The following is a 272,023-nucleotide window of genomic DNA, read 5'->3' as shown; positions in this document are numbered from 1 at the left end:
AGTGCCTGCACGCCATGCAAAAAAAAGATGGAAGGGGAAAAAAAAATAGTCAGACTTGACAGTCAGTGCGTGGGCAGCGGCCTCACACTAGCTTTTTTTTTTTTTTCACGATTTTCCCAACCTCATTTGGCAATTATTTTTAATCATTCACATTTGGCCGTGTTGTTCACAACTCTCTTCCCTGCCGTATGTGAAAAATTCGAAGACTTTGCTGCAATTGGGAAAAAGTCACTTGGACTCGCCGTACCATTTGCGTCCCCTTATGTGTGTTTGTGTCGCCTCCCCAAAGCTTGTAAGTGATTGCGCGTTCACCCTCGGCTTTTCCCGATGAAATGTTAAAGTACATCACTTTTTGGTTCTTTTATCACATGTCAGGTAATGCAACCTAAAATACCTTGTTTGTGATAAAAGAACCAAAAAGTGATTGACAAGTGAAACAAAATGAACTTAGTACAACTATTACGAAATGTTAAAGTGCTTCGCTAATTCATTTGTGTCACTCACATAACGCTGCATGCATACGTGTCGTGACTCGCAGTAAAGCAAAAGTACATCTTTTATCGTAACCTGATAAATGTCCGCCACATTAAAGCCAACTGTAACCACATAGCATGCGTGTCCTAATGCGTACCATTAAAAACGTTAGAGTAGAGGTCATCTGGTTGACATTAATAACATTTTTATAGTGTTATAGTTATTGGAGTTTGCAAAAGCTAAATTATGCTTCAGGATTGTTAAGTGGTTGCATTTTGATAAGGCTGTTCGAACATCCGACTCAATACAGGCAACAGAAACAAGAATCCACAAGGAAAACATTCCAATTTCCATAATTCATTTGTTGAATTCACGTCCATCTTCCTCCCCAAAGAACTTTTCAGACTCCCAAAGACAATAAGTCTAAACGGAGCAAATTGCTGTCATGACTCATTAGTTTCCAACTTAGAAAGTAGCAGATTAGCTTCCCTCCTGCAGCAGTCTGTCCATTTCCCCATGTCAGCTTGTCCACTGGAGGCCTGCCCGCTTTTTTTTGTTTTGTTGACATGCAGCAGGGTGTCAAGCACATCTCTGCTTTCCACCTGAGCAGTAAACACCTCGAGGCTGCGAACGCGTTTCTCGGGTAATGTGCATCCTCTGAGCCACTCTAAATAAAACCTGCTATTGTTGTGTCCCTTTTAACATGATTTTGCTCGGCTAAAGATGGACGCCACCAATAAAGGCGACGTCAACAAGACGTATAATGTTATTAGGTGCTTATAAATATATAAGGGGGCGCTTTTGATTTACTCAATTAATTGTCTTTGTATGGCTTTTCAGCATTACATATGAGGAAATAAAGGTCAGCCGGCGTATACGTCCCGCCTCTTAATCGTCCGTTTTCTCTTAAATGCACCTCAGAGAATTGGCTTAATATTGCTTCTGCCGGAGCGGAACATTCCGGCATATGCCTGCAATGCTAGTAAATCCCACTCGGTAAACCTGTTGAGGAACTGAAGAGATGAGAACTGGGCGCCAAGGTATATGTCGAATCCCACTTCTGTGGACTATGACATCCCGAGGCGATGTGGACCCTCAGGCGCTTTTTCGCCTTTGGCTCTAACTCATGTGAAATTGATGCGTTGGCAGACAGCAATCCGTGCCGGAACGGGACGGCACCCGAAACAAATGTCGAAACGATTCGCGTCTATCTTTCCCTCCCCTCCGAGCGTGACTTTTTTCTCTAGTAAACATCTCCAAGCAGGAGGCGGGGCTAATGTTCAGTGTGATGGAGACCAGAGCTAATGTGGTGGGGTGGCACATTTGTCAGTTTTCTTGCAAGCTTACACAGTGCAAGATTTCAAACCTACTATTCCGACGAGTTTCTTATCTAGGTAATTCCAAGTTACTTTTATTCCCGACAGTTTAGGAAAGCGTGTCATGTACCTGGAGGTCCACTCGCACCAGTGTGAACACTGTCACATTTCCATCTCACTCTGTCAATCACTTTCCTTCACCTTAGCTGGCTTCTTGCCACCACGACTGAAAAATAAAGAAATAAATAACACAATATCTTCTGTCTTTCTCTTTGTTGTATTTCCCTGGTGTTGTTACATAATACCGAAAAATGTGTTAACACTGTAATAGACCATGGGAAAGTTAATAAAATAAATCCATGCTACTCAAAATGTAATTGGTAGTCGGTAGGTTGTTCTGAATACCAAGTGAATGAGAAAATCTGTTGACGAATGAGAACAAATTTTGCCAGAGGGCTTGCTCCACTACCACAAGTTGGATTTATCTATTAAATCAATAACACCCTGAGCATTCATGTTAGTCTAATCAGAAAATATTTAAAGGTGGCATATGAAGGGAAATTAACTTTTTATTGTTTGTATAGTTTTGTCTGCGGAACGCCTACCATCCTTTCAAGTGTGAAATGAAATAGTCATGCCAACCTTTTTGCTATCTGCCAATTTAGGAAAATGTGTTGTCTGTTTCTGTCCCACTGTTACATTACCGGGGCTCATTTGCATAAACACCCCACACTGAGGTTTTTTTTGAGACCACTGAATCTTTCAAAATGTGACTTCTAGTGATAATTGCCAAAAAATGTCAACTCGCCAAGACCCTGAACAGTATCCAGACGCTTACAAGCACCTAATACTTTTCACCCCTCTATCACCTCTGTCCCCATGAACGTTTGCATGGAGAGGCCACGGTTAAGTTTCCGTGACTCGCTGTTGAGAAGGTACCACTTGATATTTTATTTCATCCCACTGTATCCATCTCTCAGTTTTCTATCCCGCTTATCCAATTCAGTTGCCCGTTTGACAATGAAATGAACAACAAGCCATCGCGCTAACGCTAGCTAGCAAACTAGGTCTTTTGTTTTGCTACAGTACTCCAAAACATCTCAACCAAACATTTCATACATTACACAATTTGCTTCCCAGTTTTTCCTTTTAGAAGCGGTACCCTGGCACCTATTGTTGCCATTTAAAAAAAAAAAAAGGTCTTTACTGTCAGAACCCAAACAAAGCAGTCACTTAAAATTGGACGATTTAACGGGGGAACACTGAACAGCTCAGCAAGCCGACCGTCCTCACAAGTCCCGGGCTCCTGCTGCGAATAGCTTTCGAGTTTTTCATATATAATGTACAGAATGGGAATTGTAATGACGGCTCTCATATTCAAGCCCCCAAATTACATTGTTTGGAGAGAAGAAGAGAATGAGCGAAGGGGGGGCAGGCAGTATGAGAGACTTCTCTTTGTTGTGATGAAACATTATCACTCGGCATCTTTTCGCATGGCCGACTTCTCTGATGAAGCCGCCGTTGCCCGAGAGCAGCGGTGCAGCTTGCTGGAAAGCAAGCCTTTTATGCCACGCCGGCTGTATCAGCAGGCAGCAGATGATAATCTTGCTGGAAGCATAATCAACTCGCTTATGGCCATCACGAGACGGCAACAACGCACGTGCAACCACGGCGAGGCCCTTTAATTATTAACGCTCCGGCAGCGCCCGCCGTGAACCGGTCGTCGGTGGGCACCGCCGAAGTCTCTTGCCTTGGAAATGTGCGGACCGCTGAGAAAAACCATTTCCGTTATGATTGCGAACGGGCTCATGCAAATTGTAGCAGGATTAAATGTACTCTCGATTTGTGTTAACTTCCAGCTGGCCTACATGTAGCCGACCTACATGGGGGGAAAAAAAAAATCATTCAGGCTTCTTTTGTTGCTGTGCTTTTGTCTTGGCACATTCCCAAGTTGCAAGTTATACCAGCAAAATATAGGATTAGCTTTTGAAATCATTTCACCGAACAAAACAAACGAGGGAGGGACTTGTAAGAAAACGTGAAGTGCATTCAGGGATTTGTTTTGAAATATATTTTGCTTGTTCAAAGATATTTTCTGGGGAACATGCAGAGATAGACAAGTGTTGGGGAGATGAAACGTGGACGGTGTATTATCTACAATAAATGAAACTATTGTAAAAAGGAGGACCCCCATGGAGTGGTCTATATTGCGCAACACATTTTGGACTTCTGCCAATTCAGCGTTAACTTCCTTGTTGAAGTCTCTCGTTTTTGCGACATCCAGAAATACGTATTAGAAGTATACACATTCACTCTTGTAACTCCTTCTTCAAAACACGCCCAAGTGAGGAAGTCAGCAAAACCCGAGTTGTCATGTCCCATGAATTCCAAGATGCCTCCATTCAGTAGTTAAGGAACACAGCAGCTCCGCCATAAGATTAGAGCGCCACTTTATTTCTCTCGGGACGTGGGCCATCGTCGAGGCTCCCAGGAAGATGCTAGCTGTTGTAAAATGAGCTCCCGCCGTAGAAAACGGAATTATGACAAAAATACACCTTTTTACGACTCCTGCGAGCTCGCCGGTGGGCAAACGTTAAAGCGCAATAACAGACTTTGCTAATATGGCTGCATGTGACCCCCGGAGGCTCCCCTCCTGCCGTTTTCCTGTGAACTTCAAATTTTTTTTTCCTCGCTTAAACGGCATTTCAATTCATTTCAATGGTTAATATTGATGACCAACCAGTAAATGTAGAAACAACCGTCAATTAGGAGGAACTGTTTGCCCATAGCGCTGAGACCAAGAGGAGTAAGCGGGCGCCGAGCAGCTGGCTCGTTGGCTGACCCCGCAGGCTAATCTGGGTCCGAGCCCGTCTGGTTAATTATCCCGGATGGGCTCTTGGGAGCCGCGGCGGCGACGGTGGGAGTTGAGTTCTCCGTCTGTCTGACAGTTGAATACTGACATGAATACACATCAAGATGTCCTTGTGTTGAAAGCGGCGTTAAAGTAAAATACAATTGCGTGTGTGTATGGGTCAGAACCGGAGGAAAAACATGAAAGCCTCAGTGACAGCTCAATTTTCCACACATCAATCAGCGCGGGATGTGATTGCTTGTGTAAATGGAGTTGCAGTGGTTTGTTATGGCAGATCAATGGCCCAGCGCCACATTTGGCAGACAAGTCCATTGCCGCCATCTTTGCCGAGCCCTCCTGCTTTGCCGCTGGCATCCTGTGTCTCTGCTAATAATGTCGTTTAGGTGTCGTGTCTTAACTAAACATGCAACCGACATTAGAATATTCCATTCAATCGTTTTTCATACCAAAAAAAAATATATATATATATAATAATAATATAATAATGTCGGCTGGTCCCACCCAACTCTGCATAGAAATCAAAAGTAAACTTTCCGCAGTTTAAACGAACTTTGTCGGCCTTTCTCTGAAGATTTAGTTGCTTTTTTCTACTTTTGCTTCTTGAGATGTTCGCTCCCCTGAGCTTCTTTGTGCTCTAATGGCGGAGGTGAGAGGTGATCACCGCTGATACCATTACCAATTGTGTTTGGAGAGCTCTCTCAGATCATTGGCGCTCAGAGCGTTCCTCTGATGTTCCATCTCGCTTTGTATCACTCCCAAGACACAAGAGCTGCTTTTAAGGGAGTCATTTGCGGTGCTATACTGAATCTAGAAGCCAGAGCCAGCTGGTTTCTGCCACTCCAACTTTTCAGTCCACATTAAGTCCCTATCTTTTCTCATAAAGGGTGTGTGTGTGTGTGTGTGTGTATGTATGTGTGTGCAGAAAGTAGTCTTCTTTTTGTCTTTGGACAAAAAAGTGCCTCAGGTTCTTCTGGCTGCTGCACGTATTGTTTTGCGAGAAAATCTTTCCGTACTTTCAGTTTCCGCCCCCCTGCAAGTTACAATCAAATGCCGCAGGTGGCGAGGAAACGCGCATCTCGGCAATCATTTCCATTGGCGTGTGTTAATAGCTCATCAGACTAAATTGTACTAATCGCTGCTTCTGAGGAGCCGCCATTGTACAAAAAGCGTTAATAAAAGAAACGTCATGTAATTTAATGCAGAAAGTGAGCACGCCTGTTATGGACGCCGCGTTCCTCTCAATCCAAACGTAGCAGATGTTACACCAAAGTACGTAGCGTGTTTTCATCCAACGTGACGGCTGTTGCACTAAGTCTGGCCTGAAGCTGCAAATTCTGGCTCGGCTTCCTTGGCTGGCAGACATACCAAGTGGGCAAGCGAAGAGCAGAGCCAGATTGTGTTCTTCACTTGTTTGGAATTATCCTTTAGCTTTTCACACCAAGTTTAAAAAAAAAAAGAAAAAATAAATGGCGGTGAAGTCAATTGCGTAATGAGTTTACCTCCAGATAAAAGACAACACGCTACGGGCGAGAGTGGCACAGGAGCATATGTATGAATAATTTATGAGCTATACCAGAAATGGAGTTCTTTAATGAGGTGTAGCATGTATCCAGAAACACGAATCGTTCTTCATTTATTATTTAATTCGGTATAACGAGTGAATTCTCATTGAAGGTAGAGCGTGCGGATTTTCCTGGCAACCTTTTTTTTTGTTTTTGTTTTAATTTTGACATTAAAAATACATAGTGGACGGCACATAGAGGGAATAATGTTAATTTCATACTTGTTATCCTTGACATGAATCATTTCACACAAAAGTACTAAATGTGAAGCTTATTTTCTTTTCGATGAAAATCAGAAATCTTGTTAAAATTCTTCCCAAGTGTCTTTGAGTCAATTTTTTTTTCTTTTTTTACCAATCTTAACATTGAACCCTATAGGGCAAGTGAAGTGAAAATTTTTCTTCACACTTATTTAACCATCCTTGACTTTAACCCCAAATTAGACAAGCGCTTCCTCACATTTGGCATGTTTCCGTTTGGTTGAATCCCTCCCCTTGCAGGAGCTACATGCCACGACACACAAATTTCCGTCGAGCTCTCCCTAGGCACGGCGCTTTTATATTCGCAACAAGCTGTTCAACTCCTGAGCCTTTCTGCTTTCATTAAGACGGAGCGGCTCTTTCTGTCCGGTGGTAATTGGCATATGGGTGAGCAATGTGGCGCTCCACGGGCTCGCCAGCTTCGGGGGAATATCAAGAACCGATCGATATCGATAGCAAATAAGTCGAGCGTAGGAGGGCAAGGCGGGGTTCCTGTTTAAGAGTCTGCCAGACTTGATGGGTAGCGCTGGGATTTAAATAATACCAAATCAATCCTTTTACTGTACATTCAAGTTATTAGTTGGGGGAATGAACAAAGCAAATGTGTCACGGCTGAGTTGTAGGCTTCCACTAATCTAACCAGGATCCATTTACCAGAAAACGGGACCTGCCTGCTTTGTATTTATGCTCTGGAGCCGAGGGAGCGCCAGACTCCCCGCCGCTCGCTCTCCGGTTAACATCTGCAGATCTGCAGCCGGTGGAAATGTTTGAAATCCGCAGCCTAGGGTGTAAAAACAGCAACGGGCGACAAAACATCCAGCAGCATCTTGTTTGCGCTCACACGGGACGGAAGCTTTGTCATCTCCCGTGAAACCGACAGCCAGGCCATTACTCACCAAACGTGGTGATTTATGTGAAAATCCGTGATCAAAACGACTAGGCAGAAACCCGAGCGCATCATTCAGTCTACGCTTTATAGCGTCACCGGGAGCAAAATGGGGGGCGGCAACGTCGGCTGAAATATGGCCGCTGACAGCTTGGCTAATAGAGCGATTGCCCTATAAACTTTAGACACGCACACGCAGAGGGGCCCTCAGTCTTTAAAGTAGCGTGCTGAGCCAAGACCAAGACGGACCAGTAAACGAGCTCGCCGGCGTGTGTTTAACAAAGCTCGGGAGCTCGCCGGCACGCGTTCGCAGAGAGAGAGAGACTCGCCGACGATATCGAAGAGGACGATATTTAGAGTAGCACCTTTTGTGTTTACTAAAGCCTCTTTGTACGTTATATAGGAATTTATCAACTCTGGGGAGATGGATGAAATGAGTCTCTGACATTCTTGAATTGGAAATGTCCACTGGGTGATGGAAATAAGAATTATTGAAAGACATATTGGCCAGAAATAGAATTCAGGTTCCCGTGGCAAGGAGAGCAGGGATTTTCCATTCCAACAGATGAACCAGATGGGCTTCGGGCTCCGGTGTCTTGTTGTTTTGTGAACACCGGTTGAGGTGAGAGAGCTTTCAGCGGGCGCATCAGAGTTCAAATAGGGATTTTAGAACAGAGTTTCAGCATGAATTAACACCGCTGTGCTTTGGGCGATATAATATAACTGGTTTTCATGGAGGGAAGGGGGGGAGAAATGTCACGGATCCAAAATAAAAAAAAAGTGGGCCAGCTGTGTGATGGCGTAACAGCCAAGAGTGGAAATGTTTTGTGAATGTTCTTGTTGTCAACATCATATTGGCAGCCTTGAAATGAACCGTGTAATTCAAAAAAGAAATCAAACGTATTGTGGAAAATCTTTCCCTGTGGCAAATGCGACAATGGTTTCAAATACATGACACACACGCACACAAACACACACACGCGTGCTGGGGTTGTCTGATGTGGAACCTTTTGTGGATGAAGAATATTGTGGACTATTTCTCCCAAGCCTTGGAGTTTGGGTTATTTCAGGGCAATGTACACCCTGGGCGCAACATATTTGGGGTCTAAAAATCAATCTGACAGCAAACAACTTCATTTAGGCTCTGAGCTTTCTGGGGTAATGACATTCCAATTATGTTCCTAAATCCAAAAGGATTCCACAAGGAAATGTGCAAATTGTTACATAAAACAACTTGTTTGGTTTACTTTCTTACGAGCAAGAACTATGGTGTCTCTCAGGGGTCAAAAAAAGCAAAATAATCAGGGCAGGAATACTCGACTCAGTGTGACAACCCACTTTATTCTTCTCTCGTAAGGTTATTAAAAGATCATTTATTCTGGTGTCCATTCGAGGAAACCGCTCTTTGGCGTCTCAAAAGCCATCAACGGCGAGAGTTGAGAAGAATCTGACAAGCGTGCAAATGAAGCTTCGCCTTTGGTAGTCGTGCGTTCAGCCGAGAGCACTGCAACCACATGATTCATTACGACAGGGTCATTATTTTACCGTACCAAACACAGAACACGGTAACTCGGCACGGATCCGCTCAGATATTGTCTTCCTTGTGTTGCTTGGCTTCTCTTTCATATTAGCTCAAGTTTTCTCTCAACCTGAACACAATAACCTGGATAGAAATAAGATGTTTTGGTAATCTGTTTAGTTTCAGGCAGCTCGGTGGAGCACTGGGTAGCACGTCCGCCTCACAGTTAGGAGGGTGCGGGTTCGATTCCACCTCCGGCCCTCCCTGTGTGGAGTTTGAATGTTCTCCCCGAGCCCGCGTGGGTTTTCTCCGGGCACTCCGGTTTCCTCCCACATCCCAAAAACATGCTTGATAGGCCGATTGAGTACTTCAAATTGTCCCTAGGTGTGAGTGCGAATGGTTGTTCGTCTCTGTGTGCCCTGCGATTGGCTGGCAACCAGTTCAGGGTGTCCCCGACCTACTGCCTGATGACGGCTGGGATAGGCTCCAGCACGACCGCAATCCCCGTGGGGATGAAGCGGTTCAGAAAATGGATGGATAGATGTTTAGTTTCATTGCTAATTTGCTAACTAGCATGCTACCTAGCCTACTGCCAGTGAAAACAAATGACTAACTTTTCCGCTTTATCTGTCCTTTTGTTTGTTAATGGTGGCATTGTTAGTGTCTGTTGTCCAATTAAACTTAATGAATGTTGGCAAACCTCCTCTGATTAAGCTAATCGCTAAGACGCAAGCAGCATTTGTTTCCACTCGTTGGCTCGACATGAGCACGATTACATTGATAGTTCTGATTTGGTTCACGATTGTTAGCCTTTTCTTAGCACATTCGAATATTGCCCGAATACGAACCAAAAAACGTTTTTGTGCGAATGTTGTACAATTGCAAATTCCTGGCGTAGCTCCAGTGCTCTAGCAGGACTTTAAGTAAACAACAGAAGATGCAACCGTACTAATGATTCCCTCAGGTCTCCCCCATGTGATTGTTTGCAAGCTATAAAACTGCGAGTCCAGCGGGGCATGAAATTAGACCCTTCCAATTTCCCAAACATGCTTAAAAATTAATGGAGGCAAATAGCATCTTGAGCGTGCCCGCTAACTCGCCAGGTGATGCAATTAACGCACCAACAGACACAAACATAACGATGAGCGGTGTCTCGACCCGGGTAATGTAAACTATAAATTGGCGGATGAGCTCGTCGCTGATAATTTGTCGAATTAGCGGCAGCAATGTGGCTCAAATGTCTTGTTTACAACACAAGCCACCCGTGTGACCTTTCATGAAGGTCCTCAGACAAAACCTGAAAGTTTGGAATAAACAAAAAGGCAGAGGCAAACATGCACTGAATGTTATTTTAAACCCCGAGCATGTTAGCAGAAAATAAAATGTTAATGACAACCGCAATATTAAAAACATATTTGTATATTTGGTCGTTATAAAGTTCTAATCCGAGTTTAAACTCAATCAATCAATGTGTATTTCATCTCACACTGCAGTTGTACCTATGCATCAGAAAAGGTTAGCTAATTGACATTTAAAGACAATTAAATGAGCATTAATCTCTCCAGCTTGCTGTTGTTTTCGTCGGGCACGGATGCATCTGAATTTATTTATTTTCTTTTTCATTCCTAAATGAATGCACAACCACCTAGAAGCTCATTTCAAAGGAAACCCAATCTCGAGATGCGCCGGCGGTACGAAATGAACAACAGGACTCAATTTCGAGTCACGGTGCATACTAATGCACTCGTCCTTTGGTCTGATGCGTCTCATCTACACAAAAAAAAAAAGGGGGCCCTTGTCTAGCATGCAAATCTAGAAATTGTGAGGATTCTGGAACCTTCCTTGTGGAAATGAAGGAGACGTTATTTTTTTTTCCCCCCATGTGTTTGTGAGTCATCGCCACCACATGTCGTGCTTTCTTTCACGCGTCTGTGCAGATGTTCCATTCACGTTCATTAGCTCCCTTATTCCCGTGCACTTGTTGCCACGACCGTCTAATGAACGCTTTCATGCTCTTCCTTCCTTCACAATTGTTCTCTTAAAAGATCAACTCGCTTCCCAAAGTGTCAACTATTCAACAGATGAGGAAAATTCTCCCAAAAAAACAAAACCGTTTTATTTTCTTAATTGCTGCTAATCTGAGCAATTTACAACCTCAAAATATCGTCTTGATTCCGTTTTTATCGTGAGTCACCGTCAACAATATCAAAAAAGCGTTTTCAAACACCATAGCATTAGCGTTGGAATCAGAAGAGAGAAAAAAAACACCCCCGGTGTGTCCAGCGATACAAAACTAAAAAGGCTAACGTGTCAATCAAGCACAGCGAATTTCCCACCCGCCCACACCGTCCTCAGGTATAATTGCGTGAAAACACCCGTGTGGGCAGACTCCATGTTTGTGTGTGAATAATGGCCTTTTACAGTCATTGAAAATCACTTAATTTGCACGCATTGAAATAGTGACGAGGTCATACTTTCCCCTTTGTAGCAATTACTGGAAAACTACTGCGAATTATTATTGTTAAACATTTTTGCCAAATGTAAAAACAATATAAAAATAATATACTTTTTGAGACGTCAACTGTCATTCCAAACAAGTCAATTTTTTGCATAAAATAAAATAAAAAAAAAAAGCAATTAGCACATCTTCATTCGACGTCTTTGCAAAAGGCTTGAGCGCTTCATAAGACGAGTCCATTTAGGAGATGGTGTTTGAAATGTGCCGACCGGAAATGAACTGCCCTTTTGTCATGGTGTTCAAGAGCGCCCTCGTCGCTGAATGTTAAGCAAATTCATAAAAGGGAGGTGCACGGGGGAAATAATTAAAGGCTAAAAGCTTTTTATCTCTGCGGAATGGGAAGCGCTCTAGTTTGGGTTCTCCAATGTGAGGCGAGAGACGACGCGGCTGCCTTATTATCACCCAGGAACAAAAGTCACATGGACCTGCGTGGGCACATTCCCCCCTTCTTTGATTCTGCTCTGCAGGCTTTCATTCCCCAAATGAGCCAATCAGGTGTCTTCTGCCCTGACATGCTCCACGCTCAGCACTTCTTCTTTGGTGTAGAACGAAGCTCCTGACTAGTTGCGGAGGAGATCGCACAAACCCATTTAATGAGCCGGATCGGGCTGTTTGTGCTCCTCGCGATCATCCATCAGCATAAATCTCCTTTAACGAGAGTGAAGGCTTTCAGGCTGCCAACATGGAGATACTTATAAATCAATGCCCCCCCCCTCCCTCCACGAAGGCCCACTCACTCCTCGCTATAGCGTGATGGATTCCTTAGTAATGCTCCACCTTAAGGGACACGCCGCCGCAGTGAGACCATCACTCATGTCGTTATGAAGCTAGCTGAGGGCTACATATAAATCATGGTTCATGTACAAACGGTCAAGTACAGTGAGTATGTTAGCGCCTGAACGGTCAACCGTCAACTCCCACCACAGTTAATACAAAAAAAAAGAAAAAGATAAATAAATGACTAAATAAATAAAACTTTCCACAAAGTGTTGATTTGGTCGGTGTCGTTTGCCAAGGCTTAATCGCTCTTCACTTTCCTCCTGGCTGATTGCCGTCAGGAGATAAAATGTTCAGCTGAAATTGTCTTCCCTTTTAAAAGGAGTAATGGTAGCGTGTGACGTTAGTGGGCTGGGATTAGAAAACAAGATGTGGTGCAGGCAAATAGCATCTCATCCATGAGGCGAATGACCGGGAAATTGGTTTAGGTCCAACTTCCAGTGCTGATGCCCTTCAAATAAGTCAAAATGGCGGCAAGCATAAGTACGAGCGAGGCCTTCCCGTCTTGGACGTCATTCAAAATCAATAAGATTCAAAAACCTGAGGCCCCGATTTTGAAAGGACATTTCAAATAAGTTTGATACAAAATGAACAGGTTGCTTAACTTGACTTTACTGATTTTAATCTTTGACCGCAGTTATGCTAGCTCAAAAATACATTCGAGAGAAAGAACCTGGTAGCTTGAAGACCACTTTCAAACAGCTGATGATGACCTTCAACCCCTGTGAACCACCATTTAGCAGATGTTATTCAAAATCAATAAGATCTCCCAAAAGTTTGAAACGCGGGCTTTGACATTTTGACATCCGCTAGCATCCTCAAGTTAGCGTGACTGGCGTCCTTTTGAAAGTGAGCTCCATCAAGGAGGCTTTAGTTTACTGCTTTTTCTTTTCCTTCTGGCCCAGGTTCAGACACTCTTGGCATCACCGTCGGAGCGGTGACTAAACAATCGGTCTGCCAATTTTTATTTTTTTATTTTTACACGGTGTATATAAGAGTGCACTTTGAGTTGATGGATGACGCTCAGCTGCTTTAGTCACCTCGACATGACGCTTCGTCTGCTAACAGTGTCGTCTTTTCTGGGAGGAGAAAAATCACACGCTATTACACGTGGGGAGAAAAGAATGACCTTTTCTTCTCATTATTCTCTCCTACTGTAGATTTTGATGTGTTTGTTCCGGATCAACATAGAGTACAACTCCCCTGGGAAATGTAAGTGTGAACAGTGCACTGCATTCTGGAGTCTCTCTCTATCCTGCAGCTCCAGATTATTCATCATTTGATGCATTTGTTCTTCCCGGCAAAGGAAACACACTGAGACTGGTTTACTGAAGGTAAAAAAAAATAAAAAAATGGCTGCAAACAAATGTGGAAGCATTTTTGAAATACCAGAAACAAAATTATTACGTATCTACTGTTTCTGACTGATCTAAGATGCGTGGATTTTTAAAATTTTTTTACCAAGTCATTAACAGTAGTTGTGAAACTCTTCTTCACTTCTGTCTGTTGTTATACTGCCCCCAGTGGTCAAGATTAATTAATCAGGGTGCGCAAAACAGTTGAATTCTTTTGTACATTCTAATTAATGATTGTTTGTAAATTAAAGTGGTGATCTCAGAGTGCTTACAAACACCTTTGATGAGTTGGTGGAATGCCAACCCCAAAATTCATAATGTTTTTGTGTGCGTCCAAAATTTTTGGTAGTGTAAATGACCTCGGGAATGAGCCGTGCAAAATGAAGCAATATGCTTATTGTTCTACTTCAGGGAACTCGTTGCATTTTAGGAGCGGTAGTGCAATGATCATTTGCCAACGAGCGTGGCACCGCACAGTATGCGGCAGGTGTGTTGTGACTGCATTTAGCCTCCAGCGTCTAACTGTCATCAGGGGAAATAGATAAAGTCATTTGCGCTGTCGGGGAACTCGGAAAGAAAGCAGCAAATAAATCAAAAGGCGTGCGGCCTTTCAAGCCACACCGACAAAAAAAAAAAAAAAATAGGAGGAACTTTTCTTGACTTGCCTAATGAGCAACGACCTACTGTGGATTTTTATTTATGTGCTTCTAGCAAGTCAAGGCTTGACAAGTAAACCTTCTTTTGTTTGTTGTTGTTGTTGTTGTTGTTGTTGTTGTTTTTTCAAGTTGAATTCCTTACACAATACCGTCCAGAAATACACACAACCTTTACTTTTAATATACACTGAATAGATTTCACTGAGCCAAAGTTTAAGGAATACTTCCCTGGTTGAAGTAGCCCCAAGCTACAATAAAATTACTTTTGTAAAAACATTTTTAAAATATGTTAAAGGGTACATATTGCAGAAAATGTACTTTTCATGTCAAGAGCTGCAATCTCTTTGATTGGATGCACTTACTGTTCCTAGCTTTAGAACACTCGAGCCCCCCCTCCCTCGTTGTCATGGTAACAAAATCTGGATTTGCTATTGGCCCAGCAGCTAATTTTTTTTAATTGTGAAAACATATTCGATTAACCGATTAATCTAATTCGATTACAGAAACAGAGACTAGTCAAAACGTGGACTCAAAATAAAGATTCCGATCCTTACTGTGCACCCTTAACTTTATTTCACAGTACTTTGTCTGAAAGCAGATTACATAGAATTAAGAAAAACTAAATGAACCCCACCCCGCAAAAAAACACACACATTTTTGTGCTCTTGTTTGTTTTTGATGCACTTGAACAACTGTTGATCTTCCTAAAGTTTTTTTGTCACCACTTTAAACTCACACAAGTGCTACAATATGCAGTAGAAAAACACATTGCTAAGTAGCTAAATGAACTAGAAATCTCCCGTAGCTCTCGGATATTAAAACACGTTTTTTTTCTTCTTAAATCATTAAAAAAAAAAAAAAAAAACACACACAAAAGAGAAAAAAATCGAATCATCAAACAGTGCTGGAAAGGAAACAAAGGAAATTTACAGTTGTACCCAAGATATCCCAAAAATTCTTAAGGCGTTTGAAATGTTAAGTCAGGCTAACGCGTCAGGAGGTGCTTACGTATGGCGACCGCGTCGGGCTCATGGATGTTTCATTTCACATGAACGGGTAAAGCACATACAAAAAAAAATACCAAAACCAGTGATTGTTCTACTCATCCCAAGAAAATCAAATAAATGATTCATCCCACTGCTCAAACTATTGATTTGACACAAACAAGCAGTACTTGATTTAAAAGTTAAATTTAACTTCCGGGGGGCTCATTTAAAAAAATCAACTGTCCAACATCACGATGCACATCACCTAAATTGTTAGGCGACTGTGTCACCAAGCTGACATTCAATTATGTATTGCTCATTCATAAATATACAACGACCCCCGCCCCCCGCCGCCCATGAGCCCGCGTGGAATGAGCTCTGTAAACATCCTTTTGACGTGTTAAGTCTTGAAATTTACTGCCAAAAATTCATAATATACAAATTCACAGCCAGTAAGTCAAAGGAGTCTGTTTTTTTTTTTTTTTCTTTTTTTGTTCTTTTTTTTTTTCTTCACATTCTCAAGTGTTAGTGTGATCGTCGTCCATCCGCTAAGCAATGTCCGCAATATTCAAAAAGACATTGAATCAAACCAAGACGAAGCCCATCGGAGTAACAAAGTTACTTTCCCCTGCATTTATCACGCTTGGTCATTATAGTACACTGGAAGCAAGAAAAACAAAACGTTTCTTCATTGCTGTGAATAAATACTTTCGATAAAATAGACAGAAAAAGCTGCCATGGACACATCAGAGTTTTTTTATATTTTACAATCATCCATCCGGCTCTCTATAGCAGGGAAATGCTTTCGCAGTCCTTCCGCTTCCTCTTGAAATAGGATCAGTTAGTCTTCCGAACACATCACAATATGTTTTCCAGGAGCAACTCTTTGCAAATATATATATTTATATATATATATATATATATATATTTATATATTTAAAAAAAAATGCCATATCATTCCCAGACCGTGCAGGAATATTGTAAACAGTTTTTCTACTTTGGTCATAAAATTAGAAATGCCTGATGAATGAGACCTTCATACATGACTTAAGACGGACATATAAAAAAATATTGTAGAAATACTTGTAAAAGTCTCAACCAAAAGCAGAAAATGAAAAAAAAAAGAACAGAGTTTAAATGTTGGGAGATGCTTATCGTCCCTTACTTTAAAACCAATTGTTCCCGATAAAACGTGTAGATAAAAATGACCAAATATGTACATCGATTATGTAAGATCAACTAAATATATGGAGTGTTAAAAAAAACGAGTCCAGATCAACAAAATATTGAGTTTTCAGTAAACATAGTTTGATAGAGTAGTTTCATATGACACAACAGCAAATCCACTTTCACAGGACCTGGCCATGCGATACCCAAAAACCGATAATCCATTATAACATACATAGTATAATTTAGCGGTATATTTTCTAATGAATAGAATATATTTTTTTTCCCACTCCATAAATTCTTTACATAAGAAGACAAATATGAAACAATCCCCCTTCACAGTCCGAGAAATGTGATATTGGAGTATGAAAGAATCCATTCATGGAAAGTCTGACGAGGTTCTTGTCATTGAAAATAAAGAAAAAACGATGGTGGTTACGATTTATGCTGGGCCGAGACGCCTTTCCAGTAGTCCAAAATATCATGCAGGTCCTCATCCTTGGCAAACTGCACCTTCTTGCGCAGCGCGTGGCCGGCCGCCATGTATTCGTCATCTTTGTGCCGTTTTCGGTGGAGTTTGAATCGCTCCCAGATGCTGTGGGACGGTTTGCAGTAGTATTCCGGACTAGAAGAATAGCTCAGGTTGTGGTACTGAGCCGGGAGTTGAGAATAAGCCAAGTCTCTGGAGCGGGAGTGTGAGAGCGGCTCCAGCATGGGCGACTTGATGCCGTCGGGTCCCTCGAGCTCCTCGATCTGAGCGTCGGGGTAGGAGTGGCGGTGGTCGCCGTACTGACGGATCTTCTCGGCCTCGGCCCTCAGGATGGCGGCGGCCGGTGTCACCGTGAGGATGGTGTCCCCCGTCGGGGAGGTTTTCTCGATGTACCTGGCTTCGGTACGGTAAGGCCGGGGGCTTCGCATTCCTGAGGCTGTGCTGGGCCTTTTGGGCGAGGCGTCCGAAGACCGATGTCTCTGCAGGGAGTGGTGGTAGCTGTCCTTGTACGGAGGGGCCAGGAGGCCCGATTTGTTCTGCGGCTGCTCGGATATGAGCACCAGCTGCGGCTCGGCGTTGGACACGGCTCCCGATCTTACCCCTTGGTAAGAAGTGGAGTCGGTCTTGAGAGCATCAATGCAGTTGTTGATGATCTGGTTGACTTTATCGACCTCCTTTGCGATGGTGGAGATCTCGGCCACGGAGCCCTGGCTGTTCCCCGCCATTCCCATGTCGCACTCCCTGCGCTCGTGGTGGTCCAGACTTCGCACTTCCATGTAACTTCCCTTCATCATTTTTGGAGTCTCGCTTATTTCTTGAAATTTGTACTGATCCATTTCACTGGCAGGCGGGAGGTAGGGCATCCGGGCCATGCTCTCTCCGGTCAGCAGCTGTTTATGGGAGATCCGAGAAATCGTCCCTCCCTCCAGTTCTTGTCCGTATTTCAGTTCCATGATGTTTTTCTTCAGGCTCCCCGCCTTTTTGTGCTTTTCGTCTTGCCGGCGCTTCCGTCGCAAGCAGTAATAAACCACCCCGAGAAAGATGACCATGGTAAAGAGGCAGCCCAAAATGGTCATGATGTAATGAGTGGCAGTGGCGTTGCTCGCGTCTCTCGATTTGCCCTTCCAAGGTCCCGTGGTGATTGTCAGACAAGTGTGGTTGTGTCTCAGGGAGTTCCGAATGGAAACAACACAGTATGTATAGTTGGTGTGAGGTTTGAGGTTCTTGAGCTCCACGTCCTCCTTGAATTCTTTCAGGGTTTGGATGTCCGTAAAAAAGCTGTTGTTGTACAGAACCAGGATGTACATCTTTTTGTAAGGATGCGGGATCTGAACCGTAATGCTTGCTCCCGTATTGGACACTTGCTTCAGTTTCATCAGCGGGTTTGCTTCCACTTCGTTGTTGGTCGTACTGACGTTGTGGGTGATTATGTCTTCCGGCTCCGTCCCTGATGGACAGTCCTCCAGCCCGCAAAGAGTGAAGTCCGGCGGGGGCGTCGTGGGCTCCAACGGCAACGGGAAAAAAGGTGTGACGTAGTCGTCGGTGCACACAGTGGTGAGCATGTGCAGAGCGTTTCGATAGGTGGGGTTGTTCGGGTTTTGGCTCAGAAGACTGTAACCCGACACGCCACTCGGCGAGTCGCAGACCATCCGCTCGTTTGTCCTGTTGGGGAAAACCGAAAGCCACTTGACAAAACCGAGCAGTTCGCAGGAGCAGTTGAAGGGATTGGTGTACAGCTCGCAGGTTGTCAGCTTAGTCAGACTGGTGAAGGTGGAACCGTCCAACTGCTGGATGCGGTTCATAGACAAGTCGATGTTCTCGATGTTGGGGCATTCCCAGAAGGCATTGGGTGTCACAGTCTCAATCAGGTTTGCCTGGAGGTAGAGATACTGCAGCTTTCCAAGACCCCTGAGGATCCCCTCGGTTAAGTTGCGTAACTTGTTGAAGCCCATCTGAAGAACTTGTAAGTTAAATTGAGCGGAAAAGGCCCCGTCCTCGATGTAGGCGATTTCATTCTTGGTCAGGTTTAGGTAGGTTAGGTTGGCAAAGCGACTGAGGGCGGAGTACTGAATACTTTTAATCTTGTTTTCATTCATGCGAAGGTCCACAATGGTGCTGTTGATGTGCTGCGGGATGGCCTCGTACGGTGGTTGGTTTTGGCTGCAGATGGCGAGCCACACAAAGCCCTTTTCGCCCTCAATTAACCAGCAGTCCCCGCTGACTTGACCCACGTGGGTCAAATAAACAATGGCCGCCGACCAAAGCAGGGCACTACTCGCCATGCCCCACCTGCCGGCCATCCGTGCCTCCCTTCCAGTCATGTCTAGGGCGCAAAAAAAAAAAAAAGCAGAAGGCAGCGTTGCTATGGTTTCAATTCAGCCGGCGCAATCTTGTTTTCGGGACCAGAGGGAGTGCGTTGAGCCGTCGCCTCGTCATGGATGGAGTCTCATTCATTTAGATTTGCCGACGGTGTACTTGTGAGGATTTCACCATCCTGATTTGGTTTGTGCTTTCTGTCTCAGAAGCAAACATTGTTGATCTGTCTCATTTTAGAGCTTCTCCAATGGTCTTCCCCTTTGCATCACTTTCTTCCAAATGGAGTAACCTGCAACACAGAGATATAACGTCAATCAATCTTCGACCTCGTGACGTGTCTATTTATAGCGTCGTGCTCCGCTATCCATTTATGCTTCGCTTGTTCGCTCTCCGCCAATTATTCTTCGACACCGTGTGTGTGGCCGACTATTAAAACAAACTCTTGGCCAATTACCGCTTGACAGTTTTGGGAAAGGCAAAGTCCCAGTTGTCTGGTCATTAACCTGCAAACTGTCAGAAGCCGGGCGACCGGCGTTTAGACTCCGCATTAAATCAATTATAAAACACAGTGTGCAACGGCGCGCCCGATCAATGCGTTAAGGGTTTCCATCTGACAAACTCGATGCATAAACGATGCACTTATTTGTGAGCGGTGAGAAAATATTTTCTGTACACTTGCGGTATTGGTGGCTTGTGAAAGGAGCACAGAAATCAAATATTCCGCACGCATATTCGCTTACAAATTTGAAGCTATGAAATCATTTTTTTGATTATCAGCCCATCAATAGTTGGTGGTGCATAAATCTTGAGTCTACTATAGCTCACAATAAATACTGAAGAGATTTTAAAAGTAATGATGATAATCTTGTGCTTTAACCAAACTGAAACTAACACTTGGAAATGTTTCTATGAAGTTTGTTAATTATTCAACAGCAGTTACTGATTATTACGCATAGCATGACATCAATTCATTCAATGATGATTAATGTGCGGTTAATCCTTAGACTGACAAATGATGCAAGTCATTAAAATAAGTGACAACCCAAGTTAACAGATTGCAATGACTTGCAAATTGCATCATATAGATTTTTTTTTCTCCTCCCGGGTAAGAATCATTCACTAATTTGTGTTTTCATTTGCTTGTGCTTTGCATCATTAGAGCTGCCACTACGTTATTGAACAGTTCACGATATCAACTTGGTTCTCCCATGCATGTAAGAGTAATTCATGTATTTAGGAGGAAATGTTTATTTTCCATGTTCCATGAAATACATTTAAGATATAAACCATGGCCTTATCAGTAACACTCTCTATTTCAGGTTACCCCCCCCCCCCCAAGCTAATAGGAGTCAATTATTCTCAAGGCTTTCGTCCATTGACGAGCCGACTAATCAAAAGCAATTTATCAAGAAACAATAGCTGTCTATTTGAATTGCTTGTCTGTACGTCCTGCGATTGGCAGGCGACCAAATGAATGATTAGTTGCCATCCATCGACATTACTTATCATATTCGGCCGTACAAGAAACTGGCGCATCCAGGTGGGTGGACATTGTGGGCGCGAGGATGCTTTTGTGTGTTAAAGGACACGCTCTCCACACAGCAGAGATAATGGCGCTATCTGAGGAGAGTCGACGTGACAGCGAAGTTTAAACACCACCCCTGCTGTCACGACCTTTTTTTCATGTTGCGTCGCAGCGACAATATTTCAGTCAATTGCCGTCATGAATGCATCAGAGCGGAATGTTCAGTGCGATAGACTGGCTCGCGCTTCTCCAGAAATGCTTTTTATGAGAGAGTTGTAATGACTTCTGTACTCTAATGCAACTTGAAATGAGCGTAGGTGAATTGTTGTGGCATTTGGTTAAAAGTAAAGACGTTATGGCGCAAAACAAATGTGGAGGCAGTACGGTAGAATTATGGTTAGAACTCATTGGTGGAATTGCCTATTAAATATTGTTACGCAAAAATGATACAGTGGATCGTTGGCGTGATTATGTGAAGCTTAGCCGCGTGTTTAACACTGATTGGAATTGGCCTTGAGGGAGAAATTATATGTGAAATAATTTTTTTCCTCAGTTCTTCGTCAGCAAATCCTTGTTTGTGAAGTCTATTCTGTTATGGGATTCAGTATCAGCTTTTTGTTGATGACTTCAGAAGTCATATAATAGTGGGTAAATACAGTTTTAAAATGGATTAGTTTTCTCTAAATTTGATGCAGATAATTAGGTCAGAAACTTTAACATTGACAACATGAACAACCGTTTTTTTAATATCTATATAAAGCAACAAATTCATCACACTTGTAAAGTCAAAATCTCTTTTAAATGTAACATATAATTATTAAGAGTTGTTGAAAACACTGCTAATTTTTAATTATTGAAAAAAAGAGTGATGAAAACACTATACACTATAATTTATAAACGATTAAACAGCAGACGTTCGTGGCTAGTTAGCGGCTAATGCTAGTGGCATCATTTTCTGTCAAATAATACACCACTTTGTAAAAATCTCTTAAATGTAACATATAATTATTAAGAGTTGTTGAAAACACTGCTAATTTTTAATGATTAAAAAAAAAAGAGAGATGAAAACACTAAAATTGATAAACTATTAAACAGTAGAAGTTAGTGGCTAATTAGCGGCTAATGCTAGTGGCATCATTCTCTGTCAAATATTACACCGCCTTGCTTATCTTTGAAATGTTTATGTCAAGTTTGAATAGTGAGACAACAATTTCCTCCGACACCAAAGAGGCCAAAATGTAAACATATAAAAATATCCGAAAATGTGCAAGCTAACAGGAGGCTCTCATTCTCTATTTATATCCCACTGCTGTCTCCAAACTGTCGTTTTACGTCAAAGCTATCATCTGTTGAGCTTTAGTAGCAATATGTTTCCAAAAAAGGTTTTTCTGATTCTGGAATTCTGCTCTTCCCAAGGCTGTCGCTTTATATTCTAAACAGCAGCAGCTGGCGCAGCAAAGAAACGATGTTTTAGAGCGGGCTAGAGTGCACTTTAATGTTTATTAAATATTTGGCATTGAGATGTACAAATAAAACGTGGCGGTCATCCGCATGAGCGCAGATGGAAGAAGAGTGCTTATTGGAGGAGGAGAATGCCAAAGGCTTCTTGTTTGAAAGCGCCTTCAAGATGACAAAAGAGCAACGGTGGAGGAGAACCGATGAGGAAAAAAAACACTTTTTCAAGTCCCTGAGGGGAGACATCAGGTTCAAATCAAATTTTCTAGAAAATGCGTATGAAAAATACATCTCTGGCGAGGAAAAACACCTGTGACGAGGCGAGCGACGTCTTGTTATTAATGGCCAGCCAGTGACCTTTCGCAAAAAGCGAAATGGCCGAGATATTTTAGTGTCCACCAGCTTTAAGTTGGCTCAGAGATGTTAAAGTGTTAAGAGTGCAGAGAACAAAAGTCTAATTCTTTTAAATATTTTAAAATAATACATGCAAATAAACTTGACTTGACTTGACATGCAGAGAACAAAAGTAAAAAATATATATATATTTAAAATTTATTGAAAGTGTTTCGAATGCAGAGAAGAAAAGTATATATTTTTTTAATTATTCAAAATAATACATGCAGAAAACAAAAGTGAAAAAAATATAGATATTTAAAATAATACATGCAGAGAACAAAAGTAAAAAAAATATATAGATATTTAAAATAATACATACAGAGAACAAAAGTAAAATAAAAAAATAAAATAATATGTACATTCAACTAATAATCAAATCATATCTATTATTGTCATATTTAATTAAAAATTAAGTGTTGTTCCCTGTTGTCTAATATGTACATTTATTTCCATTTTTCTATAGAACTAGAGAAAATTATCTTCTGGTTCTCCAGAACTTTGGGACCCTGATGAAGCTTTCTCCAGAGAAGCACTTTGGGACAAAAGAATTTCCAGACACGGGTAGGAAAACCTTCTTTTTTTATCCTGCTCAGCATCGTGCACGTTGCCTCGATTGTGGAATCTGATGTCCGATTGAGTCGTAAGCATAGCCGGCAGTGTTTGTAGTCTTATAAGAGCTTATTTGCCACCAAAGACTCACTTTCCATAATGGCAGCAATCTGTACGGTCCAGTGCGGACGACCGGCCGGAACACCCGAGGCATCACGAGTGAGTGTATTCCCCTATCAGAAGCAGGCAGCCATTCCACAGACTCGCTCACTCCCATTCGGGGCTTTATGCGACATCTAATGAAGGCTTTTCTTTTTCCTTTTTTTCCCTACTTGTAGCGATAACCTATTGAAACCTTGCCTTTGAAGAACCGCACAAACTTGTACTTTTTATGTTGGAGTTGCTCAAGGGCCCAGGTGGTTCTTTTATATGAGAGGAGGAGGTGAAAGGTTGACGAAACATCACAGCGTGAAAGATCTGTGGTGGATTTGAGATTGGGTGCTAATGAGATCTGTGACATATTTGGAAATTCTTTCGTTTGTTTAGTTTTGATTGATACTCGCGTTTTAAAGAGGCGTTCGTCGAACAAGAATTCAGAATCTAACGTGATTTATTATGAGCCCATCACGCCCATTTTGGTGGTGAATCCTCAGCATCTTCTTGTCTACGACACCCTTGGCACACCTTTTAGTTGATTTCAGTTAAGGCCGTAGACTCCTGGAGGCGGGGCTTAGATCTTCTTGTCCGGTGGAGGGATGGCGTTGTCTCGGCGTGTTGTAAAAGTGTCAGCTTGATAATTCCAAGCTTTATCATGAATCTATGAGTCACCTCCAGCGTCCCTCTTGCTCTGTCCCCAAAGAAGCCACGCTTCAAAATGAGACGAGGAGTCAAACAACATCAGAAATCTTCGACGTCTCCTCACACTAATGACAGGATATTGCAGGCGCCTCCGTTTGTGCCATCCTGTTCGCCGCCGCCCAAACAACATCGACGTACGTGCTCGATTCAAATTGTTGCTTTCTCACTTGCAAGTGGCTGATATCAAAGCATCCGTTTCTCCCTCCTTCTTTTTTAATATAGTTTGAAGCCCGTCCCGGTCTTGTTGTGCTTGTGTTTCTTATCTGGTGCTTTGTGGCGGTGTAGGTGCCTCAATCTCGCCGGGCCCTTCTCATCCATACCAATGACTGCCCCCTTTTATTTGATGTCATTGAAAATGCAGCCACCTCTCGCTGGGTAGACAAGACGGCCCAAAAGAGGGGGGGGGTGTAGAAAGCAAAGAATGGGGAAGCAGAAGTGGCCAATCAATTGAGCTCAAATGGAACTATGGCTCCCGGGGAAGGAAACATTGTGCTCATCGAGGTCCCGAATTGCTTTTGGCAGGGGGTGACATGGAGGGCGTGCGTGCTTCGGTTAAATCAACGCATATTAAACTAGCGCTTTTATCGCAAGAGGTCTTGAGGTCTTGAAAAACAGAATGACTGTTTGCTCAGGCCTGGCACCTGTTCGAGTGGAGCAAATATGAGTGTCATTAAGTTGGAACTTTCAACTTTTCACTTTTTTTCTCGGTGGATGTCTATTTAAAGTTCGATAATCTTTTTTTTTTTTTTTTTTTTTTTTTTTTTTTGTTCCACGGAAAGTGGGAGGTTAACGATAAACGATCCTGAAAATTTGAATCAAAAAGTCGGGAGAAGGAAACATCGAAATATGCAGCGTAGTGAACCAGATATGGACACCCAAGAATTGTATAGGTCTTTCTATACAATTCCCTGTCATTGGTTGAATAGAAATTTCATATATCAAAAATACTAGTGGTATCAATTACTTGGTATCGGTATCGGTGAAAACTCATTTGTTGACTTTTCCTGTGACTAAAAGTGGTGTCCAACATCCCAGCGGCTTAAAATATGCTTTTAGAAACTCCCACAAACACTGGTATGGCTTCAAATTTTTACATCCCGCAATCAAGAGGCATCTTTTATTTATCTCTATCTTGTTAATGTAATGACCTACTTTAAACATTTGCGTGTGCCACATAACACCTCGCTGCTGCTAATTGCCTCAGGTTGCTGGTAATTAGTAGGAAGTATTAGCGAGGCGTGGGGCTGATGTCATTTAATGCTGATGCTGCGCTCTGGCACAATTTTTAGTTAGGATGGGGGGTGGGGGGCGTAATTTGAGTCTTGGGTGCAAAGGTTGGGCGGGAAGCGCACATTTGGAACTGCGAGCTTCCTCTCTGCACGCTGGCTACTTGGTATTCTATTTAGGCGTCATACTTTGTCAAACTTTAAATGACTTGGCGCCCCACGCTTTCTCGCTTGTTCGTTCCCAATATCTTACTTTATTGTTCTTCGCTGAATACGGGAGTCTTTCAGTAGCGGTTTGAGCTGAGACAAGGGCGAAGGGGAAAAATAAAATCTCATGAAGCCAAACTCGACTTTGAGTGACGCTTTTATCAAGACAACAAGCAAATGGCAACCAACCATACTGCATCTATGAAGGGCAGCAATGTGGGTGTGACATATCATGGAAATTGAAGCTAACGGGGATGTCAACCCCTCCCCCCAAAAAAATAGGTTCAATGCATCCCAACTAGTCTGATTAGTGTTGTTTTTGTGGAATATAAATAAATAAATAAATAATCAGACGGTGGCCATTTTGCCACTTGCTGTTGACTGGAAGAACATGCTACATATTATTGTAAAGTAAATTACTTCCTCTTTAATGTCTTGTAAGATATATACAAATGGTGGCGCAACACATGAAGATAAACAATCTAGGATCACTCACTGGGATATGTTGTTTATCCTTTGTGAGAAATGATACAGCAATTTCTCACGATCCAGAATAAAGTCAGCAATTTCTTAACCCTTGGAAATGAACGGGAATGGAATAGTTATCGAAAAAAAAGAATAAACATGCTTTAAGACAAAAAAAAAAACATTTCAAATGCAAAAAAATAAAGCATCAAGTCGCATATTGAACAGGAGAGCGAACTAAGTGAGCTGTGTTGAGCATTGATGAAGCAGACAACAGAGCAACGCAGAAGTTTAATTTCAACTCGCACATTGGAGATTTAAGATATGAGCAGCAATAACACCCGAAGGTTTAAGTGCAATTTTCCAGCCCATCAACTGACCATCAACTGGGCACGTTCCTTTTCGCCTCTGAGACAACGCATGTGCCAATGAGGATTTTCTGGCTGCTGACTCGGGCAAAATTTTAAGAGCAAAGATTTGAAATGCAACCATTCTAAGTGGATCCAACAGATACCTCCTTCGGGCCAAATTTGGATGTAGAGAGAATTTATATGTGCTGAATGGATATTTTTTTTTTTTAGCGGAGGACAAAAATGACATCAGACTGAACGAGATAAATATTTGCTCTTTTCATCACATTGCCTCCTTTTGCCTCTACCCTTTTTTTTTATTCTGAAATAAATTAGATTACGATTGTTTTGGAACAGTTGACCTTTATCCAAGCAAGAATATGACAGAATTCTTTGGCATTACAAGACTTGGGCGACGTTTGGCTGGAGATAATTTGCTGGCGGCGGCTGACCTTGCACGCAGCCATTCAGTGATGAAAATGAGATGCGGGTTGGAACCAGTAGAAAGCTGACAAAAGTGTCGGAAATGCCACTTTTGTTCTAAATCAAGCCTAGATGTCTCAGCGACCAAGAGAAGCTTCTTGAAATTTGGTCACGGTGGCTGGCTGTCGTTTGCATTTCAGAATACCAACGCGCGGGTTTCTATTTTGACCCCAATGCGCAAAAAAAAGAAAATCCCTTCGGGAGGATCGGCTACAAATCATATTGACATCGACGAGACTAATGTCCGTTTGATGTCTTCATCCTTCTCTGAGAGTCGGGCGCACTTTGAAGATAATGCATATCTGTGTAAAATACAAAAGAAATAAGAGAGCTGGAGAAAGCTGCTGCAGCAGCACTTTGACTGCAGATTGAGATGTTTGCATGAAGTGCAATTGATGGTTGTTGGATAGAGAAGAAGACTCGCAGTGGATACATGACAACTGCTTATTTTTTTCACACTGTAGATAAAAACTTGCTTTCCTTTTATTTCATCAGTTCATTTCCTTCCCACTTAAATGCACAATTGACTTGAACTTTAGTTTACATTTGATCAGCTCTTGTTAAGCCTAAGTGACATGCTAACTCCGCTAGCTTAGTTTCACGGTTCACACAGTTTGCTTACGTGCGTCTGACACAAATGACTATGATTTCCCTTTTCTTTCCTTGGCCTCATTTAAGACGATTTAAGATTAAAAAATTTTTTTTTTTTTTAAATATAGCAAACAAATCATTATGCCTTGTGACGGTAATTATGACAAAGGCATAGCTTTAGGTAAAATACATTTAAAAAATACTGCAGTATTTAGATATCAATTCTCGTTGTTGTTGTGCATTTATCAGGAAAATATTTTCCTCTTGAGTTCTGATGGCTAATATGGCCGTAGATAGATAAATAAATAAACAAACAGAGAACCGTAAAACTCGGCATAGGAAGGCCGGAACATGAAATGTACACCACCACCCCCCGCCCCCAGAACTGAAATTTATTTATGTTAGACAGAGAAAGCGGCAGTGAATCAAATCAGCCATGGAGGTGAAATAAATAGTCCAACATTCCCGGTGCTACATAAAGCTGAGTGAAAAACCGGGAGCACAATTTCCCTGTAAAAAAAAATAAAGTGTCTCCATCAAGACATGAGCGTTATTGTTTCTTACAGGCTGCACTCCCTCAGGCCCCAAAAAGACATAATAGAGAGCTGCTACTTGAGTGTCCAAATGGAGTTAAAAAAAAAAAAATTTTGTGCACCACGTAGAGCGACTTGAGCGACCAATTCACCGCCGTAAGGACTTTTATCCCTGTTAGGGTGCAGAGCGCAACATAAATCCTCCAAATATTAATGGACTTTAGAAGAGATCCTCTGACACGCAGGGCTCCAATCGCATTGAATATCCAAATTAGCATTTTTATTGCCACATTTCCATTTGAGAACTCTGACGGCACGCGCGCCGGCGCCGTATTTGCTTTACAGACCTGTGAGAAAAATGTTACTCAAAGAGGAAGGCGGGTCTGATAGATTCCTCGTGTCTGCCGGATTGCGTTTAAACGGCCACTCTGCATGTAAAGATGCAAAACGAGCGACTTAATGATAGGTTTAATCAAGAGCACGCGAGATGCAAATTCTCCATAAAGCGATAACGGCTTCTCTTTAACAGATGCTCCTCATTGACATGGCCCGTTACCGTCTGTTGTATTAATAAATAGCGCCTAATGAACGCGCTTGTCTGACTTGTGCGCTATCAAAGAGGCAAAAAAAAAAAAAAGTTGATTGGAGTTGAATGAAGCTAGGGGTTGAACAATTTAAAAAAAAAAAAAAAATAGTTCTTATAAAGTCCTGTTGTGTGCTAATATTAATAAATCAATGTGTCAAATATACAGTATTTTCCGGACTATAAGGCGCACTGGATTATAAGGCGCACCTTCAATGAATGGCCCATTTTAAAACGTTGTCCTTATATAAGGCGCATCGGACTATAAGGCGCACCATAAATGCATCATGTCAGATTTTTAATCCAAATCAAATCATTCTCCAGTTTATCTTTTTTATTTCAACTTCAGACGCAACAAATGACTTTATAATCACAAAATAATGATCCATCGTCTTTTTGATTCATAATTCATAGTCTTCAGCGGGCCACTTATGATTGATTTCATGACACAATGCTTCGGGTCAGTTTAAATTTAGGAATTTGGTCCATATATAAGGCGCACTGTCGGCTTTTGAGAAAATGTTCGGTTTTTAGGTGCACCTTATAGTCCGGAAAATACGGTATTCTCAAATCCAAAATGAGCCATGACAAGAAATTTCACAGCAAAGCAGATGGTCCCAGATCCTTCTTCTTTAAAGGTGACCGACCTCACCTTTCTAATCCCGCAGGCGATGGAGCAAAGCCTCAATTACCTGCCTTTGTTATCACTAAGGAACACACCCGAGCGTGTCCCCCCCCAAACAGGCCCCGTGCTCTTAACATGCACTTCTTTTGTGTTAGCACGACCCCGTGTCCGACAGTGGCTAACGGGGAGCCGATGATAGATGTCTCCCTCCGTGTGACAGGTGCGGTTTTGCAAGAAAAATAATGATAGGTATTATTCATCGTCTTTTTCTACGATGTGGAAGTAAAAAAATATCATCTGGGGGTGACAAGTCCAATGGATAACAGCTGCCTGTTACAGCTCTCATCCACTTCTCCTCATTTCATTCATGACTGCCTTTCTCATTGCAAAGTGCAAAAAGGACATTATGGGATGTGTCCTTGTGCTTTTATTCGGTAGTCCCATGACCTACTCTTGTACAGCGTTTCCCAAACTTTATTGAGCTGAGACCATTTAGTTAATGAACAGTAAGAGGAAGAGACAGAGAAAGTCCTTAACTACTGTAAGATGTTCCTACATAATTACTGTAACGTTTCCTCTAGCCTATGTATGACTTTAGCATATGTTAGCATTAAGCTAGTAGTTTTATTGGTTGGATCATGTTTATTATAATTTACAAAAAGTAGCAAATTAGCTCAAATTGAAACAGAAACCCATTTTAGTGAATAAAACCAGAACAAAAATTCTTAGTAATGACGGATAACGCCATTTAAGAATGTAATAGTAAAGTCAACCTTCAATGAGGCCAGTCGGGAGCGAAAGCAGTATAAATTCAACAGTGAGTGGCGTGAAAGGATGTGAGAATGTCGCTAATATAAGCTAATTAACCTTGTGAAGAACAATGCCTGGAATTTAACAGGGGCTATAAACGGATATGAGGGGATGTCAACTGAGAGAAGGTACATTGTGCCTCAGCCGCAGTACAATGGCACATACAGATACAATCGGCGACCGTGACCCGTTACAAAGCGCTAGCCGCCCCTCATTCCACTGTATTCTCATTTTGCTTTTTTTTTTTACACGTATTTCTTAAAATAGAATCCTGCAAAACAAAATATTCGCACGGCAAACTGTGACCTTGACAAAGTAGGAACTGTGTTGACAAACTTAAGTCGCATTTTAGCTTGAACTTGTCGACATATAGAATCGAATCGTTCCACTTCAACATAAATTGTCCTTGTATCAAATAATTTATCTCGATACACGAGCCGCAATATGATTCAACCGATTCGGTTCGATTTGAAGCACTCGCATCTTTTTAATCAAAACCGATTTTCCGATTAAAATCGATTTTAGGAGCGGTGAGAGCGACTAATTGGGTCAAACCTTAAAAGCAATGAAAACAGCCATCTACCGAGGAGCCTCCGACACAGCCTCGGCCGAGACACACACGACATACATCGGGAGGCGAGGCACGACAAAGAGCTATTGATTAAAGAGGCCAACATGGAAGATGGCTTCAATTCCATCGATGAGCAAAGAGCCCAATAATTGGTAAGCACGCTAATGTTTTACAATCACTTTATGCCACCAATTTGAGTCCTCCATGTCTGCACCGGACTAATCCATACTGCTCCTCGGACTAATCCATTCGGATAATTCTTCTTCTCTAGTGCCATCGAGTAAACGTCCGCAGGACCTCTCGCACTGGATTTGAACTAAAAGCCCAAAAGTCGCCCTCGCTTTCACTGCCACGCCATCAATCAGGACTTTGCGACGGTCCATTTAAAGCATCCCGCCCGAGTTCTAACTGAGGCCTTCACTGGCGACGGGCCGTAAAGAGGCTCGGCGCATCCCAACAAGCCACATCATAACATTTCACTAGTCCAGTAACACTTTAATCAATGAGCGGATATAAACTTGTATTAAATGCTTTACGACACACTAAAGACTGTCTCCCTTTACGGGGACGGTCACGTGATTAATAATTCATCACTCATTAGCACAAACAGTTTCCTTTTGGCTCGCTGATAGAAATAAATAGTGCGCTTGTTTGGTCGTCGACTTACATTTGCATTTAGATTTCAAAAATCCCCTCGGCCGTGCGAGCGAGACGTTTGGATGAAGAGGTGGCATTTGCATATTTGGATGCGTCATTGCCGTCTGCACAGCTTTACCTGTCCTTCATTTAATACTTTAATACTTTTTTTTTAATGGCAGTTCTGCAAGACAGAAAAGTTAAATGAACAAACAACAAACGTCCCAAATATTAAATCTTGGATCATCTTTTAAAGCTGGCTAGTTAAAAATACAAAAACTTGAAGATCCATTTTTTTGTCTTTAGACAGCCGGAGTAACGCGTTAATTCTTAAAAAAAAGATTAATTTTGTCACCAAACAAAGAAAAAAAAAAAGTATTAATATGTATTAAAATGCAGATCTGTTTCGGTGAGTGTGGGCAACGCAGCTCATTTGCATGATGATGATGAAGTGGTGCTTTCATTCCGATGCAGAGCGAAACGAGTCTTTCTTTATTATTCCAACACAGGTTGGTTAATCACACTTCTTCGGGCTCCTCGTTCTGCTGTAGTTCCTTCGTTTGCTGCAAATTAAACGCCGTCACCGCGCCTGCGGCCTTGCCGGGTCGCGTGGCGACAATAGCATCAGATAAAGTAAATTTGGGGAAACGATAAGAAGCGCTACGACCGATTAGCCACGTAACGAGTGAGTCATCTACGAAGAAAAGGTTGTTCCGCTTATAAGAGCGAGTCAGTGATAATTGATCGCGGACACGTACCCTCAATAAAGTGTTGCGCCAGAGGTGAACACCAGGCGTGATATTCAGGATTTTTTTTTTTTTATCACTTTAACAAGACGATTATCTGCCTCTGTTCATAAACTGAGCGGGAGGCGGGCGGATGTCAGCAAGCTTTATCCTCATCAGACAATTGTGCTTTTATTTTACAGCGAGGCAATTGTGTGTAACCATTTATTTTTTATCAGTTTTTGCTTTTAACACTCGTTATTCTGTCCATAAATGGCAGCATTTATTCCCCCGATTTTACACAGTCATTCCGATATCCTGATAGTAGAGGCCAAGCTGTGTCCTTTTAAAATTCAAATGTTACTTCAATGCTAACTATCAATTCATACACATATATACTATGAGTATACAGTGATCCCTCGCTACTTCGCGTTTCGTTCATCGCGGCTTCACTACATCGCAGATTTTTTTCCCAAATTAAAAGTCGAAATAAAACTTCCAAATTGAGGAAACACGTGTCTAACCTTTAGGACAATGTAGTATTGCTCCAAATGTTCATTTACATTTCTTTAGAAGTCCGTTTTCGCATGTTAGCACGATCACGAATTAATATCTTTCCGCTAACTCGTGAGCCTGCTCAGTACTTCTTGTTGGTGACCATACTTTACGGATTTCACTTATCGCGGGTGGTTTTTTGGAACCAATTGTCCGCAATAAACGAGGGATTACTGTATACGCATATGCATACATCCATAAACACCGTACATATACATGACAAATATGGGGGATGATTATTTTTCCATTAAAAAGTTTCCACAAAGTTTTTATTTCCATCTCTTGCTTTCCTGATTCCGTGTAGCACATAAAAGCAAGTGATGTTTTTTCTTTGTTTGTGTTTATCTTTCAACTGAATACATAATTTGGAGGAATGTTCCGAGGAGAGCAGTTCTTTTTTTTTTTAAATGGGTCTTTTTATTCTTCCTCTGGTCCAGAAACTCAAAAACATTTTTATAGTATTGCCTTTGTCATTACGTTTAATTATTCTTGTGAATGCGCATGGAGGTTGCTACGTCTGCCGTAAACGGGACACAATGAGTACCCCAACCCCCACAGAGTGCGTGATAGCAAACAAGATGACATGTCCTTTTGAGAGATTTGTCTTTGCCTCTGTACTTGCATTGACCGGCGGATTAGCCACGGATTCTCTTTGATCCTCTTACAGGGGAGGGGGCAAAGCATGGGTTGGGGGGGGGGGTGAACTCGGAGGGTTGTTTTGCTTCTTATAAAAAGCCACATCCAGGTGACTCAGGTACGAAAATCCTCACATTTACCTGGGTAATCTGCTCGGGAAGTCCTTGCCGAAGTAGAACATGCCAGATGTTTCGCGCCTCCTTCGCTGGCCTCTGCAACACAATAATGACATTGAAAATCACTCCAGACGTTTGGGTAATGTTTTTTTGTGACGAGAAACTGAATCACCCTTTTCTCATTATCAACAACAAGCACAGGCTTTGATATACTGTTCTTACCCAAATGACTTTGACTAATGAATCAGACATCAATCCCTTTCTTATCATATTTGTAACTCCTGGTGAAGTGCTGTTCATTTCTGCACATTTCCATTTCCATCTTCAGTCACGAGGGAAAACCCATGCTTTGTTTTGCTTAAATTAATGTATGTGATTATCTCTCCTCCCCTTACTATTTGCTTCTGTGCTTCACAGATCCAGTGAAGGATGAAATTCCCCTACCTACATGCATAATAATGGTCGCACACGATAAACTCGAGATTACAGCGCAATCGGTATTCATACGATTGCTCGGTATTCAAACGGAGCTACGCCGAGTCCTACGCCTCATTCGCAGGGTTACAACATGTATCAAACGAAAGGCCACGAGCGGAATCCAATCTCATTTACATTCAGTAAATAGAATATGCAAACTGGCGAGAACATCAGCAAATGAGCAGACAATGGAAACTGCGATTCAATTAGCTGGCATGCCGGCGAACGGGGCGACGGTTAAAACGGCAGTCGCCGTCCGGCGGAGGCCGGAGACGACACGTAACAACGGGGAACCGAGCGACGGGTGGGGTGGGGGCGAGTCTTGGAGATGTCTGCAGTATTCTTTTAATTACACATCATAATGAGTCCATTTAGTCGTTCAATGACCCGTTTTACAGAGCCGAGCAACCACGGGGAGCGCGGCGCCCTTGGCAGGGTCACTGTCGCAGCAGCTGCCCCCGCAAGGGAAGCCTCTCAGCCAACAGGGAACATTTGGCTTTAACACACAGGCTGGCCCAAGAAAAGCCACCGAGGCGAGTCCGCGTGCCTCGTCACGGCGAGTAAACGTCCTCGCGCAATGACGAGCGGCTCAGACGTCATTGTGTGGATAACAAAACGTATTGCCACTCAAGTTTTATGAGGCAGGTGCACAGGAATCGCTTTATATGCAAAGAATTTCGATCCATACGTATAAACGTCAGGATTATTCACTGACAGAAATCTCGGGGTACAACAAAAGTCCAGTTCGGTCCCTGGTTTGTAAAATTCAACCTTTGAGGCTGTACCCAATGACGTCAGTAGGATGCTTATTTACTCTAATGCTAAGCTAACATTTGAAACTTGAATATGTTGGCGTACCTCATGTGTCTATCCCCACCCCCCAATCGTTTGTGTGACCCATAGTAGCTGTACGTTATTCTTTGCTGAGGTCTGAATTAAAGTAGCACACAAGATTCAAAGGCAGCTTTATCGCAGCTTTATCGCTAAAAGTACCTTTTCTATGTCAGTGAAGTTGTTTAGCAGCATCTGCGCAAGCATTTTTTCACTCCGCGGATCATTTCCCAACGTTGCGTGTTCACACATTTATAGATCCCGCAAGGGAAAGAAAAAAAAAAACACTCGTATTTGTTTCCAAGTATTTGTTTTTGACAAAGGGTTTGTTGCTCTTTGCAACCTTATTGATCCCCGAGCACGCTTGTATGGCGTATTCACATTGGATGTCAACTATGAGAGGAAATGTTCATTGTTGCTCTTAAACGCAATATCTGACCTCAGGTCAACATGCTTGAAATTTTTCATGCACTTGATATGTCTTTCCTCCCACAACTGCGTGCAAGATATACAGCAGTTGAATTTTTTTTTTTTTTTTCAGAAACTTAATATACATTTTTGAGACACTTCTGCCCTCAATATATGCCATTTTTTCCCCCCCAAATATCCAATTATTCGAATCCGTGAACAAAATCAAAGCATACAATTCTATATTGTATTGGAGACTTATTTCATACGTGACACAAAACAGAAAGAACTTGCCGCGTGTCTTTTGGTTCCCATCTTTGGTCCATTACGACAAGCAAATTGGATAGCAGCTGCCTGCCATGTGGAAATGAGCCAAGCCCAATAAAGCTCGCAGGTAAACTTGCAAAGAATTGAGGAGGGGTCAAGTGGCAGCCTGAGGAGGGAGGATGAAGCGGGTAGGGTTGGGGAGCGGTGGGGGTTGCCAGACCACATGTGCTTCCCGAGGAGCTGGCGTCACTCCAGGGTGTCGACCCGCAGCGCGGGGAGGTCAGGTTGGCGGCGAGCTAACGGATTGTTCTCAGCTGCTGACATGTGGCGCGGCTAGCACGCACACATGAGGACTAAAATAGAAGTAAACGCTACAGCGCTACTGACCTGCCACTTAACACTCAGGATAGAAAATCAGTGGCGGTCTAATCTGCCTTGAGTTACTGAATCACATCAAACACTCAATCACCAACCACTTTTGAACAAAATTCAAAAAAATGGGGAAAAAAAATAAACTTTCTGTTTCTTGTCCAAAAAAATGGTTATATCAGGCTCAGCATCATTAAAAAAAAAATCAGAACAGTTAGCATGGCAAGCGCAGCCGATTCAAATCGGCTGATTAAACGGCTCCTCGGTTTGTGGTGCTTGTCAATCAAACTGACTGTTAATCGAATTAATGTCATGCTTCACATACTCGGGCCAATGGCACGGCTGGCTTTTTTCTACCCTCATTTCCGCCGGTGTAATCGCGATAATAAATATGTAGATGCACTGCTGGCCAAAGGGACATTTCGTCATTGGTTTCTGCGTAAGTGTTAGACAGACCTTGGCGGTGGTCTGAGAGCTCCTTGTGCTCGTCTGCTGTTAAATTAGTTTTTGCTGCGCTTAGTTATGTGCTTAAGTGGCAATGGGGCTGTCAATCAAGGATGCCTACGCAAGCCGTACTTCACATGTACTTGAGTCATTATTTTCAAAAGTGTCTCCCTTTCCAAAATCCAAAAGAATATTAGTCCGCAGTAACGAGATTGTTTTACAGATCTGAGATTTTCTCATTATCAACAACAGCCACAGTAATACCAGTTTAAGCTGTTCCAGTCCAGTAGGTGGCGGTAATGGGCATTACATCCCCATGGTGAGTGTCTGGTTGAGCTCAAATACATGTGGACTGTAACCAGGAAATTGAATTCCTCCATTTCCAACTAAATTTGGATGTGCAGCCAAATGAAAACTTTGCTTCGTCTGTTTAGTCTTAAAAAACAAACATGTACAACGAGAGGTCATCCCAACATATCCTCTGAGGGAATTGATCGGAACTGAAGTGGCGTAGAAATGAGATGTGAAGGGAAGGGGATGACACCAGCCAGGCTCGCTTAAACTTAAACCGAGCGGACAGCGTTCCATTTGGATAATCTTTCCATCTCCTAACTTGAAATCAGAGCTCCGAGGAAAGTGTGCAAGTCGCCTGTTGAACCTGCAAACAACAAGCCCCAAAAGGCACGCACACACACAAAAATGGGCGTGTTGATGTGCAACTTTGAAATTGCCTTTCTAAAAATAGACGTAATACTCTTTCGTCGTGCACACGCCTCACACAAACAACATCGACACTATTGGAGAAGGCGAGAGCGGCGGCGGTGTGGCACGGAGGTGCTCATCAAGTATTGAAGTCGCCCCGGCCTGCTTTTTGGAGCACACTTAATGATGGCAGTCGCCACTAGCACAGCAACATGAACACAAATATTGTCTTCAAAATTCTAATTGCAATTTTTTAAAACACCAAAATATGTATATTATATATCAAACAGTGTTGAGTGTTTTTGTGTGCCTTTAATTGGACAGCAAAATGTGAAATTCCGACATTCAAAGCACCAACACTTTGTTTTCAGATCCAATTATGTAAGCATATAATTTTGCCGGCGGAGTATCTAACGTCTCTTCTTTATCTTCTTCCTTCTTCGGCAAGAATAGTCGTGGAAGTGCCCCAAGTGCCCCGCCGCACGCGCCGGCGACAAAGCTGTTCACGTCCATCTTCCCGCTCTCCTCGATTATGCTTAAAGAACATCTTGTGACGTCCTTTCTTCTCGCTCGGCTTCCGCCGCCTTGAGTGACACGACTGGTAATTTGTTATTATCTGCGAGAAGTAGGGTAGAAGGCGAAGGATGACAAGTGGAACTCGGCCGTACTTTATTGCCGGTAGCGGGTTTTTCTTCGGAGCAGGCAAGCGGGAGCGGCTAAAGGAGGGCATTGTGGGCTCCCGAGGACGAGGGATAGCCTGAGGAGGGTCGAGCTTCCAACACGGAGGCTCTTTTCAAGAAAAAAAACTTGTTACATCAAGTTTTTTTTTTTTTTTTTAGTTCCCCTTGCAGCCGTATCTTTAAGATCAACAATACAATAGTTCATTTTCGTGATCTGTCCTTGGATGACGATGTAGTTCGATAGTAACCGATAAGCTGGTTTGTGCATGCTCAGTTACTGTTGTATGGACTCTTTTTCATTTGGCTGCTTTATATTTGTTTAGTGAAGTTGGCCATGTCATTTGGAGTCCCTCAAGGGTCAACTGTCAGACCCCTTTTGTTTCCCTTGGGTGCTTCAGATGTTGGCTATCACGGCTATGCAGATGACAAAGCTATATTTATCTCGTCCACATGACAGCAGGCCGATTAACGTGTCGTGTTACCGTCTAAAGCAAATTAACAACTGGGTGAAACAAAGATTCCTTCAGCAAAACAAAGCTGAAGTAATTGTTTTCAGAAATGATGAAAAGAAGCCTTTTGTGAGAAAATAATTACAGTTATCAGGACGAGTATAAAAAAATCTGACCGCGAATCGAAGCAATTTGACATTTATCACTGTATAATTGGCCGATAGCGGAGATCGATGGCTTTTGTGTTAAACAATGTAAAAGTGAAATTAATTCGCCAGCCAATGACAAAGCAAATACAGATGTAATAGCAGCTGTCAAACATGGCGCAGCTGCCCGGCCAACTTTCAATTAAAGAGCCAAAGCGCGCCATCCTTCATTCCCAACGAGAGCTGTCAGCGGCGCCTTCGGCAGACTTGCATGCAAACTGTCATCCCGACTTTTCTTGAGCTTTCCGTGGCCCGCCATGTCTAATAGGCGTCATTATTCCAGATTCCATTCAATGCAAGGATGGAAGAGAATCATCCAAAACTGCCCTCCAAACTTTTTTTTCTTCGAAGGTCAACAAGCTTTTCTGAATATACGTAAGGTGTTTTTGACAAGCTTCTCCCTTTTTAATTAGGTTTCAGTTAGATAAACATCATAATATTGATTGAAGGCCATCTTGTGTAAAACGTTGTATAATTTTTTTTTTTTTTAAAGGTCACTTATTTATTAACAGCCAGACAGTTGGTTGTTGTCGAGTTAGCGTTGAATATTTATCAACTTTTCCAGCCTTCCACACAACTTTGTCTGTTGTGCCATTTTTGTTTTCTATGACTGGAAATTTACACACACAGCCGCTCGGGGGTTTTATAAAACACCTTTTTTTGTGAAATGCTAGGTAAGCCCATTTCTACTCTTTCTGTTTTCCTATTTGTCATAAACGACTCTTGAGTCAATGCCAGTAAAAGCAGAATGGACTCTCCGGTATCTTTTTTGGCCTCGATCCCGAGAGAAGTCATATCGTTGGATATGGTGGGGAAAAAAGGCTTATGCCGTGTAAAGGACAAGAAGCGTAAGCCCTCCATCGTGCTCTAATCGATGAAATCAGGGGCGAGTTAGAGGACCGCCAGGCCCGCCGAGCGCCCTTTTAAGCCCACCGAGTTGTTTGCCGAGCTTGTCAAGATGACTGAGTGCCCTGAAAGACCTTTTATTTAACTTTGCTATTATGCCCCAAAAGCGGTTGGGATTAAAATTTCACCGGTGCCCGCAGGCGTGCCGGGTGAGATGAGACGAATGAGCAGCACATTTACTACCAGATGATTCATACGCGGTGACGTGATGGAAGATGAAAAACGCTCCAACGTGAGCGTGGCGCTGGAAAGCGTGTGGAAATGTCATGTCAGGAAGCTGGGAGTTGACTCTCCATTACGAGGGACTATGAGACTGTCTAAAGGTTTCCTGGGTATCTTCATAGGATGTCAGTGAAGAAGAAAAAAAAGTGAGTAAAGTGTTTTATCTTGCCATTTTTCTGCTGCACACACAGTCCCTGTAAATGTGATATTCATCCACTCGTGAATTTTTCCTTTCACACAAAATATGAGCAACGCATTCAACTGGGGGGGGGGGGGGGGGGGGGGGGGGGCAGGGTCTCAATCTTCAGGTGATTGCGCCATATTCTCCCAGCGGTGAACCGGCGCGTTCACAGTTTGACATGCCGCTCGTTAATCCATTACTGCTAACATTTTAGTGATGAAGTGTCATGATTCGCCCGACGTCGAGCTTAGTCGGCCGTTTTCCGTGTACTAAGTCATGTCATCGAAAATAGAAAATGACTTGCCGGGAATAGAAATTGCTACTTTGTTTTGAATGAATGCATTTGTTTTTAGTTATACGGTATTGTAGGAATTACTTGCTGGTGTTTAGCATATGTTGAGTTTGACGCCATATTTCCATCGGTTCGGTCCTTGCGGGACGCCGTGCGTCGACAAAGCTGCGGCGGTGTGCATTACTCAGTGTCTTCCTATCGATGCATCTTGCCAAAGTTGATTCATTAAAGGCGCTAATGCACTCAGGGAGGGGAGGGGTGAGGGGGTTTGAGGCAGAGCCTAACGTTACAACAAATGAATGTTGGGGTCTATTTGGATTGGAAAAAAAAAAGGACATAACCAGCAAGTCGGCGGACGTTCTAAATGAAGCAATTTTCTTTCTTTCTAGAAACTAACATCGTCTGAGTGGAAACGTCCGACATTAATTCTCTTCAGCAATCAGTCAGAAGCAGCTTGTTTCTCAGCCTCCATTTAGTTACGGAATGACACCAAACTCATTGCAATGCGGCACAAACAAGCTGAGGAATAAAATGACCCAATAAAAAAAAAAAAAAAAGTTGGTGTATTGGCTTTACTGCCTGACTGGAAAAGACGACTTTAGCAAAGCAAAATGAGGAAAAAAACAAAAATAGAAATGAATCAGAGTTAATGATGAGTTTAGATTGAATTGCTTAACTCCATCTTAATATGGTAAATAAAAACCTCGCCTCGTATTGAGGACCGTCGTTCCTCATCCGGCAATACGCAAGGGTGCTCATTTGCTGACCAAAACAGCAGCACCGGAAGTACTTATAGAAAACTAAATATGAAAGATAATCTTACACTAAATACTTATAATGATATGATATGTATGTAAATATTTATATACAGATACAACAGCACGCAGTTCAGTCAATCAACTCCATTTCGTCGTGGAAGCCATTCACAATGTGTCTATTTTAAATTGTGCTGCAATTTACATCACATTTGTTTGCCACTTAATCTTGAAAGCTACTTTAAATCCACGCCGTGTTCGCGACACTTCTTAATATTCACAATCTCATGAAATCTTTATCAGATGTATTAGCTCGCGAGTGCGAAATAATAGATTCCGCGTTGTTAGCTTGCCATCGACTCCCCCCGGTGAGATTTTATTAAGCAGGTGCATGCAACATAACGCAAGCGGCCCTTTGTTGACAGAGTGGACTGTAACTGCCATAAAACAACATTATGCAAATGCGGTTACAATTGTGAGCGTATGGCGCTTATTAGTTTTCCCTGCGGTCACAGTCACGAGGTGAAATTAAGAGACGAACGAAGGGGACATCCCGGAAAAAGATGTTAACATTGCAAAAGGGCCGCCGTCTGGTCTTCCGTGTATCCGGACAGCTTGCAGTGTAGCAGCATGTGGCATGATATTGTTGAACAGCTTGCACTTGAGGCGGCTTGAATGCAACAGAATTTGCCAGAATCCACCCGGGACCGAGATGACGGCTCATTCGCCGCCCACGGACAAAGCAGAACAACTTCTGTGTGTATCATTTCAACTCGTTGTCCGCTAAATGGCGCCAATTCTTCTGATTCTCTTGCCTCCATATTGTCCCTTTTAAATGTGATGGAGTGGAAATGAAAATCGCAGACCTCATCATTATTTGAGGGTTTGGAATTATCAAGAAGAACTCTCTCACTGCTCAATTATTACCCATTACGTTAACAGTGTCGCTACAGTTAGCTTGAAAATGTAACTCTCCTGAATACTTGACTTGAAATGACTTTGATACTTTACTATCTAATAGTTTTTTAATTATTACAAATTTTAAAAGTATTAAAAATAGTTTTAAGTATTTTTTAAGTATAAGCCTGGCTTTATTTTTTGTAAGTAAAGTTCATTTTATTAGTTACATTCAACAGAGGGCGAAAACGGCGCTTATAAATCCAGCGGAAAGGATTTTCTTATCATCTTAATCGAAATATGACATGTTCACATGTTCAGTTCATCCGCATGTTGTTCTTTCACCGTCAGACCTCCTTTGTGCACATTTTCGATTTCACGCCGTGAGAGGCTTTCGGACGTAGCTCCCTCTCAGCCCGCCGCTCGCATTAGCAAAGTAGGATACTAAATGATGCGTCCCCCTGAACAGCCATTAGTAAAGAACATCTTTTCACCATCTCCAACACGTACACGTGCAGCCACACTGACACGCGCACAAAATTCCCTTGCTGATTTTTCCCAGCCTCACATTTATCTCTGTCCTTACTCGTTTGCTTTGCTGTTAACGTCGTGACTTGTTTCGAACATGACACATTTGTGGCTGCTTTTGAGAGCACGGCGTCCGTGGGGGACATGTTTTTATGATACAGTACATGTCGTACGACACCTGCAATGCTGTGGAAGGGCACTGGATTATAGTTGCCTACCTACAAACAAAATATACCGTACTTTGTTTTAATTTATTCCAGTGATTCAAATTCTTTGTCTGTTTAATTGTATTTTTTTTTCTACAGACCTCCTTTGTTGATAAATAAATGAATATATAGCAGTATTTAACTTATTTTCTCTATTCATCTTTGGAGGCTGTGACCAACTTTTCTTTTTAATGCCGTAACTTTGAATTTATTACCTCCCGCAAGACACATCAGGATTCTCCAGACGGCAAAACAAAACCATAAAAATCAATCTTTCGCCTCAAATGTGTGGATATAGCATTGCGCACGGGTTTTGCTTTCAATGATAATCCAAAAATATTTTTGTGAAGATTGTTTGTGGGATTTTTAGGTGTGGTTTGATTTTGCGCTAATGTATCGCCTGAAAGTCACGTGTTGCTCTGGTGTCAATGCAGCGTGTGAAGACTTACCGTATTTTCCGGACTATAAGGCGCACCTAAAAACCTAAAATGTTCTCAAAAGCCGACAGTGCGCCTTATAGTCCGGTGCGCCTTATAGTCCGGGAAATACGGTAATGCAAAATGGCAATTAAAAATTGAAGTGCAAGTTGCTTAATGTCAGGCCGTCTTGGGGTTAGAATGGATTTAGAATGTTAATTATAGCTAATTTTATTTCATTTTGACATTTGTTTTATTAAATTCAGTTAGCTCAAATTAGTTTTTGCAGCAAGTTGGTGAGTTTTATTAATTTTAGTGGTGGGGGGGGGGGGGTTCCACGTGTAGTACTTACAGAAGAAAATTTTAGAATGGTGACGTGAAAAATCAGCAACCACCAAACTATAAATACCCCGGAACCCTCGTTTTAGTTCCGCCTTCAAGCAAGTGCACTTTCAAATAGAATCTTAATCACGACTTTGTCTTTTCTCACGGGTAATTCGGATATGGGCTCCTTTTCCATTTCTTACTGGAAGATGAATTATTTATGATGTTGAAAGTGAAGGGCGAGATTGTTTCTAGAGAAGCAGGCAGCATTTTTTCTTTATTTTTGCACGCACATTGTTCATCCCCTCTCGCCATATGTCCTTCTACCTGGATGCACGCCAGCCACCTCAAAGCTGAAATGCAGACATCATCCTTCTCCAGGCGGGGGCAGGAAGGAGGGTGAGGCGCAAATGAGGAGGAGGTGGATGGAAGCTCATGCAGAGCGTCTCGCCGTCTGAACTGTGCGCCTAAGAAACATTTCCTGATCTAGTCCATCGCACAGTAGAAGGCACGATTCAGCATGGTCGAGCCGACTCTTCGTTGAGAGCAAAGTGTCTCAGAGCAATTAAGAAAATGGAAAAGGATTCAAGACCAGAATACCCATGAGTGTTTTTTTGAATGAATTCATTGAGCTTAGCAATTAGTTTTTATTGATGAAAATTTGTGTGATGGGGAGAATGCTTCGGTGTTAGCGAGAGAAAGACAACTTATAGTCGGCGGCCCAAGTCAGCACAAAGCAAGCTCCCATTTATCTGTTTATCTGTTGAAGCAACGATGATGAATTAGGAGCATGTTGCTGAAGGTTATTTCATTTTTAATAGTATACTAGCCACATAATAATTTCATTGTATCTATCTATCTATCTATCTATCTATCTATCTATCTATCTATCTATCTATCTATCTATCTATCTATCTATCTATCTATCTATCTATCTATCTATCTATCTATCTATCTATCTATCTATCTATCTATCTATCTATCTATCTATCTATCTATCTATCTATCTATCTATCTATCTATCTATCTATCTATCTATCTATCTACTTACCTACCTACCTACCTACCTACCTACCTACCTACCTACCTACCTACCTACCTACCTACCTACCTACCTATCTATTGATCGAGCTAGCTAGCTAGCTACCTAGCTCTCAACTTGCTAGCTAGCTAAATCAACTCATCAGTAGTTCACTGACTGTCTTCCTCATTATATAGTGACTTCATACTCAGAACTACAATGTAATTCTTGCTTTTAATCTGGTAGTATTACTGTATTTTATTGTAAATGTCATCCTTATCGTGTTTCATGAATACCCGCAAGGCAGCAGTTGTTATTAATAACAGGTATGAAGGAATGATTGCATTGATTTTATGTACTCTTTTTTTTTGGGCCGTATGTTTACCAAACGTCATTTCCAACAAATAACAGTGTTGAAAGTGTGAGCGACTCCGTAGCAGAGTTGTTTGTCAGTGAGGTGCAATGAGTCACAGCGGGCGCAGTGGAAAATCATAGGGTGCAGGTATCTTCTTGATTGTGTTGCCTTTTGACTGGAGCTGTGCGAGCGAATGTGCCGGCTACACGCTGAGACGGCATCATCATCATGGCATAGGCAACAACGCCCGCCTCCTCCTCCCCCTTGCCATGTTGGCGCCTTCCCAACTAATGGGATGCACCTTGTCAGTGCCTCACAAACTAATAGGAATACACGCAGCCTGCATACGTATGAACATGCCGGTTGCGGTGACATCAAGACAGATGTTCGCATTAGGAAGCTACGAGTGTAACGTGGCGATGGCGTTACCACGGCAACCTTCAATCAGATTTGGATCTGTCGACCTAAGAATTATCATGGCGAGGCAGATGCAAATGGATGCCATGAATGGTTTATTTACACATTATTGGAGTTGTGCTCATGTTTGCTAATGTTTTTTGGGTTGTTTACTTAAAGTCAAAGTGATAAGATGACCACCCTCAGATTAGCAGATCAAGTAGAAAACAAAAAAGCAAACAATCAGGCCGCTCAGAGGAAAGGGGGCGAGAGATGAGTACAAGAGAGCATTTGGAGAAGTGGAACGTTTTCTTTCACAGACTCAAGGCGTCGCCGCTTTTTGAAGAAGACGAGAACAAGCGACTGTCACCTCTCGGAGTTAAACATCTGATCCCGAAGACGACGTCTGTCTCAACTTGAGCGTGACACTTTTCGCTGGAACGCTGACGGCTGTCAGCGACTTCTCGACACACATCCGTCAACGCCTGTGACTTTAAACCGCTCCGTGCCTCCATCGTGGTAGCGTCACGTTAACTCAGGTTACAGCTTAACATGTCAACGGCGTTTTGCAGCGTATTACTGTCAGACGTCGAGTACCAAAGGGCAACGTGCAGACTCGTGACCGGATAAAGCCCGGTTTTGCATATTCCGATTATTTACCGATTATGAATTTTAAACAAGTTTTATATTAGTGATTATTTTTAGAGTGGTTCCAAAAGGAAAACGCACACAGCACACATAGTTCACGTGATCTCTGATTGACAGGTTCTTTAATCGACGTTTCTGTCGCTCGGATGACACAGACGAGCTCCTGAGGGTGAACATGTAGACTGTAGACTACTAGCGGGCTTGCTATTATCTTTTGCTAAATTATTCAAAGGCAAACGCAACAGAGTTTGGCCATCTCTGTACAACTTTTTCCTGACAGCTCGATTCAACCAGACCCACAGAAATTTTGCTTTCGGTTCAGTCAATCACATTCCACCCAAGTGCCTATTGTTTATAAACACTTCAAAAATCACTGTCATAAAAAAAAGAAGTACTGCTGCTTCGAAATGTGAAATGGCCAAAGCCAACTGCTGTGAAGAAAAGCCCGTGGTGGAAAAAGTGGCATGAATGATAAAACGGGCAAAGTAGAAAAGTAAGCGTTGAAGATCCAACAGAGACGACAGAGTCTTGCTTCAGAAGCTCAGCACGTCGTGCATGTAGGAGACTATTAAAGCTGCCCTCGGTCTGTTGTGGTCAGAGCTCCTCACTCTGTGGGGAGGGTGGGGGGTTGGAAAGCGTGCGTGAGCTCAGGCAAGGCTACACCGAGAGGAAGAGGCAGCAGATGTGACGTAGGTCGAGGTCAGGAAACGCATCCCTCTGGTGAACGAGGAAGCGACTACACAGAGCCCTCAGGCGTCGAGGTGCGGCACGATGCACCGGGTTCACCGGGCCGTGATGCTTTTGTTTACAAGTCGGCCTGTAAAAACAGCACCAGGCGTCTTAAGAGGACAATGCAAGGGGAGAAGCTCCGTTTTGCTCTGTAATACTCGGCATAAAACGTAGCTTTACTGATAAGTCCAGTTGTGAAACAAAATTTAGGGTGCCGTAAAACCGCTGACAGCTACTTTAGGTGCACCGGTGACACTTTATAGACAAGAAAAAAAAAAGAAAACTCGCCAGAAAGTCCATCTACTCCATGAGCTTCACAGTGGACAATTTTTAATATGATTCCCAAAAAATATGTTTGCTGCAATAAAAGCCTCCTACTGCTAGAATTGTAAAAATATTTATAAAATGGATTTTTTTTTATTTTTTATGTACACTTCTTGAAGTGATTTTGTGGAGTGTATGCATCCATAACAAGGGAGGGGGGGGGGCGGCTCTTGTGAAGAGTGACTGAAGTTTTGGGCCACCCACAGAGCACGTGTCTGACAAATAAAATCCGAAATGGCCCAGAGGGAACCGAGTATAGCTCGAGGTGCTGCTGACAGACGTCTGATAAGACACGATAGCTGTCTCGTGTTTTTTTTCTCCATCTACTAGTATCACTTGATCCCGCTGTGGTTCAAAGACGTGGTGGAGCATATCCCCAGCATGACAAATAATGGATTAGAGGGATTAGCGGCTAGCAAACACACAAAAAAAACCCCGACTCATGTTTTGCATTTTACATAGGGAGAGATAAAGCTTACCGCGTCCACACGCCACGTGTCAAGGAGGCGGCGGGCCGAGACAGACGGAACGTTTCTCCACATGTGCAGCTAGCAAAAAATCAATTTACAGAAGATAATTGTTCATTTCCGAGGGTGGAGGCGGGGGCAACGGAAGATTGAGTCGACTCGATTGCACGCAAATGGTGCTAATGGGGACAATGATCGTCCCCCAATGGATCCAATTATAAGCTTGTTATTCTCGCTATTCATAACGCTTTGTGTCTCGACGAAGGCAAAATAATAATTCCCCCAATACAAAAAAATGATTAGAAAGGTGAGCGCGTCGCCCTAGCGCAAATAAACTTGTCCCGGCTCGTTTGGGTCCAGCTCTAACGGTTGATAAATCCTCTTTTGACTCATTTTTACGGCCTAAAGCATGAGGTGTAAATGCCACCTTGAAATTGTTTTCTTTATGTGGCGTTATTAGTTTTAGGTCAAGTAAAATCGGCATTTTCATGGCTTTTACAAACTCAGAAAGACACCAAATTTCACAGGTATGTTTACACTTGTTCAAATTTATGACCTCCTTCAAATTGGCCTTTAACTATTGCAGTTGTAGCTCCCGCAGGAATGCTTTGAAAATTCAGCCCACAAAACGATGGAATTTGGTTGGCTTTTCTTTCATGAGTAGGCCCACAAAAAAAAGTCTCCAAAAGACAGTCTATTTGAGCTACTAAATTAAATCCACATAATTCTTCAAAGTTAATCTGTCAGTCTATCTTGGCCAAGGCTGTCAGCAAAGTCCCAATCAGATGTGTTGATTAACCTCCGTCAAAAGCGATCTCCTGTAACAAATTCCATCAAAGTTCATTCCCCACTTAATTACGCCGGTTGTTTACTCGCCCGGGACATTGGAGCGCTTTGATTCCGCTGTTTGTTTCTGACTTTCCCTTAAGTGCTTCTTCAGTCTTGCACGGCCCTCGCGGTTTTCTCGCCTAATTGCTCCCTCTCGGTCCTCTCTAATAATCCCATTCTGCGTTCAATTGGAGAGTTTGCGTCTTATGCGGGTAAAACCACGCTCCAGTTTCCAGACCTCCTGCCTCGCCTAGCGCTCGTGTATTGCTGATTAAAACAGTCGAGATCAAAAACCGCAGAATCTTTTTTCCTCATTACAATCCAAAGCAAGAAGCAAAATAAAATACCGCAACCCGGGAGCTGACTGCTAGCTATGTCGGTTAAACTTCATCAGGAAATAACTATTTGGTTAGCTAGCTAGCAAGAGTGTAGCATTTGCTTCTTAGCATTTGTTCCATCTGTGGTCCAGCCTGTCCTGGAAAGCGTGTGGCAGTAAGAAGCCACAGCGGTAGTGAAATTGATGGGATTACATGAAGGATTAGCAGCTGTTAGCATCGTAACAACATGGCTCAACGAGGAAACAATTAGCGCGAGCGCATCAATCCGCACGACATGTCGGACGAAAGCAACCAGATATTGTCGAGGTTTAATATTAGGAATCATCACTTGTGAGTTCCTCATCACTGATGGAATCGTATTTACACACAATCGCATTTCATTTCCTATGCCGGTGAAAATACCTTTTTATATTTGCAAAATTGAAACACGCAAATATATTTCCCCCTCCGACGTATTGAAAAGCCATTAAGCATCAACCAGCTTTCAGTTTCAATGATAACAGGCGCATCAAGTCAGGATGAAGCTAGGAGCGAGCCGACATCAATGGCATCGTGGCACAAAGTTGCTCTTTGTCACTCCCCCTCCTCCCCTCACCTCCTTTTGCGGCCACATTAGAAAGTCCAATCAGGATAAAAAAAAAGTCGCCGGCAGTGTCTGAGAAAGAGCTGCTTAGCAGCTGTGTCATATTGATGCATCACCTGCAGCTCCCGCGCCGATAATGAATCGAAATCTTGTCTCGGATGACTCATAAAATAGTTTGTCTGGAATTCCACTCAAGGAGAGTTACATTAGTTTTACCATTAAAAAAGAAGAAGAGAATTGATTTGTGAGCCAGGAATAGCATATTCCTCAAATCCCAAAAGTGACCTCCTTACTTATTTGAATCAATATCTCCTTCTGTCGGGCTTGAGGGAAACATAGATGAGAGGTCACAAATGGTCTGATGGATCGTGCTAATAAAGTACAAGAACATGTCGGCGGGGCAAAGTCCTCCTGAAATAAGACGACGCTAAGTGCTTGGTTTACGACAAAGTTGGCTTGCTCCGACGAGTTAGCGGAGTTGATATTTAAATTCCCCCCAAAAAAACGTGTACTACCTCTAATTACTTTTTAAATTGATTTGAACTCCCGGAAGGCATTTGCGCCGGTTTAGTTACGAAGCTACTATGCTAATATATGTAAATCATATGTTCAAGAAGCAAAGCCTTCAAAGAATTAAAACAACAGGGAATGTACGCTTCCATATATTATTATGATATTAACCTGCCATCATCCCGAGCGCCATTTTGTGTTTACCTTCCTTTAAATCGGGTCACTGTATGCATTCATTAAATATCGCAGCCTTTTTAAAGTTTCAGTCGTGAAGAGTGATTGAAAGCTATTAATGAGGACTATCGAGCGGTATCGGCGTCCCGTCTGCCCATCTCTGTACATATCAGAGGTGATGCAATACCACGCAAATCGAGCTCCTCTGACGCACAGTCCATTTAACCTCCAAGGTGCACGTAAGTAACAGGAAATGGACCTCTTCGCTGTATATATTTCCAATTTCCCAGGAAGTAACGAAGCAAATGTTTTATCTGCACTTGAATAACAAGAGAAATGGGACATTCTCTTTTTGGAATTTGCCATCAATGGAGTGTGTCGAGAAAGCGCTGGGGTTGAAATAAGGCAGACGGATGAGCTGAGGGGAAATAAAAGGGGAATGAAAGGTGCCATGACAAGAGCTTGCCTTTGTATAATATTACTTACAAGACAAAATATTAGGGACATGGCTCAAGTCTGGCATCCACGATGAAAGGGCCCTCACACCATCATTTTATGACAAATAGTAAATTTAATTAATGCCACTACATTGGACTGACATTTGTCCAAAATGGCAACTTCATATCAAAATGTCCGACATTCTGTAACCGGGGCTAATTTTTCCCAATTTTTCAGGACTTCAATAATTTTTTAATTCTGAAATGAAAAGCCAATGAAAACATCGTCATAGTTTGAATTTAGAAGGCATATTTTTCCACCGCTACGATTGTGTCGTCCTTATGTCAATGTTTTGCCCGATGTGCGGGGGCCACATACACCTGCATATTTTCCATCCTACTCAACAGGTGGGTCAACATGGGCCATCGCAGGCGGGCAGGCAGGAGCTTATCTTAATTCTCAGCAAGAGAAAATCCTAGATCCCCTCCACGTTGGCCGTGTGTAATCAATGCTGACAGGTAATTCAGCGGAGTACATGAGGGAGCTCGCCAAACGCTTGCGTGCCCTCGCTAGCCACACTTCCAGTCATCAAAGTGTTTGACAGCCCTAACGCGTGTCCAGATAAACATGCGTCTTGTAAAAAAAAAAAAAGATGAGAAAATAGGATTCAACGCAGAGCAAATGATGACGGACGAGACAGGAAATGAAATCTCGGTTGTTTTGCAGATGAATCCACCAAGAACATTTGAGCTTGGGCTGTATGGATTCATCTAAAAAGGCACTTTCAAATGTTTATTTGATTTCATTATTTTTTTCCCGAGCTTTTATCTTGGATTCTTCAAACCCAAGTCACTGGTTTGAGGATTGGAAACGCCAACCCCCAGAGGAGAGCGTATGTAGGCTAGCAGGCGAGCGACACGGCCGGCCTGTGGCCGCCTATCCAGAACACATTAAAAAGAGACGAAGAGGCCCGATCTGGTCGGTCCTTCAAAGCTGCCGCTGGCGCCGCTCCAGTTTTACGAAAGGCCTTGTTATGCAATTCCACAAGATCTTGGATTCCTCCGTGCTTTCATTCAAGTCCAACAAAAAGACACTCCAGAGATGCTAAATATGCTAGCAAATAGCATACTTATAGCATAGTTAGCAAATATGCTAAAAAGCTCAAAATATCACCGATTGTTAATTATTTTCACTAAACACCTCCTAAAAAGCCATCAAAATCTTAACGATTCTCTTTTTGTCCTAAACACGTCTTTAGCGGGAATCCTCGTGTGGTCGTGACTAATACGAATGTAAATGAATGGTGGCAGGCTTTTAAAGCAGCACAAAAAGCCCACGTAAGAATTGTTAGCTTATTATAAAGATAAGTGAGAATGCGCCGCTCGCTAATGAGCCCCAATCTTCTACTTGAGGTGGAAAAAATACATTTTAGCGTCTAACGGATGCATTTCTTAATGGTTTCCGGCGCCGCTATCCTTACAGCATGACAAATGTGCTGTTTGGTGTCACGGCTTTAACTCCAATGAGGAAACTTTTTTAATCTCATCTGCTTTTGAGAATCTGATTATTTGGCGGCTAATGAAGTGAAAAATGTGTAAATCTCTTGATGGGATGAGGTAACCAAATGGGAATACAAAGTCTTTGTAATTTCGGCTGTTAGCGTATCGAATCAGCGGCGGGAAGCCGCTACCATTCCGCCGAGACCACAAGCAGCACCTTGTCCAACTTTCGTCGCTTTGAAGTTGACGATACAGTCAAAGTAAAAACGTACCACTCGAACGCACCAGTTAGTATTTTTAGGAGGAACTGCGCAGCACCCGTGCGGCTGCTTTGAGCGCAGCCCACACATCTTTTTTTTTTAAACTTATTTCCATTCAGTACGGCAATTAAGTAGAAGGCAATCTTAAATAGGTGCAGCACATTGAAAATTCAAGTCAGGAAAATTTCAAGGTGCTCAATGTGTATTTTTAGACGGCTGTCTTATGAAAATTGTTGCTCTGTGTAATGCATGATATTTTCAGTACCCACCGATACCGAGTAACCGATACCAAAAGTACATTTGATTTGTAAAATCTGCCAAAATAGGGAAAACCATTCAGATGATAAAAGTGATTTTGTTACTGCATTAGTTTCAGGTAATTCTCACCACGGCCAGTGTATATTGGCACTATCTTCACCATCGGAGCAGAGCGGATTGCCGGAATCCTTCAAGAGCGCAAAAGGGAGATTAGGGGGAGGGAGGGAGGGAGGGAAAGGAAAAGACCTCCATTTTTAATTAAAAGTCGAGCGACACGGACTTGTCGCATCGGGCGTTTAGCTGTAAATCAGATTAAGGCGAGAACGATACACTTAGTCAAGCTTGCACCTTCTAGAATACGACTCGGCATTTTAGCATCATCCTTAAATGTAACCATGTGGATCAGCGAGGCGGTCAAAGATTAATTTTTTTAATCAGGCTCACATCGGTCAAAGAGACGATCATCTTATAAGCTTTGATGATGTCGCTATTATGAAGCTAATTTAACATTAGTTGAGGAATTTGCCACCATGATTGCCATGCAGACTTTTCCACGTAATCTGGGAGGAAGAACACCTGGAAGGCCTGCCAATCCGCCAGCGCGGATCTTGCCTCTCTCTCTTTCTCTCCCCGTGGGCGATCACCGGGCTGAGATGATTCGCCTTGAAAGGCGGCGCCGTGCGATGAGGCGACAACAGGTGGAGCGTCAGATTGAAGCTCGGCAGCTGGGGACGGGGCGCTGCTCTCGCCAGCTGTCGCTTCCGATGGTGAGCGTTCAAGGACGCGTGGTGAGATTATTCCGGAGCTATACCTTAAATCCGGAGGCGTCCGGTTAAAAACTGCTGAGATTGCATTTGGATGGGCTGCCTGACAATTTTGACCATTTTGTTGTGTCCCCCGTTTTACACAAAACGTTGGGGGTGGTTAAATGGCTCATTGGGTGATTATTTTTATTTTTTTTATTGGATTATGCAAGTTTATTAAATCAAGTGAGACAAGAAGGTTTCTCAATGTGCAACAGTTGGACTCCGGAGAATAGGAATGAATAATCTGCATAATCTTGAAGCCTTGTGTCAAGTATTCAGAAACGTCGCCCCAGCGTGAACGTCTTGCTACACAGAGATCTGTTCATGGTTGAATGCTCACACTTTTTTTTTTTCATTTGATTTTATTAAAAGACACGACTAGCATGGATTCAAGTTTGAAGGCAGTTGCCATGGCAACGTGGTGTCCCTATCAACACACTTGGCCTCACTTGACGGTCTTGTAACGGTCGCGGGCGGTGAAAAATGAAGCCATTACAGTGGAGCCGGAGGAAAGTGAATTGTGAGCCGGGCATATGATAAGCATGCGTGATTAAGAAGCACGGCTTGAGACTAAACGAGAAAAAAAAAAAAAAAGGCCCTCGATGGAAAATCTTTAAAGGGGGGGGGACATATGGGAAATTGAAATTTTAATTACGTCTGGCCACCTGTCAAGTGAGAAATTAAAGTAAATATTTGTTTCCCCGAAATGTGTCTGCTAGTAAATTGTGAAGTCACAAATTGTGTTTCGGAATGTGTCTGCTGCATGCGCCATATGAACTTATCACAATAACTTAGAAGTGGAATTTGGCGGCTTGGTGATGAAGTGCTAGCTAGTTATGATAAAAATGAATAATTATTTCATGATCCCAGTATTTTTATGGAATAAGACACCTGGGAGCTCTTTTACATTGTGAAAAAAAATACATACTATGTCCTCCTTAAAACTTTTAAATTGGATGACAAAGGGGGGGGGGAGTATTGGTTGCCCAAAGTTCACTTTGATGACCACAAAGCGAGTTGTCAGCAGGTTTTTGCAAATGGCCGGACATATGGCTTCCCAAATTATTGATGAGTAAGCCTGTGGTGTCCCGCCCGCTCTTTAAAGCGCTCATCTCCTCATTAAACGCGCCTCGACTCAATGCGTCCTCTCTGATGTTCCCACCGCGACTGATGAAGGCCCAGCGGTACTTCAATAATGCAGCCACCGCCTTAGTTGACGCGTTTACTCAACTGACAGACTGTCAAGAAATTTGGGAAAAACACAAATTTTCCATGGAACAACCTTAAAATAACAAAAGTGAGAAGTTATTTTTTCTATAGATGTGAGGGTCAACTGTCCCGTTATTATCAGATTGCCCTCTCTGCACTGGTAGAATGAAATAGAATTTTAATAAACAAGTTCATCATTACCAAAATTGTTCATTCACTAGTCGAATGAAAACAGCAAGGGGCTCAAAATTGAACTCTGTGGAACGCCATTTCAAAGTAGGGCAGAATGGGAGTCACAGCAACCAAGGTTAACACAAAAATAGGATCTCAATCACCAGCCAACAGAATACTGTGGTCCAGATTATGGAATCCCACAGTCAGGTCCAAAAAAATTCGACACAGTGTCATTAGCCAGAAGAATGTCATTAAAATCTGAAAACCGGGATGCCCAGTGTAAATAACCCAGAATTGGATAGGCCCATTTTGGGGCCGACATCATTTCATCCAATTTGGGTTCCTGTTAATCCAGCACTTTCAAGAGTGCATTGATTTGTCCTTTTGCCCTCGTGTCTCTCTTTGTCCGTTGATTTTTCTTCACGGGAACAATACCCTGCCACTTTTCAAGTAGTGGATGTATTCTGCTGTCCATCAAGCCGCAGCGTATATTGAGACCTGGCCGGAGACTCAAAGCAATCACTTCAAGTTCAAACTGTGTGACAATGCATGGCATCGCTGCCGCCGAGGCATATTACAAGATGACCTTCAGCCGGCATCAGAGTGGTAGTCCGAGCCCGCTCCTCTGATTGCGACTGCTACTCTTGACTTTTACTTCAGAGTGGCAAATGCTCAGAGCAGCGTTTGTTCACCCGCTAAGGGGCTAAGCGAGCCAGCGCAGCCCTAGCAGCATCTCAATCTTCTCCTTGGTACACCCCCCAAAAAAAAAAAAATGAAAACTCTGAGTAAACCTGTGAGGTGAATGCCCGAGAAGGTAGTTTGGATTGAATAGTGACCATTTCAACGCTACATAGTATATCTAGCTAGCTATAGCTGCCTCCTGAGGAATGAAGGCCATGTATTGATTTCAACGACAAGTCACCTAATGACCCGTTGGAGAGCTGTAAATATTCTCGCCTGTCAACTCCAAAGCTATACTCGATAGCTCCCGGGTAATTCTCCTCCTTTGCGTCCCAAACGTATCCAAAACATCTCTTCCAAGCGCTTTGGCTAATCTTTGCGCGTGTCCTCAGGTGTTTGACTTTGTTGCCAGCCGCTTTGTTTGTGTTTCTGGCGCTTCATGTTGACAGTTTCACAAAATTCGAAATTACACGGCATTACGGCGACAGGAGATAATCGCCTACACCGGCCAAATGCGAAGCGCTGCCATCGCCGCATATTTGAATGTTTGCACATCGGACCGCTAATTCATTCGTGCCCTTTATCTGTTACATTCATGAATAATTAATAAGCTTGTTTTGATTGACCAGATAAGATGATGACGATGAAGTCGCAGAGAGTTTTAAATGTTTGAGTGACGACGTCGTCACACGGAGGCGGCTGAGGAAATGTAGTGTCCATTTGTGTCCGTACAAAAGTCTTCTTGTATGGAAACTACTTGTCATTCAGTAAACGTTGATCAACAGAAAACTAGCGAGCTCCTTAGCTTCCCCTTAAACTAATAGCCCCTAGCTGCCAGTCGATTTTAAAATAAATGGAGCAGTCGATAGAAGCTAGTGGAAATGAAAAAGGAGGTCAGCCATTTTGTTATAGTCATCTCGTCTTGTGTTTAACAACGCTTAATTTCTTTTTACACTTGGATTTTTTTTAACACTAAGATCAAGACAAAATATTGTCATTTGGAATACAACTTCTGGTTCTACATTCAATAACTTCTGCGACACTTTTTGTATTCTGGAATAAAGCCAAGAAAAAGATGCTGATTCATTGTGAGGTTTCTGAGGAAAGAGCGTAGGGGCAAAGAAAAAAAAAAGCATACCCTTGCTGGTTTTTTTTTTGCTTTATTTTGTCATTTCAGCTTTTATCTCCACACTTTATTAGATAATGGAGAGCCTGAGCCTTCTCGGTTGCGCCTCCCCCGGAATGTAAAAAGTTGCAGTCAATGGTGGTTCATGTGTGGTGTCTTCAGGCAAAATGTGTGGGCAGCATTATTGATCGAACGCTATCCTTCACCCTTCGCATTTAGAACCATAGTCATGGTCAAGGTTCTGTTTGACCCATTTGTCCTTAGGGTTCTATATTTAATACATAGCTCTATGGTTCAATTATAAGATTCCTAAGATTGAATCCTGAGATTTCTGCCTAGCAACAAGAACCATCGCCGCCAGTGCGGCCCAACATATCGCACATGCCAGAAACTTTCGCTCGATAGACTAGATTACCGACCAATCCAAACTTGTTATGCTCCCTCTGTGGCTCATTTCTGGACTTTGGCATCCTCGCACGAGTGGTTGGCGGGGGTGGGGGGGGCTTTATCAAGCACACTCACGTCACACGGGACGCCGGAGGTGATGCAGCAGCAGCTTCGTCAAACAGCGGCGTGAAGTTTTACGCTTTGCGAGGCGTGTGTTTGTGTTTGTGTGTGTGCGTGCCATGCTGTTGTTCCATATGTCTCCCAGCAAGGGTCCCTTTACACATTGTTAGCCGTAGAACAACAACATCTCCTCCCGAACTACACGGTAGTCATTAGTTAACAAGTACAATAAGCACAGCCATGTCTTTTGTTGCTTTCATTTGTAACGGGTGCAAGAAAATAGAATGTTGTTGTTATCAAGTTGCGGACACACAATTGGGTCCCAAGGTGTCTAAATACTTGAAGTGTCATTAGAGCCTCAAGACGGACTTAAATAAACAGTGTGAGCATCAGTGTGACTGAAGGCAACAGGATGCAACAATCTGACAAGAGAATAACAGCCGCATGTCTGCCGTTGCCATAGTGACCACCGATTGTCTACTACAGTGTTTTGAATATCGTCGGAGCGATGTTGAGGTTACTGTAGTAAAAATTGAACGCAAAGAAAGTCCGTTGTGTTTGTACAGATTTCTGCTTTGATTGGACACTTTTCTTGTGCTAGCGCTACCACCGTTACTAACGTTAGCATGCTAACGTTACGATTTTTGTCACCTTCAGCATAGAATTGCAGCCTCATATTCAAGGTGACAGAGATTCGATGATGCCTAACACAGACAAGTGCTGTTAGCATCTCGCATGGTATTAGCTTAGCATCATTAGCGTCCATCCACATTACCTGTCAATTGAATATCAAGCTGCCCTGGTTGGCTTGTTTACCAATTTGTATAATTAACACAAATGGAAGACGTAAGCGTGAAGTCGCCTGGGGCTCAACACAATTCTTCCTTAAGCGTTTTGTCACACTCTGTCAGAGTTTTAGATATTCCCGTCCAGGTCATCCAAAGAAATGTGTCATTCGCGATTGCCATTCTCGCTTAATAAGGTCGGCCACGCTTCCCAAAGCACCGTCCCCTCAGGAAATCCGTCTCCCTCAAACAGCAATTTATCCAGCGGGGGCAGCCTCCTCATTTTTCTTTTTTTTCTTTTAAACTGTCACGAGAAGCTGTAATTCTCTCGGTATCCTCGGCACGATCTCTCTGCCTCTCCTTCCACAAAAGAGCGAGCTCAAGCAAGTTGCATACAAAATAGCTGACTCAATCATCCAGCTGCATAATCAAGATAAGGGAAGATGAGGGGTGGGGGGTGAGGGGGTGGGTGGAAGTGTGAGAAGAAAGCAAAAAAAAAAAAAGTTGTGAGCGAGTGAAAGCGACCGACACAAGTTGTGACTCATCATCCTGCCCGAATCGTTTGGAGCAACTTGCAGGATTTCACCTGAAGATGCTCTGGAAAATAAACAGTCAAATCAATCCATCTCGAGGTTATATGCGAGTGCCAGCTCCTCCAGCGTTGTTTCCAAAGACAGATGGCACGAAGGCTGCAAAATCCTCAGCTTATCTGCCAGTGAGCTCCACGCACGGTCGACTGTAATGACCGCACAGTCTAATAGAATAGATTAAGGCCATACATAGGCAGCGGCTAATCATTGTCTTTGTTTACCATATTGGCATCATTCTTATTGTCATCATAAATCCTCCCATGTTGCTTTGTTAAACCGCAAAATAACTTTTTATTCTGCAGTCAAAGCAAGAGAAGCCAAATAGACGGCGGAGCTGTCCGTGGTGCTGAATGCAAACTTAGAGCGCAGAGGCGCAACTTGGTTTTACGTTGCGTTTTTTTTTTTTTTTTTTTTTTTTAATTGAGGGGGGGGGGGGTGCACGACCACCTCAACCACAACCCAACATTTCCAGAGCACATTGAGAAAAAAAGCACGCTTGTTGCATTCAAGTCTCAAAACAGAACGGGTTCCTTACCTGCGCTCCTCAGTCTTGTTTCATCGTGCTCAAAAAGAAGCTTCCGGGTTCCCCAGGTGGGCGCCAACATCCACTTTTATTCTGATGATGAATTAGAATGAGTCTTTATTGTGAGCGCTCAGCGTGGCTGGAGCTCCATCGGCGCTCCTCGCTTACAGCTGAGCGAAGCGGCTCGCTCGGGCTGCTTCTTTCTATCCGCCGAGACAGCCAGAGAGGGAGGGGAGGGGAGGGGAGGGAAGGGGAGGGGGGAGGCGGGCCAAAGGAGGAAGTGTGTGTGTGTGTGCTGTGTGGAAGTGTGAGTTTGTGTGGGAGGGATGAAGGATGGAAGAGAGGAAAGGAGGCTGCTGTCAGGAGAGAAAGAGAAGCGCCCGTTTTTGGCCCGGCCCGACGTAAAAGCTGTAAAGCTCCTAACGAGATTGCACCGAAAGGGCTCAGCCCCCTTGGCCCCCCCTGGCCACACCCACTTAAATGAAGTCAGGAGACAGATGATGTACTTTTAGGTTCATAAGGAAGCCATGTGACTTTATGTTGCGTGAATGAGCTAATCGAGTCGCTGATATTTTTACACAGGGGTGGAAATATAGTTAGATGGGGGATTTTTTTTTCTTAAGTAACAAAATAAAGTTTTCAAGTGGTTTTAATGGTACAAGAAAAATCTATAAACAAATACAGTAATTCACACATATATAATAAATGTATATTTAGAATTGAATACATTTATATTTTGCTACATTATTTTTATAATATTATGTTATATAAAATTATATAAAAGATTATATGATATTATATACATTATGTTGTATATATATTATGATACAGCATACTAGAGACTGATTTCTCACAACTGCGAGGGGATCATAGGATTGCCATATTGTCATAACTGTTATGTATTTAATGATATTAATAACTGCTCATATCACTAAATATATATCTTGCAATATATCACCATCACTATAATTAAATCAAGAGTCACAGTGTGATGGCGGTGGTCCATAATTCTCTGGGTTTAAATAGATGTGCGGGGGTGGGGGGTGGGGAGCAAAGTGGCGGAGCCATCTGCAAAAGTCCACCATATTTCACCAAACGAGTCAATTCGTGTTCCATGTGATGGAAGATCAATACATGTCAGTGATAGATTGTCAAATAGCAGAAGGTGTTCGCATGGAGGAGAAACACCTATGAGGGGTGGCTCGAGAAGATCTGGAAGCGGACGCTCCTCTTTGAGGGGGCGGATGTGTGTACGTGCACGTCTGCTTGTGTAATGAACTTGGCAGCGGCTTTGGGGACTGCGGCGTGGTGGAAGTATATGCGCCAAGCGTGGACGAGGACGCGGCGCAGAAGGGCCGCGCTGAATGTCTCTCGCTTTCTAATATCCTCGCCGCTTACGCTGTAAAGCCTCGGCGGACCGCGGGCTGCATTAAAAGATAACCCCGAAGATGGTGAGAGTTAAAGGCCTTGGCTAGGAAAGTCAGGGAATAATACGTCTGCTTTGGCTCGCTGATGAAATATTTATTGTTGGGACTCGCAACCTATTCAAGTGAGCTTGGTGGAGAAGAGCCGTAAGTTTGACCCTTTGGTGGAGGTCACGGAAATATCTGAAGCGGTGAGGTGCGATTGTCCAACTACAGCCACTCTAATGTAGATAAATATATACTAATTTAATATGCTCCGAGTACAAAAAAAAAACATGAAGATAAATGTTAGTAATCACTTGAAAATTCTGGATCTTCAGCCACCGAGCCTCCAAATCGTGCTCGTAAGATCTCTGCATCCCCATCAGTCCGAATTGCTATAATATATCATTCTAGTACCTAATCATGTGTCCACATAAAAACTGGAATTCAAACCGAACCCATCCGTCCGACTTGGACCCGCCTCTGAATAGGCGATAATGCAACGAAAATGAAGTCCGAGCGGGTCGGGGGCGCGGCGAAGAAAAAGCAAAGGCGGATAGGCGGAATGAATTATTTAAATCCTTCATTCAGTGGCTAAGCCAATTTGGATAGCGGAGGGAGGTAACGACGCCGGCGATAATTCAGAGGCGGGGACGACGGGGGCGAGCGCAGGGATGATTTAATGGAATATCTGCTGTCAGTGAAGTATGGCACACCCGAAAGGAAGGAGGAATTGGAGAAGATAGGAGCCATATTTTTATGACTGCCCAGCACACAGGCTAGGTTAAAAATCCCGTTCCAGCGGTGTTGAATTTTTCCGAGCAGAAAGATAAACACGCCCCGAAACTCCAAATCAGACCATTGTGATGAGAAGCCGACGTGTCAAATCAGAGTAGAGGAAAGAAAGAAATATGGACACGGGGCGCCTGCACGACCTGCGGCGTAATTACTGAAGATGTTTCTGAGTCGAAGGCTCGATTTGCATAAACGCCGGGGTAGAGCGCGGAGCCCGATTAGGTCACGACACGGATCTGGCGCCGTCAACCTTGGCGGAAGTGTAATTTGCATGCATTTGAATATGTTGACAGTGTGGAATGCACTGATGAGGGAGGAATTCATCCTCCTGGTTACCCGCTGAAAGGTCTTCAAAAGGCCATGAAATAGAAGCTGAGCTCAGTTGTTTGGGCAATGCCGAGAGGACGGGCCTTGAATGAAGAGTGTGGAAAGTTGCATTGACCAGCTCTCAGTGAGAATCTTATTTTTTTTATCATCCTGGTGGATTTACATCGGGGAAGTCCTGTGACAAATAAGTTGAATGTGAGAAAAAAGTTCTTTCAGTCAGAAGGTATCTCATCACATCCAGAGGCGAAATAAAAACAAACCCCCCCCAAAAAAATCCAGTGTTGCTTTTAGGTGTTCCCGCTTTGTCATGTTTTCTGCAAAGCTATCTGACAGCAGCAGCAGAGGAATGAGATCCGAGCGTGGGATAATTTGGCGTGGGGGGGGGGGGGGCCGGTCCGTCTCGGCGTGACCGTCGGGATAAACACACCACCTACACTAAAAGCCTCACAAAAGACACGCCAAGCACGTTGCAGTCGCCGTGGTGCACGCGGCGAGCTTCGCTGAGCTCCGGCCACGGCGAGATGAGCAAAGCTTTGTAACGACCAAGTGTCTGAAAATAACACACCGCTGCTTTCAGCGCTCCCCCCCCCCCCCCCCCCGCTGAGCCACTCCGGTTTTGGGTTCGCTCCCCTTTCCAGCCTTACTTATAAATAACACACGTTTGGTTTTGATACTTTTACACAGAATATACAAACGGGTAGATAGATATGTATTATTAAAACAACCTAAGTGGATGTTTGTCTTACTCTTTTTTGTTTTTTTGAAAGGGTAATACTACTTCTGGATTCCATTAACCGGGGGTCAAGAGGTAGCGAAGGGATGCGCTTATATATTTTACACACAGTCTTCCAAAATATGCATAATTCACAAGTTTGTACAACCTTGTCGTCGGGGCGTTCCACCGGGAAGAGCGCTTCGAGAGCCTGTGAGTGTTGCTCGCTCCAAAATAAGCCGGCGTGATGTCACTCGTTGAGGTCACCGAGACATTTCGTCATCTAGTGTTGTTTTTAGTGTCCCGTGCGAGAACTATAAAGGCTGAGGTTTTTTTTGGGGAATATGTACGGCGCGCCCTCACGAGTTCAAGCATGTTATTCTGTTAAATATTGCATTTATGGGATCGGAGTTCAAACTAAATGACTGTGTTTTTAATATAACATTCTGCTTACGATTACAAAATTTAAAATTAAAAAGCATTTAAAGGAATAAAAATGTTTTTTGTCACATTTTCTACTTGAATGCGCTAATTCTGGTGTTTCCACATGGGGCAGTATAAGGAAAAGAAACAAAAAGGAGACTCGTCAGTACGGCAGTGATACAAGTTGTTCTTTGTAGAGGTTCAACAATATACGTCTGAGGATTTTTTTTTTTTATATTGCTGCTCTAATTATATTCGGATATCTGCTGTTTTAACACTAACACATAGATGCTAATTGTTAGCCTGTTTGCTAATAACGTTTGTATTAATCGAATGACAGCCATGCCGTTATTTTAACGACTCAATGTGGAATTTTTGTTGTTGTATTTTTAGTTTGACGCTAACCTTCAGCTCGAAGTAACAATAAACAAATATTAGCTTTTTTTTTTCCGCTCAATCCTCCTCCTCTGTTACTGTATGTTAGCTTGTCGCCTTACAGCAGCTACATTCGATGGGTCACGGTTTTCACAGTTCTCTTTGTACTATTTTGAAGTGGGAAACTGACCACCACTTTTTTTCATTTGTCACTTCCTGTAACCGCACAATACGTCTCTATTGGCAATCGTCATATTTTCGGCACGCCGTCAAAGCAAAGTCTCTGGCTTTTTAATCACAAACTTGGCCATGTGCAGTCATGAGATTCTCTGACTCATTGCCAACATTGACTCAGTCAGCAGTACTCTAACCTGTCCTCTCGCCACTTCAGAAGGGGCAAAAAATAACTAGTTAATAATTCATCCGGCGGAAATAACGGCCGTCTTTCGTCATTGCAAATGTCTCGAGATATTACTCAGCTAGACAGAGTGGACCTTCGGAATGTACCCGCAGAGAGAAGGACATTTTCCGCAATGTCGGCAACTGATAGAGCAATAGATAGAAAATATGACCAATAAGCTCCTATATTTATATCGAAATCTACAGCAGTGTTTCCCAAACAGGCTACAATAGCAACCAAAAATAAATAACAGCAGACACAGCATGAGAAAAGAAGAATGCAAATGAAAGCGTCTCCCTTCCTACGCAGTATTTTTCGATGCAGATGAACTGACTCATCACGTAGGACGTAAACAAAGCAAAATGACGAGTCAAAGGCCAGGCTCGCCGATGTGGACGAATCGCCGGGTGGCCGCGCTTGCTCGTTCCGCCACTCTCCACGTGTCATCTGCGGGCAGTTTAGCGGCGAGGCGCCCACTATGCGTCTGAGTAGGGCCGGCCTAGCCTGGTTTCTCCTCAGAGAGTGCCGGTACCCGAAGGCGGCCCACGCGGATGCCGACCGGAGGGACTTTCGCCTACGTTGTTGTCTCACGTAATGCTTGAAACAGAACAACAGATTGAGAAATGTGTGACTGGCGGAGGCTGGAAGGTGTTTGCACGGGGATTTGTCGTGGAAAGTTTTTTTTTTTTAGATAACATTAGTTTGGACTTTAAGGAAAGTAGTAGTTTTCGGCACCGCTGAGTTGATCGCTGCATGCCTTCGCAGATTCTCCAGTGTGAACATCCTGGCCGTCTCTGAATGAAAGCAGACAGCCAGGCATCGGGCTCCATTCAGTCTTTTTTTTTTTTGCTCTGCAGATGCATCACTCTTACTGCGGCCAACTCATCTAAATATGACTAATCATTTTTTATAATGTTCCCCCTCCTGAGGTTGCCAAATTCTTAGAGTAGAGGATTGTTGGGTGAAATGAGTTTCTCGTCATCCCTGCGTGCAGTCCGGAAAAAAAAAAAAAAGTGATGGCTCTGCAAGGAAGCTAAATGAAGCTTAAATGTGGAATTGCCAAATTGGCTTTTTCCTTATTGCAAATGTGATGGGAACGCTTAGGATTTCTTGTCAGCACTTTACCTGTCCATACCTCCATTGACCCCCATTAGACCATATATGATATCCATTTCCAATTCATAGCTCTTATATGAACGTTTTCATCCCAGCTCAGCGGGTTATAGTTTTCCCAAGTCAATTCGAGGAGGAAGAATCCCTTCATTCGCCAATGACAAAGAAAATGTCTACAGAATAAACAAAAAACTGTTTGGCTAACTAGTTTTTATAATTCTGCTTGCTCGCTGGCAATGTAACTCATGAATTGGCTATCTAGCAAGCTAGCTAGTTTTTTGCGCAATTGCATTGCTAAATATGTCACTGTTATTGATTATATGTTTCTTATTATTCAAATATATCGCAAAGATCTCTTCTCCATGTCACCTTTCATTTTGGCTGTGCATCCCCATCATGGTTATGCAGAGTGCTGCCGTTCGTACCTGACTTCCAGATGCTGAATTAAAATATGCAAAATCAGCCATCACAATTCGTCTTGGGTTTTATAAATCAAATTGTGCTTGCTAAATGACTCTATTTGCATAATACGCTTCCAGGAACACGCAAAATGAACTGCGTGGTAAGTTAGTGTGTAAGGTAGACTCCATCTTGGGTTAGTAGATCAGTTTTCACATCTGATTGTTTGAGCAATTGAATTTGTGGCCATTTTTGCAAGTGTAAAGCTTTGGTAAATCTGGCAGCGTGTGAACAAACACAGTGCTGCTCATCTTCTGGCTCACAGATGTGACTTTTACATCAGGCATGCAAAGTGGAGCACTGGAGACTCAAGATGGCTAGTGTTAGACAGAGAAGTGAAAAGCGCACCCGCCTGCAGGTTGCATGTGTGAACAATCCAACATATGGAGGCAGTGAGCCAACAAGCCCACTAGCTCCTTCAAACGCAGCTGGCGTGAAGCTGAGCTGGATCTAATGCCACATAAGCAGCATTGTTTTGTTTTGCTTTATCCTTATATAAAGAGCGGGCCAGCTAGCCTGCCTTTCGATATCTTTTCAGGCTACTAATTAGAGAGCAGGATTTTTTTTGTTGATTAAATAGGTAGCTAGCTAGCCGATTATTTAGCTGTCGGTAGCGAGCTAGCTATATAGCACGCTAAGAAAAACTCAGTAAGCTAGTTTGATAACATTTACATAGGTAAAAAAAAACAAAATCCTATTTGAGCTTTAGTTGTGCTCGTCCGACTGAAGCTGACTTTCATCTTAAAATGACCAAACTATGTCGGTAGCTAGCTATATAGCAAGCTAGAAAAAACTAGCGAGTCCCTCATTAAGCTAGTTTGATAGATTTCGATGTAAAAAATAAAAAATCCTATTCAAGCTTTCGTTGCGCTCGTCTGACTGAAACTGACTTTCATCTTAAAATTCACCAACATTTTGGACGACGATGAGACTTGCCGGAGTTTTATACAAATACCATCTGGGGCCTTTATTGTCTCTGATTTGCCCATTTGACACCTTCATAAATACTGCACCAGGGAGTATTCATAAGTCTTCCTGCCACTCTGAATAGAGGTACGGTAAATTAAAAATGAGTCCCACTCTCTACTCTATGCTTCTTGAGCGTCTTTCATGGAGCTAGGGGAAGGGCTTTAGGCTTTATTGTCCTCCGCTTGGATCCTTTAAGGGACCCCCCAGTGATGTCGTCAAAGTGTTTTCCTGCGAGAAAGCGTCGCTTTCAGGAAGCCTTGTGCGATTATCCCCGCTCATCACACTCCTAATCAAAGCCCAAATCAGACACATCGCCGTGCCAGCTTGGCGGGGGTGCGCCGGCGTTTCACATGGAAATAATCAGGTGCAACTTCCATTCCGCTCTAAGCAAACAACGACGCCGCGAGCGAGAAATGGAAGGGAACAAAAAAATGGATGAGCCGCTGTAAGAGCGTTGGAATTTTGTTTCAACTTCAAGTCGTGACGAATCTCTGCGAGGATTGTCATCATGTGAGAGCTGCAATGATACTAAAACATTGGTTTCATATTTGAAGATCTTTCCAATATAAAGAAATGAGGAGACACCATCAGACGTCACTATTTTTAGCAAGGTCGCTAACCTAGTCGGGTTTCATTTAATGACAACCAGCATTCATATGTTTCTATCTTTAAAGAAAAAAAAACAAAGAGTGAGGTTATTACTGGCCTCACGTTGGGGGTCACCTTTGGTGTAGTGATTTATGGACCCTATCGTAAGGCTCGCTAGAATTCCAACAAGGTGATTGTATGCGGGTCCACTCAGGGTTGCCGTCTTCTCCAATTTGTGTGCCGGAGTCTCATCAATGCAACACGACCATGCACATTAATGTTGTTTGCTGCTTGAGAGAGAGGGTCTATTTTTTTTTTTTTTTTTTTTTATAACCACGCATCCATTCCTGGAGTAAAGAAAAAGAGGTCTAAGAGGTGCATTATAAAAAAAACAATCATAATAATCACTGTATTCTGTAAATTCAGCGTAATATCTGAGAATAGTAAATAACATTGAAACAACCCAAGCATATTTTTGTCCCCCTGAAGCAACGCATAAAAGCCTTCACAGATAGATCATCACCTCTTCTTGGAAATCCCCCAATCTGATGTCTGAATTGCTATGATCGCTCCACTCTTCATCACCACATGGAAGCCGAGCACCTCGGAACAATTTCTCTGTCTGGGTGAAAGAAAGTTCCCCGTGAGTGCTCTTAATGGAGTCCTGAAACCACGTCTGATCCACTCACGGATTTTCAGACACCACGACAAACGACGGACAGTCCGTCACAGATCTTTGCCGGCATGTCCATTATTTTATTTGATTTTTTTTTTTTTTAATGTAGCAACACAACATGAAATGAACATGTCTAATCAAGACGAGAGCGTTTTCCTGCATCTGGCACTGGTGCGGTCCTCCAAAGATGTGCGCCAAGAACATATTGATCAGAGGAACTTTGTTTTCTAATTAAAATCAAACAAATTGCATCCAACTAATTGAATAAGCTATCTGTAATTTGTTCATTTGAAAAATGTTGAAACCTGGAAGAAAAGTACGGCACAAGTAATTTCTCAACTTTTTGGATAATCATCAACTCATCATAGGATAATTTAATATATTTTTAATTTTATTGCAGGAGGAGATGAGACAACGTCTCATATTGCATTTGCGAGTAGTGCCGCTGGCAGAGCTACAATATGTTTGGACCTGACTTGGATATTTTTCAGTTTTTCTGGTAATTGTTTCCCACGTTTCCTCACGTCATTGTAGAATACATATAATGAATACTCACCAGCATTTTCTGAAGAATTTTACAGATTTGTAAAAAATATATAAATATATCAGAAAATGAATGGACGGTTGTATTTTTTTTTTGTTTTTTTTTTGGACACTCCAGAGATATTCTTGCCCCCCCCCCCCCCCCCACCCAAGGGAAATATCCTAGCCAGTGACGAGTGTGTTATGAGTCAATTTCCTCACACACACTTATGTTACCTATTGCGTCCCTTTAAAGAGCCACGGTTGCAGAATGGCAAGATCTTAGTTATAAAATACATCACTATTAACTTTGTATGATGGTGGCTCAGTGTAGACATCCCAGAAATCTTTGATAGCTTTGCACTCCAAATGTGTGACCCCTGCAGAGCTCAAGAACCCGGAAGTACTCACATTGGATTCACGCAGGTACTGATGGGGGGAAGTCTCAATCAACCGTGGCTTGCAGTACAGAGTAAAAAAATAAAGAGAAAAATGGAATCACATTAAGTACAATAAGAAATTATTAGTGCTTTACTTCCAACGAGTGAGTCAGTTGGCTTCATCTCAGGCAGGATGTAAAGATTCCGTGCAGACGAGAAGACAGATCATTTCCTCGTAAGAGACAGACTCATTATTTTGATGAGAAACAGATGGCTTGTAGCCAATTAGCTGCAGAGTTGAGATTATTACAGAAATTAGCTGCTGGCATTCATTGTACGTGTGGGTGTGCGTGTTCATTTATTCCTTATAGGTTGCCTTGTGTGTTTGGACCTGAATGCAAACAACAAAGCTAGCATGCTTCAATCAAAAGCATTTCATGCAAGAGAAGTGATCGTGAAATGCAAAGAAAAATTTGGAATGCAGACAACCACCTAAAAATGTCTTACACTTTTCGAAAAAAAATTAATTTAAATTGGACATTTGCACTCCACTCCTGTAGGGGGAAGTAATGTACTTTAAAGAACAAACAAAGTATCACTGTTATAGTATTTGTCTGAACTGAGCTTGAAAAAGAATTAGTAGGATTACCGTATTTTTCAGACTAAAAGCCAGCATCAGCCATAAAATGCACAATACAGAGGAAAATAACATATATAAGTCGTTCCGGAGTTTAAGTCGCATTTTGGGGGAAATTTATTTGACAAAATTCAACACCAAAAACAGACATGAACCAGCTACAACAGGCTAACAATACGGTATGCTAACGTGACATAAACACAAACGAGAAACTGAGAACGGGCCTGATGTAACATTAACAGTTATTCAAATAACTATAACATAAATAACACGTTTATCAAACCATCTGTCACTCCAAATCATAATAATATGTGACGTGATCAATATACTAGTAAGTAATGTGTTAATGATCAAGTAAAAATTTGTGAAAAATTTCACATATAAGTCGCTCCTGAGTATAAGTCCCGCCCCCCCTCAACTATGACAAAAATGCGACTTATAGTCCGAAAAATACGGTATTATAATTATTCATTTATTTTAAAGCGTTTGTTCTCGCAGGAATTTAGGACTTTTTCATTTGTTGCCTTGCTACTCTTTAGGGACTATATAGAAAGTAATGTCGCCAGATAACAGGCCACAACAACAAAACCTCTGTCAGAAAACTACTGATAGTTGCCATCCAAGTTCCTATCAATAAATCAAAATGCTTTCATTCTCTTTTCCAGATAGCTCATAAATCACAAGTACTGTCAAGCCGTACACGTGAGCGCGATTGTGCCTATGGTTATTCTCATCAGATTGTCACCGGCGTCACCCGTAACAACTACCGCTCGTGATTTAAAATTCAGACGACATTTTCAGTCGGCGCGCAGGTCACCCAGGTGAGATTGCCAGTTCTTTGGGAGGCATTTCGTATGATAATTGTAATCTGCTTTTGTCCATTCATATCATCAGCATTGATAAACTTTGCCCGACAAACATTCATTGTTTTATTATGAAGTAAAAGTTTGAAAATAGTGTGTTCATTTTTTTGTTTGGGCTTGTAATATATCACGTCTTTGCATTGGTACACTAATCAATCATTTTTAGTTGATTCATTCCCGACTTTGTAGAAAACACTGTGCATTTTTAAGTCTGCAATGAATATTTATGCTCTATAGTTTTATATATTATTTATTACTCTTGTGAAGTCACTTACTGAGATCCTGCCAAGCGGACATTTTTGCTGTGATTCATGCAACAACAACAAAAATCTATTAAAACACATTGAAACTGTGCTTGCCCATTGTGTGTTTTCATTGTCGCATTTCTACAGTTTTTCTGGCATAGTGCCATTTTGTTGCTTTAATAATATCATGTTACTATTATTTTCTGTGTATTTACGTGTATTAAAAATCTCCGTAAAAAAATGCAGTGCAACACCAAACTTGGACACTTAACAATTAAATTGATTTGAAATTTGAACAACATTTGCGGTGCATTGCCAGCCTCCTCTCTTGTGATTGCGCAACATGTAAAGCGGTTAAATAATAAACAGAACAAAACTGACGGTAATCGACTCAAACTACACAGTGCTCTTTGATTTGGACAGCCAAACCTTTTTTTTTTTTTTTTTAAATCCCTACTCTCCTCTGGTAATTAGGGGCCTGCCTCAGGCAGTTCCAAGAAAGCAAATCTAATTTTAAAAAAAAAAAGAAAAAACTTTTGGGTAGTTGATGATCAATTTTGTCAGTGGCAGTCGAGAACATTTCGGACATTTAGAATCATGAATGTTCTGCACAGGCTGAACATGGTTGAAAATAATATCAATGCAATGCAACCGTGAACCTGCTGTGGCCCCTGACTGCGTTAGCTTCTCGAAATAGTTCACCTTTCCTACCCCACCGATGTTCCATTGTTCAACCTGCCGTTATGTAAAGGAGCCACAAAAGCTTTTATTTCCTGCCAAAACAATAATGCTGTCTTATTTTTACAGTGGCTCTACAGATGGTTCCATATAAAGTTTGTGCACTAATGCTTACTCAGTCCACTCGAGTCCCGGGCCAGAATTAAAGAAAAAAAAAAAGCTTGCTCGGGTCGTTCCGAATTGCCAATAAAGGAGAAAGTTGATCAAGATTTATGTACGTTAATGCAGACGTCCACATGTGTTGATTTTCGCTCTCGCTTTTTCATCACAGCAAAATAGAGCTGAAGGAGAGAAAGCCGGGAGGAGAATGCATCTGAGAATGCTGATTGGATTGGACCAAAGGAAGGGACGTGACTCCAATGAATCCGTCCCGTGGCTGTAAAATGGGACAGCAAAGGTAATTTGGCGCCATTTTTAGTTTTATAGGATTGGGTTTTGTGTATAAATAGGATCACAGTAATCCCCCCCCCTACATCACGGGGTCCATCTTCCCGATACCGCTATTTCGAGTCTGATTTGTATTTTTATTCTATTTTCCCGCCTCGTTTATTTTGGATGTAATTCCAATGTTGACCACTAGATAGCGGCACACTGTATTGTTTTAGACTAACTGAAAGAAGAAAAATGGAAAAAAAAAAAAATATTCGTTGATGCTTTTTTATGCCTACAGAAAATAAGACCGTTGTTTCTTCTCATCATGGCTGTGATTGTGTTTAGAAATAAGCAGTCACATTCCAAATTTTGTTGAATACGCTTCGGCACCCACTTGATTAAACCCCGAATAAATTAGGTGGGAGCATGTACAATTTTCTCAAGGACCCAAATGGCACACACGCATGATAATCAGCAACACAATGTGTCTTTGGTCGTGGGCTGATCAAATGGCCACCTCTGACACCTTGATGTGCCTTTAGTCATTCTCTTAAATGGTCCTTTTGGAAAAGAGCCCAAGAATGCAGCTGCGGTAATGGCTCAAGTACATTCCAAGTGCAGCTTTAACCCTTTGGCAGCGCTTCGGCTGATGCAATAGCTAATCACCGGGAGTGCAGAGAAGTTTATTAGGATGTTGATACACTTCTAGTGGCACGGCGACTCCAGGCAGCCTTTACAATACTGCCCAGTTGGACCATTATGTCGTTTGTTTAAACACGCTGGAATCCGGGTTTTGAAGAAACGTCCAAATTCGGATATAAGATTAATTTGTTTCCACAATGGATGAAGAATGTTTGGCTGTTAGTATTGTTGTCTGTCTAAATGTTTTGCTCCACCGTTTTATTCCAATGTTTATTGTTTCGATGGTTGCAAGACTAAAATAACGAATTGACACAAAGAACTGATTTTGATTTTAAGATATTTTTTCTTCTTATATGATATCATTTTAATTTGGCGATGATCAACCGAAATATTACCGTATTTTCCGCACTATAAGTCGCACTTAAAAACCTCAAATTTTCGAGGAAAGGTTCCCCTCCACTATGTGGTATGAATGTTGCACTACAAGTTATACCTTAAACGACGCTGGTTTGTAATCTATTATTAAAGTTTACTGATCTATCTGACTGTTTTGTTGACATTCCCTTTAGCGCAGCTCCATCTAATTGATGCATAACGTAACCTTCAGTCTCTTCTGTAGCGGCTATTCTATGAACCTTATGATCCGGTGCGCCTTATATATGGACAAAGTTTTCAAACGGGCCATTCATTGAAGGTGCGCCTTACAACCCGGTGCGCCTTATAGTGCGGAAAATACAGTAATAATGCTTACAGGTCATGTGATACCATTGCACATTTTCTAATCATCAAAAAGAGAAAGCGATTCAAATTCTTTTTGAAGACAAAAAGCCAGCAGAATAATTGTATTTCTATTTTCTTGGAGTACATTTTCCAGAATGTCAATTTGACCCGCAACATGACAAGAGACTGCTTGACATGTGCTATCTGTCTCCTCTTTTCACTCAATACCTTAATTTGCTTCGTTATTAACTAGCAACCCAAAGATGAGTTTCGCTCGTAAATACTTAATAGCGCTTTGTTTTTATTGCCAGATCTTTCATTTTGCACGGCGATGAGGTGCCTTCATCGTAGTGTCACAGGAGGGATTACAGCTGCTGAGTCATGTGTGGGCAGACCAGGTAAGCAGCCAGCGTTGCTATGGCGTCGCGCTTGAAAGGATTCAAAGTATATGTTAGATGTCAGACTTAAAAAAAAAAAAATTCTGTCGCCCCGAGCAACCTTTTGAGTCTTCTCTTTTTCTTTTTTTTTTTTCCTTGCTGTAAAACATGTTTTTTTAGCAGAGGCCAGGGTAAAGTTCCCATTGAAGTCTACTCAATAAAACTCAAAGGACGTTTGCCTTTTGAAAGAAAATTGGCCACTCTGCTGTTAAATCCACCAGATTTTTGAGGGATATAGTAAGTGTGCCCAAAAAAATGAAATTTCAATTTGTACTTTGGTGATGCAGAAGATTATCTCTAGCTAAAGGTCCTCCTGGAAAGTTAGCTTACAAAACTTTATTTTAACAAGAAACAATTCGAAAGTCAAAATATCAGAAGATTATAATCTGTTGGCGGTTATTTTCTTCGATACATTTTACTCCAAGTATCCAATTGCAGCCTGATTTTGAACCAATGCTGCTTCTATAAAACATACACAATGTGTTATTGGGAAGCCATTCTCATTCTTTCTTGTTTGAACCAAAGTCATTTCGCTTTAAGGTTTATTTCCTATACGTGGTGAGCTTCATTTGAATAATCTAATAACAAAAAAAAGGCCTTTCAGTGAGAAGCAAATTAAAACAGGAGAAGAAAACATACACCGAGTCAGATAAGACGAGCCCGACCGAGTCGAACGGAATTTTCCGTTTGGGCGAGCACACAGGCGACAGAGGCGCGTTCGCAACGTGGTCTCTCTGTAAAGCAAAATAGTGACCCGGTGGGGCCACGCGGTTCGCCGCAAGTCAACGCATTAGCGACAAGACCGACGCTCTTCTCCCCGTCACCTTTAATGCTTCGGCACCTGTGATTGAACTTCCTCTCAGTTTTTGTTGTCGTAATGTCGTGTAATTAGCATCGCTGCCTACTTAGCTTAGCCGGTCATGTAATGGAAAGAGAAACTCAGCGTGGGGGCAGACATTATGCTAATTAGCCGAGCATTACGATTCATTAAAATGCAGACCGGCTCGCTCACTGACATATTTTCAGATTTATTTATTTTTTTAATTAAAGCTTGGTTGTTTAATTTCACACTTGATAGGAAAGCGGGCAGTCGCTTTTGAGCAGCATTTCACAACCTCCATTGAACCAAGACCGCACTCTTTGTAAGGTAGCATTTTAAAAAGTCAAATGTCACCTTTAACCTTTGCTTGAATGCTTTTTTGTGGGCTTCCAACTCAATAAGCTCGACTCTCACACTTGTATTTATGAATGACGGCGGAAACATACCTAACGTCTGACGTTGACAAGTGGAAGGCACCGGATCGATGACAAGCAAGAATTGTGGCGCTCTGCTGTCAGAACCGATATGACGCACGCACACATCCGGCCGCAGAACATATTGCGCAGTGATGAGGTGGCGGAGAGGTAATTTTACGCGGCTTGCCATTTTTCCTTCCTGACCTTTTCCCCAGGTGTGTGCGATGTCTCTGCCGTCGCTCACCGATGTTGGAAATAACGCCCGGGCCGGATCACAGACCTGCCACGTGAGCCAAAATGCCAGCCAGCCAGCCAGCCAGCCAGCCATCACACACACGCACAGCCAGACTGATGGATGACTCCGCCGATCCGCCTACAAATACATAGTCATGTCAGAGTAAAATATTGGGCCTATTATGTCTCATGCATAACAATACCCAAATTGTCCCGTCTATCTATCAAACTAAATAGCAGCCAAATGTGATATTATCCTATTATGGGTGACAATGATGTCTGTGGGAAAATGCAAAAAGTTTGTTTGCTTGAACAGTAGTCACAACACTCTGATTTTTCATAACATTTTAAATGGTAATCTTTAGGGACATAACTACAGTCGGACATTTTTAGCTCTTTTGAAATCAGCAAAATTTACCAACAATCAGTTGACGGTTTTTACACACATGTCAACAAAAGACATTCAAATAAACATTTAGATTTTGCTCTCTTTACCGAAGTTAAAGAAATGCTAAAATAGTAAAACAGTCTCCATTATAAGCGTGAAGGGATCAAAGTTATTACCCTAACCCTAACCCAGCCTATTAATCTAAATTTTATTTTACCCCAAAATTCCTATTGGCCCTGTAAAATTGTTTTCAAAATCCATGTGACCCACTAGGTCCTCCTTGGCAGTAGTTGGCACTATACTGCAGACTTTGGTCATATTTTTATCTGTGCTTATTATCGGTGATTACTCAAACACTAAATACTCGCACTACTATTGTTTTTTAAATGGAAAATCCCTATTTAAGAGACTTTTGCCCCACACGGCCACACAACTTTGCGGCGGGCCTCTTCGTCTGAACAAAAATGCTATAATCTGTGCAGGGCAAAATTAAAAGCAGCCGTTCTCACAGAATCCCAGCCCGGTGTTTTATTCATGGATTGTTTTGAGCTCCTTGTCGGTTGCATTAAGCGCATCCCTCGGCATGAAGTATTCACGTGAGACTCGCCTCTTAGCGCTAATGCACGGGCCAGCTCGCCCAAAACACGCACGCCATGTTCGCCTTGATCCGACATGAAACGTTTTCCTTTTCCCCCCCGCCTTGCCTTGACACCTCTTACAAGTAACACCGTGCCGTTTTATGGATTACATTGCCTGGCCGGATCAGCCGCTTTTGTCGGTTTGTTTGTTTGGGCCATGTTAAGTGAATTCAACACGGCAAAGTATCCTCGCCTATGTCGAGAATGCGGAGAATTTGTGACCCACATTTGAAAGCTCCCTTTCTTTCTTGTTAAGGATTTAGAAATGTCTCACCTATTGACTGAGTCGTTTAGCTTGCAGCTAAGTTCACACGACTCTGACAGCGTCGCCGCCATAGATTTGACGGGCGGTGAACAAATCGATAAGCGAGCTGTGTGATTGGACTGGACTGATGCGATTATTGAAAGATGCGCTTGACGATAACCTCGCATTCGGGTTTTATAAGACGATAGGGGTATGCCCTGCAGTCGGACGATTGGCCATTAGTGTAAATAGATACAAGCTTAAAAAACTAAGGTCAGGTTGAAATATTGATGATGCACGTGTAGCAGCGATGCTAAAGTGCAAGCTTGTAAATGAAAGGTTTGTTAAGATTTGAACATCGCTTGTTTACATGACTGCAAAATTTGGGTTGGAAGCAATTGGATGACAATGGACATCATCAATCCCCCCCCCCCCTCCCCCCCGAGGGTTATGTTGCTTGTATTGAAACGCCTCCATTACTTATCCAACCAGTGTACCTAATGGTGTGTCCGGTAAATGTCTGTATTTTTTTAGAATGCCACTCCCATGTGTGTGCGTTTGTTTGTGTGTTTGCCCACACCCCCTCCATACATGGAGGTCAAGGTGGTGATGGAGCACATTCTGCGAGACAGCCTTGACAGAATTGTAATGATATTTAAAGAACAACAGCGCTGATTGGCTCACGGGGGACACGGGCGAGCGGGCCATTTATCAAGATTGGTGACATTGGCAGTGTCATTGTTGCCATTTTGGACAGCAAGTATAAGCAGAATGAACAGCGGATGGGGGAGGTGTGGGTCTGAGGGGGGGGGGGGCAGGTTGGTGTCTTTCCCTCAAAGGAAGGATTCTTGGCGGGAGTGACCAAAAACTCATTTATTTCTCATCTTGTTGCAACCATTTGTGTCATGACAATCTTGAAAAATCAACAGCAATTATGTCTGTGAAAATGAGCCGCATACCCTCGCTCAGGAAAAAAAAAAAAAAAGGATTTCTTTCATTTTTGAAAGCGCTTAATGAAAGGTATGCAATAATATGCACGCCGATATAATCCCCAGGGACCGAGACTCCTTAAGTGTACTTCTGGTCTGAATGCAATTTTAAAGAGAGGAGTGAATTTTCCATGAGATCGCTTGGAGTCATTTTGGGGAACTAATGGATGCCATTTGAGTCGACTTCCTGCGGCATCAAGGAAATCTGTGAAACTATAATGGATGTAATCACTTTTTCCCCCCTCCAATAGAAAAACAAACATTTTGGCAAGATTATCTCAAGATCCGTTTCGATATACGCAGTGTTTAATAATGCAATTAGCAATTATAGTTGCATGTCGACGGCTGCGGAATATCAACATTAATTGTTGATCATATTTCATTTCCCAATGAGATGGCGGCGAATGGCTTCCAAGCCGCTCGCGACGTAATGAGGTGCTGCATCACGGCGCGAGCCAATAATCAGTGTTCCAAATGAACAAAGTTATTGGAATTAATCAGGTGGAGCATTTGCTTTAAAAAAGTCAAACAACAGTGAAAGGGCAAGCCGGCACTGTAGTTGCTGCACGTGCCCGGAAAGCATCTCTGTCTGATTATGGCTAATGAACTCATCAAGCAAGTCTGCGCCACAATTTAGACACTGACACTCGTTCATTTCGACTGACATCCGTGACATTCACTCAATCTTGTATGAGCGTTTTAATTCTCACAGTTGACTCGGGCTGCTTCTCAGCCTGCATAACAAACACGAATGGATGTATTGAATGTAACATGGTATGGAAATTAACTATATATTTCAGGTTGCGCATTTTTTACACAATTATAGCACATTTTAAACACGCCCTTTATTGTCTGCTGAAATCATATATGCATGTGTGTATATATATATATATATATATATATATATATATATATATATATATATATATATATATATATATATATATATATATATATATATATATATATATATATATATATATATTTGTTTGTTGTTTTTTTTTATTTATTTATACTTACATGCACACATATATATATATATGATTTCAACAGACAATAAAATGAGTGTTTAAAGTGTGCTACAATTGTGCAAAAAAAAAAAAAAAAGTGAAACATGTCTTCTTTAAACTAAACATTAGAGTTTGGCTGAAGATTAACGGCGAGATAAAAACGTCTGCTTACGGTGCAATACGCGAGGCACTTGACATGACTACCCACCAGATGAACATCTATTCTTCTGCTCTTACTCACTCAAATGTCGATTTAATTTGAAGTTAGAGCAAAGTATAGAGTACATCTGCAGCTGACCTGAATATGGAGGAGTTTAAAAAGGGGCTTATCAGTGGCACGACACCTTGCTCACAAAATGATGACTGCTGGCTTGTGACCGAAATGTGAAGCGTGAAACTTCCTTTTTGCGTTCATGTTTAACAATCCATCATTATCTTTACTGCTGTCATAACTTGTCTGTGCAATAACTGGCTGCTACAAATGATATTCACTTTTGGAATATGGCTATTTGGGACTAAAAACATTAGCTAGGACCTTCTGAATCCAATAAATCTAAACAAACAGTACTGAAAAGGCAAGACTCGATCCATTTTTTTTTTAGATGGAGCAAGTAAAAAAAGAAAAGATCTCAAGGCTTTCATACAAATTCACTGGACATGTTGGCGCCCCCGGTTCAGTTCATCCTTGTCTTGTATTTTCAAAACCACTGGATGGAAAGTGGCTTGTGTGGCCAAATCCCATGCGGCTGGAGTGCAACTTTGAAATGTCACAGCAAATGGTCCATCTGCAATACAGCACAGCACTCTAGTGGCCACCAGGGTAATACTAGCTTGTGTTGCCATGTTGTGTAAAGTGTTTCTTCTCGCCAAGAGTCCATCTCCATGAACTGTTGAGAGCAGGTGTGAGAATCCCACCAGCCAGGTGACTCTCTCCCAAAAAGCCATTTACACCAGAGGTGACATTTTGACACAGGGATTCTGACAGACAATGTAAGAAGCCTTTGTGACCCTTTTGAATATATTGATTGGCCGCCGAAGTGCAACTTTGCTTTTCTTCTCAAAATATCGGAATATCACCTCCGAACACATTTTCTTTGAAGGTTTCCGTGCTTTAATGCTGACACGTTGTTTATTGATATTCAGAGAGTGGGTTTTTTTCGGTGTCAAGATGACAACATGATCAGTTTTGTCCTTGTGATTTCAAAGGTGCCGCCGGGGTCTCAATGCATTGCAATTCTGCTGAGTCCGGTGCTCCGTTTGACATTGCAAATGTGTCACAGGGACGCTCGCCTTCCGGATCAGCCTGATGCAGCACTTGCAGACTTCAACGGGGCCTCACATTCACCTGGAATGTAAAAAAAAAAAAAAAAAAGTCTGGTAAGCATTTTTGATGACTGAGAAATTTCCTCGGTCGCTCATCTCGCTTGAAGCTGCGTCTGCTTATCTGTGGCCTCGTTCTGTTCAAATGTCACGTTGGTTTAAAGCGGTTATTAGTGGGGCACATTACAAAAGAAAACCAGCAGATGAGAGGAGTCATGCAGATTAGAAATTCTCCTTCCCTATTTTGCCCCTGCTGAGAAGGATGTGGGGGCTTCAAAAATCTGTGCCACTGAACCACAATCTTAAAGCCTAAAAATTTGGTTGGAATTTAGATTTAAAAAACAACAACTAATTTGACATCTGAAATCATCTAAAATTCACTCAAATGAAAAAGCTGGGTATTGAACAACAACAATAAATAACCAAACCATACAGATGATGTAATAATGTAGGATAAAATTCGTTGATTTATTTATTTACTGTACTATTACGTTTTTTTCGGGGGGTTTTCCGTCTTTTTTTGTTGTTAATATCGTTTTCGTCTTCAATTAAATGCATTTATAAGCAGGCAAACGCAACCCGGAAGATCGACGTCATGACGTCATGACGCAGACACCGATTTGAAGCGCTTGTTGAAACTGAAAGCAAAACACAACGCGTGTTTGGCTGACTGTTATGCGACAGAAAGCGTATTGCTAAAAGTGAAGCGCCCCGGTGGTTAAAGAAAGGTAAGGAAACTCTTCACGCTCTGATTGCTAAAAGCTTCTCGTCATTTGTATCCTATTTTTCTTTTAAACTTGAGTCACATAGCATTTGTGGCTAATGTTAGCATCGGGACAGCCAATGGTAAACACAAGTTACAAAGAGTGGATGTTAGCATGAATTAATTCTAAAGCAGTATTGTCTTTATACTTCGATAGTTTTCTCACCCAGTGAAGTAATAATGTTGTTTGGTCCGGATTGGAGAGAAAGGCTGCACACTATTAATGTCTAGCTTCACTTTGAATGGTAGAATCAATAGAAATACGTTTTACCTGGTCTACAACGCTAATATTATGTTTGACGTGTACATTATATATTCTAGCTAACTGTATTGTTTAAAATATTCCTGCACTCTGGTATTTTCTTCCCCAGCTTTGACATAATGTCTGAGGCTGAGCCCATCATCTCATCGAGACAGACGCAGAAAGAAATCAACGGCATTGCCACTCAAGTTGTATGCACACAATTCAGTAATTACATATTTATCGTCATAACGCAGTATGGCAAAATCGGAACCTTGGTGTCCGTCACACCCGAGTCCAAGTGCGATGACTTCAACACTCCGATATTCTCCACCAAAGTGCTGCTGGGAAAAGATGAGGTACGCCCGATGATTTTGTTGGCAAAAAGTGTGCAACTCTTCTGTTGAAATATTTTTCGGTATGTTTTCAGCCCCTGATACACGTGTGTGGTAAAAACCTGGGAACGTTTGTGTCACAACAAGCCGGCAGGCCTGTCCTACTGGGACTGGCTCTCAAAGACCCCTCAGTCGATGCAATTACGCAAATAAAAGAACTCATCAAAAGTTGCCAAGTTTGGTAGGAAGACTACAAGACCCCATCATCTCCCTTATTTCTTTTTTTAATTGAGTTGGATGTGTTTTTTTTTTATAGCAATATGTTGGAGCTATTGACCTACCTTACCAGTTTGCAAAAATAACGCTCACTTGTTTTGTCATTTGCCATGTGATCACATTTCATCGCAATGTAAATATTTGAAAGCATCACAAAACATTTTCAATAAAACAGGTTACAGATTACATTTGTCCATCATTGATTTACATCAGACCTCCCAAAAGGCGATCAATATAGAGATTCCTTTTGCTAATGATTAACCCTCGCAAACTGTATATCCAAAATGGTTTTATTTGATTCTGGAATTTGATGCCCTACCTCCTCTTGAAACTGTTGGTTTCTAAAAGGGCAGTGCAATCTTGAAACAGTGAAAGAGTTTAAAACAGCATGAGAATGATCATATGCACCACATATATTTTGAATATATTATGAATACTCCATATATTATTGCCAGACAGACCATTGAGATGTCTCACTAATAATTTTCATCCTCTTATGCTTGGAAAATGAACAGTGTGCATGTCGTCAACGTTCTTTGAGATTTGCAAGTCTGACTAGCAAAAATTACTAAACCTGTTTTGTCCGAGGTGTCTTATTGGTTCATGAAGGCATCATGGTGACGACACAGAGAGCTGTAGTCACGTGACGCTTTCACCTGTTCCTCCAACCTGTTTATCCCATCCGACGCTCGAATCTCAGTTTTGTTTCGATACTTTCAAATTTACACACTTTTTGTTTCATTTTATTCAGCAGGACTTAGTATTAACAGAACCTTTAAAGTTTGTTGTTATTTAGGGAGTTTAGGCTTATTTATTTTTAATTAAATTTTTTGCGGGCGGTGTTTTCAACGGACTTCGACCTCGCCTTGTCAGTTTGCGGCCTACCTGAGACAAACAAGGAAGTTGAGACGGTTGGACCTTGCCGTCGCGGTCCGTAAATAAATGACGCCTCACGTGCGCGGCCGCCGACCCTGAAAGGCGATTAAATTCTGATTTTGATCCGCTGACACTCGCCCCGAGACGCTCCTTCGTCTTTTTGTGGACCGGATAAAGTCGCCTCCGCCGCCATCGGGTTAAGGTGAGCACTCTTGGACACGACATTAGGTACACCTGTACAACCTGATTACATTCAATTTGAATGATTATTTAAAAAATAAAGTGCAGTTTCTCCAGCATGGTTACGGTCAGTCAACATAAATTTACCCTCAAATTTATCCAGCCTATTTGTTGACATTTTGAAGTTGTACCTAATTATTTGGCGAACCACGTAAGTAGTAACTCTGTCTTAGCTTTCGCTCAACAAACTGCTGATGTCAAACTCTTATGTTTGGAAAAAAAAAAAAAACTGCATGATCAGTCTCATCCGTGCTTCTCAGATGAACATCTCCGTGACCGACATGGACGTGTCACTGGAGAACACATCCATCGTCCACCTGAGCGCCCCCATCCTCCCGGACAGGACGGATGTGTCCAACATGACAATCATTCGCATGGCTAATGGCACCATCCTGGAAGATCAGCTTTTTCTCAACACCATGACCGCCCGAGCACTCTCCGGCATCTTTGTGTGGTCTGCCCTGCTCATTACGTGCCACCAGGTATGCGTCATTTAATTTTAAGTAACAAAATAACATGTATAACTGGCATACTAGTGTTAAAAAAAAAACAATTCAACTATTGTGACGCTTTAGGAAAAATATATAGCAATGGGTTCCAGTTTTAAATTGTAATATCATCATTTGCCAATAGTTGGTAGTCATAAAAAAATGTGTCCCCTTTCTTTCTATGTTAATAATTAACTCCAATGTGCTGCGCCTGCTGAGCAAATTTGTGTTGTGTTGCCGCTATAAGATTGAAACTGTCATAAACATGGACCCCCCCCCCTTGAATATGTTTTCAAGAACTGCTTGCTTTAATGTGCGCTGAACATTATTCAATATGTGCCTCACAATATGTGTAATCAGAGATGGCTGGGAAATAACACGCCGCTCGCACCTCCCTCGCTCAGGGACCAAAAGCAATTGTTGCATCCATAAAGGTTTATTACCTCACGCTTCACCTTTTCCCATCTCACTCTTTGAGGCCACGCTCGACTGTCGGCGCCAGCGACGGCTTCCCTCTTCAGCTTCGTGCCATTGCTCTTTTATGGTTTTACTGCACGACGACACGGCGATTTGAAAGGGCGAATAATGCTCACACGCTTGTAAAGAATCACAGGTTTCTGTTCTGCCAGGTGTTGCCTTTTATGGTCTGGCAGCAAACCTTGGCACAAGCTACGTCCACGTTTGCATAATCTTTTGAAAAGATTCCGCATTGACAGAGTCAAAATAATCTCCATCTGTGCTCATCGGGGTCATGCTAGAGCAACAGGTGGTGTCTTAATCTCATTTTTATGACAGACAAAGCCAAGGGGGGGGAAATGGGCGAAAGCTACAAGACCATTTCAAACTGAAATTCTATTTTAAAAAAAAAACAACTGCAACTTAAACTCTCACTCATGTTTTTTTTTTTGTTTGTTTATTTGCCGATTCTCAAATGCTGCTGTTTCGCTTCGTGTCCCCCTGGCAGATCTACACACACCTACGCTCCTACACGGTGCCAAACGAGCAGCGCTACATTATCCGCATCCTCCTCATCGTGCCCATCTACGCCTTCGACTCCTGGCTCAGCCTGCTCTTCATCAACAACAACCAGTACTACGTGTACTTTGACTCGGTTCGGGATTGCTACGAAGGTGCGTGCCCCCCGTCAACCGTCTCGTCATTGACATTTCCACCGTTTGACAATGAAAACAAGAAACCGACCAAACAAGTTTTTCAAAGCCGGTTGAGGTTCTGGTTTAGTGGGAATCTGATACCCGCTCACCTTTGTATTGGAAACAATTCACTTTAAATACGCAACAGTCAAAATATTGGAACGCTATCTGTCAAATATTTGAAGACTCAGAAAGATTAGTTTCAAGTTTGAACGGGCATTTTGTGGCTGACTGATGGCGACAGGAAGACACCAATCGCATCGGCGACCATGAGTCAATCACAGGAAGCGTGCCCCCCCCCCCCTCCATCTGCATTAGCTTTATTTAATCCCCACCTTTAAATAGCAACAAAGGATTAGGGACGAATTTCTAAGACACACAACCCCTTTGCAAGCCTCTTATTGTGAAACATTTATTGTTCCATAATGTCGCCGCTAATTATTCTTTATCGAGCCCAAGTTGGCCCGGGCTTCCTTTAAATGAATTTGAAGGTTATTGCAATTTATTGTCTTGTACAATGTGTTAAACGTACTTCTTTTTTTTTTTTTGTTCCAGCATTTGTAATTTATAATTTCCTGAGTCTGTCCTTTGAATACCTTGGAGGGGAGAGCGCAATCATGTCCGAGATTCGAGGGAAGCCGATACAGTAAGTTGTCTTCCTTGATGACCTGCCACTCATTGTGGCTTTTATTTATTTATTTTTTTGCACGGAGCTTTGCCATGAACTTGAACGCTTTCCTTTTCCCCACGCAGGTCGAGCTGCCTTTATGGCACCTGCTGCTTGGGTGGCATGAGCTACTCCATTGGATTTTTAAGATTTTGCAAACAGGTAAGCTTTAGGCTGCTTTTACTTTGATTTCACACATTTATTTTTCAAGACGTTCCCTTAAAATGAAGCAAATGCGCATCGCTGTAGTGTTCAGGTGATGCAATTTTTCCGCTGACTTCCAAGGTGAAGGAGAACAGAGACTTGCATGTATGTCATCATTATTGAACTAGAGATCAAACCAAAAAAAATGCCCTTTGCCTCACACAAGTCTTAGCTGATCAATTTAAGGAGCTGAGCTCGTACTGTAAGTCAAAGCGGAGTAGCTTTGCTTTTAATTAATACTCAGGAGGACGCAACAAATCTGGCCCGTCGATAGTTTCCACCGCTGAACTATCGCGAGTGCAAATTGTAGGGAAAGGAAAAAAAAAAAAGCCTCAGGTCATAGCAGGCAGGGAATTAATAATTAAAAAATGATTTAGTCTTTTTTTAATGGAAAATGTCAGCAGGTTGCCAACACACTTAGCAAAATAAAAATGTTGACTCAAATGCACTTTCTTTTCAAGTCGCTGTGCTCTTTATGAAATATTGCGGCATCGACGTGAATCATTCCGCGTTAAAGGCTCGCTTTCAATTAATTTGAAGCAGGAAGTAAACTTGACTTTTGGACCGGCGCGGTGTCCTCCTGAATGCCACGCCACGCCCGGCTATCTATCTTGTCTCTTTTTTTTGCGCTCTCCGAGAGATAACTTCATGATAACTGAGCACAGGTTTTTTTTTTTTTTTTGTCCAAGGTTAGAATTTATGACAATGCAGCTTTTGGTATTCAAGCTCGATACATGTGTACCCGATGAATCGGTAATGAATCGGCCACTGCGGCCCTATTTGTGTGCAGTCAGATGGAAGAATTGTACAAACAAATCCTTTGCCCTTCTTGCTATGGTGTGTGTGTGTGTGTGTGTTTGTTTTCCAGGCAACGCTTCAGTTCTGCATCGTCAAACCCATCATGGCGGCCATCACCATTATCCTACAGGCCTATGGCAAATACCACGATGGGGATTTTAAGTGAGCTGCGTCGCCCTCTCTTTTTTCCAGCTGCTTAGTTTGTGCTGATGGCGGAGACGTGTGACCCCTAAAGCTCCTCACAAGCGCACTTTTTTTGTTTTTTTTACATCCTGTCTTCAGCCCTCAGTGGTTTTATTCCTAAAGGCACTTCAACTACTTCAGACCATTTGAGACAGACGCTTTGTATCGTTAGCCTTTTAGCGTCGGACTAAAAGTGTATCGGCCGTGTTGTTCATCGGCAAGGATTCGATTTTCATCATCTCACCTTGTTCGGCCGTCTGACCTGACGTTGTTTTCCGTCTTGTGCTCAGCGTCAACGGGGGCTACTTGTACATCACCATCATCTACAACTTCTCCGTCAGCCTGTCGCTCTACGCCCTCTTCCTCTTCTTCTTCGCCACCAGCGACTTGCTCAGGCCGTACGAGCCCGTGCTCAAGTTCCTCACCATCAAATCGGTCATCTTCTTGTCTTTCTGGCAAGGTGAGACGTCCGCGTGGTAGTTTTTGCGTTCAGGACCGCGAGAATTCACCAAGCTGCTCACATTCAAGGCATGGTCCTCGCCATCCTGGAACGCTGCGGCGTCATTCCCAACGCGCTCTACATCGACGGGGAAGAGGTCGGCGCCGGCACGGTGGCTGCCGGCTGGCAGAACTTCATCATCTGCATGGAGATGTTCTTCGCCGCCATCGCCCTGCGCTACGCCTTCACTTGCACCGTCTACCAGGAGAAGAAGGACGACGTGCCACGTGAGCGGGGCGGCCTCCTTCCTTGTGTTCCTTGAGCCATTACACGCTTGTCACTTGGTATCGCTAACATCCCGATTGTCTCTGGCAGAGAGCATCCAGTCTATGCAGAGCATCTCCAGCGGTCTGAAGGAGACCATCAACCCGGGCGACATGGTGCAAGACGCCATTCACAACTTCTCGCCGGCCTACCAGCAGTACACGCAGCAGTCCACGCAGGAGGTAGTTCCGCCGGGCCCCAACGCCAAAGTCGCCGCCACTGCCGGCAAGGGCTCCCGCAAGTCAGACAAAGTCATGCTGATCATGTCTGACGACGACTAATAAGCCGCAGCATCCAGGTGGGTGCGTCCTCGTGGCTCTTTTACCTCAACCGGATTGGTTTTCCTCGACACAATGTTGAGCAATGACTGCTTTTCTTCTACTGAATTTTAACGAATAGCACAGCAGCCCGATATTTCGCCTTTCTTGGCTTTATAACAAACCACATCTTTGTGATGGCAAGTGACTGGAGGAGTGCGACAATGGTCGACACCGCCACCTAGTGGCAAAAGTTGCCACTCGTTTGAGTCAAGAAAAATGCAAGTTCCTAGTTTGGTTTTGGAGCAGGTACTTCAAACTGCAAAATAGATCACTGCAGAGTCTTTTGTATGTGTTGCATGCGTGGAGCTCCTCTGATGAAACTGTGCAACCAGAAAGCAGGTTTTGTAGCATCTGCACTCTTATGAATATATTTGGCAAAGCCTTTTAGTATCAGGGGGGACTATTTATAATTCCATGCGTTCTCTATTACGATATTTTCAGGTTTGATTGTAATTCTACGATACAGGCGCATCTCAAAAAATGATGAGATTGTGGAAAATGTAAGTTATTTCAGTAGTTTATTTCAATAAGTGAAACTCTTGGATAAGCATTGATAGTTAAACACCACCCAAAATGTGTTTTTTTAAGATGGCTTTAGCTTAAAGCTAATAAAAACCCTAAAAAAAAAAAAAAAAAACTAAAAAAAATTGTATCTCACATAAGAAACAGTCAAAATAATTTTTAACACAGACACTCGGTGAGGAATAGATTTTTAAAAACTATTTTCTATTAGTTTCACTTCTTGAAATGACACTATTCTAATTTATTGAGGTGCATCTGTAAAACATGTTGAATGTAAGTTGTTTATGTACAGACTGATTTTCAAAATAAATCTGAAGAAAACCAACATCAATTTTCCATTTTTGTAGACTTGACATAATTTTAATACCCATTAGTGCCAATTCATTGCTCTTCTTGAGACAAGAGCAAAATGAACTTTCATGTGGGGGTCCAAAGTGAAATTTGCAAGTATTCAAAATAAAGTCATCTTTATGTGTGTCAGATTAAAGTGAGTCGATTTGTGACAGGGTTGTTGTTTTTTTTTAAACAAGGAGAAATTTTTATTTGCTGGTACGAAAACAAGACACAGCAGACACGTCGTGGAATAATTTAGCATGGTTGAAATAACGCAGCAGAGACAAAAAGATTGGATTTCTACACCAGGCGAGCTCATTGAACGAGGAGGAAACATAAAAGTGAAAGATGACAAAAATAATTTAGGCATTTTATGAATGAGAATCAAACATGAATGAAATAAATATGAAAGAGCATAGTAATGACAGCAAACTTGCAATACCTTGCAACCACATCAAACGTATTCTTTAGGAATTTTTTTTATTTTTTTTTTATCTCGTGTAGCTTGTTCGACTGGTCGAGCTTGTTTGGATGACTAAAATATTCGAAGCTTTTTACGTAAGCACATTTCTAGACTATGTCATCATCGTGACTCACTCGTGACGAATGTATGTGAAAAATCTGGGGAAGAAGCAAACTGGAAAAAAAAAGGTAATGTCATCTTTATCTTATGCAAGTTGCTCTTAACTGCTTTGTGTGAACGGGCTAATTTTATTTTTGCGGTTATACAGTTGGCAGAAACGTGGGAACCAGCAACATTCACTTCAGCTGGAAAAAAAAAAAAAAAAAAAGGTTTGTTTTTTTGTTTACTGTACTCCTGCACTTGTCAATGTTGAAGCACTGATATTGAACAATGACTCGTTTTGCCACAGGAGGTCGCTGTCGGCTTAAACTTTCTGTCTGCCTCAAGCTTCATTGTGGAGGGACAGGATTTTTAGCAGCTCTGGGAATTCTTTCAGGTAGGATAACGGCTCTTATAAAAACATTACCATCGTGGTTAAAAATGAAATCAGAAAAATAAAGCGGCAACAAGAACATACGACGTGTGCTGTGCTGTAGATGCATGCTTACTTAACGCATGGGAGTCAAACATGTTCCGATCAAAATCGGCTGTCTGGATTTTACACTTTTTTTACACAAAAAAAGTGAACTGTCAGAATGTCAACTTACTCTAGTGACGTAAAACAAAAACAAACAAAAAAAAAACTGCAACTTTTGTGTAACGACACAACAACAAATTGTGCTTAGAGCAACTATCAGTGGCCTATAAATTCTCATCAATTCATGACCAAAATATTTTTTTCATTGCTGTATGGACACATTTTCAGCATCAATTACTTATGCTAACTGGACTTCAACAGAATATATATATATATATATATATATATATATATATATATATATATATATATATATATATATATATATATATAAAATGGAGTTGTGCATATAAAACTTACGTGTCAGGAAGATGACATAAAATGTACGAAATACAAAATGAGAGTAAGGACACAGCTGTAAGGTCACAGCAGGTTGTACAGCAGCAAAGCCCCCTTGACTGTTTACTTTCTCTTTTTCTTTTTTTTTAAGGGGGGGATCAATAGTCATGTTCTCTTAGCCAAGAGAAGATCCTGTTTTTTATCCTCCGGTTGAGGAGGCCTTAAGAGCATGGGTATTTATGGCATTTGGTTGCCATGGCAACAAATGGTTTCTTTCATTTCTACCTGCTTGCGAGGTGAGCGTCAGGAGTTTTCCTATAAAAGTGTGTTTGAATAAAAATAAAAAAATAAAAAGGACAGAAAATGAAATAGCGACTGTGACGAAGCCACCAGCAGCACTCAGCTGACCCCGCAGTAGGAATGACGCGTTTTACTTTCTGGACGGAGTCATGTGACCGCAGCCTGAAGTCCAAAGTTTTTATGTTACAGGAAATATTTCATTCTTAAAGACCTGTCATTAAATGATTTTAACTTCATCCAATATGGATTACCTTCGAGAGTGGCATTTAAGAGGCAAAAATAACCTAACTAGAAATTGCAGTCTCCTCAAAAATTGTGCCTGAATGCTGAGAGACTATACGACCAATTGAACAAAAAAGAGGACAATTTAAAAAAGAAAAATTAAAAAGAGGGGATGACGTCATAGCAATTGGGATGATTTTTAAGTGCTTGTTATTCAGCTTCAAAGCCAATAAGTGCTGAAAGGACAAAAAACAAAACAAAAGCGCACTTTGCTTGAATGAGAACCACAAAAGAAAAGAAAAAAAACGAACTGGAAAAATAGAAACTGAAGAAGAAAGTTCTTCATTTTCACAACTGACAAGTCGTCTCAGCATTCAGACGAGAAGGGCTGTTAGCTACGTGAAGTCAAAATGCAATAATTTTCTATGTGACAACTTAGTAAACAGAGCCGACTACTAGGCACGCAAATATCTTTGAAAAGGATCTCTCAGCCCTTGGTTGAGGCAACGTTGTGCTTGGAAATGCTTAGGTGAGCTTTGACATACTTTCAAAACAATATGGACTGGTGCTGCAACCCGAAGGCATGGCCGACGTTTTTTTTTTTTTTTTTGTCGTTTTTTTGCTCAGTCAAGAAGAGGAATTTTACCCTGCCGGTGCTGTTAGGACGGTTTCGAGGGGGGGGGGGTGTACGTGGTTTGCACAGTGCAAATAAAGGCCGTGCCAAAAGTCACATTACGCTTCCGTATATCGTGAATTGAAGCCGTCATCTTCTCAAATTAGTGCAATCCCGGACAGACAAACTCCCCAAGTGGCAGTTTTGCAAAGGGAAGCCAGAAATCAAATCAAAACAAGGAAGCTCATGATGACTTTTGGGAGACCTTGTCCTATGTAACCCCCCCCCCACACACATAAAAAGATTGGGAATGTAGTTCCAAAGTGTAAACTGAAGGATTGAGGTTAAAAAAAAAAAAAAAAAAAAGCCAGCCCAGAGATGTCAGATCTGAGGGACACTTTTTAGGGTGTGAAGATAAAGGACAGAAGAAGGGAGAGTCACGAATGCAGCATAAGAGGACGTGGAGCTCGCTATCCCGTCCATTATCCTTCAGTCTGATTTGGGAGATTCCAACGAGGCCCGGTCAGGATCGGGCGGGAGGCAGAGACCCCAGTCGGGCGGACACTAGGACGGTGCCGAAAAGGGCGTCGGCCCGGAGCTGTTGTGATTGGCCGACTTGACGATGGTGATGACGCTGGTGGTGGCCACTTTACCCGGCGACAGCGGTCCGCCGCGGGTCACAGTCCTGGCGAAGCACTGCAGCGCCTCGTATTTGGCGCGGAGGGCCTCCAGCTCCAGCCGCATGCTGGCGTTCTCACGGGCCAGCTTGTCCACCTCATGCTGCAACTCCGTCTTCTGGCGCTCCAGCTCCTCCTTCTGGGTGACGCGCTTGATGCGGCAGCTGGCGGCGTAGCCTCGGTTCTTGAGCGTTCGCCGCCGCTGCTTCAGCCGCACCACGTCTTCCTTGGTCAGCCCGCGCAGGTGCTGGTTCAGCTCCCGCACGGACATGGCCACCAGTTCGTCGTCGCTGAGGGCCGGGGCATTCTCGCCCGACTCCTTCTTGACCTGCGGACCGGGAAAAACTGCGTGAGGACCCGATTGCTAATCACGAGATGACGGAACTTACCTTTAAAGCTTTGCTCGTCTTGAAAGGAGTCGTCATTCCCTGCATGCAGACAACTTGCCACACTCTCACAGGAGACGTGCTGAGACAGTAGAAATGAACAACGTTAGTCGCCCGGTAAACTCTTACGATCCAATCAGATTTCAGCTTGTATTTCTATATCACTCTAATCCTCCCAGGACCTTGCCCATCAATAGTTCCTGCTTCTATTATAGCACACCTGCAGATGGGATGTGGTGGGCTCCGAATGCTGCCCTCTGCTGGTGAACCCTAACCACCGCCATTGTGCAAAAATGCCATTAAGTGAAAACTAATGCCGCCACTGCAACTTTGAGCATCTTGCCGTTTGTCATGTCTACCACCAGGGGACAGTAGGACCTCATTTGAGTCGATTGTCTGAACAATGTAGTTCACTAGACCAAGCCAGCATCCCCTTATAAGAAGCTCGACTCTTTGTCCACCGCCCTAAAAAAAAAAAAAAAAAAACCTAACACCTCCTGCCCACCCGCCCCACAACCTCCAAGAAAGGGCTCCATTTCAGGACTTAAAGTGCCGTGTATCTTGCTGAGTGGCTGCCATGGCAACGCCCCTGCAAATGGGCGTGGGAGTGTGAGTCACATGGTCAGCGAGCGGGTAAACAAGGCTCATTCATAACCGCAGCAGCCGGGCTCACGCAGACTACAAACAAGATTTCTTTTTTTTTTTTTTTTTTTTCCCCCCCAACAACAAGTGAGTGAGGAGGGGTCCCTCGTAGTGCCCACTACCACATGACAAGGTGTAAATTACTGTCACGTCAGCAGAACATTTTCAGTGCAGTCATGCTGACCTTTACCGGGGCGGCTTGTGGAAAATTCCCTGTGTCATGGCGGAATAGTTTCCCTCGTAGTCACTGGTGTATTTTTACCGGCAGACAATGTCGTCTATCAGCATCCCGCTGCTCAGATCCTCTTACGCTGGGCTTTCCTGATCCTCCGCATGCCCTTATTTATCTCCGCGGGGTAAATTTAGCACGATGCGGCTCAAACCGATTTCTGCCAAGTCGACAGTTTAACTAGAAATGATATCCCGGCGTGTTCTCTGAATATTGCCTTGGGTGGGGCGCCACTGCTCCTCAAACCTTTTTAGTCTAAGTCCCACCTCCAAAAAAGACTTTTCTCACAAGACGCCAAGTATATAAATCAATGTAACTACTTTTTGTACAATTACAACACTGTTTACTTACTTTCAAATCAAACTTTAAAGAGAATTATGAGGTGTATTTATTGCCTTCTGCTAGCTAAATGTTAACACAATGCAAAACGGGCTCTGGTTAGCATCAATAATCGTCGTGTTACAACCCTTGAAGCAGCAGATATTTGCACACACACGGTGCAGCAACACATGGAGAAAGATATAGCAATACTCCCAGGCATATATTCTTTATCCTCTGGGATAAAATTGCAGGAGTTTTTTTTTGTGACTACATTATACTGTCCCTACAGCAGGGGTCACATGAATAAGCCTGTTCTAAAAATAGCTTACCAGTTAAGGGACATTGTGATTTTCCAGGAATGCTGTAGAAATGATCATTTGAAAATGTAAACCCTGGCAGATATGTGTCGAAAATAGAGCCCTGCATTTTAATATTTGTGATTTCAAAAGTGTGTATCAAACTAGTAACCCTTGATCTTCAGTTTGAACATGTAATTCTGGGATTTCTATGGGATACCGCTTTTTTTTTTTAATGGCTATTTTGAAGATTGAATCATGACATCCCAATTGACAGGATGTAGACAAACATCAAAGTGTCCCAGCGCGTAGAAACGCATGATTAAAGCTAACCACTAAGTCCTGTTTCGGGATTCTAGCAACATCTGCCCCCCCCCCCCCCCTCTCCTCTCCCCTCCAAACAGCTGCATCACCAAAGTAAATATAATATGGAATTCCTCATGTGCAAATAGGTCAGTAGGGGGGGTCCCTGAGAATATTCCTTGTGGAGATTATGGAAAAGTGTCGCATGATGGCAGTAAGGGAGGCCCCCTTTTCTTTGTACAAGGGGGCCTCCGGCTTGTTTTCCTGAAATTCTTCAGGCATGTGCTTATGTTTTTCCAAGGTTCTCCTCATCAAGATGCCAACGTTTCCTCCACAAGAGCACGCATGATACAACCCAGGCGACAGATGTTTTTTTTTTTTACCCCAACAGACGCAATCAAGAAAACAATTCGTGCAAAGCTATTCTGAAAAGGCAGTCTGGGAAAATACCTCCCCAAAAAAAAAAAAAGGCCACAGATGGCTCGCTTAGAGAACAAAAACCGCATTCCTGAGTAAACACACATGTGCCGGAGCCTCTCATGCAAATGTTCATCGGGGTAGGCCGAATATGTCCCGCCATGCACTCTACTTACTACAAGGGAACATGGAGGAGGGGGGGGGGGGGGGTACTTTTTTCTCACTTGTAAAACAACAGTTGCAAAGTGTACAAAATGTCTGGAATTCTGTAGCGTCTGGTGTATTTCACGTGCCCAAACAAATCGAACGTAGCCTGTGCGCACATGCCGGGAGGTCTGCTACATGCAAACTCGTTTCAGTGTCCAGTGGAACCTGTCAAGTCGCCTTTTAATGAATGAATTAATTAATTTTAGCTTCCTTTTTTTTCCCTGCATTTGCATATTATGTGGTGTTCTTTCTTTTTGATTTTCATTTTAAACTTTCCCAAATTGCAATAGTTGAGAAATCCCCTTTTTGGAATCCGACAACAACACAATGACGTAACGGCGCGTCCACGACAAAGCTCGGCGTGAGCCGCCGCCGCAAAGTTTGAGTTGAAAGGCGTCTAGGCGAGTCGCTGCGTGCAATCGACAAGCGGGCTCGCACTGATGTGGAGAGCGCTATGCGTCGCACGCGCCACTTTGAAATGAATGTTTTCCAAAGTATTTTGGGCCTTCTTGAGACAATTTGTCTCTTGGTTCTCATAAAAAAATAAATAAAGTGGATCATGACTTTGCGTCAACGTTTGGTAACAATTTTTTTGACTTATTCGATTCATCGGTTCAGTGTTTTGATTTTTTTTTTCGTGCTTAGGCTTTTACGTCTGTCACATTTCCAGTCCGGAATACTTGACATGTTTTCATCCTTTTTTCTTTTTTTTTTTACTGGCAACGCTATTTGAAAAGCACTTGATGACGTGTTGTTGTTTTTTTCCAGGCATCTGGTCAAGTTCAAGGTTTGCAGCAGGTAACTGCCGAGCCCTGCCCGCTCTGAAAATAAACAACACACTGGCCCGCTTTGGACACCTTGTTTTCCTTTTTGCTAGTTCAGAGTGCAGACTCTGGCAAATAACCTTTTTTTTTTTTTTTTGGCTCCCCAGGCGGTTTGTTGAAATCCATCCAACGGACCCTGTACATGTGCAGATTCCATTCTTTCCCCCAGCGCAGCACATTCGGCGGGCTCCGATACGAAGGAAACGCGGTGCATAGCCGAGCGGTGAGTCACGCTGTTTACGGGTAAAAACCGCAAACCTGCAAGGAATCGCACCCTCCCGTTCTGACGTTTCCTGGAAAATCCCGTTGTTAAACTGGAAAGGAAGGAAAAGGAGCCCGAGCAACAGTTGGCATGACCGCCGTAGATCTTTGGTGCGGAAAGGGAGGAGAACTCGTTGTATTCCAAAGACAATTTCAAGAATGCAGAAGGAAGGCTGCGCGGGGGAAATGAGCAGACGTGGAAAAGCCGCGTGTTGATAACAGAAGGTGATAAAGCGCATGTCGGGCTTCAAAACGACAAGCTCAGGTATTCTGGTTTTTATGCTGCCATCGGGAAGTTGCCAAATGATCGTCAGGAATTCCCAATAACATCCTAGCAAATAAATCAACTTGGGCCGTGCCACGCCTTCGGAGCACAATGAAGCAGGCAGGCGTGCCGGCAGGGTGGTTTGAGGTCACGGTTGAAATGTGAGGTCATTTCAATAGGTACACCTGCACAGTTGAATGATAGCACGTCAACAACATAAATCATAATGCTGACTTTTTGATTGACAATTTGGCGCCAAACCCAGTTCCTATTCGTGTTTTGCACGCTCGTAACTAAAAACAAGGTCAACAATCGCTCTATAAATAGCAGACGGATGCTAGAAAGTTTTTGCGAGTTTCATTCTACTCAAATGCGACGTCGATCTGAATTCGATTAATCGCTCAGCCCTGTGTCGAATCAATTAAAAACCCGGAGTGTTAAAAGAAAAATCTTTTTCTCTTTATTTTCAGCTCTAGTATTTATCGCTCGCGCAGGTGTAAGACAATGTATTATTAGCTGCGTAAATTATGTTTACCCGAGAGTAAAATCGCAGGCTTGCACGGCCAATGGTCCGCCTCCCTCCCTCCAGAGCAAGCGAGGCAAAAACACATCAGAGCAAACATCCCTGTGAGTCATCACATTGCTCACCGCAACTATGTCACTTTCACAACACTCCACCGCCAGCCACATGAGCGCGCTCGGCTGCTTTCTGCTGCCGCGTTTCATGCGGGGTGAGAAGCAAATGACTGGTGACAATTTAAAGACAGAGCCCTTGTCTGGATCTCCTAACTCTCATGTGCTTCATCACGCTCACACCACAAGCGCGCCAGTGGAAAAAAAAAAAAAAGTGACTCAGCCTGAGACCTAATAGAGAAAAGTATAGTGGGGGGGGGGGGGGGGGGGGGTCAATGCAACCACATGTTCACCTCATGACAGACAAGAGCGCCCACTCCCATATTCTGTGCACCCACCCGGAACAAAATTGAAAGTGCAAGTTGGTGACATTTAAAGTGCAAGAAGATGTGAGTCAAACGCACGTTCATCTGAGGTCATTTGGAAAAAATGTTGAGCTGTAAAGTCATGCACTTGTTGTCTATTTTATGAACAACATTATTTAGACCCCAGGGAGGGGATGTCTTGTAGATGGAGATATGTCCTCCCCCCATTAGCCTTGCCTGCCCTGGTGGTCTGGTGCCCTTTGTCCTACATGTACATGTTGAAAATGCATACCACGTGTTATACTATGGCAATGTCAAAAGCTGTCTGAATTTGGACTGTTTACGGTCAACTTGGAATGACAACAAAAAGTGTGGTGAAAATATTTGACAAATTCTTTTAGTAAAAAAAAAAATAGCCTGTGTTATTATTATTAATCATCATTTAAAATATAGATTGCTTAAATGGGGCTCTAATTTGACCGAAGTAAACTACTTTTAATGTTATTAATGGAATGCGCATGAGCTAGTTGTGAACTTTCACGAGGTCGTTAATTCTGTTTATTTCAACGTAACCGTAAACTCCCGAGTAAGCTTTTTTTTTTGGGCCAACTTAAAGTATTTTTTTTAATTATTCATATTATTATTTCGTCATTTTTGCGGAATATCCAAACTCACTTCTAATTACATAAATCAACAACCCTCACCTCTGTGGACGCGCGAGGATCCCCGTGGACTGGAATGCACGGAAAAGTAAAAAAGAAAATATTAAAAAGAAAAAAAAAAAACTGAAAATTATGTCCGGTTAGGTGGGAACCTAATCCCCCCTCGGGGAAACGAGGCCGTCGAATCCGCGTTGCTGAGTGCGGCAGACGGCAAGCCAGCCAGCCTGCGAGCGGAGCGTCCTGCTAACTCGATTCACCCCAAAACAACAACAATGTTACGAACATTCCACGCTCCCGCTTCCGCAAGCACTGACGTCACCGCGTCCTCATGACCGCCCCCTCCATTCATGAAAATAACTTAGTGCTGACGTCAGTGCCGGGAGGGGGAAGCCAGAAATAGAAGAGTCTGTTTTTTTTGCGGAGGAAAAAAAAAAAAGGCCTAATCTGGTGGAAGAGAGCGCGTATAGTTTCAGACTTGAATAAGATCTTTAAAAGTGATCTTGAGCACCAACAAGTGGGGGGGGAAGTCGAGCTTGCCTGGAGCAGCTGCATTCCATTCCTGAGGAAAGAATGCGGGGCAGTGGCAGTCACAGGATTGTTCTTATTGGGGCTGCTGCTGCAGTCACAGGTTATTTTTGCCCTGCGATTAAAACGCCCAATGTGTTTAAAATGAAGAATGAGGGCATTTACTTTTAAGGTCACACGCACAACACTGTTGATTTTTTTTTTTTTTTTTTGTTACACGAGAGTCCACACTGGATCAGGTGTAAAGCGTGTTTATGCTCCTAATAGTGCAGGTGAAACATGGACTGGGCGTGGGGGGCACACGATCTCCAGGGGCGGTTCTAGAACCCCTTGGGGACCCACGCAAAGCTCTGTAAGATCTTTAAGTATGTTGAGTAGGTGTACCTAATGATATGTCCACTCAGCATTACAATATTACCTACTAAATATGAAACTTCATCCGAGAAAATTCACTGTAGAATAATAATGAGGTTTTTTTTTTTAATTATAAGTTTTTATTGATTTGCCCATGTTCAGCAAAGCATAGGGAGGGACTGGAGCGTGTTTGAGGCATCCGCAAGGGTGGCGAGCTGTGCGGTCTGAGCAGTTTTGGATTACAGGAAGTAACATTGAGTCACTAATCTACATGCTTTTTTTTTTTTTTTTTGTCTGACTCATTCTCTTCGACTTGGTTGGAAATGTGATCTGGCACCCCGAGGCCTCCTGATGTACAAGAGATCATTCCCTACCTCCAATAACTCCAACTTCAAATCAAATCAGGCTTGATGCTAAGCATTCGTGACAGTTAGCTCACATTTTCTCCATGCAGATGTTTGGGCATTGTTCTGGATTTGTTGCTAAGCCATACACATGCTATCATAAGTACATTTCCCATATGACACCACCACTGAACATTCCACTGACTTCACCCCAAAAGATGAAAACACTTTACGTAACCAGCTGGAAACTTTTTTTTTTTTTCTCCAGATTTTTGCTTTTATACTTTAAATCATTGGCAGACGCTGAGGCAAGACTATTTCAAGTATTTACAGTGCTGAAATGACATTTCAAGAAAAGAGTGAGAATTGCGAAATGCTCAGCTTCTCACGATGGGCGGGGCCCCATTAGACCAATTATATTACTCTGACAAGTGATTTATGGAGATTATTAACTAACTCTATTGTCCATTACTTGGCAATTTATAATTTAATAAATAAATAGTTACAAGAAATCACAAACATTGACCTCATGGCACCTTTATTCAAGTAGCATGGAAACGCTGCCATCTAGTGTTCGAATAGTGGAATTAAAGAATCTAGGAATCATAGTGCGATAGGCGCGCTCCTCGGTATGCGACACGCGGCGGTTCGATGTTACGAACGGAGAAGATGTGTAGTTTTTTAAATAGATCGGTTTACATCTATCATTTATACTAATATTTATTTTATGGCTTTACTACTTTGTTAGCGTAGGTTACTGCTAAAATACGTTCTGACTTAAAATCGTCATTGACCAAAGAACCCTGTAGTTTCCTCTCCAAATAAGAAAACTGGACCATTGTAGTCTATTTGAACAAATTCAGAATATTTTTTCCAGTACTGCGACCTAAAAGCTTAATAAAAGTAGAGCTGATGTGCTGGATTGCGCAGTTAACATTACTGTCGCTAGGTGGTAGTATGTTATTGCTGTATCCTTTACCCTACATGTTTGGTTTAACGAGGAAGACGCCATCGTAAACGGGGCTCTCCCATCACTAGCATTTTGTCATTTAGCGACAACTTCAAAACACATTGAGGTATTAAAAGCACTTTTGGTGCAACGTTTTAAGTTGCTTTGGATTTAATTTTCACTTCCGACACAACTCTGTGTTCTCAAAAGTTGCCACCGGTCCACGTAAAGCTGTGAGTTAGCCGTGTTAGTTGTTGTTAGCCGAGGCTGTAGCACAAATAGCAGTGAATAGACTTGCTCATGTTATTAAAGTCTGATCCAAGAAGAAGGCGCTATTGCGATCTTCTGAACCCCGCTAGCTTGCCAAATCACTCGCGGCCAGTGGCTGACATTCATGGAATCTAACTTATATATTCTTTAAAAGACTTTTGTTACAAGTAAAGCATCCGAACATATGACGTGACGTCACCTGCAGTGACACTTGGTCGAGATGAATCGTCAAAAGCCAGCAGCCCTGCGGCGCCCCAGTGCTGCAAAAACATCAGGTCAGTTACGTTCAGCTTTTCAGATAATAGGAAAATAAGCTCTTGCTACAATTTCCCTTTTGCTAAATGTAAACAGGATCGTTAATAAAAACGTGTTCTCTTCCTAGGCCATCCCCCACCCGGCGACTTCATCGCTTTGGGTTCTAAGAGCCAAGGTGGCGAGTCCAAAGCCCCCGCTGTCCTCTTGAAGCCGGCCGCTGCCGTTCTACCTACTGACCGCAAGAGAGAGACCTCCTCCACCCTCCCGTCGTCATCGGGCCTATCCAGCCTCGCCAAGCGGCCCAAGCTTTCCACCACACCCCCAATCAGTGCCCTGGGACGCCTGGCGGATGTTGCGGCTGCAGACAAGAGGGCGATATCACCTTCCATTAAAGAACCATCCGTTATTCCTATAGAAGGTAACTTACACTTAAATGCTTACAAAAGTTGTAAAAGCCTGGATTCACTTTGCAGGTCCACTTTCCAAATTCCAAACATTCAGAGTTTCTTGTATTTGTGTACAGTGTCACCGGCATTGCTGTTGGATGACATCGAATTAGCCGAGTCGGAGGGCAACGACGAGCGCATCGAGGGGCTGCTGTGCGGTGCGGTCAAGCAGCTCAAGATGAATCGAGCCAAGCCGGACATCACGTTATATCTCAGCCTCATGTTCCTGGCCAAGATCAAACCCAACGTGTTTGCTACGGAAGGAATCATTGAGGTATGTTTTGTTTTTGTTTTTTCATGCGTTGACATCATCTAAACTCAAATGCTCCAAGACTTAAAATGTCGTTTATTTTTTTATTTTTTTATTCTTTCTTTGGTTTCACGTTTGCCTTTAGGCCCTGTGCAGCCTCTTGCGTCGAGACGCGTCCATTAATTTTAAAGCAAAGGGAAACTCCCTGGTGTCCGTTCTGGCCTGCAATCTACTGATGGCCGCCTACGAAGAAGATGAGAACTGGCCAGAGATTTTTGTTAAGGTGAGAATTTGACCCTGAAAATGTTACCTAAAGCATAAATGTCCAGTTGGTGATCTGCTCCATGCACGAAAAAAACAACAACAACATGCTGTGCCTAACCACTTTTAAAAGTTGATTTCCTCATACTTGCAGGTTTCAATATGAAATGTTGTTTTTCAGGTGTACCTCGAAGACTCCTTGGGAGAGAGAATCTGGGTGGACAGCTGTCACTGCAAGAACTTTGTGGACAACATTCAAACAGCTTTTTGCACCAAGATGCCCCCCAAGAGCATGCTGCTGCAGACCGACACGGGAAGAGCAGCTGGAGATCTCAGTGCCAGTACTGACCAAACAATCTGACTTGATATTTATTTTCATACTGGGAAACAAACTTAAACCTCCATTTTTATTTTAGGTAGCAGCCCTCATCCCTCAACTCCCGATGAGGACGACAGCCGGGCGGAATTGCTGATAGCCGAGGAGAAACTCAGCCCTGAGGATGAAGGCCAGCTTATGCCAAGGTAGTAAAACACATCCACGCTAAAGTAGGATTCAATTTGAATTGAGCCACTGTCGGGCTCGCCGCAGGTATGAGGAACTAGCGGAGAGCGTCGAGGACTACGTGCTTGATGTCTTGCGCGATCAGCTGAACCGCCGGCAGCCCATGGACAACGTGTCACGCAATCTGCTGCGCCTGCTGACCGCTACGTGCGGGTACAACGAAGCTCGGCTCATGGCAGTGCAGAGACTTGAAATGTGGCTGCAGAACCCCAAGGTGAGCAAATATGCATTTGTAATTTAGTAACATTTAGTGAAATCTTATTGTGCCAATTTTGCGTCGGTACAGTTGACTCGGCCGGCGCAAGACCTCCTCATGTCGCTGTGTATGAACTGCAACACGCACGGAGCGGACGACATGGAGGTGATCTCCAACCTTATCAAAATCCGCCTCAAGCCCAAAGTGCTCCTCAACCACTATATGCTTTGCGTCAGGTCCGCACACTCACATGTTTCAAACAGTTGTTCTTGGTTCCTTGACATTTCTGGGCTTTCTGACAATTTTTGCTTGGGCAGGGAGTTGCTCAACGCACACAGAGACAACCTGGCCACCATGGTCAAGCTGGTCATCTTCAACGAACTCTCCAATGCCAGGAACCCCAATAACATGCAGGTTCTTCACACGTTGCTGCAACACAGCCCAGAGCAAGCGCCAAAGGTGAGTTCATTTCAAATTCCCATCAGTGACGTCGTCTGGAAGGTGGCTGGAATTAAGAAGTTTTGTCTTTGTAGTTCTTGGCGATGGTCTTCCAAGACCTGCTCACCAATAAGGACGACTACCTGCGCGCCTCACGAGCCCTGCTGAGGGAAATCATCAAGCAGACCAAACATGAAATCAATTTCCAGTCGTTTTGCTTCGGTTTGATGCAGGAGAGGAAGGAGGCCACCTACGTGGACATGGAGTTCAAAGTAAGACTTTCGGCTCTCCTCCCTGTCAAGCGCTTTTGCTCTTCTACTCCAGTTTGACTTTGTTCTATCCTCGCCTTTAGGAGCGCTTTGTCATCCAGGTGACAGATTTGCTTACTGTCTCCATGATGTTGGGCATCACAGCTCAGGTCAAAGAAGCCGGCATTGCGTGGGACAAAGGAGAGAAGAAGAGTGAGTTCTTTGCCTTGGAAAGGAGACGACAAAAAAAATACATGTCCCACTGATTCTTTTTCATACCACTGGAGGGAGCCCTTGTGCCATGCTGCCAGTGTTTTTTGGTGTGGTTTTTTTGGGCTTCTTGCTAACTGCATATATGCTTTGCTTCAGACCTGGAGGTCCTGAGGTCCTTCCAAAATCAGATCGCCTCCATCCAGCGGGACGCCGTGTGGTGGCTTCACACGGTGGTTCCCACCATCAGCAAAGTGGGCGCCAAAGATTACGTGCACTGGTGCGTATCGATCTCTCAGAGTCCCGTTTGTAGAACTGTCGTATTTCACATATGTGTTCTGCACACCGCAGCCTTCACAAAGTGCTTTTCACTGAGCAACCCGAGACCTACTACAAGTGGGACAACTGGCCGCCAGAGAGCGACAGGAAGTGAGTCGCAAATGCTCGCCTGTCGATCGGATTGCGCAACACTGAGTTGTCCTTCTTGCTTTCAGCTTTTTCCTGCGCCTCTGTTCCGAGGTGCCCCTGCTGGAGGACACGCTGATGCGCATCCTGGTTATCGGGCTGTCTCGAGATCTGCCGCTCGGCCCGGCCGACGCCATGGAGCTCGCCGACCACCTGGTCAAGAGGGCTGCCGGCGCTCAGTCCGACGGTGAGCCATTATAAATGAAAAGGAAACGTATCGTGTGCTATTTTTTTTTTTTTCCTCTTGCCAAACAGATCTGGAGGTTTTGGTGGTGGAGCGGATCCAGCTCATTGACGCCGTGCTCAATCTATGCACATACCATCACCCGGAGAACATCCAGCTTCCTGCAGGGTACTTGACTTTGAAAGCGTTCACGTGTCGCCAGCGCTTGCAGTGGAGAATAACAAACAATGCCAAATGTTTTGAAGGTACCAGCCACCAAATTTGGCAATCTCAACCCTTTATTGGAAAGCATGGCTTCTACTGCTTGTGGTCGCTGCGTTCAATCCACAGAAAATAGGTACTGTGCCGTAAAATTTGCAAAATTATTGCGACACCTGGCCTTTATTTGAATTCATCTTGAATCGTTTCCTCTGAAGGTTTGACTGCTTGGGATGGTTACCCTACCCTAAAAATGCTCATGGAGATGGTTATGACCAAGTAGGCACCCCTCTTTAAAGATTTTTCGATTATTTCTGATTTGAAATCCTGTGCCGTAAACATTCCCGCCTCCACAGCAACTACACGTACCCGCCTTGCACGGTGGCGGACGACGAGACCAAGACTGAAATGATCGGTCGTGAGCTGCAGATCTCGCAGCGGGAGAAGCAGGAGATCCTGGCCTTCGAGAGCCACTTGGCCGCCGCGTCCACAAAGCAGACCATCACAGAGAACAACAGCCTGCTGCTCTCCCAGCTCACCAGTTTGGACCCACAGTAAGATCACACAAAGACTCAGTGGTAAGCTCCCAGTGTCAACACGCCCCATTTTGTTTGTGCTCAGGGGTCCGCCTCGTCGACCTCCGCCTCAGGTGCAGGACCAAGTGAAGACCCTCAACCAGTCCCTACGCCTCGGCCATCTTCTCTGCCGCAGCCGCAACCCGGACTTCCTGCTCAACATCATACAACGACAGGTAGAGAGATGGCGATATAATGAAAGCGACACAACTGCATTCGAATATGACGTCCTCGCACAGGCTTCCTCCCAGTCCATGCCGTGGTTGGCCGATCTGGTCCAGTCCAGCGAGGGGTCCTTAGATGTGCTCCCCGTGCAGTGCCTGTGTGAATTCCTCCTGCACGACGCCGCAGACGACAACCTGCATCTCGACGACGACGAAGGAGGCAGCAAAGAACAGAAAGCCAAAAGAAGACAAGTACTTCACTGATGACATTTTTTTTTTGCTCTTGTTTTGGATCTTTACACTCAACATTGATTGTAATTTGCTCCCCAACAGAGGCAGCAAAAACAAAGGCAGCTCCTCGGACGGCTTCAGGATCTTTTGTTGGGTCCCAAAGCCGACGAGCAGACCACGTGCGAAGTTCTGGATTACTTCCTACGTCGTCTCAGCTCCTCTCAGGTGGCTTCGAGAGTCCTGGCAATGAAGGTATTTCCGCAGTCATCAATCTCCCGGACTCATCGTGCCGGAAACCCAATTTCACCGCTCACTTTACACCTTACACTTTGCAGGGCTTGTCACTGGTGCTGACCGAAGGAGGCCTGAAGGACGGCGAAGAAAGGGACCAGCCCATGGAGGAGGACTCGGCCGACGCCGAGCTCCTGCCGGGGTACCAGTGGTTGCTGCAGGACCTCCCCAAGCTCCCCATGTTCGACAGCGTCCGTGGCATGACGTCCACCGCCCTGCAGCAGGTCTGCGGCATTGGCAAGTAAATATTGAACACGGCTGTATTTTAAAGCCCTTCTCGTGTCTCCCTTCCGACTAAGGCCATACACATGGAGACTGATCCTCAGACCATCAGCGCTTATCTTATCTACCTCTCCCAGTATGCACCAGTGGAGGAGCAAGCTTCTCACAATGACCTGGCTTTGGTAAGAGTCCATCACGATAAACGCAATCTTTTTTTCTTGTCTTAGTCATCATAGTTTTGTCCACGTAGCGCTCGTTCATGCAAACTTCCCGTTCTACCGCAGGATGTGGCCCGGCTGATCGTGGAACGCTCCACCATCATGAACAACCTCTTTTCCAAGCACTCCTGCCGACCAGAGTCAGAGGCGGTCCTCGGCGCGTTCCTCTCAATCTTCTCCGCCTACATCAGGAGGATGAGGAAGACCAAAGATGGCGAGGATCTGTACAGCTGGGTACGAGCCCCTTCCAACCCCTCGCATCAGGTTCTTGACTGATTATTAAATTTTATTTATTTTTTTTTAGTCGGAGTCTCAAGATCAGGTGTTTTTGCGCTGGACTACAGGAGAGACGGCCACCATGCACATTCTTGTGGTTCACGCGATGGTCATCCTTCTTACTCTGGGCCCGCCTAAAGGTAGTTCATGAATACAATGACCTCGTACGACAGTAGCTTCATACAGTGCCTTGAAAGGCGCCTTATAAATAAAACGTATTATTATTATTATTATTATCACTTGGAAAAAATGGAAAAATAACTTTTTCTGCTTTTCTTGTGTCGATACTGCAGGAAAGAGTGACTTCTACAGTCTTTTGGACATTTGGTAAAATAACTTTTCTATCTTTTTCTGCTTTTCTTGTGTCGATACTGCAGGAGAGAGTGACTTCTACAGTCTTTTGGACATTTGGTTCCCTGACAAGAAACCCTTGCCAACTGCCTTCTTGGTGGACACTTCAGAGGAGGCCTTGCTGCTGCCTGATTGGTTGAAACTGAGAATGATTCGATCCGAAGTGCCTCGATTGGTGGACGCAGGTAAAGTTTTGACCGCTATGTGAAGCTCTTCTCATCACTGTGTATAGTTAACACAGATGATGTCACCATGTACAATTTGACCTTCAGCTTTGCAAGATCTGGAGCCTGAGCAACTACTGCTGTTCGTGCAGTCATTTGGAATTCCCGTCTCAAGTATGAGTAAACTGCTGCAGTACTTGGACCAGGCCGTCACTGTGGAACCACGAGCATTGGAGCAAAACATTATGGATAAGGGTAGGAGTCTGCCGTGGGTCGAGCTTCTACTTGAAGTTATCCTTGTCCGATGACACTTTGGTTGATTATTTCCTCGGGCGACAGACTACATGGCCCACCTGGTGGAGGTGCAGCATGAACGAGGTGCCACCGGGGGCCACGCCTTCCACAGATTGCTCAGCTCCTTTCTTCCACCCCAGAGAGGTCAAGTGACTTCATACTCTCTCATCAAAGTTAAAAGTAAATTAAAATAATGTAAATCTCGATCATGACTTTTCCGCAGATGCTGCCGAAACAAGTAAAGCCAAAGTCACAGTGGAAACTCCCCACGGCTCCGTTAAGATGAGGGCGGCTGCGCAGCTTCCGACAGTCGGGCTCGATGATGACCTGCCAGGCTTGATGCTGCGGGTTAGGAAACACGAGGGAAATCCATTATGGTATCGTGAGTTACGCAATTCCATTTCCTCACGACTTGTTTCTTTCTTGCGCAGATCTTCCCGTTAAAGGCAGAGGCACGCTGGAGCGGCCCGCCCCCCGGCCAGCTCTCGCTGGCCTTGCAGCAGGCTCTGGCCAAAGAGCTGATGCGGGCCAAGCAGGGTCAGGTTCAGCAGGCCGGGCTGGCTCTACGTCTCCTTCAGGGTATCGGCGCCCTGCTCACCTCGACCCACGCCGGGCCTATCGTTCTCGCCATGCACCACAACCACTCCCTGGCCTGCCCTCTCATGCGCCAGCTTCACCTCTACCAGGTAGTCAGGACGCGCTAAATCCACTTTATTTTTATCACCAAATCCTACACAAGCGTGTTGCCATTTTTTTTCTACCCTCAGCGCCTCGTTCCGCAAGATCTTTCCTTCTCTTCATTATTCCTCAAAGTCAACGTGGAGATGCTCATCTGGCTTGAAAATCCCTCAGTGGAGGCGGGCCCGCTGAAGACTCTGCTCAAGTCTTTTATCGGTCAAAACTCTCACACACACCGGCACAACGATGGTGAGCGCCTCTGTTTCTATGTGCCCTCTGATTGAATGTTTAATTAGTTCTAATTGTTTTTTTCCTCCCGCCCCTCTTGTCAGTACGCTCGAGTTTTATCCACCTGGCCGAGGCGCTGATGTATCATAGTGACGCAGAGGTGCCGGTGAGAGCCATCATAGCGATGCTGAAGGCCGGAGAGAGATGTAACGCAGAGGCGGAGCTGATTGGGAAAGGTTTATTATAGTTCAACAATAGTTTTTTTTCAATATTTTTCTTTTTTTTTTTTTGCTACTCCTGAACTTTTTTTTGTTCTTGACATTTTTCAGTTTTACAAGGGCTGATGGAGGCTAAGTCTCCATATTTGGAGGAGCTGTTGTCTCTGTTGATGACGGTCAGCACCCAGAACGGGACAGCCGGCCCCGTTACCATGGTTATTTCTCTGCTATTGCAGGAAAGCGAGGAGCAAGTCGTGAAGAAGGAACCGGACACAAAGTAAATTCCGCAATTCATTATTCTATGTGATATATGATGGATGGATATTTTATTGGAATCCACACTCACATTACCGATCCATCTCTTTGCCAGCGGCTCCGAGGTGACAAAGTCCGGCCTGAGCTCAGGTCTACTGGTGGATTGGATGGAGTATCTGGACCCCGAGGTCACATCCGTGTGTCCTGACCTTCAGCAGAAACTCTTGTTTGCACTCAACAAGGTGAAAGCCGTCCGTCCCCTTGCCACGTTTTGACCCCCCTGATGCATTTTTATTTATTTTTGTGTCCCTTAGGCGCGAGGCACTCCGGCCTACAGGCCGTACCTTCTGGCCCTTCTCACGCATCAGTCCAACTGGTCCACGCTGCTGCAGTGTATCAGCGCTCTGCTCAGCAAGCGGAAAGACTACAAGTACAGTTCAAGGCGTGACATCTTGTTCGGCGTCCGTCATACGTTGAACTTGTTGCAAAATGTCTTTCAGACCGGACCCGACGTCGGCTCTGGACTTCCTGTGGGCGTGCAGCCACATCCCACGTATCTGGCAAGGACGCGACCAAAAGATCCCTCAAGTCGGTTCCAAAACTGCAAGCGTCACATTGGAGCCTCCGCAAAAAATCATCCCATTTCTTGTTTGTCTACTTAGAAAAAAACCGAGAAGTTTGTAATGCGGCTCAGTTCCGAGGAGCTCATCAGCCTGGTGGATCTGATTCTGGCCGAGTCGGAGCTCAACTGTCGGAGCGAAAGCAACGCCGAGGAGGAGGCGTCCTGCTCTCTCATCCAGGCCCGGCTGCCGCTCCTTCACTCCTACTGCAACGGACACCCGGACAACATCAAAAAGGTGGCAGAGTACCTCATCAGCTGCACCAAGAAGTGGGAGGACAGGTTGGTACCATCTCTCGTCGTCGCCTCCCTTCAAAAAATTCATTCGGGCAAAGCGAGTTTTACTATCCGAAACTAGAAGAATTGAAAATTGCCTTGTTAGTAGATAGCTATTGTTCTCTCCAATTAGCCCAGCCAGAGCTTGTTTTTCATCTTGCCGCTGATTAACTCGGTCCAAATCTCGCCCGATGTTCCTTCCCCGTTGCCGATGAACTTTGCAGGCTCTCCTCTGTCAAACCGCAACGCCTGGGACGGGGGGGGTGCGTGGGGGGCGATAATTAGGTCTATTGGTGTGAAATTAAAACCGGCAGAAGTCGTCGGCGCCGTGATCTCTTTAAAAGCTCAGTGCTGTTATAATGAAGCCGAGAGGATTAAGGCTGGAGCGCTAAACTAGCCTGTGTTGTGAGCCGCTGTCAGAGATCAGGGTGCAACTCTTTGTGGAGCCCAACCCTCCTTTTCACCAATGTGTCTCCTACTTATTAAAAACACTTTAATGAGGAAACTTTGGCCAAGGTCAAATAAAATTAGCTGGCGAATTACAGTTGTTGTTTTTTGAAAGTGCGCCTTGTAAAAACACAGCCAGATAAACAAAGAAAGAAAAAGGAAAAAAAGGAAAACAATTCGGCCTTGTGCTTATGTTGCTTTATTCGATAAGCTGCTGTTGATTCCAATTCCACAGCGTTTGTTTGCTGCCCAAGGTCGCTCTGGCCGCAATAAACTGTCTCGTTAGTCGAGTTGAGTTCTCGCCCTGTGAGCGCCTTGGCCTTAAGAGGATTGCCATGAAGCTGGAGCAGACATGTTGTTGCTTTTCACGTGTTAAGGAAGCTGATCATTTTGTATGAGAGTCACCGATTTTGTATTTCTCCCTCTCAGTGCTATGAGTAAGCGTTGCCAGAACTTGCTCCTGCAAATCTACCTCCACTTTCCCGAGGTCATCCGGCACGTGGCCTTGCCCGAGGGCACGCTTTGGAGCGGGGGGACGGCAGACGGCAGCAGCTGCAAGGTAACGTAGCTTAGTGAGTGAAATACACGATTTGTGCATTTAAAATATCATGAAATCATCATTCTTCTTTTGTCAGCTCGACACGCTGGTCCACCGCCTGGTCACGTTGCTCGCCGATGTAGCGGAAACCAAGTCGGCCGAGGGACGCGTCTCTGATGCCAACCTCGCGTGTAGGAAACTGGCTGTGTCACATCCTGTCCTCTTGCTCAGGTGAGTAACGCCCACCAACCTTTTTGAGCTTCTGCATATTGACAAGTCTCCTTTCTTCCCACGCAGGCACCTGCCCATGATCGCAGGCCTCCTTCACGGCCGCATCCACCTCAACTTTCGTGAGTTCCGCCAGCAGAACCACATGATGTTCTTCAGCAACGTGCTAGCCATCCTGGAGCTCCTGCAGCCCCTCGTCTTCCACACTGACCACCAGAGGGCGCTTCAAGACTGCCTTCTGTCCTTCATGAAGGTCCTTAAGGTTGGTAGCACACTGCTCAAGTGGGGAAGCCTTTGTCAGTTCTTCAACGGTTCTTCCTTTTACCCTGCAGAACTTTCAGAGGAGTCGATCACCACTGGTCTTCATCAACAAGTTCCTCCAGTTCACACAAAAGTACATTACCCATGATGCAGCGGCCGCCATCCCATACTTGCAGAAGCACTCTGATATATTGCAGTAAGTCTTAAAAGCATAATTAGTTCAAACATCTTCAGAAAAAAAATGGCAGTATTTTACAACTCTTTCTGAGCCCGGTCCAAAAACAAAAATCAAATTTTCCTTTTCTTCCAGGAGCATGAGTGTTGAAAACCCAGATTTGGTCCAACTGAAGTCTCTCTTAGCCGGACTCACTCTTCCCGTAAAAAGCTCCTCCACGGAGGTCTCCGCAGAAGACGGCGATGGTAACAGGATTCTTTCAACATATTTATATTGTAATCCATGACCCGGCAGATGACAATTTTCATTATTCATCTTTTCCAGATGAGACGGCGGCCGGTTCCCTCCCTCTGGTCAACATCTCGGCCTCGGTTCCACTGAGCGGCGCCGACATGACCACGTATCTGCGCAAGATTTCCAGAGGAGAGGCCATGGAAGGTTGAGGCTGACTCGGCAACTTTAGCCCAGAGAGAGCGCAAGCGTGCGGCTGATGGACGCTGACTCACGCGGCACTTTTTTTGTTCCTCTTCAGACGTGTTGGAAGTGTTGACGGAGGTGGATGAGAAGTCGAGGCGAAGCCCGGAGATCATCCAATACTTTGTTGTGAGTCATCAAGCACATGGAGGAAAGAAAAAAAAAAGAAGACTAATGAATAGCAATCCGCCATTTTCTCCCCTAATGGTCTTTTTCACAGAATGACCTACAGCGACTCATGACGTCATCGGAGGAGATATGTCGCAATATCGCTTTCAGTCTGGCGCTTCGCTGCATCCAGAACAATCCCCGGTAAAGTCCTGAAAGAGATTTTCATCCAAATGTGCAAATAATATTGACGGTTGGCCCATCGCGGATTTCTGTCCCGCAGCCTGGCAACCGACTTCCTGCCCACGTTCATGTACTGCATGGGCAGCGGCGACTTTGACGTAGTGCAGACAGCGTTGAGGAATCTTCCGGAATACGTGCTGCTCTGCCAAGGTAAGAACGACGCGTCCTCCCCGGCCGGCGCCTCCACTCCAGACTTCTCAGCGTCCATGTGAGTGTTATTTCCTTTTCTTTCTCTTCCTCTCCAGAACACGCAGACATCTTGCTCCACAAAGCGTTCTTAGTGGGTGTCTATGGACAAATCGACACCAGTTCCATGATTTCAGAGTCCATGAAGGTTCTTCATATGGAAGCCATTTAATTTCATATCATTGCTGTCTCATGGAAAATAATATATCAGCATTTTAATGGACAATTTGTAGTTCAGACACAATTTTTTTTTATTTCGAGCTTTCACTTACATATTAGGTTATACAGGTGTGGAAATTGGAACATCGTGAAGTTACTATAGCAACTATTGAGACTTGTCGATTCAAATCAACTCTTGTAATTTCAAAGTCTCAATTTGTTACGCTAACATTGCTTGACTTTTAAATGAGAGACCACAAAGCTTCTGTATTCTGGATTCAAGTCTTTGTCTCCACGCTACAATGTTTTCCTGTCACCTAAAAAAGCATTTCCTGTGCACCTCTGGTGAATTAAAAAAAAAAAAGAAAGATAAATCTGCCTTCATTTTTATTTGAGTGAGTAGTGGAACAAATTTCTTCAGCCGTTCATTTCGTCCAGAATGATGAGCTGAAATTGTAAATAAAACACGGCACCAAAGCCAATTATTAACTTTCACGTATGATTTGGAAGAAGAAAAAAAAAAAAAAAGATGCTAAGCGGGCGCCTTTCAATCGGTCGCAGACAAAAGCGGCAAGCGGCTGTCACGCTGCGCGGAGGCTAGCTCCTCACCGCCGCGCGGCGGGCAGATTAAAGGCGGCGATGAGCATACCGCGCTGGAAACCCATTTTGCCATGAAAAGTATGTTTTGTTGAGCCGCTCCACCGGCGACTTGAAGCCAGTCACGAGAGCCAAGTCAAACAGCTCGAGCATGCGGGCACAAGGAGGAAAGTGGACTTACCCTTTTGGAGCCAAATTAAGCGTGGCGGTAATTGTTCAATCATTTCAAGCTACTTTGATCACGCCGGTGTTGCCTTACGTGCAACTTGAGGATCCTCGCTGAGGCCGAGGCGTGCCCGTACTCGTCGGTCAGTGGAAGCTGTCGCTCACAAATCAAAAGTCCAGAACCAAACTCGGAGCGGATAGTTGAGAGCAGCTTTTAGCGCTCCTCGACCTCTTTATGTTCCACTGTAATACGGGAACACACTTTTGGGGTCATTTGCCATCATTTTATTTTCTATCCCGAGGTCATACTTTAACTCAACGTGTGTTTTTTTTCTCTCATTCAGTGTCTCTCAACTAAAACAAAGTGGTACCATATTTTCCTGACTATAAGGAGCAGTCTCAAAACTTTTTTTTTTTTTTTAATGCATGTGTGCAAATACAGTTGACATCCGTCTCTCCCCGACACCTTAATTGCACCTGTATGGTGTCCTATAACTCGCCGAGAGCTGTGTTGACGGTGATCTATCACCTTTCTGCACAAGTCCCGACAGCCCGGGCTCTTTGGTCCGGCGCCAACATCCGATCGGCCGGGCAGCAGCCGGGCGGAACGGCGATGAGTGACAGCCGGCAGAAGAGCAAGGCTGAGGAGTTAACTGTCGTCATGGCGATGCTGCCAGGCTGCGTTGCGTGCCTTTAGCTGACCGCGCCCCGCTCTTATTGATCTCAGTGATCGACTTGGCAGGAATGTAGACGCTCCTCGGTGCCCCCCCCCCTCCCCTCCTCCTTCCCCCGATGTGCCCTGACCTGCCTTGTCGCACATCTGTCTACTCTCCGTCTTCTTCTCGCTAACACGGCGGCCTTAGATCATCTCCTCAGCCACGCTTGACTTGTGCTTACCTGGGGAGAAAAAAAAAATGTCTTGCCTTCCTTTGTCACTGCCACTTTGATGTCTCAAGTGTGATTTGTCCACTTTTCCTTGATGACATGAAAAGCGGGGCGGCGGGCCTCCGGGTTTCGACTAAAACAGTCGGCTCCGGCTCTCTGCTGGATACGATTACCCGAGAAGAGGGAGGCGTGAGACATTGAGGCCTCCTCAGGCGTGACATCCACTTTACCTCCAACTTACACGAGACTTTTAAGGCCCGCTGATTAAATTATGCCTTGAAACCATTTTGGAAGAGAGAATAGCCCTTCGCCGAGGTTGAGCTGTTAACAAAACTCCGACTCCATTCTAGCTAGTCGGCGTTTGTGCAATTAGCACCATGTACTCTGACTTTGTACTTTTTTTTTTTTTTTCTCAAAACAGTTTTTCTCCCATCTTGATGTCAAGGAACTATGTTGAAGTAACCTGAAGAGATTCACTCGTACAAAAGTTGCGCTTTGCCGCCATTGTAGCTGCAAAGCTGAATCCATTGAATAAAATACCAAGACGTTTTAAGAAACTTGAAAACCCATTCGACGAAAATTCGACTTAAGCCTCGCAAGAAAATTCTTCAAATATTTTCTCGAGTGTTCAAATTGCGCGAGTAAAAGTCAAATAGTTGAAAAGTGTCGAGCTGAGGCTGAACAAACGACGTGTGTGGCGGGACTGTCAACTGACTGAATAGGCACCTGCGTTTGTCCCGAGCACACAGCTAACGGGGGATTTAGGGTCTAATAGTAGACCCTCCGCTGCCCCCCCCCCCCCCCTGTCCTTTTAAAGCCTATTGATCCACATAATCAGGGCCCGAATTAAGTTGTGACAGACTCTTCTCAAGAAGACGCTGTTGGATAATTGAGGGAGGCCTCAAGGCCACAGCGGTGACGGCTCACGTCGGGCTTCACGCGTCGGGCCTCACGCGTCGGGCCTCACGCACCTTTCCCAGTTGACGAAAAATCTGCTTGTATTTTTAGCAGCGAGACAATGGAGGTTTTCCGTGGATTTAGACCGTCGGCGTAAACTCAGGATCGACTTGTTTGAGCTTGCGCTCGTTTATCGGGAACCAAACTCCTGAGCTTAAGCTGTCGCCGGGAAAGACATTTAGCCATGTGTTTTATAGCGACGGGGTAGCGGATGGACAATCACGACACCCTCGGCGTGACGAGATACGACGTGACTTAATGGACGTTGCCGATATTAGCATTTGCTGGAGTTGCCCTAAATGTCTTGCGTGGACGGACGGATGGTAATCATCAATTACGATTCATCAATGTGATGTAATTTGGAGGATGGATAAGATCAACGTCTAATGAGAGCCTAAGTGATGCCGGCGCCGTTAACGACGTGTCACATTTTCATACTCGTCAGAGTGAGGCCGACCGGTGATTCATGACGTGAATTTTCAAGCGCAAATTACAAACACATTCAAATATGTTTCTTCATTTTTAGATGTAATTAGCGAGAATATTCAATTCCTGATGCAGTTTGGAAACGGACTCAAAACTAACTGGTTAATTAGGCCATCTTGTGTCAAGTTACCTTTCCAAAATCAACACGGTTCCTCCTCAAATATTCTCCAGTAATCCTTGAAAGTGGAATGAGAGCTCCGCGGAAACCCTAATCCACCTCTGCCAAGGCGTTAAATCGGTGTTTGAACAGGTGCAGATGAAAGCGGCCGCAGGTGAGGATGACCACCTTGTGACTCATCCCCGAGTTCTGACTTCGATCAAAGTTGCCGTCAACGGTGTTGACGGATCAATGTTTTCACCGATTTCAAGATATTAATTGACGCACACCTGCGTTTTGATTCGACAATGACTCGCCAGCGATCCGACAACGGTTGGCGCGTTCGCGTAGACAGAAGTGTTAATAATCAGTGTAAAATGTGTTGAAGGGCTTTAATGGTGTTTGGGAACACTTGGAACTAATGACAGCGTGTCGTCGTCAGTCGGATGAGAAGAATGATGAACCTGCTCTCCACAGATGGAGTCATGATGTCACATCAGTCAATCCTTTCACAGTGTCTTACGCTAGTCCACGAATTCCTGATACCGATACCAAGTAATCGATACTCGCCCATCCCTAATCTTTTGGAGACATCCAATGGTCAAATTCAACGCAATTATTGTTAAGTGTGGACCCGACTTCAGACTATTAATTGCCCCGAATCCGGTCGTCCTAAAAAAAAAAGATGACATCATCCTTCTTTAGTGTGATGAGTCCTTCCATATCAACACCAAAGGTGTGCTTGGTAAAGTTGTCAGTTAGCAGGCGTGTTTATTTTGTAAGCCGCCGCCTTTCAGATCTCGTTTGACGACTCTTCACGAGATAAGACCCGGCGAGTACTTTTTCGTGTCTGAACAGACGGCCTCTCGATTGAGTTTCCCTCCACGGGACCGATTGAAACTTCAGACGGGAAAAGATGTTGCGACACGTCGGATGGAGAAGAGCGTCTCCTCCCGCGCCGGCCGACTAAACGCGACACTGACGATCCGATGAGAGACGGGGTTAGATGTGAGAGGAGGTCATGTGACTCGGAAGGAGATCGGAGGAGAGAGGGCGGGACCACCTGAATCACGCTTACCTTTTTACTTCATCCTGTCACTGAGCCCCCAACACAAAAGAACCAGCCACCAAAGCAAGAGCGATTGTTTCTCCCCTGGGATGCTTTCCGTGTAGGACTCACAGCCACAACTGGATCCCCTCGGCCATGTTCGGGCCCGGGCAACTGGTCTCCGCTCTCCTGCCTGCGATTTTCCATTCACCCGTGGCGCCGTTTTTTCCCGCCTTCCCAGCCCGGCAGTTCCTCATCCCGGCGGGGCCTTACATCAGCTACGAGGCCCTGAGGAGTTACTTTCAGCCCGAGCCATGCAAGGAAGCCCTCTTGCTGGCCACGCGGGCTATCGGCATGACTCCGCTGATAGATAATGTGGGTGAGTCCAACCTCTACCGCACATCGACTTGATGGAACTGGGTCTGACAGTTTAATTCATTGAATTGGCAGAAATGAGCTTTTTTAAAATTGGCAAAAATCAGTTCCGATCACATGACCATTTTTTTTTTTCTCGATGACTTTTAGGGTCACACACGGTCGTTGTGTCGAACTGGACGGAAAAAGTTTGAGAAGTTCCGCTTTAGTGATTGTCAAAGACGTGAGCTTCCAGTGTAAATGTTTACAAAAGATCGGCTCATGACGAACAATCAATTATCAAGCCGTGCTGAAGCGCACCTAATGATTGCCATGCTAATTAGCCAGTCGAGAGTCATTAGCTTCCTGTCACCCGTTGGCGATTCCGTTAATTTGGCATCGTGCCATTATTCCCCCCCCAGATGAACAGAGGCCGGTGAAGCAGCGTCGTGCTCGCGCCAACTACAGCAGCTGGCAGCTCGAGCAGTTGGAGAAGGCCTTCGAGAGTACCCACTACCCCGACGTGTTCATGAGGGAGGCCTTGGCTCTCCGGCTGGACCTCATTGAAGCCAGAGTGCAGGTCAGACTACCTAATATAGTTTTCTTTGTGAGCAGAAAATCGACATTACATATCGTACAAAAAAAAAAAAAAGTGTTGACATATTGTCAATGTGACGCTCGTGTCAAGATGGATGTGAAAGATTACACACCTGCTAATTCTCGCCAGCCAAGACTAATAAGCGACTGAAGCAACTGCAAAATGATTCATTTCAAGCTATGCTGTCCTTTGTTTTTGTTTATTTAGTGTGCTTGGATTGATCTGTATCTCTCTTCACAAACTTTTTTTTTTAAGACTAAGTAATGCAAGAAATAATATATAAAATACTCTTAGTCTGGGGTGTCAAACTCATTTTTGTCACGGGCCGCATCATAGTCATAGTTTCCTTCGAAGAGACAAAACGGTTAAAATATTTTTAAAAAATGAATGGAAATAAAAATTGCTGGCAATAACTCTTTTAAAAAAAAAAAAAAAAAAAAAAAAGTGAATTCAATTTTTTATTCAATATTGGCACATGAAGTCTGCACAATTTGTGATCGCGGGCCACATAAAATGATGTGGCGGGCCGTATCTCGCCCCCGGGCCTTGAGTTTGACACCTATGCTCTAAGTAGTAATGAGCCTTCTGGAAAGTACTATTTACTGTATTTTTTCAATTTACAAAGCTTATATTCTGGATGTGACTCAAGGTTTGGTTCCAAAACCGGCGTGCCAAGATGAGGCGTCAGCTGAAGCTTCAGGGCCAGCGTGCTCAGCCTCAGCCCAAAGCAGACTGCGGAGACGTTCCGAATAAAACATCGCAACGTTTTAAACATCGCATAGACGCTTCCGACAGTGAGCACTGGCCGAGAGCTCAGGAAGGCGACGACGACAACTACCCGTGGACAAAAGCAGTTGCGGCGGCGGGTCAGAACTCCTCAGATCGGCTGCGTTCCAGCAGTATCGCCAAGCTGAGGGCCAAAGCCAGGGAACACGAAGCCGAGATTGTCAGCGCGGTGACCCAAACGCAGGAAGTGGAAGCCGTTCGCTGTGATTGATCACTTTCCTGCTTCCTGTTTTTACAGATCATCAACACCAGATAACATCACGCTGTAAAAGTGAAAAAAAAAAAAAAAAAAAGACTCCTGCCACAAACACAACCATGGACTTCATTGAAGGGTCTCAGACTGGCTAAGTCAATGACCGGACCTTAACCTTGATTAATAATACATTTTACCTTCTTAAGAGGAGACTGAAGGGAGAAACTACCAGAAACAAATGAGAACTGAAAGATGCTGCGGTAAAGGCCTGGAAAGTTATTTCAAAAGAAGAATGAAGACAATAAATGGCAACAACTACACAGTCGACTTTGCCGTTCTGATACTTTTGGAGGGGACTATAGCTGGACCAGGCCTTGATTTTGTTACTTAAGTAAAACATGCACGTTTACTCGAAATAAAACCAAATTGAGTTATGTGATGAAGCAATAATGTCTCAAAATGTGATGAAAGCACCGCCAGTTGTTGAAATCTCGCTTTTCCCAGTTTTATTGTACATATAGAATTTAAATTCCTTCTTCTTTTGTATGTTGATGTAAATAATGTTGACAGCACACCTTATTATGAACTCGTGTAGTAAAACACTGCACCCTACTGGACAACTTTATAGGCAGACTTTTTTTTTTCAACTACAACAAAAATGTTGTATATGCTCATACATAGATAATTTTGACAAATGTATATTTGGATACTCCACAAGTGGTTTACCTGGGACGAAACAAAAATGTTGTATATGCTCATACATAGATAATTTTGACAAATTTATATTTGGATACTCCACAGGTGGTTTACCTGGGACGAATCAGCGGTTGCCTATCATTTGTATAGAAACCAAAAGCTCAATTTTTTAAATTTCAATTAAATAGTCTATATTTTTAAAATAGCTTATATTTGTTATATGTATATATTTTAATATTCACAGGTGAATTTTGAATCAATAAAGTACTTTTTATTTTCTACATTCGTTCGCGCTTCGACGTTGGCGCCGAAACGCTAAACCAATCACACACTCGCTAGCAAACAGGACGCTGCTGCGCTTCCCCCGCCCCTCCCTCCCTCCCTCTCATCCACTTCGACACCTTTCTCCTACTTCGCTAACTTCCAAACATTTGCGAGCGCTTTGGGAGCATGTCTGCCATCCAGGCTCTGGAGCAGTGGTGCCGGTCTCAGTGTGACGGCTACCGGGATGTGAACATCACCAACATGACCACCTCGTTCCGGAGCGGACTGGCGTTCTGTGCCCTCATCCACAAACACAGACCAGACCTCATGTAAGTACAGCATACTAATTATTACACCTCCCCCACACATTGTATGGGGGGGATACTGAACACATTTAATTTTTTTCGTGACGTCTGACTGTAATACTTGTATATTATTAATACACTTGTTGCAATTTACCCACATCTATTCCTAATATTAAAGAAATAATTAATATCCGCAAACATACAAAAGAAACACCACAGCCACACATGCTAGCAATTAGCATCGATGTACGGTATAGCAAAAGAGGAACACAAACAGTGCAGCAACACATGTAGACAATATTTTCCATTTAAGGTTTGGTTTTGACCAATGCAGATGTGTTAAACCAAACAAACTTTTTCTGTTGCTCTGTTCTTCCTCAATGCTACTCCAAAAGTTAAAAAAATAAATGCCAATCTAATTCAAGTAAGTTCTTTGATTCTTTAGGAAGTACTTAGTTGTCAAAGGTTTTGCTATAAGGAGAAATGACACTTCTTTGTATGTGTGTCCAGTGATTACGACTCTCTACGCAAGGAAGACGTGTTTGAGAACAACAAGCTGGTGAGACGTCGCCTCTTTCGTCCCTTTTAAAACTGGACGTGTGATGTCACGCCTCCAGCAATGTGTGCTAATGAGATAAGCTTTACTCCTCCTTCGTCTGTCTTTAAGGGTAATTTTACTGTTAATTTGTATTACTCTAAGTTGATTGCTATTTGGCATGCCCTTAAACTCAACAAGAAAGCAACTCCCTAATATGCATCACTCAGTAGCATCTTGGAAAGTTAAAAATAAAGTGTTCCCAACAGTATGACAGTACTCTTATTTGAGTACAATTTTGTCTACTCATTCCACCTTTTGTTCAATTCTTGTGTGGACACATCTTCCTTGTCCTGCTTTCGTCCACTTGACCTCGTTTGTTATGATAACTTTGAATGGGAGGAGTCATTTCTCCATTTTTTTATTTTGTGCGACATTTCCTCCCAAGCGAGGACGTCTCGCCGGCGTATCATGTCAATAAATGACGACCTCACGGAAGTTAACTTCCTGCGAGCATGCTGCAGCTCTGACACCATTTACAAGACTCCCACCCAGACTCCTGATAAAAGAAACATGAGTTTGGTAACAGACACTCTTGTATATTTCATGACGTGTCACCTTTCCCGCACTGTCATTAGATAAGAAACGATTTGGACAAAAGTGCCTCTTGTCACATTCAGACTTTACATTTAAAAATCATGTCCAAGTTGCTCCCCTGTTGTATCCCGTCAGGAAATGAGCTGTTGAGGTCTATTTCAAGCCGATTGTATTGTGCGACTGATGACGCGGGTCTCCTGAATGCGAGTTTTCCTTCTGAAAGGCTTTTCAAGTGGCTGAGGAGGAGTTGGGTATCCCGGCTCTGTTGGACGCGGAGGACATGGTGGCCTTAAGGATCCCCGACAGACTGAGCATTCTCACCTACGTCTCTCAGTACTACAACTACTTTAAAGTGCCACAAGCGAAGAAAAATCTCCCAGTGGCAACCAAACCCGCCGTTAAGAATCAGGCTCCTTCCCCTGTCGCCAGCCGGATGTCTCCCAAGCTGGCGAAAGCTGACTCTGAGGTGGGGTTGTTTTATTAGGTACACCTTCACATCTTCAATGAGATTGCATTGTGACGGTGGTGCTTGTTTTCCAGAAGCCGAACAGCAACAAAAGTGGAACGCTCAACAGTAAATGTGTGACCTGCAAAGGTCACGTTCATCTGGTCCAACGACATTTTGTGGATGGGAAACTCTTTCACAGGCGCTGTTTCATGTAAGTATTTTGAAAAACTAAATACCATCATAATCAACATCAAAATACAGGAGTGTAGTCGGACTCATCTCAGAGGGCGGACATTTTGTCTTTGCTGTTGACTGTTTAAGTAATCCGATTTTTTTTTTTTTTTGGTGACACTCTTCCAGTTGCTGTGAATGTTCAGGCACGCTTCACGCAGGAAGCTACAAACCTGGGAAGAACCCCGACACTTTTGTTTGCCGCGTACACCCCGAGAAGACTTCGAAACCTTCCACCGGGGCTCAGGTCAAGCCTGTGCCCAGCTTGTCAGAAAACCTCATCGGCATCCAGCCTGCACCTCCTTGCAAGCCCGTCCAGCCAGTGCCTCCGACTCAATGCTGGACAACCTCGGCTCAAAAAACTCAAGCGGCCCGCCAGAACTTTTTCCAAGCAGCCCCGCCGCCTCCTGCAGCGTTCCCGCAATGGCCGCAAATCGATACGAGAAAGAAACTGGCCGAGCAAAACTGCAATAATAACAACAAACGTCCGTTTACTATTCGCTCAGCGGAGAGACGGTAAGTGTTGATTTCGTACCCTTTTTCATCCCACTTTTTTAAGATGATGAATTGTGAATTTCACTCAGCAGCTTTGGAGGAGAGTCCAGTCCAGCTGAAAGTTCCACTGCGCCAAAGGTCAAAAGCAGCACAAATCCAGCAAATAATTTTCGTCCCGAGGCGATCAAATGTAGCAACGTGAGACCACCGACGGACGCAGGTGAGCAAAATCACAACTTCTTGTCGTCATCATCTTCCTATGTAAAAGAAATGCCAAAATAAAACCTATTTTGCCAACAGATCCTCCTCCCAAGTGTCAACATGTGGAAAGCAAAGCCGAGGCGCCAAGGTAAAGCCTATCAGGATCACTAAGTGGCTTATTAGAGAAGTCGCTCTTGATCTTGTCTAATCTCACTCGCATCTCTAAACTTACCCCCCCCCCCCCCAGCAAGCCTTCTCATTGCTATCTTCCTCTAATGACTCCAGCGTGACTCCGGCCTCTCTCTCCTCTCGTATTTCTCCATCGTATGTTTCTTCGTATTGTGCAGAAAAGACGGCAAATCTGCTGGAAAAGAACATCAGTATGACTTCATGTCCACGTCTTTCTCCAGCGTCCCCTTAAGCCCCGCCAAGAAGAGATGTATGTAGAAAATTTGTGTCTGTTTAAAAAAAAAATAAAAAAAAATCATTAGAATTTTCTTGAGCAAATTCCAAGGCCTTTTTGTTTGTGTTAAAAATTGGAATGCAGAGCATTAAGTAAAGCTGGCTGTCCTTATTCTAGCCGAGCCTTCCGGGCAGCGCTCGCCTGTCAAATCCACGACAAGATGGCCAACTACAGAGTCCATTTCCTCGCCGACCTGCAAGGGAGACTTCCTGTCAGGTGCGCCATCGCATGCTTCAATGGCCATCTTTTGGCTTTTCCCATTTTTTTCAGATGTGACAAAAACGCTGCCGTCTAATCCCAATTCATCGACCTCTTAGGCGCTAAAAAGGGAAAGTATTTGTCACCCACCAACGCTCCCGGCGCAGAAATGAGGTCACCCTCGGTAAGTTCCCCCCATTAAGTCTCTTATGAGATTAATTAACAGCGTAACATGTACGCTGTCCAAAAAATGGACATTTTTCATTTAACTTATCAAGTCAGCCTTTTTTTTTTATTTAATTATGCAAAGATTTGAATAGGCCTCTATAGCGCTTTGTTTTATATCAGCGCCAGTCTTATCACATCCCGGCGGAACGGATTGAGAACGAGCTGGACCAGATCGAGAAGAGCCTGGTGTTGCTGGAGAGGGAAGGTGTGGAGCTGGAGAGGAAACTCCGCCGCTGCGAAGAAGGTACGCCATTCCTTTCATGGTGGTGCAGAACTAATCCGAATGTTTTTCATCGATTATATTATATTGGTGCTTTCTAGAGGGCGGAGGCGACCTGCTGATGGATCCCCTGATGGTTGACTGGTTCAAGCTCATCCGAAAGAAGCAAATGTTCATCAGGAAGGAGTCTGAACTTGTCTACACGTGAGTAAAAAAAAATCCATATTTGTGTGTTTCTTAAACTTATGTGTGATATTTTGTGATATTTCAGAGCAAGGACTCTGGAGCTGGAGCAGCTACAGCCACGTGTTGAGCAGGAACTTCGCAGGCTCCTGGAAAAGCCAGGTAAGAGTTGATGTGGCGCTTGTGCTTTTTGAGCTGACTTTCCCGTCCGTCGTGATAGATCACGTCAAGTCCTCCAAGGAGCGAGGCCGTGAGAAGATGCTGATGTGCAATCTGATGGAAATTGTGGATGGTAGGAACGCCATCGTGAAGGTCCTGGATGACGACCGCCTCAGGTGGGGGCATTTCTGTTCTATTGGAAGGAACAACAAATTTGTTATTTCAATCATTAAAGAAAAATATTCTGTTCATTTTCAGGGAATTGGCGGAGGATGAGCAGCTAAACGCAATGATGACAAATTTGGGTAAGTTGTGTGTGGATTTTTAAGACAATCCTTTTATTTTTACGTTTTAGCATTTTTAGTTATTTTCGTTTGTTCTTTTTTTTTTTTCCTTTTGTTATCAATAGGAATAAAGAAAGGCAAACCTAAAAGGAAATCCTCCATCTCAAAACTGTTTGGTCGAAGACGTAAGCGACGAGTGGAATAATGTTCGATAATTTGATAAAGCGTTACCTTACAACTTTGAGACATTTTGAAGTCATTGTCCGCATAAAGCACATACCGATTTGAACATTGTAACTTAAACTTGTTATTATCACTGTAATTAGTTAAGATTTGTGATCGTAAAAATCAAAGAGGTAAGAATATGTTTTTTAGCTCCCACTAATCTATACGCAGCGTTAATCAGTACTGCCTGCTTGGAATAAGAATTGATCTGATTAATTGATCAATTTTCAATCCCAGATGGTGGTCGCGTTGGGCAATATCACCCTCTGCTGTTGTCACTATAACCCCACACTACAGGATATTTACTCAGAGACATTCCTTAATCGAGCCTTTTCTGACTTAGGTTAGAAGTGTCAAAGATAAAGTTAGCCCCAATTATGAGTGTGTGAGCACACCGCTTAATTAATGGCAGGATTATTGTTCGATCGAATGCAGGATAAACAATTTATTTCTTTGGCCTTGGCTGAGGTCTGAACTTGATGCTCATATTTGTTTTCTTGTCATGTAAAGAAAATGAAAAAGACTATTTGTTGTGTTTATTATTCACACATTGTCATTGGTTTGCTGTCATTTACTCATATTACCTGCATGACACACACACACACACACGCCGACCATCCGATAGTTATTCTTTCCATTCTACCTTTGAATAATAACTTATCAGTGTGTGCTACTTTAATGAATCATTAAAAAAAAATGTAGCCAATCAGGTGGCGCGAGGTCAAAAGTAGGTTGTGGGCTGTTGAAATCGTTCCTGCTGCATTATGTGCATATTAGACACACGTGTAATCCTTCCACAGCCTCCCAGCCAAATTGAAATTATTTCATTAATAATTCCAATAATGGATTTTAACAAATTTCCTGTAACGACATTAGCGGGAGAAGACAGAGGGGTTGGGGGAGGACGCGGGGGTCTTGTTAATTAAGTAAGCCACACGTGTTGAGCAGCCTCCATTTTGTACTGTAGGTGGCAGCCTGGCTATGCTCTATCACACACACTCTTACACACACATAGCCGCCACTTGCAAAATCCAATTTGCCTCACTTGCAGACAGTTAATTTCTTTGCTAATTTTATAAATGCTGTAAAAAAAAAAAAAAAAAAAGTTGAGCTGTGCCGACGCCGTAGCGCTATGTGAAAGAGGATTAGCTCCCGCGCTAGCTTATGGCGGCCAAGGCTTATAAACTATAGTGCGGCCTTATCACGCATCTGACATGCTTTAATTAAACATTACTCTTTGCTAATATCTGCACGGCGATTGCAGCACACCTAAATGTGCGGCCTCCTCGCTTTTAGCATTTTAGCTGGCAAAAGGAAAGCACGTTGTAGCAACTTTAAACTCCGGTGTCCAGTAAATCCTTTGAAGATTAGCGTGTGCGCTAAAGCTGAAGAGTATTCACACATGCAGCACATACAAGCTCAAATATTCTACAGCCGATTTTTATTACTCCGCCTACTTTTTTTTTTTTTTTTTGCTTCCTTCATTTTTCAACCAATTTAAACCCTTCTCATTCTAATAGATTCAAAATAATTCTGGATTTTTTTTTGTTGCTATTCTGCCTGACAAAAGCTAAAATGTAGATGAACTGCAACAATATGACACAACTCGCGTTGAGATGCGTGAAATGGAGATCACAGTCGGAACTGAGTTCTGAAATGATGTTTGGGAGTCTGTGTGGAAAAAAAAGAAGTGGCACGCGGGTGATGCGTCTGACAGTCGAGACTTGAATGTGTGATATTAGAGTTAATTAAAGCTTTGCGCCCCGTCTCCTGCAAACGCTCGCACTGGTGCAATTAAGAATCAAAGGCGAGGGCTTAGTGTCAGGGGGTGGGTGGGTGGGGGCGCTCGATACATGCTTGCAACGGGGACCCGATTCGCCCAGCTAGCGCCGAGCGACAAGCATTAACAACAGCCCCAAATTAGAGGGACATTAATATTCATAAGTCAAACAATTTGTGCTCGCGCGCGTGATGAAACGGAATCCTCGGAGGTGAGCGCTCCTGTCCGGGCTGCTCATTAGAATATACCATTAGCCGTCAAGTGCTTCATCTGTATGAAAAGTCTCTTGGACTGAATTTGTAATCTTGTTGGGGGAACTTTGACTTCGAAATAGTACACTCACCGGAACGTAACAATAGGTACACCCACACATATTGTATCAAAAATTGATGCCTTTACATGAATAGTGAGTTAATTAATTGAACATTATGTGGTTGGTGTACAAAAGGTGTTCCTCATATATTGCATGGCTTGATCAAGTTGTCGAAATATTCCACCGTAAATTAGTTTAGACCAAAATGGTTCTGAATTTCAGTTCGAGGCAAGGCAGCGTTATAGAAAGAAAATCAAGAGCTCAAGAGCTTTAAAAAACAAGTATAAATATTAAATAATAGCTTACTGAAATGAGTAATAGAATGTAAAGTGTGGGATTTAAAAATAATTAAAAAAGACCTCAACCATAGTAGTGCGGGAAGAAATTAAACTGTCCACTCTGTCCAAAATAGGTCAAATTTTCTCTGTGTGATTTATTGTTATTTTTTGTGTGTGTGAATGATACACGAAAATGGAAGCCAATGTTTTTACTGTTCTTATTTTTCTTTTGTCCGCAATATTTATATTTGCAAATATATATCATATTGATGCTCTAACAAGGGATATCCTGATTTTTAGTGAACTCAAAATATTTTATTTTTAACTAATAAACACGTGTAAGTTTTGATAAACGTGTGAATGTGGCCTTTGATTTCACCTGCAACAAAATAGTCATCTCTGTTTTGATGTACTGAACATAATTTATCCCTGTATCAGTTCAAATTGAACTCTGCATGCAGCTAAATGAATGATCATCAAAATATTAGGAACAATAAGTACACAGTTGTATATTTGAATGACTACATTCATCTTTCTGTAAAAAAAAATAAAAATGTCCCCCACCCCATCCCTAGACAGTACCTAATCTTGTGACCCAGGGCTCACACAAGCCCAGTTGCATCATCTTTAGCTCCACCCCCACGGCGAATGGCTGTCACTGGCCTTTAATTACGATGCTCCAGGTAATTTGATCAGGCTCATTAGCTCTGATGAGTAAACGAGAAGGGCGCCTCTAATTCATCGGGCCCATCCGCGCCCTAGATGAGGCTTCTCATCAGCGCCGTCATAATATTTGAATAGCAAGCTTAAAGCCTCAGATCTGAGCCTCCACAGAGCGGCTTGTCACTTGGATCTTTTTTTTCTTTTCTTTTTTTTTTTTTAACTCGCGTCCTCGCATGCTTTAAAAGCTTGTTTGTTTACATTCTGTCACTTGAAATGAGATTCTCACACCTGCCGCAAACAAAAAAATTGCATTGTTTTGTTACCTTTTGACTGGCAAAGATCCATTTTCCGTGCCACGCGACACTAGCGCTGAAAGCGGGGCGCGTACAAAATTTGCATTGACGAGAAATTATGCATGGCGGGCGAGTGGGGAAATGAAATATCTGTAGTGCATGACTGGTAGACTTGACAAGTGCAGCTTTCATCCATCTCAAATGAATAATTTTCACTTGCCTTAACCAACCGTAATCCAAGCATGTTATCAGTGGGCGCGCAGGATTCTGACAGATTTTTTTTTTTTTTTTTTTCGGCTGAACGCCGTCGCAACTTTCCACTCAATGCCGCAGATTCACACGAGCAACACTCGTGGTCTGAGCCACTCACTTTTTATCCTCTTCCCGCCGTGTGTCGGGATCAGTGAAATTCCCTTGCAACACAATATGCGCTCGCGAGGCCGGGCCCCAAAAGATAGTGTCCTCGCTGGTCCCGTTCCACCAGTGATTCAGCCTTTTCACGGGGATGTGGTGTGAAGACCTCTTTTTCACCCTGTGGCCCTTTGTCCTCTATTTCAGGGCCTGTCTATGCTAATATGCTACGCTAATGCGCTCGCTGGGCCGCAACATTAAGCAGCGGCCTAGTGTGGCGAGCTCAGATTATACCACTTGTCCGATTTAAAGTCTTTTTTTTACCCTTTAGGGCCACTGTACATCTTGTGTTAACTCATTCACCGCTAGCTAAAGCAAAACTCTCCGTACTGTTAGCCATTGTGGAGCATTTGGAGTGAGCTTTCAAAATGTCTTCTATGACAATATAAATGCTGAATCGATGGAGTTAATATCAAGTCGAAAGGTTTCTTGACAATATGTTGTCTGAACATGGTGTTCTGATGAATATTGTATTCGTGGAATATGAATTAAGCAGTCAAATCTGCCTGTTTTAATCCATCCACAGGAGGCGGCCATTTTGTCACTTGGTGTTGACTAAAGATGCCAACAGTGTTCAGAGCTCAGGTAACAACTCACCTGTTTTCTAATTTTCGTTATGTGACGTTTGCAAACTGAGGTATTGTTTGATATTGTAAATTTGAAAAAGGGAAATCGGAGACTAACTTAACGTCATATTAAGTGCCCTCTTCATTTCTGAGATGGCTGTAGGGTCTTTCTATTATGTACACCTTTGGGAGATAAATTTGTTAGTCTCGAGAAAAAATTCTTTAATGATAGCAAAAAAATAAGGCACTTGGGAATTTGGAGGGGTGTGTATCATTGCGCAATTTTGAATTGAGTTTTGTCACAAGCTTCTCCCACTTTCATCCCACTCATTCACGCGCCATATCCCGTTAACCAAATACTCCCGACAATAAACAATTAAATGCGTAATTTGTATTTACGAGGCTAATCCGCGTGATAGCTGCTAATGCGCGGGGTTACCTGGCTATTTTTCAATATCCACTTTCACACAAGCCCCGGCGATAAGAATATTAACCTCCTCGGTTTCAGGTAACTTTGAACGCTTGAACATCTTGTCTTAAAGAGCCGAGCGCGTGAGCGGGAGTCTCAGCCTTGGCATTTAGTGACATTTTAAGCCTTTTAACAGAATCCAGATGGGGATTTGCCGTTTCCACCAAAGGAAAATAATTTATATCCTCCATTTCGCCGAAACTGTGGGTAGAGGGATTAAATACAGCACAGAGATTTGTATGTGGTGCAAGTAAAACAATGTTGTGACTCAGTTAATACATTTGCTCTCATCCACTTTCATGTATTTATTTTTTATTTTAATTTTAAATGGGAGCCGTTACTCATCGAGCCGAGGTTTGCTTTCGAGCCAGTGTGTCGAAAGTGTGCGGTTGACACTCGTGACAGCACCAATTACTTGCATCACCTCCCGATCAATCTTCCTTAAAGTGACAATATGCGGTAATTTTAGCTCCAAATAACAGCTCCGGAATCACTTGGATTGATACGCTGGCTTCTAATAAGTAGTATAGCTTTGTCTCTTGTTGCCATAGAAACCAAGAACTTTATGATTGTCGTGGAGCAGCCAGGACACTTACATTTTTTTTTTCTTCTTTATATATATATATATTGTTTTAATTAATCGTCTGACAAATCAGTTCTCGGAATATCCCTTTACTTAATATCAGGATTAGCATTGTCTTAAAAAAAAAAAAAAAAAATCCAGATCATCAAAAGACAATACCACGATCCTAATGCGACTTAAATCTATACTGATGATTTTCTATTGGCAAAGATGGTTAGGATGTTTATTTCTATTTGTTCTGTTCAATAGCGGTTGTCACAGTTTCTCAATGTCCATAGGGCGTGTGCCCTTGAGCCCCCTTAAAAACAAAACAATGATTCCTTTCAGCCTCTATTGTAGTTTTACGCCAGTCCCTGCACACGGATCACAGTTTGTTCCACAAAGGCTCCTTGGCACATGTTCAACGGGCTTGTGTGTGCGACAAGCAGCATTTGTGTTGGATGTGTGTGTGTGCGCGCGCTTTGATGCACTGCCTCTTTATCTCACGGACGGCAAGGTTAATGAAGTGGTGGCACTTTTGGAGGAAGTGGAATTGGGATGAGTAGCGAACAGACCAGAGGAAGCTTGGAGATGAAACGTCCGGCTCTTAGCGGCTCTAAGTGGCAATTCTGCTGTGTTCGCCACAGACAATAAGAAAGGCAAACGGGGGTCTTGGCTGGTGGGGGGGGGGGGGGGGGTAGTGGAGGAGGGGTGGGGGGGGTCGTCATCCTCTTAAACACAACAGACGTCTCAACGCGGACGGGTTGATTGCATCTCTTTTAGGGGGGCTCATGAGGAATGACATTTACATTGTAAGTTGAGCTGTCAAGTAAGTCCTCATAAGGCTGCTGGAGTGTTTCCGTGACGCCTTTAATCCCGTTTTTGTGCTCGGACGTGTTCCCAATTGTGCTCACGTCGAGGCTAATAAGCAAAAAAAAAAAAAAAAAGAATACGATGCTGCGACTTTAACCAAAGGGCGTCTGATGTAAAGCAGCTCCTGGAAGTCCTTGCAAAGATTTTGGGAAAGCCAAATAAACTTTTTCTAGAGTGGTGGAGGGTCAGAGTTAGTGAGACAACTCTGACAATGTGTGGAAATGATTGCATAGCATATGTTAGCTCTGGGAATGAGGAAATTATTTGGTTTATTTAACAGCAGACTCTATGCCGCTTTTTGTCAGTCCGATACCATTATTAGTGCTCACTGATACCGTGCCTCGATACCTTAAGTACTTTTGTCCCGCCACTTGTCGACCAAATAGTTTTCGGCTTTTCATAGTAGGTTTCCTTGGCTTGTTTGTTTATGGAGTTTTTTTTTTTTTGGTATCATTTCAGCTAGTTTAGGAACATTATTTTTCAGGTTTACTTTATTTGACTCATTTGAATAACCTTGGTTCCATGCTTATGAATGAAAAGACAAAAATAGATTTGCGTTTCCAGTTTAGACAAAGACCAAGAACATAAGCTAATGCTGACAATTCTTCCGCTTTTTCTTTTTTCCTTTTGCTTGTAATGTTCCAATTCCCTTTACACGCAAGCCAGCTAATAGGTAAACAGTCCTGTATGGACGAAATGAAGCCGATGAATTAGCATATAGATGAGTTCCTCTCACGCAAATAGCGCTCTTTTGCCTCCCGTGTGCTCAGCTGATATCACGTATGTAAAGTGTGCGTAGGCCACCCCAAAAAAAAAGTACATTCATCAATTTCAGTCATCAAGCCGTCTAATGCGAATACTTCCCCCCTCGTTATTTCCTCATTGCTCAAAAACCATGCCTAAAAAGGCGGACGGTGACACTTGCCGCAGCGGCGTAATTGTTTCGACAAATAAGCTAGCAAACAAGCTAGTGTAAACGGCCATTGACGGGGGGTGAATGGAGTAAATACGAGCGCACCTCGTCGTCAGCGCTGACTTGTTTTTGATCCTCATTACTGTAATTCCATAAAAACAAACACGAGCCTCTGTGAAGTATTTGCGGCCTAGCTGTTGTTAATATGCCCAAAGAAGCTTACGGAATTGGGTCAGCTAATTAAGCAATTAGCTTATTCCGGCTCCGCGGTCAGGGCCGCCGCTAATCCGCAGAGAGTTTCGTCTGCCGCCCCGACAAAGCGCCGCGTCTCTTCCGAAGCCATCTTTTCCCATCCGCGCGGCTAATGCGCCCATTTGCCATGCAAATCCCCGCCAGTGAATAGCTTGTTTATTGTCAACTTGCTACACGGAGACATTTATGTAGCGCCGCTCAAGTGTTCTGCACTCGGCGTCGGGAGCTGTGTTAACACACATGAAATCCCAGACAGATTATGAGCGGGCGTGAAAGCCGACACGCGTAAGCGACGCGTGTTTTCCTCGCCGTCAGCGCCGCTTCGCTAAACGCTCCCCGTCGCAGCCGTCGGTTTCTTGCGCTGATTGGTGACTGTTGATTTGCTCTGTTGTTGAGATTATGTGATGGTTGTGTCTGATGTATGCTAATATGCAAGTTGTGCATAAATGTCACAAAATTTAGGAATATTAGTTGTTTTTAAAAAAAGCAATAATTGTCACGTTAATGTTTATTTATTTCCCTCCCCTATTTACAGATTTCTAATCCAAATCTTTTCATTGTGGTTCAGATAAAAAGATAAACAAATTATTTTTATTATTGCTATTATTCTAATCAATAAATAGACAGTAAAAGGAATCTTATTACAAAATGTCATCTTAAATAACATTTATGAACATTTTATATTTGCTTTGGAATCTTGATTTATTTTAATCAATTTTTTATTTCATTGCAATCTATTCAATATTACTTAAACAACAAAAAGTCATCACGCTACAACTTCGAAGCGGCAAACCAGTTGCACGTGTGCCGAGTCGAACGCAGTCGAGTCATTTTGTCGACAGATGCGATCGACCGCTACCCCGTCGCCATTGGCCCGACTGAACGATAATACGTTTTCCGCGCTGAAACGTGACGAAGGTGTGCCACAATATGCTAATAGCGCTTTAACGAGAGCGAGGCGGACAAAGTGCAGCTCATTGAAGGGAAAGGCTTCGAATGCATTATTAGCGGGTGGAGGGGGGGCTGATGCCACTTTACAGGCACGCTGATGATATGCAAGGTGTGCAAATGCATTTGCAATCTCACTCATCCCCTTTCCCGTCACTTCCCATTCAAACGCGCTCATTAAGCTTACGCGTATCATCAACCCGATGTGGCAGGGATAAAAAGCACGTGAGCGACGGCCGGAATTCAAACAAGCATTCTCATTTGCGAAGGTCATTACAGAGCGGCATACATTAGGAAATCTGCTAATTATCAAATGGCTTAACTTCACATTCACTGGGATTATGTCTGCTCATTTGGAATATGTTGATCCCCGCTTTCCTTTTCCCTCCTTTTTGCTTGCCACCAGACACTTGACAAGCCACGTTCCCTCTCCTTGTCGGTCATCTGCGCCGACTGGGGCCAGGCGGTCAAAGCGGGCCTCGATTCATATTTGCGTCAACGCTCGCCAAGCCCGATGATGATCTTGGCATTGAGATTTCATATCGCTTTTCAAGTTGCGTCAAGATCCTTTTCCTTGCACTTTAGGATTACTTGGCTCAGCCTTTCCTGCACGTGACATTTATCACCATTAGAAAGTGGAGATTGAATAATCCACCATCTAATGACATCCCGTTTGTCGCAGGGGACACGCCGTATTTTGTGCCTCATCCCTCAAGTACATGTTTTTATTTTTAGTTAAGTATCAGTCTTGGAGGAAAATATATTATTGGTTGAATTCCCAATCTAATATTACTGAGGAATTTCGTCCTTATGTGTTTCTTACAATTAGGGATTTTTTTTTTTCCTAGACGTGTAATTCCACATCCACTCCAGTAGGTAGCAGTAGTGCCTCTGCAAAAGTGTATAATTTTCTTGACCAATTATACGATTTATAGTTATGCTGGCAATATTTTTTTCTTCCTATAATAATTGTGAAAATTTTAATTAGACTCATAAAACATTTGCCCAGTGTTGGACAAAAAAATGAATCATTTTGTTGGTTTTGTATTGTCCTCGCTACCAGTCAAAAGGTCCTCCGAGATGATTTCTATTTAACGGCGGGACCTTGTCAGAGACCGGACCGCTCCTCCGCCTTGTTGGACGAAATCACTGTGATTTTAGTCTATTGAATAATCCAGTGGCCAATTAAGTGGGGCGGCAGTGCCGGGATCTATAAAAGGTTAATAAGCCTCAGCTGCAGTGTGTTTCTCTTGAGCAAATGTCACTTAGACGCGGGCCAGCGCGGGTCAAGATCTCCCTCCAGATCTAAATTTAATCACGCCGCATCACATCGCCCCGTCCTCACCCTCATTAGTCCTCCCCGGCTTGAGCGGGAGTCCGATCTGTCCTGCTTTTGCCGCTTTTACTTCCTAAGTGAACAACTCCAGAGGTCTGCGAGCCACATCTCTGCATCATGTCCTCTCTTGACCCCCCCTCCTGAGTCTGTGACCTTATAGAACAAGAATGGGGAAACTGGCGGCAAACTTTGTGGACCCTACATTAATAAAAAAAAAAAAAAAAAAGTGGTCACATGATGGTGGTGTCACGCAAAAGCGAAACGGCCCACTGACATTAAAAAGGAATTACGCACTGAAAATGGGCAATAATTCTCAGGGCCCCTACAGAAACGATTAACATAATTCTGATAAATAAGCAGATGGTAGAATGTGAGAATTGCGCTAGATTTATCTTAATTAATATCTTGAACCTACTCAGTGAAAGGTAAATGGCTCCGGCGGGGCCACAGATATTCCTGTTTTCCTTGTGTGTGTGTCATTGACATGCCATAGTGGCCTGAGGATATTAAGTTGCTCTCCAGGTATACATCAAACCCAGGCAAGCTGCTGATAACACACATATACACATATCCACACACACACACACACACACACACACACACACACACACACACACACACACACACACACACACACACACACACACACACAGGTGTTTGTTTCACATCAGACCACATTGTGTTTTTTCTCTGGCATTCACGTCCCAGAGATTAGTCCGAGCCCAACCTTTTCCTTTTAAAAAAAAAAAAAAAAAGGACTCAATTGTGTTTCCATGGCAATACAACTCGCCACAGTGTAAATGTGCAAAACATTACACACAAACAGAAATGTATACACACACACCAAAAGTAGCTGTTATGTTATTTTGCCCGCAACACATCCTAATGAGTGTGGATTTCTTGGTTTGCTGTCAAATAAAGTGTGACTTTGTTTCGCTCAGATTAAGGCAATTAAAATGTTAATTATTACAAGTGGAAAGGGGACAAATGAATTCAAATAAATTGATGTATTTTTTTTTTCCCCCCTCCTTAATTAATTCACTGGGTTCCTACTGCGCTGGGTAATTACGCTTAAGTGTTTAATTACATATTTTGATGGGATTCTCAATTAGTGCGGCTTAATAAATGATCACATGACTGTCTCTCAGGTGCTTTGAAATGAAATATTACATTACAGCCCGGTCGGGAGGTGTGCGTCTGTCGCCGCGGAATCTCCCCATGTCGCCGGAAAAAAACAATGCGCGCGTTTCCATTTTAATTAGCGGTTACGTGATGAATGTGATCTGTTTGATGCCATCACACGTGGGTAAGGAGAGCCGCAGCAGCCCCTGTTGTACTTTTGGCCAACCATTCGAGCACGCATCCAACACGGATACTACAGTGCACTAATTACACTTAATAGGTGTCGTACATCGGCACTTGTGACGCATATTTTTTCAGTAATTGAAAAACAAGTTTAAATGTTACAAGCGCACGCATTATCTCTAAATGCTATTTTGTCTCACACAGAGCCACAGCGAATGGATGAAAGGGCCCCATGCATCTCAAGAGCCACGGGTTGGAGACCCCTTAGCGCATGGCGAGCTGTGATTAACAATATCCCTCGGAGGCGGAGTCAATCCAGCATTTTTTTCCATCGCATCTTCTCATCAGGTAAGCAAGCACACACAATCCACAGAGACCGTCGCGCAATCCTGTCTGCCGTCACTCACATACTACTACATACACATACTTTTCATTTGATGGACCTGATCGGCTTAAAAAAAGTCAGTGTCTCACCACAGGGGGGCGCTGCTCTTTCCATGAAAATATATCAAGTCGTGTAATGGTCTTGAAAGTGGTGGAATGATGAATGAAAGTGAAATTTTGGGGAAATTGTAGTTGTAATGAGAAATATAATTTTTTAAATGATGACGGTGATAGTCGGTCAAAAAATGCGGAAGGAGAAGCACGAAAAAAAAACAACTAACTCGGAAAAGGCGAGATAACAAACTGAGGATTTTTTTTTTTTGTGGTGTTCCCTGCTTCTTCGAATTTTTTAACTGAAAACAGTTTTTTGTTTGGCGTTCTCTAACAGTATGCGCTGGAAGGTGTCACAGCGTACTCACGACACGTGTAATAAGGCGAATGTGATACGGAAGGGGAATCCGCAGCGCTCCGGGACATTGTTACCTTTGCCGAATACGGCGACAAGGCGAGAGAGAAGAAAAGACACCTGAAATGTTTGAAGCCAAATGAGCTTTTCAAAGGCAATAATTAGATTTGTGCCGCCTGCAGGTAAATTACTTGCTAACCAACTCAACTGCCCACTAATTATAAAATCTTACCCGGCAGCAAATCCTAAAGTGGCAAAGGCCATAAGACACAAAACAAGAAGGCGAGAATGACGGCAAAAGCATGTTAGGCCGCACGCTAAACTGACAGATAAGTGCTCTAACCTTTGAGAGGATTTCAACGAGATAATTTCACGTGGCGGCCAGGTGGCGGTTTTATTTTTTGAAAGAGGAGCAACGGCGGCTGGGTGACAAGCTGCGACTTATCTGCGCTTTGCATATTCCGCAGTGGATGTCGTGCCCCAGCAAATTGATTTGTACAACTCCCAGACAGTCAAAGCATATTGAATATTTACCCTCGCCGGAGAGGAGGACTCAGTCGTTCTTCAGAGAGGACATATTGTGCAAAATAGATCTTGGACACAAATAGTTGAGCCAGTCCATCCATCCAGTGTAAAATTACCCAACTGAGTAAATGTTTTGTTTGAGGTAAATACTCGAGTTTGTGTAGTAACATTGTGGGATATTTGAAGAGTAACTGTAGTCCGATTATTTGAGCGGAATGAGGAATCTGTTTTGGAGTCACATGTTCTAGACTTCACTAAACACAATGTATTGATTTTTAATCCAGCTGACCTTTTGACCTTAATGAGGACAAGCGCTGTAGAAAATGGATGGAGACGTTGAGTAGACGAGACCTTTGCTCTGACTGTGTCAGTGTTTACTCACAAGCAGGACCTGCGGGACAACAGAACCCGAAGTCAGGGCCTCGCCAAAGCCAACATGTCCGCTACCCAAAATATGTGTGGCAATAATGTGCCGCTCCCGCTGGAAGCCTTTGAGCCACAGCGACCAAACCAGTCATTAGGACGCCGCCGCCAGTTGGCGCCAATTGCCACGTCTCGACCCCCTCCCCTTCTCAATCGTTGTCGCGCGCGGCTTCCAGCTGGAGCAAAAGATCCCCAGCGAAGCGTGAGATAGAAGGCTCTCCATCTTGGCAACATCTCAGGGCTGCCCCTGCAAATCCCCCCACAGGCCATTAAAGCGCTCGAATATGTTGCGAGGGAAGAAAAACTACAGGCCCGCCTTCATGCTGTAACAGCCATTACTTAATTGTGGCGGATTGCGCGAGGCCCGAGTGTTGCCTTAATTAAGCAGCTAATTGCAATGTAGCTCTTGATTAGCTTAGGGGGGATGGGAGCGTACGCGGCCGCCTTGATATGTTGCGCACACTTCAGAGTCATTTACAGAAATTGGAGCTAATTTCACTCCCTCCATCGCTCTCTCTCGCTCGTCTGCATTAATTTAATTTGGGCTGCTTTTTTAGCTCATTAACACTTCTAATTAATACGCCGACACCGCCATTAAGACATCGCTTTGAAATTGCCGTCTGGTGACGGATCACGACGACGGAGGAGCAGCGAGAAGACACTCGCGCTCTTTGCATTATATATGGATGTACATCAATGCACGTATGTAAAGCTTTAAGAGTACATCATGGCCGACACTAATGGGAAGCTGTGGCAGGTGGCTAAATTGGATATGAAAGGGATGCTGATTGTTTTCAAATGTGATTGGGCGCATTGGCATCGGCGCGTTCACGTGATGGCCTCGGGGGAGCCGGGCGGGTTGGTGGGGTGTCGGGGGCCAGATGCTGTACGCAGCTGAAGACCACGCCTAACTGAATGCGTGTGTTTAAGTTTGTCATTTTAATGAGCACAATTTAGTGGCCCGCTAACGCTGCGTGAGAAGCGCCATTAGCATTAGCATCAGTCGAGCCCAACGCCAATGACTACTTTTAGCCGCTTGCTATTTTATTTGTTTTGAGGATTTTTTTTTTTCTATCCCATGTGTAAAATTAGTGGTGGGAAAAATGAGTCCAGATGTATTTTTCCCTAATTTTGTCTATTTGCACAGTTTGTAGCACAATTACTGTCTCATGAAAATGGCAGACTCTCAATGGCCCATTATATTGAATAGGAGCATTCTAAGTGTGTAAACAAATAGTTTATTTGTCGATGTTTTTTTTTTATTATTGAATTGGTTCATTTTTGGAACAGGGATGAAAAGATTGAACCGCCACAATGCTATTGCTATACTAATTTCAAGTGATGCACTCATTGTTAATTAAGCACACTAAGACCAGCAATTAAATCCAATAAAACACAAGATTTGTACACTAATACTACAGTTAAACAATCATAGATTTATTGCGAACTTACATGGGTACACTGGTACCTTGATGCTAGTTTAAATAATTCCAAAGACTAGATATATCGAGCTTGATAACTAGATAGCTAGCTAGATAGCTAAATAGCGGGGTGTGCATCTCTCCAATAAGACATTTCAATACATATCTCATTATATGGAGTACAATACAATCAATATATATGTGTATATATATATATTTTAAAATGGCACAATTTAATTCGGTAAGCTAAAGTGGGATCAAAATTGCTTCAATATAATACAGCGGAGTCCAAAAGTGCAATGAGTTTATCGGTATTGTACAAGTTGAACGAGCTTTTCAGTAATTTACTGTAAATATAAATACACATACAACAATGTCAATTATATTCATGCCAATTAAATTGTGGACATTGATAATAATGTAGGATGGGATTTTTAAGATCCCCAAACATGATTGTACTGTTTTCTGTTTTGCCCGCTCTATAGCAACGTTCTACACTATAGCAACGTTAACACCTCCTTGATTGTCTTCCATGAGATGAGAAAGGAGCATTGATTGTAGGCTGGGTGGGTGTTCGCTTAAAGGGTGGGGGTCTTTGTGTGTACGTGTGGGTGTTTTTCCTGCAAAGCGCTTCCCTTGCCGAGTTTTCCCGAGGATGGAGCGCGGTACGGGGAAAGCCTGGTGTTTAGCACTTCATTAAAAGTGCCTCTAATAGGAGCCACTGGGGAGACGCTCCCTGCGTCATGTGTAAAAGCCATCAACATCTGCATCAATTAACCCCTTCGTCCCCGCGGGGCCCATTAGGGAGGAGGAAGCCCGAGAAAAAGCCTCCTCCAAAGGCTGCATATGGCGGCGCCACAATAGACGCCGTCTAATTGCCTGTTTGTTTTTGTTTTTTTTTGTTCGTCAAACACCAAATTAGACGTAAAAGCCTCTGAGCAGCGCTTCCAAAGGAAATAAGGAGAAATGAGGGATTTAACGGCAGATAAAACTTTAATCACAACTCGTGAGTGGCCGTCTCGCCGCCCGTGATATTTAATTCCCTTTTGACTGCTTGGAGATGAACAAACAAGTCCAGCGAGATCATCCGGCGACGTCTAAATCGGCATTATGAGTTTAAAAAGTCTGTTTGAGACAATAAACGCGTACAAGTAGGGCGTAATTGTTGCGACGCCGAATGATTTTTGTGGCCGCTAACGGTTCCATTGTCAGCTGTAATATTGTCTGCTATCGATTCCGAGACGTTTCATTAAAGCATTAAAGCAACGGCGGGCAATTAGAGCGCATTTGCAGCTCTGTCGTGTTTTATCTTGAAATTGTCGGTGATTGTGTAGAAAAGGTGCAAGAGAGGAAAGACTTCAATTTAATTCAGTTCTCGATTGTGATTTACTCAGCCCGGTGTTTTTTGGAATTTAGATGAGAAATTGGAATGTTTTTAAAATTGGATGTTATGGCAACATTGTAAACAGACTCAAGATTTTCTTTTTCCTTTATTTCTTTATTCTTGTAAGTTCACAACAAATCATTTGAATGAAAAATTTCAACTTTCATTTGCTAGCATGTACATTCTTCTTTTCCTGAGTGAACCTTTTATATCCAAAGATTTTCCGCCGTGTTTTCTTTTCTGTCAAATCGACAAACTCGGCACGTAACTCGTTTGTTTTCCCTCACTGATATCGTTGGACAAAGCCCAAACTAAATCAAGAGTAATAAAATCACTCATTTTGCCTAATGAGCATATTAACGGCGGCGCTGGCGTTTAAGCACAAACAAGAACAGCAATGTTAATAATTGCAACTCTCTGGTGTGGGCCTGATGCGAGCGTTAATAATTAACAGGTCTTTGTCTTATCCCCCGGAGGCGCTCTTGCTATTATCCCGCTAAGTTACAAGCGAGTAATTACGCTGTCACCTGGCGGGTCACAACAGCGCCCGACATCTTTGCCGGCCTAATGCCGCTTTTTGGGTGCCTACGGATCATCTGGCAGACACCTGCTGACAGTTAGGCTATTTTAACTTATTTAGTTGCTCTCATTAGAGGATTACCTCCTGTGTTTACATATTAGCGCTAATCCAATTGAGTCAACAAGGGCACTCGGTGCAGGCGATGAACTACTGAGTGTGAGGGACGCCAAATGGGAGGGGAGAGCATATTAATTTACTTCTTTGCATATTTTTTGTTTTTTAAGCCTTCCACGGGGAAAAGTTACATGACAAATGAAGCTTGACAGTGTCAGGCCTGTAGAGGGCGCTCTCTGGATTTCAGCTAGCCAATTAATTTTTTGGTGTGTGATTCAGGCAGGGATGAGCCTATAAAAATACATGACATGCAGTCAGGCCTCTAGAGGGCGTCTCTGCTTGTCAACATCCTCCTTGAGTTTACATTTAAAAAAAAAAAACTGATTAAAGAGCAAAATGTGATCCATTTTAATGAGCAACCTCCTGCCGTATCATCAGTCCTGATCTTTGACCCATGAGCCAGCCCCTGTGTCAACTCACACTAATTAGCTTTTGATCGCGCACACGTACACTCATTCTGTGACATGTTGGGGAAATTACAAAATAAATAAAATGTTGACGGATGGCCGGCTGAACCCAAGGCGACCTCCAATAGAAAGGTGGCCCCGGTATCATGCAGAAGTCAATTAGGATGTCCCGCTCTCTATCGGCTCGTTACTGTCGGCTGTATTTATTTAGTTCAACCATTTATCTTTGCCTAATTAGTCTGCAATCAATAAGCCAATTGATTTTGCGGCGTGTGCTCGGGCGCGGTGCTGTTAAAGCATGAAAAATAGATGCTAGCTGGCCTCGCACATGAGAAGGAAATTTAAGTGCCAAGATTGCAAACTTAATGCTAACATGTAAAGTGAAACATGGCTACAAACGCGGGGAATTAAAAATGAGCATAGATGTCGTTAGCAACCTTCAAACAACTGCGACTTTACCGCACACGGAGCAGCAACAAATACATGCTCTCAATTTTCCCGTATTTGGCTAACCTTTTTAAAATTATCTCTTTTACTAAATTTTCTGCTCCATTATTGTGTCAAGACACGCATGCTAAAACAAAGCTATACACTCTTTTATATATCTTTTTCATTCCTTATTTGTTTTGCCTTTATTGCCTTTAAAAAAAAAGAATAATAAAAAAATGCCTTTTTTTTTTTACAGTGCCTAACTCCATATTTTGACAGATATGTGCGGCTAGCATACTAAGCAGTAGTTCACTTCAGTCCAGAGAAAGCGACACCACCGACCACCTCCATTCCCCCCCCAGAATAATCCGATTGCTAATATTTGTGTTTTATGTCACCATAACTGCAGACAATACACATTGTAATTGCTTCGCCCACCCAACCTCCACAACCCCATCCCCTCCAAAAAAAAAAAAAAAAGTGGGTTGTCTTTGTGTGTGGTTGAAGCACGGCTAGTAAAGTAACACCCATTAAAAGCTAATTTGCACCTTTAGGCAGTTCATTAATAGTGAATAGTAGAATCACACCAATATAGTCTGTGCTCACCTTAGGGCACCATCTCTATTCATCAAACACACACACACACACACACACATATGCGTACACTCACACACACCTCTCATTTCCAATAACATCAGTCACCATTGTGCAGCTGAGGGGACAATGGGTGTGTGTGTGTGTGTGTGTGTGTGTGTGTGTGTGTGTGTGTGTGTGAAGGGGGTCAGGGAGGCAGTGTAAAAAGCCTGTCCCATGTCATTCCTCATCATTTGGATGCTAAACAAGGTTAGCTGTGTCCTCACCAGTGAAGTGGTCACCATAAATTGCACACGGCGCTCAATCCCGTCTGAAATATGATGACATGGCGACAATAAACATCATGTAGCTTCGACATGGCGCACGTTGTGTTATGCCGACCGGTCATTTTGATCCCCGTTCATTCCGGGGGTCCACAGTGACGGTGTTATTAAAAAAAAAAAAAAAAAAAAGGATTGTAGTCAATCAGAAGAATAAAGAAAGTCAAATTTGGTTAAATTGTAAAAAAGTAAAAATAGAATTGGGTTAAAGGAACAATAAGAGTGGACTTTTTCTAAAACTGGAAAAGTAAAAGTTTTTCAGGAATAAAGTCAAAAATATTTGAATTGTCGTAATAGGAAAAGTTGTAATTTTATAAGAATTAAGTTGAACGATAAATATTATGCCAGTCAGGTTGCGCTATTGTAATAAACAATTTGACAAGAAAACTTTATAGATATTTTTTATTTAAATTTGTTAATGTACTCTATGTATATTATTGCGTGGTGCAGTTCTGCTGCCAGCCGGTAGATGACCCCCCCCCCACTCATCCCCCCCTCATGTCCTCCCCATCGGGGTGTTCTTGTCTGCCTTTCCCTTTTCATCACTTGATGTCCAGCTGCTGCTGTCAACACCTTCTCGCGGGCCACAATTCATGGCTCGGCGGCAGCAGCTGAGACCCGCCGTCATGAACTTCAATCTGCTGTTTGCGCAAGAGGGCCTCACCCCCGCCAGTCGGCCTTAATCAAGGGAAACGCCCCCTTTTCGACAGAGGGTGGGAAGGGTCGGGGCCCCTAATTACCCGGCTGCTGCCAAATGAGGAGTTTCCAATGTGCTTAACATTGCTGGCCAACCACCAGGATGCGGGCTAGCACTTATTTGTGGGACTTTTTTTTTTAATTGGTCCTTAAAAAAAACCCATCATGTACATCATTATATCAACCTTCAGTCGTTGCTTTCTGTAGGCGAAAAAAAAGCAGAATTGAAGGGGATTGATTGGCATTCTGTAATCCCTAGCAAAAAACTAGGTTTAGCTGAAATGTTGTATTTCCTGTCTCACTCTTATTCTTTTGTCAAATTTACAGTCTCAAATAGTGGGCTCCCATCTAGTGGTCAATTGTGGAGTTGCACCCAAAATAAACAAACAGAATAGCTATGAAATGTCAGAACCTGTGAATGAGTGTTTACTTTAGTTGTAAACCGTTGTCAATCGATATATCGATATTTTGATTGATCCGATTACAACTACCGTATTTTCTGGACTATAAGGCGCACCTTCAATGAATGGTCCATTTTAAAACTTTGTCCTTATATAAAGCGCACCGGACTATAAGGCGCACCATTAATGCATCATGTTAGATTTTTAATCCAAATCAAATCATTATCCATTTTATCTTTTTTATTTCAACTTCAGACGCAACAAATTACTTTATAATCACAAAATAATGATCCATCGTCTTTTTGATTCATGAGTCATAGTCTTCAGCGGGCCACTTATGATTGATTTCATGACACAATGCTTCGGGCCAGTTTAAATTTAGGAATTCGGTCCATATATAAGGTGCACCGGACTATAAATCCTGTACAAGCCAGTGCATGGAGCTAAAAACATTTGGGGAGTTCTTTGAACAACAGCTGGAGTAACACCTTGAAAAACATTTTAGGAATATTTTTGCGATGCTCCCTCCCCTAAACATGGCGTAAATGCCTCTTGCCTCACGGCTTTTGATTATTTTCAACTTGCCGCATTCCCTCAGGGGGTTGAGCTGTGTGTGTGTGTGTGTGTGTGTGTGTGTGTGTGTGTGTGTGTGTGTGTGTGTGTGTGTGTGTGTGTGTGTGTATGTGTGTGTGTGTGTGTGTGTGTGTGTGTGTGTGCCTTCTCGGGGCTTTCTGAATTTTATTAAAGCCTCAGCTGATTACTTGGAGTGAGGCGCACAGGTTGGTGCGTTTCAGCAGTGGAGTGGAGGCCTGACAGGGTCATGTTTAACATGTCCACAGGCAATCAATTCACCTCAACCCCTCCTGCTACTCCAGCCCTCTCCACCTAAGCTGTCCTTAATAACCAGGCAATGGCGAATTACTGATAAGGCGCCGGGGTCTCTGACCCATATATGCCCGCCGCTGCCGCCGCCGTCACCAGTAGAAGCAACCCTCGCCCCGGCGCAAATTGGAGGAATCCTCCCTGAAAGAAATGTACATTTATAATGCATAGAAATGGAGGGAATTAAATTCATTGAGCAAGCGTAAAATTCACTTTTTGTTCTTCGGACTGCTGCGCGGGAGACTGTCGCATTATTGAGACAAAGTCAGCCTAAATACAGGAGTGGAAGGAGACGGTTGTTTACTCGTTCGGTAATAATAAATTTAAAAAAGAAAAAAGTCACAAGGCTGAGTTGTAATTTTACTCTTGTGAAGTCATAATTTTCTGACAATAAATTGGCACTTGGTATAAACAAGAAACATTTTTTTTTTTCAATTAAAAAAAAAAAAAAGCAAGTGTTTTTTTTTTACATATTGCTCAAAGAACAAATTGGCCCAATAATGTTGTCCAAAAGAAATTTTTGAAGAGGCTATAAAAATTCTAAATATAAACAAATATTATTTTGCAAAAAGCTGAAAAGTTTTCAAAGCTTTTTGTTGTACACTGTTGTCTTAGCAACGCAGTGTTTTCCACAAAAATAGATACTGTTTTGATGATCTGAACTTGCGTGGAAACTCATGAAACTTTGCACTGTAGTCAGGCCTGCAAAAAAGAATATTTTAGAGATTTCATTCAGGTAATTATCAATATTATCTTCTCTCTCATTAGCTCATGCAGGTGTACAAGATGTTTTTTCGAGCGTAGCAAACCTCGGGTTTATTTTTCCAGTGGCAAGGTTCCACGCTGCTGCGTTTCTCTTTAGTGTCACTGACCCCCGTGTAAGTTTTTACTTAACAAGCTTGCAAAAAGCTTCTACATTTGCCCTCATATGACAGTGACTAATTGCCCTGACCGTGTGAGCTGCTCGTTAGGCTAAGGGACTCGCCTTCCTCTTTTTTCCCCCCCCTTCCTCTTCCTCCCTACCAAATTCATTATTTTGCCTATTCACTTCACACTTACACACACACACACACACACACACACACACACACACACACACACACACACACACACACACACCCCTACCCCTACCCCTTCTATTGAAGGTTAAGAGATGAAATTTTTTTGTCTCTAATTATTGCATGTTGCAAATTGTCCATATGCGCCATGGTGGTGTTCAGCTATTTAATATGCAGTTCATTACATTAAATAGTCCATTCATATATGCTTTTGGATGACCTTGCCGCAAAATGCTAAGCTAACTCTGCTGTCTTGCTATTCTACAAGGTGGCCATCTTTGTTTGTAGAATGTTTTTTTTTTTGGGCCAGCTGGCTGCGCAGCTGAACGATTATTATTATTTTTTTTGCTAGCTCACCTGCGCAGCTGTCGGGGTCGCGAATGTTTAGATAATTAAGAATGTACGACCTGGAATTGCGAGGGAGAGTCGATCAAAGAGAGAAACATCTATCCGACCTGAACGCCGTGCTTTCACATTACCGTCGTGCTGTTTATGCCAGTTTGGCTCAATGTTTACACTGAACACACACAAGGGGAGTGGAAGCAGGTGGGGTGTTCAATCAATGCCATTATGTGTGCTAATGCTACTTGCGCCTTCGTGCTCCAAATGAAACTCTGTGTACATGTAGCATCGATTGGTCGCTGCTTCCATGTTGCCTTCAGTCGGTTTCCATTCATTACGTGTACATGTGTCCGACATATTGGACAATGCAATGGTAAAGAGGTTAGTTTAGGTGTGAGTTGAGGGATCTTATCTTTTAACGTCCATTTTTCAACAAAATACAATATAACTTCATCTTAATTGGTTGTTTTTTAATTAGATTTCCACCTAATTTAAATGTCCTAAAATGTATAAAGGTCACCCGGTTCAGTGCAATTTTTGACACCGCGGCAACAGAAGCGCGTTGCTAAATGGCTTATTAATTCTTATTTTTATTGTATAAGCTGAGACAGTTTGAGACAGTTTTTTTTCTATTCTGTGTAGCGACGCGTTAAAGAAGAAAAGAAAAGAAAATCACCTTCTCGTATGTTCAGCATCATTTCACGCCACCTTCCCCCCAACCTTTACCACCTTGTGTCAGTCCCTGGACAGTTTTTCAACATATAAATTTGAAAATGATTTGTCCTGCCCTCTTAATAATAGATGAGAGAGAGCACAGAGTCACGGTCCCTTCAATAAACTCCATCCTGGCTTTAATTAGTGAAAGGGAGAGAGGGTGGAAAAAAAAAAAAAAAAAAGACGACAACGACGAAGAAGCACACGGGGCCTGCTGAGGACTTTGACTGGGTGTTAGTAATTAAAAGTGAAACCAGCAAAAGGAGAGGAGGGAAGGAGGCTCTATTTTTAACGGGCAGGCTGTTTGGTGCCAAGTGCCAGTATAAGGTTGTGCAATAAAGAGTGATAATGAAGGTGCGAGACCTCTGGGGGCTGACTGGGCGCTCGCTACAATGGCTGCTCTCGCGGCAGACTGAAATACGGGGAGCAATTAGAGGAGCCAGCGCGTGGACTGGCCACCAGAGATTAGTTAACACCTCAGGAGTGGCGCTTCAGGACAGGCACATGCTTGTTTTCCCTCTCTCTTTCTCTCGCTCGCTTGTTCCCTTTCAACATATCACAGGCATCCGTAATGGCCGCGCTTAGCTTTTTAGCTTTTTTTTTTTTTTTGCCTTTTTGAAGCCCCAGACGGAATGAATCAGTCCTGATCCTTTAAATGTCAAAAGTTTTTTTTTTTGCCTTTTAAATTCGAGCTACGATTGCATCTGAAAGGAGAAATGTTGAAAAATCAATCAAATTGAAAAGTAGCGAAAGCAGTCCTCAGTAAAAAGGCCCGAGAAAATGAAAGTTTAAAAGTTAACCGATTAGACAGCAAAGAAGTATTTTTTTTTTTTATTGTCAATCAATGGATAGCTAGATAGATTAATGTACAGTAAACACCAGAAAAGCTGCCTTTTACACTGAAGCAAAAAAGTAGGAGTTGACGCTAGCTAGTTAAGAACCGCTAACACTAACAGCACCAGACGAAAAAAAAAGTTTAAAACCAGAAATTTCCAGACAGATCGATAAATCAAATTGAATTCATTGCAAAAAGCCGACGCTATGACTTACCCTCAAACTGTTTTGCATTTATTTATTTTTTTATGTCCCGATGTTGGACCATTTCATTATTAACTTCCCATCACACGCCGCCGTTTCCGCACTCCGTGACAGGCTTGGCGAGTTGCCGGAGACCTTAAGCCAAAGAACCAATCAAGGGGACATTGTTAATAGAGGCCACCTATAAGCCGTTAAGCCACTATGTGCATAATGTTATTTAATTGGAGTCATAAAAAGCCAATTAACACCCCCCCCCGCCCCCCTTCACCACCCCTGTCCTTCTCAGTCTGCGCGTGTCGCCTCCTCGCTGTCAAACTGCGGTACATTTTTTTGCCGTACGCTATTCTTTTGCTCGTCGTTCTATAAATAGGCCGCTTTAGATATTTGGGGGGAGCGCTCACGAGAGAGGTGATGAGCTCTCATGCGGTGGTAAAGATTGCCACAATATACCCGCTCGCAGGAAAAAAACAGCAACAGTGTGTCGCAATATTGGATCTGTCAGGCTCGGGCCATTTAAATTTCAATGCCACTAAAGTGGAATGATGGAGAAGGGGAGGGGGCGAGCGGAGGAAGAGGGAGGGGGGGCAGACACTGTTAAATATGATGCTTGAATGAAAATCTAAACCCTCCAATACCTCTAAGCAATGTAACTCAATGAGATGAATTAACTGTAAATGCCTCATTCTCTGTGTGAGTGTCTTCCAATTTAAAATCTCATTATTCATATAAGATCCTGAACAAGGTGACTCTTAGGATAGATGGAATAAGTGAAGATAATCTTACCGGACAGTTTTATGCAAATAGGCAAATGTATTGAATCAACTGTGAGGAGAATGGCGAATCAAATAAGCTAATAAAGTGGAGTCGGGATGAAAAAAAAAAAAAAAAAATACCATGAATAATGTTTCCCAGCTATCTGGGCTCAGTGTGAACGCCGCCGCCTGTGAAGTTCCAAAGTGCATTAATCCAAAAGCTCTTTTAATGTGCATTCTCTCCGGCGCTTTAGCAGGCCTTAACTGTCTTTTCAATGACGGCCAATCGGTGAACTCTGCATCTTTTAATCGGCGACGTTTTGTTGACGTTCGCACCCAAATGGCGGCGGGCGCAGGTAATAATGGCGCCGGTTAGCGGAATGTGTTGTCGGAACATCCGGACGGGAATTGATTGCGAGCTCAGATGCTGTACCCCCCCCTTGAGTTCATCCATAATTTATTGTATAAATAATAGAACATTCATTACGCAGGAAATAGGAATTTTCACAACGGCTTTTAATGTTGCTTATGGATGTTTTTTTGGTGCTTTGCATTTGTCGACGTTTTGTTGAACTACAAAAAAGCTGAAGATGAGCGTAGAATCCAAAATGTTGAACATCCACAGTAGTTTTGAAAAGTCAACCAGCTTCACTTTACCGAGTGGGATTGAGTAGTCACCGATACCGATGCCAAGTACCGATACCACTTTAAAAAAAATAATATAAAAGATATATATTGTCAAATTTAATTTTTGCTTTTAATTTTTAATTTTTTTTTAAAATCAGACTTTCAAAATCAGTCACCTCAAGTCAACAGTTAGTTAGAAGTCCACTCCGACAGACTAAAATTCCAGCAGTGACTTTAACAAGTGAAGTACTTCAGTAAAAGTCAAGTTTTTTTTTTTTTTTTTGCCTTCCCGAGTGGATTTGAGAGATTTACAGCAACGACAGCTGTGTGTCAGCGGCTGCAAGGCTGCCGTGGACCCGCCCATCACTCCACATTAGAACTCCTTTGAACATAAGCATATTTCACTGTGAGGATGGCGGCGGGAAATGATCCACGGTGCGCCACAACAGCGAGCGGGCGAGATAAGGCGAGCCAGCCGAGAAGCCGGGAATTAGAAAAGAGGTCACCCGAAAATTGACAAGCGATGTGTTTTACCGGCTTGAGCTAATTTTCTCGTTTGCTTTGCCTTCCGCTGGTGACTTTGCGAACAAGCTGCGCTCTGTTCTGGAACCTGCTGTAAAATAGAAAAAAAAAGTCAGCCAAGCGCAAAAGTAAAGTGACAAAGTGGCACCATAACAACGTAAAAGCTAACAAGGAAAAAGTGCAAGGCGACTTTGGGACTTTTTTTTTTTTCTTTTTCAGAATATTTATAGCAAAGCTTTGCTAGGCTCTTCCCCCCCGCATAGATTCCCACTTGCAGGCCGGCTGCATCTGATGACTTATTAAACACTTCCGTCAATAAGAAGCGTGGTGAATGTTAATTTGGGAGCCCGCCGTCGATAAGTGACCATGAAACCGATGCAAATTAACCTCCAAATGTCACGGGAAGTGCCCGTGCCTTCTCTGTTATAAAATAAAATACACTCAGTGACAGGATAGACGACATTATACTTTATAGTTTGTATCGTTTCAATAAAATATAATCAAGAAAAAAAAATCTGAAAAACTTTTTTTTTTTACATAACCAGGAAAAAGTCCATCTTTATTCATGTATTCTTTTTTTTTTTTTATCCTTCCTATCACTTTGCATTGATGAAAAATACATTTAGCTTCCCGTTCAATTATGTATTCACTCGTCCAATTGGTCCATTAGAGCCACTAAACAGACGCAGATGCAAAAAGTAATGATACATAGTGTTTGCTATTAACCTAGCGTGTTATTATTCAACGCTAAGTAGCATCTGCAGGACTAATAGAAGCCGGCGTGCTCGGGGTCACATGATAAATAGCGATGCGCTGATCCTTTCATCCATTACACGGGTCACCTTGTAACTTTTTTGCATGTGATTTTTTTTTTTTTTTCATGTTACTAAATCTCGACAAAGTCCCGCTCGTCAGCAGATATTCCAGGAAGTCATAAGGCTGGTTGGTTATCGGCGCTGTGGCCTTTTGCTAAGCTAGCTAGCATTATTGTTCTTATTATTTTACACATTGCTGATAATTCTCCTGATCTTACCACACACGGGTTCTGGGATTTATGCAGAAAAAAAATGTCCACTTGTTTATTATTGTTTGACATTTGAAAAACAGCCAAGTGAAGCTTCTTTTTATTTGGTCGCGGAAGCGATATGATGCGCGAGAATTTGAGATGAAAGCAGGTTGATATTAAATGTCTTTGCATAAATTGCTGTTGGGAATGTATTCAAGACGGCCAAAAGTTGTTGTTGTTTTTTTTTTTTCCTCGCAATTTCTTACGAAGCGACGCGTCTGCCTCCTCGGGTCTTTTCGTTATTAATTTGCCGGCGTATTGATATTGTCCCGCCAGTATCGCCGTGACGGAAGGGTGGAAGAAAAGAACATGGCGATTTTCTGAAACAATATGGAACTATATTGTGACATTTGGCGGTCCACCAAAAGGTTGTTTGTGTTTTTGAATGCGTAGACTGTTTTGAAATAGTTTTTTATTTGTCTTTAAGGATAGTAGAATGGTGACAAACACCTGATAGTTGTCTCCCTAGCGCCCTCTGTTGACCAACTCCCATGGCTGTAATGTGTAAAGGGATAAATACAGCTCAATTTTACAAGCGTGCCTAATGTGAGGGCCTCCTGAAATAGTCGCTGCACACACACTCAGCCAATAACAGGCTGCACAAATCAGCTTGCTAAAAAACCCTTGTTAACATTTTCAACCTGGAGAATCATCCAAACTCTCTCTTCACCCCCAACCACGTTGAAATCGCACACTTCCAAAAGCGGACGCTATATCGAGCTTCTCTGCGACGGAAAAACTTGAATAGATTCAGAATTTTAAAAGCGGAGATCAAATGAAAATCGCACAAAGGCGCCGGCGAGTGGAATTGAAAGTGTGATACAGATGAGGAAAGAAGGGTTGGGGGGGGGGGGGGGGGGGTCTATATGTAAGTGTGTGTGTGGGGGGGGGGGGGGGGTGAAAACAGGATTAGACACCACAAGCCTGGTTCCCACAGATTGCCTGGAATGGGGAACAGATTTAAAGCAGGTATACTGCGTGTTGACAGCTTTTTTTTTTTTTCAGCCCCCCCCCCCTCCCCACACACATACACATTTAAGCAGACCCATGTCAAAACCTGTTTACATGTGTTGAAAAGAAGCGGAACATGTTCCAATCTGGCCAGCTATTGAACGACCAACTTGGATGCTTTGACATTCGGGGTCGAGCGGCTTCTTTTTTTTTTTTTCTCTCTCTCTCTCTCTCTCTCTCTCTCTCTCTCTCTCTCTCTCTCTCTCTCTCTCTCTCTCTCGCTTTCAAAATGTCTTCGCAGTGTCCCCGCTGTTGGAAACAATCGTACACGTGGACCTGCTTCTTCTCCCACTTTGATTTTTGTCAGCGTACGCTGGCTTCTAAGCGCTTCCTCACACGTGTCAGCAAGTTTGAGAGCTTAAAGTGTTTCATGTTTAATGGGATAAGCAGCAACATGAGCTTCTTTCTCGACAACCTCAACCCAATTGAGTGTGTGTGAGTGTGTGTGTGTGTGTGTGTGTTTTTTTAATGCAATTTGTCAACTTCCCTCTCCTAGTGGGATTTGTTCCGTACTGTTAGATGTGCAGTCAATTACATAGCATCTCTGAAGAGTCTTTTGCCAGAGAGATTACTCATCGGGCAATATTAAAAGCTACTTAGTCCATGCCCGACCAGGAATGAGCAAATAGCAACACACTTTTTTTTTTTTTCTTTTAAAGCTTTTTTATTTATTTATTAGTGTTGGATGTAGATCTTGTATCTGTACACATTGAGGCAGCCACTTACATGACAGTTTGTTAGGCCAACTCACACTTGGAACGTAATCGAGACTAAACATGCTTTGAATAGGTTGACAAGTGAACCAATCTTGGTTAGAATGTTTGAAAGTAGTAAACCGGATTAATATTATTCACGTTGGGGGTTTTTTTAGTAAGCAGTTCTCTATCAAATGTTTTGTCTGGAACAAAATAATGTGATTTGCATTATTTCCTATGAGAAATATCACTTTGGTTTTCGTACGATTCACTTTTCGTCGTATTTTTTTCGTGCTGCGATTTTTTTTTCAGTGTACATGCTACACCACTATAAAGTATAAGCGCAATCATAAACTTAAATAACTAGCTGAGCCCTATTTTGCAGTGGTCGTTTAATGTCTAAGAACATTCACCCTCCAGTTAATGATTGATGACAAATATTTTATTAATCATTTCATATGCTCTTCAAATATTATTCTATCCACCTGCTGCATATGATCCTAACACTCGCCCCTCCCCTCTTCTTCTCTCTTTTGGTGATCATACATAATTTAGTCCCCGGCCACATCTAATAAATGATGTTGACATATGCTCTAGCAGGGAGCGCCGCCTGCAAGTGTTGCTTGATAAGCGTCTTTGCATTTTTCACTGGATCCAATTTTGCCCTATCAGTCAGTCGGCGAGTGTGTGGCAGCACCGCTCGTACGCTCCGCCGGGCCCCCCTCGACATGTCCCGGGGCGTCCGATTAGTGAGTGAGAGGGGGGAGCTGAGGAGGAGGTGAGGAAATACGACGAGGGGGGGCTTAGAGATGTGTGTTAAATTTTAATTTGTCACTAGTAATGTTTATGTTTACTTGTGTGTAGATAAGAAGGCTATTATAAAGATCACATTCTTGATTCATGTTAAAATGATGTTTTAGATGAATACAGTGGAGGTGGACTGGGGGTGGGTGGGGTCTGACTCCAGAAGGTCATAGTTCAACACCACAAAGCAGAGAAGATTGAATATGGAGACAGATGAATATATCCTAATATTTGTCCACAGCACTTGCGGGCAGGATGGATTCCTACAGTTGAACAGGAAAAAAAAGAAACAGCCCTTCTCCCTTAACCGCCTCTTCCTCTGCCCCCCCCCCCCCCTTTCTTGAATCAATTCAATCAATTCACCCCCACCAATTGTTTGTTGTTTTTTCCCCCCCTCCCTTCCTCTTTCTGCTGACCACACCTCAAGGATTAATATTTGATTAGCCTTTAGGAGAGGTGGAAAGTACTTATTAACCTTATTTGTCAATCTGTCAGTGCCACGCTGCCGATTGGGCCTCGCGGCGGCGGGCCTGAGGGGAGGAAGAGGGGGGAGGGGTATGGGGGGGGGGTGTCGCTATAAATGGGAGGGGGATGACTGGGGGGGGATATCATGTCTTCCGACTACTGCGCTCCCCCGGCTGTTTCATCCTAATTATCCAGTTTAGGCTGCTGTCACAAGCACGACAATCACTTGTGCTCCTGCAAGGGCGGCGGACGTTACATTGGGTACACCTCCGCCATCTAATGAGAGCCACCTCGAGAACTGTGTGCCTTCACGCAGATAACAACGGAAAGGATAGAAAAATATTGCTCAACATATTTATATAGACAGTGTTGAATATTTGATTAGAATGTTGTATAGTATGCAAAAATATTTTTCCATGAATTGTGTATGATCATTTCATTCAGGACATCATTATTATTAATAATTATTTCACTTTTTAGACTGGTACCATTGAAAAGTGCAGCAAAAAAAATGAATCTTTTTACAAACCTTCACACTGTACGCCACCCCCCCTTTTTTTTTTTTTTCATTACTAATTTTAATTAAGTCTTCCCGCACAACAGCGAAATTGACTTTATGCATAATTGTTCATTATACGTCTTGTTTTCGACAATGGGGAAATTAAGGGGCCTCAAACGGATGAACGTGAGACGTGATTAGTCTCCTTCCTCCCAAACGTATCGTCTATTTTTTTTTATTTTTTTTACTCCTCCTACTTTTTGACACCCGGCTGTAAAGTGAAAATGATACTTCCAAGCAGGAAAAAAAACAACCATATAATGAATTGCCAATTTTGTTGTCAAGTCAAGATAATAGACACTCTTTGGGGAATTTGAAGGTAGAGCGTGCAAGTTTGACACTACAGATGTTTCTTCAAATTTGACTTGCGCGCTCTTGAGTTTAGCCAGCACGCAGCGCTAAGTGCGCATCTCATCTCTGATCCGTCTCCTCAACCTCATGTCTTATCTGCCATCTCACACCCCCGCGCGCCATTGAGCTTAGTCAAAGACCATCCCGTGCTTTTGCCCGTGTTAATTACAGATCCTTTCATGTGATAGAACGCCGCGCTGTAGAGATTGATTACTCTTTGAGCTAAGTTGTCTCCCAATTACTTAGACAATTAGCCAACTAATTAAAATACTTAGCCTGTGCTTTGGAGAGGAAAAAAAAAAGAAAAGAGGAAGCTGAAGAGAAGAGCCTCCCTTGATATTCTCAGTGTCTCACGCTGAGGAGAACGCGGCTCCGCTGGAAACCCGACGATGAGGCGCACGCGGATCACAATGTGGATTTAGGATTTGTCAGACTTTTGCCTCACTGCTTGTTCACTGATTATGAGCGAGCGAGTCAAAAATGTTCATTTCAACTTTATGTTCCTCGCGACCCCGACTCGTCTAAAAACGCTTTTCTGATTAATTGTGGAAGTTGAATTAAGCAGAAAAAATCCACCTGTTTTGAACCAGCTTGGCGAGCGGCCATTTTGGCGACTGAAAATGACATTACAGCTCGTCTTGCGAACTTCACTTCACCAAAGTCAGAAAAGTGGAAAACTAATATTGATGTTTGCGCTTTGTCGCACTCTTTGTCAGCTTTGCTTTCACCCCCAACCAGCCAGCTCCATTATTCCTCCTCCATTTTAATGTTAATTCATTGTTATCACCGCAAGAGGCGGGAAGCAAGACAGATACGCACAGGACAAAGACCATGTCGACATGCGTTCAATTTATACATCCGTAATTGCTTTTGATGATGTGGATAATTATGTCACACTCTGGAGAGTTTTTTTTTTTTTTGCGAGAGGCCAATTACAGACAAAAATCTTTTGACCCAATCAAGTCCAAATACTATTTTAGCAACGTGCTAGTTCGGTGTAGCGCGCGTAAATCACTTAAGTGCTCCACAACTTGTGTATGTTGGTACAGGTTGTATTTGTAGTTCTATGACTTTATTAATAAGCACCAAACCAACTTGGTGTTTGATGACATCATCATAAGAAACTTCCAAGTGTCCTTTTGCTTACCGAGGATCTCAAACTCGCCAAAGTGCATCTGATTGAAGGATGTCGGAAGGACGGGAAGTCAAAGCCCGTCAAGCTTTCCGACGTCTAATCACTGACTATATGAAACGATCTTAGCACCACTTAACCTGCACGAGGGCCCTGATGTGTCTCGGCATGCTCTGTCTCTGTTAATCAATCAGCTCGGAAAAGCCTGCAGCAAATGCAAATGTCCGCGAGCCTCGCTTGAAGGTCGCCTCTCCCTGTTTGTGTTTGTTTGCCTTTTTAATTAATCTCAAAATAGTGTTTAGTACATTTAAATGTGTGAAAATCGCGTAATGTGTTTGCGTGTCCCCTCCGGCGAGAAAATGAACAAATTGCAAACGTGTGCGTGCGCGCTTGAGGATTTATAATCAAATGAGATTTTCTCTGGTGTACGTCGCGGGTGTCCCGTTCTGTCAAAACTGTCACCCCTCTGGTTTATTCTCAGCGGAGAGGTGCGCTGATGATGCTGACAACCTCATTTAACGGGCAGAACAAACTCGGCTCCTTTTGTTTCCCGCTGACAGCTGTTTGTGCTCGCTAATATAGACTTAACTGGCGTGCGACATGATAAACATACATCAGCGCAGAAGCGGCGGCGGCGCTTTGCGAGTAGCTCCAAATCATTGGAAATATTGGGCAAATAGATGCGTTTTCAAAAGATGACTTTTCTCGGATTAAATGTCCAATTAAGCAAGCGTGATTTCAAAAGCGAGCGACTGAAACTGGGATCCAAAGTCGTCAGAAAGAAGTAGGCTTGTTGTTTCTGGCCTTAGCTATGTACGCTGTCATGCTAGGTGCGCATATATCATACAAACTAGCTTCTAATTTTCTACATTCAGTGCAAAAACAAAATCTGAAAATAGGCTCCTAGGCCCTCAGAAAGAAGTCAGCTCGCTGATTCTGGCCTTAACTAAATTTGCTATCATGCTAGGTGCACATTTAGCATACAAACTAATGTACAAAAAAAGCTCATATTTTGACTCAGAGGTAAACAAGCAATCAGAAGCTTTGGAATTTAGCATTAGAATCGTTTTTTTTAGTCATATTTTGTCAAAGTAAGAGGTCTGGGATTCACTCTTTTTCATTCTTTTAAAGATCTTCTTTAACTCAAATGATCTAAAAATAGTCCACCACTCTCCTCTTTAACAACGTAAGACGTCTGTCATATTTGCCTGATGACCTCAGTTGTGCTTGAATGTTTTAAAGCTTTTCAAGCCATTTAACATGACAGCACTCTCGTTGCAATATGTTTTTATTTTTTTTTTTGCATCTCCCGCGCTCAAATGTGGATGTAATGATCCTACAGAAGGTCACTTTTCGTTTTGAGGAATCTGCAAGCGGCGTAATGTTACTCCCCCGCTGCTGTTCCGCCATCGCCGGAATGGCTGCCTCCATCACGGCATTATGAGAAAGGGGCATCAACTTGCTCGACGTATCCCACTGTCTCCGGCCACTTACTGGCTTTTATTGTTTTGAGGTTATTTGCCCCTCACTAACCTACCCTAACACATTAGCATGCTAGTTCATCGCGACTTGTCCGTGACCTTGAAATATTTTGTCAGTATATTGGAAGAGCCAAATTTGTTGTCAGAAAAAGGAAAAACATCGACCAGTGAGTCTTTCTTCTCTCAGCAAGAATATTGCAAACAACACCTGCTTCCCTTGAGGCAGGGACGCTAAACAGGAACAAAACAAGGACTACATTTGGCGCTAGGTGGTATTCCCGGGGATGTAAAGAACCACCTTTTGTTTCCTGACCTTTACCATCAAACTCTATTCCGGTTTCTGAGTGGAGGGAAACAACCGACTCTGCTGGGTCCTGTAGGACTCAAATTATATCATTTGTCCAATTTGCTATTGTTTCATCCATGTCAGGATAATTTGCTTTGGGTTTCCCGCAAATGTCTTGGGTTTTGTGGGGAACCTCTTGAGAGAGCTGCTATATACGGTGTGTGCCCTAGATAGACTGTTTATCAAGTAACCCCGCATTCTGTCAAGTTGACTTTGCGGGGCCACGATGCACAGATAAAACTCACAGCTTCATTTCACCGCCCGTCCCCGGGAGGGAGCCGTCGGTGACCGCCTCGTCGGATCTGTTTACCTGCGGTATTAATTGGGTCGGAGTTAAGAGCTCGGCCGGCCGTGGATGAAACCCTGACAGCCGTCATTACTCAACGAGCTCCGGTGTAATGACGGCTTCATCTCTCCCCCAGTAGTCATCCCCTTTCCTAATTAATCCCATCATCACTGCGAACTGTTGGACAGGCAGCAGCCAAACAGATTGAACATATGCTGCCATCACCGGCTACCTCCAGGAAGCCGTTTCTCTTTCAACGAGAACCGGAGCCAAACGTTTCGATCAGACGAGCTTAAGCGGGTAGAACATTTTCCCTTCAATCATGCTCCTGTTCATTTTCATAGCGTAAATGTTTGCGCTTTATAATGAAAGACTTTTAACTGGCAATTAATGTCAGATTAAAGGTAATTAATAGTCGAACTCCGTCAGCTTGTTTGCGAGTTGAACGTGACATGCCTCTTTCACACCGGCCTTTTTATCCAGCTAGTTAGCGATGCAGAATTAAGGGTACACCGGTGCCTTGCGATATTAGTGACACGACTCTCGGCAGGGACTCGAATCAATTGAGAACAAGCACGCCACGAGTAAATGTTTGTCCAAAAATAGGCTTCAAGCTGTTTATTGCAAATCTCAGCTGAGGTTTACTGCCACACTAAAAATAAAACAAAGCGAATTATGCCTTGTGTATTTAAAACTAATACATAGCTTAGCCTTAGATTAGCTTTCTTAATGCGAATGCTAATTTGTTAAGATTAGCCTTCGATTAGCTTTGTTAATGCTAATTTGTTACAAGCGTTTAACTAACGCATATTTGAACGCAAACATGCAGCAACATATAGACAGACATTCTGACGGTATTCACTCTCGTATAAGGTTTATCTTCTTCGAAGAACGACCGAAATTACTGCTGAGGAATGATGTATATACAGTATATATATGTCTTATACTGCCCCCAGGTGGCCAAGGGTGCTTACACAGAAATCGGCAACAAAACATTTGCCATCTTCATTTCATATTTTCCAAACATGGCTATGTGGCCTATTGGCCCTTTACTTGTTATCAACATTTAAGTGTTGAAAGCTCCTTTTTTTTTTTTTTTTTTTTTTTTGCAGGCGGCGCCGAAGCACGCCTCTCCCAATTAATTGCTTGCTCGCCCACTGTATCGCTGCACGCTATCTTGTTTCATCACTTGATTGCATGTGCTTAATCCTTATCATAATTGGAGTTGCACGCTGCCACCGGGCCTGTCACGTCTCCTACCAAATTAGGCTTAAAAATGTTTACTGGAGTTTTTTTGTGGAGCTGTTGCTCTCGCCTTCATAGTATATTGAAATAATTAGGCTCATTGCACATAAAGGCTAAGAATACACTAACATTTACTCGGGCTCGCTACGTTCGCTCGTTTTAGTTGGTTTAGAAGGCATGATGGTCGGAGGATACATTTCAGCAAAACTCATAATTCCCATAATTTGTGGTCTGTCGTGAAGGTTTGTTTTGTCCCAATATAATGTCAGTGAAAAGTCAAGAAATCACCTTTCGCCGCTAGCGAGAAGATGATGCGTTAATTCAATCAAGCGTCATTACGCAACACTTTGTCAATGAGTACAGACGCTCAAGGCCTACGTTGAGAAAAGGTGTCATCTCCGAGACAGAAAATGGAAATTTGACTAATTAAACTTGTCATAAAGTCAGGTGCACTATGGACAGAAAGAACATGACAACCTTTTTGGAAAATGATATTGGACAAGATAAAAACATGTACTCACAGAATCAAATAAGAATTTGTTGTTCTGACGATTTAAATAAGGACCGAGATTGTACTCGAGGCCAACTTTGGTTCCTGTTTCATTTAAATGTTCACATCACAGTATTGGCGTACATCTTGAACTGCTCGACCAGTCTCGAGCCAGCATCGCATTCATGAAAAGTATTTCTTATCCTCGGCAATCTCTAAGGAGACATAGCGGCAGACGCAAGTTTGCTCTGTTAATTAAATTTCGCCTCGGCCGCAAACTAAGCTATTATTTCAGCGCTGGTCTAACGTGTCTCCCCTGAACAACAAAGGCAGCGGCGGATGACAGAAACAATCACTGCTTGTCCGTGGATCGATCGCTTTGAGGAGCAAGAAATTTGATGCGGCCGCTTGCGTTTTTTTTATTGCTTCAATTTTACACGGAGAGAGTTGGGATGAACGGCTCGCTAGTCTCTACGCAAGAACCAAACGGGCAATAAGGCAGAAACCCTCCGCATTAGTCTGACGCCGCACGGGAGCAAATCATTTGTTTTAATTAGAACATGCGGTATTGTTAAGATAAAAAAATTGTCCGACATGACTCCCATTGTATTGTTGTGTGCTGAAACAAGACATACAAGGGGAAAGTCCAAACAAAGCCAACATTGCTGTCTAATTTGATCCGAAAAATAGCTTTTAAAAAGTCAGAGACTCCTTTTGAAGGGAAAAGTTTGTGTTCTTTAATTAGAAATGCTCACTTGAAGCCAACAAGTGGAGCTGAGAAGATAAGTTAAGCATAAGTGGCCATCCAATTAAACAGCAATTGGGATGGAAATTTCCATTTGGATACTCATTTTCATTTTGTTAATAAAACATTCAGGCTGAAATGAAATCAAAGCTTTTTGTCATGATTATTATTTACCTGACAAATTCAGGTCCCCTGTCTTGCGCAGATAGCACGTTGTCGCTAACAACGCGCGTGTACGTTTTAATTACTTTGCAATTTGCCATGACCAAAACAGTTTTAGCTTAACCCCACTGGACGTTCCATCAATGTGATCTGAGTTGCGAAAGGCGCCGATGTTCTTCATTTTCACCTTGTCAAAGTGACTTTTGGGGGGGGCCGCGACGTGCCAAAAAAAAAAGACCGTGCCCTTCCATCGCTCCATCACTGCTCACTTCATAAGGGAAGTTCATTCATATTCATTTACATAACAATATGGACCCCGGCCGGCATTGTGCAAATGACAAATGGGCCGACATCACAATAGACACTGGCTCTGGGAAGTATATGTGACCAACACACACGCGCACACACACACACACACACACACACACACACACACACACACACACACACACACACACACACACACACACACGTAGTGTTCACTTGCACTTGCACTCATCCTCTGTCACCATTAAGTAAACCACTGGGGGATGTTAATGAATGCAAATAACAAAAAATCAACTGGAAATTATTAAAAACACTGTTTGCACATCAAAATTCAAAAACTTTCACTTTATAGGATGGATACACATGTATGTCATACGTACGTGTGTGTATATATATATATATATATATATATATATATATATATACCGCTTATATATATATATATATATATGTGTATGTGTGTGTATATCTGTGTGTGTATGTATGTATGAATTTACTTTAGCTATTCAACAGAAAGAGCATGGCAATAAATCTCCTGGCAAAGATTTAGTCTTCATGTTGTATTGCAATTTTACGAGTGAACTAATCAGACGCAATCTCTGTAAAAAAGTAAGCTCAATTAAGCATTATTCTCCATGCAAATATTCAGGAGCGGCCTCTGCGTGATTAGATAAATAAAAAGGCTGATTTAATGTCCGCCTAAGTGTTTTAATAATCCAAAGCCACCGCAGTGCCGTTAGAGAAGGATATTAGGGGCCGGCAGCCGGAGAGGCGCGTAAAAAACTTAGTGGGGTGTATGAATTAATTAAGCGGGACCCAGAGCAATATTCCTTGAAGGATCCCGGAATTCCGAGCGTGTCCCCGGATGATGTCGTCTAATGAATAGAGGGAATTTACGCTCCTTTATTTGTACATCAGGCAACAAGGTTCTCGCCCGAGTTCCGTGTTTGGACCGAGCTTTGGATAGATTCATTATTACCGCCAATAAGATTCATTAAGGAACTGCGGAAACAAATGAAAGCGTAATGACTTGATTCCAGCCAGTGTGCTGTTTAATTAAAATCTAATTAATTCATTAATTCAAGTCGGTTAAATGGAGCCGAGTCGTGCTCAATAGACTGTGTTTGTTTGTCCTGTCGGGAACTCGGATGACTCTTAAAAAAAATGAGGACGAATCGAGCATTAAATACAAGAGTAGCTCGTTTAAACACGCAGTTCTTGATTAGACGCGCATCCGGTTTCTTTCGGGTCGGGTCTCATTAGGGCCGCTGGTCTCGTCCGTCATAATCTCCCAAGCGCATAGAAACGACGTTTGGCTGATTTGAGGTCTTTGTGAACAGAAAATGCACATTTTGGTTGAGTGAGAAAGTCGGATCGCAAAGGCCGGTATTCAAACACGGAACCTCATGCCGCCATTCCTGATCGTATCCAACTTGAAAGAGGAACTGTCAAATTTGCATGAACACATTGCGGAAAGGTGCGGCTGATTGCCTGGCCGGGACTCGGCACCGGCCAGATGGCCGCTCCAGAATGAGATTGACACGGTGTTGCAAACTGATTTCACAGGCGGCTCTCGGGAGAGCCGGGCGGGCCGGTGTCTCTGTTGGGAATCGGGATTACAAAATAGCCAATTAAAAAGGGAAAGTGGTGAAATCTTGGCTCGATAAGGCGCAGATTAGATCGGTTATAGTTTATTAGGCAAAATGACTTCTTAGAAAGGAGCTGGCCTCCAAACACATTTCCATTAGCTGCCCCGGCTTCCTTTTTATCTGATGCCGCAGTGTAATTATGAATCCTCCAAATGGCAATTATGACACCGATTGGCCGCCATATCTTCGTATATTTCACTTGATGCCCCGTACGCCCGACCTTGTGACTTTCAAAGGGTGGCAAAAAAAAAGAAAGAAAAGTGATTTATTTCTTTTTCCTTTCTCCTCTCCGGCGCTCGTCTTTTGCCCGTCAGACACCGTGTTTAATTACCACGCCAGGCCGAGCAGATGCGCCGGTCTGAATCCGGAGACTGTCCCGGCGTTCCCGGATGACTAGCGCTCTCGCTCCGTCTCGGAGGCATCTGTTCGGCACCTGTGGACCCGAGGCGGGGCACCGCCCCACCTGCTACCAAAACATTGAGTGTCTGCTTTGCCAAGGAGGCCCCGCCCTTGTTTAGAATTTCTCACCCAAAAACGTTCTTTGTCATGAAACCTTAATAGACACCTGAAAGGGCTGAACAATCGAATTCAATTAACCATCGCCATATTTCGGTACCATCCTTACTCTAAAGTATCGGCTAACCGCAGAAGCTGCTGATCCCAGCTACCGATACTTAAGGCTTAAAATGAAAGAAAATGTAACATTACATCCTCCTTAGCAGTAGTTGGCGCTATCCCGGGGCAGTTGAATACATTTGTGAATCATCTGTGTCAGACAGAAAGGTCTTTGTTCACAATTATTTTGCAATGAATGAATGAATGAATGAATGAATGAAAACATCATATAGTGGTATTAAAACAAAAACTAAATCCATATTTTATTTAGTTATTTCTGAAATTAGACTGTTTTGCTGCACTTCAATTTAATGCAGCTCTGCTTACCTTGTGTCTTCTTTGAACCCTGAATGACCAAACATTCCTAGAGATATTAGCATCACACACACACACACACACACACACACACACACACACACACACACACACACACACACACACACACGACTTTATTCCTTCTTTGCCCTTACCAAACACTGAGATGAGCTGCAAACGATTGCCGGCGTGGATGGTCTTTATTTTTTGAAAGGGGGCCTATAATAGGCACGGCATCAGATCGGATCCTCGGCTCTTACTGTGCGATTCATCAAATCAAAGTATTTAGGACGCAGTTGAGCATCAGATTGAAGTGTTGATGGCGTGCGGCAAGAATATCGCTTTCATGTGAACGTTTGAAAGCCGCCACTTTGTGTGCAGAGATTGCAGATGTTGTCACCATTATTATTTTAAATCTAAATTACAGCCATGTGTGGCCTTGGCAGTACCTGAAAATGCTTTTTTTTTTTTAATCACCCACTCAGCCTGGTTTGCATTTTAGCTGCACATAATCACTTCCTTTAGGCAGGAGATTATTGGGGATGCGTTTTTCAATGGCTTTGGTCTTCTAACATCCATTCATGCATATTTTGGATGAAAAGCAAGAGTTGTAAGATTTTTTTTCTGTGTGAGTGTGTGATTATCCAATTCTAGGTCAAATATTGTGGCTGGCCCAGTTATATTATTTTTTTTTTTAACATGATGGAGTTCCACGTACAATGGAACCTCTGAAGTTGAGGTCACAACCCATCAAAGAATTAACTCTGGATGCTTCCTTGTCAGGTTTTTATTTTGCACTTTCAGTTGCGACAAAGCATTTTAAGAGGAGAGTAATATTGTGTTTAACTGGGTGAAGTAGCATGTGGCATTCCTTGACACGTTTATTTCAAATGTAAACAAATATCATACTTTAGTGGGTGTGTACACTTTTGCAAACACATCATTTCAGTTGTCTTTTATTACTTCCCCCACTGTTTTTTCAATTTACCGCACAAACCTGTCATTTCAACAAGGGGTGTGTAGACTTTTCATATCCACTTGATGTCAACAGCCTTTAAAGTTGTCAGGTTGGCTGCATCATTGTGTACAATGTATGTGATTTCTTGTATCTAGTCGGGGTAAAAAAAAAAAAGCTGCTCAGCTGTTTATCGCCATCTCCAGATTGCTTTTCTCCGTAAACCCGACAGCGGTTCCATGCGCCGACGTCAAGTGATGCGTTTTCATATGCATGTTCAAGTTACAGACGTGGGGGGGGGGGGGGGGGGGGTGAGATGTCAAGTTTCCATTGCGGCGGATATTGCTCAAAAGCTTTTGTGATGGGCTGGTGGCGGCAGACCCTGTTTGATTTCATTAGAGGGAAATATTAGCTGGAAAGTCCCGATCTCAGAGGACACTTAGCAGCGCCGCCGGCAAATTGACATAACGCCGTTTTATTTGCACAAGCAAACAGCTGACGGGCAAAGGGTCTGTTTTATAAACAAAAACATTCATGCAGTTCCGAAGCCGTACAGTCAATCACGGTTTGATATTATTGATAGATTTACAAGCAAGATGAGCGTTTCAGGATGTGTGCGAGTGCTACAAAAATTTAGTTGAGTCAATGTTACCACGCATTGCAAAAAATATGACACTCAACATCCTCGCAAAATAAAGTTTTGCTAAGTTTTGGCGCTTCATTTGAAAATTAGAATAAACCTTTTTTTAGACAGATTTGTGGCCCAGTTCTTCGTCTGCACACGCCAACCCAAAATATTTTTTTGTAAATATATGTATAGCCATGCTGAATTTCGTTAACGCAACAATTTGTGGGACTTTCGCATTTGGTCTAAAATCCGACTAAATTCTCGATAGAACAGGCGGACACAATGGAGGCCGCTAATGAACATCGCTACCACAATAATAAAGATTCAATAAGTATCTTTTCATTCGAGCCATGAGAGGTTGTTCCACAAAGAGATTTGCATGCGCTCGCCATCCCCGCCCGGCGACGCGCTACATTTTTTAACTAATGGCCCGGCCGATGCACAATGCCCTTTTGATGACAACGATGCCTCTTTTCTTTCTTTTTTTTTTTTTTTTTTTGGGGCACAATTACAGCTCGCGTTTGGCCCGCTGATTTGTTTTCAGGCAGCGTTCTGCTCCGAGGGACTGTCAGGGTCTTCTTTATTCACCCGCAGCCGACAATCAGACCTTATTGAGAATGGGGAAAGTGACGGCTAATTGATTTTACAGTGATACTGTTGGGGAGACAATGAATGTGCCATCAATTCAATCCGCTATTTAATGGCTCCAATTTGGTCTGTAAACGCCGGCTAAACTAATTCCGCCGTCGCGCAGCAATCCGAAAAGCTATCATGGCTCTAATCTCCTCCTATATATTCATAAGGAAAAAGGAATTTAGCCAATTCCGAGGTGTGGAGATGATCTGTTAGTGCGGTGTCAATGTTTAGAACGCGGCAATTGAGTTCATTTATAAGGATATGAAAAGTTTTATTGGCAGGGTCAGCCGAGCGGAACTGTCGGATAATAGGCAGTTACCGGCAAGTGTTTGAAAGCTATGAAGCATAGAGATGTAGGGAATAAAATGCCGGGACATGCCGTAATCGGAAGCTAAACTGAAATTCTCCAAAGCGGCGCGGCTGTTAGATTCCCACTGATAGAAGGTTGAGCGGCAGGCGGGCAGGCGGGGGCCATCGCTATTGGAGCCTCTATTTATTTTTGCCGGGGCGCAGCCTCTTCAATTTGGCCCAAAAGTGGCGGCGCAGTGAGCCGCATATGCCGATGTGATGTGATGGGATGGTGATGCGGTCGCAATGAACTTCTTCCCATCCCGACCCAATCACGGCGGGATATGGCTCCGGCTCGGCCAACAGAACAGGATGTTAATGTGGCTATTGTCTCCGGGAAAAAAAAAAAAAAAAAAAGAAAAGATGCGACCTCCTTCCAAAGATGAGCTCGTTTAATTCGCCGCGCGTTCGGCGGGCCGTGGGGGCAACCTCAATACTTCCTTTCTGTCAGCCTTCAAGTCCCTCTTGGCCTCGCGTAGACACGCAAACAGCCTGCCCCCCCCCCCCTCCCCGTGCTCCAAAGCCTTTGTTACTGCCTTTTTTTTTGTTTCTGTAGGATACATGCATCAGAGGTCAACAGCATTGCATATTCCTTTTCTTTCCCCACCTCATAAATCTGTCAGCTTGACTTCGAACGGAACGCAGCCTTCCCGTGGGTGCTCGCGGCTTGCGAACGCGCTTGAATGTTGAATAAAGTGTCTGGAATGACAACGGGCCTTTTGACAGTACTTGGTAATGAAGTGCTGCATTTACGAGTGAAAATAGCATTCGTGCTTCTGTTTAAACTCACATTCCTTGCCATAGTAGTCTTTTTTTTTTTTTTCATACGTTTTTGTGTTTTTATTATCTGTCTAAATGGGTTGCTTCACCGTTTTTGTTCTAATATCGGTTGCTTCTAAAACCCTGACAAGCGATGCTAACTGTAAGCATGTCAATGGCGTTTTACATTGTTTGATAGCATTAAGCTACTTAAAAAAAAAAATATGTCTGTGACAGCAAATTTTAATTGTCAGTATCTTACAACTTTGACTGTTCATACGGTATGTAAATATTTCGTTTCCAAGGTGCTAGAAAAGCTTACAAATCAACCTTGAAAGTCTTTGAGTTTGCCCTTGGATGTAAGAAAAGGTGTAGAAACGCTGCTAGTGAGCCATCCGCTGGGACGTCTGTGATCACATCCTGTCACTATGGCGAGATACCACTCCTCCCCCCCCCCCAGGGTTCCACGCACATCTCCACGGCCGAGACCATTCCCATCCCGCCGCTTTGTTTGTTTATCTAGATGGCCCATTTACGGTGTAATACATGAAAACGTATCCAATCAGAGTCGCGCAAATGAAGGAAAATATCGACGTCTTGTTCATTTGACGTCTGAACGCGTTTACACTTTGCAAACGGAGACGATTCCACATCGGGACACTAATAAGGTGCGGCAGATGATTGGTTCTCTGTCAGAGACGGGAATCCTCCCATGAGGGACAGATGTAAATATTGCGGGTGTGTTGTTACCATAGTGACAACACTTCATCTTATAGCTTATTGAGTCCCTTAAGCCGTGATGAAATATTGATGAAGAGGACCAACGTTCTTTGCTTCACTCCATTTCCAAAGGGTCAACATATTCAGTTTTTTTTTCCTCCAATAAGAGAATATATATATAAAAAAAAAAAGCAACGCAGTTAGAAAGTTATTTAAGTTTAATGTGTAATCCGGTGAAACATCTTGCAGAAGGCTTTCGGTAATTGTCGCCGCCGTCGCGGCAAAATCACTTCTTTATTCATAAATTAAAATTGGAATTTAATAGGCTCTCCTTTCTTTTTCCAGGGACTTGATTAAAATATCCATTATGAGATCAGCTCTTTAGTTTCTGTTGTGGATTACTTTTATCTTGGCAGACCTAAATTATGGAACTCTGCTCTCGGAGGTAATTGCCGAAAATATATTCATTGTTTCAGCCTTTTTTTTTTTTTACACTGGCGTGGCGGAAGCACAATTCTTGCCACTTTTCATCTCCAGACATTTTCTCCACCATTCTCATCATTTCTACTGATTAGCTGCCATTTCACTTTGTTGCGTTTTCTCGTTTAAAAATACATGTGAATAGTACTTTGAGCAAAATTATCTCAATTTTGAGGGTAGAAAATTACAATTCAATTTTTTTTCAGGCTTTAGTTTTGGGAGGTGGAGCCATGTGAGGTTAAATAGTGGCTCAACTCTGATCTTGATGGAAATAAGTCAGGTAGGGAAGAAGCTTCCTCTTGAGATACTCGGCCAGAACGATTGTTATCTCATCCCTGCCCAAACTGGATCTTTAAGTGCAAACTGCTTGTGTTGTGCTTCACTGGTCCTGGTGTGCCGGGGTTCAAGCCAAGGGTCTTAACTTCTCGCCGGATGGACTCTCGGCTTGCAAGTGAGGTCATCACTGGCTCGCAGATCAAATGTATATATTTACCTTTATAAAATTTGATTCACACTGATTACTCTCACTCAGTGAAAGCTTGGAATTTCAATTTTTCTGCTCTTTTTTTTTTTTTAATCTTGGCGCACATAACGCCAGAGAGATAAGGCGATGTTTGCTCTGCGGAAAAAAAAAAATCAATAAAGTGAGCTGTGGTCGCGGGTTAAGTCTCTAAAAATTCCATTTCAGTAAAAAAAAAAAAAAAGAAAAATAGATCTCTAACGCCGATTACAAATTTTTACCTTTCTATTACAAGCTCTTCGCTCTGCTCGGAACACTAAAGATCTTGTGGGTCGAGGTGCTTAAGTACACAAACCTCATTTTCAAATTTATTTCAATCGGGAAGCTAACAGAGATAACGCCCGCTGCACTGAATCAAGACTATTCCCTTTCAAATCACATCATCCGAGCCCCAACGCTCTCCACTCTGGATTAGAAGAATCAGATTAAAAAAAAAAAAAAAAAGCACAATTTAATTAGAGCGAATGGATAGATCCAGCACTTGAAAGAGCAATAAGTAAGGCTCCACTTATAAGCGAGATATCTGCCGGGGCCCCGCTGAGGTCTGCGCACCTCAGGTAAAATTGAAGATGTAATCTTCCCGGCAAGAAAATAGTCCCGCTGCCCGGCGATGCGTCGCCGTCTTCCCACCGCTGCCAACCGCGCCCTTGTCCCCTTAATGCGGATCAATTATAGGGCGAGAAGTCCCTGTCACATGTGATTCGCCGCGTGTTTTAGCCGCCGCGCTCCCTTTTGTACACGCGCTAACCAGTCAGGAGCCGACATGTCAAACGGAGAACAGACAATTTAACGGCCTGACAGTCGGAGTCTCGGTCAGACGTCGCCCCAACCCCCCCAGACCCCACCGTATTGTTTTTTTATTTATTATTTGCTTCCTTGGGCACGCACAAATAAAGTGTCACATCTCATTTAAACGGCGCACCCACTTTTTGGGGGAGATACGAGGCTTTTTTTGATAAATGCTAAACATGGCGCGATATGATTACAAACGGAACAGCTTCCAGTCTTCTGTTCGGAAATGAAATTTCATTGAGAAGTTGGTAGTTTGAGGTTTGTGTGTGAAAACTTGAAAATGAAGATTTGGACACTTTCAGAGGTATTAATGGAGCCATTTAGAGTAGGGATCTAGATTTTTACCAACACAAAAGTCACAAGAACACTGCTTGAAATGATTATCAAATATCAGTGGACACATGGAAGTTAGGGCACAAAATTGCTTCACTGGCCATGTAAAATAATAGGGTGGGCCATACCTGGCCCCCGGGCCTCAAGTTGGACACATTTGACCTAATTGGACTTAGTCAGAATCCCAAAATTCCAATGTGTGTCTGAATTCGAGCTACAAGCTGCGAAAATAGTTTAAATTCGAAAATAAAATGTCCATATTTTACTAACATGTAAAAAAAAAAAAAAGAATAATCTTTCCGTATTTTATGGCTATTCAAAGACGAGGCGTCATGTTTGTGTGCTAACTTTCCTCCACACACGTCGCATTTCATCAAGCAATCTCACACCAATACGATAAAGGACCCCGACCTTTTAACACGGCGGCGACTGGCAGTCTGCTCGGATTGTCCCACGTGTCAGACAAGAAAGCGACGCTAATAGAAAGTCAATTAGAGGCCAATTGTTGGCGCCGACGCATGAATTTGCTGTTTCTGCAATATCACGCTTTGCGCGACGATTAACCCCGCGCGACCTTCTCCGATCACGGCCCAAGCCGTCGGATCACGTCAGAACGGACGCTACCTTGCTGTCAACTTGAGTCAAGAAACCTGATGGTGCAAGTCAACGCCAATATGTCAGTTGATATATAACTTGAATGCTGCACAACACGGAGTTAAGTTTTCCTCCACGTTGACAGCCACCACACAATCGGAGACGGCCGGGGCGACACGCCGGCGCTCTTGAGGAAAAAAGGAACTCGTCCTTGGAGGCGACGCTTTTTTTTTTTCTAAGAATAAACACGCATTGGTGCCAAAGCCATTTCACATGGTGAAAAGGCGACAGTCCGCTAATCTATGAATAGGCCACCGGTGACAAATGTTATCTCCGTGTGGCATAGCAGGTTCAAACCCATTCAGCTCCCCCCCCCCCCCTCCCCTCCAAGACTTACAGACCAGCTCTAAGATGATGTCACCATAATCCTCAACCAGGCCTTTTGTTGCCTCGACGGGCAGGTGACTGCTTGTGTGAGCAAAGAGCACGGCAAGGGCAGCCAGGAGAAATGAGGATTTCTTCGGGGTCGTACAATACGGCTTTGGACACTCGCGCATTGTGCGTACACACTTGAGCTGTCGGGAAAGCGACGGCGCAAAAGTACAGCGGAGGGAATGATCGCTCGCTTTAGTGGGATTGGGAAAAGAAACATATTTCTGGAACCAAAGCTTGAAATATTTGAACCCTCAGCGTAAACAGCCTGCTTTGAAATGGCTCCTTTTGCAGCCTCCGTCACAAAAGCGCAACATCACACTCTTTCAATTGATCGTCATCAAGGAATTGATAACGTAAAAGCTTTTTGAAACACCCCGAGGAGACCTTAAAGAAATCCCCTAGTTCACCGACACCTCCGCGAGAACAAAGAAGGAACTTGCCGGGCGTCATTTAATTGAACTCGCTTCGGACCGGCTCGGGCGCAGGGGCTGTGATTGGGCGCCGACTAGCTCGAGAGTCCGAGGGAATTTGTCGGACGCTCAAGGACGGAGATGTCCAGAAATGAGACGAGATTAATTGAAAATCTTAATTACTTTCCGAGGGCATAAACATCTCAATATCAATTAAAATGAGTTTGCGGTGCACTGGGAGGATCCGAGGTGCGGCAGTTAATTAGATGTCGAGACTGACGGCTCAACTCGCCGTTTCTCCCCACGTAAAGCTCCTCAATTGAGCGCCGATGATTTAAAAGCATGAATAAAACATTTTCTCTTTTTTCGGAGTATTTTTCACCTGTTCGGGGTCCGTCTTCCGACTGGCACATTCTTGAGTTGAACAAAGTTGAAGGTTAGATAGATAAAGCAAAATATATTCCGAAGGGTTCTAATTCAAGTTTCTTAAATTATGGAGCGCACATTAAGCGGAGTTATATGACGGAGGCCAACAGGGAAATAATATCCTCCAGTTGCCGCGCTTGTGCTGCACGGTCGACTGGGTAGATAAAAGACCCGGGGAAAAAAAAAAAAAAAACGAAGAAAGAAAAGCGAGTGGCTGAGGAAATGTTTTAGAAGTGTAACACTGATTGTTATTCAAAGGAAAGCGCCGGCCTGTCTGTCATCTCACATAATGTCACACTAATATTTATTCATTTATCTCTCATTTTCTTTAATTCAACTCTATCTTTTGGGAATTATTCAAGCCCCCCTTTTGTTTCCACTGTCACGCCCCCCCCCCTCCCCCTTCTTCTTTTTCTAAGAGGAGCGCCAGTCATGAGCCATTTAACCCCCCCCCCCTCCTCCTAACACACACATCCCTGCCCACTTCTAAACGGGTCTTTCGGAACCCATCTAGGAAGCGCATTGGAATAGCGGAGTAACAAATGGACAGTGGAAGCGGTTTGTAATGGTGATTAGGGTCTGAAATTGGTTCAGATTTACAGTGTCACTCAGAGATGGAGGCAGAGGAATAAGCAGTCTAAGCGCTCTAATGGATCCATCAGCTCGCTCGGGCGGCTCAGCGGGCCGAGCGGGGTCACCAGCCATCCGCGGGCGCCACAAAAGCACTTCAATTTTGTTAGGAAATGTATCAATTTAACTGACTCGAGCGCCACACTGGAAACCTAATGAATCTGGACTCAATTTTCCACCACACTGACTCTGGCAAAGCGGAGGAAACAATGTCGGTGGCGAACCCGCGGCCCGGCGCCATTGGCTGGCAAAGGCTCGGCGTCGTACCCCCCCGCATCCACATCCCCCCCCCCCCCCCCCCATAGGCGCAATGAGGGCGGCCCCGGCGTTTATCTAGCGATAGCGCCGGCGCCGACTCCTGTCACTCATGTAACAATCGCGTCATTAAAGGTAAATTGGCTTCGATTTCAGCCGGACGATAATGCTAATTGAGTAGCAAAACAGAATAGCGGCAAACTGTTGTGCGGCGTCAAAGGGAGGAGGGGGACAGATTAAATGGCCGCACAATGGCGGCCTGCCGGCGCGGCAGATGTTGCTTTGTGTAGATGACGGAATTGACATATCTCTTGCTTGTCAGGCCGCGGCTTTTTCCAGGAGACTCGCGGGGCCAGATGGCCCCCACGCGCCGGCCCAATAAAGCAGTTAAACAGTCTGAAGACGAGCGAGAAAACGTGCTGCCCGGTAATTAAACACGAGTGGGGGGAGGGGGACCCCCTCCGCTCTATCGACCCCGGCCGAGCGCTGCCTGACGGCCGGCTAATGAGGTGACTTTAAACTGTACTCGTACCGTTTACTGTACATTATGTCCAAACGTAAACAAACTATTTGCCTACACTGGCGCAGACCATGCCAGAGCAACAGGTGGCGCTATAAACCCAAACGGGCCAATAAATTCTATTATTTACTTCCAAAATAAGAAAAAAAGTGATGATTGCACTTTTTATTACAATTAAATGATTGTTCCTTGAATATTTATCAAGAAAGAAATCGCGACCATAAGCACAAAAGTAAAAACACAATGATAAATAAAAAAAAGAAATCCGATTTTTTGGGGGGGGAGTAGTAAAGTCTTACTTTCAGCAACCCAAAACATAAAAGTTTACATGATGTGGCCTCAAGGCTGAATGCCATAAATATGTTGTTTTTGTACAATTCTAATCGCTGGAGGCAACTTGGTACAATCCATCCATCCATTTTCTACGACGCATATCCTCAAGGCTAAAGCCGAACCGCATCCCATTTTCTTTTTTTTTTCTTTTTTTTTTTTTTGCAAGCAGCCCACACTCTTTTGTTGGCGGCGACAGAATCGTCTCATAGCCGAGGTCAAGACAATTTTTTTTTAAATGGCTTCGGCAGGAGAAAAGATTGAATCTAATGTTGCATAAGTAGATTATTTTAACTGGCGGCCCATTTGGAGGATTACTCTTTTACCATTTTGGGGAATTATTTTCCGAACGATACGGCGCACCTTGGAAATGCGTGTATGGCCCGCGTACTTTTATGCGCAGCCGCATAATACGGTGGCGGGCTTGTCGGCCCACTACGGAGGAGGAGAGGCCGCTGCCCCTCCACTTGACCTCCCCATTATGGCGAGCACTGATCTCATTTGACAAGGCCGGCTGGAGCGGTCCCTCAATGTCTGCCACGTCTTTGGAGAAAATCCTCCTCAATGCAGTGTTAATATTGAAAGGGAGGGCGAGTGGCTGCCCGCTTGGAATCAGCAAGCTCAGAGAAAAGACTGGATTTTAATTCGATTTTATTGTTGTGTTGTCTCCCTATAAAGTGTAGAACTTAAATCAGCTGAGAGGAGTCACTCCCATTAGCCGGGAACTGTGTTCACACCCACAACGGCGCAACACCCTTGGATTTAGTTAGATTGGGCATCGTTCTCATTGCCCATTAATTGGCGCTGCCGTTTTCCGGCTTGACGCTAAATTGCAGCTCTGACTTTTTCCTGACAGCGTATTATTCAGTCAAAGGTGTCGTATTTGAACGACTATCATCTCCCGGGATGCTTTAGTGGCCAAATCGAGCCGAGGATTCCGCTTGGCGACTTTCTGAAAGCGAGATATATTTGGCTGTCTTTTCTGTTTTGCTTTAATGAGAGTGGAAGCAGAGCGTTGTTTATCTGGTCAGGAACAAACAGATTTGTGCACAGGCCGCCTCTGAGAGGGGAAGTTAGAGATGCTATTTTAAAAGCCTGCCACCGACTATTTTGTGTTTTCCCTCTGCCGTCCCTCCCCGAGGTGCCGCACCGGGAGGTGTTTCATATCAGTAAGCGAAATCAAATAATGCAAGATGATTTACTCCCCCTGGCAACTAGGGAGCGGGCTTCCATCCGCCGGCCGGGCGGGAGGGCGCCGGGGCTTGGGCGTAATCAGTTTGGAAATATTTCAATTATTGTGTTGATTTTAGTGGATTTGAGCGGCGTCGGCGGCGAGCCCGGCGTCCATGACCTGCCGAGGAAGCCATCGATTTAAACAGGTGTCAGAGCAGGAAACACACAGGCAATTTAAATGGGAATGGGATGGCGTAGTCATTGAGCGTCGTCGAGTGCGCGTGTGACATCCGCCCCGTGTCGCCCAATCAATGCGGCTCAGCTCCACTCGGGAGAAATCATCCTTCTGCGAGCCGCTGCAGCAGAGGGATTGCTTTTTTGCACCCGGCCTTGTTGTCCATTTGGTGTGGAGGGAATAAAAGGGATTCTTTAGAGTGCAAAAACTTGTTACAGATCAATTGATTTCTTTTTTTTTTTTCTCGATATTGCCAAAATGGAGAGGTTATTGACCGTTACATCATGTAGATCATGCAGATTTATTTATTGCTTCTGAAAAAATTAAGATTAGCTCATTTAGATTTCGAGGTGTACCTAATGAAGTATCCTTTGAATGTCGTGTGTGTGTGTGTATATATTTTTTTCGACCCCATCCCATCAACCTGCTTTAAGTGCAAATTTAGGCCCACTTATTTTGGGCGGGGCTACAATGAAATGAATAGCCGACATGCAATCCAACAGTATAATATGCTCAAGCACTGCCCCCTCCTTTATCGCTTGATTGAGGGCTCTTTCGAACAATTTGCGGAATTGGGAGGGGGGGCTACTGTTTATCAGTGCCGGAGAAAGTCTTTTCATTTAACGCTCTTGTGAGTCATCTTAGCAGGGACCCCGAGGTGGAGGTGCTACTCTACTGTTATATGACAAAAGGCCATTGATGGTGGGGGGCGTCCAGTCTGACATGTTGTCAGGAGGCAGAAATTCAAAGTCACACCTCAGCTTGTAAAATCTTGTAAGCCTCTTTGCCTGCCACCCAATTCATTACCGGACGCAGCGTGTTTGAAGGAAGTGTGCTTCCTCCTATATATCTTCCACCATGAAAAGCATAGCAGTGTACAATACTCAATTTTTAGGCCACCCTTAGATTAACGCTGAATTAAAAAAAAAAAATCTTTTTTAATTTGTAGCATGAAGTCGTTTTTTTCTCAAATTTCTGAAATGTTTTGACAACAATTGATATTTCACTTGGCAACGACAAACAATTGTCTTTTTTTTTTTAAATATATGAAATAGACGTGAAGACAAGTCAAGTCTAATTTATCTAAAGGACCTTAGTGTCAATATTTTTTCTGCAACCACTGAACAAAGACTAATTTGTTACTGACATCAATCTTTTTTTAAATGGGCAGTTACGCAGTAATATCAGAGACGCATGCTACGGATTCATTTGATCAAAGAAATTCTTGTGAATAATAAAATGAGGTAAAAAGAATTAGTGATTACAATGAGCGAAATATTGTTGCATCTATTTATTAAACCCAAATGATGGCTGCCAAAATTAATCACCGTGCGCAGGTTCCCTTTCTTAATTTCAACATTTTTATCAATCCAGTTTCAGTCTTTAGCCGCAAAGCAAAATGTACAAAGATGCTAATGTGTTTGACGGCATTCATCTCACTTCCGCCGGTGAGTCTATTATGACTCGTAGGTGTCATAATTTAATCGTCTTGTTTTCTATCGCCTGCGGATACTTCAGGGGCCAGGAAACGGCTGTGTAAAATGCAGCTCGCCGCTATTGCGCCCCCCCCCCCCTCTCGCTCTCTTTCTCTCATCTTAATTGGAAACACTGGGGGGTTTGCATCCCTTTCACTTTCACTTGACCTTAGAAGATGAACCGCTGATAAAGATGAGAATCATTATCTGCCCAAGAGAACTCAGGAGGAATCATTTCCTCCTCTCGTGTTCCGTTCATTAATTTGCAGAGGCGCTTTCAAGATGTGCGAGCGAGCGGGCTTTTGTCGGGGTGGTCATTTATTGAAATCGGGATTCTCTCTAATTGGAAATCACACCCGTCGAGGCACAAACACGTATTTATTGGAAATAGTGCTCTCTATGAAATTCTCAATTGATCGTCCCGCGTGGAACTGCTTCAAATCAGACATTGTGCAAATTTATGCTAATTCATAAATAAAGTCTTAACCCTTAATTAGTGTCTGAACCCGCTATGCTAATTAACATGTTAATGGAGGTGTTTCCAGAATAACATGCTAATACGAGTCAATTATGAGATTGACTGACGTCTACGTACCTCAAACGCATACAAAGATTTAATCACTGCGCAGACTGCGTGCATCGCAACGTAGCGTAGCAATCCCGTGGGGGGAAATCCACACGCCTAGCATAGTTCGCTCGTATCAAAAATCATCTTTCCCAATCGAAATGATTGAGAGAATAAACAATAAATGACTGCGTGAATGTCTAATTGTGTTGCTGCACATTTTATGTTCAAATACCTGTTTCTGATATATATTTCTGATTGTGTATTAGCATTAGCATTAGGCTAGCAGATTAATTCTTCAATATGTTAGCAGTAATTCTTCTCCTTGTATGTTTTATATTACATACAAAACTTGGTTAGTATATTAACATTAAGACAAGCAAAGTGGATGAATGGATTTCTCTCTCTCTATTTTTTTTTTGTTTAAGCAAATGTTTCACGTCCAAGTTATTCTTTTAGTAGATCAACATTATGCTTGAGGAAGACAGGCAAAGTGGATGTATGGATTTCTCCAAAGTAGCTATTTTTTTGTTTGTTTAAGCAAATGTTTACGTCCAAGTAATTATTTACTTTGAAAGTTCCAGTGCCTGGTCAATAGCAGCTAAATAAACCTTGCATGTGTTAAAATGTTCTCTCCGCAGGTTCCCCCTCACGCCGTCAATAAAGCTTTGGGCTCCCGGGTCGTCCTCGCCGCGGCTGATGGATGTTCTCACACCTCCGAGAGGTAAACGCCATCGATTGTGTCCCGTTATCACCTTTCATTTGCTTGCTGCCTCGGCAGAATAGGCTGGAGATCGAGGTAGGGTTTGTGTTGTTGTTGTTTTTTTTCCAAACTTGAGTCACGAGGTTGAACATAAAAGGTGGTCAGTGGGCGAGGTGGGCCAGTCTGTTGGGCCACTGTCAAATTCCTAAATCATTAAACATTTTCAACTACTTATTTATTTATATTTTCAGGCCCGGTTGAACACCCTGCCCCCCCCCCCCCCGAAAGGCCATTAAATGAAAAAGTGCGCCCGGAGTGGAATATCTGCTCCTGTCCCTGAGCTTCATGACAGAGCGTGTACATGTCAGTAGTTAGCAGGCAGAGCTGGGGGATTAAATAATGTGCATGTAAAAGCGCAATGTGAGGTCTTGGCCTCCACGGTGTTCCGAAGGTTTGCAGTAGCGCTTTAATTGTGATCGTCTCGGACTCCCTCTCGCCTTGCCGCCCTCGTCAGGGCGTTTTTAATTGCGGCCCAAAAATGTCTGTAAGTCAAATTTCTCCTTTAGGTGAGCGCCGTATCCATGATGGAGGTCAAAGTGTGAACTGCACTGACTCACTGCAGAGCTTCTGTCAATCAAAGTTTTTGTATCAGAATTAAAAAAAGAAACTTACTTGGAAAATATTTTTAGTTAATAGGAGGGCCAAATAAGATTCTTCCTTGAAGGAACTATAACAGCAATTTTTTATCTTTTTTTTTTTTTTTTATAGGTTTGCTGTGGCGGCGACTTACGAAACTAGCTGCAATTTCACAGTAATATTTTTCTTACTGTAAAATAGTAAAACAAATGGGAAGTGTCGCTCGACTCTCGTCACACTCGGCATTCACGTGGTCACCGCCGCCGGTGGCAGCAGATGTCCGATGGATTTAAGTCTTCTTCTAAAAGAGCAAAACACACACAAATAAATGTAGACAGTAGCGCACGAAGGTTTGAAGCTGGTGTTTAACTCATCCCATCTCGGCAGGTTTTTCACACTTCACGCTTTATTAACCTCCGGGGCAAAGATTCCCCGGGAAGTCAGCAAAAGGAAAAAGACTCGTCTCTTTCATACAAATCAGCAGCGAGCGCTAAGCCGCCGATGACAACATTTACACGGCGCCAGGATCGCGCGTGCGGGTGTGTTTTGCTAAATGGCTTATATGCTCCCACTCAATCACGGGTGCCGTCTGTACAGACACTTCCAAGAAAGACTTTCAATCTTAACTCGGGTGGCTGATATGGGTGTTTTGAGGCTGACGCCATTTGCGATATTTGGCTGAATAGGATTGCAATGAACCATTAATGGGCCGATTCCTTTCAAAAAATAACTCGTGTGTCAGATTTTTTGGGTCCTTAAATACATATAATAAATGAAGGTAAAATTTGCAGACAGAACTGACTGTTTAACGATACTTTGTCCGAGATTATTTCACTTTGACGGGGAGAAAAATCGGCAATTTCTTTTTGTCATATTTATTTTTGGTAGGGGGTATTTAAATGTGATTATCTGTGTCTTATGTTATAAGATGTTAGTATTTTAATAATAATCCTAAATTAAATGAATAAATGGCAATTCATGCCAATATCGGCCGGCGAAATGAGTCCGGGCCCTCATCGAAATATTTTTGGGCCTACAAAGACTTCTAAAAACTGTCACAATGTTTGCCAGACAAAAATCCTCTGTTTGTCATTGACTAGTCAACTTGGATGTTACTTTTTATGAAACGCACCATTTCGTTTCCAACTGTACCAATTGAACGTATTTACCGAAAGTCGATAGAGAGTAAAGCTTGCTAGATTTGGTTTGCATCCAGGTGTGAAGTCAAACTTCCACATTTGTCCCACTGATTTAAACCCCGCTGTGATGGCGCTGTACACGCTTATCGATATTCGAGACAACCCGCCGGCTGCCCGAGGCCCACATGGACGCCACCGTCGCTCGGATCACACATCGCTTGATGCTCCCCCTATTCCTTTTCGCTATTGACCAAACGACAGTTTGATTCTCGCAAAGCTTTCAAGGCTGCACCTCGGGATGTTCTCCGGGGTTCTTTGCGTGTGACTCCGGCAAACTTGGTGATTCGCATTGATCGGATGAAAAAAAAAAAAAGAAACAAATAGCTTACATCCCAAACTGGGACTTGGAGGTCGCTTGTGCTGATTTGTCCTCCTTTTAGAGTAAATGGAGGTGAGACAGTAGTTGTCGCTTCTCTACTTCCTCCATGCTGCAAAGCAGAGTTTTAAAAAAAAACTCCATTTTGGGGCAGAAGGTCCTCCTGATCATTTTATCGGCCACTAAAGAGCCGCCGAAGCAGGAAATGTCCCCGTTTAGACTAATTGTCTTTTCATAACAGGCTTTGATGCTTTGATTTCTATCAGACAGAAGAGTGGCTTTTAATTGACTCCATTTACTGTGAAGGTCCGAGCCGATAGATAAACCGGTACTTAACCAAAGTGAAGTCAATTACAAAGCACAGATTTCCTAATGACAAACACGAGAAAAGATGCTAATTGCTGCAGATATGCGCTTGATTTATATTTAGGATTCTATACGCTGGCTCGTGTGAGTCAATGCAAAGATAATAACGAGCTGGTCAGTTAACAGTGACATTGTTATTGCGTTTGAATTTTTTTTTTTTTTTTGGCTCCATTAAAGGAATCTGAAAATTTTAAACAGCTCCCAATTGTGGTTAGTGTAGCTTTTTTTTTTTTGTTTGCCATCTTGCCATGTTTTTCTGAAAAACAAAATGTATGCAGGATGATTTAAGTTTATTTATGTTACCACAAGCGTGCTTGACGTGTACGCCCGCTACTTTTGTTTGTGTTTGTGTCTCGTCGCCTCTCGAGCTCTGTCAGGCCGCCAGCTGGAAGACGAGCGAAGGGGAGAACACGCAGAGCAATCACAACAGGAGTGTAACTCGCCGTTCGTTCCCCGTACAAAACTGTCAACTTTTAAAGGCTGCCCCCCTTCCTCCTTCCCCCCTCCACACACTCTTTTCAGTCGTCACCCACTCAAGTATGGCCATTTCCCCCACATACACGGACCGCCTCATTTGAAGTTATTCAAGAATTCCGTCCTCTTGATATTTGGTTGATTTCAAAATTTTCAAATGACTTCCCATCGCTTAATGTTTATTTGAAAGTCGCCCTCCCAACCCTCACCCCATCCGCCACTGAAGAACAGCTGCGACATGTTCAACAACCCCCCCAAAATAGTATTTATGTGTAAAACCACAATATTTATTTTTAATCAGTATGAATCATTTAGATGAGAATATTATTTGCCCTGTGTGTGCGGATGTTATTCAAGGCAAATGGTCGTCAAATGTGAAATTTATATTATTAAACTGCCCGCAAGATGATTTCTTAAAATAGTGGAAGCAATATCTTATCATTTTTCGGTCAATTTTGACATTCATGTTAAGAGAAAATTGAGATTTTTTCAAATTTGGGGAACAAAAAAAAAATCAGAATAGGCTGTCTTTAATTTACCATCATTGAGGTTGTCTTTGCAAATGCCACACATCCATTTTGTCTTTTTCCACGGTTTTCTGCAAAAAAATCATCAGTGCAGATGGTTAATTTGAGGCTTATCCTAGGTATGTGCCTGAAAGATAAGCATGATTAAATCCACCAGCGCATTAATGAGAAGGAGTGTGAAATAATCCTAAAAAGAAAGAGGGGGGAAAAAAAAGAAGGGAGGGGAAGGAAGGTTATGACTGAAGTTGCTGCAACAGAGGAAGCCAAATGTCAAGTAGCATTTGATTTTTTTTAGGGAAGGCAAGCGAGCTTTCATCTGTGTACGATTTTATGATATTGATTATGGCAAATGTTGTGATTTTTGGACTATTTGGCAAGCGTGCCAAACGACACATCCTAACGGCTTTAATTAATTTGTCCCCATTAAATAAAACTAACACAAAGTCCATTCGCCTTAATTAATCCTGATATCCTATATGCCGGCAAATGTGAGGGGCCGGGGGTTTTTGCTGCCTGTGTAAACCCCCCTCCCCCCTCCCTCTCTTGCCCCCCTACATGATAGTGCACGGCCATGCAGCTTACTTCCCGCCTCTGGGCTCCTACCTCTCCTGCTCCTCTGAGAGTTCGAAATGAGAAATGGAAATGGGACCAAAAAAAAAAAGCAGGAGGTGCTAAATTAGCTGCCTGATCTGCACTTATTGCCGCATACATCCCGCCCAATATTACTTTGCCGATCAGCCCCCCCCCCCCCTCCTCCTCGTCTCCCCCCCCCTCCCCCCCCACCCTTCCTCCTCTCCTCACACCTGCCCTCTTGGCATTCCAGACTTGCCGGTAGACATGGCATATTTATCAAGTGCGTCTGGATGCACGATGATCAGTTAAATTGAAAATCAGCGCCCGCGTGACAGGTCGACCTGACACCTCCACGTAATTAGAGAGAAAAACGACGGCGTCGGCGATGCATAATAGAGCAAAAACAATTTACACTCTTCCCCCCATAATGATCCCGGCGTTCAAATTGAAAATTTCTGCGGCTATACGGGGGCCCAAATTGAATTCATAAAGTGTGATTCATGGGCGACACACCGCTCCTTTCTTTTTTTTTCTTTTCTTTTGCACAACCCCATCGATTGATGGTTCTCTTGAAGCATTGCAGGCGTGCCGCTCTCGGGCGAGAAAAAGCTTAACTACTTAAGCAAATCGCTAATTTCACCTTAAGGCCACCAATGTGCAGCCAGCGATACTCCTATTCAGCCTGCTAATGAATTATAGATGAACTGGGCACACGTCCCACATAGCCTCGGAGGGCAGCGTGCATGGAAAAATAAATAAAATACAGATACACATTCAATTCGAGTGCAAATTGGAGCCGGGAGGAAAAATATAGAAAGAAAAATGCACTTTTTCCCCTCTCGTCTTTGTGATTCTTATAAGACACCTGCTCAACATAAATTTAAAATAAAATCGCCTTCAAACGTTTCAATGACACAGGTATCAATTTTTGCCAAGGAGAATAATTGTGTCCATTTACGATAATCAATTTGCTTTTATATTTTGCCTCCTAACACCTGCAAACAAACAATAATGACTATTTTTATTTTACAGAGCGTGTCAATCAAAACTGATCATTTTTAATCGCACCTAAAATAATCAACTTCCTATTCAGACATTACATTATAAATTGCCAATGATGCTAATAAAATCATAATAAGCAGCAAGCAAGCTGCATATAATCCCCCACATGTTCTCCCTAATAAGTCCTTGCGCAAACAGCTGCAAGGGTGTCAATTTATGTAAATATGTTTTTATATGCCTGCCATGACTTAAAGCCTCAGCACTTTCATTATTTCTCCTATTTGCAAATAAAGCAGCAAAAAAGGTTCATGCAGATAAAGCCGGCTTGGCTATTTTGTGCTGGATTATTATTAAAAATAAAAACATGGCTTCCACATGTCTTGGACATGATATTGTGCAATATTGGCAAAGGAAGTGAGCAGGGGGCGGCCAAGGAGGGGGGGGGGGGCATGTAGCAGATGTCCCAGATCCCGCTTGGCATCCCCGGGGAGCGCCTTGCCCATTAGAACAAATGTGTTGTGCTATTGTAAATGGGCACGTTCGGCCCGGGCCGGCACATTACAGCCCGGCTGTGATCAATAGGCTGATAAGAGCCCGACATGGACGTGAAGGCGACACAACAATGAGCGGATATCATCGAACATCTATCTTCATGTGCACACCCCCTCCCTCCTTTTTGTCCACAAGGGCCCCCCTCCTGGCACACACACACACACACATACACACGGAGTGAGCATGAGAGCTCATGAAAATGCCTCCCCACGATCCAATAATGCACACATGCACGCAGCTGCCGAGGCTATTATTTTCCTATTTCAATTTGACACCCGGGCCTTTTCATGCTAATTCTATTATTCCTGGAAGTTTATGTGATTTCATATCGCCACAAATCGGTAATGTATTAGCCTACCCCTCCACCCTCACCTCCGCACCACCATCCCCCCCTTCTCTTTTTTTTTTTTGAGCTAAAATAAACCGTATTCCCCCCGCAAAGTAGCCACCGGGAAAATAATTACTTTCATATCAAAACTCTGCAGGAGTGCAGCGGCTCCCTTTTGCCTCAGGCTCCTAACCTCATTTCATCTTTTGGAGTGTGTGTGCATGTGTGGATATATGTGTGCCTGTGTGTGTATGTGTTAGAGATGAATATATTTGTTAAGGCAATATATAAAATACAACTTGCGTTTCTCCCCAGAAGAAGAAAATCGCACATTATTGACTGGCCCTACCAAGAAGTCTTGTTGTTGCCTTTAATATACAGAAATATAACACGAGACCCCCCCCCCACCCTCAACAAAAAGAAAACACACCAAAAAAAGCTGTCACATGATTAGCTGACCCTACCCGGGAGTCTTGTTCTTGCCATTTAGAAACAAAAAGACCAATGCCAAATAGGCCCACAATCCCCCAGAAAGGAAAAAGCACTCATCTGATATGCTTTTCTTATAGAAGTCTCATTGTAGCTATTTAATATTAAAAATATATATACTGTGCACCCCCCCCCCCCCCTCACACATGATTGGCTAACTCTACCCGAAAATATTGTCTCCATTTAAAACCAAACATCCAAAGTCCATTACAACCCCAACGCAAAATACGTGATTTTTTTTTTTTTTACACACAGTGCTATTCATTATCTCTCTCTCTTTTTAAATAAAATAAAATGTGTGAAGTCTAGAAAAAACTTCAAACCTGTGAAAATGTCCTCAAAGAAAAACGCTCTCATGTGATTGGCTGCCCCCTACCCGGAAGTCTTGTTATCGCTATTTAAGGTCGTACACGCTTTCGGAGTGATTGTATACAATAGATTTATTTAAGAAAAAAAGCCTCACATATGTAAATAAATAGTATAGTCGTTTCATTTTTTTTTTAAACAGCTCTTGAGGGTTTTGTTGTAGATTTTTCTGACACGTTTAAAATGATATCTCGACACTCGCACTCAAAGGGAGAGGAGAACCTAATGTGGCACAGTAGAGCTTTGGCCTTAAATTTTAAGGTGTTCGTTACCCTCTTGAGTTTATTCCGTTTTTTCGTGACAGTTCGGTGGAGATTCTACTTGACTTTCCTCTAAATGATCCTTCCCGCATTGTGCGCCGTGTTCGTGGCCCAAAGTCCCAGGGCTGCTGGACCCCGACCCCGCCCGGTCTCTATCCGCTGCGCCCGGGGAGACGCTCCTGCACCCAGAAGAGGCTGCGCACTCTTGGATGCCGGCCGCCTGATGTTCTTCGGAACCGCTGTCGGGGTTCGAAGTGTTTTTTAAGGCCGTCTGGGGGACGATGAATCCGAGGGGCTGCGTGATGGGGTAGAGCAGAAAGTGTCCTTTGCCAATGAGGGGGCGAGAGGTGGGCAAGGGCGCGGAGTTGCGTCTGGGTCTGGAGTCCGATAGGAGGCTTTCCACGCTGAACGGGTTGAGTTTCTGCAAGCCGGAGTTTCGGTTGGACCCGCAACACAGGCTCGATCGGTGGCTGCTGTCGCTCGAATCGAGCTCGGAGCCGCCAGCGTCCTGGTCCATGTGTCTTTGGTTTTGGTTCGGCGTGTGCAGCGAGTGAGGCGGCTGGTCGCACAGAGGTTTGGTGAGGTCCAAGCGTTGGCCGCTTCCGTGGTCGCTGTCAGTGACGTGAGACAAGCCGCTGTCACTGTCCGATCCCGGCGTGTGAAATAGATCCCCGTGCAAATGCTTGTTCTGGGCCTTGAGCAGGCGACGCTCCTGCTTCCGTTTCTTCTTTTCCAGGCGATCCAGTTCTCGCCGAGCGATCTCTTCCGGGTCCATGGGCTCGCCGCTGCAGGTTGTCGGGTGTGCGTTGTGTGCGGGTCGGCCCGGACCCTTCTTGGTGTTTTCTTTCTTCCTCCACTTTGCTCGGCGGTTCTGGAACCACACCTGCATGCATGGAAAGCGAGACAAAGCGTTTTTTTTTTTTTTTTTTCAAATTAATTTCCCCCCTAAAACAAATCAATTAAACTCGACAATGTTTTAATTAACTATCTGCTCTAGCTGTCACATGCTCGGGTCTTTAATTGGACTTTTAATTGGCCAATCTGTGCACACACGACAATAACAGAGGAGCTGATATAATGTCAGGTATAAATTATTTTTTTCAAATAAATATCAAGACAACAAACTACCTATACCCCGTTTCAAGTTATGTGTAAAAGGCCATAACACACCATTTAAATTATTTTCAGCAACTATTAATTATTGCAACATATATACATATATTTTTGTTGTGTATATATATATATATATATATATATATATATATATATATATATATATACACACACACACACAAAATAGTTACACTTCAGCAATAGCAAATTAAAATTTTGAGTTTTTCTTTAATACAGGTTTTTATAACCAAAAGAGGCCTGTAAGCACAATTTTAAACTATTAATAACACTTTTTCGGTAGCCCGATGATGCAGAAAAATGCACATTATTTTTAAAAAATGCATTTAAAATGCTGAACTGTAGCACTAGACATTTTGATCTTTTTTAACATGACTACAAACTTGCATCGTAATCTGCAGCCTATAAAATCGGTTTCTAAAAAAAAAAAAAAAAAAAAAAACTCTACCTGCACCCTGGACTCAATGAGGTCCAGTCTGAGGGCCAGAGCCTCCCTCATGAACACGTCTGGGTAATGGCTCTCGTTAAACGCCTTCTCCAGCTCTTCCAGCTGCCAGCCGGTGAAATTTGTGCGCGTTCTTCGTCTCTTGCAGCCTGGGCTCTCCTTGTCCAGGTCTCCCGAGTCTGCCAGCACAAGCACACAAACATGCAGTAGGACATTTTTCCGCGTGATTTTTTGCAAAACATCTGCTTGGATGCAGCCACATGTCTCCCTCCTTGTTTACAATAATTTTTTTTTGCATTTAGAGTGTCATTTTTTGCGTCATGTTTTTACGCCAAAGGCATGCATTAGAAGGCAAAATCCTTCTCGTTGTGCTCGTCATGCGTGATAATTGCTCATTTCCCAACAAGCGCGCAAGCACGGAGGCGCTCCTACCTGTTAGTTTGTACGGCTGATTGTCTCCGTTCATCCCGCAACCAGACGCCAATAGCCCGCCGGAGCCGCCCACGGACGCCGCGCACGACCCATTGAGTAATCCGTCTATGGAAAAAGGGACGGCGGCGGATTGGATTTGATGGCCCGCGGCCAGCTCGTAGACGTGGTGGTGGCTCAGGTGGTACGGGAAGCCCACCATGCCTCCGCCGAGAGAGCCTCCGAACTGGGCGTGAGGCGGCTCCAGTATTCGGCTGTCCATCATCCCGCGGGCGTCTGTTGGGGGGCCGGTGATGTATAGGGGTGGGATTGTTATGCTTTTTTTTTTCTAAACTTTAAAAAGCACGCAAAAGCAAATGTGGCGGACGAGGCGGGGGCATGATGTGTGCAAGGCGGAGATGAGCTCCACTTTATCCACATGAAACCTCCCCGATAATTAGCCCTGGTTTGTAGGGGATCCGAGACCCAATGAGAGGCGGTAATGGCCGGTGACGTCACAAGCGCGTCCCCCCCCCCCCCCCCCCACACACACACACACACCGTTCTCACCCCCTCCCGTATCGATTGCTAATTAAGGCTGACATCCACCTCAATAAACAATATCAGAGCTGTCACAACAAGACAAGAGGGCTTTGATAAGAACTACATTGCAGCTTACACCGGGGACCCACCGGGAGGAAGGGTTGCTTGCATCCCGGAGAAGGAAGCAGGCAGGCGGGTAGCTTAGCGCAACGAGCCCCCCCCCCCCCAATCACCACCAGACACCTTTACTTTGTTTGACATATTTTTTTTTACAAATCTGCTATCGTTATATCGTTTATTGATTTATTTCTCCATATTTAATATTTCCATATCAATTAAAAAAAATGACTTCATGCTGCCCAATCTAAATAACATCATTATTCCCTCAAGTGATGCATTCAGCTTGCCAAGTGTGGACGTGTCACAAGGTATTTAATCAGAATTGAAATTTTGCACACACACACACACACACACACACCCTCCCTGAGACCCCCCACAGACCCACCCACTCCTCTTCCTCGGTGACCCTTGACGCTGGGATTGGCATGTTGTAATAACCCGAATCTCTCAACAGAAGCCGCGATAATTGTTAGCTTATTAGCATGCAAATTGTTTAATTAATATTATTATGAGGGAAGGAAATAATCCGCTCCTGCACTTGACCCTTTCCTCCACATAAAAACAAGCCTCCACATGCATTTGAATTACCCCCTCGAAAATGAGCTCCTGGTTTTGAAGTCTTTTTTTAAGTACCAGTATAAGACCTTATGAATTATCTCGTATTATAAGCCCCAAAATAATAATATTAATTGCTTGTGGTCCATCTCTATATTTTTATGAGGGGGGCGGGGGGTGCAAAAAAATCTTTTGACAGTCTCCAGAGACATTGGTTCTTTTTCTTTTCTACATGTGCACGGGTGACATTGTCAGATTCTTTACTTTAATTAACTGGATAAGACAAACATGGGCACCATTGAGGCGAGCCACTGCCCTCCCTGTCTTGTTGCCTTTTTTTTTTTTTGTTCCTCCCATTGTAGCAAATACCTTCTTTTTTTTGGGGGCAAATAGACATGCAAACAAAAATGTTTAGGGGTTGCATGGTGGTTTATACTCTTCTTGCATTTATTGTTATTTAACTATAGATCCAAATGAATATGAGTTCATGGGTGCTGATGAGAGAGAAGAGCAAAAGTACTCAAAATGTTCGACGTCATCGAGGGCTTTTTCCACCATGGCAGTTTGAAAGATCAAAGGTTAACTTGAATAAATGGCCGCTCGGAGTTCAATTTGGTGCAGTTTATAATTTCTGCTTAAAAGTTAGCAGCATTTATTAAACCCGACTTGGCTGACATGAATTTTTCTGCATATTGCATCCATACGAGCGACTTTCTGTTGCTCTTATAAGCTCTTCCAGCAGCTTGTTGTTGAAATTTGATCCATGCGATTACATCTGGAGCTGCAATGAAGCCTGCTTAACAGTAAATGGAGTTAACCTGTTCAACCTGCACTCAAAAAAGTCAAGTTGAGGCCTTATCGGGATGCCCATCTACTGCCAACAAAGATGCACGGCATCAAATTCATTTTTAATTAGGCAGGCAAATTAATAGGCGGCAGTTTAGGGGGTTTAATTACTCAATTAACTTCACGCACGTTAATTTTTAACCATCTAAATTAGGTTGCACATTATTTGATTTGGTGATAATTATAGAATTAAATCTAAATTAATTTTTTTTTTTTTTTTTTGGCGGGATGATTTGGATGAACTAGATGCAGTTGCAATTAAACAGTACAAAAAAATAGACAGACCGAGAGCAGGAGAGAGAGGCTGGTTGCCATTTTAAGCTCCCAAATCCTTTGATTCGATTTCGAAGCAAAGCGACAACAACCCCCCCCCCCACCCTAAAAAAAAAATACAAAAAATTAAAGAAGTGCTTGGAAATGTTCCCCATCCCTGTCTCTCTCTCTCTCTCTCTGATCCTTGCAAATGCTCTGCCTCTGCCTCTAATCCCACAATTAAAAGTTTCCTCCCATCTAATTATATGTAATTGTGCCGCTGTCAAAGTAGAATGGAGAAGTGAAAGCGATTGATTTGGACTTTTTAATTCAGTTCATTTCTGATAGAAGAGAAAGTAATTCCCTTCAAATTACCTCATTCAATCCTGACACCCTAATGCCCTTCAAAATCTCCCCCCCCCCACCCCTCCATGCACTCATCTTCCTCCCTCTCTCTCTCTCTCTCTCTCTCTCTCTCTCTCTCTCTCTCTCTCTCTCACTCTTCGCTTCATGTTAAAAAATGAAGCCTGCCCTGACTAGTGCCTCCTCCTCATAATAATAATAAGACTAACCAAACTTCCATTAGAATAATCATTTCATTTCAATTAAAAGTGACTTATCACCTTTTGCTAAAACGTGCTTAATATGCCGAAAATTATGAATGCTTGAAGAAGCCCAAAGTGGGGAGTCTAATTGTAATCAGCAAATCAGAGGTGCTTGTCGCCGACGTGCCTCTTCCCCCCGCCCCTCTCTTTTTTTTTTTTTCTTTCTTCTGCTTTTCCTGCGGAGAGGCGGGCAGCCTCGGAAATAGAACTAATTTACCCAACTCCCCCGGGAAATCCGCTCAACAGATTAACATTTTCAAAATATAGTAATGATATAATTTGAGAAATGGTGACGCCAATTTGCGAGGAGCCTTTGTGCGGGATAATTTGCATTTGCGCCCCCCCCCCCCCCCCCCTCCTACTTGTTCCCTTCTTCCTCCTGCTTCCTTCGCTTATTTTGTTAATTACAGCACTGGATGAAGGGTGCACTCTGTTTATAATAATTATTTTTTATTATGATTTAACTTTAGGAGCATTCTCCTGAAAGATTTCCAAAATAAAATGGAGGTAAATTTGGAGCCACCTTTTCATTATGATCTTGTGATTTGGTTGAGGTCAAGGCCAACTTTGACACTGAAATCGACTGCAGTTCTTTATTGAAGTGATTTAAGAAGTGATCTAAACTCATGTTTGCTTCTTTCCTCCTTTAGTATTTCCGTATCAAGTCACCCTGAACCCACGACGTCTTGGAAGAATTGGCAAAAAAGTAAGCCTAAGCGCTTGAACGATGTACTAGTTTGCACGACGGAAACTTGGCTTGGCCATCCGTCGTCCCAGGTTGCATCTCACGTTACTGGAGAGAAAGTTGCCCATTGTGTTGTGTCGCTCAGCCATCTGCCGCTGCACCAAAATATCCTAAACCCAAGAGAATAATGACATGTGAAAATCTGCACCAAATAACACAGAAGAGCTCCGAATGCCCCCCGCCCCCTTTGTTTTTTTGTACCTTATCTACTACACCCATTTTTATTGACTATCCAAGCAAGCATTGCATTTTGAAATGTCATCTGACTGCTGCAAAACCGATCTTCTAGCAGGCTGTTAAGCCTCCTTGACCCCATCACCTGCCTCAAACGCATCTATTACTCAAGGGAGCTTTTCAGTGTGGAGTTGTAGTGCCCTCTAGCGGCCGTTTAGTGACAGTGCTACACTGGTAGTACTGCTAAATGCCATCAGGTGATGCTTGAAAAAGTGTCCAAAACATGCAACCTGAGAGCCGTTGTAATTGTACGGATACTTAATTAGGTACACTTTAAACAGTGTAAATGACGTAGGTCAATAATATATGCAATAATATTGATTCTACATAACATTATTGCACAGTGTATCAAACTGATGGAATTGTGAACAGTATAAGATGATCGAAAACCTTGATTTCTGTATGTCCACAAAATTACTTTTTTTTTTTTTTAGAGGCTAAACAAAACTCCAGTACCTCCTCGAACTTTCCAGACCGTTTTGGCCCATTAAGTATGACGTCAGTGCGGATGACGTGTTACACTAAATCAGCATGACGAGGCTTAGTAGGCGGGGCTTGTTTTGACAGACATCTCAAATATCCACGGTTGAGTGGCCCAAGAGGAGTTTGTTGGCCGTCTGGAGCACCTTGAACGTCAAGCGAGTTATTTGACCATTTCTCCGTAATTCTACGTTTGTAAGACGACGACGACGTTTAACCTGGTGAGTAAAAAACATCATTTCTACTATTGTAAATATTGTTGTTAGCCACTTGCTAGTTGTGAGGCTATAGGTTTTAGTGAAATAGAAACGCTAGGTGGGCGATTTAACGGCATCCGTTGTATTATATATCAGTCCCCAAGTTATTGCATAAAGACTTTAGTCGATAATGGTTATGTAACTTCTTCACCCAATTAGTTGCTAATCTTTTACGTGAGCATAACCCCAGCTAGCGAGCTATATGCTGTCTAAATCGATGTGATTTCTTTGATTAGTTTGCTCTTGTTTCATGGTGGAAATTCCAATGTGTGTTATGTCGGAAGTAGTGTACAACTCTCAGGCTTTGTGTCATGATGTGATCGCGAACGCTAAGGTTTGTTGCTTGTTTGCAAAGTAACGATGACTTGACATAACGGAGGCTAATGCTACTAGCTAGCTAGCATCCGGTGGGCTGCTGTGTTTACATCATCACAATTGTTTTCTTTCTTTAGCAGAGACTTCTCTTTGAAAGCCATGGAGTTTCCAGATTTGGGCGAGCAATGTTCAGAGAAGACCTGCAAGCGTTTAGGTGGGTGAGCACAGTCAGTAGTAGATAAATGCCTCATGAGCATGAAAATGAAAAGGATATTTTGTCATGCCAGACTTCCTTCCCATGAAATGTGATGCCTGTCAAGAGATCTTCTGCAAGGACCACGTCACTTATGCACACCACAAATGCACTTCGTCTTACAAAAAGGTAAACCGGAGTTGTGTAGTTGGATTATCACTGCACCCAATTCTGATTTGAAATCTATTTCTGCATATACATTTCAAGTCACGCAATTTAGTTGTGTTACATTGATTGGCCACGTTTGTCAAGATGTCTGCTTCAAAAAACAGGATATCCAGGTCCCAGTGTGCCCACTGTGCAACATTCCCATTCCCATCAAGAGAGGAGAGATGCCTGATATTAAAGTTGGGGAGCACATCGATCGGGATTGTAAATCGGACCCGGCGCAACGGAAAAGAAAGGTTAGCACATGAAATCATTATTTTTACCCCATGTAAGCTCCAAATGAAAAAGCGCTTCACTGTAACCAATCTGTGACGTTCTTGTTCAACTTGCTGTTTGCAGATATTCACCAACAAGTGCTCCAAAGGCGGCTGCAAGCAGAAAGAAATGATGCGCGTGACATGTGACCAGTGTCATCAAAATTACTGTCTTAAACACCGCCACCCGCTCGACCACGATTGTAAGAGTGACGGCAAACCTCTGTCCCAAGCCGGGTTGGTACTCGTGCCATAATATGTCCCGTCGCGCTTCGAACACTGCTCATCAAATTTCACGTCTATTTTATTGTAGACATGCTGCTTTCATGAGGGCTCAGAGTTCCTCCTCTGCCTCATCCTCTCCAGGACACTCCAGATCAGTTTCTAATGGTGGCAGTGCAGCCAGCAGAGGGCACAGTAGCAAGTAAGAAAAGAAAAAAACCCATACAATTGCATCGATGCATTCCCATGGTTTACATTCTGCATTTAATTATTTCGCCACTAGAGGGAGCCACTCTCTTTGGTTTATTTAACAACGCTGTTCCTTCTCTTTGTCCTCCAGCACAAGCAGACCGATACCGACCTCTGTATCGGCACACAATGTGGTGCAGCCGTCGGCGTCCTTTCAGGCGGGCATGGTAAGCAAAGGAACATCGTAAGGCCTTCGTTTTATGAGCGCTGTGACCATTTTAGTCTTTTCCTGCTTTCAGACTGAGGAGCAGGCCTTACAAAGAGCCCTAGAGATGTCATTGGCCGAGTCCAGACCTCCCACACAGGCTACCCTCAGGTAGGTAATGTTACTCCATGACAGGATAGTTTGTTTTATATGTTGTCGATTTTGTTAGCCAGTCCAATGGGCACATGTTCACTGTGTTTGTGCCTCAGTCCGCAGGAGCAGGAGGATCTGGCTCTAGCTCAGGCACTGGCTGCCAGCGAGGAAGAGTACAGGCGCCAGCAGCAGAGACAACAGGTACCGGTCGGAACAGTTAGCCAGCACTAGCCCTTCTAGCATATAGGTATGCGGCCGACATGACACCTTATCTTCTTTCCACGGAGTGGAATGACAATTTGCAATCATTTTGGGAAACGTGTGAAATAAGAAATTGATTCTAAGCATCTTTTTTTTTTCTTTCAGGGCCGAGAGTCCAAACCGTCGAACTGCAGCCTTTCTTAAGCTCTGACTGCTGCTTTCCAATTTATTTTTTTCCTTCCCAAACTGTGGTAATGTTCCACCAGCAACCTCACAGACTGGATCCTCAATATCCAGCAGCGATGATTGTTTTTATTTTTCAACAAAATGATCAACTGTTACTCGCTTGCCGCCTTCTACACTGAAAAACTAAGCACACACATCCAGCAGGTTCTGTCATTTTTGCCAATAAGTTGCTCTGTACATATTTTATACATATGCTGATCATCAAACTGCTATTTTGCAGTCTATAAAGAATTATTAAATTATTTCAAACACTTATCCATTCTGTTTTTTTTCCCCTGCTCAGTGTAGTAGCTATCCCACGCATGTACAGCAGATGGCAGTATAGATTCATTCAGCAGAGCCGACCTTCAGCTATCCATCTACACACGATTGTATTTGGTTACACAAAAAAAGTAGTCCGGTCAACTCAATTTAGAATAGTGTGGAACCTAAATGAGTCAATTATAACGTTAATTTTCCTGTGCATTCTTCAAGCTCTGAAGCTCCCCTGAGCACTCCATTATGAATCAAAATTCTCTCATGTTACGTGATGCATTTTGAATACGCACTTGAAGCGAAAGCTGCACCTGCCTAACAATCACGTTCCATTCTCCAGGGATGTATGACCCGACTGAACTTTTCTAACTGAAGATGTGAAATGCAGGAATGACTCACAGCTATCAAATGATACTCTAAAATCTAGGTTGCACGGTGATTGGACTTTCCTGTGCTCTCTATGAGATGGGGGGAAAAAAGATCACATCTCTGTGCTGTCATTGAAGACCATTGAAAATTGCCTTAACAATGGAATGAAATGAAAATAATGCAAATTTTAATATCATCACAGCGGAATTTTTTCTCTCGTCAGTGTCCCGAAATGTCTCACTCGTGCATCAGAAGTAAAGCTTCATTCATTCTTGCCTTTTTGATTCATGAATGGGATTTTTTTTATTTCTTTTTTTTCAAATATATTCCTTTGCTCAATTCAGGTTGTGACACTAATGGCCCAGCTAGTCCAGCGAATGGCGCTTTTTAGCTTTTACCTGAAATGCTTCCCTAATTTCCTCGGAGGCACTGATTAATACTTGGTGGTTGCGTCCGTTGGGAGGTAATCTTAGGCTGGAACGTAAACCCGCCGCCCGTATGTGCAATTGATTTGTACAGTACAGCAAATGAGTCGATATAAAGCGTGTTCTTGGACTAATAGGGAAAGCTGCTTTTGGCCAATAAATTGACTGGAAATAATTATGTGAGCCTTGAGGATAATGACGCTGTGCCTTGTTTGGTCACGACGACTATTGAACTGCTTGCACGCCAGCGACACTTCACACAGCCAAACTGAAATTGGAAGCACAAATCTCATCATTGTGAAACCCCACAGCCCCTTCATGAATCCAAATTGATTTCCTTGGTGTTTGACTTTTAGCTCCGAGGGGAACGGAACTCGCCGCGCTAGCACAACTTCCACTGAGGCCACAGGTCAGAGCATTTTTTTATTTTATTTTTTTCCTCATTTTGCGTGGCTCCCGGATGTCCTGAAAGGCATCAATCCATTAATGTTTTTGTCTTGGTGTTGCCTTTTTCCCCAGCAATTCACGGCCGGTTACCATGGAGACCCTCATAAAAACAACTCCGGGAGGTATTCCTGAATTTAATATGGCTTCCCCCCCCCCCCTTCACCATTCCATTTTACACAATGGCACACCCGGCAGACAAATCAAAAGTCAAAGTCAGCTTTATTGTCAATTTCTTCACGTTAAGATCGAAATGACGTTAAATGCTTTGTGTGCAATTTGAATTTGGGTTACCTTGTTAGTGACGTTGCTGCTATCAGATTTTCTGGTTTCCATTGAAAAATGCAAATGACCTCTTTCTGGTTTCCATTGAAAAAATGCAAATGACCTTAACTTTAATTGTCCCCAAGACACGCCCGTCATCCATCCTCAGCCAAAGGCCCACCCGGCTGCTGATGGATGACAAGTCGTGAACGTTGCGGCTCTGAACAGGTCACAAGTTAACGGCATCACCCTCGGCGAGCACACTCAGCCGCTCATTTACAGTGCGTTGACACGGTGATAAAAATCTGATCCAGCACCAATTAGAGGGTCACACTCAGGTTGGTTGCCATGGACTGCGGCCATAAGTCTTTATGCTCATACTGGAGCTCACTGAAGAGTGCACGTCGACAGCCCGGGAGCTCAGATGACTCACTTGCAAAGTCAATAGCGAGGCAAAAATGAGGTTGAGACCCCTGAGCAGAGTAGCCAGAGATCCAAGTACTCTCATTTAGATGTACTTTTAAAGTCTGCTCGCTTAATGCTAACACAGATAAGCAAACACCATAATTGGGCTAAGGTTTAGCATGTACTGTTGAGAAGCAATGTTAAAACCAAGCAACAAATATTTGAACACAAATGACGGAGATGTAGAGAGATGATTAAACAATACTCAGGCATATATTCTTTATCCTCAGGGAAAAAATGTGCTGGAAGCAGGAAGTCCAAATATGGACAAGAATGGGACTCTTCACAATCATCATTAAGGCACTCCTGCGTCATCATTCAGTTTTTACTAGTTGAACTTTATTACTAGTTACTTTCTTACTGTAACAACATTACTGTAGTGAGCCTGTTAAAGTTTTGACTGGCTTCATTTACATGATTTTAGTGTTGTTGTGTTTTTTTTTGGTGAGGTAACGGATAGATGGCATTTCCTTTCATCTTGATGGGCAATATTGAATAACAAAAGAGCTAACTTGAAATTATTTTCACATTCATACATTCCAATGAAGGGCTTCTACACACACTGACTCACATATTTTCACATTCTTTCATTTCAACGGAGGAACATAATCTGCATCCTCCTCGTCTTTTGTATATTCAAGGCTCACGTTTATTGTTTCCGCAGTGTCGTTGTTTGAATGACTAACCTGAAGGCAGATCCGTCACTACTGCTGTAATTAAATTCACAACACTGTTTGTTTCCTGTGTTACAGAATTTTCCCCACCCCCGGACTGAACCCGACCGCGCGCTGTCATCTCAGACAGGGATCGCCTCAAGCAAGGTGCGCTCGCAACACTTCAAACATCATCATCATCATCATTTTCCCGAGACCCGGGAAGATGTGCCACCGCAGCATCCCTCATCCCCTCCTCTTCCTCTCGCTCCTGCGGGGAAGCGCAAGTGGAGCCTTGCCGATATGGGAGGGGGGGGGATGTGAGGGTGATGAAGTGAGTCAGTGGGTGGGTGTGAGGTGGGGTAGCGGATAGCAACAAGAATCAGATAGCGAGAGGCAGCGGAGGGATTCGGGACTGCAACGTCTTCATCATCCAGGTAGGTTGCATGCGGACAGCGATGTTGCATTTTGGCCAGAAGTGTAAAGTTTGTCCTGTGGATGCTTTTGCATCCTTTGTTCTTTCCTTCAAATGAGATCCTGTCACATATCTGCATCTTTATTCCCTATCCCTTCCCTTCCTCCCTGCATGCCTTTGGTCTCCCCCCCCCCCCCCCCCAAGCATTCCCTTTTTCAAAGTAAGTCCAGTAGGTGTCGTTAATACCGATGAATGTCAATTCAGACCATTTCCATCTATGCACGTGCAGGAAATATAAATATAAATGCACAGTGTGGTTTTTTTTTTTCTCAATCTTCTCTGCATGGCTAAAGTGTTACAGTATCAGGAAAATAGAGCAGACTCACAATATCAAGTGCTTTCCATTTCTTTTGTGCGTGGTTGTTTGTCGTCTTCATTTTATTCCCCGCAATGCCGCAGAGTTAAATGAAAGTTTAATGCTGCCGTGTGAACGATTTCCATCTGAAAGCCGCACGTGTGTGCGGTTTAATCAAAGCAGGACTGGAATGTGACCTGACAGCGACGCATGTTGTTATGCAAAATCGGATGCATAAGTAAAGCTCATTGAAATTCACTTTACTCGCTCGCCAAATGGACTCGGTGCTCCTCTTATTATTTTCCCATCGGTATCAAAATAAGATGAAATGTTGTGAGATGATATCATCTCACAACATACAGCAATAATCATGCATAAATAAAAAGAAATCTACAGCCGTCACTTTTGTTGGTTTAAAAAGCAGGATTGAAGAAATTTGGTAATTCTGTAATCTTCAGCAATAATTAAACTGAGGTGAACTGAGTTTTGGTTTTAATTTTTCAAATTTACAATGTCGAAAAGCGGCTCGGAGACGCACCGGGTAGCACGTCCGCCTCACAGTTAGGAGGGTACGGGTTCGATTCCAACTCTGGCCCTCCCTGTGTGGAGTTTGCATCTTCTCCCCGGGCCCTCGAGGGTTTTCTCCGGGCACTCCGGTTTCCTCCCACATCCCAAAGATATGCTTGGTAGGCCGATTGAGCGCTCCCAAATTGTCCCTAGGTGTGAGTGCGAGTGCAAATGGTTGTTTGTCTCTGTGTGCCCTGTGATTGGCTGGCAACCGGTTCAGGGTGTCCCCCGCCTACTGCCCGATGACGGCTGGGATAGACTCCAGCATACCCGCGACCCCCGTAGGGATGAAGCAGTTCAGAAAATGGATGGATGGACAATGTTGAACAAAATAGTGTACCCCCATCTAAAGTCCCAAAGTCTAGTGGCCAAGAGTGGAATTACCGGCAAAATAAATGTCAGGCAGAAGAACATGGAGTTACAATCCGTACAAAAAAAAAAAAAAAAAGTGAGAACTTCAAGCTGGAATCCACAATGGAGGGGAGCTTACTGAATTTTCATTGATTCTAGGAATTGCTAACAAGTAGAAACGTCTTAACGTTTCCTGGAACTGAGCAACCCGTCGTCACGATCACAATTGCCGGTGGAATACATAATTGAACGCTCGCAAGAGGGCCAACTCGTGGAACCGCAGACCCGCCCGTGGGAACCTCCTGGCGCAAAGCTTAGATTCATTCTGATACTCGAAGCGGCTCTGTAAGAGCCCTTCACCAATCGAGGGCTACTTTTTGAGTGGCACGAAAAGAAATTGGAATTTGTGACTTTTGTGGCGGTTGCGCCTCTTAACATTTAATCGTCTTCTGTGTCATCTGAAGCCCCATTTACGATTTTACGCCGCAGACTCCCAAAATGTCCGACGTGGAGGATTTGGCCGGACCGGGCGTGCAGGTCAACGCGTCGGGGAGCTACCCGCCGAACCCGGCCAGCGTGATCGTGTCGGTGGTCTTCTCGCTCATCTTCTTGCTGGGCACGGTGGGCAACAGCCTGGTGCTGGCCGTGGTGCTGCGCAGCGGCCAGGTGGGCTACAACACCACCAACCTGTTCATCCTCAACCTGAGCATGGCCGACTTCTTCTTCATCGTCTTCTGCGTGCCCTTCCAAGCCACCATCTACTCGTTGGACGGCTGGGTCTTCGGCTCTTTCATGTGCAAGGCCGTGCACTTCTTCATCAACCTCACCATGTACGCTAGCAGCTTCACGCTGGCCGCCGTCTCCGTCGACAGGTAAAGTTGATGGGCGGAAGATGATTCATGGATCGGGAGTGGCGGAAATGAAGCGAGCAGCTGTCACTATCATTGGAAAGAGGAAGCGGGCTGTTTTGTTGACAGACAACGATTAGGCCGAACCTATCGAGACACTCGATGCGTAATTGAATATCATCCCGGGGCATTGGGAAGCCGCCCCTAGTGTAGGCCCAGTCAATATGGGTCGGTTCAATTTGGAGCAAGCGCTCAGCCCTAATGAGTGTCGCAAATTGGACATGGCCATTAGGCTGTGTGTATGTCTATAGATACATTATCTATCTATCTATCTATCTATCTGTCTGTCTGTCTGTCTGTCTGTCTGTCTGTCTGTCTGTCTGTCTGTCTGTCTGTCTGTCTGTCTGTGTCTCTTTATCTCTCTTTATCTCTCTTTATCTCTCTTTATCTCTCTCTATCTCTCTCTATCTCTCTTTATCTCTCTTTATCTCTATCTCTCTATCTCTCTCTCTCTCTCTATACATATACACACACACACACACACACACACACACACACACACACACTGTACAGTATACTTACATCATTATCTTCCCGGCGTTTCTGCTAAAAGGAGAATTGAGTTTAATTTCCTTGAATTAGTATTGAAAGTGGGTCCACAGGTACTTGGCCATCCGCTACCCGCTGCGCTCCCGAGAGCTGAGGACACCGTGCAACGCAGTCGTCGCCATGGTGATCATCTGGGGTCTCTCCTTAGTGTTCGCCGGACCCTACCTCAGCTACTACCACCTGATCGATTTCGCCAACAGCACCGTGTGCATCCCCGGTTGGGAGGAGCGCGACCGCAAGCTCCTGGACACGTGCACCTTCCTGTTCGGCTACGTCATCCCCGTGCTGATCGTCAGCCTGTCGTACACGCGGACCATCAAGTACCTGTGGACCGCCGTGGACCCCCTGGACGGCATGTCGGAGTCCAAGCGGGCCAAGCGCAAGGTGACCAAGATGATTATCATCGTGACGGTGCTCTTCTGCATCTGCTGGCTGCCCTACCACGTGGTCATCCTGTGTTACTTGTACGGCGACTTTCCCTTTAACCGGGCCACCTACGCCTTCCGCCTGCTGTCGCACTGCATGGCCTACGCCAACTCCTGCGTCAACCCCATCGTTTACGCCCTGGTCTCCAAGCACTTCCGCAAGGGCTTCAAGAAGGTCTTTAGCTGCCTGCTTAGCAACAACAGACGCAACAAGGTCCACGTGGTGCACGTGGCCAACACCGTGCCGGGTTTCGAGGCGGCCTCCACCGAGGTGTCGCAGATGAACGAGGAGAACGCCAGGCAGAACGAGTGCGAGATGACCAACAGGCGCCCGATTGAACCACGGGAGCCCACGGTCACGCTCAACCTACCCTTTCAGCACCCCACCTGAAAATAACGGTAAGAACCGTAACCTTTGCGTCCATTTGGAGCCGTGCGGTCCGGATGGTGCACTCATGTCTCTGTTTCGTAGTGCGCTGGTCTTCGTTAGCTGAGCTGGAGCTGACTTTTGGCAAGAGAGCTGGACACGTGCGCAAAGAACAACTCACAGCTTCCCATCCACCTCCTGTTTCCCAAAAGTTGGGACTGGCAAGTACCAGGTGAATGTCATGTTTCATCGTATCTGGTCCTCTCCTTCTAAATGTAGCGAAAAGCGCTAACAATTCAGCTCAGATGCCTGTTAAAAAGTCTGTCTAGATTTACACGCTAACGTCTTTCAAAGTATCTGAATGTAAAATAGCAAGAGTAAAACTGGCTTGAAATGACGTGGTGAACGTTAGACTCAAAAGTGCTTTCACCTTTTTTGCCTTAACCATCATCCGCACTTTATACCACTGACAATTAGCAGGATTTTGTTGGAAAAAAAAACGGTGAGTGGCAAACTGACTTGTTTAGCTTTGTTGAAAAATGTGCAGGTTTTTATATTTTGAACAAAATATGAGACAGCACTTTTTGTGCGGTACGTTTTGCGCCATTGTTGGAACTGTGTGCTTTGTGTTCTGCATGCACGTTCAAATATTGATCTAATTATCATGATGTAACATAAATTTGATCATGCTGTATGTTCGAATTTAAAGAATCAGGTGATAGCAGTATTATTATCCCAAAAAGTTTTGCTCACTATTGCTTCCCTTAATGAGCATGTTTCTCTTTGGTGTTATTTGATATATTTATCTGGGTGTGTTTGTTTCTCTTGTTCGCATTGTGTATATTTTCTCAATATATTATTACTATAATATATTTTCTGCATATTCGGAAAACATCTCTTTGCCACTCCAAATCTCTCTCGTTATGATTGGGTCGACATGTCAGTGTGATTATGTGTTCTTTGGCCTACCTCAACAATGTTTGTATATTTGCAACCAATTTTCCTCTCAAAGGATGAATGTTTGCCGAGCGTGTTTATACGTACTTAAAAGATGGCGTGAAAAGAACAAAATTCTGCTGAATTTCCACAAGACATTCAAGTGAGAAGATTCCAAATGGAAACTTGGAATCTGTGAAAACATCTAGCTGACAAGTGGGAGTGTGCCGCGCCGTTGCCCCTGGCAACCGCACGGCCATTTTCCTTTGGACGTTGTTTCAGGGTGCCTAAATGTGTCATTTGCGGCTGTAATTTGTAACCCCGACCAGGGGGCAGTCCATTAAAAGTGATTGCTTAATAGCCATGTTATGTCCGTGCTATTATGTGGGCGTGTGTGAGTCACGCTTATGTAACGCGTGGATGTGCTAGCCAGTTATTTACTACTTTAGTGCTTATCTCACAGAATTTCTATAGAAGTTGAGCTTTATTTATACTTTATTTGGTACTTTGGCGCCATCTTGTGGCATCTATTGTCCTGTTTCATTTACTTGCCGATTTTTTTGCTATCCATGACTGCGCTCCACCCTTGAGTGATGGCGTCACAAAAAAGCAAAACACACCAATGCTAGTAAGCTAATATTTTGAAATCATTACATCACGTAGTCCAGCGTTGGTTTATTGCATGTTTTATTGTCCAGGTACCTTTTTTCAAGTTTTTTTTTTTTTCTCTCTCTTGGGAGGTTATGAATGTGCTGAGTGGGGTGCTGGTTGATGACACTTCATGCCGCGCATATTTACAAACAAACAAACAAACAATGATAATAATATTAAAGGCACTCTGATGGTTGCTTTATACATTTGAATGACATTTGGGGGCTTGAAAATAAAACGGCTTATCTCATAAGACTACAACATGAAAAAAAATGAGTTCCATAAATGAAATAATTTCCTTCAAATATGACAAATACACTGTATTAGTTTTATACTGCATGTAAAGCACAAGATTTCAGAACATTCTGTCAATTGACTGTTTCTACCCAGCAGCGACACACATAATAGGACCTCAAGGACTTTTGTTCAACGTTAGCTGCAGCTTAACCTTCACGTCGAGAGGCGAGTGACGCCCCATTGTGGCCTTCAACATTTTCGGAGTGGTTTTTAGACTTTTGAGACATTTGTGCACTTCTCTTGAGAGCGACACAGTAGTTGTTTCTTCAAAATGCTTTCACAATATCCATTGTTGAATACAATCTTTTTTTTCTCCCCCATAATCAAAGCTGATATGTAAATGATCTTCCCTTTAAAATAATTGCTCCAAATATCATACGGATGCTATACGTTGTGTTGGCTTGTCATAGAGCGAGGGGTGGGGGGTTGTCGGTTGTTGCCATGGCAACACCTGCTTTCGTGTCTCATTCATTCAAGACTCCTTCCACTACTTTGTGTGCTTCCATAACACTAAAATCAAGTGAGACAATTCTGCATGTTTTTAGCATGTACATTCATTAGCCTAGCATCTCATGGAAACTAATGTCAAGTCAGCAAAATATGCGCTTCCCTGATAACACCTAGGCCGTTATATTACCTTCAAAACATTGAAGCAATACAGGCTTGTCATATGGAAAACTGCAATTCAGGTACTGCCATGGCAACCCCTCAACTCTTCCTTATAAGGTCTTCATGGTAATGGTGGACAAGCCGTTTTTAGCATGTACATTCTTTAGCGTAGCATCTGTTTACCGGTAAACGTCAACCAGGTGTCACACCTGATCAAAGGGGCCCAAATAGTAACAGCTCTTACTTAATCTGCTTTTTAATTTCATTTTAAAGGCGACAATCCTTCCAGGCACCAAAATGAGAGGCACTGATTTTGATGCTGGAATCAGACTTTTCACGAAAAAAAAAAAAAAAAAAATGCTGTGGTACGTAAAGATGAACAGAACCTCCAACAGGCCAATTTGAGATCGCATTTTTTTTTCTTAATAATAATAATCCAACATAATAACTTGAAAGCTTGCATAGATGTTCAAATGTACAATTAGGATTTGTTTGGACAGCACCCTCAGTGTTAGAGGCCATTTTACTAACACTTGGCTGAAATGAATACAGTGGCCTAATAATAATAATACAAAAATTAATTTTACATTGTCATGGTGGCCTATCAGTTTGGGGTGATAAGGTATCCCGATGGTGGCCTTGCTACAAGAAGACCCGTTAAAACACATAATTAAAACCGAGGCGCCCAAAGTACTGCCTGACTAAAATGTCACAAAATAATAAATTACTCTTAAGTGGCATTCAAAAATAACAAGTCATAAATATAACCCTTTTAAAAAGGATTGTGATCGTCTCCATCGAGGGGGTCTTGGATAGGATAGCACATTTTAAATAGTTAAATAGATATAAAATGTTATTTGTTACCACAAACTGTACACGCCTGGTATCAATACATATAAAAAAAGAATCACAAAGAGTGTGGTTACTTTAGAAAGATCGAGTGATCATAACACCTTAAAAAAAAAAAAAAATCTGCAGCGCTTTTCCTTTACAAAGCTACATCGTGCGCCTCCGTTAAGCACTTCCTTGTTTCGCTTTCCACTCACTTCCAGTTCACCTTCTCCCGACTCGCGCCTTAGTCGATCTTTTCAACTTTGCCAATAATCTTCTCCTCAAAGATAGGCAGCGTGGCGTCGTCCTCGCGCACCTCTTCGAACACCACCCCGCAGTCAAACTCGTCGCTCACTTTCTTGAAATAATACCTGCCAACAGCCAGGTTTTTCAATCAGTCACGTAATGTGGAAACGTTCGCCACACGACATTCTTGTTACAATGCTCTCCTTCCATTGTCACTCTTATGCAGCTGAGTAAAGTCTGACCTGTAGTTTCCTTTCTTGGTCAGCAGCTCTTTAAACTGGCCGAGCGTCACCAGCCGGCTCTTGACGGACGTCCTGTACGGTATGGGCTCCCCGCAGAAGTAGTACGCCACCGTCATGCTGTTGGAAACTTGCTTTTTTGTCGCTTTATACCTGCGGGTACACATGACATGTGCAATTTCATTTAAATTTCATTTCAATCACATTGAAATTAAATTTAAATCAAATTAAATTACATTTTAATTAAATTTAATTTAAAATTAAAAAAGTATTAAAAACACGGATGGGGGTGAGAAAGAAAACCTAAAAAGAAGATGAAGGATGCTTGTAACTGAGCATCAGCTCGTAATGGGAAACAGAAGAGCGGGCTTGTAATTAAATATTCAGGATGGAGGGTAAATTGGGATCGCGGACGGACGTACTCGGGCTCGGAGAGCTCGCAGTCCGACACGGCGGGCACCACGCTGAGCGGCGGGAACTGTGCAGGCCTGAGTGCGGTGCGACCCCGCTGGATCACCTCCATCACATACCTGGAGGAGCCAACAACCGCCATCTTTGTTAGACCTGCATGGGGGTTTTACTCAACGGGATTTTACTGGGTTTGAGTTACGTTCTTGCAGGAAGTGGGTGAACCCGTACAAAGCGGGCCAAGACTGTAAACCGATGCGTTCTGCTCACCTCTGCTTGGGCTGCAGCGTTCCAGACTTGATCATCTTCTCCTCCGCCAACCGCCGACGGACCTCCTCTAGTTGGATGAGGGGGCTCGGGGCCGGGTTGGGCGGCATTGTGGGATCCTGAATGAAAGGATGCGACGGCTGCACGTTGTCCCAAGGGCAGCTAGGAGGGCCCGGGACCTTCTTGGATCCTGTAGTGCTACTACAACAGAAGAGTTGAATTGAATTCTTGTGGATCTACTAAGCTAAAGTGAAATGTAGAGTAGCAAAACACAGAGGAACTTTGCAGGAATGTTCTGGACAAAAGTATGACCGACCCGTACGTGCTCCTCTTGTGTCGGATCATCTCTTTCTGTCCTTCCATGAGCCACAGCAGGATCTTCTGCTTTTTCTCCAGGTCTTCCACAGGGGCCGCTGCTTCCTCCTCGCGCTTGAACGCTCGTCTGCACTGCGCACCACTTTTGCTCCTGCACAACATCCTTAGTGAGGAACGGCCGAGAAGATGCATCGCTTAACAAACATACCCGTAGACTGCATGCTCCATGTTTGTGGATCCCACACTCCAAGGTGTCTCCGCCTGGTGCACGTGATGCTTACAGTGGTGACCCAACTCTCCCTTGAGAGCATGCCTGGACGGATGTTTAGTCTGAGCGCCCCAAGGGGGCGTAGTCCCCGCCGCCCCTTTAAAAGCGTCCGGCGAGCGGGACTTGGGAGATTGGCGGCCTGTTCGCGGTGATTGGCAGCCGGGAGTTTTCATGACCCGTTGGACGTGCTCGTCCAGGATACTCTCGGGGTTCTCCTCGTGGGTGTCTCTCAGGAAGGGGCCGTAGTAGTCGATGTATTTCTGCGGGTGAATGCCAGCGAGGAAGCCTTCATCGCCTTCCTCTTCCTTTGGTAGGGAAAAATGAGTATTGTCACCATAAGCCTCAATTGGTTTGCTCCGTTTTCACCACAAGATGGCAGCATTTCATCTCCAGCGTGCATGCTTATCGGCATCTTCTTTTCATTCTGATCCAAAGCAAACCAAACACTTGGCTCTGCGTTGTGAGGCCCATTTCACTGGCACTCGAGCGACATCAATCGTCCGCCACGCTGTTGCCGGCTTACAAGCGCAGGTGCGCCATCTGAAAGCCAGATCGCCGACAGAACTTGCCAACCGATTCATGTCGCACTGTTTTTTATTTTAGCCTCCTCTTAATAGCCGGCCTCATTAATTTCACTGAAGTCTCCTTTGAAGACTTTAAACGCACCTTGACTGGTGCCTCGGGTACGGCACGGGCAAGCTCCGATGAAATGTTGTCGCTTGAAAGAATGCACAGCAAACAAGGCTTCCCATTGTGTCAATGGCGTTCACGTGCTGAATTCGGACATACCAGTCGTAATTTCCTGAGTCGCTCCTCCGTCTCCCTCTCTCTCAGGACGCCTTCCAGGCGGAGGATCAGGTCGGCGGCGAAGCGCTCTGGCGCCACGTGAATGTCCTTTGGAATCCTATTGGTGCGCTGGAAAGGGGGGCATCACAAATCCTAGGAATTTGTAATCTTGTAGTGATTCACACAGCCTTTAAAATTCGTTCAAAGCATTATTCAATTATTTGTTTTCTTCAAAATCTTGTAAATCACCTGATGTATGTCATTTTAGTAAGTTACTTTGTATTTCTTCGCTTTCCTTGAAACGTCTTTCGACGGTTCTCACGAGTACCGCGACCAGCTGGTAGCGAATGCTAGCAGGCTAATGTGGCTACCTGACGCTAACTGATAATACAAACACAGAACACGTTCGATACTTACTTTTCATGATTAAGAACATAAAGCCAATATTTTCTCAAAATGTACAACTTAGTGATTCCCAATTGGGTTCATTTATGGTGACTTCATTAAGAGGACACGAGAGAGGATTAGCGCTGTAAAATGCAGTCAATTCACGCCGCCGCCCGATTGGTCGGCCTAATTAGAACTGGCGAGAGGCAGTCTCAGCTGCACGGGGGAGGCATCCGGCTGTCACGGGGGAGCCTTCTCGTCTGCTTGGGCGCAGCTTCCGAAAAGAAAGCAAGGCGCTACATTGAGACAGGCTTCTCTTCGCCACTATTCTTACACTCCCGCACAGCCCCCACAGCACACACACGTTAAATATGCACCATCTCCCGGGGTACACGTGAAGAGAGACAAATACGGTAGAGACAGACAGTTGAAAGAAACCGAGAGGGAAATGAGTTGGTGGTTGCGGAAAGGCGGGGCGGCGCGGGGGGGGGGGGGGGGGGGGGAGTAACCCGGGAATAACTCACGGGAATGAGAGGCAGCGGCACGCGCCCGTTTGCTCGAACACTCTCATGCATCTCCCGCCGATGAGGTTTGTGGTATCTGTAGGGTGGGATGCCATCTCTGGAATAAACAAAAAAACAACATTTTCGGAAGTGTAAACAACAATACTAAAAAAATATCAATCGTAAAAAAATACTTACACGCTGCTGTCAGTGAGGGAAAGCGTGTCGGCGTCGCTGGACATACTCTGTTGCTCACTGTCGTTGGCGCTGGTGGCCGGAGCTAACGCATGACCGGCATTGGCGTAGTAGCGGTCGGCGGGCTCCCGACCAGGTGGATGTCTGGAACAAATTAACAAGGGTGTACTTCAAGGTTCTTTCCGAGGTACCGTGTTAATTCCAAAGTGCAAGTAATTTAGAGGCGAATTCTGTGCGTGTCGATTAAAAAAAGGTGCATAGTTCTGTGCGAATTCTCCGATCAAGTCAGACTTGGTACCGCTCGACATAAGGCGGGATCTATATACCTTTTGAGATTGAATTAGCATCTCGATCTAGATAGTTTGAGTATTGATCAATGTCAAGGAGTTAATTTTTGGACTTAAATAATCAAGGGGTGTTCCGCAGGGTACGATACCAACACCACTCCAGTTTGTTCTTTTTACCAGTGGAATATGTCAAATGAAATTTCATTTGAGCTATTGCTACCCATCCAGCTGCGGTGATGTCTACATAGTACGGCAAATTTTAAAAAGCCATGTTTTGCGCGTCAAACATCTCCAGACATTCACTTGACATCACTCACATTCTGCATTTGACGTTGCCGAGAATACATCTGACAACGCTTCGCGCGCATGAATTATAGATGTTCGGCATCGTCTTTTTTATTCACATTCGAAGTCCCGAAAGCATTCGACTGGGCTCCCTTCGTGTTTAGAATGCACACGCTACCAGAAGAAAAAAAAAAAAAAAGAGGCTCAGTGAGAAAAACCTTTGCAGCCGGCTAATTCCTTTAGCCCTTAATAATGGAAATGTATGCAACAAGCAGAGTGCAGTGCTCGAAATAAGGGGACATGAGGGAATTCCGAGAGGGAAAAGGTGAGGTTCGTAGAAAGGCCTAAACGTCAATAGACAAAGGCGTGAGGAGTCTTTTCGTACAAAGCCAAGATAATTGATTCTTGAATTAGTGATCATACCTTTCTTTCTACCTGCCTCCATTATTTATACATCACATGCACACGCCTGAAAGCGCTGCAGCAGTGAGCCCATGTGCAGACCTATTTTTCCTTCTTGCCTGAGATTTCAAACATGATCAATATTGATGACCAGCACTCGCCTTTAGTTACAAGTCTGCGGATGGAATGTGTCTCAGTACGCTCGCTTTACTAGCTTTTAACTTTCCTGTGTGAGTCGTTGGCTGCAAACTCTCAATCTTTTAAGGCTTTGGTTGTGGTACCTTTTCAATATTGATGTTATTGAGAAGAAAGCAAACTAAAGCTGCCTGGCTGTATTTCGAGCTAAAATGGCAGCACGAGAAGCTCTGACTTTGAAAAAAGTGGAAAGCTTCCCTGCAGTCTCCTCGCCAGCCCACCATAAGTACTTGGAATTCTTCATGCACCGTCTGCTTCTTATCTCCCGCTACACACATTTCATCTCAAATTTCGGGCAGCTCCGAGGGTGAGGGGGGGTTGCTTTCCGATTCAGTAGTTGGCAGAGGAAAGCTTAGAGGGTGAGAATGAAGCTGTGAGGAGTTACCTGTACTCTTCCTGGAATCTACGATGCGACGGCGTGTCTGTGAGCAGCCTCTGAGTGAGCCTGGGCACGAGGTCGCAATCGGCGGGTTGTTCCGACTCCCGCTCACATCTCCACTCCTCGTGCTCGGTTAAGGTGGGCAAATATCCCGCCAGATTCTTTGTGTCGGACGAAAGTGGGCTTTGATCGGCGTAAGGCTTGGGACTCTCGCCCCCTACCCGAGCATGTTCCAAGTATATATCCGATTTAAGAAATAAAGGGTAGGTGTTTTCCTCCATCGTGGTCTGGATCTCCGTCTGAGCCTGGTCGAACATGGCCGGATCGATATGGAGCTTCATCACGGAGTCTTTGATGAAGGACTTAGTCGCCGTTTTGATCTGCCTGGAAACGATGCCCTTGTTGTCCAGGATGTATTTCTTATAAATGGCTTTGGCCAGTTTTAGCCGCTTCTCGTCGTTGCCCTCGCCGGCTTCCAGTTTGCGGAAACCGCTGCAGGCGAACCAAAAGTCCAGCAGGTCGGCGCACGCTTCCTGATTGAGAAACGTCCTGAACAGATGGATGCCGTCCTGGTCGTCCAGTAGCGAGTGAAGCGACTCGGCCCATCTCAGGAAAGGCGGCGTGGGGGAAGCGCTGCCTTCCGGCTCGTAGCCCAAGTCCTGGTCCGGCCGCCTGGGCGTGGCCACGGACGCCTCGCATTTGAGGCTTTTGTTGTGGCATTCGGTGAGCACCAGCTCGCCCTCTTCCCCGGGGACTGGAGGTCTGGGCGCATCCTCATTGAAGCTGCCGCCCGGGTCCACCAGGAAGCCCCCGTGGTTGCTCACGTTCATAGTCCCGGCATCCAAGTAGAACGTGGCCGTGGAGCCCCGACAACACGATTATGAGATCCGGAAGCCTACTTACGCCGCAGCAAAGCAACTCCTGCATAGGAGGGGAAATAGAATTCCATAAGAGCCACAACACTCGGCCATAAGCGTGCATTTCGTTTCGATTATTCTGCACACTCATCATTTTCATGAGGACTCAAGTGACCAATTCCAAGCCTAACACTCAAATTAATGCAGATTCAGCAAAAAAATGCAAAGGAACGCATCAGGAGCTGAATATTTCATAAAGCAGCTTCGTATAGGATGTCACGAGTTAATAATGTGTCATTTTTTTGAGCCAACAAGATTTTGGTCAGATAAGTATATCATGATGAAAGATTCACTTGAGATTTGGAGCATTAATTAAACTGTAATATTAGCTCACATTAGCTTTTTAAATTCATTCTTGCGTCACGCTACATTTGCTTTGCACTTGTCCTTTTTGCTCGCCGAAGCATAAGTGTCAAAATTTTAAGGGTCGTTCAAGGACAAGTGTGTGTGTCAAAGATGCCAAGGAGCGCATGTGTTTAGTTTTTAAGGTGTGGTTTTGATTTGCATCGATAAGAGTCTCTAAAATGTTTGTGATCTTAGCTGTTGACACGCTCCAGCTCGAGCTGTTTTGAATGCTACACAAGAAATATCGGATGCCATCGCAAACTGCTTCGGGGCACGCCCACGCCTTGTGTGCACACCAAACATGATTTTATCGAGCATATTAAAAAGCAGATGTGCAGAAGCAAGGCTTTATTAGGAATTGTAAACCGCTGACAAGTAAATGTGTTTGTCTGTCGTGCTGGACTTTAAAAAGGTTAGACAGTGGCACTTGTGCATTGTTATCCAGCAGACTATGATTATTTAATTTTTGTTTGGGTATAAAATAATCATAGTGAGTCTATAAAGGTAACATTACTGGCTTCTGACATTCCATAGGTGTTGTTTTTTTTGGGCTCGAATATGTTATAATATATAGGCACTGTTTATTTTCTTTCATTCAGTATTATAACCTAAATCTGTTCTGTTCCTGGGTTTGAATCTTGTAGAATCTGCAACGCATGTTCATGGACGGCGTCGCTATTGGTACCGGTTGCTGTTCCAGCTCGCGCATTGATATTCCGATTCGCTGACCTGCTCGCGCAGGTGCGTCCTTTGGGGGGAGGTCCTAGCAGGTCGGTAGAACAAAATGTCGTGCGCTTGATATTTTATTCTCCAACGTGTTTGTCGAGGGAGCCTCGTCACATTCATGTCAAAACTGAACATGAGAGCGACGGCCAAAGTGGGGGGAGGGGCGCGTGAAACTAACTCCGTGTACACACATATTACACACACATAATACACACATGCTTACACGCACACAGTGAGCCAGCAGGCCTCCGGGCGGCACACCGACAAGTGCACAACTTTGTGCCACTGTTCACCCGCTGCCATGCTCGCGCCGCCTCCGCGCGCACATAAAGTAGTCCGCGACCGCGCGTGAGGCGAGACCACCGGCGACACTTCCGCGGGCGTCGAGGGGTGTGGGGTGCGCGCACGCAGGACATTTCCGTGCAGGTTTCCGAGCGGATATATACAACGAGTAGCAAAGCGACGGTAGCGCACGCATTTGATCTCTTCTCACCCTCCCTCTCGCTCTCTCGCTCCCTCGCCCCTCTCCACTGACGACCGCAATCTCTCCTCCGCTGTCAGCGCGAGCTCCCAAACCAAAGTGACAAATACTTCACCTTCTCGGCCCCGCAGAACGCAGCGCGCATCTGGAGCGGAATCAGCAGTCGCATTGCACGGTGTCATACTTGAGGATGGCGAGAGTTTTTTAAGCGTAACAAAGAGGACAGTCGGCGGCTGTCAGCTTGGCTGTCTCGCTTCTCTTCTAATGTGTCTGCTGCAAGATGGTGCGCGGCGCCCCTAGCGGCCAATAAGCGCATTGCTTCTGCTGCTGCTGCCCACAAACTACATTGTACATGACAATTGACACAAATATTTGGATACAAGCCCCAGCTTTGTGTGTGTGTTTGTGTGTGTGTGTGTGTGTGTGTGTGTGTGTGTGTGTGTGTGTGTGTGTGTGTGTGTGTGTGTGTGTGTGTATAAGTGTGTGTTTATTCATTCAGAAGTGCATCATTAACCAAACCAATACAATAGCTGTTTTTTTTAGTTTCACGATCTCACAAAATGAGTTGAAACACAGTTAATTAACAGCATGTTTAATTTACCACAGTAAATTATCTGAAGATGATTACATAGGGAGGTCTTTATAGCATTTGCTCATCGGTAACTTCACAACCAAGGAAGGCACACTTAACTTTCCTTTTAATACGGCACAGTCATTTCCTGTGTTGTGCTGCACAAAGCCCATTCGGCATTTTAAATTATGTCATCATTGTGACTTTAAAGTACAAAGCGAGACGAAACGAGGCAAATATTGCCAAAGAGGCCTTCTCAGATCCGCTCTCGGAGCTGGCAACTCGTGAGGACTCTCACGCCGTTCTACTGCACCCGAGATAAATGCTGGAAGGGCATAACACATACGGCCAAATTGTTGGCGGATATAGATCAAAACGCTCGATAGCAACACAAAGTGCCAGAATTTCTTTTCTTTCCTTTAGTTAGTTGGCAACAGTTTGACAATGATCACAAAGATTTATTTTTTTTGGTGATAGACTCCACACATGGAAAATAATCGCTAAGAGTTAATATGACCGACATAGTTCAAGTCAGTAATTGCTAGAAGAAGAAACAGAAGAAGCTCGGCTAATTTAGCGTGAGCATATTTGGTAAGTCCGTTGCGGTTCGAGCCTCAGAATGACTTGCGGTTGTAAATTTTGAACAGGTTTAACATTTTTGGTTATCTGTCACAACCAGTAAGCATGACTTTTCTGACTTGAAGCCAAAGATTTAAAAAAATGAATAAAATATTTTACCTCATGGTTGAAGGCCTCCCCTCTGCATCCTCCAGCCGTACGTCCAAATACTGACGATCCCATAGCGAAATTACGACATATCTCAGGTTGACGTAAAATCCACCTCGGGAAAGTTCCAGTAAAGTTTGAACGTGGCTGGAGTTGATCTGTACCATCCATTTGTACCTGAAAGAGAAGAAACCCACAACTCGTATTATACGTCAACACATTTGACTAAAAGCGATGACAGCTGCAAAGCTGAGTGAAACTGATGTTTTTGTTTGTCCAGATGGACAATTGCAGATGCGTTAAGAATCTCTTTCAAATATTTAGCTAAAGCGTCACATTCTTAGCGCCGGACCATTTGAGGGTTTTGCTCCCATCGGGGTTTCTCATAGGCCTTTTGTTCCACGTGTCAGTGTGGATTTGGATGCTTGTGTTTAGGCCTCGTATGAAATAGGCTTATCTCCGCTATGGATGAACAAAAGCCCATTAAGATGTTTGGAGGAACGCTTGGAACACAAAGATGTCCGTCCTCTCAAGCACTACAAAAATATGCCTCTGGATATCTTGCTGATGTTCTTTGTCCTGGCTGAATGTTTCATGACTAGCAAGCCTCAAAGTGGATTAAACAGCGGGATCAAGCAAATCCCAGATATATTGAAGGGCCGATTCCCGCTAAAGAACAAAATCCACTCGGATAAATTGATGAAATAAGATCGGCGACACAAAAGCAAGATGTCCGATGTGAGGATCGTCGTTGGTTGCTCGGTTGGATGGAAGAGCACAATGAAATCAAGCCTCGTTGGTCTCCAGCCGCCTTTCGACGGGATGCACATTCGTCGGTCACATCAAATGATGTGCTTTGCTTTTGATGACGATCCAGATACGGCAGAACCGGCTTGGCGCCAACGCTAAAGACAGACAATGGACCGACCGCAAGCGGCGCCAAGGAACCAGACGTCCTACCTGCCGCTTTCGCTTCCTGTGGGCTTCCTGGTTCTCCGCCGCCGGACTACGAATCGGGCTGCCTCCTTCTTGGTCCGTAGCAAAGACCGCCACCGCCATCTTTAATCACCGGCGAGTCCATCTGTCGAGGATTCTTCCCTTTCCAGTCCTCTCTTTCTCTGTTCCAGCCCCTCTCTGTGTGGCTGGTGGCGGGGCGGGGAGGGGTGCTCTCATTTTCCATCCAGCATCAAAACGGTGTATTGACAGCCTGGCGGGGCCCGCCCAGCAGGGGGGCATCTTGAACACGCTGCATTGGCTCTTGTCCTGTGGAGTGACTGGGAGAGTCCACAGAAGAGTTTGGGCTCTCCAAGTCTGTAGTCCTTAAGGTTCTACACGGTTGTCCCTGAATGCATATTTGTCGTCGGTTGAGAAGACTTCTCATAATTAGTGAAATGAAAATGAGACAGATTGGGAGGGGGCATTTGAAGTGACGTGAGGGGTGATGCCCTTTTGTTGCTTTATTATCAGCTGCTTATCCTTCACTTGGATTTCACACCGGCACGTCCGGTTCTGGTCAGGGTCACATCAAGCCAAGCCCATTCACAATGACTCGTATTGTTTTCTGCCACTGAAATAGGTTTGACTTTCACTTTGTCTTTCACTCCGTCACGTCCAGACTGGACACGAGTCGCACTTGCGCCTAGCCGCCACTGGTTTGCAACTATCCGTTGCTCGTTTGGCAACTTCGGGATATCCCGTACAATATTGGTTTGCTTGTACTTTCAATCAGACTTTCTGTTGCGTTTCAATTTGTTGACCTTTTCCTGCCACCGTCACTTGTTTGCAGCTTTTGTTATCCATTTTTTTTGAAAGCTTTTTGTTGGCAAGCCAGTTAACTTAAAGTTGTCAACGTGCAAATCACAAACAAAACCCAAATTTCAGCTGCGAAGTCGTGCCACTGAAGTGAATGTCTCATATTTTAAAACCTTCAACTTTATTTTATTTATTCAGTTGTCCTTAAACTTTTTACACCCAAAAGAATAGGCACTGTAGTTTTAGTTTTGTGACCCTGTCAAGACTAATATTAATGTACAGCACCATAGGAGTCAATATCCAAAAATGAAACAAGACCAAGGTTTTTTTCTTGAAATAAAAATATTTAATGTATTGCAAGACAATTGTATGACAGTATAACATCATGCAGTTGAATTTTTTTTCCTTTAAATGAAAAATAAACTAAGTTTGTGTTTCAATTAAAATTTACTGTACATAACATTTGAACAAAAAATGTCAATTATGTTTATTATACACGTCATTCAAGCATAGTTGTTTATAAATGCTGTTGATTGACAAATATATGTATGTGAACGGGTATCATCGATTTTTAAATCTCGTGGTTCTTGCAAGAGTGCTTGCATTATAAACGCTAATTGTGAGCGAGTTGGCGCAGGCGCGGTGGCCAAGTGGTAAGGCGTCGGTCTCGTAAACCGAAGATCGCGGGTTCGAACCCCGTCCGTGCCTTTTACACAAAGTGCTATGTATTACAAGGAGCCAGTTTTAGAATTATCGCAAGAAGTTGTAAATCATTGGCATCTTACGCAATTGTGATTTCCTGGATGTAGCGTCTTTAAGACGCCAATGTCCAAGTGCTGGATTTACCTAAATTAAACACTTCAGATGTTTATATGTCTGTCATACAGTGAGAGAGATAAGTGGCTGTGTACTCGGTGACTTACCACTCATTGTTCAAACTGTAATTATGAAACTGCTTGGCGTCACTACTACAGTTTATATTGGTAAGAATAGGGCGCCATCTCGTGGCACTTTTGGGTAGTTCGCTTAAATCACAATACAAGACGTGCTCGCTTTACATTTCTTAATTACGAACGGAAGGCTCTGTTACCGCTTTACATAATTTTATCGTTTGTTTTCTAGTCACGACCTATAAAAAGTTGTTTCTTTATAGTTATATAATTGTTGCCGGTGATATTTTGATTTTATCACTAGCGCGAAATTAACTCATTTGCGCAGTAGCGTAAAAATGAATCATCACGCTGCAGCACAAGGCACGCTCAGTTAACGTCGACTTGATGTTTTCCATTCGTTTTATATTTACATCCCAAGTGTTTTTCATAGACTCGACTCCCACTCAAACTTTGTGGAAACTTGACGTAGTTTTCTTGTTTTTAATTTCCAAAAGAAAAAAACAAACAGGATGGCCAATGAACACGAAAGAAGTTCATTTTCCATTCACTATCCTTCATAAACATTAAAGTTAAGGCTTGATGCGTGATTCAGTAGAAAACACCACCCTGTGATGTAAGACTTTAAAAAAAAATGTAAATAGAAACTCCCGAGTTGCTCACTGTTCTCAAATAACCAAAAGACCATTTTTACGATTACCACTGTTGTAGGAATATGTTAATTGGTGGTCACATTTACTTCCATCGTTATAAATTTTGATTTAAATCAATAAATGGAACACATCGGATTGTGAGGGCCACACCACCAATTTGGCCACAGGGCGTATTTCCTGTTGTATGGTGACTTTTTCAGGCACTTGGCAGCGTCTCGGTCACACTTACACAAAATCTTCTCACATTCGTCCGTCAAATCATCTGCAAAGGATGACACATGAGGACCAATTATACAGAACAAGGCATCTTTTCACGTAAATTTCAATTGTCAGCTTTTTTCAGACACACCTTTAGATGAATACTTAAAAGGTGTGTTTGAAGGTAGGTGATCAATTATTGCTCAAGAAGAAACAATACCACAATCAGCTGTCTTGTCGTCACATGTCCAATCGTAGCGGTCTGTTTTGGTACTGCAGCCTTGACGCTCGGCGTTGCCATAGCAGCAGTCATGCTTGTGGCAGCACCTGTGGCCAAAACGAATATTTTCTTTATCGTATGTGAGGGTTCAGCCGAATTTAGGCTGTAGGCAGGGTCCCAAAGTGCTGGGTGGAATGACACGTTATTTTAAAGGGGGGGGGGCGTGGCCACAAGCGTGGTTAGTTTGAAGATTTGAGGTTAGAAAGCACGAAAAGATGGAGGCAATTAAGATCTGGCTGTGGAATTGGGAACTTGGAGATTCAAAGGTGCTAATTCACACCCTGGGCGCCACATAATGTATACGTGGGTCATAGATAGGGTGTCAACTGGGATTTTTTAGAACTATAATATGGTTTACCCGAGGCCATATTTACGGCAAGCGTTTAAACCAGCCTTGAAATTGTGTGGCAAAACAAAAAAAAACACTCACCAGTCGGCTCGGTCTCGCGGCCAGCCGTTGCCCCCGAGTCCGCAGTAGCACCCATACGAGACGTAAGCCAAAGGTGATCTCCCCGTACTGCAAGTGATGATTCCCGCTAGCTCCAGCAAACCTCTTTTAGGTCGCTGGGATGGGAGCGCCGACGCAGAGGCCGCTGAAGCCGACATGGCAGAGGAAGAGCTCAGGTTGACACTTTATGACACCATTTCCAAGTAGACTTTAAAGAACTGTTTGCAAATGACCGGTAGCACAAACATAATAGACATTTTTTGTCAACAAAGAGAACCCTGAGTTCACTTTACACATACTCAACTGCTCATATATGCTATATTTCTGTTAATACATAAAGATTTCAAAGTTTGATCGTTTCAGAGGTTATTGTTTTTTTTAGACACTCCCCTCAATAGGATTTCAGTCACGGCTGGGTTGTCATTTTGGTGTTTTTGAAAAGCCATTTCCAAAACCAAAAGCCAATCCACACACGCCAGGAAACTCACTCCATTTTCTCAAAGTAGAAAATAACCATGATAATTCATGTGTCCGATTAGCTCACTTGATCGACATTTTTCATGGAATTATTTTGAGACTTTGTTCAAAATCGTTTTAATCTGAAAGGAGTTAGCACACATTCAAAAAAAAAAAAAAGCATTCAGAGGAATTTCAGTTCTCCCAATTCAGGCTGACTAGTCTTAAGATTTAAAACCGGCTCTAGTTTTCCTCGACTTGAATTAAACTTACCTGCAAAGAGCAAAAGTGCATGGTGAAAGGCAGTCATGGCATGCGGTAGGCAGGCTGCTGAGCTACGCACTGCACACCTCCGCCCAGTGCGTGTGTGTGTGCGTGCGTGCGTGTGTGTGTGTGCAGCGTTGAGGGTTGATCTTTTTTTAGCTGTCTGAATAATCTCCTCAGCATCCTCATTGGCCAGCTAAGTCAATCCAGTCAAACTGGTCAAATTGGCATGACTGCTTATTATATTTTCTTTGTCTACTTTGATACCATAAATGAAACTACAATTATTGACTTAGTCGTAATTCATCGTTATTTATTTTTTTAAAGAATACATATTCATCTCTGTCACACAGGAACAGAACAACCCATCATCATTTGTAATGTTCTAATATCAGGACTCGTGATAATTCCTCATAGCGAGATAAGCAGCTTTCTTTTCTTTCCTTTCTTTCTCTGACGTTGTGGTATCAGATTATTTGTTTTTAAATTATCTTTTGTTTTAAGGGTACAAATAATAAATACATTTTGTCCTGTGTATATCTTTGCCACTTCTGAAGGTCTATCTGTTCTACAGTCAGTATTATCGCCATGTACAGTATGCGTACGACTAGAAATAATGTAACCACTTTAAGACGTGAAATCATAAACTCAGCTTTAAAATAGAAATAAACTGATTTATTATATTTAAGAGAAAAAAAATCATCGGAAAATATGGCCCATTTCAAAACTTTTGACGAGTACTCGTACTAGAACTCGTACTTCGCCTATTCGCCGTAGGGGTCAGTATTTTGCCAAAATTGAACGCACTTGTTGTTTATTCAGTAACGAAGAAGAACGAGCTAAAGGCGGCCCTTTAGTAGTGCTGCACATTTAGCCTATTTTGTAAACATTTCTTTCCCCCAGCGGAATCGAATCTTTGCTTTTTCCTTCTCGGATGTTGCTGGATTTGAGGATTGTTTTGCTGATATATTCATTCAAGTAAGTGTACACTGTTGCTAGGGATAAACAGTTTGGGATGTTTGCCGAACCCCCAAAAAAGGAAAGAAAATGAATGATGGAAGAAGTCGCTATTGTCTGCGTTGGAGAAAATAGTTCAACTTGGGGCATGTCTATGTTTTCTCGGCGTCCAGTCTAAATCTACGCCAGGTAGCAAGCACCAAGATGGTAGTTACGTCTGGGTTAGTAAACGCGTGCGTTTCCCAATCAAGATTCCTAATTGTAGTGCAACATTGTGCCATGAGAGCACAACTGCTAACCACAAATATACAGCGGTGGTGGGGGTACCACACGTGCGCCAATGTCATGCGTCCATCATCGGACACGTCCGCTTATGAGCCGCGGTGTGGCTTCCCCAACGCACCGAATGAAACAAATAGTGGCTCGGACCAAACGTTAGTCTGATGGCGTGGAGAACAACCCCGCTGACGGTTTGTTACTCCGAAATGTCTTCCCCGAACAAAATATAAGGTGATACCTTATCATGAGACAGACCTGTCCCGATCACTGTCTTTCCACCCTCACTAACTGACATGAATTTTACCCAAACATTAATCGGTTAATGGAAAAAATGTCGCCGATTCACGCGGTGCCGTGACTGTACTTTACTGAACTTTTGATTTGTGACCAACACGTCATGAATATTTCACAGTTCTGCATGACGCGCGTGACGTAATTTGAAATCCGGAAGTAATGAACACAGAACGAAAGGGAAAAATCTCATATGTGTCAATCACTAAGCCTTTGTGCTGAATCATAATGGAGGATCTATGCTAGCGCACTCTATCAATTTGTGTTATTTCCCAGAGACTGACATCCAACAACAAGAGCACCTAGTCATGTCTGGATTGGATCCGCTTGACAGAAAGAGTCGTTGGCAGCAGATTCAAAAAGGACTACAGTTTATCCAGTAAGTGTCAACAGCCAACGTTCCCATTTGGTGCTGAACGCTGTCTAAAGATGGAAATTTGTGGTAAAAATCAGTATAAATGTCATCATAACAATCTTTTGCTTGCAGATCACCACTACCCTATCCTGGAAGTCAAGATCATTATGAAGTAAGATATAAATCTATGTTATCAAACCTGAATATGTATTAAAATTCTCTGTCTTTCCAGGTGTTCATTAAAGATCTTGTTCAGAATCTTTTCGGTGAAGGCAACGATGTGTTTAAAGAAGGCGACTGGACGAAAGCCATCGAGATGTACACAGAAGCTTTGGATGTAGCCGCTTATGGCGAGTCGGAGGCAGTCACCGTGACAACGGGTTTATTGGAAAAGCTTTATGCAAATCGAGCCGCCGCGTGCCTAAACATGAATCCGGTAAGTTCGCTTTGTCCGTCTGGAAACTCCCCAGTAGGCGTTCGTGACTTAATTGGAAGCACTTCAGGGAAATGATTAAAATGGAAATCAATTTTTGCTTTATTTTACCTTTAAAATGGAGGTGACGGTGTAAAGGGGGAGGGGAGCATAGCGAGTCTTGGCCAACAGCCTCTCTTTGTACTAAGATTTCACACTTTCTCGTGATGAAATCGTCACTGAAAACACCTCATGTTCGGGAAGTGAGCCCTTTTTTTGAATCCGGCGTGTTAAATCCCGCGGAATGATGCCATTTGGAGACAACTTTGTTTTTTTTCCCCCCCCCCTCGAAAGAACAACGTGTTCCTCTTCATGAATTGCAAAGTGGTAGTAAAAGCACTCTCTTATCTGTGTGTTTATCGTCAGTCTACTTCTCTTTGACCACAATATCTCTTTTGCAGGGACTGTACGATCTCGCGCTGGAAGACTGTGAAAAGGCCCTGCAGCTGAACAAGGGCAACTATAAAGCGCTGTACAGAAAGGCCAAGTCACTAAAGGAGGTGGGAAGGCATCAAGAGGCCTACGACGCAGTGGCCAAGTGCTCGCTAGCTGTGCCTCAGGTAAGTTTCACGCTGAATAAATTGCAATAAATGAGCAATCTCAACAATACGGGTTCTAATCTTGGGATGTTTTTTTTTTTTTAATTTATTTTTTTTTTTTTTATAAACAATTTAGCCAAGCAAACGATTAAAAGCAAGAGGCACTGCTACGGCTCTTGGATCAAAATGTATTTTCTCTTGTCAGGATCCCAGTGTCACACTACTGACTCAGGACCTCGCCAAAATGTTAGGACTGAAAATTCGTAAAGCGTACGTCAGGACGAAGGTAAGTGTGGCCTGACCTCCCGAGTTGCCCTCACGGTTGTTTTCAATGCTCGAGTTTGAACTCAGCTGTTGAGCGCCGGTTCCACTTTTATTTTCTTTTTGTTTCACAGCCGGCTTTGAATGTATTGCGGGGATCGAATCATCAGGACGCCGCTTGTGACCAGGTAAGAAGTCTAAAGTGCACAATACATGTCAAAGTTTCATATGTTGAAGTTCTATGTATGGCTAGAGATTGACACTTTTATGTTTTTAGTTGATTGCCCTCCCCCACCCCCCCCCCAAAAAATGACCTGTAGCATTTTGTTTTGGGCAATATTCCAACATGAGTTAGCTTCAGTGGCTATTGTCGATTTATATACCGTCCACATTGGACTGTCTGTCTTCCCAACAAATGCAACCTTTCATGGATTTTTATCTCCACTTGTTCAGGCGTCCCACAACTCTTCAGTTGAAGAAATAGAAATAGAAATTGGTAAGTGTTCAAATGACCACAACATTTGACAGAAAAAAAAAAAAGTGATTCTTTTTCCTCATTTTTTATTATTATTTTTTTTTTATAGAAGTACCAGAGTTGTTACCAGTCAGCAGCTGCGTTGCGGTGGCCGCACCGGTCCAAACTCCGCTGCTAAACGGCAACACAACAGTAGATGAGCACCGGCTCCCCGGCGGCATCCCATCGAAGACTGTGTCAGAGCCTCCGGGCTTTGAGTCGTTATCCCTTCCCGTGTCTTCGGCCTCGTCCGCGCCCCTCGCCGTCAACATCTTCATGAACGGCTCTCAGAAAAATCCACCTCATACGCTACTGGAGACCAGCCAAGACTTAGAGCAGGACATCATTGGTAACGACCTTGACGACCTGCTCGACCAGGCGGGCCCGGAGATGTCTATGGTTAGTGCGCCGAAAGGACTCCGCCCACTCGGAGTTTGGTCGGTGACTCATTTGTCTCTGTCCCCTCAGGGCATGCCCACGATCAAGCGCCCTCTTCCTTTGCCAGCCACCATGCCCTCGGCCAACTCCATATCGAATCCTCCTTTCCTTATGCGGCCTCATATGAACCCTTTCCTCGCCAGCGCCCAGCAATGCACTGTCAATCTACCGCCGCTTTACCACCAGTCAGGTTCAAGCACCTATTTTGGGATGGACACTTTTGGGACCTTGCCGCAGCCCCTTAACACACTGGATAGCCTTTCCTTATCGGAGCTTAAAACAGGTATGATTTAAAGATGAATTGGTTCAAGAAAAAGTTATTTCCACCCCTTTATCCAAAAATAGGACGTCATTTCATACAGTTTTTTTCATTTTCAGATTATTCTTCAAATACCTTCATGCCACAGGTAATTGTTATCGGCCGCTCGTATGACGCCGCAACAGTTCCGACGTTTTCACTTTCAACGTTATGTCGCACACAGCTGAGCAACAGCGAAGCTCCGACGGGAATGGCCGTGGGCATGCCCGAGGTGAAGGGCGCTTCAGTCGGCCTCGCCAAGAACCCGTTAGCCGAAACGCACGAGTTCAAACAGGCGTGTTCCCTCTGCTACATCAGAACAGGTGAGGAGCGCGTTCTCGTGGTATGCTGAGAGGAATCACGATAGCCATCTGATGTGGAATGTGCTTCCCCCCCCCCCCTTCACAGGAAGCGGCGTGTTGGATTACACGCTCCATACCGACGAGCACAAATGTAAAAAGGACGTTCTACTGGGCAGACTCAAACATTCCCTTGATAAAAAATGGAAGCTCATTCGACCCCGACCGACCAAAACGCAATATGTCGGACCTTATTACATTTGCAAAGGTACAATTGCTTCTTTGATTTGATTTGTTTCAGCAAGTAAATAATCACGTTAGGTTTTCACATGACTTGTTGAAATGAGTTGAAGCAATTTTGCTTCCAACAGTATTTTTGACACTTTTGTCCCCCCCCCTCTCCTTCCAGAGGTGGCTGCCGGAACCGATTGTGTCTATCCGGGTCACTGCACGTTTGCGTACTGTCAGGAGGAAATTGATGTTTGGACGCTGGAGCGGATAGGTCTTATATCACGGGAAAATCTCTTCGACCCTTTCGGGCCCAGCTCCAGCATGATGCTGACGGTGGTCAAGATTTTACAAGAACACCCGGAAATATTTGTCTTTTTGTGCGGAGTGAGTAGACGCCGTCACCTTCAATGCGGCGCAGTTTGAAAAGAAACCCAACGCAAAGTTTTGTCTTCAGGTGTGTTTTGATCACAAACCTCGAATCATCAGCAAAACCAGCAAAGATAACCCGGCGCTTTGCTCCCACCCAGTAACCAAGCACGACTTTGAAAAACACAAGTAAAGTACTCGGCGGGCGCTCTTCATCCACAGCAAAAACGAATCTGCGTCATTGACTCGCTCCGTTTTCCCGCCAGGTGCCTGGTGCACATCTTGAAGGACAGCACAGTGCGATATTCCAAAATCCGAATGCTGAATCCCCACGGCCAGCTAGACTTGTGTCGGCACGAAGTGCGTTACGGCTGCGTGAGGGAGGACGAATGCTTCTACGCTCACAGCCTCATCGAGCTCAAGGTTTGGATGCTGCAGCACCAACGACGTAAGATTCTTCTTCTATTCATATTATAAAAAAAAAAAAAAAAAGTACAAGTAATTAGGTGTGATAAAAGCTGTATGCATCACACAGGCATCAGTCATGAAAGTATTGTTGAAGAGGCCACCGCGTATTGGAACGCCAATATTGCACGGCAGGGCGGACGGGTAACACTTAACGTTCTCACGTTGATTCGACTTCTGTCGTTCAAAGAAAGACTTTGAATGTTTCCTTTCTGCCATCAGTTTTCAGGACAAAAAAGGTTCGGGCCTCCAAATTTGAAGATGATGTTTGTTTGTAGCCAGTGTTGGAGAAACGGGCAACTAAGCGAAGCAGACAAGAATAAAAAATATTGCTCAGCCAAGGCGAGGCACACGTAAGTTGAGGTGTGGGGGGGAGGTGGCAGGACCATTGCCTGGTGCTCAGTAACTTTTTTTTTTTTTTTTTAAATACAGGTGGGCTAAAGACAAACGTGTGGTGCTTATAAGCTCCAATGAAAGAAAAAAATGGACCACGGTTCGAGCCCTTCCCACCAAAAAGCCAATCCCGGCTCAGTTTGAGGTACACATTAAACAATAATGAGATCTTAATATATATGGATAAAAAAAATAATTTTATCTGCTTTTTTTCTCAGATTTGCATGCATGTGGCATCCGGCAAGAAGTGTCAATATGTGGGCAATTGCACGTTCGCTCACGGCACGGAGGAGCGAGATCTTTGGACCTTCATGAAGGAAAACAACAGTGAGTCCCCCCCCCCCTCCTTTCCTGCAGAATTGTAACGGGCTGACCCGACGCCTCAATAGCGAAAGTGTCTCGCGCTCACCCAGTCGCAGATGCCGATCAGCTTTACGACAAGTGGCTTCAGTCTCAGAAGGCCGACTGGGCAGAGGAGACGGCCAACATCTCCGTGAGGGAGAACGGCAAGCCCATCCAAATGCCCACAGATTATATGGAAGAAGTGGTGAGTCTGGGAAATTGTAAATGACGAGGACGACTAAGCGAGGCACCTGCGCGCTCTCTTTGCAGGCCGGCAACCACTGCTGGTTGTGCGGTAAGAACTGCAACAGCGAGAAGCAGTGGCAGCAGCACATCACCTCGGAAAAACATAAAGAGCGAGTCTTCACCTCAGAGGACGACCACAACTGCTGGCAGTACCGATTTCCCACCGGGACTTTCAAAGTCTGCGAGAGGTAAGCTGCGCTAGGGGACGATCCGACTTTTGGGGACGCCCCGACACGTTTCGGCGAACTGACGGCGCGGCGGTGTGTCGGGACAGGTTCAACATCGGGACGTGCACAGAGGACGAGGCGTGCAAGCTAGCCCACGGCGAGCAGGAGCTGCGGGAGTGGATGGAGCGACGGGAAGTGCTTTTGATGAAATTAGCCAAAGCTAGAAAAGACCACCTTATAGCACCCAATGATAATGATTTTGGCAAATATAGTTTTCTTCTTAAGGACATCAAGTAAATGGCATGAAGATTACGTGAAGACAAGCAGTATACTCTCAACTCGAGGCCATCTCTAAGGCGTCCGGGGAAGTCAGCCAGGATGGATCGCGGTATTATTTTCAAGCGTCGCCGGACCGCTTTGAAGACTATCGCCAATCGAACAAATGAAAGCGTTAATCGAGTTTTGCTACGCACCGCTCGTGTGAAGAGGGTGATGATAGTAGCACGCCGTAAAGCCTTTCTTTTTGACACTTTAACACACAGGTTTGACAGTTGATTTTAATTCATTGGCATTCAAAGGTCACAGTTATCTTTGAAGCTTTCCATCAAATAAAGCTCCTTTTGTTTTTTTAAAGTACATTTTACGTTTGTGTTCATTCATTTGATAATCAAGGTGCCTGCGAAGTCTTCTTTATTTTCAGCCGTCAGAGGTGGCACGTCCGCTTGCGACCAGCACGCGCTGCAGGTCCTCCACCTCCAGCTTCCACATCTGTCTGTGCACCACGGCGTGCTCAGAAAGGTCCGCCAGCTTCACGGCGTGCACCAGCGGCTCAGGGGAGACGGCTTGGATGACGCCCATCACCATCACATATTTACCTTGAGCAAAGGGTGTAAGAGGTAACTTATTATTCTTAGGTAGAACCATATCCTGCTTGTTTTGCATGTCACGGGATCGAATCAGGTACTTACATAGTTTTTTAATGAGTTGATCATCAAAATCAGGTCATGGGAATAATTACCTGACGATAAACACGGTTTCCCTCTGGGAATGCTTCCGACGCCCTGGACTGTAAACGTGCCAGTTTCATCCATGAGGAGCACGGTGTTGAGCGCCAGCTGCACCTCCAGCACGGTACCCTGCATCCATACCAACGAGACCTGCAAGGAGCGATCCATGCCCAGCCTGACGACCCAGCCAGCCCCAGGCTCGCCGGAGATCCCCCGCACCTCCGTCGCCGTCCTCAGCTGCCCGGAAAGGACCTTCACTGGCGGGGCGCGTTTTCTCTCACCAGCGGCATTGTCAAGTTTGTCCATTACGTCAAATTACATGTCGTTTGTAAACATGAACTGAGCGTTTCATTTCCCCGCGTGAGCAACGACTTCCGTAATATACGTCATTACCTCTGAGCCCCCAAATTAAAAGCACGATAAGCGTCGACAATAGCAAAAGAAGTAGATTGATTTCTTTGGAGGATTAAATTTTGATAATTTTAAACAATAATCTCACTGTAAAGTGTGGATTTGTAAAAAAGTAAAGCTTTTCAAAACCGTTTAATCTGAAAATTGAGCCGATAACGGAAGTGACGACACCATACCGGCCCCTTTTGGCATATAACCCCCCCCCCCCTCCCATTTTAAAACGGTGAACCCTGGACCTCAGATTACTTTTGTGTCTTTTGGGGGGGATTTTAGCAAGTGTAGCAAATTTGAACAGGTTCTCCATTTCCCAGATTTGCACCATTTGTACCTACTTTGGCACAACAGCGTTCATAACCTCGTAATCCAATCGGGGCACCCTTTATGTAATTTTGCATATTTTTGTCTTGAATGTACTTGTTAAATTAAACTATTAGTTTTAAAGACCGCACTTTGTAAGTATTAACCTATTCATCCTGAAAAATGGCTGGATTTGCAATCTGCAAAAAAATCAACACATTTCGTCTTAATTTCATTAAATAACTTTTATTTCTTTAAGAATAACAGAAGAAAAGTGTTAGCAATTTCTGTACAATTGTTTCGTTGTTTTTATCCCCTTGGATTTGTTGAAGCCCATCAGTGATCAACAAGAGGGAGGGATGAGAAATGTTAACGCTACCACTTGTAGCGTATATTCAAACTTAAAAAAAAAAAAAAAAAAAAAAAAGACAATTTTAGTCCGTGGGCATCAGTCAAGTTCCTTCAGATAAGATGCCAGCAAGTTTCCTCAGCCTCTCTTCTTTCCCCAACTCCTCCACTTCCTCCTCTTCTGTCCCAGTCCATCATTGTCAAAAACAAAACTTTAAGAGGCACATTAGAAATACTGCCATTTCCCCAGGACTGTGTCTTTAATTGCATCCACGAATTGTGTGGGTACCCAGTAGACCCAATACTGAGAGGCTTCTGTCGGACCCAGCTGGAACGCCTGCGTGACACATGAGAAATATTAATAGAAAGTCTTCACCTCCCCCCCCAGCAAATGGCAAGTTGATGTTCAAATTAAACGTAAAACAAAGAGAATTCCCGTTTTAAAAGAAACCACATAACGCTAAAGCTCGTTTAGCTTAATGCTAACGAACATGACATTCACGTAAGCTCAAAACGTGTCGTTAAAGTACCAGAGGCAAAATATGTTCACTTTTGCCCGCATCATATGAGTATGTATCCCTCCCTTCTTCATTGACACAACTTTAAATACGTCTCATCTGCAGCTCATAAAACGTTAAATATGAAGCAGCACTTACCATCATGTGATAGTCCTCGTGTTCTTCAATAGGCTCAGAAACCACATTTTTGATGGAGCCCATCGGGACTTTCTCTGTCCTCTCTGAACACAAAAAACAAAAACATTTAACAAAAAAAAAAAACCAAAGTGTCACCATTAGCTTTTTGTGTGCTTCACCTTTCGTCCCGATCCACAGCTGATCCTGCTCCAGTTTGAATGTGAGTCTTACTTTTCCTCCGGACTTATTGTACATTCCGGATAAAGGCACCGTTGGTAATCGCTCCTGCCGATGGGGAGGGCCAAGATTTTCAAAAACTTCACCATGACAGGGAAAAACAAAACAGAACAGCATGCACACTCACTTTTGTTCCTTTAATAGCCGGCATCACATCCTCAGGTTTACCTTTATCAAGAACTTTCCTGTGTTGCTGAAATAAGAGCAAATCATCAAATATTTGTTCACACATATTTCAAATGTCCAAATGTATACTTTTGGTTCTTGAACCATTTATTTAAACTAACGTGAGCGCTCTCGCTGTCCATGTCGAACCTTTTGCCTGCATAACGGCTCCTTCTTGTTCTCCTCGGCTTTGACCTCCTGCTGCATGACCTCTTTGGGCGTGCTGACGGCCAGCACGTCGTTGATGGTGGAGCCCACCACCATGATCTTGGCGCCGCTCGTTACCTTCATCTCCCGTAGCGTCTTGTCCTCTGGCACCAGGCCTTTGTACATCACCTTCTGCATAGCCGGCGGAAGACCTGATGAATAGGAAAAAAAAAATCGTGTTGTGCTCGTTGAATGATAGTAGAAAAAGAGCAGGAAGAAATGGTCACCCGTGAGCGAATGGATTTTCTCCTTTAGTTTAGTGCCGGTACTATCTAGCCCGATCTTCAAGTCGTATTTGATCTTATTCCAGATGATCTTCAAGTCCACAGTCTCGCCCTCGTCCTCGGTGACGTCGTCTCCGTTGCTGATGCCTGAAGAGCCCTGAGTAGCGGCGGCGGAACTTCCCGCGTCCGACATCGGTTCTGAATCGCCTTTCTCCGTAGTGTCCACCAGAGGTGCGTCTTCCTCTTCTTCCTTTGGCTTTGCATCCGTTTGCATTGTAACTTGACTTCCTGCCATTAAGGAGGAAAATGTCATTCCATTTTCAATGGTGCTTGTTATTGGTGAATAGACTTTAGGTCAGTGGCGAGCATGTCGTTAAAGTCTCCAAAATTTTGGAGTCTTGCATTTGTAATATAGGAGGGGCACAAGATTCAAACCCTGAATACCAGAACAGTGCTTAATGGTTTCCAAACTGGAGTTTCAGAACCAGTTCATTCAAGCTACTTTAGTCAGTAAATAGATGAAACGTCACATACAATGTATTTAAATGAACAAAATTTCAATGATGTGGCGTAAAGAAATATTGTTCTTATTGCTGTGAGTGTATCTTGCTTTTAATCGTGGCTTCACATTTGATTTTAACAAGTGGCTACCAAAAAAAAAAACACGCTTTTGGATTCCAAGCGCTGTATGACACAGCATCTTGCACTTTTCCACGAGTCTTCATTTATGTTAAACGGATAACTTATTGACTATGACCACTTCGAGACTGTCATTTGAGTCCACTTACGTTGGGCCCTCTATTATGCAAAGTGAAACTACAGCGTGTGCGGCTCATTTTGCACTAGTTAGCAGTGACTGACGTTTAGCTAGCTACTGACCTGCTGAAGAAACATGTCAAGATAAACTCGGACGAGGAGACGTGAATACCGAAAGACACAACCTTAACAGCTCTGGGCCCTAACGCGTCTATTAGCGGCGTGCGTTAATTCATCGGCAGGAACAAAAATGCCTGTATCGTTACGAAGTAAATATTGCTATATTCTGCTCAATACCTACCATCCTGGGTCGCCATGATGATTGTGTACAACCAGTGGAAACGTTCAGCGAGCCCAAGAGTGTATAGAGAGCAAGAGAGTTCCCATATACGTTTACAGATGAGCTACCGTTTGTTTTGTTGGGATCTCAACAGGAAATATTTTCATGGTGCGTCATAATTAAATAACATGGGATATAATATATACAAATATATACAAATATTCACTGCAATGTTTCACAGTGTAGTTTCATTGCAAGTTCATTTTCTCGCGTGTGCCCAAAGGAATATTTTTTAATGAAATTGATTTGGAAGATATTTATTAGGTCCTGCTTTGGATTTTTTTTTAATTAGGGTGGAATTAAAATTGATTTTCTTTGCAGTGTCTCAAGTGTGCTCGAAACTTGCCTTTCGCGAATGTTGCCAAGACGGAAAAGAACGTTGGGAAATATCTCGCTTCGTCGATCTTCTTGGTTGTTGTGGCCGAGAAGCCTGACTCCAAGAGGTGGCACTTTCCTGAATTCCTATTGGTTCAAGTTTTCTTCTTCGTGTACATTTTAAACCATAGAAGTTACAATCACGTTTGTCACCAACTATTGGTCGAAATATGTACTAAGATTCCGTATAATTATTTTCTGCATTGTCCAAAAACAACAGTTTTTCGATCCCAAATGTGGATCCTCTGTGAAAAACAAGTTTGGAAAAATGTGTAGCTCTAGCCTTTCACCACCAGATGGCAGCAGCACAGTGCAAGCAATATTCCATTCTCTAGGTACACGAAGAAGAAAAGTTGTAGTCTACCGTGGAGGGGAAAAAGTCATACAGAAACACACACAAAAAAAAAAAAACTCCCGTAATTGAAGTCACAAGTTGTCATGCACGCGTTGTGTGGCAGACTGACAAGAAGCTCACAATGCTGCCGCTATCGCCGCCTACTACATTTGCGTTTTATTAACGCTACACCACATTTTTGCGTCCTTTTCAAAAGTTTGTTCCGTGGAGTTCGAAGAGGTGAAGTCCATGAAATGTAGCAGCGAAAACCCAGAAGGAGAGACAGAAGTACCATGGCAGACTGGAGGACTTTTAATGTGGTGATTTTGGGCGTGGGATTCTTATTCGTATTCACCGCCTTCACCACCTGTGGCAATATTGAAGTAAGTTTTGAACTTTTTTTTTTTTTTTTTGCTTTGCTTTGACGTTCATCGTTTTAAACATGTTTTATGGAAGAGGGAAATGGCATTTAAATTTCATTTCGACGTATGTTGTGTAGTTTCAATATTTTGTTTAGCAATTTGTGTAATTAAAAGAAAGGCTATTTACCCTAAAACACCACGCCATTTACTTTTTGCTATATTGTTATTACTTTTTGTGTATAATAAATAGTCCTCACTCTATACCTAAAACTTTTCTTTTTTTAAGAAAACGTTTCCTTCCTGAATTACATGTATACGTGTGTCCTTTGTAATAATATTTATGAATAGTTGTACCAAATTGTACGTGCAGAAAAAATGTCACCAAGTAAAAAAGCAAGCAAGCAAGCAAGCAAGCAAGCAAGCAATCAGGGTCATGTGCTTCTCGTGTTCTCAATTTTGCTCACAAGTCCAATGAGTTCTGCTCTACTATAAAGAATTTCACAATGTAATAACATTAGGCTCATTACTTCTCTTCTTCTTTTTAGCAAACGGTGGTGAAAAGTCTGCAGAATGACACTTTCACAGGAAGTGGATACCACAGGTGGCTTAAATAATGAAATACTGTATATTTCACATCAAATGTTGCCCTAATAATCACTGTCAATCATATTTTTTTGCAGTCTGGGCATCATTTATGGAGTCTTCTCGTTGTCAAATTTGGCAGCGCCCGCCGTGGTGTCGGTGGTGGGACCGAAGGTGACCATGTTTGTGAGCGGGCTGCTTTACAGGTACCACATCTGCCTGGCAGGAAGTCGCGTCGAATGACAGCCGATCAATCTGTTGCTGATCGCTGTTGTCGTCTTGCTCATCCAGTGGCTACGTTGCTGTCTTCATCGAGCCGTCCACCTGGTCCTTCTACCTGACGTCCGTGCTGATTGGTGTCGGGGCTGCCGGTAAGATCTCCCCACCTCAGAGTCAAAAATTATTTTTGATAAATCTTTCAAATCTATTTTATAATATAAATCACATCTAAACTATTGTATTGTCAAAGTATCTTGGTCAGGCAAATTTATAATTGTGTAGATGTATTTTCTTTTCAAATCTAGCCCTTATTTGATCAATTAATTAATTAATTTATTTATGTATTTATTTCATTATTAATGCCATTTTTTAAATATCTGGTGAGTTGCTCTTTTTAATGTACTAGTTAAAATAATTCAGGCTAATTTATTAATTTGTTTTTTGTTCAAAACATTGCTCCATTTATTTTATTTTTTTGTAATTTATTATATTTAAATCCAGCTCAATTGAATCATATATATTTTTTTGTAATTGGATTGGTACATGAAATGCACAAGTATTAGGTAAAAACAAACCTCAATGGGGAAAAATGAAGTTTTTTTTTTTTATTCCCTGTCATGGATTACATTTGTGTGGGAAGCTGCAGATGAATTAGACCTCCTCTGCACGTGTCAGAATTTCAAGCAGAAGGCTTAAAAATAAATGTTATAAAAATAGGTGGTTAAAGGGTTGCAGAGCATCAAGCCCACCACAAATATGAATCTTTGGAGAGGAAAAAGGTTTAGTGGGTCATGACGATTCCCCCTGGCAGTGTGCTGGGATTATATGTGTTGTTACCTAACAGCACATAAAAAATAATGTCACACTTGATACAGCCAATTAACTGCTGCTCCCCCCCCCCCCCATCTCCATTCATTTCTCCACTCACATGACGCACACATAGCTTCATTTCTTCTTTTTTTTTGGTTGCTGTTTCAGTGCTATGGACGGCTCAAGGGCAATTCCTGGTGGAGAATTCGGATGCTTCAACCATCAACAGGAACACGGGAATGTTCTGGGCTCTCCTGCAGTGCAGGTACTCACAAGAGAGGGTTAGCAAGTCAAGTTTTTTTTATTTTGCTTTTACACCAAAGATGTCAATGTTTATTCATCCTTTATTTGCAGCATGTTATTTGGCAATTTGTACATTTATCTGGAGTGGAATGGAAGAACAGAAATACCAGGTAAATGTGTCATGCTTGTACTGAAGGATTTCAATAAATTAATAGATAAATGATTTGATAAAGACAGATTGTGTTCAATGACTCTGGCCTTTTGTTTGTTTTTATGGTCAGACGGCAGCAGGAAGACAATCTTCCTTTCATTGCTGGTGGCCTCTATCATGGGGACGTTGTGTTTCCTGGCGCTGAGGAGGACTCGCCTGCTCGAGGAGGAAATGCTCTCCGAGGACGAAGGACAGGCCTTGCTCTCGACACACATGGTGTAAGTAGATTTTATTTATTTTTTTCTCGTAGTACTATTTTCATGTTTATCAGAAACACGCAACAAAAAAATCTGGGGACGTTTTTAGGTACAAGCACAGAGCCAACACAGCCATAGAGGAGGTGAAGGCGGACTTCAGTAAGTTTATCGCCGTGGTTACCTTAAAAAAAAAAGTAACTTAATGTTGCTCATTATTTGATTTTGAAAACTTCAACTTAGAAATACCCACATGAGCAAATGGCCAAAAAAATTTGGATGACCTTGTCCATTAAAAGTGAGCATCATGGATGTTGGTATACCTAATGAAGTGGCTATTCATAGCAATGTGTTTCTCCATAGAGACCATGCTGCAGCTTGTCAAGAGCAGAAACATCCTCCTCTTGAGTCCCTGCATGGCCTACAGCGGTGAGCGCTCCCCATCAGTATGCCAAGCGGCACCTCCATCGGCCTTCTTTTTTAACTTTGTTCTCCCGGTGCAGGCCTGGAGCTGTCCTTCTACAGCGGCGTCTACGGGACGTGCCTGGGAGCCACGGCGCAGTTTGGCCAGGCGGCAAAAGGCCTCATCGGCATCTCGGGCATGGTGCTGGGCGTGGGCGAAATCATAGGTTAGAAAGGCCAGCTGTCTTTTTTTTTTTTTTTTTTTTTTTTTGACGTTCACAGGAAGCAATGTTTTTAATCTGATTGGCCAAAACTTGGCGCAAAACATCTCAGAGATGGACTTTGTGTGTTTTTCCTTGCGCTTGCCAGGGGGAGGATTGTTCGGCTTGGTGTGCAAAAACAATCGCTTTAGACGCACCTCAGTGGTCTTCCTGGGAATGGTGGTGCACTTTGTGGCTTTCTATCTAATCTTTCTCAACATTCCTGACGACGCCCCTGTGGTCTTCGGCACCACCACCACCAAGAGCCCATTTCTCACTCCAAGGTGTGTAAGATGGATGGTTAGAAGCTTGCAAAGGACCACCATGATGAAATACAGTAAAAAAAAACAAAAATTTCTATTCCTACAAAGCTAATTTTGTACAGCAAGAGGAGATTCCAGCAGCTTGGCTCGATACGAGCACAACGAGTAACGGTTGTGCTAATTTGTTTGGTCTTGCAGCATGTCCATCGCCCTGCTGTGCAGCTTTCTGCTGGGCCTGGGAGACAGCTGCTTTAACACGCAGCTCTACAGCATCCTGGGCTGCATCTACGCGGAGCAAAGCACGCCCGCGTTCGCCATCTTTAAATTCGTACAGGTGACTAATCGCACATGCATTAGCGGAGGGGCGTCTTAAAAATCAACAAAGTCATCATTTTACTGAAGCAATATTAAGTTGCTTCTTGACTTCAGTGTTGGATGACAGTATTACATTATGCCCCCTGGTGGGCAAGGTGAGAACCCAGAACAATGAATTGAATTTACAGCATTGAATAATTCTGGATAAACTATTTAATTCATCATATTCTAACAAAGCATGTTCTTACGCAATAGCTCAGTTTTTCTTTTTTTCTTTTTCTACTGTCTTGTCCAGTCGGTTTTTGCAGCCGTGGCGTTCTTCTACTGCGGCAACACGCTGCTCACATGGCAGCTCCTCCTGATGGTGGTGCTGGGCTTCAACGGCACGCTATGCTTCTTTGTGGCTGAGCGCATGCATGAGGCCGACGCCACCTCCACTCAGACCTTGGAGTAACTGGAGAGGAACAAAACAAACGGATACTGCGGACTGTGGAAAGGAAGCGGCTTTAAGGCACTGAAGGTTCTCTCATTTTTTTTATGATACTTTTTCTTTTATCATCATAATCATCATGGTGGCAGCAGGAGACCGCAGGGTCATTTACGTCCAGCGTAAATGGTTTGACGCTGCACCACGATGATGAACGCTCATTAATACTCGTACAACACTCTTAAACAAAATGACTACTGCATCGCTTTAAGCTCAGGTGGAGAATTCCGAAACCTTGATAGGTTATCTTTTTACGACGGGATATGGCACCCCAAAAACTTTTCTGTGGTCGCAATTCATTTCTAACACCGTGGAGTCTTAACTTTTCAAAACACTCACCCTAGATTGCTAACAAGCTAGCATTTGAAAATAAAACTGTTTTATATTGTGCATCTCTATATTCATTTTGATACTAATAAAAGCACTCTTGTGCAGTTTTAGTGAGTTTTTGGTAAAAAAAAAGGCAAATATGAACTGCTTTACATTTGTGTTGCTTTTATTTTTGATACACTCAAATATAAATACACTGAAAAAATGTGTGAATATTTTCTTTTCTGTGATTGATTGGATGTATTTAATATTATTGAAATGACCCTTGCAGGAATGATAGCAGGTGAGATGATGTTGCTGTTGTTTGAATGTTGTTAACTTTATTCAATAGTTAAAACTCAATTATCACCAAACGTTTTACACATTTTTTTATGGATTTGGCCGTGAGTTGGCCAAAAGCTTGTAGGGGCCTACAGGCTTTTGGCCAACATTGTAAAGCCATTGTAGGCCATTGATCAAAACGTGGCAGACAAGAAATGGGGGCAGAATAAGAGAGAAGATGATGATGGTGGTGGGGGGCTTACATTACTTCACTGGTAATTGAGTATTGATCACTTCATAATGGGAGTAAGCAAATTTGTGAGATCTGAAGTCTATTTCGCCACTGAAGAAGCAATCCAGTTTGTGATGTCGAAGTCGCGCTTGAAATTAAGAGCGACGGGACTGCATAAAAGTAGTGGGCATTATCTGAGTTCCTGGTGAGTATTGATCAAATGTTACAAGAATATTTGTATTCTGTATATTAATGAGGAAGAATTGGTCAAATAACAGAATGCTATGGCAAGATTGCAATGCCCTGAATTCACTTCATCCTATTGACAACTGATCAAAATGCTAATATCTAAAAAGTAAATATTAATGACAAGATGTAAACTGGTTGCCGTTTCCGATGAATTAAATTCCAGTGTAGTAACACGAAGCAAGAGAGCAGCCTGATTTTCCCCTCCTGCCCCTTTTTCGCTTTACAGTTTCTAATCATGCTAATAGTTGCGTTGCTGAAGTACAAAAATGAGGCATGAATGTGTGCGCACCCACAGGGGACGCTTCATTTATTCCTCCTCAGCTGTGACCCGCTTTAACCGGCAGCATGTTTAGCCGACGCTCCCTCATTTGCATGCATTATGCAAATAGGAACACCTGAGGATATTTGTCAGATTAAAAGGTTGAGAGCGCAATTAAATGAAACAATCCCTACAAAAAAAACAACAACCCCAAAACAGTTGAAAGTCGAATTAAACCTGGCGTCATTTCATTTGCCGTCGTTTCAGGACCACCAGAAGCTGACAGAGAAACTTTGCTCCAGGGAGCGCACGTAGTGCCAATGTTGCACCGGGATGAAGAGCACGTCTCCGGGCCGCAGCACGCACTCCTGGTATGGAGCCTTGGAGAACTCCGGGAAGCGCTTTGTGTCGGGGTTCTCTACCTCCACCTAGGCCGAAAAAAAAAAAAAAAAAAGGTTAGTGCTGTACAAATCAATCACTGGAACGACTGAGATGATGCCAAGCCCACCTGGCTGGTGTTATGTAAGAGCTGAGACGGGTGCGGGTAAAGTTTGTCCGAGTCTTGGGGCGAGTACAGGCGGATGTATTTGCATCCCACCACCTGACAGGAACAATCAGATGACACAATAGTCATATACTACAACATTTCAGGAAGTCCCCCTTCCAAACGTGACTGCGGGTTACCTGTGCCAGGAAGTTGTGCTGGGGATCCTGGTGGAGGGGCGAGACGGTGCCGGCGGGCCCGAACCAGGCGTTGACGGTCACGTCGTCTTCGTCGTCGTCACCCAAGCAGCAGTAATCAGGCAAGCGAATGTCATCCTTCAACTCTGGTATCTACGACAAAATTATTCGAACATACAACTCAAAAAACAAAAATTTCAAGAGCAATTTTGGCTATCTTTAACAAAAATAAATACAAATATGTTACTGATCATTTTCATTTAGATGCTCCACCTGCTCAAAGAGCTGATGCTGAGCTAGATAGCCGCAGACTGGCGTCGCCCCATCCGGACAGATGTCACTCTATAAAAAAAAAAAAAATAATAATAATTATCTGGAGGTGTGCAGTTTGAGCTTTTTGAATCCACTCACGTGTTTTAAAATATAGCGGTCGATGAATTCGTTGAGCGTCATCAGCGTCTGGGACCACTCCTCGTCCGTGTACCTGGAGCCCACCTCCACGGGGACGGTGCGACACCCTGCCACTGACCTCAAGTATTCTAAACTTTGGCAAAAGACAAGGAGATGTGTGTGTGTGTGTGGGGGGGGTATGACATTCTTCCTTTCAGATCCGTTTACACTTGAGCGCAGTGAAAAGGGAACTGTTTGGGGATGGAAATTGTCCATTAGACATCCTTCACTTTCGGACTCCTGCAGCTTTCCTCTCCACTCGCTGGGCTAAGTACACTTAGCTGCCTGATGAGTGCAAATCAGCTTGATTGCGCGACTGTTTAACGGCACTGAAGGGTCGATAACTGTTGCGCACGGAGGCAGACGCCGGCACTTTTACTCGTTTTGCTTACTTCAAATACGGAGGGTCACTTTTCATCACGGGGAGGGAATTTCTTTTTTTAAAACCTTATTTCATTCCATTTACTATACTCGGGAGGCATGTGCCATGAAAACAAAAACAGAATAAACACGTCAATCGAAACCTCCAAGGGTGCTGGTTGAGGGCGGGCCAGTGATCGATGGTGGCCTCCAAGATGACCGCTTTGGTGGGGACCAGGTAGTTCTTCTTGAAACTCTCCAGAGATGGACATTTGACTCTGGGAATGGCCTGATCTTCTCCAATTGGTGGAACATTTGACAGTGTCAATTTCAGCCTCTGTTGAAATCAAACCACAAGCACTTGTTCAAAGTTGTTGCCCTGAAAGAAAATGTTGCACTTTTCATCCCAGATCATTGACCTTGGCCTCTGTATGCTCTCGCTTCTCCTCAGTTCTGGTGTCTTTCTTGACTTCTTTCTGCAGAATCCGGACCAGAACTTGCAGTCGATCGTCCATGATGGCGGCACCCATGAGCAAACCCATGTCACAGGTGTGGATGGCCTGCAGGAGATCGTGCTCCGAAGGCTCCTCAGTGCACAAAGCGCACACCTTGAAGAGGCACCCGTACGAGTAGACCCGGCGCCACTCCTTGTCCACGTGGCGCCACGTTCCCGTGTTGAGCTTCTCCCACGACACGTCCAAGACGATCTGAGCGTCGAGCAGGAGGCCAGCGGCGGGGGCGCCGCTGTAGAGTTGATGTCTGGATCTTCTCAGCATTTCCACCACGCTCGCCTCCACCTTGCCGCCAAAGTGCAGCGGGAAGTGGTTCTCGTCTGGTGGAAGAACAGCGGAGATCTTGGGCCATAGTGGCGGCGTCATTCAGAAGAGGATCTGGGGAACAGAATTTCAAGGTGAGCATAAGTGCATCCATCTTAAAGTAACAAGAAGATATCCCTATATCCCTTCTTTTTTTTTGCTTGCAACACATTTAATTGCATATCAACAAATTTTAAATCTACTCACATTAAATTACATGTTAAATTGTCTTTGCCCAGCTATAAAACTAGGTATGGATTTTTAATATAATTAAAGGCAGAAATGCAATAAGACGTAATAAGTAATTTATATGCGAGTCAGTAATAGTAAAAGATCATTTAAATCTTACGCACAACTTTCACAGCAAGGCAGCAATTTAGCTATTAAATGTAACTTCAATCGTGACTTCAATTTGACTCTAAAATGTGAATAAAATGTATGGTTACCTTCCAAAACTATCGATCGGTGAAATACGCTGACTACGACATTAAAGGTGAAAGAAAAAATGAATATAATACTCAAAAAACAAAATGTTATTTTAGGAACTATTTGGAGTTAGTAGTGAGATAACTGTTGCAAAACAAATCCTTAAATATCTGGTAAATGCATTTGGAGCGTTCTGTTGACGCGACGCGTGTGCGTCGACATAAATAGTCCGAGTGGAAACGATGACGCCTCGGGAAAACCTTTGTTCCACTATTACAAAACTATCAATTTAATTAAATACAATAATAAGAAATATTTAAATTAAAACAACGTCATTAAATGACATATTTTAAAATGCGTTGGAATGATGTCATTTAATTTAATCAAAAACATTCTTCATTTAACCACAAGGTAATTTATTTGAAAAACACGTTATACATTATAATTTAAACTATGTGAATTAAAGATAAATCATTTTATTATTATTATTATAGAGAGCATTACAGTTATTTGACTATTAATGACTAATATTTTTTACAATTAATGTTATTTCAAACTATAGTGTATACGTTGTATAGTTTATAACCTACATAATTTCAATAGCTGCACGAGACTGATTGATCAAAGGTTTAAAAAAGGGCAAATATTGTTACTTTTATAGCCTCGTTTCCACATGCATGCACAACTGCAATGAATATATTCAAGGTTGTCACAGTGACAGAAATAAGGTAAACTATTTCTCCTTGTTGGCACAAGCTTTTATGTAAATAGCACTTCCCAGAGGGCAGATTGATATGTATAGTATCTCCTCATGCAAAGCTAAAACAATAATTGGATTTGTCTTCACGATACCGCTGTGTTAGTTGAGCTCTTTTTTTTTTTGTATGTCATTGATATATATATTTTTTTGGTATTTTTCCAGCAGGGTGAAAAGTCTGAGCAAACATGATACAAACCCTTCGGAAATGGAAAGCCGCACGACGCCATTATCAAATGTCAAGCGCAATGAAATTCAAATATCCTGGCTGCAGACTGTTCCTCTCTGCATGACGCGAGGAGGGTTTCCCAGATTCACTCAGTATTCTGAAATGGTACGTGCAAACCCTCATAGTCACGAGAGTTATTAAAGAAGCCATCTTTTTAGACCCCCCTGGCAATCAGATGCTGCAAAGCCTGTACACTGGCAGAGCTAGGATTTTTTTTTTTTTTGCCTTGGGGGCAGGGGGAGGGGCATCTGGGGGGGCCAAGGATATCTCTATTAAAATTCCTCAAGAAATGGTGATAAAGACTCAGTGTGTGGTCCCCGTAGGATGCAAATGTGAAAGAAAATTCTCGGAAAAATTGGAAAATACACTAAAGTCAATTATTTGAGCATATTTCAAAGGGGGGGGGGGGGGGGGGGAAATGCCTCCACAGCCCCCTCGCCAATGTGCCAACATTTTCTCCAGCATAAACAAAAGTTGACTAGATTTCAGGCATGCTGAGGCTCCCAGAATAGAATTTGTCATAAGAATGAAAATGAAAACAGCAGCTCTGGCTCTAAAACACCTTGCGGCCACTTGATAACACAAGTCAGTGTTTCAAGATAAGATGCAGTGAGCTGGTCTCAGCTGGTCCAACATGCTCCATTAGTTTCTCTACGTGATGCTGGGAAAATAAACCCCCTGGCAGCCACGCGGATGCTATGTTTGTGTAGCTCTGTCCGTGTATGTGTTGGAGGAGGGGGATGCGCGGGGTTGGGGGCTCGGCGATTTTCTACTCACACGTGTTTGCGCTTGTAAGATGCCGGGAGGGTCAGAGGGCTGCCGCTGTTTGTTCACGACCTTTTGGCAATGTTTACACGGGAGGAGGCCTACACGCTCCTGAGGCGCTCTACATACTGTCGCCGTCAAATGGCAACACTAGTTAAAAGGGGACATCATTTGGTCAATGTACTTTTTATTCGAGCTGAACCATCTTTCAAAATACCGTATTTTCCGGACTATAAGGCGCACCTTCAATGAATGGCCCATTTTAAAACGTTGTCCTTATATAAGGCGCACCGGACTATAAGGTGCACCATTAATGCATCATGTCAGATTTTTAATCCAAATCAAATCATTCTCCATTTTATCTTTTTTATATGCAACAGATTACTTTATAATCACAAAATAATGATCCATCGTCTTTTTGATTCATGATTCATAGTTTTCAGCGTGCCACTTATGATTGATTTCATGACACAATGCTTCGGGCTAATTTAAATTTAGGAATTTGGTCCATATATAAGGCGCACCAGACTATAAGGCGCATTGTCGGCTTTTGAGAAAATTTTAGGTCTTGAGGTGCGCCTTATATTCCGGAAAATACGGTATTTGAATTTATTTTTGCCCCCAAATATTTTTTCTTGCAGTGTAACAAGCATATAAAAATATGATTTCATTGAAACTAATTGACATCAGAAAACTGTCGGTGCAGGCTGTGAGCAAAAGTTGACAAAAAAGTTAGCAAATTATTTCCAGCCTTAAATGAGTTGCTCTGTTTTCCAGTTCCTTTGGGCCAAGTTCAGCTTTTTTCTCTTTTCAATTTACTTTTAATCACTAATGTTATGCCTCCACGAATGAGAATCTTTCCCGGAGCCTGTTTGGACTCTGCGCGGTAAACAATTAATTAGGTTTATATGAAAAATTTTCTCTTTGACCCTCAACAGCAAGAACAACAAAAGAAAACTCACTTTGGTCGCTCAAGGCAGCTTGGACCGTGACAGTGCCCCCCAGGAGGGGGCGGCGGGGGACATTGAGGGGTAAACCGTGGGTGGGATGTAATCAGCACCATTACGCTCCAGGTGCCGCTGAAATAAAAGATGGAAACAAGCCTGCGGTGGTGTTGCCATGGATTAGAATCCAATTAAACACAGTTTAACTCCGCATAAACTGCCAGCCCCTTTGCCTGTTGACTCATGAAATTAATGCATTGTCGCCGCACAAAAGAAATGTTACGACAGGGGGCGCAGCCGGGTGATTGTGCCTAAACAATCGGAGCTGTCAAGAATCGCTAAAGTCTGTTTTTGGGCGCATACGATTTTTTTAAAAGACTTATTAGAAAGAACCGTTTCATGTTTGCAAATAATTGAGCTGAATTGAAATAAACACAAAAATTTGCATTTGGGGATGTTCCATTAAATGTGCTCCAAAACATTGAACTTTAGTTTTTGATTGGCTCAAAAATCAAAACACATCAATTGTAACAGATATGTCTAAAAGTACTTTTTTTAAATGGCAAACTCCCTTTTTGCAGTTTGGATGATGGTGACAGATTGTGCCTGGAATGGATGGATTCACTTTCCATGACCGCCGATGGCAAAAATTGGTTTTTTCCGTAAGAACAACTCGGAATTTAAACAGCACCGTCCAATGTCCACGCTAATACCCCCGCGACCCCATAAGCCGCTTTGCTATTTCCACCCTTGGGCCAATCGACGCACCCATAAAGTGAAGGAGGAGGTGAAGGGCTTGCCACATTTCCTCGGAATTCCCCTTAATGGACATTTCGCTAATACCCTGAAGAGGTAACAAATGAGAGGTGTAAAGTTAAACGTCCTGTGAAATCATCCCATCTCGAAACAAGCTGCCTTTACGGCCTCGGGAGCTTTCTCCGCACACAATTATCTTCCCGGAACTCGCACACACACGGACACACACTTTGCGAGTGACTACAGGTCCGCTCGCGGTGTTTCCTCTTAGTCGGTGGCGGTCGGGGATGGCGTCCCCCTTGGTGACCCCCCCCACCCCCAACCCCTGCCCAGCCCAGCCCAAAGAGACGTACTCGCCAGATTGGCTCACCTCATACTGGTAATCTGTCTGAAGCACTTTGGATCAGATGAAGTCAAGCAGGTGCGCCCCCCACGGAGGGCGTCCAGGTGACACCTGCTACTTCCCCTTTAATTCCAGCGAAAACAGCTGTTTCGCCAGGAGGCCGCTCTCCGCTTGATACCAGTCACATTTCATTAGGAGTGTGGGGCTTTGCTGTAATGGATGCATCAATACTTGGCGAGTAAAAAAAACAAAAAACATTTGGCGAGGAACTGGACCTGCACCCAGTCCACTTTCCATCTGCAAGAAATGGCACGAGGCCAAACAAAATGAGCAGAGAAAAGGTGAAGATAAAAAGCAGTCTTCAACATTGTTACTCCGATCGTGCCGAGCTGCCTGCCGGAGGGCGACTCGCGATAACTTTGATCCTGTGAAGCAAAAAAGAAAAAAAAATAGGTGCACCCAACTGAAAACACTATTTGTGGTCTAGCTCAAGCAGCTCCACAGGGAAACATTTTTTCCCTGAAGAAAAAAAAGATCTCATTGCTCAGCCGAATTTGGTTCTTAAACGCGGTGAGTCATCGCCGCCAAAAGGTTCGTTGAGGTTTCATGCTTTGAACTGGCTGTCAGGACGAGGCTCGACATTTTTCTAAATCTTACCCCCGACGCTTTTGACATCTTAAGAACATTTTAAATGCATTATTAGCCTCTTTGGATTGAATCGCATTTGTGCAATTCCTATGAGAATTTTGCAAGATTTCAAATGAAATCCATCTTTGCTCTGTCAAAGCGCAAAACGGCTTTCACGCTGTGAACTCGCTTATGGGCCATTTTTCTTTTTCCCGATTGTTTTTCTCTTGCTCTTTGCTTCCATAGGCACACACAGGCAAGCGGATGATTGACACCTCCTGATCCACATGCAAATTTGCTCTCACCCTCTACAGCGGAGCCACTTGACATCAATGCCAGGTCAGTCCACGTGTGTGGAGAGAGAAGTTTGTTTACCAGCAGAGTGCAGTGTTGTGGCAGCCAAGAGCTCCTCCGTGGCCACGTTGACAATCTAATGAGATCCAATACACGAGCTGTAGCAAACAATCAGCCTCTATACAGGCTTGATTGACACCGCCAGGGCGCTATTAAATCAACAATTGGATTATGATGGTGCTTGTTGTTTGCATGTAGTATGTCCGTGAGCCTTTTAGAAATAAGGGCAATAACTCCCCCCCCCCCCCCCCCCAAGGCCCCGGGAATTGCCCACTTCCAATTTGGAATCCCTGAAAATGTCCATACTTTTCCAATAGGCACTTAACCTTAACCCAAAGGTCACTAACCTTTAACCCCTAATCCCAACCCTTATAGCATCCCTAAATCCTCATGATCAGGTAAATTTACATCATAAAAACAAACTCGTTTCGGTTTTCCAACTGTAGATGAAGTCGTTTAGTGACCGCGCCAGGAATGTTATAGCCGCCTTGTTCTTTGTTAGTCTGACCTTGGCACACTTCAAATTGGGTCGGCGTCGGCTTGCTTTGCGCGTCAACTTGAATTCCAAAGGCTTCGTTTTTGCGGGTCAAATGCGTCCCCCGAGAGGCGAGCGGTGCCCACTCGATTGAGGTCGGTCCATTTTAGCAGCACCTCTGACCCGACGCAAACAAATGGCGCCGTAAATAAGTCTGGAGAGAGAGAGAGAGAGAGAGCGAGAGAGAGAGAGAGAGAGAGGCCCCTGATCTTTTCTTTTTTTTTTTTTCCCTCCCCCCCTTCCATCTTTCTGAGTATGCAGAGGCGCGCCAACAGGTAATGACACGGTATCGATCGGGAAAGCTGAGGAGCTGATTGATGATGTCGCCCTCGTGGCCGACGTGCAGTAATGAGTTGGCTTCTCATTGGCTCGCCCGCTCCATCCCGCACATGTCACTTTGACGCTCGGCACAGTAGAAAGTCATTTCCGTCACCTTGTGTCGTCGTTCTTCAGAACCTGAGGAACGCACCTGGAATGAGGTCTTTAACACCCCCCTGCCCAAAATCGGTGCAGGAGGAAGCACACTTTCCTTCTCTTTCCTCTGCAGCCGACACTTTTTTTAATTTTTTTTTTATCTTGGCTTTTGCTCGGCGTCAGCAAGCTCTGGCGAGTCTCGCCACTCCGAAAAAGCAAAGAACAAAACCAAAACAAAACTGGATACACGGTTTCCTTGGAAACTGCAGGTTTGCTTGAACACGTGCACTATTCGCTTCCATTGACGTCTATAGACGTCTTTTGTACTGGCATGGCAGTGAATGATTTAAGATGACGTATTTCATTCGTATGATTTTGTACGGAAAGCATCCTAGTTTGCGTACACGGTACATATTCTCCGATCATTTCTCTAATCAGCCGTCAAGCGAACGCCCGAAAGGTAAATTAAGGATGAGCACGACTGCTCGGCGCTATTGATTTAGCCTCAACTAGTTTCCCCGTCTCGCTACTTTTGTCCCTCCATCATCATCTTCAATCCATAGCCAACGTTTCAGTCATCCCACAGACGTCATCCCGGCTCCCTGTCCGACATATTTCAGCCTTCCCCTTCATTTATAATCCTCAGCACAACACCAACACATTTCATTTCTCCCAGACGATGACACACTGGGGCGTGATCTGTGTGATGGAGACATTTCCCGCTCCGACTCAGGGTCCCCACCCGCCTCCATTACGGCACCGCCATACATCTCGCCGGCACCCGGGCCCCGCCGATGCACGGAGGGCCCGGGCGACCGAGGGGAGGGGGGTCATCCACACCCGACACTGCATCATTTGTGGCAAGCTATCAACAGCATCCTTACCTTTTTTTTAATACCGATATAGAGGGAAAGGGAAGATGGAGGGGGGGGGGGTGATGGCTCCCCCCCCACCTTAGAACAAAAGACACCGCAGAGACGACTCTCGAAGAGGCACATGAATCATCGCTGACAAGGCTCCTCCCGCCGCGATGTAGCCATGAATAATCCACCTCGGCTGAGGCCTTGATCAATTAGTCAATCTCTCAAGTGCTCCTCTCAATTAACAAGGTGATTCCCGGAGCTCCCGACTCGGCCAGCCGTACTTGTCTCTGCCAATTTAGGCTCCAGTCCAAGCATAGCTCCTCGACTGCCCGGAGATTCACGGGCCGGAAATACGGTTTAGGAACAATTGCTTCCGATTGATTTTCTTTGAAGATGACCTTTCCCTAAGCCCCCTTTAGTTACTGTCACTCTGTCCGTCGACCTTGCCGAGCCAACGATCATCATCCGGGGCTTTCGGGGGGGAAAATATTTCCACAATCCTGGAAAGCAAAGACATTAAGGCCATCAAGGATGATGGAAAACAAGCAAATGAAATTTAAAAGTAGCACAAATGGGCCTTTTGGGTATCACCATCCATTGTGGCGATCTGGATTTAATCTACTAGACTCCAAGTTTGTCGGTTTAAAGGGAACGCCCATTGGCCTTCGGCACTCTGGGTCCTCTCCAGCGGCGCGTCACGTGTCCGTTGGGGGACTGCCGTGCTGTAATTGGAGCAATCCGTTGGCTTCAACCACCCCCCCCCCCCTCCCCCCGGGTGCCGCAGAAGGCTGACAAGATTTCCCGGGTTCTTGCTCGCTCGAGAAGCTCCCGAATGTTTTCTGTCGCACCGTGACGAACCCTTGACATTTGGACTGCCGCAAACCGCCGCACGGCCGCCGTCACTCTCCAACGCTCGGCCCATCCCGGTTTCCCGAGGGCGAATGTTGATGGTTTTTGAAGACAGTGAATAGAACGCTGTTTTTTTTTCCCCTTCTTTTTCATTGATGGCAAAAATTCTCTGTCCACACCAATGGAAAGAAAACAAAAACTAAAAACTCCCAATCGGGCTGGTGATTAAAGCATCAACAATTAATCCCAAATTTATTCTATCTGCAGAACCGAGATGCGGGCCGGAAAAAAGCAGCATTTTCCGAATGCGCCAAGCCCGAGATGGAGCTTTCTCAAAGGTTCATCTCTGAATTATTAAACACGCAAACTTTACTCATGAATCTTTCAAAGCCAATCGGACCGTAACTGACAGGGGAAATAATAACGAGGCGCTGGTGGATCAACTTTGTGCATTTTAAACAATCCGCGGCTGCCTTAAATCATCTACTTTCTTACCAGAGTAACAAAGTACCTTTATTTAGTTACTTCTCACGCCTACCTTTTTTTTTCTCCCCCACAACCGTGCTCAGACTAGACCAATCAAAGGTTGAAAAGGAGCTGGAGTTCAATTAAATGGCGCTAATGCAAAAGTGGGCCGAGATTCTGTTGCGGTGTCGACAAATGGCCGTCCGGTAATTAGCTTCTTTGCTGCCGCTTTTTAATTGAATTAAGCAAACAAATCCTCCATTAGCAATTGGTACGAGGCAAGTGGAGCTAATTGCAACCAAGTAGCTGGCCATCACCGTCGTGCTGCGATGCTGATAAGAGCATGAGCTCACCTCGCGTTCCCGCGATCAGACGACTTGACACCAGGCTCGGCGGGACGCCGTTTGGGTGATTGCGCAAGTTTACCTTTTAAGTGGCCAGACGGCAGGTGTCATCACGGGCCTCTTGCGGTTTCCCCAAAGATTGACAACATTGAGATGTTACCTCAGGAAATGGAATTAATACAGATTGGATTTTGTCCTAGCTAGCGTGCATTGACCGCAAAAGTTTCGCTAACTGTCCCAAGCATGTAGTATTGCAGCATGTAGTGAATTTCCTTTTTTTTTTTCCGTACAGTGTGAAACAAACTGAAACGGACCGAACCAAACCTTTATCCTCACTGACAAGAACAACAAAGCGGCGCACAGCATAAAGGTCACTAAGTTTTTATTCCCGATGAAACAATAACTAGTGCAGAAAGCGCGCATTTGCGAACGCTCCGCTGGATGTTTTTCACCAATAATCACACTCACAAAGTCACAAAGTTTATTTTTAAAATAATAGCTAGAGAGGCTGAAAAAGTTGCCAAGATGGCAACAGTGACTAGCCGCTCGCTTCATCGCAACACCTTGCCTCATCCCCTGGTCGTCATGGTGACGAAAGCTCGACTAAGTTGCCCCGAGAAAAATAACACATATCATTTAATACAAAATAATCTTTGTCTGACACAAATTGCTTTTGTAAGTGCACAGGCACGACTTTGAATATCTCTCATAACCTTTCAAACCCATAAAAAGAAATCCCTGTTATAATTCCGCAGTAGTAAAAGATGAAATTCGATGTATAATCTTTCGGCAAAGTTGCATCACCCTGGGAGGGTCGTGAAGAGTTTAGGCAGTCTTGTATCAAGTACATGAAAGCGATACGCCAACGTGTTTTAACAGAAAATACCTATGGTGGAATTTAGTGCGGTGGCGCCGCTAACCAGTAGAGGGCGCCAGCAATGGATATCGGAACACAAACGGTGCCACACATGTAGACAAACAATCCTCACAAGCTTACATATATTCTTTATTGTATGTCGCTTAGTTGTAAAACTCTTCTTTTGTCTGTATGACTGTTATAAAGCTTAAAGTTTCATAAATCTAAATAAGAGAGTATAATAACAAAGTATTTTAACCCCATTTCATGACAAGACTGAGTTTAGGCCGTAGTCAGTGAGAGTGCTTTTTTTTTTGCATTTGTATTTTCTATTAAACTTTTCAGCTCCCTGCTTTGTTTCATCGCGAGCGGCTGCCGTGGCGTCGCCTTGCTGTCACCCGTGTTTTGAGGTTTGCTGGCTGACTTGTTTGCCGTGCGCTTTCTTTTTCATTCTCTTCAGGTTGTCTTGTCGCCGCTGCGGCTTGTGTGTGTAGTCGTCCGGCCCTCCCCTGTCAAGACGCTTTATGCAAGATTAGGGCCGGGTAAATAAAAGCCGACCTGTCTCCACAAGGCTTTTCCGCCAGGAGCATCCCATGCCGGCGCACAATTCATCTGTAAAGTGAGTGTGGAAGTAGAATAATAATGAAAGCTCTGGAAAAAAAAAATACATGCTTAAGATCTTGCTAATAAAGGAATATTGTGGTCTAGAAAAAAAATATTTAATCAAGAAAAAAATTGGGATAAAAGGATATTTTTTTTATGTTTAGAAAAAAAAAAGTCATGTTGTAAATTAAATTAATGGTATGGAATTGAATCGTTACAAAAGGATGTCATATCACGATAATTTCGTTTTGATAACATTCCAAGATTACACGCACATTGTCGTAGTGCCGGAAAAATCTTTTGATGCTACAAAAAGTAAAACAAAACTAAAGTCAATATAACGTCATATGCATGTAACTCATTGTAGGACTTGAAAGTGGACCGTTTCCCTTCGCATGAATAAATCAGTCCGACAAATGGCGAACAGCGCTTTAATGACGTCGCCTCATCTTTGAGTGCCTTTGTCGCATTTCCAAACGTCACATTTGCGCTTTTCTCCGAGCCCTTAATGGAGCTCCGTGAATCAACTCCAAGTATGTCTTTTTGCCTGCAGTGGAGTGTCAAAGCGAGTGTGATCAGAAAATGATGGGCCCACAAACTTTTACTGGCGCCAGAAGTCTAATTCTCACAGATCCTCTGCTGTCATTTTAAGCGGCCGTTGTGTCATCATTACCGGCTTAATCGAGCTTATTGCGTCCCGTTCTAAGTGTCCACGCCGCCTTGTGGGCTCGTTGGTGCCCGTGGTGTTGACGCTGTTTAAAACTCATTTCATTTATTTCTTAGCAGCTTTAGAAAAAAAAAACACGCAAAGAAAACAAGTGCCGATGCCGCTTTTTGACAACGGGTGTTATTTACAGGTCGTGAAGCCGCCGTGACGAATAACAAGCGGCTACCATCTTGGCAACTTGAGCTCGCATTAGCCGGTAATGAACATTAGTGTCACGGAGAGGGTCAACGAGCCGAGAGCTCCCGACGTTTGGTCGCCTCGCCCCTGAAAAACACTCGCCTGCTTGTTCGCCGGCTGCAGTCAAAGTGAGTGAATGTCAGTTTTATGACAAGCGGGGGAAACGGCATCCATTACGTGCAACTGCTCAGATGAAGCACTCGTGACACAGCGAGACGCAGGACTAAACTTTTTCTCCACAACACTTGACAGTAGATACAGGCTTTTAATAATAATAGTCCAACGGGTAGAGGTCAAAGGTCATCCACGTTACAGCCATCAAATTTAATCCACGAGTAATCGATAATTAAATTAATCAACTCTTTTTTTTTCTTTTTTTTTTTAACTTTAGAATTCTCCAAATCTTGACGTTAATGGTAGTTTGTATCACGAAACAATCACGAAATTAGGGGAAATGGTTTTGTAATAGATTTTCACGCAATATAGAATTGTATTGACTGAATAATCAATAGCATAATCAATTCTAAAAATATTGAGAGTGACAGCCCTAATCCACGTAAAAAAAAAATAAAAAAAATTTGCTAGCTTGTTTTCAAAATCCACTTGCTGCGGTAGTTGTGAATTTTCTCTATAGGGTTTGCCATTTTCGGTTAGCGGATATTTGTTGGACAAAATGACATGGTTGTACTGTTGTACAACAATAACAGTAGTTATTTCATGTATCCTTTAAAAAAAAAGAAAAAATGTCATGAGATGGAGTTGCTTTTGTCAGCTAGCGAGGAGTCCTGTATCAATAATTGACTTTTTCTTTGTATGTGGCAGTAGCACAGAGCAATGTCGCGTGAACTCTTGACAGAAGTGTGAAAAGAGTCTGGTTGTAGTCTAAGAGCAGGAACAAACGGCGGCGTTTCTGCCATGTCACGTCGGCTTCTCTCACCGAGCGCTCCAAACAATGCATTATTTATGTGAGCGAGATGGTGTTGTTGATATTTTATTCTACTTCTTCTCACTGTGCGGGGAGCGACGACTTTATTTACAAACGCTCGAGGGAAGCGCATCCTCGCTTTACCTTGGGACATTGCACAAAGAGCGAAGGTGTGCAGCGAGAAGTCTAACGCTTGATTTTTTTTTTTTGCCTGGTGGCCATTTGCCATAATTGCCTACCTCTCTGCCCCGGCTTCTCTGCTCATTAAATGCTAATTACAATTCAGCATAGTGATTTTTTTTTTTGTCGCCCTTATGAAGGCTGCGATATCAATAAAAAGAGAGGCGGCGGATATCTACATTTAAATGTTTTCATTCAATAATTCAATATGTATTCATAAAAAAACGCTTCCACCTGTCGCCACCGGATAGCGTAACATTGATATTTTTAGAAAATATATATTACTATATCATATATATATAATATACCATATATATGTATAGATATTTTTTTTCTGCCTGGCTTCCCTGCTTCTGATTGGGGCTCGTTCTCTAGTGTAAATTCCACAGCAGAAATCTGCTTTACATTGCATAAAAAATGCCCATTTTTAACATTGAATTGGCTCTCCAAGTCTCCCGGGAGGACTTTCAATAAGCCTGCAGCTTCCAAGTGGAATTCCCGCAGGAAGCCGAGCTGTCACCGGAACTCTTGTTAGACAAAACTTTTTGGATAAGAAGCGAAGAAATACAACTGTGACGAGGAGGCGGTTGGACAAGTTTGGGGACTACGTAAAAAAAAAAAAAACATACCACATAAGCACTCCTGCTAAGTCTCACTTCTCAAACGCTTCTACTCGTTAGACTGCCGACAATTTGTCAACAAGTCCTTAAAAAGTCCATTTGACATGAAATCAACACTTGTCTGTTAGCTTTAATCCAAACTTTATTTTGTCTAGTGTGACCACACTTTAATATTTTGAGCTAATATTCCACAAACGTCCGTTTCTCACACCTCCATCTTGTCTGCGCGGGTGTAAAACAAAAGGCCCATTCAACGTGGCAGCCTGGCAACAGAAGCCTGAGCACGGAACGGCCGGACGGCCGAGCCCGTCGCCACGACGCCGTACAAATTTCACGCCGTGCCACTGTTGCGAAACCGTGTCGAACCTTATCGACACGGATTCACACAGTCAGCTTGAGCTGCTGGATAATGAACAGCGCGACCCTTGGAGGGATTTCCGTAGATTCCGATTGCCTCTTCAATATCATCCCCAAGGCGTGTTTTCCGGAATGATCCCACACATATCGACGACGTTAAGTCATCCAAACGCCACCAGAAGATCACCGTCATTTTTATAATTCATTTTCTAAGCTCCATTGCATTGAAATTTCCTAAGGGGGAGCAGATGACATCATTTAATGGCCAATTCAGCATCATGACTTCAATAACAACAACATGCTGCTGAGTTATTATTCGAAAATGTATTGACACGATTTAAGCTAATTCCCCCCCTCCCCCCTCCCCATCTGGCCATGTTTCAATTAAAAGGTTTCAATAGAACAGCATAATTATATTTCCCAGTAGTTTTGTCCCACGGACTGACAATTCCGTCATTTTTGTCGTCGACTCTTCTTCGTGCCGGTGAAGACGTGAGCGCAAATCCAATCGGCTTTCGTGATGGTCATTTTGATTAATGACGAGCTACAGATTAAATTCTTAGTAATTAAAGCCGCTTGGTAATTATCCAGCGACATTATTCGACAGACGCCGCTGTCGGGTGTGGAGAAAAGCGGGAGTTAATTTCAGATTTATTTCCTTATTGATTAATTAACAGAATCCTATTAACGAGGTTCTGTTCATTTACAATTAAGCGAATCCCATTATCAATTCCCCCATCCACTTTACTTCACGTCCAAAGGCGGGAAAGCGATTTCACCTTGTTGATGGCGACGCTCTTTCGCTCTGTGCTACTGCGCTCAGGACAAATTGAGGGATGGGGTGGGGGGGGGGGAAGAAAAAAAATTAATAGCGCAGTCATTAATTTGCCATCTCCAGAAAAGGGCATCAGTGATCTGTGAAATCACTTTGTTCGTTTGAGGTGGTTGCACTTTCTTTTCATTTACGTCTCATAATGACTCGGATGATGTGAATCTGCTCGTCTCTTCCCGGGCATCTGCGGGATGTCGGACGGCGACATTATCCGTTTAATTCGGCTCACGACAAAAAAAACAACAAAAAAAAAAAGACTAAACAGCGTTGACTTTGAAAGCAATGAGTCCGAGAGCAAAGCAGAGCAGCAAGGGCGCTTCTTCCGCTGAGCGACTCCTGGTTTTGTTTGCTCCGGTCCATGAAATAATCTGTCAATGAGATAGGAAACGTTGAAGCGCTCCCATCGATTCAATTTTTTATTTTATTTTTTTTATTGTCAGTGTTCAGTTCTGCTCAGGCGGCTTTTATGGCACCGCGGGAAGTCTCGATGCGGCCATCTATTGTTTCTCAGCTTCTGCTCCTGTGTGGGTTGCCAAAGATGCGTGCTAACTATTCTTTCGCTGAAGCTTTCTGCTTGGGTGATTGCAACTTTTGAAGTTTCACACATGCAAATTATGTAATGTCGTTTTTTTTTTTTTGTCAGGACAACAAACTAACCAGTACTCGGACAATACAATGCCATAATAAATCTAATTTAAAGTATGAACTCAACTATTGTACTGCATTGTTGGGACACCAAGATAACATATGGTTCCTTTTCCAATCCAGTATGCTATCAAGCTTTAAGGAACCATCTAGGAGAAACCTTCAAGATTATCTTGCCAATGAGAAAAAGATTCCTCCACAAAAGGTAGGATGACTTTTGTTTTGAGAGTTGGTCTGAAAACATTGCAAAGTAGGTGGTCCAATTATAAACTAATTCAGCTGCCATTGGCGGAGCTAGGGGGGGGGGCACAAGGGCAGTATACACCTTCACATGTTGTACTTGAACCACCTCCAGACAATTGATTTTGGGTTTTCTTTTAAATTTACTTTAGATTTTTTTTTCCAAGTTTCCCCGCCCTCCTTAGAGAACATATAATCAATGTTTATCAGCATTTTTTGAAGAATTTGGGGGGTTTGTAAAGACCAAAAAAGGTTTGTTTTGCAAGACTTCCTGAGACTCAGCATGATTTCCGGTACCACAACGGAGCATCATGTGTTGGAAGTGCAAAGCAGCAAAGCTACTCCTAAAACTGCAGTCGATACAATTAAATAAATAGATACAAATTTATTGTGTACTCTGGAGTAAGGGGACCATATTCATCCCTTCAGGCACAATTTATAATCCTCAAACCCAAGAGGCCTAATTATTGGACTGTAAAGAAAGTGATTGTAACTTTTCAGTGCCACAAATGTCCAGGTATGCCTTCAAGATATTGGAAGCAAGTGTCAAGAGTACAAAAGCAGAAACTCTGAGTGCTTGTGAAAAGCCTTTCATGTTCAACAATAATATAGGAACAGTCTAATAATAGCAAACGGGCAAACTGTTGGACTCGACCATAACCGTTTCCACAAAGAAATGTGCACGTCTGATCCCAAGTCAAGGTTACAAAAGAAGAATGCGATGATAATCAATCAAGTTTAATGCACACCCTTGGGCTAATTACAGTATGATGCACTCAGGAGCCATAAAGGTATGTATGTTGTGCAATTTTTTTATAGCTTATTCTTTTTTTGCCTTTGGAACCTGCCACTGGTTTACAGTGTTGCTTCCCTCGAGCTGCAAACCAGACAGTGTGCTTTTCCGTCCGGCATCAAATGAGTCGAATATCCTCAGAAAGAAATGGCTCGAGAGGATAAGATGGCTCAAATGTGGTGGGAGTGTGGTCAAAACATGACTTGCAATGAATATTGATGTTTCCGAGGAGTGGCGGGGGGGATGGAGGTGGGGGGGCAGACATCTGCTGGCGAAGGCGTACACCAATCAATAAGCTTTGTCACAATTTATTTGGAAAATCCTTCCAGGAAACTTTTCCATTTTTGTCATAATTAGTGAGGCGTGACGTGTGTGTGTGTGTGTTTGTTTGTTTTGAACAGACAAGGAAACAATATTAAATTGAAAAATGAATAAATCCAAAAATGAGCTCAAATCCTGTAGGTGGCGATAAAGAGTCTTTTTCTGATTTAATGGACTAAAAAAAATACATCAATACCTCAACAATACTTCCTTGATGCCAATGACTACTTTCCTCTCATCTATTTACATAGAGAACACAAAATAAAGGTTACACCGAAATAAACGTGAAAAGGTGAATAGACGCTGGTTCCCGGTATTTGTTACTTGCTTTCATGCCTCCGAATTATAATTTTCCAAGCAGGGCACTTCTACATTATACAAGAAATACGTCAGGACAGAAGTGTGAAGGAGGTGAGGGAAAAATGGAGGCAATCTAGGACAGTTTATTTGCTATTCCATCACCGGTAATGGATATCGATGATGAAGTCACCCTGGTACAGCTGAACAAATGCTTAAGTCGTATTCCACTTTCGGCTCGATGACAAAGGGCTGATCATTGAAACGGGCATAATGAGGAAGAGGAGGAGGAGGAGGCGGAGTTCTTCTGCATTGTAAATCATATTTTCACGAGACATAACTTGAACAACTTGACATTGTTGAAATACGAAGAAGCCTTTTGTCGGTAATCTTGCGACCAGTTAATCATCATTCGGAAAAATAAATCAAATTACATTTTTCCTCAATTATTGTTAACAACTATACAACCATTAACTTAACACTAACTTTTCCTCATGTTTCACATGCTCTTAGATGCCGGGGAGCTACTGTCCCATTAATCCCCCCCTTCTGTACACCCCTGCTTTTTTTTGTTGTTGCAGAAACACATGCACACTTGCTAATGTCTCTTTTTTTGGGTGCTTGCTGGCAAAAGCCGAAGTGAACAGAATTAACCTCGATGCTGCCGAGGAAAAAGTGCAAGCCTCTCGGCAGTAGCCACCAACAAGACTTGGGGGATCGCTCTGTTCTATTAAAGCCAACACGCCCCGATCCACCACACTTTTCTAATTAAAACCTTTGGGAATGACTTTTGAGCCTCCAGGAATTAAACAAAAAAAAAAAACATGGAGGAGGAGAGGGCTAAAAGCTCAAAGGATCACAATTGGGTAGAAAAAAAAACAAAACAATAAGTCCTATAAGGATGAAGCAAGCGGCAGTGCAGCTAGATTGTCGCCGTGGTAACGCATTGATTTTCTTTTGAATATTGCTACCTCAAACGGCACGCTCTTAATGGATGAAGGAGACGCCTCAGCGTCTGTCGAGTCCGTGCGGAAAGGTCAAAGGAAGGCGTTTTATTCATAAGAGCAATTTCCCCCACTGCGGGACAAATAAAGGATTAGGTGATCTTAAAGGATTATGTTACCTCATTAAACATGAGTCATTTCTTTAGCAAGCTTAAACATTATAGACCAAGACTTTCCTCATACCATTTGCTTTCCCCCCCCCCCAACTATTGCCCATATCACATATATCATAATTAAAAAGGTTCAGAAAAAAATAGCAAAAACAAATGCAATAACTCGTATTTTTTTTTTCTTTACTATTGCTTTTAAAATTAGCATCATCTGTAGATTGACTCATTTGTATTCGATGGGTTTGATGCAAATGAACTTTGTAAATTGTCCCAACTCTCCTAAACATATACTATTCAAGCCGCAAATCTCAGTTTGTCGAAATTTTGCACAATTCACCTGTCCGCCCTTATCGACTTAAAGAAAAGCAGACAAAAAAATATGTCATAAGGAAAATGAACGAGGAGTTTCATGACAAACGTTCCCCGCAGACGTGTAAACGACAGATAACAAACGCTCACTTTGACTTGGAAATCATTAATGTTGTCAAATTATTTTCAACGCGTCTAACCACAAGCTGTTTAAATCATCTTTAATTGTACACGTTCGTCACAGTTCTCCTGCTTTGGCAGCTTCCCTTACACGTTTTCTTCAAATGACTAAGACAATTACAGACCTGAGAAAGAGGCATTGTCGTTCATAATGGCGTGTGTATTTGTGTGTGTCTGTGTGTGCTCTTAAAAGTTTGTAAATGAAATTGTCTGGCAGAATAACAAAAAGTTCTCCTGGTAGAGATTTTGCATTAATAACTCTTGAGGTCAGGCGAAGCCACTGCGCGAGATGCTTTGGGCTAAATAACCGACTTGCTCTTACTTGCGGGAAATGCAGCCTTGTTACTGTGCAGCATCATCTACATAAGTAAAAAAAAAAAAAAAAAGTTTTGCCAATATTTTTTTTTTTTCTCGGAAACAGGTCAGCTGGCTGGATAACGAGTATCGTTGTTTCCTGTTCGAATAACAAAATAGATAAATCAATCAACTTGGTAAGATCCGCTTTTGTACCCTACTCTAAAAAAAAACAAATAATCGAGTAGCGTTTCATCACAAATATTTTCTGGACGATCACACTCGGCGCCTGGTTCCGTCTGGTGGTGTCATTTCAAAAAATCCCCCAGTTCATTTGCAGTCACACTTTAATCAGTCCTTATTTAATTGTAGCAGCCGGTGTGATTTAAAGGTCGTCCAGGGGATAATTAGGCTGAGTCAGCCCACAGTCACGCCAATAGTGAGGAGGCCTATTGATTTAAAGAAGATAAGGCTCGGCAGTAATAGAGTGTCCTTTTTACGCACACACACACCTTCGCCACAAACCGATGCGCCACATCACTTTCTCCCTTGGTTATCACCACCACCAAGCAAACAGCCACAAAAAACTGATTGTAGCTTTCCTCACCCGCCCAAATCTACGACGCTGTAAAACTGCATTGTGTCTATCCCAAATCAATGTAGGTACTATCCCCCAAAAAGATTTCCCTCTCACTAAATCGAAAAAGTTTTTTTTTTTTTAAAAGTAATGAAAGTAGAAATAACTCCTAACAGGGTCAATGAACTCGACAAGTCTTATTTTACGATAATTAACTGTTAGCTAGCTAGCCACGTCACCAAAATCCTTATTGCGCTAAAGTACTGTACAGTACAGGTAACATCTGTAGCTTTCCCTCCTTTCAGTCCAAACAATAATTCCATGCATCTAATGATTTACATTTACCCACAGGTCTCGGTTGTCGTATAAATTGAGCGCACCGTATGCTAATGCTGTACAAGTTGAATGGAGCTGACGAGGCCATTGGCCTAGAGACTTGTGAGTATTATGGATTTCAAAATACATTTTTGCAAAAGTCATTGTCGGACTCCCCGCCGAGAGACAATCCCATTCCATAAAGAGAAGCCACAGGACTGTGCAACTTGTCACCCGCTGCTCTCTAATTAGCCTCCAGCTTCCTTCCAGCGAGCTTTAAAATATATATATATATATATTTGTATATTATATTCATAACAAAAAGAGTGCAGGAGAGAGGACTGCTGTTTTCCAACTTATGAATGTTTAACGAACAACCAAGTCGACTCAGTTGTTGTTGTTTTTTTGGTGATGATGGATAAATTCTGATTATGATGATGTATGAGCCTCTTTTGCGCACAGAACTAAAAGGTGTTTTTTTTTTTTTTCATGAGATGGATTTGTCATGGAAAACGTCAACCGTATCCCTCACAAGATGATGCGTAGTGGAAATTAAATTTCGATATCACCATGCTTATGATATAACGATTTAGCGATGATGGAATAATGGGAATGGGCGTGGCTAAAATAGTGTTGTTTAGTATTTATCTCGCATTGTGAATTGAAAAGTAAAAAGGCAATTTATGATCAGCCGCGTGTCCAACACGGATCGCTCAGTACTTGTAGCTGGTTGTCAGTGAGTGATTAATTGCAGCAAACAGAAAAAGCGTCTGTTTGCGTCAACTTGATGTATATTGCTCTTCCGCTTTCTTTCCATTCTAATGAAGTGAAGTGCAAACTCTGCATCTGCGAGGCCGCTCGCGTTGTGCTTACACGGGCACATCTTAGAGGGTATTTTAACTTCAGTGAGAGCGACGCCGAGCGAGACCACGGCCAATGATGGGCTGAGTCGTACTTGCAAGCAAGCACGCATTTTCAACTTATCTTGCTCGTCTTTGTAGAAGATTCCAATCTGTTATTTATCACTGCTGCTTTTGGGGGTTTTTGGAAAGGCTTTATTTATGTTGGCCAAGAAGGTATAAAGTCTAGTTTTGGATAAAGGCAATCTCATCCAACCTATTAAAAATATTATTAGGAGGCTATTTTGGACAAGGACTTTTGATGACAAGCAGGGGGCGCTGTGCCCAGTTGACCCTTTTAATCCAACACAAACTAAAAATGGTTGAAAGACTTTTTTTTTTTTTTTTAATTGCTCTCGCCATGCAACTCGGCCTCACAGGAAGCATAAATGTAATGAAAATACAGAAACTAAACAATGAAAGAACAATTTTGTGGGGTTTTTTTTTTTTCTCTCTCTCTCTCCCTTTCGCTCTCTCGCTCTATTAGTCAATATAATTTGAGTCTAAAATCTGCACGACTGCTTGGACAACTCATGTTAAGCACTAAAGCAAATTACAATAACATCCAGTGAAGATAAGTAACAATAAATATTCCGTGGCTCCAAGCGGCCATAAAAGTGAACAAATGCCAACATAATAAGAAAAGCAAGCACGGACATTTGAACAACAATAATTGAATGGATAGCTAATAATAAGTGAAAAGAGAGCCCACGGTAAAGCAAATATAGTCAAAGTCTTTGTACACCGGATTCAAATGAGAAAAGATTTGTTGCGTCTAATTGCGTGACATCTGACTCTGCATGCTACATTTGAGAGCAGCGACTGTTCAAAAGAAAAACGAGGTGGGGGGGGCGATCCAACCCAGAATTGGCAGCAACATTAAGAGAAGCCCAACAAACACTGCCGCCTCCCAAATCTGGAAGTTCATAAAAGCTCCCTTCTGCATCGTAATTTATTGGAATCGCTTGGAGTGGATGTCTCTCTAAATAGACAGTGACAGGATCATTATAGTTGAAGGTAAAAGCGTAAAGACTTGGTCAAAGGGGCGACAGTATATTTGTCATTAAAAGTGTCCTTGCAAGCCCAGCGTGGTCCTAACCGATGGCAAAAGTGGTCAACTTTGACCTTGGACTCTCACGCTCCTGCTGGGCCAAGGTCAGTGAGGTTGGCTGTAGCAAAACAAAACGAGGGGAGGAAAAGATCAAGGTAAAAAAAAAATAGTGACTGTTGCCATTTGAGGTCAAATAAAGCCAGTTGGCGATTTAGATAAGTTTGTTTCTTTAATCATGACAGTAAAAGTTTAACAGATTTTTTTTTTTTTTTGCTAATGGACTATTGTGTCTCTTTATGACAGTTTCATTTGTTTCCTTAATCGGAGAAGAAAAATTTGCCATAGTACAAAACACTTGAGATAATTTTTTTTTTTTTTTTTAAATGTCCCACTTGTTGAAATACAAAGCATGCAAATTCTTTATTCAGAGAAAAGGCAACTGTGTTTGACACGCATCCCTGAGGAACACTGCTGGCTCACAAGGACACTGTGAACACTGACTCAAGCAAATGTAGAGAAAAGATTTTGGTAAAAAATGAATAAATAAATAAATAAAATAAAATCTCGGAACAGCAAGGACAGTGCTCATAAAAAAAAAAGTCCTGTTCTGGCATAGTGGAAACAATTGTGTTAAAAAAACAACAACAACTCCACAACATATTGAGAAATATTCTGCATAAGGGGATACTCAACTCTCTGCTATTTGTTTCAGGTAGGTTTTACAGTTTCCACTGACAAAAAAAGGGTCAATGTAACACGATTTACACTTTAAGCACGGAAAAAAACCCACAATATCAAAATCGCACGTAAAATGAGATAACGCTACGAAGAATTTTCTCAGCGTGGATGAGACTAAAACAGAGCCCGAGATTTATTTGGAGTGTAATTGTTGTCAGGCATATTTTGATTAGCTGGGCTCATCCCCGGCCACACCAAGAGAAATGAGCGTGTGACTGTGAAAGAGGGGCATCATTTAACACAGCCTCGGGCACAAGATGCCTCCTCTGCAACTCTTCTGGCGCCTCGCTGTTTCATTATGACGAGGCTATTGGCGAAACATAACCGAGCATGTCAAATATCCTGCAAACGTGCACTCAATAAATCATTTTTTTTTTCATTACGTCAGTAGCCAGTTGCGCTTTCTTTGGTGAGAGCTTTGGTCACGTGTATATTTCATCCAAGTAAAAAAAAATAAATGTGGAGGTGACACTTGCTACATGTTCAGGTGCAGCCTCTTGCAGCGTGGCCTGGCACCTGGGGGGGGGGGGGGGGGGGGGTGCTGGAAGGGGCAATCGAATCAGACAGAGTTGTCGACCCGTTAAGCTTGAGGGTCACCCGTAAAGAGGTCGAGCGGCAGATGCGACGGCCGACACTCCCAGCACGTTAGCAGATGTTTAGCACTGTCATGCTTGGCCCGGAGGTACGCAAAACCCAAGCATGCGGCAGAGACTCAAGTTTTTGAGGATGAAAGACGGGAGCTTGTTTTGAACTCGTTGCTTATGGTGCTTAAGGTCACTAGTGTAGATTCAAGCTTTTTTTTTAAATTTTTTAAAATATTTTTTGCTAAATAACATTGACAGAAAATGCAACTGTACTTGAGGCGCATCCCTGAGGAACACCACTGGCTAACAATACACTGAATTTGTCAACTGATTGTAGAAAACAGATCACATCCAAAATAAAAATAAAAAAATCCTCTAAAATTCCTCCAAAAAGCAAAAACTGGGCTCCTACTGAGAATTTTCTGACACGGGCAGGTGTTCAATTCGGCACTGAGGAAAAATCTTGCATGTTTAGCCTTGGCGGAGATCTGAGCTCTCCAGTTCGAGTCTGTTGTTACGCACTGATGAATCTGGTGGCTGCCTTTGTGACGTTTCAAGGTTGAAGCTGAATATGTGATTCAGCGCCGAGCGGCATTGAAACATTGAATTGAAAAGATTTCACATTATCGTCACGGCTTCAATCAGCGAGAGCGCTTGACAGAAAAAACAAACAGTGAGCGGTAAATGAACTATTGTAAAAAAAATCATTGCAGCTGATGGATTTAATTCTTCCCGTGCTGCGTCACAAAGGATCAGAGTGATGTCGCAGAGGTCACCAGAGGCGTTTCACACTCTCTTTAGTCAAAGTGGTTTTTACAGATTATTCATCACAGGCATAATGAACTGCCCCCCCCCCCCCCCCCCATGCCAATGATTGTGGAGTTTTAGACTTTGAACAAACTACAAGGGCATCTTCCTTTTGAAATTGCGATGATTTTCCGGAATACTAAACATGACACTCTAAAGATCTGCCTGGCATTGGCCTTTGATATAAAATAATGGTTTTAATGGGCTAAAGTATTTTTTATTTATTTATTCAAGATCGTTTTTTTTAAGTTTATGCTTACAATGTTTTGGAACCAAAACAAGGTAAATAAAAGCATAATTGACTGAGTTTTGCTGTAGATGAATTTGACCTTGTCCATACAAATGAAAAAAAAAAAAAAAAAAAAAAAACTCACCTTGAGCCACTCTGAATTCTCAGAAAGATGTTTCTTTCCAATATCCAAATTTTTAGCCCGTGACGGTTTTAATGCGTCACGCAGCCGCCGAATATGTCTACATGGTCGAGGGATTAGAGAAGCAAAGCGCCGTGTTGCCATGGTTTCCGTTTTGGCTCTGCCACATTCCTCACCAAGCATATGTTCTTCGTTGGACTTGAGCATCACGCTAATTGTAAGCGGGAAAAAGCCGAGAAGTACGTGCCGACGCGATAGTGAGATAGATTGGGAGTCGTTAACGTTTGCTACGTTGACTGTAACGGTTTCCCGCGCGCTGGATCGCTTTTCAGCATTTTAATGGAGGAAAAAAACAAAAACACTTTGTCTCATTTTCCGTTGGATCTCATCCATCCTCTTCACTGTATTTGAATAATTAAATTCATCAGCATCGCATCTATTAAGCCAACCGTTCTTCAAGCCACTTTGCTGCGTGTATCGTTATTTAGCTGCCGGGAGACCCGCTTACTAATTCATGAATTTCCGAGGAGCAATATCGACGCAAAGGTTACGTGGAAATGTAAAAAAAAAATTAATAAATAAGATGCAATGCCGGCAAGGTCAATAGTGGTGAATAAAACAATCTTTTGTGATTTGCTGAAAGACTTAATTCAATTTCAACAAGGATGTCAAGAAGGAGGAAATCGGACCAAGGTTGAGTCGAGTACTCGACACTTTTTGTCTGGAATCTGGACTTGCGTGCTTGTGTGGGTTTTCTCCAGGTACCTCGTTAACCGTGTGGAAGAAGTAGCAAGATTTCGAAAAAGAAAATAAAAAGAGAATCACAATGAGAATGTAAAGAGCGGTTAAAAAGAAGGCCGGATTAGGCGCAAAACCAACAAACGCCGTCGAGATCCAACCGAACGCTCCCACATAAGCTCCCGAGAACAGATGGCCGTCCCGAACAAAAAGATTTCTTTTCTAACGTGTCAACAATTCTCGCAACTTCCTTCTTTACTTTGTTGTCCATCTTCATCCTTTCTCGGATTTATTTCATATCCTCGCGTCTTTCTGTTTGCTTTTTTTCCAAGGTTGACGTTTTCTTCCTTCTCACTACCCCCGAGCTCCTTCCTGCAGAAGAACTCACAGACAAAGGCCCGAGGCTTGACTTACCTACCCTGAGGTAGCAGAAAACTCTACGTTTTCCTGACTCGAATAATGTTTTCATGCATGGACACAGCATGACTGTCACTCTGAAAACGATTAACAATAAATCGTAAGTGGTGCGAACCGAGTAGAAATGCGGCACATTAGCGTCAAGAATGAAATGTAAAAACAAATATTCATCTAGTGAATGAGAAAAGGTTACGTCGGTGTTTAATAAATTCAAATAGAATGCATAAGAGAGGGTAATAATTTTGGGCTCTTTATCGCATGGCAGAGATGCCCGGAGGTCCAGTCAGGAAACCGAGTGATATCGTGCCAAGCGGAGTTTCGCGCGGCTGCGTCTGCCTCACATAGCCGACAGCTACGCTAGCACGCTAACAAGTGCTCTGGCGCAAAAAAAAAAAGTGCTCCACTTTCCTTCCGCTCTGGCAGGTACAGCGGAGGTGCCATGACATGAAAAATGGAGTCGTCATTTTTAAATATTCATAATTGAAAGGTTAATTGTGCAACTGATACGTCTGAAATATATTTCTATTCAAATTCAAACTGAAATCCAACAGCAGGCAAATGTTTTTTTCCACTAGAATTAGTTTTATTAGAACTTTGACTTTTGGGACATTTTATTAGATCAAGCTTGCGGTAGAAAAGAGAAAAAAAAAAAAAGAGCACTTTGCACACCTGGCATTCTCCCGCTGTGAAGACACACGCGACCAAAGACCATTTTTCTTTGCCCCCGCCGTGTTGGCAAAGGTGGCCTATTTCCAGCCCGTGCGCCCTCCTCGCTCTCGTCGCACCTGCGCCGCCTTCATGCTGACGATGCACCCATCTCCGCTTGGCGCTCGCTCATATATCACTTTGGTCCGTGCGCAAATTAATCATTACTTGTAAATCTTCCCTCGCGCTTTTTGAAGTCGTTACCTTTATTGCGTAGAAAGGTCGTCTTTGTGAGAATTCAGGTAGAATCGGGTTAACCGTGGCTGAATTAACCACATTAGGTTTGATTTCATCCCTTAAATATATTCCCAAAGTGTCACCTCAGATAGTCCCGAGGGAGCATTCCAAACGCTGACAAAGGGAATATATTTGGCTTTGTTTTAAGGGTGTGATTCGGCGCCGAGAGTTACGCCGTAATCCCAGCAAAGTGTTAGGTGCCGGGTCTGGCCAACCGTTTCATTTTATCCACCCGGGGCCGTCGCTATTTCCCCCATCGAGTGCTCGAAGAAAGCGGAAAGGCTTTATATCGTCTCCTTATTACCGACCGTCCCGATCCGCCGCATCCTTGTGGGGGATTTTAGGCGGGGGACGTTGTCAGACGTTTGACGTGGTAAACAACACACTTCAACCTGTTGTAAAGGCGCTTGGAAAATACAAAACGTATATTGTGGATCTTGAGTTACTAACCTACAACAATTTGGTGTTACACAGGGCTCCCAATTAAGTCCTATAAGGATTCGGTATACATTGATATCAATTTTTGAAGGCCAAGTATAAGTCGCTGCTCCAATAAATTGTATAGATAAATATTGTAAACCTTTCTTTGACATTTAATCATTTGATAGACATTTGATTGACAAAACTAGGTCATCTGCAAAAATCTTCGATTCAAATTGTTTGGCCTCGATGGAGGTCAGCTTTTATGTTGCCGGATAAATACTCCGGGTGTTTTTACGCTTTGCGTTTTGTTCCGCTTCTCTCAAGTCTTTCAGGAAGTAGATGTAGGCAGTCGGCAACCCGTACATCCCATTCATAATAACACGCACTTGACATTCTCCATAAAAATACCTATCGTGATTATTATGAGCAAAAGTTAGGATTGAACTCGCTGCTGGCTCAGTGGGTAAGACACATCATCGAGCAAGCCAGTTTTCGATAAATTCATTTGGTTTTGTTGTTCATTCTCATCAAGGGCATAAATAATATTTGGGCGTTTTTTTTGTGCACATTATCGTCTTTGTGCCAGAATCTTGCGAGCGTCCCGAGATATTCATTAGAAAAGTTGGGATGAGCTCATTAGATTGGCTGCCAAATTACTGCACAGGCGTTCTCACAGGTATTGCAGTGTTTAGACAATTCTTTTTTTCCGTTAGTGCAACATTGTCATCATTTTCAAATACGGTATGGAACTAAAACTAAAACACACACACAGGGGTGGCTAAGTGGCCAGTAGCTAGCGAAGTGCAAAATAATTGACTGGCGGTCGTGTTGTTAAATGTTGACCGAAACTCATCACGCAGCTGCAGTGAACCGCGGCGCCATCAAATGAAGGCCCGTTCAGCCACGTTGGCTGGCTATTGACCGACCGTAAATATTTACCCTCGGCAATTAAACAAGAGGCCACCCTGAGGCCGACGTGACGTTTTATTGAAACGCGCCGTGCGTGACACCGCTGGAGGTAATCTTCGGAACACACGAATAGAAAGTGTGCTCAATATGCCGAAAACGGTAAACGTATTGTGTGGAGCGTATCATAAAACCGCCACATGCAGACGATGCCGTCATACACACACTCAACCAAAAATGTATTTTTTTTTATGAAGAAAGATTAACGAAGCTTTTAGAGTGCAATTATCCCGTTTGCTTTGGAGAAGCCATTAACTGTAGCTGTAAATATTTTTTTTTTTTATGATGTGGAACTGTTTCAGTGGATATGGATATCAGATACACATTCCACAAAGCCGTCCAGATTTAATTTAAAGTCCCGAATTATAGCTGATACCCAACCAGGGATACTCACTACACAATAAAAAAAAAAAAAAAAAAAAAATTGAAGGCAAATTTTTAGCTATTAATGGACAGTGACTGTGGTGCAGAAATGGTTTATTATTGGATTTTTTTTTTTAATAAGTGATTTTTGAATGACCTTTGTGATTTATTGCGCCATGTCTGAGTGTTGCCCTCAGATTTGCACATAAATTAAAATGACAGTCGAGCAATTACTGCGCAGTGGTCCAGCCAAAGAGAGAATGCTGCCAAGAAGAATTCGCAAGCAATTCATTATTTCATAATTCATATGCATCACCACAACCCGACAACTCGTGCTGGGTGGCACAGGACGCTTAGTCACAGAACAAATTTCACTTCTAATCTGTCATTTGATTCTGTACAAATACGAATTGTGCCTCGAAAACAAATTTCATATTTTGCTAAATATGTAAGCCTTTCAACCTTTCTGCCTCGTTTTCATCAAGAGACTGCAGCTGAATGTCTTGGCTTGTCCTTTACTGGTGCAGAACAGAAAGTGGAGCAAGAAGTCGAGGCAATTTGGCGCAGTCTCCTATCTCCTCCATCATCTCGCGTGCATGTCAGTTATTTTGGAAAAAGCTCCAAAACTCAAAGCGAGGGATGGTCTTTGGGCCTATCAGTGGTCGCCCCAGCTGTCAGGAACTGGCTCATGGCCCCCAACCCTGGACCACTGCCAAAAGACCCAGGCCCAAAATCACTCGATTTGAATGGAAAACAGAACATAGGAAGTTTGATATTAAACTGAAGTCAAGCAGGACTTGGCATTCGGCATCCACCCGACAAATCAGCAAGCGTTTTTGCTTTAAATGCTTTTTATCCGAGCGCGTACTGTCACAGCAGGAGTTGTTTTATCCCTTTGTAGATCAAATCTATTCTAATGTACTCCCTTGGGCTTGTTATTGGACTCTGGGTTTCAGGTACTATGTTCTTAAACCATCTTAGTCGCAGTGACACTCCATTGAAGTGGCTTAACTTGCAATGATGTCTGTGTGAGACACGTTGCGTGGGTTGTTGGGAGAGAAAAAAAAAGAAGCCAAGGACATTTTAACAGTGCTTCCTTTTATAGAGCAACAAGAATCCAAGCTGGGTGGATTTTATGCACTCGGTAATATGGACAGTCTACCTGACCGTGAAGATAGATTTTTCAATATAAAAGGGAACGCGGCGTCGACGAGCCCGGCCGTCACGAGCCGACGTGTCCTTGCGAGCGCCAACCGACACCGCAGACCCGTAAAATGCGTCGGGAAACGTAAAAAAACATAAAAGTCCCGCCAAGACTCCAAAATATAATGGAGCCATCAGCCGTAATGACACGGACTCTTCCACGGGAAGCTTGGGGAATATTCAATCTGAAGGCTGTAAAAAAAAAAAAAAAAAAGGACATTGTCAACCCGGTTAACAGCCAACCCTTAAAAGCAATGTCCGGTTACATGTAAGGACCAGACGGGTGCGAGGGCTTCCACTCTGGTGCGCTCCATTCACCCCGAGGAGACGGAGTGTGAAGATAATGCACCGGGAAAGATGTCACAGTTTTTGGCCTGCACTCCCACACAGGCGTCCTCTCCACCACTCAGGAGACATCAACAAGGTGTAGGGACAAGGAGCGATAAATCTATTACACATCCACTGAAAGCCCGGCAAGTCCCTCGCGCCGGTTCGCTTTACATCATAAATGAAGCGCGCTTTTTAACGCACAATCATGCGGAAACGCTGCCCCGGGAAGCCCGTGCTAATCGTTAATAATTTGAAAAATTATAGCAAAGGCTTCTCAAGGCCCAGCGTGTTTGCGTCCTCCCCTCGACAACCTTGCACAGCAGCAAAAAAAAAAAAAAAAAAAAAAGATATGCGTGTAGATTGAAATGTATTTTTGACAAGCCTATTTCATTTTAGTCACATGGGGGAAGGAGATGTCAGGCCAAAGAAGTACTTTGTATGCCTGTCAAAATGATGCTAACCTCAAGAGGCTACGCTCTCTATTTTGATTGAGGTACATGCAGAGGGCACATATAAAATCAGCTTTTTGAATATCATAACCATAAACGAATGTAGCGACAAGCAAATTAGTAACATGTAGCGGCAAGCAAATTAGCACAGTTAGCAACATGTAACGGCAGTCATTAGCACAATTGGCAACTGTCACATTAGCTTTCAAACGGCAAACAACAACAAAAAACGCATCTAACGGTGGCCAGCTTGATCAAAGACTTGCTTAAATATGACATAATTCGGTTTCGTAACTGAGTCGATTTTTGCAAATCGTCACAAGTCGCTCGCTTGCTCGAAAGGCGTTTAGCGCGTGTTAGCCGCTGCGGTTCATTTGTCGGCACCCGTGTCATTGGCTGCATGGCGATGGCGTCCTCGCATTAGTGATGAGGACTGTGTACTTTAAGGCTGACAGTAATGAATGACTTGCTCTTTATGGACAAGCGAGGCGCCTCGATAAGCGATGGCCTTCCCTTACCAATTTGGCCGACGTGGTCTTTCACCTTGCCAAACGTCGCCTTTCTGCACAGCAACGGCATTTGGCTATCGGCTCATAGAATCCCAAGTAGCTTCAATACGTTTGTAACATTAGTCTCGAAATTCCTAACTTATGCTACCATCACACGTCCCAATTGGATTGCCTATTTCCGTTTCAGCTAAACCTGTGTAATACAAGCAGCTCCTAAAACTTCCAGTCAAGCTCGAAGTATTAACTTTTCTATTCCGCCGCACAGATGGGATTTATTTACACGAGCCGATTGGCACATATGGTCATAAATGAATTAGGCCGAGCCTCAAATATGTACCCTCTTCCGCTCTCAAAGGCTCCAGCCACCTGTTTTAATCGAGGTACTAAACTTTTCCTCACTTAAAAAATCCAAGCACGCTCGCAACGTGTATCGCGCTATTTGCGTTTTAATCCCGCTTTTCTTTGATAAGATAACGACCGATCACCCAATGAGGACGTCTCGGGCAGCGTCGGCAGGAGCGAGCCGCGTGTCGTTCTGTGAAACGAGTGTCTCGTTAATCTGTCCTTTTCATATGGGGCCATTTTAATTCACAGGGCTTTGTTGCCCCGACCCCGCCAGTCGGAAGATAATGAAAAACTTGACGCCGCATCCTCCCGAGTTATGATTTCAATTGCTATGCACGCGTTGATTTTCAAGGTCTGGAGTCTCTTTTGAATGGATGAGGCGGCTATCCGGCTCCAGGGGTTAACAAGGAAGCCTCGGTGCAGAGCTTAACGATTCAGCGCAGGCTCGGGGCCCACGTGACGTTGCATGCAATAGGCCCGTCGCTTGTTTATATCTGCGGATGAAGCATCCCGCTGGCCACAAATTAAGCATTCAGTCCGGCCCGCCTTGTTGTGCGCCGCCGTGACGTGTCCGGGGTACCAAATCAAAGCCAAGCCGCCTTAGGTAGGCCGAAATCTTGTAGCGAAGTTCTCAAGCTTCCTTATCTTTTGAAATGACACCACTACGCATTATTTAAAAAATGATAAAGGCTCTTAGTCATCTGCTTGAATAGAAAAGGTTTACCACTGGAGATTCAGCATTATTTGGCACGCTTCATAACCATTTATAAATGGCCTACAATAAAAAAAAAAAAAAAGATTCAAACACAGACTGCTCCCCGGAAAAAAGAAATCAAAAAAACGATTCTCAGTGATTTGATTTAAAGCTGTTGTTTTAGCTTCGGTTTCAAATCACCCTCTTAGAAACACAAAGCAATACGTAATTTACCAGAATTATTTTTGAAAAATGGCGAAAAATAGAAGAAAATAGTCTCATTAAATTGCGCCCACTAAAAAAGGGAAAGCACACACCTAATTGATCCTCTCTTGCGTGCCCAACAGGGGAAATGTAGCTCACACTCTTAAGTCACGCCATTAGCATAATTAAGCCTGAGTCATACTGAGAAGCCAGTCCCGTTCCTTGACTTGTTATTTTTAGCCCCAAGCCTTCTTCACCTCTGCACAGCGAGAACATCTAGTCTGAGACAAGACACTGTCACCAAGTTGAATTTTATTACCAGTCCTCGCCTCAATTAAAACCCTCGCATTTTACACGGACCGATCAATATGAAGGGAGAGAGTCTATACAAAAAAAAATGTCAATACCCCAAGCGAGGGAACGCACGACTTGAAAGAACTCTGAGATGCCGAGGTAACCCCCCCCCCCCCCCCCCCCCGCGTGTGCTCGGCTAACAAGTTTACCGCCTTTGAACATTCCATGTGGACGTTCTTTGTAAAATACCAACGCATTGATTAATCCATCTGTACTGATCTGAATTTCTTCCGAGTAGTGCGTATCCCTTTGAAATATTCAAAGTTGATCTCTTGGAATAACTATTATATGGACCTCCTGCTCTCCTTGGGGGGCACGCCGAGAAAGTGGCTGCATACAGATGAAGACTGAAGAAAAAAACCCCAAAAAAAGCCAAAAAAGGAAGGCTGGTGCATAATTTGGCTCTCAGAAATAGCATGATTGTTCGTCGCAGGCCAAGTGTGAACAACGTGACCTAATTGGTTTCCGCTTGTGACAGTCACACTGCGAGGCGTCGTTAGGATTCTACATGAACATTATCACCGCATCCAACAAATACAAAATGTGCCTGTTTTTTTTTTTTTTTAAATCACACTCACTTGAGATGCTAACTATTATCGTATTCATCACTACAATAATGTTTTGCTAGCGGATCACGGCACATCAAAATGCAAAGAGTATTTTGTGGACTTTTAATGATTTTTAATAGACAGTGACACACTTGAGTCCCATCAAGCATCACATGTCCATGTGATGGTATGTAAAGTCAGCACACGTGCCTCCCACACTTTGTTGGACCATCTGCGGCATAGCCCCCCCCCCCCCCTCAGGCTCAGCTGCTCATCAGCGCTTCATTTTGTCTCCCAATATGCATCGGTGTTAGCGTCTCAGCTGTTGTGTGTGTGTGCATGTTTGACTTCAGCCATGGAAGTGCAACAGGCGCACAGCGTTCCCCGTGGCACGTGGCCAAGGGTGATGCAGCTCTTTGTAATACTTTGTAAACACACAGCAGCACACTGAGCGAGTGCTTAGCGAGTCTTAGCTTAGCATTATGCTTTTGGTCCCCACGTGGAGGATCTCATGAAACCAACCTGAGTTAATGATTATTTACTTTTCATTTGTTGGCACACTTTGCATATATGTATTCAAAACGTGCGGTCCAACTTTTGAAACCGCAAGGTGCTTTGTGGAATATATGGAGCGGATTTTAGCTGCCATTGTTTTTATATGGATCAAATTACCAAATGTTGCCTTGGTGAGGAATAAGTTGAAGGTTGTCTCCCGTGTTTGTTCTGTTCATTAAAACGTGCGGTAATGCAAGAGTTCTAATTAAAATCTCTAATTAAGACTGCGCGTTGACAAAGAGCAGAGCACACTGTAAGAGCCTCCAGGGGCAGCTGCTGTGAAATGCTAATAATGAGCCAGGCATGGAAATGTCGTAAATAAGATTAACTCAACTTTAGTTATTGAGCACTCTCAAAAAATGCAGCTGAAACAAAGTGCTGTGCCATAATAATAATACTACTAATACTACCAATAATAATAATCTTAAAAATAATAATCACAATTAATGTTGATTATGTCGCCCCCAATGGTGAAATACTGAATTACAAATGTTTTTTATTTTATTTAATCAGTGTCTTATAATGCTCATTCGATTTTATTTTTCTTTTCCTTTGTCCTTCGCTCGACAGCACACATTGTACTCAAAGACGCCAACATTCTTTTCAAGTTTAATTTATTTAGGAATGGGCTGGACGCAAACTTTCCAGATTGCAGCAGCCCGTTGAATCAATATTAAGAAGGTACACGATGGACTGTCTAGGACACAAAGTACTCGTGGGCTCATGCCAGACTTTAGTCGCGCCGTCCTCTCGTCCCTTCGTCTTTGACGTCCGTGAAACAAGAATCAGACGGTAGATGAGGGAACATAGTCACTCTAATTGTTTGAAGTAGACCAAAGTTTGGCAACCGCTGCATTGACTTGTGTGTGTCTGAGTGGAAACGGTTTCACGGATTTCGGCCGCAAATCAAACTGAGCCGCGTTGACACTTTTGTTGATTTCTTTGACTGCGTGAAAGGAGAATAAAAAGTCTGTCGGATCTGTGGCACAACAATCCGGTTGTGACTTTTTTTTTTTTTTTAGAACCCGGCTAAAAATGCTAATTGCAGCTTTCCTGCCATCGATTGGACGGCCGAGGCCTACAAAATACAGACGCGCAATTCATCAAGAGAGTTCAAATATATTTAGACGCCGAAAGCTCGAGGCAATGTCGTCTTGAGGCTTTTTGTGGATATTTGTAAATGAAGACAAACAGTCTTTGTTCCCGTGATGGAAGGATGTTTGTCGATTCCGTAACAGCCAAGAATATTGTCATTTTTATTCGTTCGAGCCTCAATGTGAGCGAACGGCGTCATTTTTTCACGTTTGTCAAACAGCAGCCCGACCGAAACCACGCGCCGTCCCGTCTTCTTGACACCTCAGATACGGTTGTACAAATTGTGTATCATCTGTTTTGTGCAGCCGGAGGTGGAGAGGATCACATTTCGGTTTTATCCGGGGAAAAAAAGGTGCAAACGGCACTGGGTAAGGATACTTGGCTTGCAGCCAACAAGCGTGGCGGAACTGACGGCTTGCCCCGGCTGCTAACGCCAAGTCGGCTAATTGCCAACAAGCGAGCTATGTCCATTTTCACAAAGGCTTGCCCGTGCGTGTGTGTGTTTTACCTTCTGCGCTGCGAATGAGTTCATTCTTTTCAAAGAGGTCAATATGGCGACAATTTCCGCCGATGATGTATCCTCGGCGGCGCTACGCGGCATTTCTCAACTGTCATCACCATCCCGCCTCAATTACTTTGAAGGATTGTGCGAGGCAAGGTCGTTGGCTCGGCAGCTAGCTTCCTCGCGTACGATTTTTGTAGTTGTTGTAAGGACTCGAATGAGTCTCGGATTTGATGCTGTTGATTTGAAACAATTTGCAGATTTTTTTTGAATGCACATTAATATGCAACAAAGGGCATTAGAAGCGAATCCGAGGAGAGATCGAGAAGGAGAATCCAGCAAAATCCAACTTAATTCTTACAGGAACTAGCTTTATCGAAAATGTTCTGTATCTACCGTCAAATTCATCAAATTCTACTTGTGTGCTTGTATCGATTGTTTTAGTCACACACACAAGTCAAGCTGAATCTATTCAAACCCTTTTTTTTCTCGCCGTCTTGTTTGTTACAGATCTCCTGGGGTGAGCAGCTCTGATTTCCAGTAGCTTCTTTTTTTTTTCTTCCTCTACTCCCTGACATTGTTGGCAAAATGCAGGTGCATTTATTATCGTGTAATTACCCCCGCCATTGGTCCGGCTGTGTATTATTTATGACGTGCTACATTTCGCCCGCGCTGTTGTGACAGCAAAGGTAAAATGAGCGAACAACATAGAGCCCGCCAGCTCCGCGGGCGTCATTAAGGAGAAGGCGAGAAAGTCGCTCTCAAGGCCGCCTCGAGGAGATTCGCCGCTAATCAGTCTCCCGTCCACTTATCTTTACCTTCGTCCCGTTTTACGACGTCATTGCGCGTCAGAGTGGAAACAGATGGTGGGAGCCAAATCGCTAAGTAAGTGAGGCTTGGCGCGCGGCGGTGACGGCGACACCGTGTCCGCTGACGCATCATCTTTCAAGGGGGCTTTGAAAGCCGGCCAACTTGGGAGGAATTCCGGGGCAGGTATGGAAAAAGAGGCGGGGCCTTTGAGTCATTCCTTTTTGGGAAGCTGCAACTCATCTGAAAGTCATGCTAGGAGTCATCCACATCACGGGGTGCCACGGAGATTCCGGGCTCGGTCTGACTCACCGTTAATGAATCTCGGCTTGGGGTGTTTTCTGCAATTACTCCCAAAATAGTTTCATAATTTGCTAAATTTAGGCGTCACTAAAAATAGCTCAGCTTTCCAATGATATCTGCGGGAGGCTTCTCTCTGTGGCAGTAATATTATTAGGACAAACAATATATTGTTGTATTGTCTGTCTACATGTGTTGCAGCACCGCAACAGACTGTATGGTATTGAAGCTAAAGGGATGAATGAAGAGGCAGAAAATGTCCTGTGCTAAGATGCAAGGTGATAGTTTGTGTCTGGACTTTTGCTGCTGCATTGTTTGGACGCCGCTCTCTAACCTTCGCTCACTTTCTATTATTCATGACGCAAACAAGACCGCCACTTGTTTTACAAATAAATAATTTGCCACCAAAGGCACCACAAGCTAACATAGGCCGCTTTCTTCCAGACACATCGAATGATGCGTCTTTATGAATTGAGATTGTAGAAGGTGCTTTCGCTTCTCCGCATAGAAGCCAAGGACCAGTCGAGCGTCCCTCGCGCGATAAACATTCCCAAGTCCTCACTTTTCCGTTCTCGCTCAAAATTCGGGTAGGTTCCGGTTACGGGTTGTACCCGCTCTCCTTCCTCGCGCCTCGCCAACTTTCTGCAACACAGTAGCATTTATATTTCAGCGGCTACGGATGAATTATGCACAGCAAAGCGCTAAGAAAGGGTTTTAATGATGTCTCGTCGGTCGGCGCGAGCTCGCCATCGGGTCCGTCTGGGCCGTCGGTTGCGTCGACTCCAACGCCGTTTCAGGTTTGCAGTCGGCGCACAGGTTTGGGCGAGGACCTTTGGGTTCCGACCCTGTCAGAATATTGATCGGCGCTGACATCTGGCGTAATGATTCTTTGTCAGCCAAGAAAGAAGCGGACGGGCCCCGATTCGACTCGTATCGCGTACCGACTTTTAATTAAGAGCCCGCCGCCGTCTCCTTTTGACCTCGTCATCTGCGGACGCTGTTGATTTTATGTCAACGCCCGAATGCATCCTACCCCCTCTCCACCCCGATGCAAACTAATTGCGATTTGCGGATGACGTACTAAATCTCGAAACATGGCCCCTCCATTAAAAGTTAAACAGGTTCACTCCTGAAAAATGTCTTCAAGCCAAGATCAGGAACATTGTCATGTAGGGCATGCATTATAATTCGATATCAAATATTTATTGCCGACTAACTGGCAAGTGCAACATTGCATATGTGTGTTACTTTGCACACTGACCAAACACACACACACACACACACACACACACACACACACAAAGTGGCTCAATATGAACCGCTTGATTGGCTGAGCGATGTCCCCCCCGGGAAACATTTCAAATGCATGCAGCTGGTCTGTGTATTGAAATTTCAAGACGATATTATAATAATCCGACCTCTGCTCAAGAACCGTCGCCTTTTGGACCCGCATATAGTTTGGCAAACACCATTTTATGCACAGTGTACTTTACGAAGAGCCCCATTTGCATTTGTAAGCCTACTAAAACAACAGAGAGCCTGCCGGGGGGATAAAAAAAGGAGGAGTAAGACAAACATTTGATTTTAGCCACGGGACACCAAAATGAATCATTTAACATCTATGTGCTGTTATTTACACTTCACTTGGTCACTTTGAGTGAGTGCTGTGCCACAAGAGGAAAGAGCCATCTCTAATCCGGCTGAAGTCTAAAATGAATTTTTGAATGCAAGATTTAGCAAGCAACTGTTGGAATACAACAACTGTGTTGTTTACCAATAATAACACTAGAGGGAGCAATTTTTCACGTACAGCTCTTTTTTTAAATCTGCTGAGGGTCAGTCGTCTTGTGTTGGGCGAGGGTCAATAATGACAATGCAAAACCAAAACAGTGGAAGCTCTCAAGTCCAATACTTCTCATTTGTTCCGATATTCAAACATGGAACAGGGAGACAGCCGTACCTTTCCTTTTTTTACTTTCCCAAGATATTCCAATCAGCCACTTTCCGTTTTTCACTTATCACCCTTGAAGTGCATTGTGTTAATTCGCTTTTTCTTTTACACCTCCGTGACTGTTTCTTATGTTACATTACGAGCTAAGAATCACCCGTTCAAATCATTTTGAGGTGACTAAAGTTGACTTGTTGTTTTCCAAGAAACAATGTGAAACTAATTGGCCGACCGCAAATAAGAAGTTAAAAGTCGGCTTGTTGTCCTTCTTTTTTTTTTCGCGGTAGGAGTGGTCGTTGATGGGTGTTAACGTCTGTTGCGATTATAAATCATCACCGCAAAGCTTTCACATGCGGACGCTTCATTAAGTTCGCCCGCACAGTTTAATGAGATCCAAAACAAAGGAAATAACTTGAGTGACAATGTCAGAGACTGATTTGACTGAGATTGCTGATATTAAAGAATTAGCAAAAATTAACCGCATAGCTCATTTTGTTTTCATGTCATTCTTATTTTTAATTTATAGATAATGAAACTTTTCCTGACAAAGCTTATATTATGATGACTATAATTAATTCATCTCCTCACCGCCACCACTTCCTGCTTGCTCCATATTTCCATTAAAAAGTCTTTTATTTTTTTCATATTTGTCTCATCTGACTATCTGAGCTGATGCTACCGACTGGCAGCTTCCCACGCAGTTCAATAAGCATTCCCCATTTTTATTTCCCTTCACAAATCTGCGAATGCATATGCTCTTAAATCCATCCTATATGTGTTTGTATTATAACGGCCGAACGGTCGCTAACAAGAATCACTTTGCGCGTCCGTGATTAAAATCGAGGATATCGAGAGAACAAATTGGCATCGGCGATGTCGAGATGGGCTCATTTGTTGCGCGTATTATCATACGTCTTGTTGTTTTGACAGCGCATCCGGTGAGATGGCCTCTTGGATACTTTAATCCCAAGAAGGTTCATTACGCTAAAGCAGCTCCAGCCGTATTCCCGGCAGAATGCATCCAAGGCTATTGTCTTTCCCCACCTTTAATACCCCGAAAGCCTTTAGCAGCATCGGTAGAATGTGACAGAAATGTTGATGCTAGCGCAGCGGCGTAAGCAGCTATTGATGTTTGCATACAGCGAACCGCATGTCTCTGGCGAGCTCTGCAACGTTGCCCTCGTCAGAATTTGCTTTGCTGGAGGCCAAAATTTGACATGTCTGTGAATGCTGCATCATTTATGGACCGTCAGCATTGGGATGCGTCTGCTGCAAACAGCGAGGTTTGGAGGAGCGTTGACGTCTTTTCTCTCAATG

General features: G+C 43.4%; 17 protein-coding genes and 1 non-coding gene across 36 annotated transcripts; 10 read left to right on the top strand and 8 right to left on the bottom strand.

The window, feature by feature from the left end:
* Positions 1–16,783: 16,783 nt before the first annotated feature.
* elfn1a (extracellular leucine-rich repeat and fibronectin type III domain containing 1a) lies at positions 16,784–19,159 on the bottom strand. The gene has a single exon (XM_085934210.1). The coding sequence runs from the start codon at positions 19,157–19,159 to the stop codon at positions 16,784–16,786; it is 2,376 nt and encodes a 791-aa protein (XP_085790336.1).
* A 59,131-nt stretch (positions 19,160–78,290) lies between these two features.
* psmg3 (proteasome (prosome, macropain) assembly chaperone 3) lies at positions 78,291–79,487 on the top strand. Its single transcript, XM_085934189.1, has 3 exons — positions 78,291–78,424; positions 78,831–79,059; positions 79,131–79,487. The coding sequence occupies exons 2-3, from the start codon at positions 78,841–78,843 to the stop codon at positions 79,278–79,280; spliced, it is 369 nt and encodes a 122-aa protein (XP_085790315.1). The 5' UTR covers positions 78,291–78,424; positions 78,831–78,840; the 3' UTR covers positions 79,281–79,487.
* A 437-nt stretch (positions 79,488–79,924) lies between these two features.
* tmem184a (transmembrane protein 184a) lies at positions 79,925–85,654 on the top strand. The gene is made up of 9 exons (XM_085933030.1): positions 79,925–80,389; positions 80,688–80,909; positions 81,880–82,045; positions 82,622–82,712; positions 82,820–82,895; positions 83,806–83,897; positions 84,209–84,378; positions 84,447–84,644; positions 84,733–85,654. The coding sequence occupies exons 2-9, from the start codon at positions 80,688–80,690 to the stop codon at positions 84,960–84,962; spliced, it is 1,245 nt and encodes a 414-aa protein (XP_085789156.1). The 5' UTR covers positions 79,925–80,389; the 3' UTR covers positions 84,963–85,654.
* Positions 85,655–88,774: 3,120 nt separating this feature from the next.
* Positions 88,775–95,110, bottom strand: mafk (MAF bZIP transcription factor K). Its single transcript, XM_085933031.1, has 3 exons — positions 94,901–95,110; positions 89,497–89,575; positions 88,775–89,435 (listed from the first exon to the last, which is right to left on the bottom strand). Exons 2-3 carry the CDS (start codon positions 89,539–89,541, stop codon positions 88,995–88,997), a joined length of 486 nt encoding a protein of 161 aa, XP_085789157.1. The 5' UTR covers positions 89,542–89,575; positions 94,901–95,110; the 3' UTR covers positions 88,775–88,994.
* Positions 94,171–109,830, top strand: ints1 (integrator complex subunit 1). Of its 2 annotated transcripts, XM_085933029.1 has the most exons (48): positions 94,171–97,157; positions 97,455–97,575; positions 97,683–97,973; positions 98,079–98,275; positions 98,397–98,534; positions 98,694–98,853; positions 98,929–99,034; positions 99,102–99,288; positions 99,361–99,506; positions 99,588–99,729; positions 99,804–99,980; positions 100,061–100,169; positions 100,326–100,446; positions 100,518–100,595; positions 100,661–100,818; positions 100,887–100,983; positions 101,061–101,152; positions 101,232–101,292; positions 101,370–101,567; positions 101,635–101,764; positions 101,828–102,004; positions 102,086–102,235; positions 102,319–102,498; positions 102,574–102,678; positions 102,781–102,948; positions 103,019–103,130; positions 103,368–103,526; positions 103,614–103,760; positions 103,845–103,943; positions 104,023–104,147; positions 104,231–104,485; positions 104,567–104,726; positions 104,810–104,941; positions 105,035–105,200; positions 105,294–105,420; positions 105,493–105,608; positions 105,679–105,766; positions 105,841–106,079; positions 106,950–107,079; positions 107,156–107,289; positions 107,356–107,548; positions 107,619–107,743; positions 107,858–107,967; positions 108,047–108,160; positions 108,255–108,325; positions 108,417–108,508; positions 108,588–108,697; positions 108,793–109,830. In XM_085933029.1, the coding sequence occupies exons 2-48, from the start codon at positions 97,521–97,523 to the stop codon at positions 108,903–108,905; spliced, it is 6,540 nt and encodes a 2,179-aa protein (XP_085789155.1). In that variant the 5' UTR covers positions 94,171–97,157; positions 97,455–97,520; the 3' UTR covers positions 108,906–109,830. The 2 variants fall into 2 exon arrangements, with proteins under 2 accessions (XP_085789155.1, XP_085789154.1); XM_085933028.1 differs by having other exon boundaries at positions 94,171–97,575.
* Positions 109,831–113,283: 3,453 nt separating this feature from the next.
* On the top strand, positions 113,284–115,409 carry LOC147044165 (uncharacterized). Its single transcript, XM_085934648.1, has 3 exons — positions 113,284–113,506; positions 113,904–114,061; positions 114,729–115,409. The coding sequence occupies exons 1-3, from the start codon at positions 113,284–113,286 to the stop codon at positions 115,074–115,076; spliced, it is 729 nt and encodes a 242-aa protein (XP_085790774.1). The 3' UTR covers positions 115,077–115,409.
* Positions 115,410–116,138: 729 nt separating this feature from the next.
* micall2a (mical-like 2a) lies at positions 116,139–187,050 on the top strand. Of its 9 annotated transcripts, XR_015068494.1 has the most exons (21): positions 116,139–116,347; positions 116,834–116,882; positions 117,679–117,921; positions 117,996–118,114; positions 118,264–118,650; positions 118,722–118,849; positions 118,930–118,978; positions 119,178–119,269; positions 119,411–119,509; positions 119,611–119,675; positions 119,840–119,963; positions 120,041–120,143; positions 120,211–120,284; positions 120,343–120,457; positions 120,540–120,586; positions 120,691–120,750; positions 131,957–132,100; positions 173,316–173,398; positions 186,021–186,076; positions 186,784–186,840; positions 186,917–187,031. XR_015068494.1 is itself a non-coding variant. In XM_085933777.1 (18 exons), the coding sequence occupies exons 1-18, from the start codon at positions 116,205–116,207 to the stop codon at positions 173,336–173,338; spliced, it is 2,064 nt and encodes a 687-aa protein (XP_085789903.1). In that variant the 5' UTR covers positions 116,139–116,204; the 3' UTR covers positions 173,339–173,604. The 9 variants fall into 9 exon arrangements, 5 of the variants coding, with proteins under 5 accessions (XP_085789903.1, XP_085789902.1, XP_085789900.1 ...); XR_015068493.1 differs by lacking the exon at positions 186,784–186,840 and having other exon boundaries at positions 186,917–187,050; XR_015068495.1 differs by lacking the exons at positions 186,021–186,076; positions 186,784–186,840; positions 186,917–187,031 and adding an exon at positions 181,202–181,554.
* uncx (UNC homeobox) lies at positions 180,003–182,865 on the bottom strand. Its single transcript, XM_085933780.1, has 3 exons — positions 182,474–182,865; positions 182,045–182,220; positions 180,003–181,348 (listed from the first exon to the last, which is right to left on the bottom strand). The coding sequence occupies exons 1-3, from the start codon at positions 182,733–182,735 to the stop codon at positions 180,488–180,490; spliced, it is 1,299 nt and encodes a 432-aa protein (XP_085789906.1). The 5' UTR covers positions 182,736–182,865; the 3' UTR covers positions 180,003–180,487.
* zfand2a (zinc finger, AN1-type domain 2A) lies at positions 186,917–189,547 on the top strand. Of its 3 annotated transcripts, none has more exons than XM_085933781.1 (10): positions 186,917–187,050; positions 187,539–187,615; positions 187,689–187,783; positions 187,927–188,058; positions 188,162–188,313; positions 188,390–188,500; positions 188,639–188,714; positions 188,787–188,863; positions 188,962–189,046; positions 189,212–189,547. In XM_085933781.1, exons 2-10 carry the CDS (start codon positions 187,561–187,563, stop codon positions 189,248–189,250), a joined length of 822 nt encoding a protein of 273 aa, XP_085789907.1. In that variant the 5' UTR covers positions 186,917–187,050; positions 187,539–187,560; the 3' UTR covers positions 189,251–189,547. The 3 variants fall into 3 exon arrangements, with proteins under 3 accessions (XP_085789907.1, XP_085789910.1, XP_085789908.1); XM_085933784.1 differs by having other exon boundaries at positions 188,962–189,092; XM_085933782.1 differs by having other exon boundaries at positions 186,920–187,050; positions 187,542–187,615.
* Positions 189,548–194,353: 4,806 nt separating this feature from the next.
* galr2b (galanin receptor 2b) lies at positions 194,354–196,128 on the top strand. The gene is made up of 2 exons (XM_085934316.1): positions 194,354–194,727; positions 195,366–196,128. Exons 1-2 carry the CDS (start codon positions 194,354–194,356, stop codon positions 196,126–196,128), a joined length of 1,137 nt encoding a protein of 378 aa, XP_085790442.1.
* Positions 196,129–198,079: 1,951 nt separating this feature from the next.
* On the bottom strand, positions 198,080–207,320 carry axin1 (axin 1). The gene is made up of 11 exons (XM_085933796.1): positions 207,175–207,320; positions 204,597–205,511; positions 203,046–203,186; positions 202,869–202,965; positions 201,961–202,086; positions 201,112–201,476; positions 200,905–201,054; positions 200,592–200,789; positions 200,336–200,443; positions 199,917–200,066; positions 198,080–199,799 (listed from the first exon to the last, which is right to left on the bottom strand). Exons 2-11 carry the CDS (start codon positions 205,418–205,420, stop codon positions 199,673–199,675), a joined length of 2,286 nt encoding a protein of 761 aa, XP_085789922.1. The 5' UTR covers positions 205,421–205,511; positions 207,175–207,320; the 3' UTR covers positions 198,080–199,672.
* Positions 207,321–210,467: 3,147 nt separating this feature from the next.
* pla2g10 (phospholipase A2 group X) lies at positions 210,468–213,521 on the bottom strand. Its single transcript, XM_085933837.1, has 4 exons — positions 213,307–213,521; positions 212,560–212,722; positions 212,070–212,176; positions 210,468–211,913 (listed from the first exon to the last, which is right to left on the bottom strand). The coding sequence occupies exons 1-4, from the start codon at positions 213,341–213,343 to the stop codon at positions 211,765–211,767; spliced, it is 456 nt and encodes a 151-aa protein (XP_085789963.1). The 5' UTR covers positions 213,344–213,521; the 3' UTR covers positions 210,468–211,764.
* Positions 210,745–210,816, top strand: trnat-cgu (transfer RNA threonine (anticodon CGU)). The gene has a single exon. It is a non-coding gene; the product is annotated as a tRNA-Thr (tRNA).
* Positions 213,522–214,105: 584 nt separating the features above from the next.
* Positions 214,106–222,358, top strand: zc3h7a (zinc finger CCCH-type containing 7A). 2 transcript variants are annotated; one of them, XM_085933832.1, is made up of 23 exons: positions 214,106–214,275; positions 215,101–215,203; positions 215,312–215,351; positions 215,412–215,615; positions 216,053–216,211; positions 216,396–216,476; positions 216,586–216,639; positions 216,905–216,947; positions 217,036–217,364; positions 217,434–217,686; positions 217,782–217,810; positions 217,886–218,024; positions 218,110–218,268; positions 218,410–218,615; positions 218,686–218,786; positions 218,864–219,045; positions 219,133–219,206; positions 219,285–219,415; positions 219,495–219,600; positions 219,674–219,782; positions 219,869–220,002; positions 220,068–220,231; positions 220,318–222,358. In XM_085933832.1, exons 2-23 carry the CDS (start codon positions 215,133–215,135, stop codon positions 220,505–220,507), a joined length of 2,958 nt encoding a protein of 985 aa, XP_085789958.1. In that variant the 5' UTR covers positions 214,106–214,275; positions 215,101–215,132; the 3' UTR covers positions 220,508–222,358. The 2 variants fall into 2 exon arrangements, with proteins under 2 accessions (XP_085789958.1, XP_085789957.1); XM_085933831.1 differs by having other exon boundaries at positions 219,845–220,002.
* Positions 220,738–221,538, bottom strand: rmi2 (RecQ mediated genome instability 2). The gene is made up of 2 exons (XM_085933836.1): positions 221,229–221,538; positions 220,738–221,085 (listed from the first exon to the last, which is right to left on the bottom strand). The coding sequence occupies exons 1-2, from the start codon at positions 221,521–221,523 to the stop codon at positions 220,907–220,909; spliced, it is 474 nt and encodes a 157-aa protein (XP_085789962.1). The 5' UTR covers positions 221,524–221,538; the 3' UTR covers positions 220,738–220,906.
* ubfd1 (ubiquitin family domain containing 1) lies at positions 222,152–225,318 on the bottom strand. Of its 2 annotated transcripts, none has more exons than XM_085933835.1 (7): positions 225,180–225,318; positions 223,745–224,025; positions 223,461–223,669; positions 223,273–223,338; positions 223,088–223,193; positions 222,930–223,012; positions 222,152–222,610 (listed from the first exon to the last, which is right to left on the bottom strand). In XM_085933835.1, exons 2-7 carry the CDS (start codon positions 224,013–224,015, stop codon positions 222,500–222,502), a joined length of 846 nt encoding a protein of 281 aa, XP_085789961.1. In that variant the 5' UTR covers positions 224,016–224,025; positions 225,180–225,318; the 3' UTR covers positions 222,152–222,499. The 2 variants fall into 2 exon arrangements, with proteins under 2 accessions (XP_085789961.1, XP_085789960.1); XM_085933834.1 differs by lacking the exon at positions 225,180–225,318 and adding an exon at positions 224,799–224,938 and having other exon boundaries at positions 223,745–224,029.
* Positions 225,319–225,571: 253 nt separating this feature from the next.
* On the top strand, positions 225,572–248,313 carry LOC147044153 (UNC93-like protein MFSD11). Of its 5 annotated transcripts, none has more exons than XR_015068535.1 (19): positions 225,572–225,929; positions 226,454–226,509; positions 226,589–226,696; positions 226,782–226,861; positions 227,688–227,784; positions 227,874–227,932; positions 228,044–228,191; positions 228,280–228,329; positions 228,531–228,596; positions 228,671–228,796; positions 228,939–229,113; positions 229,291–229,426; positions 229,703–229,927; positions 231,493–232,028; positions 233,199–233,626; positions 234,880–235,048; positions 238,625–238,717; positions 243,519–243,677; positions 248,248–248,313. XR_015068535.1 is itself a non-coding variant. In XM_085934429.1 (13 exons), exons 1-13 carry the CDS (start codon positions 225,840–225,842, stop codon positions 229,859–229,861), a joined length of 1,350 nt encoding a protein of 449 aa, XP_085790555.1. In that variant the 5' UTR covers positions 225,572–225,839; the 3' UTR covers positions 229,862–233,151. The 5 variants fall into 5 exon arrangements, 1 of the variants encoding a protein (XP_085790555.1); XR_015068533.1 differs by having other exon boundaries at positions 229,703–231,680; positions 231,877–232,028; XR_015068534.1 differs by having other exon boundaries at positions 229,703–232,028; positions 234,883–235,048.
* Positions 229,623–234,196, bottom strand: kdm8 (lysine (K)-specific demethylase 8). Of its 2 annotated transcripts, XM_085934431.1 has the most exons (9): positions 233,978–234,196; positions 233,136–233,606; positions 232,881–233,053; positions 232,318–232,450; positions 232,180–232,248; positions 231,910–232,059; positions 231,734–231,826; positions 231,463–231,653; positions 229,623–229,861 (listed from the first exon to the last, which is right to left on the bottom strand). In XM_085934431.1, exons 2-8 carry the CDS (start codon positions 233,592–233,594, stop codon positions 231,489–231,491), a joined length of 1,242 nt encoding a protein of 413 aa, XP_085790557.1. In that variant the 5' UTR covers positions 233,595–233,606; positions 233,978–234,196; the 3' UTR covers positions 229,623–229,861; positions 231,463–231,488. The 2 variants fall into 2 exon arrangements, with proteins under 2 accessions (XP_085790557.1, XP_085790556.1); XM_085934430.1 differs by lacking the exon at positions 229,623–229,861 and having other exon boundaries at positions 230,216–231,653.
* Positions 248,314–272,023: the final 23,710 nt, after the last annotated feature.

The sequence above is a fragment of the Syngnathus leptorhynchus genome, chromosome 16 (assembly GCF_054491065.1).
Source record: "Syngnathus leptorhynchus isolate UIUO chromosome 16, UIUO_Slep, whole genome shotgun sequence".
In the NCBI taxonomy this organism is placed as follows: Eukaryota; Metazoa; Chordata; class Actinopteri; order Syngnathiformes; family Syngnathidae; genus Syngnathus; species Syngnathus leptorhynchus.
This window is presented reverse-complemented; position numbering and strand designations above follow the sequence as displayed.

Bases quoted from the DNA above. Each gene is read 5' to 3' on its own strand.
- elfn1a (XM_085934210.1), bottom strand. From the start codon at position 19,159: ATGACTGGAAGGGAGGCACGGATGGCCGGCAGGTGGGGCATGGCGAGT.
- psmg3 (XM_085934189.1), top strand. From the start codon at position 78,841: ATGTCTGAGGCTGAGCCCATCATCTCATCGAGACAGACGCAGAAAGAA. The intron at 79,060-79,130 runs GTACGCCCGATG...GTATGTTTTCAG, and splicing joins TGCTGCTGGGAAAAGATGAG to CCCCTGATACACGTGTGTGG.
- tmem184a (XM_085933030.1), top strand. From the start codon at position 80,688: ATGAACATCTCCGTGACCGACATGGACGTGTCACTGGAGAACACATCC. The intron at 82,713-82,819 runs GTAAGTTGTCTT...TTCCCCACGCAG, and splicing joins ATTCGAGGGAAGCCGATACA to GTCGAGCTGCCTTTATGGCA. The intron at 84,645-84,732 runs GTGAGCGGGGCG...TGTCTCTGGCAG, and splicing joins GAAGAAGGACGACGTGCCAC to AGAGCATCCAGTCTATGCAG.
- mafk (XM_085933031.1), bottom strand. From the start codon at position 89,541: ATGCAGGGAATGACGACTCCTTTCAAGACGAGCAAAGCTTTAAAG. The intron at 89,436-89,496 runs GTAAGTTCCGTC...CCCGGTCCGCAG, and splicing joins AGACGAGCAAAGCTTTAAAG to GTCAAGAAGGAGTCGGGCGA.
- ints1 (XM_085933029.1), top strand. From the start codon at position 97,521: ATGAATCGTCAAAAGCCAGCAGCCCTGCGGCGCCCCAGTGCTGCAAAA. The intron at 104,486-104,566 runs GTAGTCAGGACG...TTCTACCCTCAG, and splicing joins GCCAGCTTCACCTCTACCAG to CGCCTCGTTCCGCAAGATCT. The intron at 107,549-107,618 runs GTTGGTAGCACA...TTTACCCTGCAG, and splicing joins CCTTCATGAAGGTCCTTAAG to AACTTTCAGAGGAGTCGATC.
- LOC147044165 (XM_085934648.1), top strand. From the start codon at position 113,284: ATGTTCGGGCCCGGGCAACTGGTCTCCGCTCTCCTGCCTGCGATTTTC. The intron at 113,507-113,903 runs GTGAGTCCAACC...TTCCCCCCCCAG, and splicing joins TCCGCTGATAGATAATGTGG to ATGAACAGAGGCCGGTGAAG. The intron at 114,062-114,728 runs GTCAGACTACCT...ATGTGACTCAAG, and splicing joins TCATTGAAGCCAGAGTGCAG to GTTTGGTTCCAAAACCGGCG.
- micall2a (XM_085933774.1), top strand. From the start codon at position 116,205: ATGTCTGCCATCCAGGCTCTGGAGCAGTGGTGCCGGTCTCAGTGTGAC. The intron at 116,883-117,678 runs GTGAGACGTCGC...TCCTTCTGAAAG, and splicing joins TGTTTGAGAACAACAAGCTG to GCTTTTCAAGTGGCTGAGGA. The intron at 118,850-118,929 runs GTGAGCAAAATC...TTTTGCCAACAG, and splicing joins GAGACCACCGACGGACGCAG to ATCCTCCTCCCAAGTGTCAA.
- uncx (XM_085933780.1), bottom strand. From the start codon at position 182,735: ATGATGGACAGCCGAATACTGGAGCCGCCTCACGCCCAGTTCGGAGGC. The intron at 182,221-182,473 runs GTAGGAGCGCCT...TTGTGCTGGCAG, and splicing joins TCAGCCGTACAAACTAACAG to ACTCGGGAGACCTGGACAAG. The intron at 181,349-182,044 runs GTAGAGTTTTTT...CCATGCATGCAG, and splicing joins TCATTGAGTCCAGGGTGCAG to GTGTGGTTCCAGAACCGCCG.
- zfand2a (XM_085933781.1), top strand. From the start codon at position 187,561: ATGGAGTTTCCAGATTTGGGCGAGCAATGTTCAGAGAAGACCTGCAAG. The intron at 187,616-187,688 runs GTGGGTGAGCAC...TTGTCATGCCAG, and splicing joins GAAGACCTGCAAGCGTTTAG to ACTTCCTTCCCATGAAATGT. The intron at 188,864-188,961 runs GTAGGTAATGTT...TTTGTGCCTCAG, and splicing joins CCCACACAGGCTACCCTCAG to TCCGCAGGAGCAGGAGGATC.
- galr2b (XM_085934316.1), top strand. From the start codon at position 194,354: ATGTCCGACGTGGAGGATTTGGCCGGACCGGGCGTGCAGGTCAACGCG. The intron at 194,728-195,365 runs GTAAAGTTGATG...GTGGGTCCACAG, and splicing joins GCCGCCGTCTCCGTCGACAG to GTACTTGGCCATCCGCTACC.
- axin1 (XM_085933796.1), bottom strand. From the start codon at position 205,420: ATGAACGTGAGCAACCACGGGGGCTTCCTGGTGGACCCGGGCGGCAGC. The intron at 200,067-200,335 runs GTACGTCCGTCC...GTGTACCCGCAG, and splicing joins TGCGAGCTCTCCGAGCCCGA to GTATAAAGCGACAAAAAAGC. The intron at 199,800-199,916 runs GTCAGACTTTAC...GGCTGTTGGCAG, and splicing joins ACCAAGAAAGGAAACTACAG to GTATTATTTCAAGAAAGTGA.
- pla2g10 (XM_085933837.1), bottom strand. From the start codon at position 213,343: ATGACTGCCTTTCACCATGCACTTTTGCTCTTTGCAG. The intron at 212,723-213,306 runs GTAAGTTTAATT...TGTCGGCTTCAG, and splicing joins TGCACTTTTGCTCTTTGCAG to CGGCCTCTGCGTCGGCGCTC. The intron at 211,914-212,069 runs GTATTGTTTCTT...CATCCTTTGCAG, and splicing joins CGACAAGACAGCTGATTGTG to ATGATTTGACGGACGAATGT.
- zc3h7a (XM_085933831.1), top strand. From the start codon at position 215,133: ATGTCTGGATTGGATCCGCTTGACAGAAAGAGTCGTTGGCAGCAGATT. The intron at 218,025-218,109 runs GTGAGGAGCGCG...CCCCCTTCACAG, and splicing joins CCTCTGCTACATCAGAACAG to GAAGCGGCGTGTTGGATTAC. The intron at 219,046-219,132 runs GTAAGATTCTTC...TGCATCACACAG, and splicing joins GATGCTGCAGCACCAACGAC to GCATCAGTCATGAAAGTATT.
- rmi2 (XM_085933836.1), bottom strand. From the start codon at position 221,523: ATGGACAAACTTGACAATGCCGCTGGTGAGAGAAAACGCGCCCCGCCA. The intron at 221,086-221,228 runs GTAATTATTCCC...CCTTTGCTCAAG, and splicing joins GAAACCGTGTTTATCGTCAG to GTAAATATGTGATGGTGATG.
- ubfd1 (XM_085933834.1), bottom strand. The intron at 223,013-223,087 runs GTGAAGCACACA...TTTTGTGTTCAG, and splicing joins GCTGTGGATCGGGACGAAAG to AGAGGACAGAGAAAGTCCCG. The intron at 222,611-222,929 runs GTAAGTGCTGCT...TGTGTCACGCAG, and splicing joins ACGAGGACTATCACATGATG to GCGTTCCAGCTGGGTCCGAC.
- LOC147044153 (XM_085934429.1), top strand. From the start codon at position 225,840: ATGGCAGACTGGAGGACTTTTAATGTGGTGATTTTGGGCGTGGGATTC. The intron at 228,192-228,279 runs GTAAGTAGATTT...GGACGTTTTTAG, and splicing joins TTGCTCTCGACACACATGGT to GTACAAGCACAGAGCCAACA. The intron at 229,114-229,290 runs GTGTGTAAGATG...TTGGTCTTGCAG, and splicing joins AGCCCATTTCTCACTCCAAG to CATGTCCATCGCCCTGCTGT.
- kdm8 (XM_085934431.1), bottom strand. From the start codon at position 233,594: ATGACGCCGCCACTATGGCCCAAGATCTCCGCTGTTCTTCCACCAGAC. The intron at 233,054-233,135 runs GTCAATGATCTG...TGATTTCAACAG, and splicing joins GAGAGCATACAGAGGCCAAG to AGGCTGAAATTGACACTGTC. The intron at 232,249-232,317 runs GTGAGTGGATTC...TTTTTTTTATAG, and splicing joins ACCGCTATATTTTAAAACAC to AGTGACATCTGTCCGGATGG.